The 288,358-nt window shown below is 37.9% G+C and overlaps 9 protein-coding genes and 1 pseudogene across 14 annotated transcripts; 2 read left to right on the top strand and 8 right to left on the bottom strand.

Moving 5' to 3' along the window:
- Positions 1–37,449: 37,449 nt before the first annotated feature.
- LOC131930269 (AP-1 complex-associated regulatory protein) lies at positions 37,450–54,869 on the top strand. Its single transcript, XM_059286684.1, has 9 exons — positions 37,450–37,667; positions 39,281–39,332; positions 44,616–44,636; positions 44,841–44,866; positions 47,324–47,420; positions 48,546–48,697; positions 49,209–49,291; positions 52,530–52,631; positions 53,374–54,869. The coding sequence occupies exons 1-9, from the start codon at positions 37,624–37,626 to the stop codon at positions 53,553–53,555; spliced, it is 759 nt and encodes a 252-aa protein (XP_059142667.1). The 5' UTR covers positions 37,450–37,623; the 3' UTR covers positions 53,556–54,869.
- Positions 54,870–110,412: 55,543 nt separating this feature from the next.
- LOC131930268 (serum basic protease inhibitor-like) lies at positions 110,413–112,102 on the top strand. Its single transcript, XM_059286683.1, has 2 exons — positions 110,413–110,522; positions 111,556–112,102. Exons 1-2 carry the CDS (start codon positions 110,450–110,452, stop codon positions 111,735–111,737), a joined length of 255 nt encoding a protein of 84 aa, XP_059142666.1. The 5' UTR covers positions 110,413–110,449; the 3' UTR covers positions 111,738–112,102.
- Positions 112,103–120,671: 8,569 nt separating this feature from the next.
- Positions 120,672–120,812, bottom strand: LOC131930270 (uncharacterized; annotated as a pseudogene).
- A 6,574-nt stretch (positions 120,813–127,386) lies between these two features.
- LOC131930265 (chymotrypsinogen A) lies at positions 127,387–133,971 on the bottom strand. Its single transcript, XM_059286682.1, has 6 exons — positions 133,886–133,971; positions 133,639–133,672; positions 131,351–131,564; positions 130,611–130,664; positions 128,713–128,828; positions 127,387–127,990 (listed from the first exon to the last, which is right to left on the bottom strand). Exons 1-6 carry the CDS (start codon positions 133,952–133,954, stop codon positions 127,731–127,733), a joined length of 747 nt encoding a protein of 248 aa, XP_059142665.1. The 5' UTR covers positions 133,955–133,971; the 3' UTR covers positions 127,387–127,730.
- A 3,183-nt stretch (positions 133,972–137,154) lies between these two features.
- Positions 137,155–142,234, bottom strand: LOC131930263 (serine protease 30-like). The gene is made up of 8 exons (XM_059286680.1): positions 142,133–142,234; positions 141,902–141,926; positions 141,080–141,293; positions 140,525–140,584; positions 139,549–139,670; positions 138,648–138,809; positions 137,955–138,149; positions 137,155–137,402 (listed from the first exon to the last, which is right to left on the bottom strand). The coding sequence occupies exons 1-8, from the start codon at positions 142,199–142,201 to the stop codon at positions 137,260–137,262; spliced, it is 990 nt and encodes a 329-aa protein (XP_059142663.1). The 5' UTR covers positions 142,202–142,234; the 3' UTR covers positions 137,155–137,259.
- A 4,658-nt stretch (positions 142,235–146,892) lies between these two features.
- On the bottom strand, positions 146,893–152,990 carry LOC131930264 (serine protease 30). Its single transcript, XM_059286681.1, has 8 exons — positions 152,887–152,990; positions 152,420–152,447; positions 151,833–152,046; positions 151,059–151,121; positions 149,939–150,054; positions 149,307–149,468; positions 148,252–148,434; positions 146,893–147,184 (listed from the first exon to the last, which is right to left on the bottom strand). Exons 1-8 carry the CDS (start codon positions 152,956–152,958, stop codon positions 147,066–147,068), a joined length of 957 nt encoding a protein of 318 aa, XP_059142664.1. The 5' UTR covers positions 152,959–152,990; the 3' UTR covers positions 146,893–147,065.
- Positions 152,991–155,865: 2,875 nt separating this feature from the next.
- On the bottom strand, positions 155,866–166,616 carry LOC131930262 (neurotrypsin). The gene is made up of 9 exons (XM_059286679.1): positions 166,396–166,616; positions 162,744–162,777; positions 162,092–162,233; positions 161,396–161,598; positions 160,613–160,889; positions 159,915–160,036; positions 157,968–158,129; positions 157,045–157,245; positions 155,866–156,160 (listed from the first exon to the last, which is right to left on the bottom strand). The coding sequence occupies exons 1-9, from the start codon at positions 166,564–166,566 to the stop codon at positions 155,997–155,999; spliced, it is 1,476 nt and encodes a 491-aa protein (XP_059142662.1). The 5' UTR covers positions 166,567–166,616; the 3' UTR covers positions 155,866–155,996.
- Positions 166,617–169,643: 3,027 nt separating this feature from the next.
- LOC131930260 (neurotrypsin) lies at positions 169,644–207,612 on the bottom strand. Of its 6 annotated transcripts, none has more exons than XM_059286671.1 (29): positions 207,477–207,612; positions 204,655–204,705; positions 203,186–203,240; positions 202,135–202,199; positions 200,490–200,575; positions 198,901–199,035; positions 198,109–198,293; positions 196,699–196,872; positions 195,395–195,535; positions 192,828–193,031; positions 191,757–191,875; positions 190,159–190,300; positions 189,661–189,715; positions 188,563–188,633; positions 187,941–188,047; positions 186,684–186,837; positions 186,450–186,563; positions 184,465–184,630; positions 181,953–182,137; positions 180,798–180,908; positions 180,239–180,386; positions 179,171–179,433; positions 178,235–178,376; positions 177,270–177,463; positions 175,731–175,980; positions 173,618–173,733; positions 173,174–173,335; positions 171,971–172,165; positions 169,644–169,960 (listed from the first exon to the last, which is right to left on the bottom strand). In XM_059286671.1, exons 1-29 carry the CDS (start codon positions 207,558–207,560, stop codon positions 169,797–169,799), a joined length of 4,038 nt encoding a protein of 1,345 aa, XP_059142654.1. In that variant the 5' UTR covers positions 207,561–207,612; the 3' UTR covers positions 169,644–169,796. The 6 variants fall into 6 exon arrangements, with proteins under 6 accessions (XP_059142654.1, XP_059142655.1, XP_059142656.1 ...); XM_059286672.1 differs by having other exon boundaries at positions 189,661–189,712; XM_059286673.1 differs by lacking the exon at positions 204,655–204,705.
- A 2,427-nt stretch (positions 207,613–210,039) lies between these two features.
- LOC131930258 (histone H1E-like) lies at positions 210,040–211,269 on the bottom strand. Its single transcript, XM_059286670.1, has 2 exons — positions 211,260–211,269; positions 210,040–210,341 (listed from the first exon to the last, which is right to left on the bottom strand). The coding sequence occupies exons 1-2, from the start codon at positions 211,267–211,269 to the stop codon at positions 210,040–210,042; spliced, it is 312 nt and encodes a 103-aa protein (XP_059142653.1).
- A 2,929-nt stretch (positions 211,270–214,198) lies between these two features.
- Positions 214,199–287,087, bottom strand: LOC131930261 (serine protease svh-1). Its single transcript, XM_059286678.1, has 19 exons — positions 286,960–287,087; positions 284,276–284,335; positions 282,880–282,934; positions 281,626–281,669; positions 281,283–281,353; positions 277,662–277,796; positions 276,818–276,999; positions 275,015–275,197; positions 274,606–274,731; positions 273,704–273,892; positions 272,600–272,718; positions 271,153–271,303; positions 270,023–270,089; positions 269,666–269,736; positions 268,272–268,485; positions 220,147–220,265; positions 217,788–217,952; positions 216,679–216,861; positions 214,199–215,116 (listed from the first exon to the last, which is right to left on the bottom strand). The coding sequence occupies exons 1-19, from the start codon at positions 287,032–287,034 to the stop codon at positions 214,947–214,949; spliced, it is 2,379 nt and encodes a 792-aa protein (XP_059142661.1). The 5' UTR covers positions 287,035–287,087; the 3' UTR covers positions 214,199–214,946.
- Between the last annotated feature and the right edge of the window lie 1,271 nt (positions 287,088–288,358).

Below are 288,358 nucleotides of genomic sequence, written 5' to 3'. Positions count from 1 at the left end.
ACCCCCCCCCCCCCCCCCCCCCCAGTGTTCCACCTTACTGAGCGTCCGTGATTACATTTGAGAGTCATTTCATTTGGATATCTATAGCTGTAAATAGTGTTTTTCACGATTCGAGCTTATTCCGAATTCTATCAATGTTTTGCTATTTTCCATGGCTTCCACACACTTTGAATGCCCCTGTTAACACTCGATAAATTGAGAAAATATCGATATTATCACCTGCCACTGTGGACCGATTTAACGTTGCTTCCAAGTGCCCGAAGGTATTAAGTCAGCCAAACAGTGCCTTCAGTACATTTGGAGTATTCGGGATTCCTTTCCCAATACGGCGATCGCCTACAGAATCTTGCTAACAGTTCCAGTCACAGTGACAAGCGCCGAAAGAAGTTTCTCCAAACTGAAGCTGATCAAGAACTATTTGAGATCAACGATGTCCCAAGACAGGCTCTGCGGCCTGTCGATTCTGTCAATAGAAAAAGACATACCCTCCAGTTTGGACTATGATGATATAATCATGGAATTTTCCTCACGAAAGGCAAGAAAAGTAGATCTTCGTTTGTGAACGTACTGGTAAGATTTTCATAAATAAACATTAATGTAAAAAAATCAGGTTTGAAGCTGACGTTCATCGTCTCTTTAATGCGTGTCTCAAACTTATATCTGTTTTATTTTTTACTTTTCAAACAAAAAGCCTTAACAGAAACAAGCAACATTTCAAAAGCACTTCTAAGTAAACAAATTATTTGTTAATCAGTGTCTTAATGTTAATACGACATTGATAAACAGCTTAAAAATACCATATATATCGTTATAAATATTAATTCGCGTTGAGAAGAAAAAAAACGCCTCACTGTACATGTTTTATTTAATTATACGCCAATGAAAACAATATAAGGCCCCGCGCGGATGGTTGGCCATAGGCCCCGCGTACCCCTAACGCCGGCTCTGCCCCGTAAACCTGCTAATTTCTCAGTATGAACCCCACACTCCTACCCCCAACTCGCCCCCATTCCAACGAGTGTACTAGTTTCTGCTTACCCTCCCCTCCCCCACCCTCTCACCACCCCTGCCCCTATTCCAACCAATTGGGACTGTAATAGTTTGTCCTTATTCCGTGTCCCTCATCCCGCCTTCCCACTCCCCGCTTCTATTCCAATCAAAAGGGAATGTAGCTTCTCCTAACCCTCCCACCCACCTCCCTCCCTCAACCCTTTTCCTATTCCAACCAAATGGTTCTGTACTAGCTACGCCTAATTCTCCAACCCCCCCCCCCCCCACCCCACCGTCCCAGTTCCGACTAACGGCACCCTACAAGCGAAATGTACTCGACTGTGAAAAGCCTCCCATAGCAGACGTCGCCGACCCTTCATCCATCTCAGCAGAAGTACTAAGCCATTTAGTTGATTGGGACCAGACGGAAGAGATCTCAAGACTCACGTGAAACCAACCGGCAGACGATGAACCGGTTTGTCTTAGGGGCCGTGTAACTCACTGCCCCGCCCATCGTAGGACCGGTCAAGGACCGAATATTGGGATGTTTTTGACTGATCTAAAAAAAAAAATTTAAATAAAACTTAGTTTTTCTGTACCTTCCGGTTTTTGTATTGGATAAAAATTTTCGTTATCTGGGTCATTGTCATATAGCCGACGTGTTTTCAAAAAGTAAGCCTATTTTCTTTAACCCTACCGCTAAACCTAACATAAATTACAGTTCGTTGCGTTTCCCTCTATACCTTTATTAGGGAACGTTTAACCAGTTGCGTCACAAGTGGGAGGGAGGGGTGCGGCCGCACTAGGTAACACCATTTACGGGGTGTCCCCCTATTAAATTATTTAATTTAAAAAGTACCGTGTTCTTATCAGGCTAATTAAAGTTAGAAGTGTTGACACCAAAGTGAAAATGCTAAATAATTGCCAGTAATGGGCTGTGAGTCCCCGAATGTCCGTGTGGCACCCGTCCTAGAGACGCCTGTGGCACCCGTCCTAGTGACGCCGCTGCCTTTAATCATCAACACTTGAAGTTTTTGGTTTGGCGTGAGTTGGGTTTAATAAATACAATAGCTCAACGACATTGAACTCAATAAGAAATAAAATTCGCTTAGATAAAGTTTGTTAATTGTATCCCATTATTACAGCAGAGCAAGGATATATCTGATAACGTCGGTCTGTATTGTAACTGAATCAGAGAGCACGATAAGTCAAGGTATTGGTTGAATTGTAAACATGAGTGAACGTATGTGTTTTAGGCACTATTGGATATTGGAGTATCAGACAATTGGAATGTCAGAAAGTTGGACGGTCAGATAGTTGGACGGTCAGATAGTTGGAGTATCAGGCAATTGGAATGTCAGAAAGTTGGACGGTCAGATAGTTGGACGGTCAGATAGTTGGAGTATTAGGCAATTGGAATGTCAGAAAGTTGGACGGTCAGATAGTTGGACGGTCAGATAGTTGGAGTATCAGGCAATTGGAATGTCAGAAAGTTGGACGGTCAGATAGTTGGACGGTCAGATAGTTGGAGTATCAGGCAATTGGAATGTCAGAAAGTTGGACGGTCAGATAGTTGGACGGTCAGATAGTTGGAGTATTAGGCAATTGGAATGTCAGAAAGTTGGACGGTCAGATAGTTGGACGGTCAGATAGTTGGAGTATCAGGCAATTGGAATGTCAGAAAGTTGGACGGTCAGATAGTTGGACGGTCAGATAGTTGGAGTATCAGGCAATTGGAATGTCAGAAAGTTGGACGGTCAGATAGTTGGACGGTCAGATAGTTGGAGTATCAGGCAATTGGAATGTCAGAAAGTTGGACGGTCAGATAGTTGGACGGTCAGATAGTTGGAGTATCAGGCAATTGGAATGTCAGAAAGTTGGACGGTCAGATAGTTGGAATGTCAGATATTTGAATGTCAGACAATTGGAATGTCATAAAGTTGAAATGGCAGACGTTTGGACAGTAAGGTATTAATATCCCGAGCGGACAATCAGACAGCTGGTCTGTCTGAAGAGTTGGTCAATAAGACATTGTCAAGATAGCTGACAGATCAAAACAGCTCCTGGTACATCAGTTCTTCGAGATATTGACTTGTGAGCTTGTATTTTAGAGAGACTACTGGCAACTGTGTTTTCAAAGCTTTAAACAGGCTAAACACGCTATGACCAACCCGCGACCTATGGATTGAACTCGCTATAAGGGGTGGTCGAGTCGGTAAAGCTCATGGTTGCTAAACTGAAAAGTCTCGAGTTCGAACCCTCGGGCAGATGAGGCTCGTTAGCTGGGGACAGCCACTCTTCTAGGAGAGACAACTCCAAAATTAAAACAACTGCTGCCTTGTAGTTTGTTCTTGGTTGGACAAAGACTATGGAAGCAAATCCAAAAAGAAAAGCAGGCTGAAATCGGAGTCAATGGCCTCAATGGCGCATAACCAGTTGACACGTAACGCTTAATTGTGTTGGAGGCGTGGCCGAGTCGGCAAAAATTCGAACAAAGTCTCGAGTTCAAACCCACTGGCAGATAAATCTCGATCCCCTTCAACACTAATAATTAAGAACGAAGAAGAAGAAGAAGAAGAACTCGCTATAGGGCTTGTAAGTCTACGGTCTCGAAATCTACTAGCTGCATAGTACGAGAACGAGAAGTTGTGACCTACTTACAAGCCCTATAACCAACCTACGACCCATACATCGCAACCCCACAATATATGTAATACATCAAAATCAAAAACATATTTGTGTATACAAAAAGCTGTCATCCCTTTTTTTGGACGATAAACTTACAAGACATTCGCCCCGACTCTTTGGCCTCCAACACATCAACCCTCCCATCCTCTCCTGTCACACTCCACATATCCATTTTAACCCTCCGTGTTATTCATCACTCCCCACGCCCGCTAATTCAAATAATCCGCGACCTGATCTCTCCACACCCCCGTGTTAAAAAAAAACTTCTAATTTGCCTATATTCCCGGCATCCGGCATCAATCAAACGGCCCAGGCCCCTGAATGTCAACGGTTGCCATTTCTCTTCTAAGACGAGCCGTACGTGTCCGGCAAAAAAGCAGTGCGTCAGTCCGGCAACGGGCTGTACGTCGATCCGGCAAAAGGCCGTGCATCAGTCTGGCAACAGGCCGTACATCAGTCCGGCAACGGCCGTACGTCAACCCATGGGTCATTCATTTTGGGCCGGCAGATTTGATGCCTGCCAGCCTTGTCAACGGTTTCCTAACGTGTCTGTCATAGCAAAGAGTTCGGACTACCAGGGTGGGCTAACAGGGCAAGGTGATGGGGATCAATACAGATTGACTGCTAGAAACGCATATTCTGCCTTCACACGGGGGACTGGATGTAAACAGTGTACACATCATTGTGTATCTAAGTTAACGTACTCCTCAGTTTAAAAGAACCCTTGGTTAATTCGTTTTCCTTTATCAATATATATGTCTCACAGTGGTCGTCTATAAATGACGTCACACAACTAAGGGGGAGGAGGGTTTCATAATTTTGTGACACTAAGAGAAGAAAGCAGGTTGGGGTGTAGTTCAGGTAGTATGATGTCACACTTTTGCATTAAAAAAAACGAGGTAAATCTAGACACTGATTTTTAGCAGTTATTTCGTGTTTTAGAAAACTGTAAAAGTAAATTGTAATTAATTGTAATGGACTAATATACTCCGTGACGTGTTTTTAGGAGTGGGTATCTAGTTATTTAAGTATGACGATGGGGAGGGAGTTGTCAAATTCGTCAAGAAGAAGTGTGACGTCATTATGGATTACATAATTGTATAATTTTGTCATTTTTCTAAAGCCATATGAAAAGGTGTTTTGTTGAATTGAAAAATATACATTAGAACTATATCTCATGACAAATACATTAGGGGAAAAAATTAAGTCACATTGGCTCTATAGTGTAAAGTGGCTTACTCAGATTTAAATTTAGTAGATAGAGGCAGAGGCGTAGCGACCCTTCCCGGCGCCCGGGGACAAACTTTCAATTTGGCGCCCCCCTCGGGAGCAAATTTTGAATTTGCACCCCCCCCCCCTCCAACTTTCGATTTGCCCCCCCCCCCCCCCTCAAACTGCAAAAATGCAGCTAAAATGACATTAAATTTGTTTTTACAACCCATTTTGGTGCCCCTTAAGGTCGGCGCCCGGGGACATATGTTCCCTCCTGCCCCCCATTGCTGCGCCTCTGGATCAAGGTGCTGTTTTACCTGGTTTATCGGTAAAACCCAGTCCTGCCGTGCTGATGAGTTGGGTTCTACTCCAATTCGGTACAAGGGATATTTAATTTCCTTTATTCAAGAGTCCTGCTTTTGAATGATGCAGAACTCGACGATTGCTATTTCATGTTAAAATATTAAGTCAAGAAAATCTTTGTTGAGTTTCTACGCTTTAGTAACTATGTAAATTAACAAAGCTTTGAACGTTTTTTCCCTGCACCTCGTTCACCATTGATGAATACGTAGCTTGTTTCTTGGAAGATACAAGTAACATTGCGAAATATCAAACGCCGTTTATTTTAAAATTTTATTTTTTGTGAAATGCGATAAAATTAACTTTGCTAAATTGCTAAATAACGGACACCTTTCTTTGCAAATTTGATTCAAATTAACAAAATAACATTGCTAAATACAAAACAGGTTTTGTTTTTTATCGTAAATTCTAAATAGATTGACATTTTAGAAGAGCATCTTTTTTTTTTGTTGAGAAAATTAGGTAAAAGTTCATAAAAGTTTGGTGAAACCTGAACGACATAGCTAATCCAGGGAATTGTTGAGAAGGGCAGGTTATAAAAATATCCACCCGATATTGTTGGGCTGATAAAGATCACGTAAACCGGGTAAAAATAAATAAAAATTGAAATTGGCTTTTTCTAAAAATCCTCGATGGCCGTTCTATTTTCTTTATATTTTATATTAGTTTGTGCAATTACAAAAATATATACGCTTTCTATAGTTGTACGACAAAAGTCTCGATGTTACTACCAACATCATTTCATAAAGTCAGTAATTGTTTGCTTGAAATACGTTGAAGCCTGCTAAATCCGCAGTTAACCCCCTTTTTTAGAACTGTGTTTTGTCCCCTTTACAATTACATAAGTTAACTCCCTTTTATTTTCCTCTTCATATTGACTTTTTTTTTCTATTAGCATCAGGGTTGGATTTAGACTTGACCACTTGCGCTGGAGTCCACGTAATCTAACATGGGAGTTCATCTCATCTATTCCACTCGCGGGTAGAAATTAGGGCTTTCCGGGTCCCTCCGTTGGGGGCCCCGGGTTTCCTAAAGGTCCACAAACGAACCTCGGAGTTCGCGGTAAATTTGTGGAACGTAATGAACAAGGAGAATGTTCTAGGTGACCAGGTTAAACTTTAGGACATTGGCAGACTTTATTTTTGGCAGACTTTATTTTTGGCAGACTTTAATTTTTTTTTTTTTTTTTTTTTTTTTTTTTTTTTTTTTGTAGTCGTGTTTGGATCCAGATCGCTATTTTGTGTAAAATAAACAACCCAGAATTCAATGAGACGAAAAGAGACAAATTGTGTAAACATAAAAAAAAAATAATTGCGCGAACAAAAAGATATTCATTACGGCGTCGATTAAAATTCTCTTTTTAGCAACGACGAAATTTTGTTCAATAAGATTGCTTTTCGTTGTTTTATGTTGTTTTTTTAGGATTCCTGGCTTCGTTCGGTCGTACTTGGATATTTTTTATTAAAAAAAAAGCATTTTTTTTTTCACGTTCGTTTTTACTATTTTGAGTAAGCACGTCATAGCCATCAAGGAATGGGGTGTTTCTACCTTCATCTAATTGACAACTCCACCCACATCAGATGGATGTATCCACCATGAACTGATGGACGCCTACAATCAGATCTAATAGGTGCCTACGTCAATCCACCTCTGATGGGCGCCTAAGTCCACTCAGATCTAATGGATGCTTCCACCAAGATCTGATGGGTACCTACGTCCATCCACTCCTAATGGGTGCCTCCTTCAACCCGCCTCTGATGGGTGCCTGCGTCCACCCAGATCTTATGGACGCTTCCAGCAAGACCTGATGGGTGCCTACGTCAACCAACATCTGATGGACGCATCCACGAACCTATAATGGGTGCCTGCGTCCACCCATATCTCATGGTTGTCTGCGTCCACCGATATCTAATGGTTGCCTACGTCCACCCATATCTCATGGTTGCCTACGTCCACCCATATCTGATGGTTGCCTACGTCCACCCATATCTGATGGTTGCCTACGTCCACGCATATCTCATGGTTGCCTACACCCACCAATATCTCTTGGTTGCCTACGTCCACCCATATATCATGGTTGCCTACGTCCACCCATATCTCATGGTTGCCTACGTCCACCCATATCTCATGGTTGCCTACGTCCACCCATATCTGATGGTTGCCTACGTCCACCCATATCTGATGGTTGCCTACGTCCACGCATATCTCATGGTTGCCTACACCCACCAATATCTCTTGGTTGCCTACGTCCACCCATATATCATGGTTGCCTACGTCCACCCATTTCTGATGTTGCCTACGTCCACCCATATCTCATGGTTGCATACGTCCACCCATATCTCATGGTTGCCTACGTCCACCCATATCTGATGGGTGCCTACGTCCACCCATATCTGATGGGTGCCTACGTCCAATCACCTCTGTTGATCCTCATACAGATCGAAGAAACACCATTGTCTAGGCCTTGAACTTTCCATTTGCCATGGTCAAGGAAACAAACGTTGCCTCACATTTCATACGGGCCTTCAGGTCTGAAAAGGAATTGCACTTATTACAATTATACAACGTAAAGTACACAAACGGAGAATAGAATGTACTTTCGCTACAGGCTACGCTATTTACAGTTAGGATTATCTATTTCTGCCTCTGCACTTTCATAAACATAAAGGTCAGCCGAGCAGGGTAACACGTGATACCATTGTTGTTCTGTTCTGTAATTATGAAAAAAAATATTTCACAAGTGTAATTACCAATTACACTCTTATCAATATTAACATTTTTTAATAAAATCTCATGTCAATTCAAGTCCCATTGGAGTCTATCGTCACAAAGAACATCCCGATTCCCCTGATATCCTATGAGAGGGAATAGGAGGGTGGGGGGGGGGAGGCAACAGGATAAAGTGGATCAAATGGACACCCTAGGGATTCATTTCTGGGGTGGTCACCCTCTAATTCACTGGATAATTAGTGGTGTAATTAGAAACTCGCTTGATTGCTTTGTCTAATATTTCAAAAGCGCTAATCGACTACTCTGTTGCATTTTTTTTTGTTTAAACCGTCCGCTTTGTTACTTAATTTATGATAATTCCTATTGTTCACGTGATGCCCCTCGCCCCTCCCCTTTCTTTGATCTATATAACTAAAGTCTCCTGCAGTTAATAATTATTTTTCTCTTATTAATTTAGATATTGTATTTTATTCTAAAAATAATTCCTGTAACAAAAAAAAAACATACATTTTTTTTTCGATTTCGCCTTCTATAAATGAAATGAGGTTTCTCAAATATATTTTTTCTGCTAGCTATTAACGTACATTTTTTTTAAAAACGTGTTGCAAAACGACAAAACAAAATTATGCTTAGAATAACTTGGATGATTATCTTTGATTGATAATCAGCATTACACAATCAAGTGTCTGTATGGTTTTAGATGTCGTATTGTCATAACGTAGCTAATGAAGCATGTTCGATGTGTTTAATTTTATTTGTTTCTTTTATATACAGTATACCTATCTCATTCGCGTGTTTGTTACGACGCGAACAGAAACAGTTTTTTTCCAGGCATTTCTTCGCCCCCCCCCCCCTCGTTCAGAAGAAAGTTTACATCCACCCTCTCCCCGAACGAAATGGAATTTTTATAGAAAATATATACTTTTAACAGTGTCTGTTCTCCCCCTAGGAAATTTTGGTATGCCCCTTCCCCCCACCCCCGAAAATTTCAATATTAATATGGGATTTGTTTTTTAAAAGTAGTTTTTTTTTTTAAATAAAAATAAACTAAAGATTCCTCTTTTGAGAAATAGGGCAGGTGAAGTAGAGTTTATCTTTCTTGACCTCCGCATATGAAGAGATAGTGTTGACAACAGTATGCCTAGCCTCTTTACTTTTTCCAATGCTGGCCATGTACCCATCAGAGTTGGGTGGACTTAGGGGACGTCTTACAGACACAAGTCCGTACCGAGATTCGAACTCAAGACCTTCGGACTAGCAGCCGATCGCTCTACCACTCAATTTATTCAATTTAATTTCAATTTATTCAATTACGGTAACAATTGTAGGCACGGAGGCCTTTTTTTTTTACATTGGCTGTTTTAAAATAACAAATAAAAACAACAATTTAATAACAGAATATAAAAAAGCAATAGCATAGTAACGACATAGCAGTAACATAGCACAAAAATGTGGAATAAGGAAATAACATAACATATTTATAATACAAGATGAGATAAAATAAGAATATAATAGATGAATGAGAAATGATTCAATGAGTCAGTTAGAGAGGTCATTAAATAATTGTTGTTTTAGTTTAGATTTGAATATATTTTCAGATCTAGATAGTTTTATTTTGTTATATTAGAACCAGAGTAGGCGAAGCTATGTTTTTGAAAAAAAGTTGTTTATGGGATCGGTAAATTAATTTTATGGTAAAAGAAAATAGGTCTGATAAGTAAGAGGGGGGCTGTTTTGTGGAATATTTTATATTAAAAAATTGCTTTAGTATATATAATCTTTTTATTTAATGGAAGTATATTAGTTGTAATAAAAGAATCAATGCTACTAGACAAGCCAGTAACCAGTTTTATAGCCCTTTTTTGTAGTGATAGTAGAGGACGCTGCTTTGTTATAAAGCTGCCGCTCCACACTACAGAAGCATAATCCAACCTAGATTGAATAAAAGCTTCATAAAAAACCAGCCTGCTCCTATAGTCCATAAGGTTCTTTATCCTTGCTTGTTGAAAAGTTGACTTTAATAGGGGCAGTTTTAAACGATAAATATGACCGGACCAAGTGAGGTTGTGATCTATAACCAATCCTAGGCATTTGTAACTGTCAACCTGTTCAATGTTTGTATTGTCTATAGTAATGCGTAATGAGGTGGAAGGTAGGCGTTTCTGAAGAGTTGTAATAATCATGGACTTGGTTTTATCGGGGTGAAGTTTCATTTTGTTAAATTTTGCTATTTTTCCATTTCAGCCAAGCCGTCCCTTAATCAATATATATGGTCAATTAAAATTAAATTCATTAATCTGCCTGTACTTTATTTTTACCTCCACTATTGCTAACAGAGATAATAAAAATTCCAGAAAAATAAAAACAGTAAAATATTTGACTTTTCTTTATTTGGAATGTTTCGACGATGAGATATTTTAGCGATCTTTTAATAATTTCAATATATTCATTTATTTTTGTAAATAATTATATTCTTCCTAAAAATGTACATTTGTTCTCACAATCATTAATATAAATAGCTCAATATTTAAAGAGAGCTTAAGAATAATGCTATTAATACAAAATATAAAGCATAGAAGAAAAACAATGTACACTTTTTTACTTTCTCGTATATACGTAGTATAGAGAAAGTATTGTAATCGTGCAAAAAAAAAAATCGAGATTTTTACAAATCTCGACGTTTTACACCTCACTGATACGGAAAAACATAATTTTGCAATCTTGTCCGTATGTCTGTGTGTGTGTCTGTGTGTCTGTGTGTCTGTGTGTCTGTGTGTCTGTGTGTCTGTGTGTAAACACGATAACTTGAGTACCGTTACAGCTAGGTTGATGAAATTTCATATATAAGTATTATATCAAAATCGTAGATCCGTATCAACTTTTGAGCGATTTCCGACAACCGGAAGTGGTACTTTTTCTACTTTGAATTTTTCAAAAGCCTATAACTTGAGTACTATTTCAGATAGATAAATGAAATTTCACATGTAAGTAAAAGATCTAATTCTCTACCTTCTGTTAAATTTTGAGTAATTTCCGTTGACCGGAAGTAGTAATTTACGCTACTTCCGATTTCTCAAAAAACTAATGTAAATTTTTAAAGTACTAATAATATTGCGTACTATTATGCGCTTTTTTATTTGGCGTTCACTTGGTGTGCAATTAATTTGTCTACGAGATTTTATTCTATTTTTAAAACTTTAAGAATTTAAAATGGATTAAAAATCATGTCTATAGCCCGAGTTCCCATCCCCTGTTGTTTTATATAAGAATATTCGAGAAAGTTTAGGGGAGATCACTCCCGGTTTATTTATGTATAAAAACATTTTTTTTTCTTACTAGACAGTTTATTTTAATTTATTAAAAAAAATTATATTTTTACATTTTATGGCTATTTTTTCTCTTACAACCTTAATCGAAAATGATTTTTGATTTATTGTATCCATTTATAGTCTGAACTACACTGTGGAAGCAGCAGATTAATTTATTTATATTTAAACTTAACGAGCACCTCGTACCTAATTTTTTTAAATAAATGTTTTCTTCCATTATCGACAAAATACAAGTGCAATCTTGTAGCCGACATTTCGCCTAATGCAATAATTCACACTACTTTATTTAACGGCGTTCACTAGAACTAATGGAATGTTCGGCTGACCATACGACAATTACCTGGCCCACTTGACGTCACCCAACGATTAAGTGGCGCGAAAAGTACGAACTTTTCAAAACGGCTCCAAGTGGGTCGGAGTGCGGAGCGAGAAATTAAAAGTGGTCTCCACTAGAAGCGGTGCGCAAATGGGCGTCTCGCGTAGCGGTGCGCATAGCCGTTGGGAAATTCCCGTAAATGCTTGATGGAAATTAAATGGTGTGAAAATGGGGGTTAAAAGGTGAAACGGAAACCGATTGGAATGTTGGGAAAAAGGGGAGGGGAAAATAATTTAAAAATAGGTTTTATCACGTGGGATTTATTAGTAGAGTTTAAAATGGGTGTGATTTGGTGTTTAGAGATTAGGTATATTTGAAACAGTCCATCCAGGCTATAAATTAAGCTAAGTAAAAGTAAGGCACCCTTTTCGAACCCGACGGTTCATGGAGCAGGTGTTCACCTCTTTCTGTGACCACGGCAAGTGAAGGGATAGTGTGGTCAGCACTATGCCCATCTGCCTTTACTTCCCCTAAAGTGAGTTAGGTACCCATCAGAGCCTGGTGAACTCGGTGACGTTCTATTGAACTGAACCCGCGTTTGAGCTCTAGACTTTCAGGTTAGCAGTCTAGCGCTCTACCGCTAGGCCACGACGTCACATTCTGCTATGAATTGCTGAAAAATAATTCTCATTGCCTAGCAGATTTAGATGTGAAAGCAAAAAGCTATTGAAGTACATACGTTGTAGGCCTACCCTGATATTACTAGATATTGATTTGAGAATACAACTAAAAATGTATGTTTTGTTGTGATTTTTTTCTGCTAAAAGCTTTACTAAACGCTCTAATTTTAAATGCTTTGTTGTATTATTAACAACATATAAAATTAAAATATAACTCGAAACATAAACCTAGTTCAACCCAGAAAAGTAACCATAATCATAGCCCTTAATCCAAGTTCTAGCTTAGACATAATCCTAAATCTAACTCTAATCCCAGCTTTAATCCTGCCGCTTGCTCAGATTGTGATTATTAATCTCTAATCATTGACCAATACCTAGTCACAATCCACGTCAGAACTAGAGCCTTGTTTGTCCAAAAAAATATTGACCATACTCACTCTACGTAGGCCTATATTTAGTTTCAGCTAATCGACAACTCGATTGTCGTTCACTACACACAACTTTACTCTTTCAATTCCCTCCATCCAGTGCTATCACTCCTGTGGTTGAATATCGACTACACCGAACTCACACGAACAATGTCTAGCCAGCACGGCCTATACCCCATAAAAGAAATAAAATATAACAAAAAAATGAATAATTTCATTGGATGTAATTTTATAGCTAAGATGTGCTTCGGGTTTATAGGGAACAGTACGGTATTTCATTACCACGGCCAGACAGAATTTTGAAAGATATGGAAACCATTTTCATATTACTTTGGAGTTGTAAAGAGACTGGGCGGAGGAAGACTGGTGTTACTTAAGACGTTTGTGGACAGGGTTATTCAAAGGAGGAGGTGAAAGGGTTTGATATAAAGGTATGGAAGGTTTGGTTGTGGTTTGTTAGTAGAGGCGGGGGGAGTGTGGTGTGTAGGGATGGGGTAGTTTGTCGTCTGGGGGATGGGGGAGTATGGTGTGTGGTGTGTCGGGAATGGGGAGTATAGTGTAGAGGTTAAAAGACATACCGTGTGTGGTGTGTGGATTATGGGTGGGGGGAATGTTGCGTGCAGAGTGTGGGGGATATAGTGTGTGATGTGTGGGGGCTGGGCAATATATTGTGTGGTATAGAGATGGCGGAATTTGGTGTGTGGTGTGTATTTCTAACTGTAGGGTTCGATGTCTGCTCGTGCGCTTAATAACGACCAGGGAATAGGACAGAAACATTTAAATATCAACAAGACCGAAAACGTTAGAGGTTTACAAGACCAAATCGTATAATGTTAACATGACAAAAAACAACATCAAATGTGGATAAAGCTTACACCATTGCACAAAAACAGTCGTTACAAGAAAACATGAAAAAAATATCACAATAAGTTTGTCTGCGCTAATTTCTGGACAGTATCATAAACTGGAAAAAAAAATTCGTTGACAGACCGCGTCTGGGAGTAACCCTCCACCCCTCCCCCCCCCACCCCCACCCCCCACCCCCCTCGCCACCCATCACAGACACTCCCAGTCTTATCAATTAATTACATTTCATTTTCCTCGGGAATTTATTAATAGACGCTTGACCCAAATCTTGTATATGGCACCTAAATCATTCCAGCTCCTGACGTCACGTGGTAGCACCTTCACCCAATCCAACCGGGGCTCTAACAGATGATTATTTTTTATACTGGACGGGTGGGGGGGCTCTAACAGATGATTATTTTCTATACTGGACGGGTGGGGGGGGGGGCTCTAACAGATGATTATTTTTTATACTGGACGGGTGGGGGGGGGGCTCTAACAGATGATTATTTTCTATACTGGACGGGTGGGGGGGGGCTCTAACAGATGATTATTTTCTATACTGGACGGGTGGGGGGGGGGGGGCTCTAACAGATGATTATTTTTTATACTGGACGGGTGGGGGGGGGGGCTCTAACAGATGATTATTTTTTATACTGGACGGGTGGGGGGGGGGGCTCTAACAGATGATTATTTTCTATACTGGACGGGTGGGGGGGGGGCTCTAACAGATGATTATTTTCTATACTGGACGGGTGGGGGGGGGGGGGCTCTAACAGATGATTATTTTCTATACTGGACGGGTGGGGGGGGGGGGCTCTAACAGATGATTATTTTCTATACTGGACGGGTGGGTGGGGGCTCTAACAGATGATTATTTTATATACTGGACGGGTGGAGGGGGGGGGGGGCTCTAACAGATGATTATTTTCTTTACTGGACGGGTGGGGGGGGGGGGGCTCTAACAGATGATTATTTTCTATACTGGACGGGTGGGGGGGCTCTAACAGATGATTATTTTCTATACTGGACGGGTGGGTGGGGGCTCTAACAGATGATTATTTTATATACTGGACGGGTGGAGGGGGGGGGGCTCTAACAGATGATTATTTTCTTTACTGGACGGGTGGGGGGGGGGGGGCTCTAACAGATGATTATTTTCTATACTGGACGGGTGGGGGGGGCTCTAACAGATGATTATTTTCTATACTGGACGGGTGGGGGGGGGGGCTCTAACAGATGATTATTTTCTACACTGGACGGGTGGGGGGGCTCTAACAGATGATTATTTTCTATACTGGACTGGTGGGGGGGGCTCTAACAGATGATTATTTTCTATACTGGACGGGTGGGGGGCTCTAACAGATGATTATTTTCTATACTGGACGGGTGGGGGGGCTCTAACAGATGATTATTTTCTATACTGGACGGGAGGGGGAGGAGGGGGGGGGGGCTCTAACAGATGATTATTTTCTATACTGGGCGGGTAGGGGGGGGGCTCTAACAGATGATTATTTTCTATACTGGGCGGGTAGGGGGGGGGGGCTCTAACAGATGATTATTTTCTATACTGGGCGGGTAGGGGGGGGCTCTAACAGATGATTATTTTCTATACTGGACGAGTGGGGGGGGGGGGCTCTAACAGATGATTATTTTCTATACTGGACGGGGGGGGGCTCTAACAGATGATTATTTTCTATACTGGACGGGTGGGGGGGGGCTCTAACAGATGATTATTTTCTATACTGGACGGGTGGGGGGGGGGGGGGGGCTCTAACAGATGATTATTTTCTATACTGGACGGGAGGGGGAGGAGGGGGGGCTCTAACAGATGATTATTTTCTATACTGGGCGGGTAGGGGGGGGGGGGCTCTAACAGATGATTATTTTCTATACTGGGCGGGTAGGGGGGGGGGCTCTAACAGATGATTATTTTCTATACTGGGCGGGTAGGGGGGGGGCTCTAACAGATGATTATTTTCTATACTGGACGGGTGGGGGGGGGGCTCAAACAGATGATTATTTTCTATACTGGACGGGTGGGGGGAGGGGGGGGCTCTAACAGATGATTATTTTCTATACTGGACGGGTGGGGGGGGGGGGGGGCTCTAACAGATGATTATTTTCTATACTGGACGAGGGGGGGGGGCTCTAACAGATGATTATTTTTTATACTGGACGGGTGGGGGGAGGGGGACTCAAACAGATGATTATTTTCTATACTGGACGGGTGGGGGGGGGGGGGGGGGGCTCTAACAGATGATTATTTTCTATACTGGACGGGTGGGGGGGGGGCTCTAACAGATTATTATTTTCTATACTGGACGGGTGGGGGGGGGGGCTCTAACAGATTATTATTTTCTACACTGGACGGGTGGGGGGGGGGGGCTCTAACAGATGATTATTTTCTATACTGGACGGGTGGGGGGGGGGCTCTAACAGATGATTATTTTCTATACTGGACGGGTGGGGGGGGGGGCTCTAACAGATGATTATTTTCTATACTGGACGAGTGGGGGGGGGGGGGCTCTAACAGATGATTATTTTCTATACTGGACGGGGGGGGGGGGGGGCTCTAACAGATGATTATTTTCTATACTGGACGGGAGGGGGAGGAGGGGGGGGCTCTAACAGATGATTATTTTCTATACTGGGCGGGTAGGGGGGGGGGCTCTAACAGATGATTATTTTCTATACTGGGCGGGTAGGGGGGGGGGCTCTAACAGATGATTATTTTCTATACTGGACGGGTAGGGGGGGGGGCTCTAACAGATGATTATTTTCTATACTGGGCGGGTAGGGGGGGGGGCTCTAACAGATGATTATTTTCTATACTGGACGAGTGGGGGGGGGGCTCTAACAGATGATTATTTTCTATACTGGACGGGTGGGGGGGGGGGCTCTAACAGATGATTATTTTCTATACTGGACGGGTGGGGGGGGGCTCTAACAGATGATTATTTTCTATACTGGACGGGTGGGTGGGGGCTCTAACAGATGATTATTTTCTATACTGGACGTGTGGGGGGGGGCTCTAACAGATGATTATTTTCTATACTGGACGTGTGGGGGGGGGGGGCTCTAACAGATGATTATTTTCTATACTGGACGGGTGGGGGGGGGGCTCTAACAGATGATTATTTTCAATACTGGACGGGTGGGGGGGGGCTCTAACAGATGATTATTTTTTATACTGGACTGGTGGGGGGGAGGGAGGCTCTAACAGATGATTATTTTCTATACTGGACGGGTGGGGGGGGGGGCTCTAACAGATGATTATTTTCTATACTGGACGGGAGGGGGAGGCTCTAACAGATGATTATTTTCTATACTGGACGGGAGGGGGAGGCTCTAACAGATGATTATTTTCTATACTGGACGGGTGGGGGGAGGGAGGCTCTAACAGATGATTATTTTCTATACTGGACGGGTGGGGGGAGGCTCTAACAGATGATTATTTTCTATACTGGACGGGTGGGGGGGGGGGGGGCTCTAACAGATGATTATTTTCTATACTGGACGGGTGGGGGGGGCTCTAACAGATGATTATTTTCTATACTGGACGGGTGGGGGGGGGGGCTCTAACAGATGATTATTTTTTATACTGGACGGGTGGGGGGGAGGCTCTAACAGATGATTATTTTTTATACTGGACGGGTGGGGGGGAGGCTCTAACAGATGATTATTTTCTATACTGGACGGGTGGGGGGGAGGGAGGCTCTAACAGATGATTATGTTGTATACTGGACGGGTGGGGGGGGCTCTAACAGATGATTATTTTCTATACTGGACGGGTGGGGGGGGGCTCTAACAGATGATTATTTTTTATACTGGACGGGTGGGGGGGAGGCTCTAACAGATGATTATTTTCTATACTGGACGGGTGGGGGGGAGGGAGGCTCTAACAGATGATTATTTTCTATACTGGACGGGTGGGGGGGGGGGCTCTAACAGATGATTATTTTCTATACTGGACGGGAGGGGGAGGCTCTAACAGATGATTATTTTCTATACTGGACGGGTGGGGGGAGGGAGGCTCTAACAGATGATTATTTTCTATACTGGACGGGTGGGGGGAGGCTCTAACAGATGATTTTTTTTCTATACTGGACGTGTGGGGGGGGGGGGGCTCTAACAGATGATTATTTTCTATACTGGACGGGTGGGGGGAGGGGGGAGGCTCTAACAGATGATTATTTTCTATACTGGACGGGTGGGGGGAGGCTCTAACAGATGATTATTTTCTATACTGGACGGGTGGGGGGAGGGGGGAGGCTCTAACAGATGATTATTTTCTATACTGGACGGGTGGGGGGAGGCTCTAACAGATGATTATTTTCTATACTGGACGGGTGGGGGGAGGGGGGAGGCTCTAACAGATGATTATTTTCTATACTGGACGGGTGGGGGGAGGCTCTAACAGATGATTATTTTCTATACTGGACGGGTGGGGGGGGGGGGGGCTCTAACAGATGATTATTTTCTATACTGGACGGGTGGGGGGGGGGGCTCTAACAGATGATTATTTTCAATACTGGACGGGTGGGGGGGAGGGAGGCTCTAACAGATGATTATTTTCTATACTGGACGGGTGGGGGGGGGGCTCTAACAGATGATTATTTTCTATACTGGACGGGAGGGGGAGGCTCTAACAGATGATTATTTTCTATACTGGACGGGTGGGGGGAGGCTCTAACAGATGATTATTTTCTATACTGGACGGGTGGGGGGGGGGGCTCTAACAGATGATTATTTTCTATACTGGACGGGTGGGGGGTGGGGGGGGCTCTAACAGATGATTATTTTCTATACTGGACGGGTGGGGGGGCTCTAACAGATGATTATTTTCTATACTGGACGGGTGGGGGGGCTCTAACAGATGATTATTTTCTATACTGGACGGGTGGGGGGGGGGGCTCTAACAGATGATTATTTTCTATACTGGACGGGAGGGGGGGGGCTCTAACAGATGATTTTTTTCTATACTGGCCGGGTGGGGGGGGGGGGGGGGCTCTAACAGATGATTATTTTCTATACTGGGCGGGTGGGGGTGGGGGGGGGGGCTCTAACAGATGATTATTTTCTATACTGGACGGGTGGGGGGGGGGCTCTAACAGATGATTATTTTCTTTACTGGACGGGAGGGGGAGGCTCTAACAGATGATTATTTTCTATACTGGACGGGTGGGGGGGGGGCTCTAACAGATGATTATTTTCTATACTGGACGGGTGGGGGTGGGGGGGGGGGCTCTAACAGATGATTATTTTCTATACTGGACGAGTAGGTGGGGGGGGGGCTCTAACAGATGATTATTTTCTATACTGGACGGGAGGGGGAGGCTCTAACAGATGATTATTTTCTATACTGGACGAGTAGGTGGGGGGGGGGGGCTCTAACAGATGATTATTTTCTATACTGGACGGGTGGGGGGGGGAGGGGGGGCTCTAACAGATAATTATTTTCTATACTGGACGGGAGGGGGAGGCTCTAACAGATGATTATTTTCTATACTGGACGGGAGGGGGAGGGGGGCTCTAACAGATGATTATTTTCTATACTGGACGGGTGGGGAGGGGGGGGAGGGGAGGGGGGGCTCTAACAGATGATTATTTTCTATACTGGACGAGTAAGTGGGGGGAGGGGGGGGGCTCTAACAGATGATTATTTTCTATACTGGACGGGTGGGGGGGGGGCTCTAACAGATGATTATTTTCTATCCTGGACGAGTAGGTGGGGGGGGGCTCTAACAGATGATTATTTTCTATACTGGACGAGTAGGTGGGGGGGGGGGGGGCTCTAACAGATGATTATTTTCTATACTGGACGGGAGGGGGGGGGGGGCTCTAACAGATGATTATTTTCTATACTGGACGAGTGGGGGGGGGCTCTAACAGATGCTTATTTTCTATACTGGACGGGTGGGGGGGGGGGGGGCTCTAACAGATGATTATTTTCTATACTGGACGGGTGGGGGGGGGGCCCTAACAGATGATTATTTTCTATACTGGACGGGTGGGGGGAGGGGGGATCTCTAACAGATGATTATTTTCTATACTGGACGGGTGGGGGGGGGGCTCTAACAGATGATTATTTTTTATACTGGACGGGAGGGGGGGGCTCTAACAGATGATTATTTTTTATACTGGACGGGTGGGGGGAGGGGGAGGAGTGGGGGGGGGGGGCTCTAACAGATGATTATTTTTTATACTGGACGGGTGGGGGGAGGGGGAGGAGGGGGGGGGGGCTCTAACAGATGATTATTTTCTATACTGGACGGGAGGGGGGGGGGGCTCTAACAGATGATTATTTTCTATACTGGACGGGAGGGGGAGGGGGGCTCTAATAGATGATTATTTTCTATACTGGACGGGTGGGGGGGGGCTCTAACAGATGATTATTTTCTATACTGGACGGGAGGGGGGGGGGGGGCTCTAACAGATGATTATTTTCTATACTGGACGGGAGGGGGGGGGGCTCTAACAGATGATTATTTTCTTTACTGGACGGGAGGGGGAGGCTCTAACAGATGATTATTTTCTATACTGGACGGGTGGGGGGGGGGGGCTCTAACAGATGATTATTTTCTATACTGGACGGGAGGGGGGGGGGGGGCTCTAACAGATGATTATTTTCTATACTGGACGGGAGGGGGAGGGGGGCTCTAATAGATGATTATTTTCTATACTGGCCGGGTGGGGGGGGGGGGCTCTAACAGATGCTTATTTTCTATACTGGACGGGAGGGGGAGGGGGGCTCTAATAGATGATTATTTTTTATACTGGACGGGTGGGGGGGGGGGAGGGGGGGCTCTAACAGATGATTATTTTCTATACTGGACGGGAGGGGGAGGGGGGCTCTAATAGATGATTATTTTCTATACTGGACGGGTGGGGGGGGGGCTCTAACAGATGATTATTTTCTATACTGGACGGGAGGGGGGGGGGGCTCTAACAGATGATTATTTTCTATACTGGACGGGAGGGGGGGCTCTAACAGATGATTATTTTCTATACTGGACGGGAGGGGGAGGGGGGCTCTAATAGATGATTATTTTCTATACTGGACGGGTGGGGGGGGGCTCTAACAGATGATTATTTTCTATACTGGACGGGAGGGGGGGGGGGCTCTAACAGATGATTATTTTCTATACTGGACGGGAGGGGGAGGGGGGCTCTAATAGATGATTATTTTCTATACTGGACGGGTGGGGGGGGCTCTAACAGATGATTATTTTCTATACTGGACGGGTGGGGTGGGGGGGGGCTCTAACAGATGATTATTTTCTATACTGGACGGGTGGGGAGGGGGCTCTAACAGATGATTATTTTCTATACTGGACGGGTGTGGTGGGGAGTTCGAAGGAGATGGGGGGGATATAAAACGTTTTGTATTTGTGTGCTGCGTATTTGTACAACAGGTAAAATCGGGGATAGGACGGGATTGCTTTGCATACTAACTCCAAAAGTACTGAGTTCGAACCCCCGGCAAGATGAGGCAAGTTAGCTATAGACAGTGGGAGGACAGTGTAATTTAACTGTAAGCCACACACTTGCTGACCAGTAAGTCACGAGTTCGGGACTCAAGCTCTAAATGTAGGTTTGTCTCGTGATCAAACATGTCTCAAACGGGGAGGGGGGGGGGCGCACTGTGGGAGAATATTTTTTTTAAAAACCTGGTTGAAAATTCGCGTGTCTAGTGTCTGGTTTACCCGGGTGAGAAAAATTCTCGAATCTTAACACTGTTCTAAACCTATCTACGACAGAAAATAGAACTGTTGGCTTGTATTTTGTTCTTGGATAGACAAAGTCTATGGAAGTATACCCAGAAAGAAAAGCAAGCTGAAAACTGAGTCGACAGTCTTTTATGACGCATGATTGGTCGACATATAATAAATAATAATAATTATGTTTGAGGAAACCCACCCAACATTACAATATTAATAACCAAGCAGAAGAACCCAGTTATAGCCTGTCTGGCTAATTAGCACAAACTAATTACCGATAATAACCGTATACGAGAGAAAGCTGAGACAGCTACCTATTTATGAGAGACAACTCTAAAATCAAATAACTGCTGCCGTGTAGTGTGTTCTTGAGTGAACAATGAAATTGGAAGAAAAGCCAGACAGAAAAATATGGTGAAGTAGGAGTCAGCTGGCTGTATAGTGCACAACATGTTGACATGTAATACACCGCTGTGTTGGAGGATATCCCATAAAATATTACACCTAAAATGGACGAATTAGGTACGAAAAAAAATAAATTAATCGGGTGTAGTGGAACCCACCTCAAACACAAGAAAAGGCCAATTTCAAAAAGAAAATGGGATCTATTAATTTTTCATAAAGAATTTAATTTAAAAACTATTTTAATTTGGCTATTTCTAGAAAGTTTGTCTCCATATGTTTTAAAAATATAATTAAAATTAACCCAAAGTTAAGTGTTCAAACCCGGATTGTAAGATTTTAAAAAAAATATTTAGTACACGGGTTCCCAAACTGGAAATGGAATAAAGAAGAAACAATGCGCACTGTTCAAAATTGTAATCAGTCTTGAGTCTATGAAACCTTCAAAACTTAAACGTCATTTTTAGACGAGTCATTCTAAACACACCAAAAAAGAGTTCTTTTGACGACATGTCAGTGACATAAAAAACAACTGGTGTGGATTTCGTTAAATTTTCCTAGTACCTTTTTAAAATTGTGATGACGCAGTACAGTGTTGCTGACGTGTGTCGTCTAGTTTCTATCGCTGATGAGAGCGATGTATTCGTTAATAGGCTGGGTAGAGCAATGACCCTAGCATCAATTACATGGGAAGTTAGGAGATAATTAGCTGTTGTAATTAGTTGATTTCTTAAATGAGTTTAGCTGAGGGTGACTTGGGCGTAGCGAAAACTTGAAAATTATAGAGGTCATAAGGTCTTTGGTGACTTGACTTTAGTTGTGGGTGACTTGATTTTATTTGAGGGTGACTTTACTTTAGTTCAAGGGGACTCACACTTAATTATAACAGAAAGTGATTTGCTTTAAGTTGAGGGTGACTTGACCAGAGGCGTAGCGACCCTTCCCGGCGCCCGGGGACATACTTTCAATTTGGCGCCCCCCTCGGCAGCAAATTTTCGATTTGCACCTCCCCCCCCCCTCGAACTTTTCATTTGCACCCCCCCCCCCCCTCAAACTTTTCAATTTGGTGCCCCCCCTAAGGTTCTTAGCCAATACTAGTTCTTAGATAGCATTTCTTCTTCAATAACTTTAAATAATTAGATTCTTAGTAAAATTTATTTAATAGAAAACTTTTGTTCTTTGATTGCTTTAAATAATTTGATTTTTTTTTTAGAAAACACTAAGTTCTTATGAGACATTATTACTATTTCCTGAAGTTCATTGATGACGTAATTTCTTTGATGACTTTCAATCTTTGATGACATTCCTACCTATATGACTCAGATTTTTTTGATGATTTTAAATATTTGATGACACTCATACCTATAGGTCTATGATTTCTTTGATTACTTTTGTACTGGATTGACTGAAGTTTGAAAAACCCATGAGTTTTTTTTTTTTTTTTTTTTTCATGACTTTAGTTCTTGCGTGGATTTAATTCAGGCATGACGTTAGCTAAATTAATCTAATTACGAAAACTCATTAATTCGCGTTGCAGCCGTCTAGAACAAAACGCATTTTAAAAAAAAAAATAATCTTTATAACTTTTTTTTTATTTTGGAATTGCTAGTTAAAGGGAATTGTTCGACATTTTTTTTTTCTTTTAAAGACGCATTTATTTCAAATTTAATGACAGAAAACAATCAATCTAATTATCCAGAACCGAGTCTTAAAAAAATTTCTTAATTACGTTTAAACTGAAGGCGTCTTTGTGTTTAGTGTAATTGGGTCTCATTGTATCCTATATCTCTACTTGTTTTCTCTCTTCATCTTGCGCCTGTTAATTTCAAACCGACGGCAATGACGTCTGTTTAACTGCGCATGCGTTGACCAAAATATGTAACAATATGTTGATGTGGGTGAAATAAAAAATGGAGGCGGCCTACTTTTGTAACGTCTGTACCCAAATGGACGAAAAGGGGAACAACCCCCGCCTACAAGTCGAAGTCGCAGAACGTGAAATGTAGTTCAGATGAGAATCTTGAGAAGTAGATCTAATGGTGGTAATTATTTCTCGAATAAAGAAAAGCGGTTGTGTTTTTTTTTTTCAAATTGTCCAGATTCTGGTTTTTAGATTTAACACAAAATAAGTTTTAAAAGATTATTTTCGGGGAAAAGCTTCTATTTTAAGTGTGTATTTTTTTATTTTGTATCTTGAAAACTAATTTGTCTAGTTTTCTTGAAAGCTAAAGCGTCTAGTTCAAGTTGGATACATTACTCATTCATTCAGAGGCGTAGCGAGGGAGGGGGGCAGGGGGGACACATGTACCCGGGCGCCGACCTTAGGGGGCGCCAAAATGGGTTAGAAAAACAAATTGAAAGGTTGAGGGGGGGATGCAAATCGAAAGCTTGAGGGGGGGGGTGCAATTCGAACGTTTGAAGGGGGTGTGCAAATCGAAAGCTTGAGGGGAGGGTGCGAATAGAACGTTTTCCCCTGTGCGCCGGGAAGGGTCGCTACGCCTCTGCATTCATTGGTTCTTGTCGGGACAGATTTAATACATGGTTAGAGAAGTTTCAACGCTTTTGCGTAACTAATTTTAAAACTTAAACTTAAGTTCTTTGAGTTAAATGACTATAGGAGTTCAATTAATAATCTTTAAAATCCATATAACTGTGAGTGAATTCAACTTTTTACCCTAGAACTAATGTTGACTATATTGATTAAAAAAATTGTAATGATTTTTCTCAAGCTACGTAAGTAGGTACAACTGCTCACCCAAATGTCTCGAGTTCGCATCCAGACTTGGTCTCATAGGACGAACGTGAGCCCACCCAGCTTTGATGGGTACCTGACTCAAGTTATTCAAAGTAAAGGCGGCTGGGCATAATGAAGAACCAAACTCACGTCAAATTCTGTTGGGTACCTGACTCAAGTTATTGAAAGCAAAGGCGGCTGGGCATAATGCTGACCAAACTATCCGTCATATGCCAAGGTCACAGAAATAGGTGAAATCTACTTCACCTGCCCTGTGGAGCCTGACGTTCGAATGGGTACTGTACTACTTACGCAAGTTAACTCTGATTTTCTGTTCTCATGATTAAATAGTTATTATCAGTCGTTAGTTGAGAAAAACAAACTTTTTTTCATCTTTCATGCAATTTTTTTAAATTAAACTAAAAAACATGCCGTTAACCTCATTAAGACTTGTTTTGTGTTTTCGAAAATTTTAAAGAGTAAAACCAGGCAATTTTCATTGACTGCTTTATTTAACTCCGGACATTGACCTACAAGGTGCATTTCATTCCCTACTCATTAACCTACATCTGTGAATTCGTCGATGTCGTCGCACTACTCACGTTATGGAGATATGGTCTTTGATATGTGTAAATATCACAGCTAATATGTTGAATCACTTAGCATTACTTAGTCATAAAATGTATTTTTTGCGGTTAATATATTGAAATACAAAAAATGAAGTAAATTAGCTAGAGCCATATATCGGTGGTGATATATTGAAAATATTTGTATTAACCTGATTATAGATGGTTTATAAACTGGAACAATCCATATATTTACGACGCCATTTTGATTTTGTTTGCAAGTCTGAATTATGGTGGATTCCGTATAGTAGAGGCACTTGTTAATTGGCAGAGTCGTTTAATTGGTCAAAAGGAACACGGGTCCAGCCTGGGTATTAACGTATTCGGGTTATTTGGGTCATTATCCGCTTAATGGGGGTTTTAGCAGGGGTCGGCGTGGTCGAGTCAGTAACGCTCATGGTTGCTAAACCGAAAAGTCTCAAACCTTTGGGCAGATGAGGCTCGACAGCTGGGGACAGCAACTGTTCTAGGAGAGACAACTCCAAAATCAAACAACTGCTGTCTTGTAGTTTGTTCTTGGTTGGACAATGGCTATGGAAGCAAATCCTAAAATAAAAGAAGGCGCATAACAAGTTGACACGTATATTTCATTGTGTTGGAAGGAATCTCTTCCGGAAATCTGTTCCAAAACTAAAAATTAAGAACGCAGAAGAGGAAGGGTTTTAGCCACTAAGTGTGGTGCTCGAGACACTGCATTGAAGGCTTAAGGATTAGATATGGATTAAGAGGGTGTCGTGGTGATTTGAGATGAAGGGTTTCGTGGTGATTTAAGATAAGGGGTGTCATGGTGATTTGAGATGAGGGGTGTCATGGTTATTTGAGATGAGGGGTGTCGTGGTTATTTGAGATGAGGGGTGTCGTAATGAAGATTTAAGATTATTGGTGTCGTAAGGAAGATTTAAGATTATTGGTCTCGTAATGAAGATTTAAGATTATTGGTGTCGTAGTGAAGATTTAAGATTAGGGGTGTTTTAGTGAAGATTTAAGATTAGGAGTGTTTTAGTGAAGATTTAAGATTAGGGGTGTTTTAGTGAAGATTTAAGATTAGGGGTGTTTTAGTGAAGATTTAAGATTAGGGTAGTTTTAGTGAAGAAGTTGAAGACTTTCATTGAAATATCTCGATATCAAACCGTCGAAGTGACGGATTCGAAGCCCTAATTTAATTAGTATCCACTACCCTAAACCTGATGTTAAACGCGATCCTGGCCATATCGTTAGTAAAGTTGATTTAGACCTAGCGATCGATTAGGCAGATGAAGTAGAGGTAATGATTCTTGATCTCAGGATATGAAGTGAAAATGTGGTTCCCACTACACCCAGCCGCCTTTACTTTCCCCAATGGAAGTCAGGTACCCGTCAGAGCTGAGTGCTCTCAGGGACGTCTTACAATCACAAGTCCGAACAAGGATTAAACTCAAGAACTTCAGGCTACAAACCAATCTCTTCCCTAACACTGATGTTAAACTTACCCCTAACTTTATCCCTAAGCCTGACTTTAACGCTGAGTTTAATCTTGATCCTAACATTAATGAAGTTCAAGGAATTGAAAAGTAACTCCCAACTTCTAAAAATTGTGGGCGTTAAAAACACGTAAACGGTTATAGAAATGATGCTGTGAACGACGCGTGATGTGGGCTCAGTGAGTAAACGAAATCCATTAGCATTTTAAAAGAAACGATTACTTCTAATGCTGCCAAAATAATGGTGCTGCTATTGTGAATAAGGTGGGTGGGTGCAACGCTGAATCGTGCAAAAAAGCCAGTCATACATGCACTAGTTGTTATGGGGTGGATTTTTATTTTAATATATATATATATATATTTTTACTATTATATTGCTTTTACAATACTGTTGAAAAAAAAGGTGATTTCTCTTATAAGAGACCCCCGTTTTAATTATTTCCATAGGCCAACTTTTCAAACTTTGAGAAGACAGTTATGGGTTTTTGTAAACCCAACTTAAAAAATACTCCTTAGCTTCTGATAAGATAATATAATCAGAACCGTAAATACAAAACGCAAAAGAAGCTACATAGCTCTAATATTTTTTTTTTGTTATATTGATAGAACAGTTTGGAATTGTTTTTTAACCTTGATCGTCGAATATTTCTAATACTTTTAGGCAAAGGTCTAAAATTTTGTACTTTATTTAATTAAATCATGGACCTCTCCTCGCTTTCTACAGGATAGGGGTCATCCATAAATGACGTCACGCTTTTTTTTGACGATTTTTACCTCCCCCCTCCCCTTCGTCACACGTCGTCGAAAAAAGCCAGATACCCCCCCCCCCCCCCCCCATAAAATGACGTGACACCTCAGCCTACAACACCCCTCAAAATTGCTGTTGAATTTTTCTTAAAACATCGATATTTTTTCCAAAATCTTGTCTCTGTCAACTTAGAGTATTTTGATCAATTCCTATTACAATTTATTAAAACCGTTTTCTAAAACGCGAAATAACGGCTAAAACTCGTTTTCTAACATTGCTTTTTTATAATGCAAAAAGTGAGGTAACTCCATCTAACCCCCCCCCCCCCCCACCCCCCTCATCACACACCGTAACGAAAATATGGATTCCCCCTCCCCACTACGAGTATGACGTCATTTATGGACGACCCCATACGACTAAACATTTTATTATTACAATAAATATCTAATATTTGTTCCATATCTATAACTACGCCGTTAAACGTTTGTAACAACACCGTACCTAAAGTGATACAACTTCCGTATTGGTTTAATTAAATTCGCTGTAAGAAGTAGGTTCTAAATGTGGTGACCTCACTAGCTGGTCAACCAATGTAAGACGCTGTCTTTAAGTCTAAACCACCCCATGGCGAGACGAGTTGGAGAGTTCTTCAGGTGTCAAAGCCAGGCTTTGTGAATCATTTTCTGTCTTCGTTCCATTGTGATAAATAGATTTCTAATGACAGGGAAAAATTATTCGTGTCATTTTTAGTAGAATTTTTTTTTTTCCACGATGATTTAGGAAAGTGCGTAAAAAAGAATAATGAAATGAAAATTGAAGAATGTATTGCAAATAGCTGAGGTCAATTCATCCATCTATCCCTCAATCAGTTTATATATCCTTCGATCCGTCCATTCGTTGATCACTCCATTCGTTCTTCATTCTTTCATTCTTCATCCAACCATTTCTTAATTCTACTGTTCTTCCATCCATCCATCCATCCTTCCATCCATCCATCCATCCATCCATCCATCCATCCATCCATCCATCCATCCATCCATCCATCCATCCATCCATCCATCCATCCATCCGTCCGTCCATCACTCCATCCGTCCGTTCGTCCATCCGTCCATCCGTCCATCCACCCATCCGTCCATCCGTCCATCCATCCATCCATCCATCCATCCATCCATCCATCCATCCATCCATCCGTCCATCCATCCATCCGTCCATCCGTCCATCCATCCATCCATCCATCCATCCATCCATCCATCCGTCCATCCGTCCATCCGTCCATCCATCCGTCCATCCGTCCATCCGTCCATCCGTCCATCCGTCCATCCGTCCATCCGTCCATCCGTCCATCCGTCCATCCGTCCATCCGTCCATCCGTCCATCCGTCCATCCGTCCATCCGTCCATCCGTCCATTTGTCCATCCGTCCATCCGTCCATCCGTCCATCCGTCCATCCGTCCATCCGTCCATCCGTCCACCCGTCCACCCGTCCACCCGTCCATCCGTCCATCCGTCCATCCGTCCATCCGTCCATCCGTCCATCCGTCCATCCGTCCATCCGTCCATCCGTCCATCCGTCCATCCGTCCATCCGTCCATCCATCCATCCGTCCATCCATCCATCCATCCATCCATCCATCCATCCATCCATCCATCCATCCATCCATCCATCCATCCATCCATCCACCCACCCACCCATCCATATATCCATCCATCTTCCACTCTTGTCGCTTAACTCTAACCACCCTACTTTCCACCGCCGATCACCGTGTCATTTTCCTTCACACTTCGATTAATTGAATCGACTAAAGGGAGGCAACTAAATCAATCCCGTCCCCCTGAGTCCCCGTGTGATAATAATACACTACGCGAATTCCCGTCGAGTAATTTCAAGGACTTGTACTCTGTTATAACTGTCCGACTTTGCTCCGACTAAAGCGGCCATTAACCTAGCTAATAGCGGCCTGTCGTTTGTTACTAAATATAGCCGAGGAGCAAATCATTGATGGGGTCTCAATGATGTTTTTCTAAAATTTAGTTGTGACCTCAATCTAAAGTTAAATCACTTTATTGAAAATGTGTTGTTTTTTATTCGTAAAGTAAACATTAAAATGTAATGTGGAAATACCAATTTATCTAAATTAACATTATTAAATTAAACAGATTTACGTAATTTAAGAGGAATTGTGTCCCTTGTTTCTTGATTTTTGATAATTTCCCTTTAATCATATTCCATCTGATTGGCTTAATGCAGAGTCAGACTTTTTAGCTAAATTAAACGAGAAACAAAATATCAAGAGCTTAATTCGAATGTTGTGTTTCTTTTTATTTCTTTTTTTTTTCTTGCAAAAAAAAAAAAGTATGATTAAAAAGTGAGAAACAGCTTTAAGAAAACCCCAACACAAATTGATTGAAGGCACTTTCTAAATGATTAGGAGGATTATAAAAACACGACATTTGTAATTTCAAACTTAGGACTGGAGTTTTTATTGCGAAGTTATGTAAATTTTTTAATAACATCGAAATTGTATATGTAAATTACTCTTTCGGATCTAGCAATCTATAAGTCAGATGAAGGAGAGCCCTTGTTTTCTAAGACCTCAACATACAAAAGGAAAGTGAAGTCGGTTTCTGTGTCAAGCTGTCTTAACTTTCCCCATAGATAATTCAGGTAGGCAGTAGAGCTGGGGTCGACTGAGGAAAGCGTTTCTTTCAGACATTTTTCTTCGGACACTTGTAACTTCCGGGTTGGAGGGGGTGGGGGGTGACTTTAATTTCGGGAGGAGAGTGGCTGGACACTTAAATATATATTTTATATACAGATTCTGTTTCGTTCAGGGGGAGGGGGGGGGGGGGGGCGACGATAGTCGTGCTCCCCCCCCCCCCCCCCTCCCCCACATACCCCTCCGAAGAGATTCCTGAAAGGAACTGACTGATGACGCGGGATCCGAACTCGAAATTTTTTACTAGGCGGATTAAACGAACGAAAGCTATTTAGCCGAATTCTGTCAATTTTTAAAAATTCTTGTCAAATTTTCAAATATTGTGACATGAAGCAAAAAAAAAATGTTTTGTTGCTGTTGTTGTTTTCTTCATCCATATTTTTAAAAAGTTTTTTTAAAAAATATAATCAAAGTTCGATTCTTTTAAGTAAATTTTCAACAATCAAGTTTTGTTTTGATTGGATGGCACAACCAGTTAAAAAAAAATCCAATCAGTATGTCAATCATCCAATGACATTGTCATTTAAATGTCAAGGTAGCAGGGTTGTTGACTGGACGACATGACATTGTAATGACCTTGACCTTGGGAGCAGACGATGAGGTCAGCAGGTCATTTGCAGACAGGAGACATGGAGTGTGGGTGTTGAGAGGCGGCTATGTGGGAAGGTTTAACAATGAGAGGGGGGGGCGTATTAATCTTGCATTAGCAGGTGGTTGTTTGGTAGGGATAAGAAGATTTGGGGGGGGGGGGGCTTTGGCCTTATACTAGCATGCGACTGTTGAGGTAAGGGTGTAATTGTTTCGTGGCGTCAAGGGGTGTGTGTAGGGGGGGGGGGGGGGGAATGGATAACAGACAATTGATTTGTAGGGTCCAGGGGGAGGTCTTTGGTCTTATATTAAACTGGCAATTGATTTGTAGGGCCAAGGGGGGGGGGGGTGCCGTTGATCTTATATTAGCTGACAATTGATTTGTAGGAGCCAAGGGGGGGGGGGGGGCGTTGATCTTGTATTAACAGGCGATTGATTTGTAGGTTAAAGCACATGGGGGGTAGTCAAGTTGTATTATCAGGTGACGATGTAGGTGTCGATCTCTTGGTGGTAACACGATATAAGGGGACGCAGACGTTGATCTAGATTCAATCATCTTGTGATTATACACTGCTTAAAGCTGAAGCTATGTGAAAACTGCATTGTACCACAGCCCGTACGTAAGTGGTTTAGTTCTTCCCGGGAGTGCTCAGTGTTCTCTTCTGCATCATCATAATCATCATCATCATCATCATACTCATCATCATCATCATCATCATCATTATTATGCTGGTGGTGATGATAATGATGAGGATGAATATAATTATAATGTTGATGATGATATGATAATGATGATTGATGATGTGGATGTGGATGAACATAATGGTGATGGTGATGATGATGATGATGATGATGATGCTGATTATGATGATGATGATGATGATGATGATGATGATGATGATGATGATGATGATGATGATGATGATGATGATGATGATGATGATGATGATGATGATGATGATGATAACACATGTTTATAAAAACGAATGACGCATCTAGTTTCGGAAATCAAATTATATTTTCTTTCAAAGAATAGCCTACTTCATCATTTGCTATCTTGAAGACACCCAACATTAAACAATTGCGTTTTTTTTTTTTTTAAATGTCGTCAGACGACGAATTCGTGACACCTGATTCTGAATTATTTATTATTTTCTTTTTGTCCATAAATATTTTATTCTGTTATCTGTTATGATCTGTCAACTGTTATTGTATTCTACGAATGGTAAAAAAAATAATCCATATTTCTTGTACAGCTCCGGGAAAATATTTTGTAGAAGAATACAGGGGTGACGAGTTGCGTGTATGGATTGCGTTGGGAAAGGGGCGCAAATGACTAGGGTTTTTTTTTTCACCACCTTCAAGGCCAACACTGACGCCCGAATGACAAGATTGGTTTTTCTTTGAGTGCAAATGTTACCCTGAACTAAAAGCAAAAAACATAAAGAAATAATAAAATAAATAAACCAGCGGAAGCAACAAAGATACTGATCGTATAAACAAAGCAGAGAAAATGGCTGTGAGAAATGGAGTGAAAGGTCAAGGGTTCAAGGCTGATGATTTATCTTGAGTGACGAAATTCGGTTAACGAATCCACATGCGTTATCCACAGCCGGTGTCATCCGTCTATTCCAGTTTTGGGGAAGGGGAGGTGGATGTATTATCCACTTCCCAATGGAGTAATGCTAATGTTGTAAGATGGAAATGCAAACAAATAATGCGGGTCCTCTATGAACGGGAAGGGACTGTTGTATTTTATGCGAATCCTTGGCGTCTGAAAGTCTATACAGAGATCTAGATTCCAGACAGATATGGATGTGCAATCGTCTACGGGCGCTGAATACCAATGTTGAGACATGCACATTAAGCGAACATACCAGCGGTGATTACATCATTTGCATCAAACTTTGTTAGAGTTTTTGAGTAAAAAAAAATATAAATATTTATTTATGTTTAATTAAACATGAAAGAAACCTGTCTGTGAGTTATATTTTAATTATAATATTTAGGTCACATAAATTAAACAAATATTATGTGTTCTTTTTCCGGAAGCTATTTTCACCAGAACTCATACTGAAGTTGTTGTAAAAAAGCCTAGGCAGTTAGTTGAGAACGTGCAGCTATTTCCCATATATCAGGACTCTTCCCTCCCCCCTCTCTCTCTACACTAAACTAACGGACTCATATGAGATGTATTACCTAACAATGTTTCTTTCACACATTTTTTAAAAAATATTCGATGGGACAGACACTGATTTCAGTAAATATTTTCTATATTAATTATGTGTATTTTCTATTTCATCTGGAGGGCGGTGGACATGCTACGTGGTGCCTGAAAGAAACTCTGTTAACTATACAGCTTGGTAGTATCGACAAAAAGTGGGAGCTAAAGGGAGGGGGCGCGGTCCACACCGGGTGACACCACCCAAGGGGGGTGAAACCAAAACGAAATATAACTTTTTTAAAAGAGAAAATCAGCTTTTCCAGTTAATTTCGTACCTTATTAAAACTAAACGCAAGCATTTGATGCGGCGTGACATCAACTGGGATGCGGATGACACCAAACAGACTATATATTTAGTCTATCTTGCATATTAGTGTAGGCAGAGGGCGTGCCATCCTGGACTACCGGTGTCACCCGACCAAGAGACGCCACTGCAACTTGGCATTGGTTATGTCGCAAGAGTTGCCGGAGTTTGTATTCCAAGGGCCTGCACTCCTGTTTAATTTAAGAGTTTCCTCCCTATGTAGTTTGCTGCCCACCAGCCAACAACCATCATCTGACTGGGGTTTAGAACCCGTAACTATTTGTTAACAACCATTCCCCTTAATACGCCCAGCCCACTAGTCACTTGCACTAGTCGTCATTAAATAAAGAAACCTTGTTCAAAATACCTCTTGTACGTATCCCGCCAGTCTGGCCCCCAGACGTCCTTGTATGGTAACTGCTTCCGGTTTGAGCTCGCTGACAGGAAGTGTAAAATCGTACAGAAAAATATAATAACCACACAGCCTCGGTGGTCACCTGCCAGTTCAAGTAGGCGGAGTATTGATTTTCTCTCATCTGACCAATCGGATTGGATGGGTATTATGGGTATTCGAGTTCCGGTCATTTCTGGAGACGATGGCTACTTGCGTATTTTTTTTAGAGTTTCTTATCAACAATCGATGACACTTTGTTATTTAAGACTCTATTTTAATAATTGCTTGTTGTTGTTTTGTTTGTTTTAGCTTTAATAATTGGTTGGTTTTTTTATATTATTTCTTTTGCGTTTTATATTTTATACTAACGGGTAGTTAATTTCACAAAACCATACATCAGACTGAATTTTAAAAAACTCTTTCATTTTAACTTGTATTTTAAATAGTAGTGTATACGTCAGTAGCTATTGCCGATTAGAGCCTCATAAGAAACTAGTTCTAAAGCATGTTTCGCCACCTACAATAGAAACCTATTCTTATTGTGTCCCCTTCCAAATCACTATGCGTTTAATAAGGATTTGTGCTCATCTACTGGTTCTTGATTTTAAATTGTATTTGAAGTCTATTTGAATACTGATTACGGTATAATGTTTCTACATTAGGTTTATCAATGTAGAATAATTGCAGCTGGATATTTTTTATTAATGTCCCTTTTGTTTTGCTACATGTTAAAATATCATGTTTCTGTTAACTATGTTGAAGCAGTGATGATTAACTTTCCATTAATACAACTGTCATTAGAGCTAAGTAGTTCTTAGTTTACAAATGTATAAATAAATATAATAAAAATAAAATAAAATATAAATAGCTTTATAAAAAACAAAAACCAGCTGAAAATGCAGTATCTCATTTTTTTTCAGTATAGAGACCTATTCGTTTTGCTCCCTAAAGGGGATGAACCAACATACATAGTTTATTTATTATTCAATATTACACAAAACTGTAAAAAAAAAAAAAACTTTTATTTTCTACGAATTGGTTATTGTACTTTTTTACTTCATTTTTGCATAACTTTTTAAATACATTTATCTTGTTGTAAAGTGACAGCTCAGAGCGGTAACATAACGCCACTTATTTCATCTGTAGGGGGTCAACCCCACCTCTCCCCCGAGATTCGCCAAAGAAAGACACAGCTAAAGCTATGTCAGCGAGAAATTACCCGCGTTTAACGCAGCCTCGGTGTGAATCAAACTGAGTTATCGCGTGGCGCTGTCTGATACAAATCCTAAGAGAGAACCGACATTTAATCGTTTTATTTTCACAGACAGTAAGGACGGCGGCCCCCACACCATCGCTAATTCGATCTATTCATGAGGAATTTGAAACTCCAAGATTTGCTTTCGGTAATTCGATGATCTTATAAGAATTTTTTTAACGAGTTATTCAATCGCTTGTCTTGTTTTGGTTTTAAAAAAAAATGTTTTGTATTTCAAAATTCATATTTTATTGGAGAAAGATAATATGTTTTGAGTAGGCGTGAACTCGATTTTCAAGTCATTTTTTATTTATTTTTGAAACAGCCGTTTTTAGTGGGTTTAGTTATTATCAATCATGCGCCTAACCAATAAGTTGATTTAGATTTGAGCATACGCAAACAATTTGTGCATTGAGTACCTTGTGCAGAAGATTCAATCTCACGGATCTAATCAAAATCACGAAACTTCAATCATTCAATCATTTGCGTCATTAGGGATTCGTATTCAGCTTTTACATACATAGACACACACACACATTATGTAAGGATACATAATTATGTGTGTGTTAGTGTGTGTATATGTGTATGTGCGTGTGCGTGTGCGTATACGTGTGTGTGTGTGTGTGCGTGCGTGTGTGTGTGTGCGTGTGTGTGTTCACACACACACACACATTGACATACAATTAATGCAAGTCTAGAAACTGACTAGAGTAATGAGAACTTTCGAGCAAAAATCTTACTCTCGAAACCAAAGCTGTAACAGTGGCCTACAACAAGACTAACAGCCACCAATTCAGCTCCGATCCGTCCGTCCGTCCCCCCCCCCCCCCTCCCCAAACACACCCAACCCCTTTCCCAGAAAACACAACACAATATAACAAAACGATAAACGACCGCGCCACACACAATAAACCAGATAACATAACCACTATCCACACAAAATACAACACCATGGATATAACAAAAAAGAGAAACCAACGCCCCCCCCCCTTCCCTTTTTTGTGTTACACAATTAAAGGTAACTTTAAAATGATCGCCCATCAATAACGTCAAACTCTTGGATATTTTTGTGACGACACGCAGCTATGTAAAAAATTTGAACCAAAAACAACGTCACAAATAAATGTTTATTATAGTTTAAAAATTGACTGTTAAGCTACTTAGTATCGTCAATACAAAGACACGCCGATGGTATGTGTTTGGGGCACGATTTAACAGCCTATCGAAAACAGTAACACAGGGCACGGTGCCAGGAGGGAGAAGGCAGGGGAAGGCAGAGACGACGTTGGGTAGAGGACGTCAAGGGACGGGCTAGGATGCCCATTGCTAAACTAATTAATTAAGCATCAGAAGGCCGAGAAAAAAAGGCAAAAAAAAAAAAAAAAAAAAAAGAATCAAATAGTGCCCCAATGACCTCTTTCCCCGCCCCCTTATTATGGAATGATTGCATTTTTTAAAAGATTTATGTGCATTTTAATTAAAATTCACCAATTTACCTAATCTTGATCTCAATTTGCAAATGACCTTTGTCTAAAGCAGTGGCGTAGCGAGGTCGGGTGACACCCGGTGCGGCACTGAATGGTGTCACCCCCCCCCCCCCCCGAGGCATAGCGACCCTTCCCGGGGACAAACTTTCAAGTTTTCGATTTGCACCCACCCCCTCAAATTTTCGATTTGCACCCCCCCCCTTTCAAGTTTTTCTCTATATATTTTGCTATTTTTTGCCTTGGTGTCACCCCCCTAAATGGTGTCACCCGGTGCGGTCCGCACCCCCCCGCCCCCCCCCCCCTCGCTACGCCCCTGGTCTAAAGTATTTATACACGATGCATCAGCAAAACCAACGTACCTGGAAAATATTTTTTGCTTGGTTGCTCTCGTAAGGAAGGGAAACAACCTCGTTGTTTTTTTTTTACGAACAACTGTCATTTTTTGTAGAAATGAAATTTTTGCAGTTTGTTACGATATAAGGGTGCCAAAATAAGGAGGGTGAGCGGAATTGGTTTAGAGAGCGCCCTCATTTTAGGTAGGGTGTAACTTTGTGAGATGAAGTGTGACGATGGTTGGGAGGTGGGGTGTCGCAAAAATCGTGAACAGTCATTCAAAGACCACCTCATTCCTTTTTTAATTGATATTAATTTCAAAAATCGAATTGATTAGGTGGTATTAAGTCCGCAAAAAGAATAATTAAAAATCAATAAAGTTAACTTAATTTTTACTTTATTTTAACACTATCTAGGTTGTTTTTATGTGATGGTCAAAAGTCAAAATAATTAGTTCAACTTAATTACCTGATAGTTTTTTTCTCAGCGTAATCAATACTTTTTATACGAATATAGATTTACCGTAATATGTTATTTAATTATTTTTTTTTAAATGCCGTTTATGGTTAAAATTGCTAAAATGTTATCAACGGGCGATAACTTTGTTAATGTAAACATGAGAAATGTTTATTCTTATTGAAGTCCCTCCTATAAAATACGTGAGTATTAATTAGTGATTAATCTTGAAGATTGCAGTGAAAATAATAAGAGGGAGAACTTTTTATTTTCTTTCCTTGGTTTAAGCACTGGTTGCAAAAGATAACTACTTTGAAATGGCTGTGAGGTTATGCATAAATAATTTTTTAATCGAATCAAGAAACGTTTGTACTGCTAGGCCTATCATAGACACAATGTATGGTTCACAAGTGGTATCACTTCCGGTGAAAACAAATTGTGATCATGTGAAAAATTGTTTATTCTTAGAATTGAAAGAAGGGAAGACGTTTAAAATGTTTACATAATGCTAAATATAATTAGCATTTTAAATAAAATAGTAGAAACTATGCACTTAATTAAAACACATTTAGATCTAGATCTATTTCATAATAATGGGTAACTGCGTTCGAAGGTGTTTTGGTATCGTTGACAGGAGGTGAGTTTGTTGTCATTTGTGTGACTGGGTTGACTGGTTGAGTCACTTTCAATACTTTCTTCATCTGTGAATCTCTGTCAAATCAATCACTCGGCATTGTTGTCATTTGAGTTGTGTTTTTACTGTTTGTTACATAATTATTAGGCCTTATGCTTAAGGGGTCATCCATAATATTATTATATGAAAATGTCACACTTTTGACGATTTTTACCTCTCTCCCCCCCCCCCTTCCCTCCGTCACACATCATCACAAAAAGCCAGACCCCCATAAAATGACATCACACCTCAGCCTACAACCCCCCTCAGAATTGCAGTTGATTTTTTCTTAAAATACTATATTTTTCCAAAATCTTGTCTGAACTCAGAACTCTGTCAACAACAAAGACTATTTTAATCAATTCCTCTTACAATTTATTAAAACAATTTTCTAAAATCAAAAAATTTGTTTTCTAACAATGCTTTTTATAATGCAAAAGTGTTACATTACACCATCTGAACCCCCTTCCCACTCATCACACACCGTCACAAATTTACGGAACCCCCTCCCCCCTACGAGTGTGACATCATTTATGGACGACCCCTAATAGGTCTGTTTTAAGGGCCTTTTATATTAGATCTTGTAGTTTATTGAGATATTTTATTTTTGTTAATAAATATAAAGAATGATGTTATAGCTGCAGTGAGGTTTATGCAAATAAATATTAGTAAAATCAGGTATAATTTAATAATATCCTCCTCACAAATACAAGACAATAATAACAGGAACAATGGACATTTATACCCAAGGTCTTCGTCAATACACAAAAGTGGTTAAAGATATACAAAAAATGCAAACAAACAGAATTTTTTCTTTGGACTAAGCTGGGCAGTGAAAACATGTCTTGTTAAAGGACACATGGACAATGTATAGGAGTGAGGGTTTGTTAGCGCAATGGTTAGATGAAAGACATTTGCTTGTTCAAGCCATCTGGCGCTCGTGTGCCAAATTTGAGTATTAACCACATTTCCTTGTTCATGTGGTTTTTAAAATAGTAGCAAAACCGGACAGCGGCAACAAAAAAGTCAGTTTTAATATTGTTTTTACTTTTATTGAAATGATCAGCTACAGGAAGACTGTCTTCATTTATTATATTATTTTACCAAGATCTATGATCAATAAAAAATGAAGACATTTTTCTTGTGGCTAACCATTTAAATAACTGTCAACCAGTTTGTTGCCTGGTTTCTGAGTGGCATTGCCTCTAATCCTTAAGATGCAGTGGGGTTGTTATGGGTTTTTTCATTAAAATAAATGGGGGTTGAATTGTAACTTCGCTCGCCTTGCCAAATCTCATAATTTAAAATTTGGATCCTTTGTCAGAAAAATTTGAGGTTGATTTGTGTTTTTTAACTAAGAGATAGGTGTCCGGATTTATTGTGGTTGTTGCTTTATTAAACTCTGTACACACCGCTCATTTCTGAAGACAGAGATTTCCTGTTACATTATTTAAGAAACCAAAGAGAGATAACTTTTGTTTTGTTGCTCATTGTAATGAAAAATAATTTAATTAAAGGTTTTGTTTAATCCTACATATCCTTGTACATTTTAATTATCTTTTTTTTATTTATTTCAGGAGAAGATACTTGCAATCAAAGTACACAGAGGAACATGACTTTTCAATTGAGGTTGGTGTTGTTACAGTAGATGGGTGTTGGCCCTACATTAGATGGGTGTTGGCCCTACATTAGATGGGTGTTGGCCCTACATTAGATGGGTTTCGGCCCTACATTAGATGAGTATTTGCCCTACATTAGATGGGTGTTGGCCCTACATTAGATGTGTTAGCATTACATTAGATTGGTGTTGTTCCTACATTAAATGGGTGTTTGCTCTACATTTCATGGGTGTTTGCCCTACATTAGATGGGTGTTGGCCCTACATTAGATGAGTGTAAGTCTTACTGGATGTTTATTTCTATTATAGATTTGTTTTTGTATCCAATGAGCTGAAACATAATCTTTAGAGTGGGCACTATAAATATTTGATACAAACTCTAACATGAGCCATTATGCAAATCTAATTTTTTTTTTTTAAATTATGAATTTTTCACAAAAGCAGTATTTATCAAAAGATGTTAAGCATCATCCATGTGTTGTCTAACACTTTTCATCTATTTCAAACCATATCACTCGCTGTTGTCATATCATCACAAAGACTTAATTAACCATTAATGTCCCGTAACGCCCGCTGCCGCCCGACACAGTTAATGTCCCGTAACGCCCGCTGCCGCCCGCTTACAATACGCATAGAAAAATTAAATTTGTTTCATTAAAATTTGGCCTACAAATCCTAATTTTTAACTAAACAGGAAGTCGGATAGTTTCAGCATCCTTTTCCGGTCTTCTAATTTCAATGGCGCTTTTGAAAGATAAAAAATAACAGTTTCTTTCTATCTCGAAATTTTAGACTCATCTGTCCTATTTTTAATAGATTTAATATTAAAAATAAAATAAAATAATGCCTCTAAACGTATCTTGGCATGTATTTTATGAATTATATATCTTAAACATAACCAAATTGATATTTAACTGTTAAATTCGATGCATAGTTGTTTAGACAAAAATAAATAAAGTTGACTACCGAAAATGACCTGTTTTGAATTTTCTCCGACATTTTTAATTTTTATTCTGTACTTGTACCGAATATAATATATTCTATTTAATACTGTTGGAAAGCCAGGTTTATTCCCAACATTAAGCAGTACTTTTTATCTTAATTTTCAATTTCATTTAGACAACAACAAATATTTTGTGAAACTATTCACTTGATCATACAGAGTTATGCTCCTTACATTGGGCCGTCATGGGTGGAGTTTTGGGAGAATGAATGGGACATTAATGGTTAAGATTAAATAAAAAGCACCTTTTTAAAAACAAAATTGGTAGAAGTTATTTATAAAGTGAAAAATAAATATTTTTCTGAAAATGCTTATACTACAAATTCACACATTGTGTAGCATAACTGACATATTTTTTCTGCAATGTTTGAATGACTAAATTTTATTAAATTTTTATCAGCCACAAAATTTTTATATGTATTCATTTTCTCTCATACATTGCAACCATTAACATTTATTACCTTAATTTACTTCGCATTCATTCAATGTTGTCATAATAAGATACAATCTTCTAATGAATAGAATATGAAGACTTCATGTGATGTTGTACATATTGTTAAATGTGAATTATTTAATTTTTTTTTTTTTGCTTAACCTATCTTATCTGGCTTTTAAATTATGAAAAACCTGGTAGTATTATTTTTTTTTTCAAAACTTTCCTTAGAGAGCTTGGTCTGTTATTTCAGAATTATTACCTGGATGATGGTGTATGTAATGTTTTTTTTTAACCTTTCATTTCCCTTTTTAGATTTTTGACTTAACAGATGCTTCTCCTACAGAAATGTAGCCTTGTATATAATTTGTAGGGTCTGTCTACTCAAACTTACAACACATATTCACAAATATACTCTAGAGAGAAAATTAAGTCTGTGTGCCGTTATGGCAAGTAATGACAATTATTTGTTGTAGTGAGTGTCTACTTTCTTCTGTGTCAGGTACTCACTGGTTGGTTTGATAGCATTCAGTATTTTTAGTGCCAACATGGGACTGAACTCTGCTTCATCCACTTCTAGATGCAGTAGTTATTCTTTTTATATTCACGTTCTGTCTATCTATGAAGCTATTACTTTTTTTGGTCCATATATACTTGTTTTAAATATTGTTTCAATTGAACTACAACTACAGCTCCTCATGTACTGCTTTTAGTTCTTTGTTCAGATTTCAGTCTACTAGTTCTTTATTTTCCTTTACCCAGTATACAAGTTTTAAGCCTTGCTCTTCAAAGTACTACATTTAGGTCTTAGTTTATCCAATGTACTCTTCTCATGTATTTTATCACTTTACATTTTTTAGGTTAATGCTTAACCCTCAAAGTAATGTTTTGTTCCTATATCTGCAGCAGCACTAAGGTCTAACAAAGGGTCTTTGTTACATTCAGGGTTCCTACGCAGTCTGGAAAAAGTCTTGAATTTAGAAAAGTGAATTTAAGACTTAAAAAAGTCTGGAAAATCGCTAGTTTTTGGGCTGGATTTTTAAAAAGTCTGGAATCTAGATTTAGAAACAAAATTTCGAAGTCCATATTTTCCAACTTAAAAATTATATTTTAAGTGAATTTACTCAAATTTACAATGTGTTGTGACCTTTTCGCTGGTTAGCAGAAAAAACAAACAACGGATGCTCAGTTACTACGTCATTGGGGGAGGAGGGGAAGGGGAGGGCAGAGATATTTTGTGGCGCGACAGACCGTGTGGATGTGTTACGAGTATTTAAAATTTTCAATTAATGAAAGAATGATCGCCCTCGGAATTGTTAGGCTCTCGATTTTACCCGCTATTTTTCATTGTTTAAGTTTGCATGCAGGCAGTCATAACAAAAATGTTATGGGGGAGATGTGTGAGTGGTAGTTTAGATATAATCTATTTGTCTGTAAGGGTCATCCATTTATGACGTCCCATAAAAATTTCAGATTTTAGATCTCCCCCTGTCCCGTTCCCCCCCCCCCCCCCCCCCCCCTGTTCACACGCGTTCATTTAGGTTGGATTAATATTAGCATTTATAAGATTAGTAAGTCTCAAGGCCTCCTTGGGTTCATACCTGTATTTCTGTTTGCTTCAGCGGTCGCTTTCCAAAGAGGTACAATTTTTATTTAGGAGTCGTCCATAAATTATGTGACACTCCGGAAAAGTCAGTAGGAAGTTTCAGAAAGTGTGACGACACGCTCTTGCAATAATGTTAGGGTAGATATAAAACCGTGTTTTGTTTACACACACTTTACACACACGCTGGGATGGTTTTTAAAACACAAGCACATATTTCAATGCTCACCATTAAAGCTAGACTACCCCACCCCTTCTGATAACTACCCCTTCTTATAACTACGGTCACTTGTGTGAACCCAAGCACATTGTTCGTACTGCTTGGTAATGAGGATGGGGGGGGGTGGTATAAGTCACATCATAGTTCATGGTATGACGTATTAAACAGCCATACTGAAGGAAGTCTAGACTACTTCGTACTGCTTGGTAATGAGGATGGGGGGGGGTGGTATAAGTCACATCATAGTTCATGGTATGACGTATTAAACAGCCATACTGAAGTCTAGACTACTATGACCTCATAGTGACCCCTTCACCGTGTCTTGTGTGGAGGCGGGGGGGAAGAGGATACCGGCAATTTTGTATTGCAGACCCTTTTCTCAGCTATAAGCATAGACAGTGATTTTGAATGATGTGGTTACAGCCTGCAGGGTTTTTTTTTGCTCCAATTTTTTTTTTACAAGTAGCCCATATTAGGCTTCTTAACAAGAGCAGACCTAAATTAATACATTACGTTATTATTCTTTAAAGTAATTAATTCTCACTATTATGCAATACCATTTTATAATAGTTTAATTGGAAACATTAGCAATTAGATCAAGAACAGATTACATAAGTTTAATGTTTAAAACAAAATAGCTGCATCATTTTAATAAATTATTTTAATTATTAACATTTTAGGTGGTGTGGAGTTAGGCAAACTTAGAAAAGTGATTTTCTGATAATTTGGTTAGAGTTCAATATAAATGTAGCTCAATTGTCTAAAATAAATGTCAATTTAGTATAAGTAATTGTAATTTATCAAATGGTCATCATTTTATAAATTATTCGCTAACACATTATCTGTATAGTCTGGAATTTTTCTAAAAAAGTCTGCAAAAAGTCTGGAATTTCTTTTTCAAAAAGTAATACGAACCTTGTACATTACCTCTCCCTGTCTGAACTTTATTAAATGGCAGCCATTTATTTTATTTGTATCGTCTTTCATTGTGTTGATTGAAGCTTTTTAAAATTCACCTCAGAGTCGTCTTACCTAATGAGCTTCTTCGCTATGTAAACTTGTATTGTCTGGTTCTGGATACTTTTTCTGTTGCACCTTTGTAAACCATATTGGCCGGCTGAATTCATGCTACTACTTTTACTTGTGCTAAGGGGAAAACTATAAAATTCTGTCAAAGTCAGCCTCACTAATCAATGCTAGTTCAGTGACAACTTGTATTGTCTGGTAGTGGATGCTTGTTCTGTTGCACCTTTGTAAACCATAATGCTGAATTCATGCTACTACTTTTACTTGTGCTAAGGGGAAAACTATAATATACTCTTCCCAGTATAAACTTAATGCTTATTATTATCATTAATCAATACTATTTCCCTACCTTATTCAAAGATCCCATCCCATACAACTCCACAATCAAGTTTTTTTCTCTGAGATTAACTAAACTGGTGAAAATTTATTGTACATTTTTTTTATAAGGTGTAGAAGTTTACATTTTTTTTTTACTGAATTCTCAAATTGAATAGACAGCCCAGTTGATTATTTAGAATTCTGTACTGCTTCTTCAAATTTTTGTCATAGTTTTTTAAAAAGAAAAAAACAATCACTTTTATTTTTTACCTGTAAGTATTAATTCTATTACAAAAAAAATGTCAAAATAAATAGCTATTGAAATTTCAGTTTATTTTGTTTTCTTTTTTTTTTTTTTTTTTTGCTAACTTTTGATTAGATGTTCTGACCCTTCGTAAACCTCAAGCTTTTTATCTTTCATTTCTATCATTCACAGAATTTTTTTGTACTGTCTAGAATTTTCAGAGCACTTGCATTTGTTGAGTTCATCTGGTTTAAAGAAATATTTTCTGCCTTTGTAGTTTGATGGAGCTTAGTTATTTAAGTCATGACTAGGAAATATTCTTTATACTTGAAACCAAATATTTTTATTTTCCACTATTTTCTGTTTTACATGTATTTATTATCTTGTATGTCTTATAACAATTATATTAATTTCAAATGTTTTTTTTTTCTTTCTTCTTTTTATCAGTTTGAAAATCTCATGGATGAGGTATGTTTGAATTTTATAATATTCCACTTTTACTAGAAATTTTATTTAAAATTATTATTTGATAGATTAATTTAATTAAAACCAACTCTTATTTCCATGATGTTAAACAACTTTGTTTTTTTATGTATAAAAGATGTAAACAGTTAGCTTCTTTAATTTTTGTCTTTTACTAAAGTAAAATAAAATTGTGATTATTTTTTTTAGGAGCATCACACTGATGAGATGACAAAGTAAGTAAACATCAGTCAAGTTACAAATTTAGCACAGTTGGGTTTTCTTTGAAAAAGTATAAACTTAAATAGAGATTCCTGGTTAGAATTTGTAAGCCATAAAGAATGGTAAACTTGATCTCACACAACTGGTGAATAATACTATTGCCAAGATACCATTAGATGAGCTTATCTTCTCCACTAAGTATATACATCAAATAGTAAATACCCTATTGTTCAGCTACTGCTGAAGGGAGACAACTTAGAAACTTTTACAACATATTCATTAAGCCCAATGATGGTCACTTTATTTCTTCTATTTTTCTGCTTAAGTGGCCATTTGGCCCTGGACTGTGGGCCATTCACTGTGTCTTCCTATGTTAGAATGGTATGTGAATGTACATATTTTATTGGCTGTAGAAACCATCATCCACACCATGGGTTTTTTTTTTTATGTGTCCTATTTAGTATTCAAAGTAACAAATTAAGATAATTGTTACGATGAATCATCCCTACCAATTTGATTTAAATTTGACAAATGTCTATAAATTTTTCCCTTCTCATTTTGACATTCCATGCTGGTACTTCAGCTCCCTGCCTGCCTTCTGAGGCATAAAATTGAATCTTGTTTGTTAGCCAATATATTTTTTAAAATTCTGTAAGATTCTATTGCCCTCCAGGCGTGTTCCCAGATGGAAAATTTGATATTCCGCAAGAGTGTAAAAGTGGATGGTTGGTTTTAATACAAGTGCTAGTCATGTGAAGTTTTTTAGTTTTTTTTTTTCTTCTTCCTTTTCTATTTGTTGTTCTTTGAGAAATCGCCATCTCGTATTGATGTTGTTATGTCTATAGTCAGTGTTGCGTTGCAGCAGTTTATTACATTTACATTTCCTTTGAGCTGTTTTGTTCAGCATGGCTGTTTTATAGAGTTGTAGAGCTGTTCGAGTTGTTTTCTCTCTTTTTAAATGTTTTTTTTTATTCTCCAGTGGTTATTTTATTCAATTTTATTTTATTTTTTATTTAAAAAAAAACTCAGTGGAAAAATAATTTTTGTAAAAGCTCGTAGAGGAACAGTTTGTATCATAATAGACCTAGAGTAGATGATTTGGTTTACATTTAAGTGCCAGCATTTCAATTTAATATTTTCTCAACAATTCTGAAAATCTTTTAGTAATTTGAAGCCCTTCTCTTATTTTTTAGTAATAGATTTGTTTATTAATTGAATTAACCTGCCGTATTTAATTATCTAATAAATGTTTTTAAAAACAGGTTTTTTTTTTTAATAAATGGGAATACTTTTCACTGTAACAAACCATTTAAAAAAGTGACTTCAAATTTCTCTGTCATTCTTTGCTGTATAAAAACACTGCACACTTCGTAAGATTGCGAGAAATTGGCTGGGTTTAAAGAAAACCATTCCCCTGTCCAGCGAGCAGGCAGTTGACAGTAAATTGGGTTACGCGCTATCAGCGCCGTCCCTGAAAGCAGGCTCGTGTTGACAACCTTGGGAGAAATATTGATCCTTGGATGGCTCTCATCACAGATTTTGTCTCCAATAAAATTCTCGCCAGTTACTTCATCTTTCAAGTGAAGGAAAAAAAAAGAGAGAGATTAGATCTAAGCTTGCCCAAAGTTTTCTTTTTTCCTTATTAATCTCAACTCTGCTGAAGTGTGTGAATATCTTGGAGACGGAATGGACAGAGGTGTTTCTAATTTTAGCTCGTTAAGCTCCGGGAATATTTCCCCACAGGTTCGCTGGCAATAAGAAGAAATAAAAACGAGGACAATTAATCAGAGTATGTAAAGGGGTGTAGAAAAGAGATATATTGCTTGAGATAGATTTAGGAGAAAAATGTGTTGGGGTCTGTATGTATAGGTGTTGGAAAGAGATTGTCTAGTGTGTGTGTGTGAGAGAAAAGGGAGGGTTGGAGGATTGTTATCAAAATGTTTTTTACTGCTAGAAAACTGGAACTGTTAGAAAACTGACTTGAAGACAAAATCAAACTTATGAGATTTTTGTTTTTACAAATCAGTTTTGGTTGACCAAAACAAAAGGTGGTAATGTAGAAATCAAATACATTAAACTTATAAAAAGCACCTGTTATACCATACACAGAACTAAATAGTTTAATGAAGAAATTTGGCACCAGCTGTAATATATTCATTATGTGGGTTGGCTTCGTCGTTATATAGTGAAGTTTTTGAGGTCATATTTTTAAATAAAGAAGCTAAAAAACTTACTTTAATTGTTGAAATTAATTAAGTGGACTCTGTTTTGCTGTGCAAGTCAATGACTTTTTCTTCTCCCTTAAACATTTCTTAAACGCATGCAAATCAGCTTCTCAATATTTCTTTTCTATACCTTACATTTTGAAAAACTTTTGTTTTCAGTGTTGTGATTGTATGTACATATTTTTATTTTATTTTTTCGCCTCTCTGTTGTGGCTGATTATCTTGGTCGTCCTCGTGGATGTGTAGATTGTTAACTGACAGAGAGCACCAGCTTCTCCGCAGTAAAAAGTTTGATGTGTTATTGCATGAGCAGAGACAGGCAGATGCTGCAGCAGACGCCAAGGTAAAAAAAAAAATCTTTACTGCGGATCTGCTTTTGTCAAGTTTTGTTTTAATATTAACAAGTTAACTGTCTTTTTCATCTTGAATTACTCTGCACATTCAATATAACTGAACTTTATTTTCACTTAGTAATTTATATCTTATTTCTACAAATATGCTCAAACATTGTATTTAACAAAATACTTAACAAACAGCTGAATTTCATAGAAAAACATTTTAATATTGCCTAGCTTGTCTAGTTTTTTTTTTATATAAACCATGTTTAATTATAAATTAGTAGGGAACATTCAAGTCACTATTGTTGTGCATTCATGTAAATATTCTATGAAATTATCTGTGACTGCATGTAAATATTATTGGCTTCTCTTGTCTTTTCATTATCATTGCTAATTAATGCAGTAATTACACCTACCTTGATTAAATTGTTAGAGAGATATAAATTTAAAAATCTTCTAAAGCCAAGTGGTAGACTATTTAATCACTTTAAAGCAGTTGTGTTTGGCTTGAACAACTCAGAGGGTTAAGTGTTCCTGTTGTTTTTTTTTTTGACAGCAAATGTTTTTTACAGCTAAATCTTTTTGTAATATTTATATAGGTATTAAATTAGTATGATAATTTATGTATGATAACAAAGCTAAAGCTCTAATTATTTGATCAGATTGATGCCTGATCATTTAATTTTCTTTAACGCAGAGTCATGATTCATGAAATAGGCTTCTGTTTCAGTTAATTTCATGTGCAGGATTAATTTTAATTGGATTCTGAAAAAAATCTTTTTTTATCATAACTGTAAACAATACCTTCTAATTACTTTTGTTATACTGAGTTTAATCTTAATTTTAAGCTATTGTTTTGAATCAATTGAATTATTCAATGATTGTTTCATTAACAAATATGACTTCTTGAGAAAAAAAATTTATTTGTTATCTATATAAACAAGTCCCAGTTTTTTTTTCACCACTATCATTACATTTTCTATCATGTATCTGCTAATGGCTAAAGTTAAATACCAGTCTCTGAAAGCGCTGGTTCCAATGTTTCTGTTACATTTACTGTCATGTATCTGCTAATGGCTAAAGTTAAATACCAGTCTCTGAAAGCGCTGGTTCCAATGTTTCTGTTGCAGCTGGCCCAGCAGGAAAGAGAAATAGAGCGTGACGAAGAGGCGTTCTACGAGGCTAAGCGTGAAGCGGCCCGTATTTCCAAGCTAAGCAAAGAGAATGCAGCTAAAAATGTTTCCAACAACAAGGCATGGGTCAATGATGAGGAGTGGGAAATGTGAGTAGTTCTAAGACAGTTCTGCTGTGCAAACAATTTTGTTTTTTTAGTACAAATACCCAACAAAAAAAATTTGTTTTAAAATTATTGTTTTGATTAGTTTTGAAAAGTGTATCTTGACAATTTTCCTGAAACACAATTTATGTGATATTTAGTTCAAATATTCAACAAAATAATTGATCCTTTAATATAATTTGGTTTTAATTAATTCTGAAAAAGGGAAAAAAATAATGTTATAATATTTATTAGTTTAAGACAGTTTCTGTATACAATTTATTTGCTTTTTATTACAGATATTCAACAAAAAATGTTTTTAGTTTCAAATTATATGGCTTTAATTAGTGTTGAAAAGAGTATATTAACAATGTATTCATTAGTTCAAGACAGTTTTCCTGTATACACAGATTATTTTTATATTAATACAGATATTTAACAAATAACATTTAAATAAGTTCTGAAAACTATATAAACAGTGTATATTTGTCAGTTAAGATATTTTTTAACTCTACAGTGCTGGTGGAGAAGATGACTTTGAAATATTTTTAGCCAGCGTGAAAGCCAGGTCTCTGGCTACTAGGTCTCTCGTCAAAAATGGTAGGTTTAGCTTTTCTTTATGTCTATCTTGACATTACAGGAGTTGCTATATTTCATAAATGTATCATCCAAGCTATAAATTGCTAGATTTTTGCTATCCTGATGTGTGATAGGGAAATAAAAACACAGCTGTTAGGCTATTGAGGCAGTAAATTTGATTTATGAATGGTTAAATATAAAGAGTTAACTGTAGAATAATGGTTAAATATTCCTTGATGTGATCAGAGGGTGCCCTGTCAAAACGGCCCGGGACAAATCGGCCCCGTCAAAACGGCCCCGTTAATACGACCCCGTCAAATCGACTCCCGACAAACCGACCCCGTCAAAATAGCCCCGTCAAAAGGGCCCCGACTTATTGGCTCCCGTCAAATGGGCTCCCGTCATATTGACTTGCGACATATAGGCTCCCGACAAATGGGCTCCCGATATTTAGGCTCCCGACAAATGGACTCCCGACATATTAACCCCTGACAAATAGGCTCAGGACATATTGGCTCCCGACAAAGCGGCTCCCGACATATTGGCTCCCGACATAAGGGCTCAAGACAATTGGGCTCCCGGCAAATGGGCTCACGACATTTTGGCTACCGACAAATGGGCTCCCGACATATTGGCTCCCGGCAATTGGGCTCCCGACATATTGGCTTTTGACAAAATGACTCCCGACATATTGGCTCCAGAAAAATGAATGATATGACCACTATTGGCATACAAGTAACCATTGTGTCCTACCTCCAATACCACCATAACCTCTTTTTAATGCCCGAATGAAATTATTTTTTCATGAACCAACATTAATTCACAAACAAATCGAGCCCTTAACAGCTAAATTCCACCAGCGAGCACAGAAGTGTAAATGTATGATATACATGATGTTAACATGATAACAGCATTTTGTTTTGATAACCTACAAGCACAGTGGCGTAGCGAGGTCGGGTGTCACCCGGTGCGGCACTTAATGGTGTCACCCCCCCCCCCCCCCCCCCAGAGGCGTTGCGACCTTTCCCGGGGACAAACTTTCAAGTTTTCGATTTGCACCCCCCCCCCCCCAAACTTTTGATTTGCACCCCCACCCCCTCAACTTTTTCTCTATATATTTTGCTATTTTTTGCCTTTGTGTCACCCCCCTAAATGGTGTCACCCGGTGCGGTCCGCACCCCCCGCCCCCCCCCCTCGCTACGCCCCTGTTCAAGCATATTGCAGTTAGGAAGGTACAGCGTGGACCCTTCTCCCCACACAATGAGTTGGAACAGCCTATAACCGACTCAATTATGGATGTCATAGATAGATGACCCTTAAATTAAAACATACTATTTTTTATAATAGATAAACTAATATAAAAATAAGGCCTGCCGAACAAGAGATGCATACGTTGTATTACATAAGAGTGTTGGATAAGCTAACTCTAAAGAATATTGATGAAGGGGTTCCACTGGCAGATGTCATATTCAATGGGACCGCTTTGCCGGGAGACTTAGTCTCTACAGAAACGGTATTGTCAGTGCAGTGGCGTAGCTAGGATTTTTGGGCCCCTATGCAAAAATTATCAGTGGGCCCCTTCGTCAGCCGTTAGGCCAGTGGCGTCGCTAGGTCGGGTCTCACCTGGTGCTTTGTTTCCTGGGAGGGGGTGACAATACGAAGTGCCGCACCGGGGCCCACTGATAATTTTTGCATAGGGGCCCAAAAATCCTAGCTATATATATATGTGTGTGTGTGTGTCGGCCTACATAGGCATAAAATTTATATATATGCCACATACTGGTACACGTACGTGTTTAAGCTTTAATCACTGCTGACTTAATAGTAACGATGTTTATCTACAGTCAGTTTATAATACAGTTGGATGTAGCATTGTTTTCTTTATAGTTTACGTTTACGTCGTGGTGTCACACCCCCCCCCCCCTCTTGATATAATTTTCGATTTGTACTTAGAAGACTATTTAACTTTAACAAATGGATCTGGAAAATGGCATTTCATTCTATAAATTTTACAATTTTTTGCCTTTGGTTGCACCCCCCTAAATGGTGTCACCCGTTGCGGTCCGCACCCCCCGCCTCGCCTTCGCTACGCCTCTGCGTTAGGCTACAGAGGAGTTAAACGAAGAGATCAACTTCTACTTACGATGGATGTTTTTTAATATATAAATATTCTGAAGGCAACATTTTGTATTTTATATGTCCTGATTTTGTATTTATACTATATTATTATGCTTGCCTACTACTGCTAAAAAGTTAATTTATAGGCTGATTCTCTCAATGTCTTGCACGACAAAGTGATATAGCCTGTAGTGTTATTATAACGATTGGGCTCTGTTTGACCCACAAACACTGAATCCCACTGCCGAAACGGTGGGGGGGGGGGGGGGGGGGCTTTTTGGAACTTTTAACCTTTTTCTTTTTAAAAATTATTTATATGTAACAAATATTAAAATTCCATTGTAAAAGTTTTAATTTTTTATGAGGGAAAAGGGCCCCTATGTGCCTTGGGCCCCCATGCCTTGCTTACGCTAGCTTTACGGTAGCTACGCCACTGTGTCAGTGGTCCTTTTGTCTGGAGCCAAATTGACAGGAGCCTTTTTGTCGGGAGCCAAAATGACGCTTGCCTATTTGTCGGGAGTCGTAATGACGGGGGCCGTTTTGTGGAGAAACTAAATGGCGGGAGCCTATTTGTCGGTAGTCGTAATGACGGGGGCCGTTTTGTGGAAAAAACTAAATGACGGGAGACTATATGTCGGGAGCCAAAATGACGGGAGCCTATTTGTCAGGAGCCTAATTGACTGGAGCCCTTTTGTCGGGAGCCTATATAACGGGAGCCTATTTGTCGGTAGCCTAAATGACGGGAGTCTATTTGTCGGGAGCCTAAATGACGGGGTCCATATGTCGCTGGCCCTTTTGACGGGGCCGATTTGACGGGGTCGTTTTGACGGGGTCGTTTTGTCGGGGTCGTTTTGACGGGGCCGTTTCGTCATTGGCCGAATTGACGCCGCACGGATCAGAGCTATACTATAGTGGTAAATTATGCAAAAGCAATTGTTAATAATCAGAATCTTTTTTGTGGATGGAATGTTTTGTCAAGGGTGTTATTTTCTTTACAGTTAGATATTTTAGTTGATAATTTTTTAATCTGTTCCCTTCTTATAGAATCAGGTGATGCCCAGAGTTCTAGCATCCATATTTTATTTTCTTAACAGCTAGATATTTTTGTTGAGATATTTTTTTATCTGTCACCTTGTTATAGGATCAGGTGACGCCCAGAGTTCTAGCAGCAGCAATGCCCCCAACAAAGATAAAAGCTTAACTGAGGCCAGCTCTTTAGACATGGAATGGGATCATGAAGCTGGTAAATCATTGAAATACTGACCTAATACTATTCAATTTTAAAACAATTATTTTAAAACTCCAAAGTTTTGAATCATATTTTGAATCATATTTTTTAAAGAATAAGTATTACTTTAAGCAGTTAAAAAATAGAGAATAATTTGTAAAATGTTAAAACCTACTACCAATAGTTTCTTGTGTGTAACGTCATTTGTTTTGGGTAGCACAGCTGAAGTAGTTAACTTGATATTTTTAAAATCAAACATTCTAGGGAAATGTTATTAAAATAATAATACAGCTATTTTAACTATATTTTTTAATTTCTGTTGTCCCACAATTTTTAAAGATTTTTTTTTTTTGCATTTATCCGTAAGTTTTGGTTTCATCATCCATATATTTCACTCTATGTGACATTATTTTTTTATTTTAAAATATTATGCACTTTGTTTGTTGATAAGTGGTGTTAATTTAATTAAATCTATTTGCCTACCCGTGAAAATATATTTTATAAAAACTAAAGTACCCTCTCAAACATGGGGCAGATGAAGTAGCGTTCACCTGTGTCTGTGACCTCTACATATGAAGGTATAATGTGGTCAACACTATACCCAGCTATCTTTACTTTCCCTAACTTGAGTCAGCCACCCATCAGATAGATGGACTTAAGGACGTCTTATGGACTTGAGTCCGGAATCCAAACTTGACACTTCGCGGTCAGACATTCCTGACATATTATATACAACAAGTTTTTACTTTGTGTGCAGGTATGTCCCCCCAGATGAAGGTGAACGCCCGCCTGTCTGAGGACAGCTGGTCCAAGCCGTCCACGACCAGTCCCATGCATTCCAGTGATTTAGAGTGGGACCCAGACTTCGTTAGCGCTGACGATAATGAGAGGCTGGAGCTGCTCAAAGCTTCAAAGCCTGCCCCGGCCACCAACAGATGATGAAGTCTGTTGCTGGTCCATCTGTTGATTTGTTATTTCATACAACCAAGTAACAAACATATTAGACTCTGTTTTTATAAATTAATACATACAAAAATTACCATCCAAATACATTTGTATATAATCAGATGTATTACATTTTTTATATTTGTTTTAATTTCATCTTATGAAGATATTTTGTTGGGACCAATTGATAAACAGGTTGAGGTTTTGTAAATTAATGGCTGATATGTTAGTGTAATCAAAGACTGCATTGTTAATACATTTATGCATGGCCACCCTTATACTAGTTAGTATATTCTTGTTAGTAAAAAATGAAATTTTAATTTTTTTTAAATTAAATTAAGAAATATTAAGTACATCTCATTATGGAAAGTATGTGTACATAAGAATTAAATTGTCTCTTGCCGTGATTAAGGGTGACATTCCTTGTGGGGAAATATTTTTTAGGGTCTGACTTTTTGTGACAGTGTGTTAGAATTGATAGAAGGGAGGTAAAAAGTGTGCAGTCACTTATGGACGACCCCATTAGACTTGCTATAGTCAAAGGGGAGAAAACTCAGCTTTTTGAACAAACTTTGCTTGTATTTATTTTTTAATGCCTATTAAATAGAAATGTACAATAAAGCATTTGTTAAACTTTTTTTTAAAACCATTTTTCACCTTTCTCCGCTGGCTTTTAAAAGTTATGTAGATTTATAATTTTCTTTTAAATAATTTATTATAATCTGTTAAAAATAACTACCAATTATTTAATTCTGTTTTAAGCCTGGAGTTATTTTATTTTATAACACTGGTTATTTATATTAATAGATTGTTCTGATTTTAATGCTTTAATTACTACAATTTATACATTGATTATAAAAGGTAATTACATTAAAATCCTACGCCTTCGCAAAGACTCAGGCATTTATGCAGACTGGTTGAAGATATTTCACAACGGTTACATTTGTCATTATCATCCCATACCTCCATAGTGGCAGTAAATTCATTAATTCCATACTAGTGTGGTCCTAATACATCCACCACTATCATCCCATACCTCCATGGTAGCAGTTTATTCATCAGCTCCATACTTGTATGGTCATAATACATCCACATATTTCATATCATACCTCCATGGTGGCAGTTTATTCATCAATTCCATACTTGTGTGGTCATAATACATCCACCACTATCATCCCATACCTCAGTGGTTGCAATACATTTTTATTGTCAACATGCTAAATATGTTGTTAAATGTCAACACAGCCATCGAAATATGAAATATCTATGCATAATGCTCTTGGATGGGTTTTAGTTCGTGTAAGTTTGTGTAATAAGTGTTTGTAGATAATAATATCAATGTGCATGTTTGAAAAGGAAATCATTGTTTTTAGAGTTATTATAATATTATGTATAAAATGTTGGAGTCTTATAAGTTATGTCCTTAGTCAAATTGTCAGCTTATGGCCAGCTATCAGTAATTACAATTGTGGCCTGATTACCAGAACTCAAGAACTATAATTGTGGCCTGATAGAAAGTATCACAACCTGTAGTTTTTTGTGTTGACTGAATGTGCTGGGCTTTGTGTATCACATTTAAACAATTTTGCGTTGACTGTATGCTGTAGTTTGTGTATCACGTTTTAAAAAATTTGTGTTGACTCTGTTTTGTTGATGTGAATCAAGTTTATGATGTTTTAAAAAAAAATGTGTTGACTGTATCTGTATGCTGTAGTTTGTGTATCACGTTTAAAAAAAATTTTGTTGATGTGAATCAAGTTTATGTTTTTAAAAAAATGTGTTGACTGTATCTGTATGCTGTAGTTTGTGTATCACGTTTAAAAAAAATTGTGTTGACTGTGTTTTGTTGATGTGAATCAAGTTTATGATGTTTTTAAAAAAATGTGTTGACTGTATCTGTATGCAGTAGTTTGTGTATCATGTTCTAAAAAAAATTGTGTTGACTGTGTTTTCTTGATGTGAATCAAGTTTATGATGTTTTTAAAAAACGTGTTGACTGTATGTGCTGTTGTCACATTTATGATGTTTAAACAAAAAATTTTGTTGCACATAGTTGGCCCTGCCATGTAGCTGAAATCTGTGATTTCTTTTTGTTTTTGGTGTGATTATTTTATAGTGTGATTATTATTTTTATGGATTAATTATTTTTATGGTGTGATTTTTTTTTTAAATTAATGAGTTGTTTTTTTTTTTGTAATTAATTGTGGGTGATAAAACTAATGAGATTTCTTTCTTACACTTACACTTTGAATTTAAAAAATTAAAGATTTTAATAGCCCTAGCTTTCTTTTTCTATATTTTGATTAAGTTGTATTGATTTTGAAGTTGTAGTTATATTTATTTGTTGTTGTTGCAAGAATTTTTCCCACAAAAATAAAATTGAATGTACAGAGAGTATTTTCTTCCATAGAGTTGCATAATTAGTGGGCTTTTTTTTTTACTTCTACTAAAAATTCCGTTACAATGTTTTGTTATTTCTATTTTCGTTGCAATTTGCTGGGTGCGCTGAAAGAAACACTGGACTAGATCACTACAAACTTACAAAGCTTAACTGGCATAAAATGTTTAGGTATGTCAGCTACTTGTGAATATTTGTAAAACTCACGTGGGAATGGGTTTATGCTTTGAGTGATATAGTTGTGAGAGAGTGAGGTGCGTTATAAAAACACATAGGTGAATTGGCTTATGTGTTGAGTAATGTAGATGTGGTACTGTGATGTGTGAATGTTTACAGTGAATGAAAATTTTTTTTTGTTTATAACACATTCCCGTGTAAAAAAAAATGCATGACAATTTTTATTAATGTTATCTTACTATTGAAAAAAATTGATAGTTTTGTCATAATAAATTGTGTGCCAATAAAAATAAAGTAAGTGTTTTTTTATGTCAAATGTTTTATTTAAAGGGATTGAGGTGGACGGGTGAGATTACATGTAGTACAAAAAAGGTTTCAATACCTTCTGATTTTTTAATAGATGTTTTGTCTAGTTATGCTGAGTTTTAAAACAAAGCTGTCACTGCCATCTTTATGTTTTGCTGATTATTATAAGGTATATCTTTAAAAAGTTTGCGTTTTTAGGTACTAATCAACATTTTAGTTACTAAAAATTGTAAAAGTCTTATAAAAGCAGAATTATTTTTTTTAATTTTTCTACATTATAGAAAAAATATTTAATTGTTAATGTACTGACGATGTAGTTGTGACTTTTTAGCACCAATTCACCAAAGTAACTTGGCTTTTAAAATATATATTTACTAGAATTTGTCTTAAGCCTCTTTAGTATGACTGTTTTTGTCTATTTTGTATGATTGTCTTATTCTTATTTATTATGACTGTTTGTGTTTGTTTTGTATAATGTCTGTATTTTCTGTTTTGCTTAACAATCATAGATTTCTATCTTGTATGCCAGTTTTTAACTGTTTTGTATGATTGTTGCTTTTTTTTAATACCTGCTTTAAACAAATTCTTGACCAATGCCAAATTAGTTTTTATAAACAGAATTATTTTTTTGTTAAAATAAAAGTTTTGCATTCCTTGGTGAAATTGCATATCTTTATTTTGTGCAATATGTTGCAACTGTACAGAAATGCTGGGTTTTTTTTTTTTGTTGCAATATAGTATTTGAAATTACTATATTAAGAATTGTGGGTTTTTGCTACAAAATGTGTATTACAAATGCATTCCCTTGAATTATTTATTTAAACTCTATACAGCTTTTCTCTGCTCATGCTTTTTTCAATAGCTTTTTTTATCCCTGCTCATATTAATGTTTTATTATAAAGTTTTTTGCTTCCAAATGCTAGTTTCATGATAAAATAGATTTTTTAAATTCTGATTATAGATGGTTAAAGAAAAAAAATTTCCATAAATTAAAAAAAAAGTCAGATGCTGATTATTTGTAGTTAATTAATCTTTAAATCCTTTTTTTTCATCATTACTTAGTAATGAAGTATTTTTGTGCATGAAGTAATTAAGCACTAAGTTTTTTTTTCTTTACTAATATTTGTTTCTTATAACTACATAAAAGAAAAACTATCTATACTTGATAGTTTATGGTTTTTCTCCATTTAGTTTATATTTTTTGCATGTACCTAGCTAAATTATTACAAAACCTATTTGTTTTATTTTTAATGCTTGTTGCGTATTATCATAATACATATTTTATCATTATCCCAATCCTCTTATTATTTTATCTCTACATAATTTGACTATTACTTGAATGCTGCATAAATAGTATTTTTTTTGTGACAATTTTGTCCTATTATTTGAACACCCCATGCAGATTATAAGAATACATTCACTCCCCCGTGATTTCAACAATATACATGCAATCACAATACATAATTTGCCGATTATTTATACTTGATCTATGACTCAACATTTTTTTACTATGCTAGATTTGGAGATGTAGCTGAGAGGAATTCTTTTGTTGGGTGTGTGAGAAAAAAAACTGAAATTATATTTATAATAAAATGAACCAATATAACAAAATCTTGTTTTGCTTTTCTTTTTGCTGTGTACAGTTACTTTACACAAGTAAACATTGTATAGTGAATGACAAAGTTACTGATCTTTACTTCATTGCACAATGTTATCTGTTAACTTTCTACTAGCTTTAACCCTTCATTTACAGAATTAAGTTCTGAATGACTTTTTACAAGCTTTTATTTAACTCACTTCCTCGTCGGTCTGTCTGTCTAGACGGAAACGCAGGAGTGAAAATTCGGACAGTTCTACTTGATCGACACGATTCACAGTTGGCACGTGGGTCAAGACATGAAGACAATGCAATCTGAAACTAAATTTGACTTAATTGGATGCCTAATTGATTTTTTATGAATTAATTAAAATTTGGACCGAATTAGTAGGCATGTCTAGCCAACCACACCACACGCGTCATCAATAGCTGCGCCATCACGACCACGTAATGGCTGCGTTCAAAAACCATTGCGCGCCTACTGAACGTGATATTCAGTAGGCGCGCAATGGTTTTTAGTCATGTAACTCTATTGTAGATAAAACATGTAAAGTACTGAAAAAAAATTCATAAAAAACGTTTTAATAACAAGCTTTTATGTAATGATGCACTAAAAAGTAGAAAATAAATTATAGACTACTATTTAAATAACTATAAAGAAAAGCGTGGGTGTCTTCCTTAACATTAGTAAAGGTATCCAATAGATACTAAAGTGACCCACGCTTTTCTTTATAGTTATTTAAATAGTAGTCTATAATTTATTTTCTACTTTTTAGTGCATCATTACATAAAAGCTTGTTATTAAAACGTTTTTTATGAATTTTTTTTCTTAAACAATGTTTTATTATATTGCTTTTGGCACACTTAGGTCGAAAGAAATTTAGTTTGGTTGATTTTTAATGGTCCAAATATATATTTGTACCGTCATAAATGTAGGACATTTTTTTCCAAAAAATAAAAAATTTACAAAACAGGAATAAACTGTACAATTTATTAACTAATAACATGGCAACCATTATAACAATCATTTTTGTAACAAAATTGTAGTAAAAAAAATGTATACAGCTTATAAAAAGGTTGCATTTAATTAATATATATAGATTACCTAGATTTAAATATTTAGATCATTTATTTTGTGATATCAGGAAGAAGATATTATTGTGTACATAGACAGCAAGGTTTGCATGATTTTGGGGTGTACATTAAAAAACGGTTAAGGATGATGTACTAAGTACAGAGAGGAAGCTCAGAAATTGGATAATTTAATTGTTGGTTTAGTAGGTGTTTTTTTCTTTATTCTTTCTTATTTTTTTTTTTTTTTTGACATATTTTCTAGAAATATTTTATCGTTATTGTTTAAGTAGGCCTAAGAATTCGACCTCATTTCACGTTTCAAAAAATGAGAATACATGAGAGACATACGGTTCTGCTCATCTAAAAAAAAACTCAATTCTGACGGGAAAAAAACTGGTTTTTGTGAATTTTGTTTGCAAAACATCAAATTAAACTTGCGTCCCATTTAATTAACCCTGTAATATGATTCATATGAAATAAATGCTGCGTCACGCCGTTAACCCTCAAAATAAAATTTAAAAAATTTCTCGTTATATTAACCCTCTAAATACAAAAAAATAATTGTCACATTTCATTAACCCTCACTCCTCCCTGGTTCACAGTTCCGGCACAACATTTCTAAAAATCCCCATCTAGTCGTGTGACGTCATATATGGACGTCACATTAAGGCGAATAAAAGGAATTCTGTACCACAAAAATGTTTTCAATGTTAAATCGTTTTTTATTGCTTCGCTATTGTCTTTGTTGTTTTGTGTCTTTGTTTGTTTCATTTATTGTTTTTTTTTTCCTTTAATGTCGGCCTACAATTGTATTTTTGTTTGACTTCTTAGTTTTATTAGTTTTAATCACAAAAGCTAAATATTTATTTTCATGTACGTGTTTTCGAAATATTTGGAATAACAAAACCACATTGTTTCAAGAAAACAAAAAGAAGAATTCCAATAAATATTTCATCATTTCATCGAGAGAAAACTATTTTTTACTTAATACAAAACGAGATCATCAATTAGGCCCAGAGGAGATAGTTAAGCATAAATTACTAGATAATTATTCTTCAGCTAAAAACCTTTCAAATGAAATGAATAGGCTATATTTTATGACTTAACACTACATTGTTATTGAACCGAGTTTGCAGGCATAAAAACAAGACCAGAAAAATAGATTTGTTATCCCCAATTCGTTACATACAAAGGCGGCTCCTTTATGTTGTGGACGATACGGCCAGGCCCCACAAAATAACTATAGCTAGGATGGGTTTTTAGCAGAGTTTCTTCCAGGCATCTCTTCGGAGAAAAATTTTTACCGCCCCCCCCCCCCCCCCCCCCCGAATGATTATTTGGTAAAATAAAATGTTAACATTTTTCGGGCAAACGGCCTTCGGGCAAATGGCATTCGGGCATTTGTCGCATTCGGGCAAGTGTCCAATCGGGCATTTGTCGCATTCGAGCAAGTGTCCATTCGGACGTTTGTCGCATTCGGGCAAATGTCCATTCGGGCATTTGTCGCATTCGGGCAAGTGTCCATTCGAGAAATCGGCCTTCGGGCAAACGGCATTCGGGCAAGTGTCTTTCGGGAATTTGTCGTAGACCCATCTTTTCAATCAATTGAATTTTTAAGTTGCCGCAATTTAATAAATAAAAATAAAATAACAAACAGCACTGATAAACTAAATTAATCTCGGTTTACATTTTCTTACACTTAGTACGCTTAGGCTATCTAAAACATATATGTTCTCCTTGACACACTGCTAGTATTACAATCTTTTCAAATGAAAAATAACATTTAACAACACACGCACACACCTATATATATATATATATATAAATATATATATATATATATATATATATATATATATATATATATATATATATATATATATATATATATATATATATTAAATAGTAAATGAAACACATATAAAGTATATGAAAAAAATGTTTTTTAAAACCAATAATTATTTACTGTTTGCGCCCACTGTTTCCTTTGATAAGAGACGCCCACGAACCTAAAAGTTTTAAAAATAAAGATTTTGTTTGTTAGTTCGTTACAATGCGTCATGCATTATTTATTAGTAAGACTATAACTATTGGGCAATAAAAAGATCACGCAGATTCAGTAAAATGAAATGAAACAGAATCAACATTTGTTGTTTCAATACGGATTTTTTCTTTTTTTCTTGCAATATTGTGAAATAGGGATTTTTTTAGTCTCTTTTTATTTTTCATTTTTTTAAATCTCCGTATCTATTAATTTTTATTTCTAGAAAAAAAATTGCAGAAAATATTTTAGTAAAAAATATCACTAAATGTTTTGTAGTTAGCATAAAAAAATTTAATTGAATACACATTTTGAAACTAAAGAATAGTTTTTTTAACAGATATTAAAAACTTGTGCTTATGTAATTTTAAGTTAATTGTTTTGTAAATTTATTTTGCATCAAATCAAATCAGCTTTAATATTCTTTCTTTTCTTTATTGCTTTTTAAATTGCTATGATATTTTCACCCATTTTATCTTTTTATTCTATTGCGTTTCTTACAATGTGTATGTAGCATCGAAGAAAAATTAATAATAAAAAATAAAATATCTTGTTAAATTCTAGCTTTTCGGTTTCAGCGTACAGTTTAATTAAAATTAAGCTCAGTGCTATTAAATATAATAAATTATTATTATTAACGTATAGATTTTCTGGCAAACCTTTAGTCTTTACGTTAATGTTGAATTTTAAGAGGCAATGCTCAGAAAAACGTAGGTAGTATGGATTTTATAAGCTTTAAGAATTCGTGAATCATTTATGTAATGGATAGTAAAATAGAAAGATATTCAGTAGCTGCTACTGAAACGTTAAAAAATGTATTGGGGATTATATTATAGGCCCATAATGATCTAGACATTACATTTCTAATTGAATTTTTGCTTTTCTTCTCACGTAATGTTTAAAAAAAACCTCAGGTTTTTTTTTTAATTGAAATATTACAAAATTACGGATTCCATTTTGGTTTCATGGACAATCAACATAATTCTTGATGGTTTTTTTAAAAATCGCCTTTTTGTATTTTAAGTTTTTTTTTCTTTTTACTCGAAAACGATGTTGAAAATAAATTTTCATAGCATTAGATCTTATACAACGAAAATAGAAAATAACGTGTGCATTTCTCTTTGCATTTAAACATTAAACTATATTTGACAAATATTTTTTCTTAATATCAGGAATTACATTTTTTTATCTTTATAATAATCTTGTCCTAGGTCAGTGTATCATTTGGACATTAAAATTGTATAGTTATCTAAAGAAAAGCGCATTCATCCAATAAATAATGGCATTGTCGTTAACGAAACCTCGCTGTAAAATTGATATAATCTACGCAACATTATTTTACATTATATTAAAATCTACTCGCTGCACAACGCTGGGACAAGTGTTCAACGATTCAACACGCACATACATTTCTCAGCCATTTAAGTCGACGAACCTCACAGGATATTCCGAGAAATCACCGATGAATCTTTGGGGGCGAGAGACCTCGAAAACACCCCAAGCTCGAGACATGAACACATGTCCGATGAGGTGTGCGGGGAGTCAGGTCGTGACTACCTTCACCAATTTTCAATTCGATTGTCTGTTAAAACTCTGCCCGTTTTGCTACTGTCATCCAAAGTGTGTCGACACCGGCCTGTGTTGTCCTGAAGTGTCAGGTTCTTACACCGCTATATCTGGTCCTTTACGTGTGCTGTTCAATCATGCGGAACTTCGGATCAATTCATCAGTACTCAACAAAACAGATTTTAATGAAAACACAAACTTTACAGAAAATATAATACGTGATTTGAAGAAATTCGAAACATATTTTCCTCCACTTGGATGTGATACATCCTTAATACACTTTTCTTTCATCAAAACGTGTAGTCTAGATTACAAGGGAGAACAGGACATTAGGAGAATGTGTGAAGCGGACTTCACATCTGATAACGTTACGTTCGAGCTAGTTACTCATGTGATCGATACTCACACAGACGCTGTTTACAAAAATAAATGTTGTGCACAGTGTAACATGGTCGAAGATGTAAGCTTTTATTGCAATGTTTTAATTATAAAAAAACATCCACGTCAGAATTAGCACATCTTGCTCGTAACCAATATGTAAAAAATAAGATATTTGTAAAAATCGCCCCCATTTATAAGTTCCAAATAATAAATAATAAGCTTAACATATCTAAGATTATTATTACAGTTGCCTTGATATAACTGGAAAATAAATTTACTTTATCTTTTAACATATAAAAATGTATAAATAATTATTTAAATTGCTTTTGTACTTGCAATTTCACACTTGACAGAATTGTGTATTTTTTTTTGTTTTGCTGTGTTGAAATTACTTGGAAAAATTTACATTTGGAATGAATACGGTAATGACTATTACGATAAGCATAAACTCTAAATATAAAATTGCATCATATCTACTTAACTAAAACTAACTAGATTCATAACAATTTTATTTTAGAAATGTGTGCAACATAGTTAGATAAACCGAAGGAGCAACAACAGTTGCCAGCAAGACATTTAATAGCGGTTTTTAAGTCACCTGCTAGAGTGTGTGTGGGGTGGGGGGTCACTGGAGCATCTGCACCTGTGCTTTTCTCTTCCATCCTACCTCCTCGGGCAAAATATAATTTAGAAAGAAAAGATATACTTTTACCAGTGTCTACCCCCCCCCCCCACTTCACCCAGATAACTTAGTCAGCCCCCCCCCCTAATTTTCAAGTCGCCCCCCCCCCCCCCAACCCAAGAGAAAGAAAATCTGATATAAACACTGATTTCAGGTTGAACCTCTGACTGTCTCTATAGAATGCATACACTATAAACGTGCCCACAAGGCCCGTAATTACATGGAGCTCTTGCAACTGGCCACTCAGTCGACTGATTGTTACGTGCAACATAAGACAAAAAATGTAACCCAGACACTACTTTGTGGGTAAGTGTTTTATTGTTATTATTATTACGAGCTGATCCGCGACGTAGCATATGCCGCTATTTAATTGTTTTATTTTCTATTTTTCAGTCATTCATAATTTGTTAATTAGACACTACCAATTCTGCGACTGAAAATATTATGCTTTAAAACACTATAAGTAGCTTGTGAAGGACTATTATCCTCACCTTCACTTTCTATCAATAGCCCCCCCCCCCCCCCCCTTCCCGTGTAAGCAGCCGTGACGACAGTTTACAGACGACATTAAAAAGATCAAGCAGAACTTGTTACCACCTCCCATCAGTTTTAAATCGTTTAAAATTGAATCATCTGCTCTAAATTGCCGTCACTAATTCGACCCGGCTCTACGATTGTAAACATGGGGCATTAACTGCAGCTCACCAGACTGGAGAGCGAGGGAGGAGGTGGTCTAGGGTTAGATAGTCGGCTTGTTGCGTCGTGGCGTCAATGAAGAGAATTATATGTATATATAAAGATAGATTATATTATGAGATTATTTTTAATTAAATTTCATTAAATTATCAGAGGTTTAAAATAAAATATTCGAAGAAAATTTGAACCACGACGCCCCTTTTAGTTCATTTCAATAATAATTTTTCTATTTTGACAGTAGATTTATGTCTAATTTATTATTTCAAAGAATACTTAACATCAACATCGACACATTTCTTTAGGAAAAAAAATCCAAATAAAACAAAACGTAAATAAATAGTTATCACATACCATTATGAAAGAAAGGAATAAAAATCATGATTAATAAGAAATCAGGTATGAGTTCTACGTGGTCGAGTCGGTAAAGCTCATGGTTGCTAAACCGAAAAGTCTCAAGTTCGAAGAAATAGGGACAGAAACTCTTCAAGGAGAGATCACACTAAAATCAAACAACTCCTGCCTTGTAGTTTGTTCTTGGTTGGACAAAGGATATGGGGGTAAACCCAATAAAAAAAGCAGGCTGAAATCGGAGTCAATGGCCTCAATGGCGCATAACTTGTTGACACGTGATTACTTAATTGCGTTGGAGGAAATCCCTTCCAAGATTAACAATTAAGAACGAAGAAGAAGCAGTTAAGCAACGCCTTGCCTTCTTTAAATACAAATCGAATATCCTTAGACTAATCTTTCTTTTAACGCTTAAACGTGTTTTTTTTAAATAAATTCATTTGCTCCTCAGGTACCCTCTAACTAGCAGTTGTGATAGCAGGCTAATACATTTACATAATCACGTCCCTCCCATGTTTTCATTTCTTATCAACTTCGGTAGAAGACAGCCTACGGAGTCAACGCTACAAGGTCGTGTGGTTAAGCACAATCGAACCAGTAACTGCTCGGACTTGGAATGGACAGATTTTAAAGTATGCAGCAATTGTATTAAATGTGACATAAAAAGTCGTACTTTGCTCGAGATATAGAGGTTCATTAACTAACATTCAGTAAAGATATTCTCAACGTAGATTTTTTGATATTTTGAATATGGCAGGTTTGGATTAACCAAGGTCCAAGATAAAGTAGAACTCACCTGTTTATTTGACTAACTTCGGCATATACATGAGTAGAATGATCAGCAATATGCCCAGAAGCCTTTGATTTCCCTAACGTTAGTCAAGTACACACAAGATATTGGTGACCTCAGATACTGGGATACGAACATCAATATAGTATAGAAACCGAAAATTGATAAAGTAAATTATATATATATATATATATATATATATATATATATATATATATATATATATATATATATATATATATGTATGTATATAAAATTATGAAATTTCAATCAGAAAAAGACCACAACCCATAGCTTATAAAACAAAGACTAAGATTTATAGAGGAAGGAAAGAGAAGGACAGACTGACACACTACCTAGCTGCTTATATATATATATATATATATATATATATATATATATATATATATATATATATATATATATATATATAATTATATAATTCTAGGGTGAATGTACGACTTTAGAGTGTGTACCTGGAAAAACCCTGACAAATAAAAGCTGTATAACTGCCTTACCTGGGGTAAGACTCCTGCATTACGGCTTTAAGATGTGGTACGTGCCGAAAATATGGAACACAACTATTTCTCGCTTGTCGCTCTCTTTGACAGTTACAGAGGAATTTTACGCAGCGGTTAGTTAACTACCATTTTGCTATTGTAGTTGTTTTGAATGTATATCACACACTGTTGGTATGTCGAGTATAGGTTGTAAAAATATACGCGGAGTTTATTCATTTATTCGTTTATTGTTTTATTCGTTTATTCATTTATTCATTTTATTCATTTCATTAAATTTATTAATTTTATTAATTTTATTAATTTTATTAATTTGATTAATTTTATTAATTTTATTAATTTGATTAATCTTATTCATTTCATTCAATTTATTCATTTTATTCATTTTATTCATTTTATTCATTTTATTCATTTTATTCATTTTATTCATTTTATTCATTTTATTCATTTTATTCATTTTATTCATTTTATTCATTTTATTCATTTTATTCATTTTATTCATTTTATTCATTTTATATTCATTTTTCTGGGTTTTTCTTCTTTTTTTTCTTTTTTTTTTCATTTTTTCATTTTTTTTTATTTAATCCGTTACATTTTTTTTCCTTCTTTTTTTTTCTTCGTTTTTTCACTTTTTTTTTTTTTACATTTTTGATTTATTTTTATTTTATTTATTTCTATTTTTTATTTATATATTTTTTTACATTTAAATATTTAAAGAAATATTTTGTAATTTCTTTTTATTTATATGACAGATTACCGATAAATTATCAAATGTGACCGCCAGGTGCTCATGTAATATAACCTCCTTCACCACCACAAAAGAAGTTAAATCAAATTACTATTCTACTGCACCACGCTTTTTGCCTATTTTCTTTGTGGTTGGCGAGTTGGTCTCTAAGTTAAAACTTGAAAGGGACGATTTTGAAAAAATAACACAGGATTCGTTAGCCGAAATCTCAACAAAAAAAGAGTTTGGAGGGATATTGTATAGTAAACTACCAGTAATTGGAGACTTAAAATTCGATCTGTTTCGTAAAAAAATTACTAACACAAAAGTTTTTACCACAAAAACTAAAACAGTTAAACTAGGTGCCCTTGATTTTGATGCCATGGTAGCAACCAAAGGATATTTAGAAGATACTATACATCAGAATCCTTTTCTAAAACTGTCCAATATTATGTTTTGTCCATACATAACGTTCAACCAATCGGAGTACAGTATAGACATAGATGATGAAGTTGTCCCTCCCCGCGTTGTTATAACCCTAAACCTGAAAGTGACCACACTACAAATATCAGACTACTCAGATCTCAACAAAGTGGACATAGGGAGTGATGATGTGCTACACGTTTGTCGTGAAATTTTGGACACTCTTCTACAACAACAATCCGATCTTCAAGTAAAAAAGTTCGCGATGCTGACCCTGATGGAAAACATCGAGTATAAACTTACATTGTCTTGTCTGGGGGCGTCCATGGTTTGTCTGCTGATAACTATCATAACATACATCAAGTTTCCTGTTTTGGGAACGAAAGCTGGTAAAAACAAAGTTATGCTTTCCGGAAGTATTTTCTTAGCTCAGTGCTCATTGATTGTGAGCACACATATGTAAGTAACATTATTTTTTAAATTTTGATTTTTAAATATTTTTTCACTAAATTATTTTTATTAAACACCATAACGTAAAATTGATAATTAATTTAATCAATATAAAATTATTTTTCTATTCACATTAAATTCAAAGATTAAAATATATTTGATTTTCGTATAGAGAAAGTCCGAGTATATTCTGTACAACCATCGGCATAACAACCCACTTTTTGTGGCTGTGGATGTTTACATGGACTCTGATCTGTAGTTATCAAATGTTCAAAGCCTTCACGTCTAATACGCCTCATCTCCCCCAAACACCGCGGGAACTCAAGTTCCACATTTTAAAGTCCTTCTTCGTCTCTATCTCCTTACCTGTGACAATCTGCTCGACAGTTGTGTCGACACATCTGATTGTGTCTGGAGGTGTTCATACAGGATACGGAGATGGGAGTTGTTATTTAAACAACACATTCTTGATAGGTATGACTACAACTAGTCTTAGCTAGTAAAAGACTGCATGACTTAAGAATGCACTCGTTAACTAATTATTACGATAGTGAAGGCCCTTTTCGGGCCTAAACAGTTGAAATTGAGTTCATCTGTTACTCGACCACAGCACAAGAAGTGAAAGTGTGGTCAGCACTATATCCATATACTATATACTTTCATTAACATCAGTCAGGTACCCATCAGAGCTGGGTGGACTTAGTGACGTACTACATACTCGAGTCAGAGATGAACTCGAGAGATTTTCATACGTTCTATCAACCGATCGCACCGTCTTGAAAAAAAATGTATTAGTTAAGAAAAAAGGCTTTGGCTTCTAGAAGCAAAGCATGCACCAATAAGTCTTTACAATAGACCAATAAAATGCACATACTATATATTCCAGTTAAGAATTTATTTTTAAATTACCAGATTGTAGAAGAAATATCAATGCAATAGGGCGCATTATAGTTACACCAGAATGGATGGGCATTCATTAAGAATGTCTTAGACAGTGTTTAATAATTATCACTACCGTAAATACATCTAACCATATTTTCTTTCAGGCATCTCTTCGAAAGTTTCATTTCCCTTTCCCCGCAGAAATATGTCTGAAAGAAACTTTGCCTCTTATCTTGCCCACCCGAAATCACAAAGCTTTCTTTTTTACTTGTCACAAATTCATTACATTTCTTTAGATTAGATTGTTTTGATAATGTCTTCTTTAAGGCATATTTCGAATACACGTTTCTCTCTCCTAGAAATCTCTATGATTGGACCTATGGCCGCCATCATAACCCTTGACCTGACGTTTTTTATCATCACGGTGACCAAGATACAAACGGTCCGTCAGCGTCAGTCGTCCGTGTGCACCAACACTGACCTGCTTGAAGACCTTTTTATCTACGCCAAGTTATCGACCTTGACTGGAGCTTTCTGGACCTTCGCCATTCTCGCTGAAGCTTTGGACGTTTCAGCTTTAAGGTGAACTTGAAATCTTGCTAAATAATGCAAATCCAAAAAGAAAAGCAGGCTGATATCGGAGTCAATGGCCTCAATGGCGCATAACCAGTTAACACGTTTTCTTTATTGTGTTGGAAGGGATCCGTTACTGCCATAAAATTAAGAACGAAGAAGAAGAATGTGTTGTTGTATATACTTAAGAGATAATACTTTTTCAACAATATATTTCTTTTTTTTTTCAGAATTATTTCAATCCTATTGAATGGCTTACAGGGCGTGTTTATTTTTATTTCGTATGTCTGTAATAAAAGAGTTCTCAAATTATTCATGGAAGACGCTCAACGAGGACAATCATCGACGAACCTGGACCTATCTTAAACACGAGCTCACAATGGTTGGACACATACACGTTTAGAAACTATATGTAGGACATGACTGTCCTATATGTAAAATGAAAAACTCGATTTATAAATAAGAAACTGTTGTATCATTTATATCTTATAAACCGTGTGATGTGTTTACAAAATTTTCTTCATGTTTAAAAACTTATATATTATGTATGCTTTGTTATAAAAATGTATTGTAATGGGTGTAATGGTAAAAATAAAATGAGTATTGGATGTATTTATCCTGAACTGATTAAAATTTATATTAATCGTCTAAGTTTAAAAACGCTTCTGTATGTCTGAATGTCTTTAAATGAACGCTATACTGTATGTCTAAATGTCTGTGAATGAACGCTATGCTACCCGACAACCTCACAGGATATGTGAGAGTGATAATTGGAGAAAATGTTGGTGTTCCAACAGGTTTTTAATTGAACCATCGAATCAAAATATAGATATTTACAAAGTTAAAACATTACATATTTAAATTACATATTTGAATCTTTGACTATTTTAATATATATTAATGAGCCTCAATTCTAATACATCTATTTTACAAGATTATTTTGTACTGTCTCTATACGATTTGTCTATTATTATTGACCTACCTGGAATAGTCTGAATCACGTTAGTAACTGTGTTTACTAGGAAAATAAATTGTCTCTTCTTAAAAGAAGTCTATCCAAATGGCATTTTTTCAATATAGTGGCATAAAATATGTTTTTAAACTGTATTTTCCGTTCATACAACGTTAGGTACCAATGGCATTAAGTGAAAGCAACATGGATATAATAATTTTGAAAGGTATATATGCACATGCATGTATGATATAATGATATGGTTTAGAGATTAGCTACTTTATGTGTTAGGGAACGGAGTTTACATAGAGCAGTATTAAACAAACAGGTAATTCGGTTATTATCATTCTGTATTCAATAAAATTCTATTTAGTAGAATTGAAAGGACCGATTAAGATAATAGTTATACAGCAGAAAGATTTCCAGAGATTCAAATGTTGAATTAGTGAGTCTAAGGTATTCTCGTTCTCCTGTCAGTTAACCTTAGTTCCTTTTCGCCCGTCATCCAGTTTAATTACCCATCTGACAATTAGCCACCATAGACAAAAACCATAATCAAACGCCTGTTACATACTACAAAAATAAAATGGGAAAGAATAATTAAAAAAACAATAAAAGAAATAATAATTAAACAATAATAATTCTGGAATTATATTTTATTCAATGTCTGTCTGTAAACGAATATCAACATAAATTGTCAATCGACTCTTGTGTGCTATCCCTCTCAAGTAGTCCCAGTTTTCTCTTTCACAAAGTCATGTACTATGCTAAAACCATAGAGTAATTAGTCTTGATACAATTTTCTTTTGCTGTTTGATGAAGTTTCCACGAAATTTCTGAGAAATTATCACTATCTGGGGAAATTGCTCTATTTGAAGATGCAAAAAAATGTATTTTCAGAAGCAATGCTAACTTAGTTTTCTCTTACCAATCTATAACGTAGATGCTGGTACTAAGTAAAGTATTTTGGGTCTGGATGTGTGAGTCCCAAACGAGATCAGCTCGGCAAACAAATTGTCAAGTCAGAAAATGAACTTGAAAATAAAAACAAACGTGACATCAAGCCAATACTCTACAGAAAAGGGACTCTCATTTTAGATTAAAGAAGTTGCAACGCTTTTTGTTCTTTAATCAACGCGTTCAAACCTGGAGCCAACCAAGATTACACGACATGTATCGTTACCACACATCAATAAACAGCAAATATAGCGTTGTGATGAAGAAAGGGGAATATAAATCAACGTGAGAAGTCATGTCCAACTCCAGCTTCTGAAAATTGGAGTTGGGTAATATACAGGGGGTAATTAACCTCGGAGTAATTGGAGGGTGATATAACTGGAAAGCGAGATATGTCTTTCTTTAGATTTAGCTTGGTAAAAATTTAGATAAAATATTAGGTAGGCTTAGGTCAGATTTAGTTTCAATAAAAGATGTTTACACCTCGTTATATTATTCTTTTTCACTATCACTATTTATTACATTTCCGAATATTCCTTGAAAATATATTTTTATGACAGAGTGACCAGACACATTAATTATAGTAAAAAGCTTCTAACAAAACAACGACGTTTACAAAAAAAATTAAATGGTATCTATTACACTGTTTAACAAAATCGTGCCTTTGTAGCTACGCAGCAGCTTTTCTTTTCATACTGTCATCCATTTAAATAATAGATTTAGCTTAAAAAATTATGTAGAGTAGGAGATTAATTACAAATATATAGTGTGTACTGTTGCTACAATAAAATTCAAATCAAATCTATTGTAGTAAACCGCCATCATTATCAAAAAACGAGGACACGTCTAAAGACTCGATTAATAATAGAATGTAAAGAGATTTGTTTAAATATAAACAATAACCAACTCTTGTACTGTTGAATTAAGTTTTTAGAATTAATGTGAGTTGTCTTTAACATTACTTGTATTATGTCTGACAATGTAGCCCTGGGGGCAATGGTACTAAGGTAGCTGGACCAGTTTTTAACCTAGGTCAAATTAAAACAAAGTAGAAGAAATTTTGCAAATATGTATAAATCGCCGAAGCTTTCGAGGAAGATGGAACTTTCGGGGGTTTGAATTTTACTTCCTGTGTTGAGAATTAAAGCAGTTTGTTTTGTATTTCCAGACACCGTTTGATCTATAAAAAAACATTCATCAGTACAAAATTTCTTACCTGTTTCAAATGTATCTTTAGGCAGGAAAATAGTACTTGATAAACAAAATTGAAACTTAAACCTATTTTTTGAATTGAAATTTCGAAACATTCATCTATTGTACACTTTGCATTATTGCTTCATGATTTCTTTTGTAATTTTCCTTGGTAATTATCTTCAAAAGCAGCAACATTGATTCATTTACTAGCCTAAGGTAGTGTAGTGTTTTGAAACATTCAATAGACAATGTTGAAAACTATTGTTACAGAACACGGGAACATAACTATAACACTCAATTAGTATTGTCTCGATTTGTTGCAAACTTTTCACAATGTAATATTGTATTTAATGTAAAAAAAAGTTTAATAGCACAATCGAGTAGTAACAAATGTATTAATACGGAGAATGGCGAAAAAACATTTCCTAAATGATTTTGTTTCTTAGATGAAATTTTGTAGATGTTGAAATTATATACATTTTCTGGAAAGCGTTTTTAATAACTATTTCAACATTATTAAGTAATCGATACAATCAAATTAACGAAATGTATATAACTTTATTTTACTTGACATTGATATCGACCACTCAATCAATGCTTGGCCAACCATTCGATCAATCGACACGACCCCGAACGCATATTTCAAACGGTTATTCCAAGCGGTCACTGATGAATCTTTGGGGGCGAGAGACCTCGAAAACACCCCAAGCTCGAGACATGAACACATGTCCGATGAGGTGTGCTGGGAGTCAGGTCGTGACTACCTTCACAGAGTTTCAATTCGATTGTCTGTTAAAACTCTGCCCGTTTTGCTACTGTCATCCAACGTGTGTCGACACCGGCCTGTGTTGTCCTGATGTGTCAGGTTCTTACACCGCTATACCTGGTCCTTTACGTGTGCTGTTCAATCATGCGGAACTTCGGATCAATTCATCAGTACTCAACAAAACAGATTTGAATGAAAACACCAACTTTACGGAAAATACAATACGTGATTTGAAGAAATTCGAAACATATTTTCCTCCACTTGGATGTGATACATCTTTAATACACTTTTCTTTCATCAAAACGTGTAGTCTAGATTACAAAGGAGAACAGGATATTAGGAGAATGTGTGAAGGTGACTTCACATCTGATAACGTTACGTTCGAGCTAGTTACTCATGTGATCGACACCCACACAGACGCTGTTTACAAAAATAAATTTTGTGCACAGTGTAACATGGTCGAAAATGTAAGTAGGCCTATTCAACATTTTTTCCATAAACTAAACCGAACTTTACGTATTTTAGATTATAGTGTATACATTCTTTGTGTAAATAAAGCATTCCTTTAATTGGGGCAAAATTAATAAGTCTGTCTAGTTTTCGGAAACGCAATCTATAACACGACTGCACAAATTAAAAATGGATAATTGCAGTAAAGCGTTTTCTTGCAGGCGGAGACCATGGATGTTGCTTTTGGGTGCAAGCATTTTAAAAGAGCCCACAAGGCACGGAGTTTTACGGAGCTGTTGAAACTGACGGCTGAGTCTAGTGACTGCATAGTGGAGAATATTTTTAAACACCCAACTTATAAATTACTTTGTGGGTAAGAGCTGAACTTAGTAGTTTTATTTTTGTTTTTATGTGTGTTGGTGGGGTGGGGGCTTTTTTTCTTTTTTTTATATTTAGTGGATTTAATTATTTAGCATGCATGGTTTTTGGGCCGTGTTTGATTTTTTCATATAAAGTATTTTAAAGTTTATAAGAAATTATGTTAACATTTCATTTTCTTTAGACTAAAGCTACTTCAGACATCAATAAGAATGTATGACAAAATAAGGTTGAACGTTATTTAATTCACGGTAAAAAGTTATCTTAGCTATAACTCGACTTTGTGTTAACATCACAGACACAAAGAAGTAAACAAAGATTGAAAAGGGCTTTAATTGTTAAAAAAAAAATTATTAGAATATTTAAACAATAATTTTTTAAAAACAAATTATTACATTTAAACATATCTATGAATTCACGAGCAAAATATTTCTAAATTTCCAACTTCTACATAACATTGTTTTTAAAACTACATCATCGCGTCGATATTTTATATTTTTGTGAGAACTAATTTATTTTTTATTTTTCTCCCCAGCTACCCTTTAAATGAACATTGTAACAGTAGTCTCATCAAGTTAGGTCATCAATCTCCTCCCTTATTTTCCTTACTTGTCAACTTCGGTAAAAGACAGTCCACAGAGCCCGAGGTGCATGGTGATGTGATAAAACGCAATCGAAGAAAGAACTGTACTGTATCTGAGTGGCCAGATTTAGAAGTAAGACTAAAATCGAAAAGCCTTATTTTTTAACCTAATTGTTTTTTTTTTTGTTTGTTTTTTTTTTTTTTTTTTTTTTAAAGAAATTAAACAGGCTGGAATTTAGTAGTCGTTTTAACCAAAGAGTGTTAAATGATTCAACGGAACCCCCAACATGAAATGAGTCTCAGGCTAAGTTACAGGTATTGGTGACAATCGACACATGGAAGACTCGAACAAAGGTCTCGAGTTGTTCGGGTTAACAGGACGTAACTGAGTCCACCTAGCTGGGATGTAGGCCTATACCTGACGCACACTAAGGAAACAAATGCGTCTGTTTAGATATATTTTTAACACGCCCCACCAGCTCGTTCCTCTCAATATCTCCACTCGCAGCCCCATGATAAATTGGTGCCTATCTTCTGCATGTAAATGCAAGCCTTTGATTAATACATACTAAACTTGTGTGAATTTATTATTATTATTATTATTATTATTATTATTATTATTATTATTATTATTATTAGTAGTAGTAGTAGTAGTAGTAGTAGTAGTAGTAATAGTAATAGTAGTAGTAATAGTAGTATCATTATTATTACTATCATCATCATTAATATTTAATCATTATTAGGATCATCATTATAAGTAGTAGTATTAGTAGTAGTTGCAGCAGCAATAGTAGTAGTTGTTGTTGTTGTTATTGCTGCTGTTATTGTTTTTATAATATATTTTTCATTACAATTTTTTTCCATTGTATAATATTTTCTAAAAAGCGTTTTAAAATTTTAGGGTGAATGTAGGACTTTAGAATGTGTACCGGGAAAAATCCTGACAAACAAGAGCTGTACAACTGCCTTACCTGGGGTAAGACTCCTGCATTACGGCTTTAAGATGTGGTACGTGCCGAAACTAGAGGACAGAAGTAATGGGTTCAATGTTTCTTCGGTTTTAAACACGTCTTCAATTCACGAGGCGTTCTACGTTGCTGTGAGTATTTCATTTAACTAATTAGATTCTTGCCTCTGTGTCTGGGTAGAATGGTACTATTAATTTTCACGCAACTTCGGCTGATCGCCTTTATAAAATCAAATTTAGAAAGTGTATGTACCTTAGATGACATAAAAATAACTTAGAAATTTCGACCAGTATTTTCGATAAATTTGTTTTTTTTTTAAACATCGAATGGTTACTACAATTAATAATGAAAATGTAATTTTTATATTTTTTATAAGATTTGAAGATTTTTTGAGAGATCAATTTGGAGAAAAGAAAATCTTCTTGTCAAGTGACTGTGTGTGTCTGGGTGTATGTTTGGATTAAGTGTGTGTGTGATATGCGTGTGTGTTTGTGTGTGAGTGGGTATTGTGTGTTGATGTGTGTGTGTTGTGATTTACCGCAAAACAATGAGCTACATCTTAATAAATTGTCGAAGACACAGAATCTTATGAAGGATGGTTTTGAGATATTTGATAGCAAGCGATATATATATATATATATATATATATATATATATATATATATATATATATATATATATATATATATATCTTGGTTTCTAACAATAGGTATTGCTATAACGCAGACCTTTCTTTCCTTTTTATTTGAGGGTGAGATCTGGGTAGCTGAAAACTATTAAGCCACTGCAAAACATATAAGTATCCCCCCTTACCTATGTCTCCCGGAGACTTAGAATAATAAATGTCATAAATATTGATGACGTTTACTCATAACTTACAGATCGGTGATATAATACACAATGCAAGTCTGCGGTATAAAGTGAAAGTGAAAACGTTCACCCCAGAGAGAGAGATGAAAAATAATGCTTCATTCGATGGATTATCATTCGCACCGGTTTTTCTTGTAATGGGGGATTTAGTCTCCAACTTCACATTTGATAGAGACGTATTCGAAGAAACAACTCATGATTTATTAAAAGAAATATCGATAAGAAATGAGATCAGTGAGGTATTGTATATAAGACAAACGGCTATAAAAGATTTTAATAACGAAAGGTTTTATAAAAATATAACGCCTGAAAAACTGTACGACACGAACATGAAGGTAATGGAAAGTAACTTCATTAACGTACAATTGGAATTGTTAACAAACCATTACTGTTCAAGAACAGCTGACGAAGAGCCATTCCTAAAACTGTCCAATGTTATGTTTTGTTCCTACATAACGTTCAACCAATCGGAGTACAGCTTACACATGGATGATGAGATTATCCCTCCCCGTGTTGTTATAACCCTAAACCTGAAAGTGACCACACTTCAAATATCAGACTTCTCCGATCTCAATAAAGTGGACATAGGGAGTGATGATGTGCTTCATGTTTGTCATGAACTTTTAGACACTCTTCTACAACAACAATCAGATCTTCTAGCAAAGAAAAATGAGAACCATACATACATGGAAAATATAGAGTACATACTTACATTGTCCTGTGTGGGGGCCTCAATGGTTTGTCTGCTGATAACTATCATAACATACATCAAGTTTCCTGTTTTGGGAACGAAGGCTGGTAAAAACAAAGTTATGCTTTCAGGGAGTATTTTCTTAGCTCAGAGCTCATTGATTGTGAGCTCCCATACGTAAGTATGAACAAAATTTATTTTCATTTTCTTCCAAGTTAATTTAAGGAATTAATATTTTACTAAATTTTCTAATAAGAATAACCATTACATAAAGTTATGAATTATTTTAAGCAATATATAAAAAAAATTTAATAGACATAATCGACCTCCCGAGAATATTGACATGGGTAAAAAAATATTTTTTTTAGATTTTGCAATTAAAGTAACCTTGAAAAAAAAGTAAAAACGTGCGCCTGACAATAATTTAAAAATTTCTTATTTTTAGAATCAATGTTATAAAAGTTGAAAATCCCGAGTTTTTTTTATTTTAAAACTACATTTATATTTATTTTGATCGAGTTAAAGTTATAACCTGAAGTTATAAAAAAAAACATTGATTGGCTCTACAGCGATTCTGTGATCGATATTCTTAAAACTCCACTTTATAAAAAGCTCACAGCAAATTGCACTCAAAAGTTTGTCGAAATTGTTTTAAAGTTTATCCATTTTTGTTTTCAATTCTTGTGATAAATGAAAATAATTAAATAGTTTCTTGTTTTTTATTTTTATTTTACTTAGTTACTGAAAATACTAAATACATTAATACATCGAATCTTTAGTAAAGTACAATAGAAATAAAACTTTTTTTATGACCATATTTATTTTAATAACATCGTACATGATTTTTCTATTATTTAAATGACCTTTCGAATAATTTTAGACTATTCTCGGTTGTGTCCATTCAGATTTAAGATTGATTTCATTTCTGCTTTAGAGAGAGCCCGAGTATATTCTGTACAACCATCGGCATAACGACCCACTTTTTGTGGCTGTGGATGTTTACATGGACTCTGATCTGTAGTTATCAAATGTTCAAAGCCTTCACGTCCCACACGCCTCATCTCCCCCAAACACCGCGGGAACTCAAGTTCCACATTTTAAAGTCCTTCTTCGTCTCCATCTCCTTACCTGTGACAATCTGCTCGACAGTCGTGTCGACACATCTGATTGTGTCTGGTGGTTCTCAAACAGGATACGGAGATGGTAGCTGTTATTTAAACAACACATTCTTGATAGGTAAAAGATACATGTCTGATGAATCTTGATAATTAATAAAATATTACTCTAAACTAATTAAACGTTAGCCTATAGATGTTAAAGTGTTTGAATTTTTTTTCCACAAAACTATAGTTGGGTTGATTTAAATTTTATCTGATAAAGCAGTTATTATTCTTTCATATTTTCGTTGTTATTTTTTAAACACATTTAAATAACTCACTACTATTTTCTACTACCTTACTAAACATTTTAATAATGAAACGGGAAATAATCGAATGCTATCTAGAAAATACTTTTTGTTTTCAAATCGGTTTGAATGCACATAACTGTATTAGCTAAAAGCATATGAAACACACATGAAAATCCTCCTAATTATCGCACAGCCCAAAATGTGTTCTGACATAATAAATGAACACGCTGAATTAGAAGCGAATCGTCTTTAAATGTTTATTCTCATTCTTGAACAATTACGTATTTAAAAAGTAATAAAAATTTTAAAAATTAAAATGTTAAGTATAGGGTCTATAAAAAATAATTTATTTCTCATAGTTTCATAATATTTCATAGATTGTTATCACAGTTGTAGATTAGAATTTTATGGTTAATCTACTTTATTTTAAATTTTAAGTGCATCTATTATATTAATAGAAGAATTTGATAGAAACAAATTTGGACAAACATAAACAAATTAAAATTAAAATCAGTAATTTTACGTACACTTTGAAAAATAATATAAAATTACTTAAGGTTTATTCTAATATAATTATTCTTTTGTGATTGTGCATCACATTTTAAAATTTATTTTCGTCTCTCAGAAATCTCTATTACAATTAGGTCTTCTTTAATGCATATTTCTAATACACTTTTCTCTCTCCTAGAAATCTCTATGATTGGACCTATGGCCGCCATCATAACCCTTGACCTGATGTTTTTTATCATCACGGTGACCAAGATACAAACTGTCCGTCAGCGTCAGTCGTCCGTGTGCACTAACACTGACCTGATTGAAGACCTTTTTATCTACGCCAAGTTATCCACCTTGACTGGAGCTTTCTGGACCTTCGCCATCCTCGCTGAAGCTTTGGACGTTTCAGCTTTAAGGTAAAGATTTTTGTTTAATTATTTGACTTATTTATTTATGCTTTTGTTTTAATCATTTAGTTATTTATTTTCTGCTTTCAGAATAATTTCTATCATACTGAATGGATTACAGGGCGTGTTTATTTTCCTCTCCTACGTCTGTAACAAAAAGGTTTTGAAACTAGTTTTACAATGCATTCAGGGTGGACAGGATTGACTACCATAGACTTTGAATAATGGCCAGTTGATTACAGCAGTGGTTTGCAAATATTTAGAGAAGTTAAACATAAAGTAGAATTAAATAAACACTGACATAGCTTCTCTATGTGTATGTTCGCTTCCTGTTGTTACTTTGTTGTTTATTAAACATTTTAGTTTGTTTTTTTTAATTTGTGAATTATGCGTATTTTCAAGTCTTTAATAGACGATGCTTAGATCATTTTTTAAACGTTTATAATATTTTACTTGATAATACTTTCAAATTATCCAAGAAATCTTAAAGAGGGGTACTAACCATTTTAATCAACGTGTTTTAATATTATTTAATTTTTAAAAGTGTCATTAATATTTTAAAGAGTATTATTTATTTTTTAAACGTTTATAATATTTTTCTTGATAATACTTTCAAATTATCCAAGAAGTCTTAAAGAGGGGTACTCACCTTTTGAATCAACGTGTTTTAATGTTATTTAATTTTTTAAAGTGTCATTAATATTTTAATTTGTATTGTATCGTGCACAACTATAATTCGGTTCAATACAGCTTTGCCGCTGTGTTATCAAGAAAACGTGTGTATAAATACCCTTGCTATGTGTTACAAATTAATATTCTTTAATAAGTGTTTCCACCTACTAGTTAACAAAATATCTGAGAAAATGTTAAAGACGAAATATATTAGTTATCTATGAAGCAACTTGATATAAACGAAATTGTAAATATTTGTATGTCATTTTAATGTTGTCAATTTCAAATGTGTATATTTCAAATTACTTTTGTGTTTGCTTTTAGTGGACTATTAAGACTACAAAATAATCAACCAATGTAATCCAGATTTTTAAATTTTTCTCAGAATAAAAGATAGGAAAATAAATAGAGAGTGATCTCCCCTAATTTTTTTCGTGTATTCGTATACGTGAGCGGGTGAATGATTAATTTTAATTTTGTTTTATTTTAAATTGGCCAAACTTTTTTTTTGTGTATGAGTTCTGTAGTTTTGTAGGCGGGCGTCCGGTCAATAGGGTAAAAAAGCGGCAGTGCAGAGGATTCTCTTTCTTTTTATTTTTTCGAGAATGTTTTCCTCGGATGATCGGATTCGTTACAAACACTTAGCTGCACTTGTTTGGTTGTGTTTTTTTTTTGCATTGTTTTTTTATTGAGTTGTAATGTGTATGTTACGTATGTAAAATGGTGATTATATTAGGTGTAGTTTTTAATAGTGAATATATTCGCTGATTTTGATATGGGTTGGTTCCACGTTTTCGCTTTAATAAAGTTATGAGTAGTTGATTATCTTTTGTTTTTTCAACTTAATTTTATCCTGACGGCCCATAGGGCAGGTGAAGTAGAGTTCACCTGCCTCTGTTTCTTCGGGATAGTGTGGTCAGCACTATGCCCAGCCACCTTTACTTTCCCTAAGGTGAGTCAGACACCCTTCACAAATAGGTAGATTCAATTATGTTCAAAACACTTAAACCCGGATTCGAACTCGAGACTTTAGTGCTAGCAGTCGTATGTTCTGCCACGCCGTGCCGTAAACCAGAGGCATAGCGACCCTTCCAGGCGCCCGTGGACAAACTTTCAATTTGGCGCCCTCCCGGGAACAACCTTTCAATTTTCAAATGCACTCCCCCCTCAAACTTTCAATTTGCATCCCCCCCCCCCACCTCAAACTTTCATATTGTTTTTTCGACCCATTTTGGCGCCCCATAAGGTCGGCGCCCTGGGACATATGTACCCCCCCCCCCCCGCTACGCCTAAAGAACGCACTGTCTTTATTCAGCCGAAGCTCATTATTAATACACGAACGTTGAAAGGTTTTATCGGGTTAGAGAAAATTCTGCACTGAGATTAGAGACAAGGTCCCCGATACAACGGAAATCGGTTAAGACGGTCAGTAACACAGAAACTTATCTGATGATCTGATACAAATTAAATCCTTTGAACACAGAACAAAGCGTTTAAAAATAATAATTGCGGAGATGAATGTTTTGCAAAATGTTGTATGTTTAGATTCCTTCGAGCAATCAATTTTAACCTTGGCCCACTGAACCAGTTCTATTTTTATCACAAGCTTTTATTTTGTGCGCAATGTTTGTTTATTTATTTATTTGTTTGTTTGTAGGTTTGTAGCAAAATCATTTTAATACTTTTTAATGTCTCCTAAGACATTGCAAGAGTATTTGATTTGTAAAATTAGACACTAGATTAGTCAAATAAAATTTCATTAAAAGATTACTAACTTCAATATTTAAAGGGGTTATAACAAGATTATTATTTACCTCTTGATTAGTCAGCCTATTAGAGTGAAGTGCTAGTCACGATTTGTAAGTTTATTTTAAAAAAAAAACATCGCAATTTAAAACAGGCCCTACTCTAAGAGAAGACCTAAATATGTTGCCGACGCATAAAATATGTAATCAACAATGCATCGATAATTTAGAAGGGAAGTGTTCAGCTACATTTCTGATCAGCTTTTAGCATCTCCCTTGGAACACGTCTACGCATACGCTCCTACTTCAGAAACCGTTGAGAGAGAGAGTTCTAATTGTTGTGTTTTGTTTTTAAACACATACATGTTTAATGTTGTGTCTTCATCCTAAGATGATGAGATAACTAATCGGGCTGCTTGTGTATAGAACGGAATGTAAAACAATGAATAATTTCCGTATATCGACTGGTCCAATTTTTTTCTCGTTTTTTCCCCCTGTTTTCCCATTTTTCCAATAATCCTTTATCGTGAATTAAAAAAGTACTGTTTAAATAGTTTTGTTTACTGGAATTGAATCATTTCTCTGTTTTAAAATGCTAACCATGGGACGTTCTGTATATATATTGTTTGTGCTTTATACGATAAGTAGTAAGTATATTTTCAGGCAATCGTTCTCTCTTGTTAATTGTATTAAAAAACCGGTGTTTACATATATACATATATACATATATACATATATACATATATACATATATACATATATACATATATACATATATACATATATACATATATACATATATACATATATACATATATACATATATACATATATACATATATACATATATACATATATACATATATACATATATACATATATACATATATACATATATACATATATACATATATACATATATACATATATACATATATACATATATACATATATACATATATACATATATACATATATACATATATACATATATACATATATACATATATACATATATACATATATACATATATACATATATACATATATACATATATACATATATACATATATACATATATACATATATACATATATACATATATACATATATACATATATACATATATACATATATACATATATACATATATACATATATACATATATATACATATATACATATATACATATATACATATATACATATATACATATATACATATATACATATATATGGTGCACCTCCAAAACGGCCCGGAACAAATCGGTCCCGTCAAAACGGCCCCTTTAATATGACCCCGTCAAGTCGACCCTCGACAAAGCGACCCCGTCAAAATAGCCCCGTCAAAAGGGCCCCGGCTTATTGGCTCCTGTCAAATGGGCTCCTGTCATAATGACTCGCGACAAATAGGCTCCCGACAAATGGGCTCCCGACATTTAGGCTACCGAAAAATGGACTCCCGACATTTAGGCTACCGAAAAATGGACTCCCGACATACTGGCTCCCGACATATATATATATATCTTTATATGTATAGATAATATAAATATATAGAGATATTTTTAGATATATAGATATAGATACATAAATAGGTAGATAGATATGTAGTTCTAATTCAAAATATATACAACTTTAATATTTATATGTATAGTTTCATTGAAAATTATATAATGAAGAAAATATTTATTCATCTGTTAATTACATGATAAAAACTTTTTAAACCCGTTTTAAGTGCATACAGGTGAATGTGAAGTTAAGGTTGAAAGCTTCAAATTTAAGAGGATCCAAAGCGACAAAGTGGGCTCTCAAAACATCAGTAAACCGTGGAAATCTTCATCGAAACTGGCCTGCATTACAAGGTGCCAGACCAGCCTTCCTGGATGCTACAGCGTTTTGTATCAGGAGGGAACCTCTATGTGTACACCAGGTATTTATATCTAAAAAGATCTTAGTAGCGTATATGTGTAAAATATGTAGTTAGATTTATGTGTAGATTTATGATGTGTAGGCTATATATTTTATCACTCTCATTTCTAGCAGTATTAGATGTACGAATATCGTCTGAATAAAAACAGCTTGTGCCAAAACCATTTCTATCAACAATGTCTGTATCAATATTATTTCTATAGAAACTAGTTTCACCCAGTGGCATAGGCAGGGGGGTAAGGGGGGGGGCTACAACTACCCCCACCCCCCCCCCCCCCCACCCCATGGACCCCTCTGTAAAAATTTATTGTCATAATACAATTGTTACTTACATAAATCTATTTCTTAATTAATACATTTGTATAATTGTATGTGTGTGTGTCTAGAAAAATCACCTAAAAATTGACGCTATGTTCACTCTGAGTTGGCTATCCCCCCCCCCCCCCCACACACACACACACCCAACCACCAGAATTGGATAGGCCGTAATTGTGTAGAGCGACATTTATGTCACACCTTGGTATACACTGAACGGACAGTGGTAAATGAAGTTGAGCATCCTCCCCCACCCCCTACTCACCCCAATCTGATGTGTTAAGTACGTTTGGGGAAACGCGTATGAGGTACCAACGAACTTGCGGCTAGAATTATTGCTTTTGTAACAGGTTAAACACTGTAAATATTGTTTTTGCAATTACCAGTAAAAAGAAGTGTGATCAGTACAGTGATCTAACCCACACCTTATCATTATGTTAAATAAATCGGGAGCGATCTCCCCTAAACTTTCTCGAATATTCTTTTATAAAAAAACAGGGGATATAGACATGAATTTTAATCCATTTTAAATACTTAAACTTTTTAAAATGGAATAAAATCTCGTAGAAAAAAGAACTGCACACCTGTAAACGCCAAATAAAACGTGCATAATAGTGCGGAATATTATTAGTTTTAGTTTACATTCGTTTTTTTTTTTTTGAGAAATCGGAAATAGCGTAAATTAGTACTTCCAATCAACGGAAATTACTCAAAATTCGATAGAAGGTAGAGAATTAAATCTTTTACTTACGTGTGAAATTTCATTTATCTCTCTGAAATAGTAATCAAGTTATAGGCTTTTGAAAATTAAAAGTAAAAAGTACCACTTCCGTTTATCGGAAATCGCTCAAAGTTGATACGTATCTACGATTTTGATAAAATACTTATATATGAAATTTCATCAACCTAGCTGTAACGGTACGCAAGTTATCGTGTTTACACACAGACAGACACACACAAAAACAACGGACAGAATTGCAAAGTCCAGTTTTTACGACTCGATTACGCATAAAACGCCAAAATGTTCATATATTTGTACTTATAATTTTTGCCTGATTAAAATAAGTCCTCTATACTCCGGAGGTGATGAAGGACTGAGGAGTAAAATGGTGAAAACTGTCAAAATTTCATGTTATTTTTGTGCACGATTACAATACTTTCTCTATATTTCGTATATATGAGAGAGTAAAAATGATCTTTAAAAAAAAAAAAAAAGCAGTAGCTATTTTTTAAATGTATGATCAGAACTGCAAGACCAATATTTAAGTTATATGTAGGCTACTTTCTAGAATATTCCACCTATTAAATATAGTTTTTCTATAATATCGAAAAGCGTGTTTTATACCGACTCGGATTTTAAAATATTTCATTATGCTGTAATATTTTAGCATTTATAATGACAAAATATTAAATTATGATTGTAGAAATATTTTTGTAAAAACGAACAGTATTAAACTTATATATTACTTACTAAAGTAATTTTTGTATCTGTTTTGACATTAACAATTAATTGTGTAGATATATACATTACTATATTAATAAAGTGATTATTTCCCCTAGTTCGCTTGTCTTAAATAATATTTTAGGTATCATTAAGTCCAATTATTGTTATCTTACAAGGATTACAAAACAGATTGTGTTACGATCATTGTTTTTAGTTGTAAAGTATATATATATATATAAATATATATATATATATATATATATATATATATATATATATACATATATATATATATATACATATATATATATACATATATATATATATATATATGTATATATATATATATATATATATATATATATATATATATATATATATATATATATATATATATATATATATATATATATATACATATATATATATATATACATATATATATATACATATATATATATATATATATATATATATATATATATATATATATATATATATATATATATATATATATATATATATATATATATATATATATATATATATATATATATATATATATATATATATATATATGTTTAGAGTGATAAATGTTTTGTTTTGTCGGCCTATTTTGTGTTATTTTTTCTTACTTTCAATTTATTTTACATTATAGCGAAGCAATGACATACATCTAGTATATATATATATATATATATATATATATATATATATATATATATATATATATATATATATATATATATATATATATATATATATGTATATATATATAACGGAAAAAATTTGAACCCCCCTCCCCCCAAGAGACGCTACTGATTTCACCAATGTCATTTATACCAGCAATAGTTGATAGTTGTACAAAAATGTGTACTAATACCAGTCAGCACACCATTATTTGTTCCCTTATCGAACCTGATGGTCCATGGGGCAAGTGAAGTCGAGTTCACCTGTTTCTGTGGTCTCGATGTAGCGTTGTCAGCACTGCGCAGGCCGCCTTCACGTGAGTTAGATACCCATCAGAGCTGTCTGTTCCACTGTCTTCAATCCGGATTCGAACTCGAGACTTTCGGGTTAGCAGTATAGCGTTCTAACATTAGACCACGCCATCCCACACCATTATTTGTACCAATAACATTTCCACCAATCTTCAGGTTCCCAACTGTCCAGTACCTCCAGCCAACTCCGGCCACAACCGGGCTATCTGTTCTACGCACTAGACGACTGCACGGTGTGGGCTGGGTTTAAACCCTACGTTTACCAGAGCCTGACCCAATGCTTGTATATTTCGACTACCACTCAAACCTTTGCTGAGTCAAACTCGACCTGTGAAGGTTAGATCTACAAATATATTTTAGTGAACTTAAAAAATTAATCAAAATGCGTTTGAATGCTTTATTTACAGAAACTCTAATTACATATCAACCTATTGTCTCGGTTACTGTTGAATCTTCGTGTTTCCTCTAATCACTATTTCCTAAATATTTTAAAATCTCATGCGCATGTCTTCTTAATGTATAAATAGATAGTAATTTCGTAGTTGTAGTAATTAATTTGACTTTTCCGAAATTATGTAGAAGCAAGAGTTTAGTTCATGGAAATGTTTAAAGTTTACTTGTGGTAAGCAAGGAAGTGAGCGTCAAAAGTCTGGGTTTTTTTAAATTATATTTGATGTACATATTAAATCTGTTCCTGGATTTATTTTTTAAATGCCAAAAAATAGGTGACCGCGAATTTACCTGTCTTAACTATTTTTTACAATACCATTCAACTTTGTTTGCCAGCGATCGGCAGTCACCTGTATAAGGTGAAGGATACTCTTCAAATGGGCGCCATCCTAGCCATCGCACAGGCCAGCCCATCTTACTCAACATGGGTTGGACTCAATGATATCAAGGCAGATGGGGTCTTTGTATGGACGGATGGTCAGTCGCTGGATAGTTCCGTCATCATCTGGGGAAAAAGTACAATATTTTTTTTACAACAGATAGGTTTAAATAATTATAATTTATGAAATTATCGTTTCCTAGAAAAATGCACAAAGAAGAAAAAATGCGAACAATAAAAATGCGGAACGGTAAATTTTGCACAAGATAAAAGCGTAAACAGAGTTTAAGCACGCGACAAAATGCCCAATCGTACATCGAAAACGTAGATGCATTTAGAAAAAAAAGCATATGGTCGTTACAAAATAGATATATTCTTTAAAAGTAAGCCAGATATTTGTTTTTAATTTTCTGTGCATGTTAAAGCATATTATTTTAAAGGAGTTTCATATTTGTTTTATTGAGAATTTATTTTTGCATATTTTTATACGTGCATATTTCTTCTTGCGCATTGTACTGTGTGCGCAATTTTCTACTTGCGCAAAATTCTGTGCTTGCTCCACGCTATCGCCTTCTCTTGCACCTCTCCACAGATCAGCCTGACAATAAACTTAACCAAGACTGTGGTTGCATCAGTCCTTATGTGACCTACCAAGGTCTTGACGACTGTACGTGTGATGAAAAGAATTTGTTTGTCTGTCAGTTCGGTGGGTGAACAAACAAGGTCTTGACGACTGTGATTGGGATTAAGACAACTTACTTGTCTGTCAGTTGAACTGATGTATCATTTGAAATTAGTTTATCATTAAAAAAATGTCTTTGTATACATTTTCCATTTTTATCCATTTTTTTAAAATCTAACTTTAAAACTTTTTTATGTAAGACATTAATAATTCTATTTATGTCTTCTGATCTCTTCATACAAGAATAAAAAATTAGTAACTCTTATTTTAATAGTAAATATTTTTGTGTTAAACTTGCCAGTTTTGTGTTTATATTAGAAACATCATTAGGTTTGATAGAAAATGATTTTCCTTTTTTAATATCAATATTAGCTTTGATATTTGATTTTCGTGATTGTATCTCGAAATTCCTGAGTGTTCTATATTGTAGGATGCCAATTTGAAGAAATGCACCATCAACTTCTCGACGTCATAATTAACTAAAAATATTATTGCAAGTCTTGTTGGAATTCATATTTATAAATTACATTTTTATAAGCCCAAAATAAGAATTTGCACGTTCTTGTCTGTTCTAATTTGGTGGGAGGGTGGTGGGGGACTCAGTATTATAAGACACGTACAATGAGGCCGCGATCGATTTCGAATAATTTATTCCTGCAGCTCACGACACTTAACACAAAGTACCGAGTTTTTACGTCACTACCTGTTTTACGGTTACACAATCGTACAATATGCTTTAGTACAATTAGTTTCTTTTATAGTTGGTAAAGTTTATCAACTCACCAATTCAGTGTAAAACTTTCCGATTTCAGTCGGCGAAAAAGCGCCACCCCCCCCCCCCCCAAGGAAAAGCAGGAAAACTTTTTTCTACCCCTTTTGGCGCCTCCTCCCCTCTGGGGTTGGCGCCCGAGGCGGTCGCCCCGCCCACCGCGGCCGCCCGCACCTCCCCTCTAGCAGAGGCGTAGCGACCCTTCCAGGCGCCCGGGGACAAACTTTCAATTTGGCGCCCCCCCCCCCCCTCCCCCTCGGGAGAAAATTTTCAATTTTTTTATTTGCAACCCCCCCCCCCCCCCCCCAGAAAACTTTCGATTTGCACCCCCCCCCCTTCTGAAACTATATGCAAACGTGCAGCTAAAATGACATTTTAATTTGTTTTTACAACCCATTTTGGCGCCCCCTAAGGTCGGCGCCCGGGGACATATGTACCCCCCTGCCCCCCCCCCCCCCCCCCCCCATCGCTACGCCTCTGCCCTCTAGTTACGTTTTTGTTTGTTTTCGTATGTATATGGTGAGTATTTTACTTTTAGGCGTAGTTTTTTGTAGTTTTTAGTAGTGTATTTATCTGTTGATTTTGATAAGGATTTGTTCCACATTTTTGCTTCAATAAAATTATTGTTGATTACCTTTTGTTTTTTTGTTTTTTTTCATTAGATTAATGTTAGGGATTAACCAGTCTGGTTTTAGTTAGACTTGCACTGACGTCCCATAGATAATATTCCTAGGGGTAGATTAGATATAGGTTTTACACCCCTTCATGGCTTACATATATAACAGTAAAATTTTAATCGACACTTCAAATGAAATCGAGCTGTACAGATGGTAGGCCAACGTATGACAAAAACTTTAGTATTTCAAGAAAACAGCAACAACTTGTTAGAATATGCAAAAAGAATATTATGTAACATTATCAAATTCTAAGGGTGTTGAGAAACGGGTCATAGAGTATAGTACCCCTTCCGGTTATCGAAAACATCTCACACGTGACAGAAACCTACGTAAAAGGGTCTGATACCTATACATAAAATTCCATCTAACTGAAAAGGTTTTAATTTATCGTGTTTACACAGAGACAGACCGACAGACAGACACATATTCAGACACAATTTCAAAACTGAGTTCTTCTGACTTGGGAAATTGTCCCCAATACGCGGCATAAAACAAAGTTAAAAATAAAATCACGTGATCATGATTCAAGATGGCTAACTTACCCGAAACTGTTCGTGCCAGTCATAAGTATAGTGTGCTGCTAAAGGATGAAATCCCAATTCCTTAATCACTTAACACGTCGATACAAGAGCCTTGCCCGCGTCACATAGTATTTGTATTTGGCCTAAAAACTATACAGACAAGTGCTTCTTAACTTTTTTTGAGGTACCGAACACCATCAATTTCATTTGCGCCTTCACTGAACAATTCATAATGGTTACATTATTCGCACTGACATAATCCGACCGGGAGTCCTGTGAGACAGGTCTGTGCTTTGACCTCCACCGAACCCTTGAGAGTGACATTTATCTCCTGGGGTTCGATCGGTTAGATATTTCAGAGAGAAACAATCAACGTAAAGTAAACTTACCTTTCGAACCTTTTGAACCTTTCGAACCTTTCGAACCTTTCGAACCTGACTGTCCACGGAGTGAAGTAGAGTTAATCTACTTCAGTGTCTTCTGGAGAAATACGCTCAATATTATTCAAGTCACCTTTACTTTCTCTGTTGTGAGTCAGGTACCCACAAGAGCTGGGTAGACTCAATTATCTTCTACGGGTTTGAGACTGGAATTGAATTCGAGACTTTAGAGTTAGCAGTCGTATCCTCTACCTTTCGACTACCCGTTCCTTAATCAGCCTAAACGGTACACTATATTCGACCTTATTTCATTATTGATAAACAAAGATTAAAAGGTTTACTGAAGTGTAGAACTGAATGGAAATGACAGACAAGGTCCTGGATACAAAGGAAATCGATTGACACGGTCAGTAACACACAAACTTATCTGATACAAATGAGGCCCTTAGAAAACATAACATAGCGTTTTAAATAATAATTGCACAAGTGAATGGTTTGCTAAGTTCTTGTGTGTCTAGATTTCCCCAAGCAATCAATCTGAGCCTTCCTCCACTAGACCAATGCTATTTTTAATGTTTCCTAAGACAACGTTAAAGTATTTTATTTTTAATTTAAGTAGCCTATACATTAGAGTAATCGTTTAAATTATATATATATATATATATATATATATATATATATATATATATATATATATATATATATATATATATATATATATATGTGTGTGTGTGTGTGTGTGTGTGTGTGTGTGTGTGTGTGTGTGTGTGAGTGTGTGTGTGTGTGTTAAAGTGTCTATATATATCTTTTATATACCTTTCATAAGTCGCTATTAAACTTTGGGAAGCTGTTGCACCTAGATTCGTTTTAAAGCGTGCCATACACTATGTATACGGTGTGCTACTATAATCGTTTAAATCCTATTCGGCGCGTCCGCTGGCTCGCTGGCTGTAGGGTGACCAGGTCGCCCGCATTCACCAATGCGCACCATGGAACCTATATTCTTTTTAAACAGCACCCTACTCTAGACACGTCGGGCTACTAAATTCGATTCCTAAACAGAACCAAGGGTCGCACCCAGCACCCCTGCGATAGTGTAACCTGTGGCATCGTAGAACTCACAGCAACAACCTCGAAACTTGGGCGTCGCCGTGGTGTGTTCTTCCAAACTATTACGGAGGGTAATTAACGTACTCTCAATGCTTTCGTACACTTTTTACATTTAAGTAACATGTTTAATTTACAACGTGTTGGTGAAATCTTTACAAAATGTTTCGTCTCTCGGTCGTCTAGGTCTAGATCACCGCAACGCGAGCGGCGGATATAATAGTATTACATTAAATATATTATATTGTTCCTCTTAAACGCATATTCTTCCAGTCGCTATGAAGCTTTGGAAAAATTTAAATTTCGGAGGGGCGGCTCACTGGCGTAAAGTGCGATTTTGCATCTGACGTCGGGTTACCTGGACCGCCCTGGGTCCCCTATAGCTCTACATTGCTCTACAATGCTTTTAAAAAGCGCCTACACTAAATATACGGTAGACTACTATGACCATTGACAAAATCAAATCTTGGGTCGTACACTACAATAGGGAAACCCAGAAAATCTCACAGACACCACCGTGGAAGTGTTCTACATACAAATTGCCGAGCACCATAAAAATACTCAAGTTTAACATACAGAATACTCTGAGTTTCTTAGACGTAGAGGGGACAAAGATCCAAAAACCTATTAACAGTATTGTTTACAGTAAATTGACTTTAAGAAAACAAGATCATTTACAAAAAAAAAAAAAAACATACACGTTTATTCAGGCGTTTATGAAGCCCTACTCAAATGTTGAATTTTTAATTGCCTTTCTTCTGCGATCGAAGCGACGCGCGACGGGCAGGCCAATATATCTTTTACATCCAGTGTTTCTTCCAGACTTTTTTCTCCGGGGGGGCACTTAAAATTTTCGGGGGGGGCGGTAAACTTTCTTCGGGGGGGCGGACACTGTTAAAAGTATATATTTTCTATATAAATTATATAAATTTCATTTCGTTCGGGGGGGCGGTAAAAATTTTTCGGGGGGGCTTCGCCCCCCCGAAGAGATGCCTGGAAGAAACTCTGTTTACATCGTGACGGAAAGAGGGCTAATTCTAAATACAGCAAACATTTTAGACAGAAGAAAATAAATTATAAGGCATACACTTTCTGATTTTTATTTTAGTGAGTTTATTGATACAAAAATTATCACTATAAAAAAACAACACCTTTCGCCAAGGGAAGACCATATTCATTTTAGGGACACTAAACGTAGTTTCCTACATTCCAGTTTCTTTTCATTTGCTTTTTAACTCATAAGGTCTTTCAATGTATCAAGCTTTACACTGAAAATCTTTAAAATGGACATAGTAAGTACCAGCATCATTTTTTTTTCGCTTTCTAATCGCTCTACAGTAAGAGTAAACATGCCTTTAGCAAAGGACCTGTTACATCCCTCTCTAGAAGAGGAAAAGGGAAAATGCAAACTTAAAAGGCTTGTTCAGAGTCCCAACAGCTATTTTATGGATGTTAAATGTCCAGGCTGCTACAAAATCACAACTGTGTTTTCTCATGCCCAGGCAGTTGTTTTGTGTGTTGGATGTTCCACAGTTTTATGCCAGCCAACTGGAGGCAAAGCAAGGCTTATAGAAGGATGCTCATTTAGGAAGAAGCAGCACTAAGATGGACATGACTTGAATTTGAGACTGTATTTTCCCTAAAGCAACAATTACAATTGAATAAACAAATATTATCAGTCAAAAAAAAAATCATTTTTTTTTTCGCACAAAATATCAAATAACTTTCCAATGATTATTCAGACAAAATGTGTTACGCTACTTCTCTGATTCACTTTTAGAGATTCCGCGCTTACCCAATGAGCCTTTGCTGATTGATCTGGAAACTGGTGTGATAGAGTTCTAATTGATTTTGTTTTAAAAACGAATAAATATTTAATGCTGTTGTGTCTTCAAACTGGGAACAAAACCATGAATAATTTACTTATATCGACATGTCCCCCAGAGGAAATATTTACGACCGTATTGACTTTTTACCATTTTCGCCATCTTTTTTTTTAATATAGTTCAAAAAGTTTTGTTTTGAACTGCAAGCATTTTTGTATTTTTTATGTGCTAACAATGAGTCGCACTGTATGTATATTTTTTATGCTATATTTGATAAATGGTAAGTATTTTAGTAAATCATGTTTACTTCTTTTATTTATAAGTAAATTTGTGTAAACACTTAGATATTGGTATACATAAAACATTTATTCATTGTTATATAGTTATGTCTGCTAACCCTAAAGTCTGAATTTCCAAACCGAGTTCAGTAGAACATTCATGAGTACCTAACTCACGTTAAGAAAAGCAATGGATGCTGGTCATAGTGTTGACCACACTATTCTTTTTTGTGCGGAGGTCATAGAAATAGGTGAACTCTACTTCACTTGTCCCATGGATCATAAGGTTTGGAAATGGGAACATTACTTTTCTATATAGTTAGGTAATTATATATATAGTATATAGTATATAGTAGGCCTATATAGTATATAGTATATAGTAGGCCTATATAGTATATAGTATATAGTAGGCCTATATAGTATATAGTATATAGTATATAGTATATAGTATATAGTATATAGTATATAGTATATAGTATATAGTATATAGTATATAGTATATAGTATATAGTATATAGTATATAGTATATAGTATATAGTATATAGTATATAGTATATAGTATATAGTATATAGTATATAGTATATAGTATATAGTATATAGTATATAGTATATAGTATATAGTATATAGTATATAGTATATAGTATATAGTATATAGTATATAGTATATAGTATATAGTATATAGTATATAGTATATAGTATATAGTATATAGTATATAGTATATAGTATATAGTATATAGTATATAGTATATAGTATATAGTATATAGTATATAGTATATAGTATATAGTATATAGTATATAGTATATAGTATATAGTATATAGTATATAGTATATAGTATATAGTATATAGTATATAGTATATAGTATATAGTATATAGTATATAGTATATAGTATATAGTATATAGTATATAGTATATAGTATATAGTATATAGTATATAGTATATAGTATATAGTATATAGTATATAGTATATAGTATATAGTATATAGTATATAGTATATAGTATATAGTATATAGTATATAGTATATAGTATATAGTATATAGTATATATATATATATATATATATATATATATATATATATATATATATATATATATATATATATATAAGAATTTTATATATATTATATATAGTTCTATAACAATATATATATATATATATATATATATATATATATATATATATATATATATATATATATATATATATATATATATATATATATAATATATTATATATAGTTCTATATCAATAATATATATATATATATATATATATATATATATATATATATATATATATATATATATATATATATATATAGTTCCATAACCATTTATACTAAGTGCAGGCTAGTGATTGTGCCGTTAAAGTTGAAAGCTTCAACTTTAAGAGGATCCAAAGCGACAAAGTGGGCTCTCAAAACATCAGTAAACCGTGGAAATCTTCATCGAAACTGGCCTGCATTACAAGGTGCCAGACCAGCCTTGTTGGGTGCTACAGCGTTTTGTATCAGGAGGGAACCTCTATGTGTACACCAGGTAATTGTGTCTGTGTGTAAAGCAGGGAGTTGTGTCTATGTGTACACCAGGTAATTGTGTCTGTGTGTAAAGCAGGGAGTTGTGTCTATGTGTACAGCAGGTAGTCGTGTCTATGAGTACAGCAGGTAGTTGTGTCTATGTTTACACCAGGTAGACCAATGCGTTCATGATGTGTAAATATTGTACGAATATCTCTACCAGCATTATTTGTACCAATACCATAGCTACAAAACAGTAGATATCATTTCTATAAAAACTGGTCGTACCAGTAATATTTCTAATACAAATTTTGTACCTAGATTGTTTAATTAAAGCTAGTTCTACCAAAATCATTTCTAATAACATTTCCACCAATCTTCAGGTTCCCAACTGTCTAGTACATCCAGCCAACTCCGGCCACAACCGGGCTACCTGCTCTACGCACTAGACGACTGCACGGTGTGGGCTGGGTTTAAACCCTACGTTTACCAGAGCCTAACCCAGTGCTTGTATATTTCAACCACCACTCAAACCTTTGCTGAGTCCACCTCGACCTGTGAAGGTAAGTCAGATCTACTTTTAAAAATTACATGCATTGAAGCGAATCAATTATATTTTTAAGGAATTAACATATTGGTTTAAAACATTCATTAAAATGTTTTTGAATGCTTTAATATCTGAAACTCAAATTACATATCAACCCATTGTATTGGTTACTGTTGAATCTTCGAGTTACCTCTAAGGACTACTTGATAAATATTTGAAAATCTCATGCGTATGTCTACCTAATGTGTAAATAGTTAGTAGCTTCGTAAAAAGATTTAAATGATTGCTTTGAATTTCCGAAATTATGTACAGCACCAGACGACGATGGAGTTTTGTTTATAGAAATGCTTTTAAAGTTTACACGTGTTAGCCATCCTAGTGAGCGATTAATGCCTTTATATATATATATATATATATATATATATATATATATATATATATATATATATATAATGTGCATATTCTATCAGTTCCTGGATTGATTTTTATATACCAAAAAAGGTGAGCTCTGCTTCACCTGTCTTAACTATTTTTTACAATATTTCTCTATTTATTTTGTTTTGCCAGCAATCGGTAGTCATCTGTACAAGGTGAAAGATACTCTTCAAATGGGCGCCATCCTAGCCATCGCCCAGGCCAGCCCATCGTACGCAACATGGATCGGGCTCAATGATATCCAGACAGAGGGGGTCTTTGTATGGACGGATGGTCAGTCGCTGGATAGTTCCGTCATCGTCTGGGGGAAAGGTACAATATTTGGGTTTGCGTTATAACTGATAGCTTTAAATAATTATAATTTATGAAATTATCGTTTCCCAGAAAAAAAATGCGCTAAGAAGAAAAAAAAGGTAACAGTCGAATTTGTGCGCAAGGTAAACGCGTCAACAGAGCTTGCACAAAATGCCCAAATAATAAATTTGCACGCAATAAGAAAAATGCATATGGTCGTAACCAGATGCGTAGCGAGGGTGGGGGGGGGGGGGGGGGCGGGGGGGGACTTATGTCCCCGGGTGCCGACCTTAGGGGGGGGGGACGCCAACTTGAAAGTTTATCGGGGGGGTGGGGGTGCAAATGAAAAGTTCGAGGGGGGATGCAAATCGAAAGATTGTCCCCGGGCGCCGGGAAGGGTCGCTACTCCTCTGGTCTTAACGAAAGAGATATTTCTTAATGGATATTTCTTTAATAAAAGTAAGCCAGATATTTTTTAAAGCATATTATTTTAAACGATTTTCAAATTTGTTCTATTGTGAATTTCTTTTTGCATAATTCTATATATGCATATTTCTTCATGGGCATTGTACTTTGTGCGCAATTTTCTATTCGCGTAATATTTCTTCCGACTCCGAACTGATTCTTCTTCTTCTTCGTTCTTAATTGTGAATATGGTGGAGGATTCAGACAACAAGTCCAACTTCGTGGACAAACCGGACTGTGGTCTCCAGTTTGTCAGGTGCTCCATATAATTTTTCCCTGAGTGGGGTGGGCTGGGGCCAGTGTCTGACTCGTGCCTGGCTATACAGAATACATTCCTGGAGTACGTGCTCTGTGTTTTCCGGGGCCTTGCCACAAGGGCACATTTCGCTACACCAAACCTTCAGTTTTCTGTGCATGTGTTGATTTAGTCTGTTGTGGCCTGTTCTAAGTCGAAAGATTATGTATTGTTGTTTTCGTGTTAAATTATAATAGCCGTCGTCTTTATTGTAGTGAGGGTGTGTGACAGACCACATTTGCGTTTGTTTGTTTTTTATTATTCTTTTTATTTCTTTTGGGTGTAGCGAAATTTCCGGTTGTGGTTTCTTTCCCCCAATTTTTGCCAGCTGGTCTGCGATCTCGTTACCCTGGATCTGGCAGTGGCCCGGGATCCACTGCAACACAATTCTGCTGCAGGTATTTTTTAGCCTCTCTAGTGCTATCATAAGTGTTTGAATATAGGACTCTGGATTTTTTAGAGATTGCAGGACTGATTTTGCATCTGTAAGAAATACAATCTGACTATTCGGTGATTCAGGGTGTTCTGACAGGAGGTTTGCTGCATGTTCTAAAGCTTCTTTTTCTGCCCAAAAATTGTCGGATAGGCTGGTCGGATAGGCTGCCTGTGGCTATTGCCTTTTCCAGGCTTTCTGCGCTTGGCCATTCAATAAGGATGCCAGCCCCGCCATTTTTTGTGGCATCTTCAGCTGAGCCATCTGTGAAAACTCTAATCCAGGTATTGCTGGGGTACTGATCCTTAATGTGTTTATTTGTTATTTTCTTAAGTTCTTCTAGATCATAGTCAGATTTTTTTCCTATGGTGTCTATTGAGTCAATAATGGTTAAGTGACAGTGGGAGATCCAAGGCGGGGAGAGGTTTTGAGTTTTTATTGCTTCAGGAATGATATTTTCGATTTCATATTTCTTTTTCAGATTCTTTGCTTCTTTGATGAAACTTGTTCTTTGTAGTCTGGTTGATGGACTGGGTTTCTGGAGTTTTTGTTTTAGGTTATGGTTTTCCAGTGCCTCTAGCTCTGTGTATTGAGTGAGGATTTTTTATTCTCTTCTTTCTTCTATTGAGCTAAGAGCGGCTATTTCCTCCATAGCTTTTATGGGTGTTGTTTTCATGGCTCCTGTCATTATTCTCAAACCAATGTTCTGAACTTTGTCAATTTTGCTAATATTTGTTTTTGCTGCTGAGCCCCAAGCCGAAGCACCATATTCTAACGTAGGTCTCACATAGCTGGTGTAGGTTTTTTTCAGGATGTGGTGATTTGCTCCCCAGTCTGTTCCTGCCAGTTTCCTCATTAGATTAAGTCTTTTGATCCCATTACTTTGTGTGTTTTCTATTTGTTTTATCCAGGTAAGTCGAGTTTCAAAAGTGACTCCTAGGTATTTGGGGTGGTCATTTTTTTCTAGCTCTTGGTTTTCTAGGGTTAGTTTCATTTTTTTATGTTTAGTTGATAAGGTGAAGATTGAATAAGTTGTTTTCTTGGTATTGATGGATAAGCCCCAATTTTTGATCCATTTGTCGAGCTTGTCAAGTGTTTCTTGAAGACGAAATTTTGAGGTACCAATATATTCCTCTGTGCTGATTAGTGAAAGGTCGTCTGCAAACATGCTTCTTTTTACTCTCCTTGGGATGTTTTCATTTAAGTCATTTATATAAATGAGAAAGAGAGTAGGAGACAAGACTCCTCCTTGAGGGACTCCATTTTTTATAGTTACAATGTGACTTCTTTTTCCTTGCATGGAGACTGATGCTTTTCGGTTGCTTATGTAACCTTTTATCCAGTTTAGCATGTTATGAGATACTTGATGGTTTATTAGCTTTAGAATTAAGCCTTGCTCCCAGACCTTGTCAAAGGCTTTTTCGAAGTCGACCCACACTATTGAGGTTGGTTTTTTTTTTCTTGAAAGCCATCTTCTATTTCCTGAGAAATGAAGGTGATTTGGTCTTCAGTAGATCTGCACTTCCTGAAGCCTGCCTGTCCGTCTGCTAGTAGATTGTTCGATTCTAGAAACCAGGTCAGTCTGATGTTTACTACTCTTTCCATCAGTTTACAAACGCAGCTTGTTAAACTTATTGGGCGATAGCTATCGACTTTGTTCCTGGGTTTTCCTATTTTTAGAACAGGTATCATGATTGCTTTTTTCCAAATATTTGGGATTTTCCCAGATTTCCAGCTTGCATTAAATATTTGGAGCAGTTTTTTCTTAGCATTGGGGCCCAGGTGCATGAGCATATCATTTGAGATTTTGTCAGGGCCTGGAGCTTGCTTAAGTTTGAGGAGTTTCATTGCTTCTCCGAGCTCCTTCTTGCTAATTCGAGCTACCATTCCAGTGGAGGAGGGGGGGAGAGACTTTCTGTAGTTTTTCTTTAACTTCAGTTTGATTTTTAACATCTTCTACTCTTTGGTGGCTGATATTTATTTGTCCCACTTTGCTGAAGTGGGTTATAAATTCTTTTGCTGCATTCTTTTCTGTTTTGATCGTGTTTTCAATGTCGATGACTATGGGAGTAGCTCTGTTTTCTTCTTGGTTTAGCCTTTTTGCAATACTCCATAGTTTGTGACCATCTCTATCTACATTGAGGTGTTCTGTTTTTTCTTGCCAGCTTATCCTCAATGCAGTTAGATACTTTTTTTCTAAAAACTGCGTTTGCTGATTTTAATTTTTTGTTATTTTCTACAGTGGGATTTTCCCCAACAGTGTTTCTAGCATCAATTGTCTCGTCATGGAGTATCTGGAGGTCTGGAGTCCAGTTTGGGATATAATTTTTTCTTGCTCCCCTTGGAATAGATGTTTTGGCTGCTAACAGAACTGCTTTTGAGAAGGCTGTGTATGACTTGTTCACCTGTTTGGTTTTACAGTTGATTGGTCTTGTGTAGGAGTCTGTGAGGGAAGAGAAGAGCTCCCAATTAGCTTTTTTGTAGTTCCATCTAGGGCGGGGGTAGGCTTCAATTGGCCTGTTTGATGTTTCTATCTGGATCAGGATTGGTCGGTGGTCGCTAGTTGATCTGCAACTTCTCTTTTGCATTTTTTGGATATGCCATTAGTAGCAAAAGCTAGGTCGGGGGTAGACGAGGTTAACCAAGACCTTGGGTAAAAAGTTGGTTTGTCATCAGGTTTATTTAGAAGGATGAGCCTGTTTTCTGCTTGCCATTCTTCAATTTCCTCTCCTTTAACATTGAGGTCAGGGTAACCCCAGCTCTGGGAGTGGCTGTTCATGTCTCCCACAACAAGGCACTCTTCGCTGTTTGGCAGGGAGATGCGGTCCAGTTCCAAGTCCTTATCAGGTGAACAGTAGCAATTGAAGATATTTAGGTTACCTTCTGCAAGTATGAGTTTGGTGCCCATTATCTCAGATGCTGTTGAGTTTGGTATAACGATATCTGTTGTTGGAATGTCATTTTTTATGAGAATGAGGATACCTCCTTTAGGTCTGTTTTCCCTGTCCTGCCTTATGCAGGTGTATCCTCTAATAGAGAAGCGAAGATTGTTGTTGAGGTGAGTTTCTTGAATACAAGCAACGTCTACTTTATTTTCATGTAGGAATATTTTTAAGGCTTCCTTTTTTTATGAACTCCCTCTGCATTCCACTGATTAAAGTTCTATTAATCTCAACACTATCACCTACTCTTGTACATCTCCACAGATCAGCCAGACAATACAAAAAACCAGGACTGTTGTTGCATAAACGCTTATGTGAATTACCAAGGACTTGACGACTGTACTTGTGATGAAAAGAATTTGTTTGTCTGTCAGTTCAGTGGGTGAACAAACAAGGTCTTGACGACTGTGGTTGGGATTAAGACAACTCACTTGTCTGCAAGTTGAACTGATCTATCATTTGAAATTAGTTTATCATCATTTTTAAATTCTTTTTATCCATTTTCTTAAACTTTAAAAATAATTCTTGTAAGAAGTTTGTCATTTTATTTATTTCTCCTGATCTCTTCAATAACGTATAAATAATAAGTAACTCTTAGTTTGGAAGGGAATATTTTTGGGTTTAAACTTGTCTTTTTGTATTTATATTAAACATCATTTGACTTGATAAAAATGATTTTCTTATTTTAATTTCAATGATTTTTTTTTTATATTTGATTTACTTGATTCAATCTTTAAATTCCTGAGCTTTCTACGCCGAAAGATGCCAATTTGAATAAAATGGACCATCCTGTTCTTAACGTCACACTTCACTAAAAATATTTTTGTATGGGTGTGCTTCTGCATGTCTTGTAGGAATTCATCTTTTAAAAAATTAGATTTTTATATCCGCAAAATAGGAATTTACACTTTTTTGGCTGTTCTAATTGGGTGTGTGTGTGGTGGGGGAGATCAATACTACAAGACACGTAACATAACTCTGCTGCCGCGATAGATTTTGAATACATTAATCCTGTAGCTCACGACCCATTAAGTGTGTGTAATGTGCTCGCTTGGTAAGGTGTGTAGGGCTAACGGTCAGGGCGACCACAAAAAATAAACCGAGAGTGGTATCCCCTTAAATTTCTCAAATATTTTTATATAACACTACGGGGGATAGCAACTCGGGATATAGACATTATTTTTAATCCATTTTAAATACTTAAACTTTTTTAAAATAGAATAGAATCTCGTAGAAAAAATAATTGCGCACCAAGTGAGCGCCAAACAATATCGGTATATTAGTGCGGAATATAATTATTACTTTATAAATTCACATGCATTTTTGAGAAGTCGGAAATAGCGTAAATTACTTTATCCGGTCAACGAAAATTACACAAAATTAGACAGAAGGCAGAGAACTAGATATTTTACTTATGTTTGAAATTTAGTTTATCTATCTGAAATAGTAGTCAAGTTATAGGCTTTTAAAAAATTGAAAGTAGAAAAAGTTCCAATTCCGATTATCGGAAATCGCTGAAAAGTTGAAAAGGAACTACAATTTAGATAAAATACTTATAAATGAAATTTCATCAACCTATCTGTAACGTCACTCAAGTTATCGTGTTTACACACACACACACACACACACACACATACACACACATACACACCCTAGCTACGCCGCTACGCACACAATACTATATTTGTGAAGTTATTTACAGTCGACTATACCCCCCCCCCCAAGACCACACAAAATATTCATTGTAACAATCATATAAAAATAATATATAAGTAGTCTTCTAAGTTGTAAAAAAAAAATAACTTACATGATTTTTATTTGTATTATTTTTACCTGAGAACAGGACCAAAAAATTAATCGTCATCTGAGATTATAATTCCTTTTTCTTTTGTACTCAACGTTTTTTTTTAGTTAGGGTCAACTTTGATAGCTTTAGTCCCCTAGGTAGTTCAACTGACCCAGATATTCTGTGTAGGGGGCGTTGCTTGAGTTCTCGTTGTGTTACCAAGTGCAACTGACTGCAGATTGTGACAACTAATTAACTCTAAAGGGCAATCGAGGCTCATACTAGGTGGAAGGAGAGAGAGGGCTAAAGTATATTAGTATAAGAAGAGTATAAAGAAAAACAGAAATGGGTGAAAACACAATAACTTATGGAGGTTGTTTACTCTGTTAGATGTTTGTCAGATATAGGATTAAGTCGCATGTTTAGTACGGGGTTGGGTTTCGAGTAGATTTAGTAGAAAGATAGCAGTGCTGATCGTATACGTCGTGTTTATGAGATTAGAACGAAAACGTACACTATGAGAATATGAGGTTCACATTCACTATAAGTTCAACATCACACAACATAAAACATGGACAGCCAAGAAATAAACATCAGGAATTGTTTCGTTTTACTGCCACGTTTTATAAGAGCTCAATTTTTCAAACATCATTACAATTTTCAAATCCATAAGAAAAAGATGGGGCGGGGGGAGAGGTTAGTAAATTCTTTATTTGAAAAAAAACTATCATGAAGTATTTTGGATAATAATATGTTAAGGAAATATTAAATAGAGGTTCAAGGGAGAGTGTGCTAGACTACTAACTCGAGTTCGAATCCGGGCTCACATCAGTACAATGTTCCTGAGTCCTCCCAACTAACGTTAGGCAAAGTAAAGTTTGCATATCCCTTTATATGCCGAGGTCAAAGAAAATTATGAACTCAACTTCACTTGTCCGTAGACCTTCAGGTTTGAATAAGAAACTTTACTTCTTCAAATAAGAAAGTAACTATTAATAGATAGAACTATTTAATAACAATGTAGACAATACATAAAAATCAATTTATGTATAAATATGAATACATTGATACACATTGTTACATGCAAACACATGCATATATATATATATATATATATATATATATATATATATATATATATATATATATATATATATATATATATATATATATATATATATATATATATATATATATATATATATACACATAATACAGAATCTCTGTTAGCGTTAGAGACTTGTACAAAAAAGTGATTGTTATCACTGTTTACTTATATAAAACTTTTGTTAGTGCTACGCTGATGGGATATGACTAGATATAAATGTGAAATATTTGAGTGAAGTTAAACAGAAGCTGTACACATTAACTGGATCATCACGTCAGCATCAAAAGAAATTAACTCACGGTACGTGTTAATGTCAAACAATTATATCCGGCGCCACTCAGATGTAAACACATTCCATACGATAAGCCAAATATTTGACACGTAATTATTTCCCTTCTGACATTAAATATGGTATTCATTCGTATTGCGACAGCCGGGGATTTTTTTTCTGACACGATTTGTCAACGCGTTTTACTGAAACTGTTCGGCATGAGGACATATAAATCCACTTTGTTCCACTGGACGAGTTGTTTCAACAAATCTCCACAATGTTCATGAAACTTGTTCTGCTTTGTGTACTTGTTTTGTGTGTGAACTTGTCAATACAAAGACGACGTAAGTAGCCTACTTTTTAATATTTTGTTACGTTGTTATTATGTGTGTGTTAGTAGTAGGCAATGATTTTAGAAGCGGTTGCACCGACCTTAGGTTGGGGGAAGTATAGGCAGGGGCGTAGCGAGGGGGGCGGGGGGGGGGGGGGGGGTTCGGACCGCACCTGGTGACACCATTTAGGGGGGGGGGGGTGACACCAAGGCAAATAATAGCAAAATATATAGAGAAAAACTTGAGGGGGGGGGGGTGCAAATCGAAAGTTTGAGGGGGGGGGGCTGCAAATCGAAAATTTGAAAGTTTGTCCCCGGGAAGGGCCGCTACGCCTCTGGGGGGTGACACCATTAAGTGCCGCACCGGGTGACACCCGACCTCGCTACGCCACTGGGTGTAGGCTACTATTTCTATGTATAAATATATCTATTTCCCAAAAATGCTGATTTTCAAGATACCAACCCAATACAACTCTAGATATTCCTATGAATTCAACATATTATTGTAGCGAAAATAATAATTTCATAACAACTAAAGTATATATTTCTAAGGTCAAATAAAGACACGCATTTTGAGCATCTGAAAGCAAGATAAATTTCCACAATGGTTTGTTGAAAAAAAAAGTTATGCTTATTTACTAAATGTGTTTTGTAGATAAAAATTATGATAATGTTGTAAATAGTTGGTCTATAATTGATGTTGGTCTACAGTGATAATATGGATCTCCATTTTTGAGCTTGTCTTTGCGTAATTAGGAGCGATCATATACAATAGAACTCCACAGTAGAATTCCTCAATAGAACTCCAGAATTGATCTCCAAAATAGAACTCCATACAAACTGGACGAGATTTTTGGTGGCACTTGTTTCTGAGCATCGGACTAAAAATCTATAAATATTTACAGCTTGTCACAGCAGTGTGGATGAGGGTGGGGTGGAAGGGGGAAGTGGAGTGGTGGAATAAAGTGGATAACACGCAGACCTCGCAACATGTAATACCTCCCTCGACCTCCCCTTCCCCTCTACAAATATTTTAATAACAATCGCTGATTTACAAAATGTGTGTTACAAGCAGAACAGGTGCGAGTGATTTGAATTGTATCGATAGCAGAGGCGTAGCAACCCTTCCCGGCGCCCGGGGACAAACTTTTCGATTTGCACCCCCCCCCCCCCTCGAGATTTTGATTTTGCACCCCCCCCCCCTCAAACTTTCAATTTGAACCCCCCTCAACCTTTCAATTTATTTTTCCAACCCATTTTGGCGCCCCCTAAGCTCGGCGCCCGGGGACATATGTCCCCCCGCCCCCCCCCCCCCCCCCCCTCGCTACGCTACTGATCGATAACTCTCCTTGTATACAACACGATACATTACTTTTTTTCTAATAACTTGCCGAGTTAATCTCAATACACAAACACACATACACTACACATATAAACACCTACCCACATCTGTTTACTTATAAACAATAATTTCCCTTTCTGCGTAATGAATTCAATATTAATTAACAACGATGACGTATGAGCCCATCACTCAATCATATTATGTGCCACGAGAACCGAGTGAATATCGCACTACTTTCTCAATACGCCAGTCAAGCAGAAATGGTATCCAATATGCTGGACTCTGGAGAATCCATTTTTACTTTCTCGTATATACGAAGTATAGAGAAAGTCTTGTAATCGTGCAAAAAAATCGAGATTTTTACAAATCTCGACGTTTTACACCTCACTGATACGGAAAAACATAATTTTGCAATCTTGTCCGTATGTCTGTGTGTCTGTGTGTCTGTCTGTCTGTGTGTAAACACGATAACTTGAGTACCGTTACAGCTAGGTTGATAAAATTTCATATATAAGTATTTTATCAAAATCATAGATCCTGATCAATTTTTGAGCGATTTCTGATAACCGGAAGTGGTACTTTTTCTACTTTGAATGTTTCAAAAGCCTATAACTTGAGTACTATTTGATAGATAAATGAAATTTCACATGTAAGTAAAAGATCTAATTCTCTACCTTCTATCAAATTTTGAGTAATTTCCGTTGAACGGAAGTACTAATTCTGAGTTATATAAGAATATTCGAGAAAGTTTAGGTGAGATCACTCCCGGTTTATTTTTAATTAATCTTTAAAAAAAAATATGTAGTTCACTTTTTGGATTTGGTATGACTTTTCTAAAGTTTTTTTTTTTTTAATTTCTGTAACTAAACAAAATTGATAGTGAAGCAAAATCTTTCGGAATGTCATGGACCCAAATCGACCAAAAAGAATAGTACAAAGGAGAGGTGTATTGGGGATGATCAAACAAAAAGCTTGTGTTTTTTTTTTTTTCTGTGGCCATTTGGTAAATGTAAACAAAAGTAACTAGGTCACGCTGACGTTCAACATATAAAATGTGTATATGCCACGGGGAAAAAAAATCCCAGTAGACCGCCAGATATCGGTCCTGTAATGGGCCTAATAATGGTTTGATTTTTATTTCTGTGGTTATTTACCTAAACCTTCCATTTTTTTCGTTTTGTTAGTATTGTAAAATTGCAATTTGTATAGTGACCTTTGACTTTGTAGACAGCAGTCCTCAAGATGGTAGGAAAAAAATGCGAAGTGAAAATTAAAATCCATGATGGGGAGGGGGTCGCTTTTGATAATTTCCCGGGCCACTTAGTTACCCCCCCTCCCCCATACCCATAATGTTTAATTATGTATATGTATATGGCTTGCGGACGGATAGGCGGACGGACGGACCCATAATAACAAAGGAATATATAGTTTAAAAAATTGACTTGATCGACATAGTGTAATATATATAAAGTGCTCATTAGCTAAGTTAATGATTTTAAAAAATATTGAAGGTGTTATAAAACAAATTTTATTTTCCAAACTTATAGTGTTACTTGACGGCATTTGCATTAAACAAAATTTTAAAAAATGTATCACTCTTCACAAAAATTCAAATTGTCTGAAAATTATTTTCATTTAGTCCTTTAGCACTAATTACGCCCCTTGATAAATTTGGACAACACAATTACTTCCCTTTAACAAAAACATAACATCGGAAGAAAAAATACTTTTTATTACTGTGTTTTGGTGTTGGGAAAAAATAATTACATAATTAACGTGGATTGATCAAGTGCAATGTGGTAAGTAAAACATGGATATTTTAAATAATGCCTTTTATTTATTTTATAAACTGAACGTACCGTTTACTAAATATTATTTGTAATCAATAATAGTTTAGAAGCCGCACCTAAATGTCCTCTATGTTTACTTCTATCTTTCCGATTGCGGACAAGCTTGTGGTATTATAGTTGTTCACTAAGTTGAATCAGACGGTTCCGCCAGCGCCCAAGCATGGTGCGATTTGGCACCCCGGGCTAGACTGTGAACACTTTGCTTTTATGTTTTCATCTAAGTTTGTGTTTATGTTTCCATTTATTTGTGTTGTTTTTTTTTTGCGTTTAGGTTAGCGTTTGTATTTCTTTGTGTATTAGCGTTTGTGTTTGCTTTTTTGTTTGCATTTGTGTTTTCTTAATGTTTGGGTTTGCGTATGCGTTTGTGGTTGGGTTTATGTTTGCGTTTGAATTTGGGTTTGTTTTCGTTTGCTTTTTTGTTTGCGTTTGTGTTTGTGTTTTCTTATATCCTCTGTATCTCTCCCCCATCCAGCCTCCTACTGCAGCCTGAAGGCCGACAGAGGGACGTGTACGGCTATCGGCATGCGAGTGTTCTACAACAAAACTTATATAACCATTGTTTTATCTCCCCCCCCCCTCCAGCCCCCTACGGCATGCGAGTGTTCTACAACAAAACTTATATAATCATTGTTTTATCCCCCCCTCTCCCCCCCCCCTCCAGCCCCCTACGGCATGCGAGTATTCTACAACAAAACTTATATAACCTTTGTTTTATCTCTCCCCCCCCCCCCCAGCCCCCTACGGCATGCTAGTGTTCTACAACAAAACTTATATAACCATTGTTTTATCCCCCCCCCCCCCCCCAGCCTCCTACTGTAGCCTGAAGGCCGACAGAGGGACGTGCACGGCTATCGGCATGCGAGTGTTCTACAACGCCAAGACCGGCTACTGCGAGAGGTTCTTCTACAGCGGCTGTGGCGGCAACAAGAACAATTTCTTCACCCGACGGGAGTGTATGGACAAATGTAAGGCCAAACGTAACGGCTGATGGGATGTGACAAACGTGACGGCGGATGGGATGTGACAAACGTAACGGCTGATGGGATGTGACAAACGTGACGGCTGATGGGATGTGACAAACTGTTAGAGAATCGTCACGCTCGAAGTAACTGTTAATTAACTGTCAAAATATATAACTTCCATGTACTACTTCATTCTTCTATTATTTTTATTATGTTTTGATAATTAAAAAAATGTTGAATCCATGTAGCCTACATCTACTTGTTTTCAATATCTGTGTATCGTTCATTCCGGTGTGAATGGGTAGTTGTGTAATTCAGGGGTACGTGATGAATCAAATACCTGTATAACTTCTTCGCTCTTAATTAATTGCAATGTTGGAGGTGATCTCCTTCAAAATAATCATTACTTGTCAATAAGTTAGGCGTCATTGAAGCTATTTACTCCTATTTCAGCCTGCTTTTTTTTCTGGGTTTGCTTCCATCCAAGAACAAACGACGAGGCAGCGGCTAACGAGCCTCACCAGCAAGGGGTTCGAACTCGGGGTTTATGGAAAAACAATCATGCACTCTACTGTCCGACTACGCTACCACCACCCGTATATCAATTTCCCTGAAATCTAAAAAAAAAATTAAAATATAATGAAAACGAAACAAATACTCTATAAAATGTAAATCTAATTTACTAGGAATTATGCTCTTTAATGCTCTATTTTATTTAAGCTTTTATAAGACGAGTTTAATTCTGAAAACCTAAAATAGTACTAAGCAGAACTTTTACGATGTAGCGGGGTGTACAGGGGGGGGGGTCATGGGGCGGGGCGAGACGGGGCGATCTGACATGGCTGATTTCTAGAGCATATTTTAACATCGGCGCCATGCCATTAGCACTGGGCCAGACTGGTAACCAATTATAAGAACCTTTTACACACACACACACACATACACGCACATGCACATACACACATTTAAATACTCATACATAAATATGTATATTTAGCCAGTGCATGGTGAAATCTTGGATTATCCACATTCGGGAAATTACATTCTACAACCACGCTCATAACAACACAATCCATGTCGTTTTTTGTCTACTGCGACAAACACGCTTATAAAAACAGAACAAATGCAAATAGCCACACGCTATCAACCTGGCGATACAATAAAACAGTCTGGTGGAACGTTAATTAGATTAATTACGGTAATCACTCAACTTCGGTGCAGAATAATTGAGGATTTAAACCAATAGCTCGTGTGTTTAAATGATGCAAGGTCATTGGCATGTCACAACGGTCTTGCCCGGTGCTAGAGTGCATTAGACGTCCCTGAGTCCACCCAGCTCTAATGAGTACCTGACTCGCTGGGGAAAGTGCACTGGGCTGGGCTTAGATCTGAATATACAGTCCTTCATACGGAAACAGATGTACTTTACTTCATCTGCCTTCTGCTCGAAAATGATACGGCACCAGTATAAACGTCTGATGTCGCCGTTAAAAACAGAGTGGAGCGCTCACGCATCGTCGTTGATAGATACAATGGCGGAGTAGGGGGTCAGGTAACACCGGGTGCCACCATTTAACGGGTGCCACCATTAACGGGTGCCACCATTTAACGGGTGCCACCATTTAATGGGTGCCACCATTTAACGGGTGCCACCATTTAACGGGTGCCACCATTTAACGGGTGCCACCATTTAACGGGTGCCACCATTTAACGGGTGCCACCATTTAACGGGTGCCACCAAATTTTAAAAAAAACCCATAACATTTACTGTAAAAGAAAAATGTGCTATTCAGTTAAAATAGTAAAATATTAGAGAAGATGGAGGTGACACTAAAAGCAAACATCATTAGAGGGAGCTGGGCTGACACCCTCAGTAACCGCACCGGCCGCGCCACATAGATAATTACTTATCTTAGTAAAGTTACAGTCATCTTGGAAATGAAATATTACATCGCAATGACGAGGTACCTCATCGTTGTGTTAACGTACCGTTTAAGTGTAGAGATACCTCACCTGCGTGATACAATCAATGATTGTTTTAATCAATACTTAGTTTGGATTAATAAGCGGACACTAATTAATCACAGTCATTGCACTTAATGTGCCAATGCGCGTGCCTCATACGACAAATTATAATTAACATCAGGTAAAACAATTAATTATCTCATCAATAAAACTACGCGGTAGATAAATTAATAACGGCGTAGTTGAACTCATTCTTTATTATCCTTTAATGACGATATAAACTGTATGCATATCTTACGTATTAATTAATCGAAACACGCCTACTAATATTAAAATGTTCGATCATGTATGCTACTATATATGTTACAAACAATGTAGAAAGTAAGGGTTGTTGCAAATGAATTTTGTAAGATGGAGGGCCGACTCGTTTTTGTTGTAGGCCTACTATTAGCTGTGGGCATGCGCACTACAATACAACAAGCACGTAAGTAGAAAGTTATACTTTAGTTGTAAACTTAGTTTAACGTGTATTTCAAAATCTAGCTGTATATATATATATATATATATATATATATATATATATATATATATGTGTATGTATTTATGAATAGGTAGATTTATATATATATATATATATATATATATATATATATATATATATATATATATATATATATATATATATATATATATATATATATATATATATATATATATATATATATATATATATTGCAAGTTTAGATTTTTAATTTCGACTCTAACCATTTTAGTAAGACTTTTTTATTACAAGTCTTTTGTTTAGTCAAAAAGTTTGCTTGTGGGAACCTCCCGGTGGTCCGGGGAGGTTTAAGTGTTCGAATCTTCAAATCTGATGCTGTTTGAGGCTATTTCTTTCAATACAATATGTATCAATGCTTCTCTGTAGGCAACACATTGCAATCTAGTTGTTTATTTAATTACGTGTTAATTAAATTAGTCATTGAAAACAAAGTTATTAAAATAATGCTACCACGGCTTGCTACAAATAGGGGAAGTAATTCGATTGTAATGCTCATTTTTTTATCCTCTATTCACGTTTGTCTACCTGTTGAGGGTTTCAAATAATACAGAGCTACCTCTTCAATTTAAATCAAACGTTTTAGTCCAGCTATAATTCTCAGACAAACAGACTCGGAACTATAGGCCCGTTCTGAATAGAAAATATTTTCCAATGGATGCATTGTCTTTTTAAATAATTATGCATTGTTTTGTTTACATTTTCCCAATCTTATATACGTACATATCATATAAATTCAAACTATATGATCTATTTTCCCTTACTTTTATTCGATTTAATTTTTAACTCTGTTCGATTCCACTCATTACGAGCTAAATAAATGCACACAAGCTTTGAGATTTTGTTCGAATTAACTTTTAACTCTGTTCGACTCATCTCCTTACTAGCTAAATAAATATACAAGAGCTTTGTGATTTTATTCCTATTTTTAACTCTGGTCGATTCCTCTCCCCACCAGCTGAGCTGTGCCTCAGCCCGCCACTGAACGAGACCTGTATCGAGGGCGTAGAGCGCTACTTCTTCAACGCCACGGCCTGGACATGCGAGACCTTCATGGACGCCAGCTGTATAGAGAACAAGAACAGCTTCGAAACCTTCGAAGACTGCATCGAGGTGTGCGATCCCCCTAATGGACAATAGCGATTCCCAAAATGGACAAAACTGATTCCCAAAATGGACAAAAACGATTCCAAAAATGGACAAAAACTATTCCAAAAATGGACAAAAATGATTCCGAAAATGGACAAAAACGATTCCAAAAATGGACAAAATCCATTCCAAAACGGACATGGCAATGGTTAATAGCGCTAAAAGCAAATTTCACTTGAAGGAAAATCTGATGTTAGTTTTATATTAATCAACGATGAAAATTTCAACTCATCTGTATTCTTAAAACGGATTGTGATTTGTGACCCATCTGTTTCAGTTTACAACAGTTTTACAATAGGAATCATCCAACGTATAGGTAATAAAATATTTGAAGGTTAAAATAAATAATAAAAATTTCACAATGAAGAAAGCTATTCCTTTACAACGTGTTAGTTCTTTCTGAAGTTTCATTTTACAGGCGGCTACTAAGCAACAATTCCTCTACTGAAAACAGTTTTTTGTTGTTGTTTTTTTTTTTTTTTTTTGTGAATTATTATTTATGTCGAAACATTTTTAATGATCTAGAAAATAGTTCCTTATCTCAAACGTAAACAAAAAATTCCAGAAATAATTATTGTATCAGCTAAAAGAGAGGTGGAGTGGGAGGAGGGGGGGGGGTTGGAGCTGTTTGGTTGTGCAGTGTGACATCCATTTTGTCTCAGATATTGATTTCATGTCTTGTAGGCAGAGAAAGAAATGTTGCGATATTCATAAATATTGATAACTTATTATAAAAATGTTGAAGCGTCTACAAAAATAATAAAATAAAGATTCTTGATCTAATTGATTAACCATTTACATTCAATTAATTTTATCCAAATTTATTCTAATATTATAATAAGTTATAAGTTATATTAATTATATTATTATAATTTATATATATTTATTTATAATTTATATATATTTATTTATAATTTATATATATTTATAATAATTATATTATTATTATATTATATAATATTAATAAGTTATATTATAATATTATATAAGTCAATCTTGGAAATAACATTGGATTGACCAAGCTTGTTAATAACATCCTCTATTTGTTGTAAAGGGTAGGAAACAGATTTAGTAAGGGCATTGACTTTCCTAAAGTCAGTTACAAATCTGAAAGTGCTATCTCGCTTTGGGACCAAAGGACAAGTGGAACTCCAATTACTAAAACTGTGTTCTATGATATCATTTTCTAACATGTATTCAATTGTTTGTTTCATGATAACAGCTTTTTCTGGGTTAACTCGGTAAGGATGCTGTTTCACGGGTTTGGCATCACCTACATCAACATCATGAGGTGGAACATTGGCTTCTTTAGGAATAACACGAATAAACCGGGAGTGATCTCCCCTAAACTTTCTCGAATATTCTAATATAACATTACGTGGGATGGCAACTCGGAATATAGACTTGATTTTTGTTTACTTAAACTTTTATAAAATAGAATAAAATCTAGTAGAAAAAAAGAATTGCGCACCAAGCGAACGCCAAAACATAATAGTGCGCAATATTATTAGTACTTTATAAATTTACATGCGTTTTTTGAGAAATCGGAAATAGCGTACATTAGTACTTCCGGTCAACGGAAATTACTCAAAATTCGATGGAAGGTAGAGAATTAGATCTTTTACTTAAATGTGAAATTCCATTTATCTATCTGAAATAGTACTCAAGTTATAGGCTTTTGAAAAATTCAAAGTAGAAAAAAATACCACTTCCGGTTACCGGAAATCGCTCAAAAGTTTATTCGGATCTATGATTTTGATAAAAAACTTAAAATGAAATTTCATCAACCTAGCTGTAAGGGTACTCAAGTTATCGTGTTTATACACAGACACACACACACACACACAGAGTCACACAGACATACGGACAAGATTGCAAAATTATGTTTTTCCGTATCAGTGAGGTGTAAAACGTCGAGATTTGTAAAAATCTCGATTTTTTTTTTTGCACGATTACAAGACTTTCTCTATACTTCGTAAATACGAGAAAGTAAAAATGGAAGGAAATGCATTAATCAATTGTGACAATTTTTTACTTTCATCTGTGGATAGATGAACACATTTCTCATCTAAATGAGACAAAAATGATGAATTTAAAAATTTTGATGGTTTAAGTTTGTCATGGATAACATCATCAGATTTATCAGAAACACATATAGGTAAAAATAACCTTATCTGTGGAAAGAGAACAAGTACTAGAATCATAGTACTTTTTAATGAGTTAACATGGTAAATCTGTTGTTTCTTCCTCCGGTCTGGAGTGTTGATGACATAGTTCAGATCATTCAATCTTGAATGAACCGTGAAGGGTCCACAGTACCTTAAAGATAAAGCATTGTTAATGTTAGGCACGAGAAAAAAGGGCTTTCTCGCCTGGGTTGAATGTTCGCTTTCGATTGACCATGTCATAACGCTCTTTCATTACCACCTGGGCCTTTCTTAAGTTCTTATTAGCAAATTCACACACGGCTTTCAAACGGACGTGAAAATTGTCAAAAGTTTCCACTGGATGGGTTTTGGTTCCAGTCCAACGCTTTTGGACCAGCTGCTTCAGAGGACCAAGGACAGAATGACCAAACACAAGCTGAAAAGGTGAGTACCCTAGAGATTCTTGAACACAGTCTCTAGCTGCGAAGATAATCCATGGAACAGTTTCAACCCACTGGGCGTTAATCCTAACAAACGTTCTCAGCATGGTTTTCAGGGTCTGGTGAAACCTTTCAAGTGCACCTTGAGATTGTGGGTGATAAGCTGAGCTTGTGACATGAGTGATGCCTAGCTTTGCTAGCGCTTCTTGAAAATGATGACTAGTAAAGTTACTGCCTTGGTCGGTTTGAATAATCCTGGGTAGACCGAAGGTGGTAAAGAATCTGGTCATGGCTTTGACCATTGTCTTTGCCTTTATGTTTCTGAGGGAGGAACGCTTCAGGAAAACCTCGAGCACACGATCGTAAGTAGTCGTTACCCGCCTTGGTTTTTGGCAAAGGACCGATGAAGTCCATGATGACTCTGCCAATTATGTTATGGCCAATGCCCGAAATCAGCCCTAATGGAACTGGCAAGCTAAATTAAGTTTTGCTAATATCACTTTACATTGACCACGGATGTCTTGGTGAGCTGTTCTTCCCGTAGAATGTTAAACTTACTTTTTGAATACAGTTGTTTGATAATATCATGTTCAGTTATTAGCTTGTTAATAGCGCCCTCAACGTTCATGACTATCGCATAGACACCTTGTGGATTCGATTCAGGTTATGCTACAAATATTTACACACCTTGATTTGAGGAAGGCTTTTTAAGTTTATTAATGTTCTAAAATTATCAGAATTTAGTCAAACTGGTTTGGTTTTGAGCAAGCCAGACTAATAAAACTAAAAATGTGCATTATATTACGAAAAAGGGTCTCATAAAATGATTTTTCATTGTGAAAATATCCCCGCTTTCTGAAATCCTTCGACTCAAGGAAATATAATCGAAAAGTTAAATTCTAGGAGACTGGGCATCAAAGATGGCGCATGGTAAAATGGACAAATACGTACGCACTCTGGGCTATATGGGTTAGTTAACCAAGAAATAAAAAAATAAAAATCAAACTACTTATAGGCCTACTACAAATCGTTATTGGCGGCCCACGGAGATTTTTCCCGGCGGCCAACAGAGAAGTTTTCCTGGCGGCCCACGGAGATTTTTCCCGGCGACCGAGCAGGTCAGTTTCTCCCTGTTCATGTTGGACACAAGTAGAAAAATATCTGTAACAACAATTTAATATTAAACCTGTTTACAATACACCACAAGGGGTAGATCATATCCGACCATTAGCCACAGTTTAATCACCATGTTGCAGTAGCTGTTAATATTCACTTATTATCTAGATGCCTAAGAGTATTCGTGATTGAATAGAGGTTTGTTAGGAGCACACACATGTACTCGCACGAACACACGTAAACACACCCACACGCACACGCACACGCACACACACGAACGCACACACACGCACGCACGCAATAAAGCACACACACGAAAACGCAAACACACACAATGACATAAACACGCACACAAGCTCACGCACTCAAGCTCACACACACACAAACAGACACACACACACACGCACAAACATACACACACGAACTCGCTTACACACGCACACACACACGAACTCGCACACACACCTAAACACGCACATACACACAAATGTGTATTTTACTCAGTTTTACAAGAGCAACCCTACGTGCATCTCCCGTGTAGATATATTATGCAGATATAAGTTTCAGATAAATTATTCATGTACTGTAATTATAATGGCGAGTGGAAAAATTCTGTGTGTAAATAGACACGACTCTCCTTAATTTATCAGAAGATAGTTATTTTATTGGCAAAACATGAACAATATATTAAATTATCTTAAATATAAATTCGATATGAAAAAATGACGCAGTTAATGTGGTGAATTTGTGAGCGTGGAATTGAGACATCCCAATGGCGTCTTCACAACTTCCACGTCTGCTGCTGATCCACGTCTAATTCATGCTAGGGAACTGCAGGGAGGTAACTGAGATTTCGTGTCTGTAGTGTCGAGAGGTAGTGGTTGTGTCTAAACTCATATCTCGTCATTAGTGTTTAGAGAGATCTCTGGCCATTAGTCAGTGTTTGAGATATCTGGTCATCAAAAGTAATCTCCCCTAAACTTTCTCGAATATTCATAATAATATATAACACTACTAGGGATGGCAACTAAGGATATAGACATAACTTTTAATCCATTAAAGCTAGGTTACAGCTAGGTTGATGAAATTGCATATATAAGTATTATATCAAATTTATAGATCCGTGTCCACTATAGAGCGAATTCCGATAACCGGAAGTAGAACTTTTTCTATTTTCAATTTTCCAAAAGCCTATAACTTGAGCAATATTTCAGATAGATAAATGAAATTTCAATATAAGTAAAAGATTTAATTCTCTGTCTTCTATCAAATTTTTAGTAATTTCCATTGACCGGAAGTAGTAATTTACGCCATTTCCGATTTCACAAAAAACGCTTGTGAATTTATTAAGTACTAATAATATTGCGCACTATTATACACATTTTGTTCGGCGTTCACATGGTGCGCAATTTTTTTCTACCCGATTCTATTCTATTTTTAAAAGTTTAAGTAATTAAACATGGATTAACAATAATCTCTATGTTGTAAAGTGAGTTTGTGTACAAGGTCGATGCTGAACGTGACGAACAATAGAGGACGACGATCCAAAAGAGAACACAGAACGACGATACGATATTTCCATACTTTATTACATCAATACATACAGCTACATTGACGACAGACGGAACGACGACTTCTAGACATCCTCACAAGACGATGACAAGATGCAGACTGACTTCTGACTATCTTCCTAACAACCAAAACATTCTCTCTTAAGTCACATCCTTATTTATTCACGCATTCATAATCTTTTATTAATACATCTACACACATACTCTCAAACCACCCACAACTTTATTAACCCCATTCAACTACACACCTACTCTCAAACCATCGACAACTTTATTAACCCGGTTCAACCACACACATACTCTCAAACTCATTCCATACACTTAGGTCCATTCACAACACTCTTTATCCCGAGTTGCCACCCCTGTAGTGTTATATCAGAATATTCGAGAAAGTTTATGGGAGATCACTCCCGGTTTTTTTAAATACTAAAGGAATTAAAGGAATCAACAGCTATAATTAGTAATAAATCTAATAGTAAAAAGAATAGTTTATAGTAGTTTATCTTTCCTTCCCTCGTGAATTTAGTGGATGTGGTGGAATGTGTCAAATACATGGAGAGAAAATATAGACGGACGACCAGGAAAGCAACTTTTGCTACCCAAGAATCTTGACTTCCTCTCATAGCAGCTGTGTGACATTTTAAAAACTTTTGCTACCCAAGAATCTTGACTTCCTCTCATAGCAGCTGTGTGACATTTTAAAAACTTTTGCTACCCAAGAATCTTGACTTCCTCTCATAGCAGCTGTGTGACATTTTAAAAACTTTTGCTACCCAAGAATATTGACTTCCTCTCATAGCAGCTGTGTGACATTTTAAAAACTTTTGCTACCCAAGAATCTTGACTTACTCTCATAGCAGCTGTGTGACATTTTAAAAACTTTTGCTACCCTAGAATCTTGACATTTAAAAAAAAACAATCGGTTTCTGTCTAGATCTAGTTTTTGCCATATACCTCTTAAAAAATTATATTTTAAACTTTTATCACTCTTGTCTATGTTACTATTTGGTCAAAGTTTTTATTTCAATTTCTAACGGGGTGATTTCTTCTGGTGTTGTTACAATCTTTGAATTTAAATTGCAAATTGAAACTTTGAAGCAGTGTTAAATATTCAGTATAGTCTAGTAAGGCATTGATTTTACAATTCCTTTAAAAATTAACTTCAAACAAGGGGTCGGCGTGGTCGAGTCGGTAAAGCGCATGGTTGCTAAACCAAAAAAGCCTCAAGTTCGAACCCTCGGGCAGATAAGGCTCGTTAGCTGGTGACAGTCACTCTTCTGGGAGAGACAACTCCAAAATCAAACAACTGCTGCCTTGTAGTGTGTTCTTGGTTGGACAAAGGCTATGGAAGTAAACCCAAAAAGAAAAGCAGGCTGAAATCGGAGTCAATGGCCTTAATAAGCAGTTGACACGTATCCTTAATTGTGTTGGAGGGGGATCCCTTCCAACACTAAAATTAAAAATTCATAAAAAACGTTTTAATAACAAGCTTTTATGTAATAATGCACTAAAAAGTAGAAAATAAATTATAGACTACTATTTAAATTACTATAAAGAAAAGCGTTGGTCACTTTAGTACCGATTGGATACCTTTACTAATATTTGAGAAGAGACCCACGCTTTTCTTTATAGTAATTTAAATAGTAGTCTATAATTTATTTTCTACTTTTTAGTGAATTATTACATAAAAGCTTGTTATTAAAACGTTTTTTATGAATTTTTTTTCAGTACTTTACATGTTTTATTTACAACAGAGTTACATGACTAAAAACCATTGCGCGCCTACTGAACGTGATGGCGCAGCTATTGAACGTACCGTGATGGCGCAGCTATTGAACGTGATGACGCGTGTGATGTGGTTGGCTAGACATGCCTACTAATTCGGTCCAAATTTTAATTAATTCATAAAAAATTAATTAGGCATCCAATTAAGTCAAATTTAATTTCAGATTGCATTGTCTTCATGTCTTGACTCACGTGCCAAGTGTGAATCGTATCGGTCAAGTAGAAGTTTCCGAATTTTCACTCCTGCGTTTCGGTCTAGACTGACGACTGACGACTGACGAGGAAGTGAGTTAAATAAAAGCTTGTAAAAACGAAGAAGAAGAATTTGTTATTATATTATTGATTTAAGATTAATTTCTGTATCTAAAGGGGAGGTAACTTGATGCTATCACACGGAATGTCTACAACCAAGGGAAGTTACTAGAGTAGTTTTTATAAGGGAGAATTTTGTGATCGATAGATACAAGAGCAAATAACTAATTTTTTAGGGGGCTTTTTTCGGAAGGTGAATTTTTTTTTAACGCGAGTTGCTAGCTAATCCTGCTAATTAATTAAGACATTATAAACCAAATCCTTTTGAACCGTGACAAGATGGTGGCCCTAAATAGGGCCTTGAAAAAAAATTCAAACGGAAGTGAAACTAACTCTTCGACTTCCGGAATATGTTGCAGCAAGGGGTGCTGCTGGGGGCCGGGGTTTTCCTGTGACGGCACTTCCTCCCACCAGATTGTTTGCGGCTGCGTCGGCGGCAGCTTTTTAGGTGTCGACCATTTCAACGTCAACTTCCTCGGCGACGACTTCGGCGGCCGCGGCTTCTTCGGCGCCTCCGTCCACTTCTACTAACCAGCTGCATCTTCGCTTCCGTCTGCTAGGACTTCTCGGACGCATCTCCAGCTCGTTTTCCGGCTTGGGCTTTGCAATCTTGAAGGACCAACTGTAGTCTTTTCCATTCCCGAACGTGACAATGCCTTTCTTTAAAGCATCGGACATCGCTTTCATGATCACAAAGTCTGTCTGTTTCGGAGAGATCAACGAGTTCTCGATCAAAAAATCAGTAATACGCCCCAAGGAAGCGCCCTTTTTTTTTCATCGCCGACCGCAAGAATGGCTGAAAGAAGCTTGGTAATCATCCGTGAAGATTTCTTCGGCCGCATCGGGATTTTGGTCCCCGGGTAGGTTTCATTGATGGACCTACTGGGACCAGCCTCGTTCTCGGTCGCGTTCTGGTGAGAGTTGTCATCGGTGTGAGTTGCTTGCATTCTACTTCCGGTGGTAAGTCGAGTCGTGCAGAAGACTTTTTTTTTTTTTGAATTTTCCCTCCACACAGTTTACTCCACTCGAGCAAGGAGCTCACTGTGCGGATAGGTCGCATTTTTATTACATGAAAATTACATGAAATAGCATACAATGTACAATCAGTTTCACGTCTTGATTCTTGTTTCTTCTTGTCTTTACTTTCTTGTCTTTGAATCTGCTTTTCCGTCTTGATTCTTGTTACTTCCTGTTTCAATTTGTCTTTACTTTCCTTCTTTTTGTCTTTTCTTGCCTTTCAGAATCTTCAATGATTTTGCTTATTTTCTCTTGTAATTTTGCTTCTTTATTTTCTTTTTTTAATTTTGCTTCTTTATTAATTTCTCTTTTGATTTATCATTTCTTTATTGATTCCTATAGAGCTTTGAGTATAGGTTCAATGGTGTCGGGACGGAACATCCTACCTAAGATTGCTCCTAGGTAGGCGTCGTCTAGCTGAAAAGAATTGATTATTAGCCACTCGTACATTGAAGCCACCATAGTACAAGTACTAGGTGGCTCTTCTCGAGAGCTATGTGCAATCGAGGGATGTGTGGGCGCAACACCACACGCTCTTTTGCATTCGATGCCTCGATGACCAACTTCTCAGCCCCGGCAGCCAGCCCTAAAAAGGGCTAGCCGAACAAATGACTAAGATTTATGTAGATCCATAACAGATACTAAACTTTGATCTTAGCCGAAAGGCCGAGAAGCGATCTTCGGATTAGCCAAGCTCAGGACTTTGGCAAGGCCCTGGTTATCTAGCAAGTGGACGATGAGCTCCTAATACACTACTGCTGGCAATTGATCTCAACCATAAGCGCGACTGAGTTCAGGAAGTCAGCAGGGCAGTCGTGTATTAGCGCCTTGTAATTTGCCCCTTAACCACTGACCAATGCTGTTAGTTAGCATGGCAATAGGTATCGTCTAGCAGTATAAATAACCAAAATTGGAAACCTATCTAAAGGCTTCGGATTATCCAAGCTCAGGACTTTGGCAAGGCCCTGGTTATCTAGCAAGTGGACGATGAGCTCCTAATACACTACTGCTGGCAATTGATCTCAACCATAAGCGCGACTGAGTTCAGGAAGTCAGCAGGGCAGTCGTGTATTAGCGCCTTGTAATTTGCCCCTTAACCACTGACCAATGCTGTTAGTTAGCATGGCAATAGGTATCGTCTAGCAGTATAAATAACCAAAATTGGAAACCTATCTAAAGGCTTCGGATTATCCAAGCTCAGGACTTTGGCAAGGCCCTGGTTATCTAGCAAGTGGACGATGAGCTCCTAATACACTACTGCTGGCAATTGATCTCAACCATAAGCGCGACTGAGTTCAGGAAGTCAGCAGGGCAGTCGTGTATTAGCGCCTTGTAATTTGCCCCTTAACCACTGACCAATGCTGTTAGTTAGCATGGCAATAGGTATCGTCTAGCAGTATAAATAACCAAAATTGGAAACCTATCTAAAGGCTTCGGATTATCCAAGCTCAGGACTTTGGCAAGGCCCTGGTTATCTAGCAAGTGGACGATGAGCTCCTAATACACTACTGCTGGCAATTGATCTCAACCATAAGCGCGACTGAGTTCAGGAAGTCAGCAGGGCAGTCGTGTATTAGCGCCTTGTAATTTGCCCCTTAACCACTGACCAATGCTGTTAGTTAGCATGGCAATAGGTATCGTCTAGCAGTATAAATAACCAAAATTGGAAACCTATCTAAAGGCTTCGGATTATCCAAGCTCAGGACTTTGGCAAGGCCCTGGTTATCTAGCAAGTGGACGATGAGCTCCTAATACACTACTGCTGGCAATTGATCTCAACCATAAGCGCGACTGAGTTCAGGAAGTCAGCAGGGCAGTCGTGTATTAGCGCCTTGTAATTTGCCCCTTAACCACCGACCAATGCTGTTAGTTAGCATGGCAATAGGTATCGTCCAGCAGTATAAATAGTGTCGTACTTTTACACGGCTTACTTGGATGCGAGTTCCAAACACGAGACAATGATCAAAACGGGTTTATTACATGAAGATGCGCGGACGGCCAAGAACGCACAGGAGCTCTTGAAATTGTTTCGTTTCGATATTATTTCTGGGGCGCTTTTATATAAACTTTTTAATAATGAAAATTATTTTTAGTGTATTTTAAAAGAAGTATTTTTATTAAATAAAAGTGAACGCTAACTTTTCATCATTCGCCAAACTCACAAAATATTTAATAGAACATTTGGGTCAAGTATCTGATCAGGCAACTTGTTTTGACCAGGAGGTGTATAGATAATTTGTTTATGATATTTTTTTTCCGTCTTATCAAAACGGGCCAGACAATACAAATTTTAATGATGTAAATTTATTCTGTAATTTAGAGATTGTTTTTACTTTCTCGTATATACGAAGTATAGAGAAAGTATTGTAATCGTGCACAAAAATCAATTGAAATTTTAACAATTTTTACCGTATTACACCTCAGTCCTTCATCACATCCGAAGTATAGAGGACTTATTTTAATCGGGCAAAAATTATAAATCCAGATTTATCAAAATTAAGAGGTTTTATGCGTAATCCAGTTTGAAAAACTGGGCGTTGCAATTCTGTCCGTATGTCTGTGTGTGTGTCTGTCCGTGTGTAAACACGATAACTTGAGTACCGTTACAGCTAGGTTGATGAAATTTCATATATAAGTATTTTATCAAAATTGTAGATCCGTATCAACTTTTGAGCGATTTCCGATAACCGGAAGTGGTACTTTTTCTACTTTGAATTTTTCAAAAGCCTATAACTTGAGTACTATTTCAGATAGATAAATGAAATTTCACATGTAAGTTAAAGATCAAATTCTCTACCTCCTGTTTAATTTTGAGTAATTTCCATTGACCGGAAGTAGTAATTTACGCTACTTCCGATTTCTCAAAAAAACTAATGTAAATTTTAAAAGTACTAATAATATTGCGCACTATTATGCGCTTTTTTATTTGGCGTTCACTTGGTGTGCAATTAATTTGTCTACGAGATTTTATTCTATTTTTAAAACTTTAAGTATTTAAAATGGATTAAAAATCATGTCTATAGCCCGAGTTCCCATCCCCTGTTATTTTATATAAGAATATTCGAGAAAGTTTAGGGGAGATCACTCCCGGTTTATTTAATGTTCTTATTACATTTTTGAGGTGTTTCTTTTTGAAAGTCGAATTATGTATGCAGCCTAAATTCACCAGTATGCTTTTTTACTTTCTCTAATATATGAAGTATAGAGAAAGTATTGTAATCGTGCACAAAAATCACATGAAATTTTGACAGTTTCCACCGTTTTACTTCTCAGTACTTCATCATAAATGGAGTATAGGGGACTTATTTAAATCCAGATTTATTAAAAATGGCATTTTACGCGTAATCGAGTCGGAGAAACTGGACTTTGCAGTTCTGTCCGTATGTGTGGATGTGTGTATGTAAACACGATGACTTGAGTACCATTACAGCTAGGTTGATGAAATTTCAAATTAGTATTATATCAAATTAGTAGATCCGTATCATTTTTTGAGCGATTTCCGATAATCGAAAGTGGAACTTTTTCTACTTTCAATTTTTCAAAAGCCTATAACTTGAGTATTATTTCAGATGGATAAATGAAATTTCACATACAAGTAAATGATATAATTCTCTGCTTTCTTTTAAATTTTGGATAATTTCCGTTGACCGTAATTAGTAATTTCCGATTTCTTAAAAAAAACGCATGTGAATTTATAAAGTACTAATAATATCCCGCTTTATTATGCACATTTTGTTTGGCGTTCACTTGGTGTGCAATTCTTTTTCCTACGATATTCTATTCTATTTTAAAAAGTTTAAGTAATTAAAAATTGTTTTAAAAAATTGTCGATAGGGCTTGTAAGTCTACGGTCTTGAAATAAAATAGCTGACAAGTACTAGAATGAGAAGTTGTGACCTACTTACAAGCCCTATATCCCGAGTTGCCATCCCCCGTAGTGTTATATTAGAATATTCGAGAACGTTTAGGGTTTATTATTACAAGCCTTTGTTTAGTCAGAAAGGTTGCTTGTGGGAGCGACGGTGGTCCGGTAGCTTTAAGTGTTCGAATCTTCAAATATGACGCTATTGGCAGCTATTTCTTTCAATACAATATGTATCAATGCTTCTCAGTAGTCAACACATTACAATCTAGTTGTTTATAATGCTCACGGTTGTCTACTTGTTGAGAGTTCAAATCATACAGAGCTACGTCTTCGATTTAAATCAAAACGTTTTAGCCCAGCTATAATTCTCAGAGAAACGGAATCGGAACTATACAACCGATCTGAATAGAACATATTTTCAAATGGATGCATTGTTGTTTTTTTTAATTAATAATTATGCATTGTTTTGTTTTCATTTTCCCAAACTTGTATACGTACATATCATATAAATTTGAAACAATATGATCTGTTTTCCCTTATTTTTTGCTAGGATTAATTTTTAACTCAGATAGATTTCTCTCCTTATTAGCTAAATAAATTCACACGAGCTTTGTGATTTTGTTCCAATTAATTTTTAACTCCGGTCGATTCCTCTCCCCACTAGCTGAGCTGTGCCTCAGCCCGCCACTGAACGAGACCTGTATCGAGGGCGTGGAGCGCTACTTCTTCAACGCCACTTCCTGCATCTGCGAGACCTTCGTGGACGCCAGCTGTATAGAGAACAAGAACAGCTTCGAAAACTTCCAGGACTGCATCGAGGTGTGCGATCCCCCTAACGGACAAAAGAGATTTCCAAAATGGGCAAAAGTTATTCCCAAAATGGGCAAAAGTGATTCCCAAAATGGACAAAAGTGGTTCCCAAAATTTACAAAAACGATTCCAAAAATGGACAAAAACGATTCCAAAAATGGACAAAATCCATTCCAAAACGGATATGGCAATGGTCAATAACGCTTAAAGAAAATTTCACTTAAAGGAAAATCTTATGTTAGTTTTATATTAATCAACGATGAAAATTTCAACTCTTATAACGGATTGTGATTTGTTACCCATCTGTTTCACTTTACAACAGTTTTACAATAGGAATCGATAATAAACTAGTTCAATGTTAAAATAGATAATAAAAATTTCATAAGAAAGAAAGTGATTCCTTTACAACGTGTTAGTTCTTTCTGATGTTTCATTTTACATGGGACTACTAACAACAATTTCTCGACTCAAAACACATTTTTTTTAATATTATTTTTGTCGAAACATTTTTAACGATCTACAAAATAATTTCTTTTTCTCAAACGTACGAAAACATATTCCAGAAATGATTATTGTATCAGCTAAACAAAAAAAAAGGGGGGGGGGATAGTAGCAGTTTGGTTGTGCAGTGTGGCATCCATTTTGTCTCAGATATTGATTTCAGTTCTTGTAGACAGTGAAAGAAATGTTGTGATAATCATAGATTATATGATATATATAATATATAATGATATATATAATAACTTATAATATTGTTCAAGGGTCTACAAAAAATACAACAAAGATTCTTGATTTAATTCATTAACCATTTACATTCAATTAATTGTATCACAATTGATTCTAATAAATATATATATATATATATATATATATATATATATATATATATATATATATATATATATATATATATAATTAATTTTTTTTACTTATTAATTATATCGAGGGATATATTCTAGTTTCTAGACAAGAAAACGACAATAATTTATTTCTATTATTTTATTAGTTTTCTGTGTGGACCAAAAAGTTCAGCTAATATTGAATCCTTAAGCCATCTTTTTTTTTATTGACAACTGAAGTTGACAGTCATTTAAGAGGCAGCTTATAAAAAACTCCTAGAATTAGTCATTTTAACATCCGTGCTTCTGAATCGTCTCGTCAATCCAGTCAAGATAGCTCTGGACTCGTGTGTACACCCCCGGGAAGTTGCGCCGGGCACAGCCTACGCTGAATGACACCAAACCCAACACCGTGTGAGACCCTTAGGAAAAGAAAATTTTGTTTTAGTATGTGTCCCGTGTGTGGAATAAAAATTCGAATCACAACTAAACTCGGTATAAGTGGTTAAACAATCTATATATATAATTCTCTTCTGGGAGCCGTTAGAAAACAAGCTGCAAGCGCCTCCTTGCAGTCCCCTCTCTTTCTCTCTATCACTATCACTACCACCCCCACCGCCACATTGTCTGGTGAGTTGTGGTCACGCTAAATGTTTACAAAGCTAAATGTTTACAAATCGTAGAGCCGTAGAGCCGGGTTTCTATTAGGGGCAGATAATTTGGTTCGATTTTAAACTTACAGGAGGTAACTAAGAAATAACTAAGAGGAGGCTGCTTTCACGGGGGGGGGGGGGGTGATGTAGGGTCGGGGTTAGGGGAAAGGGGGGGGGGTTAGTGTTTTAAAGCAAATATTTTCAGTGGCAGCATTGGTACTGTCGAATTCACAAATTATGAATTACTGAAAAGTAGAAAATAAAACAACTAAATAGCGGCGTATGATACGCTGCGGGTCGGCTCGTTATAAATAAACCGAGAGTGATCTCCCCTAAACTTTCGCGAATATTCTAATATAACACTACGTGGGATGGCAACTCGGAATATAGATATGATTTTTGTTTACTTAAACTTTTAAAAATAGAATAGAATCTAGTAGAAAAAAAATTATTAGTACTTTATAAATTTACATGCTTTTTTGAGTCTTCTGGTCAACAGAAATTACTTAAAACTTGATAGAAGTTATAGAATAAGATCTTTTTCTTACATGTGAAATTTTATTTATCTATCTGAAATAGTACTCAAGTTATAGTCTTTTGAAAAGTTCAAAGTAAAAAAGAACCACTTCCGGTTATCGGAAATCGCTCAAAATATATACATATATATATATATATATATATATATATATATATATATATATATATATATATATATATATATATATATATATATATATATATATATATATATATATATATATATATATATATCAATATATATATATATATATATATATATATATATATATATATATATATAGTGATAGGACAAATGATCTCCGACAATCCCAGATAAAAGTATCTAACGAATAAAAGATTCCAGGAAGAAATATATTACGACAAATGGTATCATGGGCGTAAATGATACCTGTACCTCTACATACCTACACATCTACCTCCACCTCCACTTACACTTACACTTACACCAACACCTACACCTACACTTATACCTATACATATTTTCATATTAAATCTATATATATCTGCCAACATATACATAAACCTATACATATACATTTAACAGGACAAACGGTAAGACAGTAGCAGAGAGGATAGAAGAGGACAAAAGGAGTACTAGTGCGGCAGGATAGAAGAGGCCTGGTTGGGAATGTGGCCCTAGTAGTACCCACAGTTACAAAACTCAACTTCTAACTTAAAGCTCAAACCTTTAGAGACTTTCCACTGTTATTATTTGTTATTTTATGCAACCCCCTGTACTTTTTGTTTAAAATGTATTGTTTTGTTTGTTTTTTTAAACGCATGTTTATACCAAGCAACCTAGACGTCATTACACAGGCTCCGTATTTATCGTCTTGACTAGTTTTGCATGAAAACACGTTATTTACAATATTTCTGATATGTAATTCACTTATTTCAAAACTAAGTACCGAAAAGAGCTGAAAATATGTCCGGAATTCAAAATAACAGAACTGTTAGTTAATCTCACGACAAATGAATACACTTTACACTTGATGTCCGTGTAGCCCCATCCGGAAATGATGCATTTTTCACCCGGTGTATACGGAGTCTCGGCATTGGGTAGGCAGGCAGGTTGGACGTAGTCTGTGAACTTTATACCACGACCGTCTTTTGGCAAGATCTTCAGCAAGGCAATGTCGTTGACAAGCGCTGATAAGAATTAAAGTTTAAAATAAGAATAGTTTTTTTTTTTTTTTTTTTTTTTTTTTTTTTTGGGAGGGGAGAGTAAACCGTTGACTGATGATACTATTTTGTAGCATTCATTTATTTTTGGTGGAAGGGTGATGTTGGATTTTTGGAGGAAGGGTGATGGGTGGTGCTGAATCGCGCTGGGTGGTGCTGAATGGTGCTGGGTGGTGATACTTTGTGGTCATGGGTTTTAGGTGCATCTGAGTGGGACTTGGTGGTGCTGGATTTCGAGGCTGGTTCGGTGTTTTCAGGTTTTCTAAAACACGCCTTAGATGGGGAATAAATGAAGATTTTATTTTGATAATGTTATAAGTTTCTAATAGTTTATTAGTTAATTGTATTATTTAATGATATATTTGATGGGGGGGGGGGGGGGCTAATGGATTAGATAAATTAAAAAATTTAAATATTTTAACTGTTTCTTATTGGGGGAGCCTAATTTTAAAAAGCAAAAATTGTAATAAATGCTTCTGATATTCTACTGTTCTACATATATATATATATATATATATATATATATATATATATATATATATATATATATATATATATCGGGTATCCTAACGTATTTTGTCAACTCGTTGATCAAAACACTTAACATCTGTAACAGATACCATGAAAACTTAAAGTAATGTGCCATAGAACCAAAAGGGTTGTATAGTCTCGTGTATTAAATAAATTACTTGTGTCTGAGAAGTCCTCATGCTGGATAAATTTCAGTCTTTCAAATTTTTCTTCCTCGTCCTCAGATTTATACTGTTCATAATCTCCAACCACAACGAAATAATTGCTCTCACTTCTGAAATAATGTAAGCGTTTCTTGCAGTAGCGTTATCAGACAAGGACCATTAGTGGATATTGCACCGTGCGGTGCCGTTTAATACAGTGACACCACATTAAAGTTATAAATTTATATTTTTTTTAAAGTTTGTCATATGATTGAAAATACTCTTGATTGAGTAGACTCTTTCAAAAGTAAGTGTTTTATGTTGTTATTAGTAATCTCGACCAGTTTTAAGATTAGAACTTAGGGTTAGGCACATTGGCGGAACTAGAAATCAAAGGCTCCCCCGCAAAGAAAAAACTAGGCCCCCCCCTATATATATATATATATATATATATATATATATATATATATATATATATATATATATAAAATCTATATCCTAAGTGAGTAATTTAGTCTACTTCATTGCAATATATAACCATTCTGAGTGAACAAAACAGAAAAATTTAGTCCACACTCAGTTCGAGTTTGAAAAAAATCATCATCATGCTGGTCAAAAATATATAAAGACGTTAGCTTGACTCGTGAATGGTTTCTCGCGTTATGTTTATTTTTTTCATTTTTGGCTTTTATAATATCAATTTTGAAAACATTGATTTTTATAGCCATACTATTGTATAGTACGTCTTATTTAAGTAACAATTCAGAGAATCAATTGCTTTTTAATATACATAGTACAAAACTATTTAAAATGAGCTTCGTGGGCATCCCTATTTTAAAGAAGGGCAGTAAGTCATGGAAGTAGTGTGAATGTTTGTCTACCTTTCAAACTATAGCTCTTGTAGATTTTAAAATACTTTTCTACGCAACAATCTCTGCTATAGTAGACCTGTTTTTTTTTTTTTTACAAAACCACTTTCAAGATGCATGAAAAACATAATTTTTGAAAAAAAAATTCATTGTTTTTTGGTCGGAACTGGGCCCCTAAACGTCCTGCCCCCCCCCCCCCCCCCCCCCCCCGCATTGCGGGGTCTGGCGGTATGGTAGTTCCGCCCCTGGTTAGGCATATGATAGGACTAAGGTGTATTTTAGTTAACTAACTGTAACCTAACACCCCCTTTTTAGGAAGATTCTATTATTAAACAAAGGTATTTGAAGAAAAAAAGGCCGCCCCACCACAATTTTTATCTTATTTTAAAATCTTATGGAAGTAATATTTGTAATAATGAAAGTTCGAATTAGACCACTTTGTAAACTAGACAATTACACCTGACATTGACGAACAATATGCTGTCGACTTTAAGCTCTTCGGAGATTGGCCGTTAACACCTGCCACTTCGCAAACTGGCCGGCTAGTTTGCAATGTAGCCGCATTTCTGGCTTTGTTGTTAATACATAATCATATTTGGGCAGAGAGTAATAGTAGGAGTGATACCAAATTACTCGTCGTTTCACTAAATCCCTTAATCCTATAATCTTTGACAGAGAGGGTGATAACGTGGGCTACGCCACACGTGGCACCCTACCTGGTGACGTCTTTGGTTATGAGAATAAAGATAAACAAATATGCTACATATATATATATATATATATATAATTATGTGCATGTGCTTGTGTGTGTACGTATGTGTATTTGTGAGTAAAGGCCGTGTAAAGTAAAGTGTCTTCGAAGGCCTAATTTGGCTTATGTATTTATATATACCATATCAGATTAACATCTAGTCTACACTTAGGACTATGTATTTTTATACTATATATATATATATATATATATATATATATATATATATATATATATATATATATATATATATATATAATTTTATATCGAAAGAGAGAAAAAGGGCTGCTTACATTCGTATTCTTTTTTCTCTTCTTCTGCCTCGAACTGTGATGTTAAACTCTTTGCTGTAGAACAAGTGTAATGCATTTTGTTTGAAATTATCTGAACACATTACGACGTATAACCATGCTCACAACACCACACATTTCTAATTTTCTATTTTAAAAAAATCTTGTTTAATTAGTTATTATTAAGTTAACTAATTGCGTCTTGATGATTCTTCTTCAATTGCCTGCCAGCTTACATAATATGTGTTTATCTTTGATTTTGTTTCAGTATTTGACCGTTTCGTTTTGTTTTTTAGTTGTAAATTATTTAAAATATGAAATATTTTCAAAAACAACATTGGAGTATTTTTAGCAAATTATGTTGTTGTTTTTTTAAGGGAAACAATGTGTAATCATCTGCATATACTTTTTAATCACAGTCGTTCATCATCTTTCTTCGTTCTTGCTCAAGACACATGGGGCAGATGAAGTAGAGCTCATCTGTTTCAATGGCAGCGGCATAATAGAGTTTTCCTTACGTGAGTCACGTGCCCACCATAGTTGGTTTGAATTAGGGACGATTTGCAGATTACGGGATCCGAACACGAGACTTTCAAGATAACGGTATAGCGTTCTAACGCTCGGTCACGCCGTCATAGTGGTTACTGGTTTGCCATATTTCATTTAATATCTTTAATGTTGTACATACGTATTGAAAACCAAAACGAAGTTTATAAATACAGTAGAGTCAAATCAATACTTACATCAAACAATGAGCTGCAGTCAAGATCCAATATTCGCTTATTATTGCACCCCCGCAGAGATGGAATATAAATTGCCCATACTCATCTTTCTCTGGTGAAATATCTATCAATAAGTTGACTTGCCATGGTTCCGATCCACGATTTGAATTCCGACCACCGACAATTTTGTTACGGTTGTCAATCAGGGGTCGATAGCCACAGGTGACGCCAGAAACTGGGTATTGGGTGGTTGTTATTTTAATGGCACTGGTCTGTTTCTGTTTGTATGTGTGTCTGTCTGTATGTAGGATGTCGTGCTATTATAGAGATTTTGTGGTTGTTATTAAAGTGTCACTGGTCTGTTTCTGTTTGTATGTGTGTCTGTCTGTATGTAGGATGTCGTGCTATTGTAGAGATTTTGTGGTTGTTATTAAAGTGTCACTGGTCTGTTTCTGTTTGTATGTGTGTCTGTCTGTATGTAGGATGTCGTGCTATTGTAGAGATTTTGTGGTTGTTATTAAAGTGTCACTGGTCTGTTTCTGTTTGTATGTGTGTCTGTCTGTATGTAGGATGTCGTGCTATTGTAGAGATTTTGTGGTTGTTATTAAAGTGTCACTGGTCTGTTTCTGTTTGTATGTGTGTCTGTCTGTATGTAGGATGTCGTGCTATTGTAGAGATTTTGTGGTTGTTATTAAAGTGTCACTGGTCTGTTTCTGTTTGTATGTATGTCTGTCTGTCTGTGGGATGTAATACTGTTGTAGAGATTTGGTGGTTGTTATTACAGTGGCACTGGTCTGTTTCTGTTTGTATGTATGTGTGATGACGCTAGTTTAAGAAAAGTAGAAGAAGTTAATAGAAACAGACTTTAGCTAGTTGGTTAGAGAGACAAATGAAAGTACAGGAGCTGACCGGTCACGTGGGACGGTCAGCTGACCATTGAAGCGTGGGTCAGTATTCAAGCAGATGGTGTTAGGTATCGGTTAGAGAACGGTCGTAATATGTAGAGCTAGGTAGCAGTTGATAGTTAGCTAGCAAAGAGAACGTTCGGAGTTGGGCAGAGCCGGTCGGAGATATGTAGAGCTAGGGAGCAGTTAGTTGATAGTTAAGTAGAGTAGGGAACGGCCAGAAAAATGTAGAGTTAGGTAGAGAGTTAAATGATAGCGTTAGGATTGGTCATGGGAGTGCGTAGTTAGTAGTAGTAGATAGTATAGAATAGGCTAGTTAGGTAGGAAGTTGATTATGTAAATTTTTAATAAAGAACTTAATATTTTGACTTGAACTTGTGTGTTGGATTCGCTTCATCTTCAAAACCCCCACTCTCACATTTGGTGGTTTTACTGTTTTCCCCACCCTCACAACTGACGGAAGATCTTTTAATCCATGCATCCCACCTCACAGTATGTCTGTCTGTCTTTCTGTATGTTGTATGTGGTGCTATTGTAGGGATTTTGTGGTTGTTTGTGGTTGTTTCTGTTTGTATGTATGTCTGTCTGTCTTCCTCTATGTGGTGCTATGTTAGAGATTTCGGTCAATGTTTGATTGTGTGGTGTTTATTTTTAGAGATTGAAATCGGCCTATCTGCATCTTTAACATGTGGGACTATTTCATAGACTTTGTTCTGTGTTTGTATGTTAGTTATTGTGATGTTTTTTTATGTAATCTGGATGTAAGGAAATATTAGAGAATTTGCTCTTCTACCTGTTAGTTGAATGTGGTATTAGTTTAGAGATTTTACCAAAGTATCTGTATCCTGTCTTGTGAAATTTTTAATGAAATATCAATTTTAACAACATAAATTTGTGTAGTGTATTTTTGTTTCATTTATATGCTGGGGTCGTCGAAACAGGTGAACTCTACTTCATCTGGCCCAGGCTAGAAAGGATACTTTTAGTTCCTTCCCTGATGCCAGTCTTTGTTTATACACAGAGGCGTAGCGAGGGGGGGGGGGGGGCCGTGGGGGGACATATGTCCTTAGGGGGCGCCAAAATGGGTTGGAAAAACAAATTGAAAGTTTGAGAGGGGTGCAAATTAAAAAAACCGAGGGGGGGGAGGGTGGTGCAAATCGAAAGTTTGAAGGGGGTGCAAATCGAAAGTTTGTCCCCGGGCGCTGAGAAGGGTCGCTACGCCTCTGTTTAGACAACAGTGTCTTCTTGATAAAACAACATCTCGTGACGTCATAAGTTATTTATCTCCGGTTTTAGACTAATACTCAAAGCAACTTTTTGCATCAAACGATGTGAAGACTGTTGATAATGAATACAAAATAATGTAGAGCTACATTTTTAAAAATTCCAAATTTCTTTACTTACGGTTCAGTAAGGATCTCTTCGTTTCTCTTGATATCTTAAATTTTTTAAACAAATTAATAATAAATGTATAAGATGGTAGACAGAAGATTTCAAATAAGAAACTTTTTGGATGTTTTAATCGCTGACCGATGACCAGACCTCTCTCTAAACACTGACTGATGACCTGACAACTGTCAAAACACTGATGACGAGACATGTGTCCGAACACAACCACTACAAGACACTACAGACACGAAAACTCAGTTACCTCCCTACAGTTCCCTAGCATGAACAAGACGTGGATCAGCAGCAGACAAGGAAGTTGTGAGGAAGCCATTGGGATACCTCAATTCTACGCTCACAGAATCACCACATTAACTGCGTCATTTTTTCATATCGTATTTATATTTTAGATTATAATTTAATATCCTGTTCATTTTTTGCCAATAAAATAACTATCTTGATGCAAAAGGAGAGTCAAATCTATTTATAGACAGAATTCGGGCTGTGTCTCTCCCCACTCGCCCATTTTAATTACAGTACATGCATAATTTATCTGAAATTAATATCTGCGTAAATCTACGGGAGATGCACGCATGGTTTCTCCCGTGAAACTGAGTATAATACACATTTGTGTGTATGTTCGTGTTTCTGTGTGTGTGTGCGAGTTCGTGTGTGTGTGCGTGTCTGTATGCGAGTTCGTGTATGTATGTTTGTGCGTGTGTGTTTGTGTGTGTGTGTGTGCGTGTGATCGAGTGTGTGTGCTTGTGTGCGTGCGTGTGTCATTGTGTGTGTGTGTGCGAGTTCGCGGGTGTGTTTGCTAATTCGTGTGTGCGTGTGCGTGTGTGTGCTTTATTGCGTGCGTGTGTAATTGTGTGTGTGCGTTCGTGTGAGTGTGTGCGTGTGGGTTTATTCGCTGTGTGCGTGCGTGTGCTCCAAACAAACTTTTATTCCATCACGAACAATCCTAGTCGTCGAGATAATAAGTGAATGTTAACAACTACTGCAACATGGTGATTAAACTGCCCCTGTGGCTAATGGTTGGATATGATCTACCCCTTGTGGTGTATTGTAAACAGGTTTAATATTAAATTGTTGTTACAGATATTTTTCTACTTGTGTCCAACATGAACAGGGAGATACTGACCTGCCCGGACGTCTGGAAAAATCTCCCTGGGCCGCCAGGAAAACTTCTCTATGGGCCGTTGGGAAAAATCTTCGTGGGCCGCCAATAACGATTTGTAGTAGGCCTATTATTGATTTGATTTTTAACTTAATTTCTTGGTCAACAAACCCATACATCCCAGAGTGCGTATTTGTCCATTGTACCATGTATAATCTTTGATGCCCAGTCTCCTAGAATTTAACTTTTCGATTATTTTTCCTTGAGTCGAAGGATTTTCAGCAAGCGGGGATATTTTCACAATGGAAAATCATTTTATGATACAGATTAAGATCCTGATGGCCATACAAAACGTTTTATTAACTTGTGAATTAGTGAAGATTCACCCCATGAGTTATTGGAAGCCTTAGTTGTAGACAGGAGTGGACTGGGTGGATCCAAAAAACAAGAAATCTTTTAAAGGGGCCGCCAACCCAAGGTTGAAAAGTTGTCATTGTTAATGTTACGCCTTCGTATGAAGGAATGATAAAATACCAACACTTTTTTTAAATCAACATTAATAGGACTATTACTACAAATTTACTTGATGCCCAACTAGATTTTTTTCAAGGGGCCCACCTAGTTTTTTTCTGGGGGCCCACCTAGATTTTTTTCTGGGGGCCTACCTAGATTTTTTCTGGGGGCCCACCGGGATTTTTCCCCGTAATGCAAACCTTACAAAATAAATGTCATTTTTTTCCTTTACTTTGCACTGCATAAATATAACTTGTTTGCTGAAAAATTATAAGCATCTGATTGAAGTTTGTAAACTCAATAAACTATATAATCTACTCAAGTAACTTTCGAAAAATTAGCCTGATGGCTAAACAAAGATATCTCTAAAAATCGACATAGGCCTACTTAAAAAACCGATGATTTTAAGGAACCGAATAGTGATAGAAAATATAGACGCTAGCTGAGGGATATGAAGGGATATTGTGGTCAGCGCTATGCCAGGCTGCCTTTACGTGAGTTAGGTACACACCAGAGCTGTGTGGACTCATGGACGGTCTACTGACTCGAACCCGGGTTCAAGCTCGAGACTTACGGGTTAGAATTCCAGCTCTCTACTGCTAGGCCACTCCATCCCTTCAATAAGATGTTATATTTTGATTTAAAACTTCGATGAATGCATTTTTGTGTGTAGCTAAAAATTGTAGGTCAGATATGTTTTTAACTGTATATTGCAATTTGTAAAATGACCAGTGACTTTTTAGGCCTAGGCGGACCTCAGGCTTGGATGGGAGAAAATGTTTCCTGAAATTTATCAATAAGGGGGGGGGGGGCTTTTTTGCCTGGGCCACTTGGAAACAGCCAGTCCACCAATGAACACAAAGCCCACATTGTATCCTGCTCAAGAGCAGAACTGCGTTTATGGTAAAACACATTACTTGGGCCGCATTGCTACTAAACAATATTCTTAGATTATTGTATATACTTCTTGTTGACGTAATACGGATCAGGATCGAGAATTTTTTAAGGGGGTAAGTTCAGGTGGAAAAAAAAACAACACTTTTTTAATACCAGAGTGCAAACATTTTTTTTTTATCTACAGCTCTTTTAAGGTACATCCGCCAAATTTAAGACCCAAATTTAAATTCCCAAAAAGTTAGAATTTTTACCGGACTGACATTTTGAAAATTCATAACAAATTAGTTTGAAGATCTGCACTTGAATTTTTTAGCTGAGTACCCCAAAATATGGTAAACGATTATGAATTCATTGTTTATTGAGCTTAAAATATGAATTCAATTGCAGAAAACCCACGGATAGGTTAATTTTTCAAGATGGCCGCCGTTGCCATAGTTACCAAGATTTTCCCACCAACTGTTTCAATGAAAACGCATATGCGGATGTAGCTTTGAAAAATCTATAGAGAAATAAATGTTTCCTAATGAGTATTAAATATTTTTTTAACGGCGCCTACCCCCTTAAATGCTGGTGCTACTATACTAGAGTTACGATTACGTGAGTTCAGCGTGCAAGCCAAATGTTAGGGACCAGATCTTAGTCAGAAGTCGAGGGCTCTATGACCGTGCTTAGGTTTGTGGGTTGTCCCTGAATACATTATACCTTCCTCTGTCGAGATGACAAAAATTAGCACACTCTACTTCAACTGCCCTATTGACCGTCTGGTCTAGATACACATTTGGTTATGACTACAATACGACTTCACCGTCCCATACTTATTACCCATAGCCTAGTATTAAGTGGCTCAACATTCGCTTTTTTTTAATTGACTGTAAAATTAAAATAAATTCTTTTGTCCTTAAATTAAAATTTCAAAAAAAAAAAATAATAATAATAGTTTATAATTATAAGTAAAGACAATTTTCATTATTTTAACAGAGTAGTTTTTTTTTTATTTTCTAGTCAGAATCATCCTTTTTTCCAAGACTCATCTTGAATCTTTAAGCCATCACTTGTTACTTAATTCAGCTGAAGACGCCAGTTATTTTTTTTTTAAATTTGAGGCTCTCCTAGTCAGTATCATCACATTCGTGTTTTTTAATCGTCTCGCCAATCCAGTCTAAATAGCTCTGTACCCGTGTGTACACACCGGGGTAGTTAGGTTTGGCACAGCCTTCGCCAAATGACGTCACACCCAACACCGTGTAAGAACCTTCAGTAAAGAGAATTTTTTTTTTAAACAGAATGTTACAAGTACTCCGTGTATATATAAAATACAGAAGAATTTTACAAGTACAGATATCCTATTTAAAACGTTGCGCGGCGTGTGTATTTAAAAATTAATCAATTATTTTTTAATTAGTCGAAAACAGTTACAGTAAATGCGAAAGTAGAATTTTATATATGGAACATGAATTATGAAATTATAAATGTTTTTAGTAAGTTTAAACAAGATATGTAGAAAATGGTTTTGTCAGAAACTAAAAAGCATAATATTTAGAAACATTTTGACAAACTATGTCGCTGAATGTAAACAGACGTATAACTGATGACAAACTAAAGGCCCAAAATCAAACTCTCCATTAATAAAACAAAGTAAAGGCCCATTAATATGTCAAACTAAACGCCAAAATCAAACTTACTATTAATATTCAAACTAAAGGCCCACAATCACAAACATACCATCAATATTGCAAACTAAAGGCCCACAATCACAAACATACCATCAATATTGCAAACGAAAGGCCCACAATTACAAACATACCATCGATATTGCAAACTAAAGGCCCGCCACTGTCTCCTTGACAAGTGTCAACCCCTCCCTCAGCATAACCGGCACACATCATTGTGTTCGCATCGAATTTCCACATAAAATTCTCATAATATGCAGAACATGCTTCATTCCAAACAATAGGTACGATAGCGGTTTGCAAGACTGTAGCATCAACTGTATTACAATCTAAACACATCAGAAAAAAATACTTATTAAACAAGCGATGAAGTTAACATATAACCCATTTTTAAACGAATTCAAATTATACAAATTGTTTGGTTGGAAATAATACTCAAATAAATTACATGTTAAATTATACGTATATTAACAATAATATTTTGATGTTTTGGTATTAGCGCTTATGCTAATAGATCATATACATATGCATCGCCATAAGATGAAGAAAGTAGTAGAATGTGCAAAAAAAAATGTGTCTGGTGCTAAAAAATAAAATAGAATAGGCAGCTACTCTCATTTTATTATTGCAAAGAATGTGCAACGAGCCTGAGTTCGTGGTGCTAATATGTATGACTATACACTGTCTACTATTAAACTCTTCGAAATTAGAAAATATGATAAATTCATTATAAGAGCTCGGTGATCTAATCGATGACTTTATTATCCAATAACGATAACGATTCCGACACTTAATGTGTCGATATTGACTAATGAATAAAAGTTTACCATCTCCGTCCATGTCGCCCCATCCGGAAATGATGCATTCTTCACCGGGTGTATACGGAGTCTCGGCATTAGGTAGGCAGGCAGGTTGGACGTAGTCGGTGAACTTTATACCACGGCCGTCTTTTGGCAAGATCTTCAGTAAGGCAATGTCGTTTTCCATCGCTGATAAAAAAGAAAGAAAATTTTCAATGGGGGAATACGGTAAAGTGAGGTCTGAATTGTAGATTATTGATAATTATTTAGCTTTTCTACCTGTTACTGTTTTCTGTTGATTGTATTACAATTTTTTTTTGGGGGGGGGGGGGGGGGGGGCTTTCACAAAAATTAAAGAGTAATTTATAAAATTTAACGCTTGAGATGAGGTATAGCTATAAATTTGATTTTAAAATTTTGTAATTGCTTATTTTGTTATTTCTATTCACTGATTGAGATAAGGATAAAACTTAACGGTGTACAGACTTAAAAAAAACAACCAATAGAATTTCTAACCTATTCTATCAATGTAGAAACTTAATTCCGTCTAACATGTCATATAAAATCTGCATAAGGGAATCTTATAATCTAGCATTGGTTAGTATTCCTTTCGGGCAACCCAACGACCTCGTCAGTGTTTCTTTCATATATTTTTCTTCCGCAGATAGGGGTTAATTTTCTGGAAAGATGGAGTCTGGCTAAAGACTAAAGTATATACTTTCTATATAAATTACTTTTTCTTTTACTTGGGGGGGGGGGGGGGGTGAGGCCATGTACATGCGCTACTGGAAGAGAAGCCTGAAAGAAACTGGTTACGCGCAAGTTTCACATCTCTGGGTTGATTCATTGTCTCCCACGTCAAAAGGAAGCCTTTAGAATCTCTGGGATTAAGTTGTAGGGATGTAACAGAATATAATTAAATATTCACTTGTATTATCCTGTTTGTAATCCTCATGCAGGATAAACTTCACTCGGTCAAATTTTTCTTCCCCGTTCTCTGATTCAAGCTGGTTATAATCTCCAACCACAACGAAATAATTGCTCTCATCGCTGAAATAATAAAATTGTTTAATTAGAAGCTTTTATTTAGTTCGCAACGTCTGTTTTTTTTTTTTTTGTTGCTTATTTGTTTGTTTGTTTGTTTGTTTGTGGCAAATCTTGCAACTCAATTTGGACCCACTTCTAATGCAGCGATCTCGTTCAAACTTTCCAGATACGTTCCACTCTGATGACAATACATGTCAATGTATTTTTTAAATCTAATTATATATTTAATTAGTCATTAAAAATTAATTAAAACGTTTCGAAACAAAGAGGAGATAACACAATTAAATCATTCGATAGATTACTATATTCAATAACAGAAGGGGAGATAGCCAACTAGACGTAATCACCATAACATTCAGGTGAGCTGTGGTTCACGAGAATGTTTACAATCGTGATATCTAGTGACGGATATTTCGGGCAGAAAATAAGGTGTTTAAACGATTTTAAACTAAGGGGAAGTAACAAAATTAAGAACTTGCTGCTGTCTGTAAAATATGGTAACGGACGGCTGCTTTCACGAGGCAGATTCACGTCATTCAGATATCTCGAGCCAGTGATTGTGTTTTAAGGAAAATATTTCGAAATGTGTTGACTTCTTCAATTAGAAATCACTAAAAACTAGAAAAGAAAGCAAATATTTAAAAAAAACTTTATAGCAACAAGCTTTTAAATGCAGTGAAAATATGAAAAGAAAACTAATTTGTTTTCTTTAATAAAAAGAATAGTGTGTGTATATGTATATATATATATATATATATATATATATATATATATATATATATATATATATATATATATATATATATATATATATATATATATATATTACACGTTAGCAATGGAAAAAAATTACTCACATTGGTATACTTATTTTTGTTTCATTCTCACCAATTAATACTTTTATTTCTTTTTCCTCCCTGTGAGTAAAGTTTCAAGGATTTGTTACGAACATAAAATGAACAAAATTTGACGTAAAATTCCTTTCACAGCCACACATATTTCTAAACAAAAATCTTGTTTAACTGTTATTTCCATGGGCATGATAATTTTTAATAAATTAATCGCGTCGTGTTGATTCATCTACTTTTGCTAGCCAATTAAATTTCACAATATGTGTTTGTCTTTGCTTCAATGTTGGGGAAATTAAGTTTTATCAATTAAAATAAATAATTTTAAACATGAAAATATTTTTGATCTATGTTTATTAATTTGAGATTTTCGAAAGTATAAAGCATCAAACAATTAACACTCAGCATTTTACTTTAATTTTTTATCAAAATTTAATTTTAAATAGTTATAGTAGTTAGGTTAGTTTTATAGATTCCATGCTGCTTAAAAAATAAATAGTGTAGCAAGTAAATTTTTGAAAAACAAAATGAAGTTACTTAATGCACGAGTCAATCAATACATACCACCAACAATGAGCTGCGGTCAAGATCCAGTATTCGCTAATTATTGTAGCCCCGCATTGATGGAATATAGATTGCCCAAACATATCTTGCTCAGGAGAAATGTCTATCATTAAGTTGGCCTGCCATGGTTCTAATCCACGACTTGTATTTCTGCCACCGACAATTTTTTTAGAGTCATCAATCAGGGATCGATAGCCACAGGTACCGTCAGACGCTAAGTGATAAGTGTTGGTTAGTTTAAGATCGTTGTGGCGTGTCTGTCTAAATGTTGCGTGCAATGGTTTTTTTAAAAATAGACTTTGGTTTGTCTATCGGTATGGTGGGAGTAATTCTATAGGTTGCTTTGTAATTTTACAGACTTCGGTATGTGTGTTAAATGTCATATTTTTACCTGTTATATATATATATATATATATATATATATATATATATATATATATATATATATATATATATATATATATATATATATAATTTCATATAAAAAACTACAAGGCTATACCCCTTGATCTCTATTGTGTATTTTATTATGGAAAACAATTGTTGTGCCGTTAGTTGTTTTACTTTCCCTGGCCTATCTGGTTGTCTTCAAGTAGGGGTTGAGGTCGTTTTTTTTTTTAAATATTTGAATTGATATAATTATTCTAAAAGGCTTTTCTCGGCTTGTATTTAATACAAAAATATAAAAATGAGTGTAATCGATGGTTCCCAAACGGCTTTAATGTATGATTACATAGATTTTTCAAACCTATTGCGAGAAATAAAATCTATGTCTTCACATTTACAACAAAGTATTAAGAAATATTTTTAAAATTTACTTACGAAGGGATCTCGTTTTTCTTGATATCTGAAATTGTTTTGTAACATATGAAAAACAGTTTTATTTATTTGTGTACAAGATGACAAACCAAAGATTTAAAATAAAAATTATTTGGCGGTACTGTTCACTAACTCGTGTTCAGATTTCTAATAAATAATGACTGGTGAGTGGCCATCTCAAACACTGACAGCTGACAACCACTACCTTTCGACAAGACACCATAACTCAGTTACCTCCCTGCAGCTCCCTAGCATGAACAAGACGTAGATCAGCAACAGACGTGGAAGCTGTGAAGACGCCATTTGATACCTCAATTCTACACTCACGGAATCACCACATTCACTACGCATAGAGTTCAAGTCAAATTTATACTTTAGGGTGTAATTTAATATGCTGTTCATTTTTTTGCCAATAAAATTATTATCTGATACAAAAAGGGAGCCATGCTGAGATATCTGCAGAATGTAGCTGTGCTTCTCCCCTCTAATCAGTTTAATTACATACAGTTGACGCGTTATTATTTATCTGAATTAAATGCACCTATCCAAGGGAGGTTACTGTTATATATATATATATATATATATATATATATATATATATATATATATATATATATATATATATATATATATATATATATATATATATATATATATAGAGATATAGATATATATATATATATATATACATATATATATATATATATATATATATATATATATATATATATATATATATATATATATATATATATATATATATATATATATATATATATATATATATATCATACAATTCAATCACGTATGCGGTATGGCGTCTAGATAATAATTTAATTAAACGATATTTCAACAAATTACGTTGATGATAAACCTGTCACTGTGGCTAATGGTTGTATTAGTTCTACCCCCCCCCCTCCCCTGTGTTGTATTCTATACATGTTTAAGATTATTAATTCGGTAATACATATGAGTATATGACAATGTATATGCGTGTGTTTATTATGAACAAGAGTGGACTGGTCCGCACGGCGGCCGGGGAGAATAAAAGTGGGCCGAGATGGAAACATTCCCAGTGGGCCGCCAGTAACAATGCTGTAGTCGGCCAATTAGTGCTTTAATTTTATCTTTCTAATTAATTTGTTGATAATCTGATGCTTCAAACCCGTGTGTTTACTTTACCATGTTATTACATACCATCGTTGATGCCCAGTGGCGTAACAATAAACTTTTCGATTCATTTCCCTTGGGTCGAATAAATTAGCATCAATTTAAAGTTTTAAAACACGCTATTGACATTTTACAGAAGCATCATGCAGAGTTTTATTTTATGAATCTCGTTTGCAAGAAAGGATTTATGAAGAAGAAACACTTTAGGTTTTTAATTTTTTAATTTTAATTTAATTTTAATGTTTTAAACATAAGTTAGACTAGATTTATGAAAGTCTGATAAATTATGGACACTAATAAACTGAACGACCTTACCTCAGATCTAGTTGTGTATATATTTATATTGATCCTTCATTTACTAACTCTAATAAAAAGTAAGGTGTCTAGTTTTGTAACAGAAAACACTCTGGAAATATTTATTTTCTAACTTTCAAAAATGTGCTATAGGGGTCATCCATAAATGACGTCACACACGTAGGGGGGAGGGGGGTCCGTAATTTTGTGACGATGTGTGATGAGGGGAAGGGGGGGGGGGTTCAGATGTTGCGACGTCACATTTTTGCATTATAAAAAAGCAATGTTAGAAAACGAATATTCGACGTTATTTCGCATTTTAGATAACTGTTTTAATAAATTGTAATAGTTTAGACAAGATTTTAGAAAAATATCGATGTTTAAAAAAAAATCAACCGCAATTTTGAGGGGGTGTTGTAGGTTGAGGTGTGACGTCATTTTAGGGAGGGGGTCTGGCTTTTTGTGACGACGCGTGACGGAGGGGAGGGGGGGAGGTAAAAATCGTCCAAAAAAGCGTGACGTCATTTATAGTGAAATTCCATTAAAACTAATGTTACAATGAAAGGTATTTCCCCAACAAATTTGTAAAATTCTAAAAAAAAAATATTTCTCGAGTGTTTTTTGTTGCAAAATCTAGTTAGCTAACTCTATTAGAGTTAGTAAAAGAAGGATCAATGATTTTATTATAATGAATACATTTGTAATTTTTTTTTTAACCGTGGAACCTCCACACATTATTTTTTTAAGATGGCCGCCGATTTCCATGGCAAAAATATGTTAAGGAGAGTCATTGATGCATGCACATATTTTCCCTTAAGTACCCTAAATTAAATAAACACAAATAATATTTTTTTTAAAAGTGTAATTAATTTTTTTTTTCCGGAGCCTACCCCCTTTTAAAGTAAATTATATGACATGTTTTCACCTTGATTTCACGTTGATTGATGTATCATTAGTTGATAATATTCATTTAATTTTTTGTAAATTTTGCAATTGCTGTCAACCCCTCCACCCCACACTTCCCCACCGCACCACCCTCATTCAGGTGATAGGTTTAAGCCGTACACAAATAATGGTAACAGTGTTTATCTATACTTGGTTTTTGATGCATCTGAATGTTTTCTCTATTAGCACGTTTACTACTTAGTGTCATTCCCTCCCCCTCCTGTCTGGATTGTCGATTTTTACTAAAAAAACTATTTAGTTGTGTTAATTTGTTTATCGGTTGCAATGTTGTGCCTTGGTGTCACCCCTCCCCCATCACTCGGTGCGGTCCGCACAACCCCCCCCCCCCCTCCCTCCCATATCGACGCCTCTAAACTATTTATGTTATTTTGTATTCCAGATTGATATTCATACATTGTTATCACAGACAGCTACCTGTGTGTAACACTGTCTATGTTGTGTCTCCCTCAATGTTTCAACTATGTTTTCTGTAAACGTTTAGTTTGATTATTGAATTGTGTTTATGGCTAAACAAGCGTTGCTTTGGTGTTGCAGTGTCGTACACACATTACTAATTAAAATAGAATTAGACTATTTTAGATATTTCTTGTTAGGTATGGAAAAGCAGATGGGAGCTATTCAGAGACAGACCGAGGATTTGTTACTGTTGCTGGTATTGCTGTACGTGTTAGGTTAGGTTAACCATCAGGGCAAAGGTTAGGGGTGATATCTAACTCGGGATTCAAGAGTCCGGTCGTCCCTTAGCCCGTTGGTCATCTCTGAGCCCTGTGTTATACCATAGCCCGAGGGTCGTCACTTTCCCGTGGGTCATATCTGAGCCCTGGGTTATACCATAGCCCGAGGGTCGTCCCTTTCCCGTGGGTCATCTCTGAGCCCTTTGGGTCGCGCTTGATATCCCTGGGTTATACCATAGCCCGAGGGTCGTCCCTTTCCCGTGGGTCATCTCTGAGCCCTGGGTTATACCATAGCCCGAGGGTCGTCCCTTAGCCCGTGGGTCATCTCTGAGCCCTTTGGGTCGCGCTTGAAATCCCTGGGTTATACCATAGCCCGAGGGTCGTCCCTTTAGCCCGTGGGTCATCTCTGAGCCCTTTGGGTCGCGCTTGGAATCCCTGGGTTATACCATAACCCGAAAGTCGTACCTTGCACGTGGGTCATCTCTGAGCCCTTTGGGTCGCGCTTGAAATCCCTGGGTTATACCATAGCCCGAGGGTCGTCCCTTAGCCCATGGGTCATCTCTAAGACAAACATGGTTAGAGACAATATCTAACCTAGTAGTTACGAGCAATGAACGTACTCAAGTCCGTGGGTTGTACCTCAGCCCGAGGGTCTTTGAGCGGCTGGATGTATCTGAGCACCTGGGTCGTATCTGAGCACCTGAGTCGTATCTAAGCACCTGGGTCGTATCTGAGCACATGTATCTGAGCACCTGTATCTAAGCACCTGGGTCGTATCTGAGCACCTGGGTCGTATCTGAGCACCTGTATCTGAGCACCTGTATCTGAGCACCTGGGTCGTATCTGAGCACCTGGGTCGTATCTGAGCACCTGGGTCGTATCTGAGCACCTGGGTCGTATCTGAGCACCTGTATCTGAGCACCTGTATCTGAGCACCTGTATCTGAGCACCTGGGTCGTATCTGAGCACATGTATCTGAGCACCTGTATCTAAGCACCTGGGTTGTATCTGAGCACCTGGGTCGTATCTGAGCACCTGGGTCGTATCTGAGCACCTGTATCTGAGCACCTGTATCTGAGCAACTGAGTCGAATCTGAGCGCCTGAGTCGTATCTGAGCACCTGTATCTGAGCACCTGTATCTGAGCAACTGAGTCGAATCTGAGCACCTGTATCTGAGCACCTGGGTCGTATCTGAGCACCTGTATCTGAGCACCTGTATCTGAGCACCTGTATCTGAGCACCTGAGTCGTACCTGAGCCCGTGGGTCGTCCTTTATTCTGTGAGAAGTCCATTCAGCTATAATGTATACCAGACTAAAGCTAAAGAAAGTCTGAGCATTGAACTGACCAAACTGTACCTTCGCGCGATGCCACAGAAACAAAGGAACTCTACTTTATCTGCACTACTGGGCATCAAGTCCAGGAATGTTATGTCTGTATCGTTTCGTTTACGTACTCAATAAAGAGCATTTTAAATAGGTCAACAGCTTTACGGTTGATGGACAATACTTCCTGAATTCCAATACTGTACAAATCTTTAAAATATAACGACCTAACCTCTAAACTTTTAAGTGTAAGCCTACATAAAAAAACTTATATTTCTGTTATTTTAAATGAAATATAATATGATCACTTGAATAATCCATAATTAATAATAATCCAAAGGCCGAAATCAAGTAAAGTTTGGTACTTTGACCGGTCAATGGGAGGCTATATTGGCCATTGTGTGCTTTGGCCGACTTCGGGCTTTGACCGTAACATATTTAATAGATTAAATAATTTATTCCGACGTTATTCTTCTTTCTTAATGAACATAGAGCTAACTCCCTATTAAAGCAAGTATCCAATGATGAAGGAAAAATGTAAAGACTTTTGTATCATTTGTTCTTTATTATTCCAGTAACTAGAAGAACCTCTTGTATAGTAATTTTGGATGAATTATGCGGTTTCAAAATAACATTTCAAAACCGTTAAAAAATAAAACAAACATTTGTGAAGTAAATGCAAAAGTGTTGTTTTTTTTTATAGTTCAAAAACGCCTTGGGATTTCCATCTGCTTTTCGTCACTGGATATGGTCGTAGATCCAGGGTAAAAACTCCTTGACCCTGGTGTAAACCCCGGGGAGGTCAGGTTGGGCGCACCCAACGCCCCATGACGTCACGCCTAGTACTGTGTAGGAACCTGTAGAAAAAAGAGTTTGAACTTGTATATCGTTTGCTTTGGACACTAACCGGAAAAGATGATGTTGATGATTGAAGCTATTCTATTTAATAACACAAGGGTTAGGTAATTTTATGGTAATTGTCGACTAGAAAATACATGGTTAATTACAGTGTGTAGTCGTCTTCTTCTTCGTTTTTAATTTTGGTGTTGGAAGGGATTCCCTCCAACACAATTAAGTATACGTGTCAACTGGTTATGCGCCATTAAGGCAGTTGACTCCGATTTCAGCCTGCTTTTCTTTTTGGATTTGCTTCTATAGCCTTTGTCCAACCAAGAACAAACTACAAGGCAGCAGTAGTTTGATTTTGGAGTTCTCTCTCCTAAAAGAGTGGCTGTCCATAGCTAACGAGCCTCATCTACCCGAGGGTTTGAACTCGAGACTTTTCGGTTTAGAAACCATGAGCTTTACCGACTCGACAACGCCGAGCGCTCAGTGTGTAGTAATTACCATGAATTACCATGAATAACTCATCTAAACCTAATAACTACACAGTGTAGCTTTGTTCTAATTAAAGCCAAAATCAGATTTACAATTAATACGTTAAACTAAAGGCCCACAATCAAACATACCATCGATATGACAAACTAAAGGCCCACAATCAAACATACCATCAATATGACAAACTAAAGGCCCACAATCAAACATACCAGCGATATGACAAACTTAAGGCCCACAATCAAACATACCATCGATATGACAAACTAAAGGCCCACAATCAAACATACCATCGATATGACAAACTAAAGGCCCACAATCAAACATACCATCAATATGACAAACCAAAGGCCCGCCACTGTCTTTATGACTAAAGGCCCACAATCAAACATACCATCGATATGACAAACTAAAGGCCCACAATCAAACATACCATCAATATGACAAACTAAAGGCCCACAATCAAACATACCAGCGATATGACAAACTAAAGGCCCACAATCAAACATACCATCGATATGACAAACTAAAGGCCCACAATCAAACATACCATCGATATGACAAACTAAAGGCCCACAATCAAACATACCATCAATATGACAAACCAAAGGCCCGCCACTGTCTTTATGACAAGTATCAATCCCGCCCTCAGCATAACCGGCACACATCATTGGGACCGGGTCAAAGGTCGATAGAAGACGTGCACAAGCTTCATTGTCCACAATAGGCACAACAGCGGTTTGCAGGATAGTAGCTTCAACTTCTACATTTCCTACACAAACATATCAGAGAAAATTATTTTTTTTTTAAGTTTAAATAAAAAATGTAAATATATATATATATATATATATATATATATATATATATATATATATATATATATATATATATATATATACATACATACATATATATATATATATATATATTCCCTCTCCCACTTATCCTTAGATATTCCACCCCTTCCCTCTATCTGAGATGAATTCCTTCCACCCTACCTCCTTTTCAACATAACACACTGCAGTAGAATTTTAAATGTATTCATTAGGATGGGACCCTAAACCTAATCCTAACTTTGTACGCAACGCTAATCGAAAGGTAATGATAGGGTTATGACTAGGCCTAGGTTTATGATGAGTATAAGAGTTATGCTTGAAGTTAGGATTAATAATGTTCAGAGTTTGTATGAAATACGATTTATTTCGTTCATTGCCGGTCCATTTTGAGGTATCAAGAGGTCAGTGGAGGACAGGAGAGGACAGGAGAGGACAGGAGAGGACAGGAGATGACAGGGTGGCAGTGTGTCATTCTGATGACCCATCCAAATAAAAGTGAATGTTTTTGTGACCTACTGCTCAAACAGAGAGAGGTTTACTTTTCTCTTTATGTTCTGATACTTTACGTTCTTAATTTTAAATTGTTAGACCACACTTCATTTGCATTTGGTATATTCTCTTCGTTGAAATTCGGTGCCTCAATACATGGAATATAATGTATGACTATACTTTGTCTACTCATAAAGTCTTTAAACTTTGAGAAATGTAATATACTCGTTGTGATGTATATCGAATCTATTTCTTATCCTCCAACAATAGCGATTTCGACACCAAATCTTCCTGTATTGACTAATGAATAAAAGATTACCATCTTTGTCCGTGTCGCCCCATCCAGAAATGATGCATTCTTCACCGGGTGTATACGGAGTCTCGGCATTAGGTAGGCAGGCAGGTTGGACGTACTCGGTGAACTTTATACCAGGACCGTCTTTTGGTAAGATCTTCAGCAAGGCAATGTCGTTGACAAGCGCTGTTAAACAAAGAAAAATGTATAACAAGAATTGAGTTTTAGGGTGGGGAATATGATTAAGTAGCAACTGAATTGTAGACTGAAGTGCGAAGTGGTGCATCCGATTAAACAAATATTAAAGACTGAATATAAAACATGCTTCAGATAAGAAATTGATGTAAATATTATTATAGTATTATTGTTTATTTTAGCTACTTCTGTTAATAACTAATTGAGATGAGGAGAAGCTTTATTGATTTAAAATTTTATAAACTTAATTACAGTTTTTTTTATATCTAGAACTAAGTCCATCGTGTACGCCTATCGTCAGCCAGAATTTGATTTAAACTTAAGACCATCGAAACAGCTTAACGTAATGTGTTACAGAAGGTTTTATTGCTAAATGGAATAAGATATTCACATTTTCAGACTGAAAGTAATGTGTCATATTATATATAAGGTTTTATTGCTTTATGTAATAAGATACTCACTTTTCAGAATGAAATCCTCGTGCCTGATAAACTCCAACTTTTCGAATGTTTCCTCCCCCTGCTCATATTCCCATTGGTTATTATCTCCAACCACAACGAAATAATTGCTCTCGTTACTGAAATTATAAAATTGTTATATACAGTGGAGTCACAAAGTGGATACAAATGGTGTGAAATTTTTATTTTTTTTTAAACAGTGGAGTCACAAAAGTGTGTACGAATTGTGTGAAATTATTAAATTGATATAAACATTGGAGTCACAAAGCGGGTACGAATGATGTGAAATTATTAAATTGTTATAAACAGTGAAGTCACAAAGCAGATGAGAAGGTTGTGAAATTATTAAATTGTTATAAACAGTGAAGTCACAAAGCAGATGAGAAGGTTGTGAAATTATTAAATTGTTATAAACAGTGGAGTCACAAGGAGGGTACGAAGGGTGATGACAGTTCAGCGTAACACTATCAAAGGGGGTGGCACAAAAACAAATGAACTTGTTTTAAAACTACATTTATATTTGAATTAAATAACTAATTAGGTACAGCGTGACACGTTTTAGAGGTAGGGATGACGATATAGTGTAACAACGTGATATATAGGTCTATATAGTTTTTGGCAGAGGGTGCGATATGATATTTAATGATTGGGTGTCACTCGACATTGTGATGCCACGGTTATGGTCGTATATATATATATATATATATATATATATATATATATATATATATATATATATATATATATATATATATATATATATATATATATATATATATACGTATACATATATATATATACGTATACATATATATATATATATACGTATACATATATATATATATATATATATATATATATATATATATATATATATATATATATATATATATATATTATATATATATATATATATATATTTTATATATATATATATACTAGCAGAGCGGCTGCACTGCGCTGTGCGCTGGTGGCGGTGGCACGGTTCTTGTATATATATGCGTCGCATAGATGTGGATATTCCTTCAGCGCACCCCATTTGTATATATATATATATATATATATATATATATATATATATATATATATATATATAAACTATGAAAAAAAGAACATTACTTACATGGGTATTTGCTTTACGGTTTTTTCATTCTCACCAGATATGACGTTTACCTCTAATATTTCCCTGTGAGAATAGTTTAAAGGTTTTGTAAAAAAAAAATATTACACAATACTAAAAAAAATTTTTTTGCTTTAACAGTTTTTAAGGAGCTTCAGAGGCGTGGCGAGGGGGGGCGGGCGTGCGGAGCGCACCGGGTGACACCATTTAGGGGGTTGACACCAAGGCACAATATAGCAAAATATTTAGAGAAAAACTTGAGGGGGTGCAAATCGAAAGTTTGAGGGGGGATGCAAATCGAAAATTTGATAGGTCGCTACGCCTCTGGGGGGTGACACCATTAAGTGCCGCACCGGGTGACACCCGACCTCGCTTCGCCACTGAGGAGCATTATAAACATTTCATGAACTCGTTTCATTAATTCTCCTTTCCACTTGATATTATACAATCTGTGTGGGGGGGGGGGGGAATCTCTTTTTTTTACAATAAAATAATTTTCCAGTGTTTATTCTTGGGACATATATACAGCGAACTTCAAATTTGGTACCCCCACCCCTCCTCCTCCCCCCACTAGTTACGCCATATACTCTATACTTAGCACATTGGTGGTTTTCGTTGCCTTTAAGGATAAAACAATTAGTAAACACCTTATTTTTTTACATATTTATAATAGTATCAATGAGTTTAATATTTTCCATTATATAATTTAGCGTAGCAAGTAAATTTTTGGAATACAAAATGAAATGTTAATGATTACATGATTCGATCAATACTTACTCCCAACAATGAGCTGCAGTCAAGATCCAATATTCGCTAATGATTGTACCCCCGCAGTGATGGACTATAGATCGTCCATACTCATCTTTCTCTGGTGAAATATCGATCAATAAGTTGGCCTGCCATGGTTCCGATCCACGATTTGAGTTCTGTCCACCGGCAATTTTGATAGGGTCATCAATCCGAGGTCGATAGCCACAGGTGGGGTCAGAAGCTGAGTAGGATGTCATTGTTATTTCAGAAGGTATCTGTCTGTGTGCTTGTTGTGTGAGGTTTTGTTTTAGAAATGTGTGTCAGTCTGTTGGGTGTTGAATTTTTTTTAACGTTTTATTTTTATTTTTGTTTTATTCTATTCTTTTGATATACCGAGGTAAATTCTACTTCAGCGGTTCTAAGGATTGAAATGGTAGATTAACTTGTATTTTTATATTTTGCTATCGTTTTTTTTTTTACAAATTACCTAGTTTTGTTTATTCAAACACATCTCATGACCTAATTAACTATTTTACCTTTAGTGTAAAATTGCGTATGGACACAAAAAAAAATATATATTTAAATATGACCATGTTTCAAATTTCTTTACTTACGGATGGAGCCTGTCGTTTCTCTTGATATCTGAATTTTTATTAACAAAAAAATAGTTTGTTTTTTAGTAGAATAAAAGTTTCGAATATATATATATATATATATATATATATATATATATATATATATATATATATATATATATATATAAAATATGGCACCTACGTTCATTTTAATTTTAATTGAAATAACTCAGTTTTAGAAAACAAGCTCAGGTGTCTAAAATTACACGATTGGTTGCGCATTGATGAAATCCTTTTAAAATGTTGCGTCAGCCTGTTTTCACAGATACGCTGGTAAGAATTATTTTAGCCGTACTGGTCACTAACTTAAATTATTTCAGGTTAAACCATCACAGGTTAAATTATCTCTCTAATCACTGACTGATGACCGAGGCATCTCAAACACTGACACATTTCTTTAAACACTGACAGCTGACAAGACATTACAGACTCCAAAACTTAGTCACCTCCATACAGTTCCCTAGCATGAAGAGCAAAGCGCAGACCAGCAACAGAAGACGATTGTTTGAAGATTCCATTCCCCTGCCTGAATTAGTTCAACTGACACTAAGTCGCCACAACAAAAAGCTTGCAGCTTTATGTCGAATTTATACTTTAGGAATATGTTGTTCATTTTTGTTAAAAAGATTAATTATCTTGATACAAAAGGGGAGCCATGTCGATATATCTGCAGAATTTAGCTGTGTTTCTCCCCACTCGCCAGTTTAATTACAGAATTAATGCAAGATATATCAGGAAACTATATTTGTATGTATTTAGGCGTGGTGCACGCCGGTCTCCACATATAAAACTGAGTGTATATATAAAAATATGTATAAATATATATACAAATATATATACAAATATATATATATATATATATATATATATATATATATATATATATATATATATATATATATATGTGTGTGTGTGTGTGTCTGTGTGTTTGTGTGTGTCTGTGTGTGTGTCTGTGTGTGTGCGTGCGTGCGTGCGTGCGTGAGTGCGTGAGTGCGTCCTTGTGTGTGGCTCTATGTGTGTGTGCGTGTGTGTGTGTGAGTGTGCGTGGGCGTGCGTCAGTGCATCTGTGTCTGTGTGTGTTTGCGTGTATGCGTGTATGCGTGTGCGTGTTCCGAAAAAAAAATCTTTTTAATCATGAACACTGCCAGGCGTTCAGATAACAAGTGAATTACGAACAGATTCAGCAATATTTCACATTCACGATGATACTGCTTTTGCGGTTAATATGGTTGATAAAGATCAACCCCCCCCCGTTGTGTTGTATTGTAAACCAGATTGATATTAATAAATAATAATTATTATAAATTATTACAGATCGAGATCTGTGTTTAACACTGCCCATGTTGTGTCTAGCTCAATGCAATAACTATCAATCAATCAATCAACTTAACTATCAATTAACCAATCAACCATGAAACCTTTTAAGCCAGTTGATTTTCTCATAACTTTACGCCATCTGTCTGGGTCCTCCGCTGTATATATTGTCTGTACATTTTAGTTAGTTTGATTGTTAATGTTGATTGCTAAAATCTCATCACTTTTCAGTTAAAGTATAATTAGACTATTTTAGGGGGCTCTTGTTGTTTATACGATAGCCAGTTAGAGCATTTCAGAGCGAGAGGATTTTTTACTGCTGATTTTGTTGTACATTTTTAGAGTTCGGATCAGGATTAGGATTAGGATTAGGTGAATCAGCGGGGCAGAAGTTAGAGACGATATAAATACAAGTAGTTTAGAGTCCGGTGGCCGTACTGAAGTCCGTGGGTCATCTCTCAGACCGTGGGTCGTCCTTGATCCCGTGGGTCATCTCTCAGACCGTGGGTCGTCCTTGATCCCGTGGGTCATCTCTCAGACCGTGGGTCGTCCAACAGCCCGTGGGTCATCTCTCAGACCGTGGGTCGTCCTTGATCCCGTGGGTCATCTCTCAGACCGTGGGTCGTCCAACAGGCCGTGGGCCATCTCTCAGACCGTGGGTCGTCCTTGATCCTGTGGGTCATCTCTCAGACCGTGGGTCGTCCTTGATCCCGTGGGTCATCTCTCAGACCGTGGGTCGTCCAACAGCCCGTGGGTCATCTCTCAGACCGTGGGTCGTCCTTGATCCCGTGGGTCATCTCTCAGACCGTGGGTCGTCCAACAGCCCGTGGGTCATCTCTCAGACCGTGGGTCGTCCTTGATCCCGTGGGTCATCTCTCAGACCGTGGGTCGTCCTTGATCCCGTGGGTCATCTCTCAGACCGTGGGTCGTCTAACAGCCCGTGGGTCGTCCTTGATCCCGTGGGTCATCTCTCAGACCGTGGGTCGTCCAACAGCCCGTGGGTCATCTCTCAGACCGTGGGTCGTCCTTGATCCCGTGGGTCATCTCTCAGACCGTGGGTCGTCCAACAGCCCGTGGGTCATCTCTCAGACCGTGGGTCGTCCTTGATCCCGTGGGTCATCTCTCAGACCGTGGGTCGTCTAACAGCCCGTGGGTCATCTCTCAGACCGTGGGTCGTCCTTGATCCCGTGGGTCATCTCTCAGACCGTGGGTCGTCCAACAGCCCGTTGGTCATCTCTCAGACCGTGGGTCGTCCTTGATCCCGTGGGTCATCTCTCAGACCGTGGGTCGTCCTTGAGTCCGTGGGTCATCTCTCAGACCGTGGGTCGTCCAACAGCCCGTGGGTCATCTCTCAGACCGTGGGTCGTCCTTGATCCCGTGGGTCATCTCTCAGACCGTGGGTCGTCTAACAGCCCGTGGGTCATCTCTCAGACCGTGGGTCGTCCTTGAGTCCATGAGTGCACCCAGCTAAAATGGGTACCGGACTGAAACTAAAAAAGACTCGTCATGGAACTGTTGACACTGAACCTCCTCAGCCACAGAAACAAAGGAACTCTTACTTCATCTTCCCTATCTATCGTCAGGTCCAAGAATTTATAACGTTTACTCGGCAAAAATTTTTTTGTTTAAGTCCACTGCTTTATGGCTGATATCTCACATCGTGTGGGCTAAAATTCTGTACAAATCATTAAATTATAAATAGCACTTTCACTTATACAAATTATACACATACAAATTATTCTAAATTAATTATAATATGACCCCTAGATTAATCCATAAATCAATTCAATTATATGTAGGCCTATATATATATATATATATATATATATATATATATATATATATATATATATATATATATATATATATATATATATATATATATATATATATATATATAATATATAGGGGCATATATATATATAGGGGCATATATATATATATATATATATATATATATATATATATATATATATATATATATATATATATATATATAAAATTTAATCCGACGTTGTTTTTTCTTTGTGAAGATAATCGTTTCTCATAATAAAGCAAGTATCCAATAATAAATGTAACATGCTTCGAAGTTTATATCATCTGTACTTTATTATAAAAGCACTGACAGGAATAATTCTCTATGAATTATTTGGTTTTAAAATAAAATATCTGAGACATTAACCAAGAACAAATTTTAATGTAAACTCTTATGAAGTACAGGCGAAGGTCATGTTTTCTTAGGTCAAGGACGAGGGGGTATTTCCATCTGCTTTTCGCTGTCACTGTAGGCCTGGATATGGTCATAGATCCAGGGTAAGAACTCCCTGACCCTGGTGTAAACCCCGGGGAGGTTAGGTAGGCCGCACCCAACGCCCCATGACGTCAGACCTAGTACTGTGTAGGAACCTGAGGGAAAATAAATATGATTGAGGCTGCGATTTTTTTAACGGGGATTGGGTAATTTAACATAGACTGTAAAATCATCATATATAAAGAGAATATGTATTATAAATTAAAAAAACATTGGGTAGAAACTGCTGAGCAATGACGGAATATAAGTAAAATACCAGATTGATCGTAATGGTTTGTATAGACATATAGAGTTGACATAGTTGGGTGACATAACGGTGTGGGTGGGGGTGGGGTGTGAGACCAAAGAACAGCTGCTGATATGACAGACCAGAGGCCCACCACTCACCAGACCAGAGGCCCACCCCTCACCAGACCAGAGGCCCACCACTCACCAGACCAGAGGCCACCCCTCACCAGACCAGAGGCCCACCACTCACCAGACTAGAGGCCCACCCCTCTACAAGACAGACCAGAGGCCCACCACTCACCAGACCAGAGGCCCACCACTCACCAGACCAGAGGCCCACCACTCACCAGACCAGAGGCCCACCACTCACCAGACCAGAGGCCCACCACTCACCAGACCAGAGGCCCACCACTCACCAGACCAGAGGCCCACCATTCACCAGACCAGAGGCCCACCCCTCACCCACTACAAGACAGACCAGAGGCCCACCACTCACCAGACCAGAGGCCCACCCCTCACCCACTACAAGACAGACCAGAGGCCCACCACTCACCAGACCAGAGGCCCACCACTCACCCACTACAAGACAGACCAGAGGCCCACCCCTCACCAGACCAGAGGCCCACCACTCACCCACTACAAGACAGACCAGAGGCCCACCACTCACCACAACAGACCAGAGGCCCACCACTCACCACAACAGACCAGAGGCCCACCACTCACCACAACAGACCAGAGGCCCACCACTCACCCTCTACATGACAGACCAGAGGCCCGCCACTGTCCCCACTGCACGTGTCCATTTCCCCACTCATGTACCCAGCACACAACATAGTCCTCCTGTCAAATCGCGCGGGTGTGGTAGACGGCAGCCGGGCCTCGCAGATATCGTCTGCTATCAGTGGAGCGTCTGCTTCCATCAGCACATCCGGATAAACATTTGAACCTGAACCTTTCAGTTAAAAAGTAAACCTGTAATTAATAGGTTGTTAAATAAATTACAATAAAAAAAACTTACAGACTTTTAAATCTGAACCTTTCAGTAAAATAAAAATAAAGAAAAGCGTGGGTCTCTCCAAAATATTAGTAAAGGTATCCAACCTTTCAGTTAAAAAGTAAATATGAACTTTATAGATTGTTAAATTGTGACAATAATATAACGTTTAAACCTGAACATTTTAAATTATAACTTGTTAAACAATGACGATAACCAAAAACTTTACTGCAAGTTTTTTTCTAATGACAAAATAACTGTTTTGTTTTACGTATTTGTGTATGTAGGTGGGTTGGTGAATGGGTTCGTGGGTGGTTATGTAGTTGGCGAAGTCGAATAAGATCTACAGATATTGAAAAGGGTCATTTAAAATTAGTTTATAGATATCCCACTAGTAAGGGGAGGTAACTCAGTAAAAGAGTAAAAGATAACTCATTATATAGAGCGCTTGTTCACATCGCATGTAAGCATTTGGCAGATAATAATAGTCTTCAATCATCATTATCATTTGACTCACCAATTTCGAATTTGAAGGCTTTTCGAATAGGTTAAGCATATTTTATTTTTATTGTTAATATGCATTTCTTTTAAACAGTTTATTTTTTAAACTGTTTTAACACTTATAGGCCTTGAGAACAGGAAAAAGCTTACAACAAATGAGACCACTATCAAACCACTACCTGACCGTTCCATGTTCCCCCAGCCTGAGATGATACAGGTGGTTCCCTCGATGTACTCGGTCTCCGGCCCAGGTAAACAGGCGGGCTGGACGAAATCGTTGAACTGTATCCCTCGTCCGTTAATTGGTTTCACTTTGAGCAGGGCGATGTCGTTGTTTTTCGCTGAGGGGGTTAGTAAGTGAACTTGATTCATTTATAAAAGTAGGGGGTTAGAAAGTGAACTTGATTCATTTATAAAAGTAGGGGGTTAGAAAGTGAACTTGGTTCATTTATAAAAGTAATGGGTTAGAAAGTGAACTTGATTCATTTATAAAAGTAGGGGGTTAGAAAGTGAACTTGATTCATTTATAAAAGTAGGGGGTTAGAAAGTTAACTTGGTTGATTTATAAAAGTAGGCGGTTAGAAAGTGAACTTGGTTGATTTATAAAAGTAGGGGGTTAGAAAGTGAACTTGGTTCATTTATAAAAGTAGGGGGTTAGAAAGTGAACTTGGTTCATTTATAAAAGTAGGCGGTTAGAAAGTGAACTTGGTTCATTTATAAAAGTAGGGGGTTAGAAAGTGAATTTGATTCATTTATAAAAGTAGGGGGCTAGAAAGTTAACTTGGTTCATTTATAAAAGTAGGGGGTTAGAAAGTGAACTTGGTTCATTTATAAAAGTAGGGGGTTAAAAAGTGAACTTGGTTCATTTATAAAACGAGGGGGTTAGTAAGTGAACGTGATTCATTTATAAAAGTAATGGGTTAGAACGTGAACTTGGTTCATTTATAAAAGTAGGGGGTTAGAAAGTGAACTTGATTCATTTATAAAAGTAAGCTGTTAGAAAGTGAACTTGGATCACTTTCGAATTTTCGATTTGCACCCCCCCCCCAAGTTTTTCTCTATATATTTTGCTATTTTTTGCCTTGGTGTCACCCCCCCCCCCCCTAAATGGTGTCACCCGGTGCGGTCCGCACCCCCCGCACCCCCCCCCCCCCCCTCACTACGCCTCTGCTACTAACCCGAGTCTCGAGGTCGAATCCAGGTTCAAGTCAGTAGAACGTACAAGCTCTGATGGGTACCTAACTCAAGTTAGGGAAACAAAGGCGGCTGGGCATAGTGCTGACCACACTATCCTTTTATATGCCGAGTTCTCTGAAGCAGATGAACTCTACTTCATCTGCCCCATGTGTCTTGGGCACGAACGGGAAATGATGATGAACATTGATCAGAGAATAACATCGACACAATCGTTAACCTACTCTTCTTATCCACAGAACAACATCGACACAATCGTTCACCTACTCTTCTTATCATCGCCACAATCGTTCACCTACTCTTCTTAACATCGACACAATCGTTCACCTACTCTTCTTAACATCGACACAATCGTTCACCTACTCTTCTTATCCACAGAATAACATCGACACAATCGTTCACCTACTCTTCTTATCCACAGAATAACATCGACACAATCGTTAACCTACTCTTCTTATCTACAGAACAACATCGACACAATCGTTAACCTACTCTTCTTATCTACAGAACAACATCGACACAATCGTTAACCTAACATCGACACAATCGTTAACCTACTATTCTTATCCACAAAATAACATCGACAAAGTCGTTAACCTACTCTTCTTATCCACAGAATAACATCGACACAATCGTTAACCTACTCTTCTTATCGTAATGATGATGAACATTGATCACAGAATAACATCGACACAATCGTTAACCTACTCTTCTTATCTACAGAACAACATCGACACAATCGTTAACCTACTCTTCTTATCTACAGAACAACATCGACACAATCGTTAACCTAACATCGACACAATCGTTAACCTAACATCGACACAATCGTTAACCTAACATCGACACAATCGTTAACCTAACATCGACACAATCGTTAACCTAACATCGACACAATCGTTAACCTAACATCGACACAATCGTTAACCTACTCTTCTTATTGTACCGCTTGTGCATGATGATCTTCTCCACACCAAATGTCTGCTCACCCTCGTCGTGTTTCTTGACGTTGTGGTCACCCACCACAACACGGAACTGTGACTCACGTGCATTGCTGACAGACAGAAATTACGAGGTGAGTGGGATTAGTAAAATACGAGGTGAGTGGGATAGGTAAAATACCAGATGAGTGGGATTAGTTTGACTGTGACTCATGTGCATTGCTTACAGACAGAAAATACGAGGTGAGTGGGATTAGTAAAATACGAGATGAGTGGGATCAGTTTGACTGTGACTCATGTGCATTGCTTCCAGACAGAAATTACGAAGATGAATGGAATAAGTTTTACTGTGACGCGTGTATCGTTAACAGTCAGAAAATACGAGATGAAAGGGATAAGTTTGACTGTGACTCATGTTTATAGCTAATAGACAGAAAATATGATTAAGTGTCAAATACCTATTATTAGTAGATGAATAAAACAAAGGGAAGATAACTCACTCAATACAGGGGAAGATAACTTATGCAACACAGGGAAGATAACTCAACACATGGACAGATAACTCACTCAACACAGGTAAAGAGAACTCCGTGAACTCACAGGGAAAGATAAAACACTCAACACAACGAAATAAATCTCACTAAAAACAGGTAAAGATAACTCTCTCAACGCAGGGGTAGATAACTCACCCGATGCAATGAGCAGCAGTGAGTACCCAGTGCTCTCCTATGACGACCCCACCACATCGATGAAAGACATGGTTAGAGCTGTACACGAGACTCAGCCTCGCCTGCCAGGGGACGGACCCGTGGGTGGATACCCGGCCCCCGATAATCTTTGAGGAATGATACCCCTCCCCGGACACCGGAAGTCCGTGTGGGTGGATGTGGCTGGCACTGCGTGACACACGCGTGTGGTTGAAGACGTCCTTGTGGTCAAATGGTCGGTTGCCACACGTTGTAATACCTGTTGTACAAAAAATTAATACAAACGCTAATAAAGTATTTAACCAGAATTTCGTATTATGGTGTAATATGTACTTAACATATTAGTATGATTGCACTGGTGTTGTCCATGATAATTAGGATGTGCGGATGTCGCCCATGATGACACAGATGTATTGTTGTTACCCATGACAACATACACATCACCAACCTGTATCACCACCTGTATGTACACATCACCAACCTGTATCACCACCAGTATGTACACATCACCAACCTGTATCACTACCCTGTATGTACACATCACCAACCTGTATCACTACCCTGTATGTACACATCACCAACCTGTATCACCACCTGTATGTACACATCACCAGTCTGTATCACCACCTGTATGTACACATCACCAGCCTGTATCACCACATGTACACATCACCTACCTGCATCAATAACATGTACGTCTACACCGCCAATTTGCAGCACCACCTGTATGTACACACCACCAACCTGTATGTACACACCACCAACCTGTATCACCACTTGTTTCTGGCAGTGAGTTATTCCTGCACACAACCCCAGCGAACTCCTGGCCCGTACAGTCGTGGTTCCATGTCCCGATCTTACATGACGCCAGAGAAGTCTCCGTCCCCTCACACTGGACCTCATCCAACAGAATCGGCACCGACATGTCGTCTGGGAAATATGTCTGAGAGGTTGGGTAGCCCCCGTCTCTAGAACCGCGAGCGTTGAAGATAAAGAAATCTTGTGTTAGATTTTTTTTTGGAAAATCTGAAACTGTTTGCAAGGCGTTGTCATTTACAGAATGTTGAACATATTGTCTAGATATGTGTATAGTTTTTTCATCAGTAAGGTCAGTTTGGTTTATGTTCTTTCCTTTTAAGTTAGAGTATGGTTAATCTAAGCAAGGACAGTCTTTGTTAGATCTGTCTAAATTAAGGTCAGTCTCGGTTGTCAATCTGTGTTAAGGACAGCCTGTGTTAAGGTCATTCCGGGTCAAGGTCAGTCTGGGTTAAGGTCAGTCTGGGTTAAGGCCTGTCTGGGTTAAGGTCAGACTGGGTTAAGGTCAGACTGGGTTAAGGTCAGTCTGGGTTAAGGTAAGTCTGGGTTGAGGTCAGTCTGGGTCAAGGTCACTCTGGGTTGAAGTCAGACCCTATCAAGGTCAAGCAGTGTTAAAAGTACAGGAAATGTAATCTCGTAACGTACGTATATCCCAGCATCCGGCAGACGACGCGGCAATCGTTGAGGTCCCAGCTATCGTCACACACCCGGTAACCCCTGCCGTCCTTGACCAGTTCCACGTTGCCCTCCCCTGGGTGTGAACCTCCCACCAACCTGATGCTGTAAGCTAAAAGACGGTCCTGATTCTACTTACAGTAGGAAAACAGTTCTAAACGTAGCAAAGAAGAATGAATTTTTTGTCCATTTTTTAAGTTTTTTTTCCAGTCAATTGAATAGCATGCATCAAATAGTTGACGCCGTGGTTGAATGGTAGAACTGCTAACTCAAAAGTCTCGAGTTCGGATCCCTGGGTCGAGTCCGTATGACTGAGTCCACTCGGCTGCAGGGAGTACCTGACTCGCGTTACGGAAACAACGACGGCTGGGCACTATGCTTATTACACTACACCGAGGTCATTGAAACTGATTGACATCCGTGTCATGTTCACAAACGACTAATTGATGATGATGATGATCAAATACTTAAAACTGTATCACTAGGTTTGATTATCCATTATCTCGGCATTTGGCGACTTACACGTTACTTTATGAAAATAGATTAACATTTGCTTCCAATCCAACCAATGCCTACATATTAAAACTCTACACTATAGGAGTTGAACGCTTTAAGAACTTACCTCTATAAGCCTTCAAGTCCAAAAACCCGTGCTGCTGAAATTTATTATAATACAGCTTCACGATATATATATATATATATATATATATATATATATATATATATATATATATATATATATATATATATAGAGAGAGAGAGAGAGAGAGAGAGAGAGAGAGATGTAGGGGGGAGGGGTGTGGGGGGTTTGTGTCTGTATATATATATATATATATATATATATATATATATATATATATATATATATATATATATATATATATATATATATATATATATATATATATATATATATATATATATATATATTACATGCAACCTACTTTGTTAATTTGCGTATACTGTGACGTTTTCTCGAGAAAAAATAATCGTTAGAGCAAAAAAGCAACTTAATTATGTTCAATAAATTCTTCCTTCTACCATAAATGTTGTGGGTCAAGTACACGACTTTCGACTTCCACGCCCCCACCCCCATTTCCATATATAAGCCTAAGAGCACTTACAACGAAAAACTAAGTATATTTCTAAGTCAGTACGTAAGTGACGCCATGAATGTTCTGAGGACCAATAGAGGCCACCGAGTTGACGTGAATCTCATGTTATTGACACGGATAAAATTCGTTTCTTTTTTATATTTTGACTTCATAGGGGCCGTAAAAATAATTTTAAAAATGAAAAACTTAAGCCTAAAAATAATTCAGAAATTTAATGAACTTGAAAATATTTTTTTGAGTTTAAGGCTACAACTCTTATTTATTTTCATCAAGCCTAAGTTATAACCGGATGCTTCACTTTCGTAAGAGAAACATTGATTAGCTGTATAGGAACTCCGTGATCGATTGTTATTTGTTAACAAAATTTTGCAGATAAAAATTTTAAATAACATAATGCTATTTTAAACCACATGACCTAGTTCTGCCATTTTGTTTACATTTTGCAAAATAATATTTATCCTAGAATATAGAATTGCATTGTTAATGTCTCCATCACCACGTGAAAACTAATTGCTTTTGCATTTTTTTTTAAATTGTGTTTAATTACTGAAAATACTCACACATCAAATACATACACTCAGTCCGAAAAAAAACAGTCAGGATTTTAGAACCAAATTAATTTTAATTACACTGCGCATGCTTTTTTTTTTTAATATTTAATGCCTCTCGATGGGACCGAGTGGTCTAGCGGTAGAAAGCTGGACGGCTAAGCCGTAAGTCTCGAATAGAGTCCTTGCAAACACGTGACCTAAATCACGTGATACCTACGCCCGCCGCCACAGTGGTGTACATCAGACGTAAACACAATCAGCTGTTCGCCAGCGCTGGACGTGTTCACCAGCGCTGGACGTGTTCACCGTATGTAAAGAATCGCGCCCGCGGAAAAGGAAAAATATGTTAAAAAACTTGAACTCTTAGGAATTGAAGATCCTTATACAGTTATTGACAGTTTCGTGGATAATATAAATATGTGGCCGAAATTTCTAAATAAAAATACTGTTAGTAATACCGTTTGCGTTTAGAGTTTAAGTAGACGAAGCTGATCAAATGCAGTAATATATTAGAGGTTATCTACTGTAGCAAACGTGAGACCACTTAACTCCTACAAAACCCACACTACAACGGCTAATATAATCCATGGGTAATAACCAATCTGGGTAGCATGTTATACAATTTAAGACCCTTATAATCCAGCAGGGAAGTAATCAGACACATTAATACTGACGTTCAACCCTCATGGTGGCTGCCCCCACCTGTATCTAGCCCACAATAAAACCAAAGAGGAGTCTGCCCTGCCCTCCCCTGAAAATGTCTCACCTCCGTGATACCCAGCCCCACAGAGATAGTATTTCTTATATAATTTTGACCCTCAGGGCCCAGCAGGGAAAACAAAGGGGAAAGTCCCACTGCTCTCCCCTCAACACTTCTCACCTCGGTGTCATGTTATGTCATTTATAGCACACATGGCTTATCAGGGGAAAGCATTAAGAATCTTAACTCTGGACAGCTACACACTAGTATACTAGCTACACACTAGGTGCCTACTGTAAACTACTAGACTGTAGGCCCTATGTAGACCTGCAATTGTATCAATTGTAGACTGGGTCCATTGTTATTATTCTAAACCATCTCACTTATGTTTCTAGCTTGATTTGTTTCTTTTATAAACAGTGGATTTAAAAAAAATTAGCCTAATCATTAACCAAATAATAATAATGTGGTTATTTGTTGTTGGCTGGTATGATCTAGATTGTACTACTAGGCTACAAAAACTTGGTAGACCAATTACTAGATATGAATTTGAATTTAATTAAACTCAGTCCAGTATCAGATACATATTGCTGTAAAAAGACAACAAAGTAGGTAGGCCTTAGTAATTTATTAAAGCCTTCTACTACAATAATATCAACTACATGCTTGTATAAAGTTTTTACAATTTAATTTAAGTAGCAGATTCTAGATCTAAGTCTAGTCATATAATCTATTTCAATTTCAGAAAATTTCGTTTGCTAAAAAAATGATTAGATAATAGAGCGAGATTTTAGATCTTAGAGACAATTAAATGCTTTATTAGGCCTACTATGACTACTTTTGATTTATTATGGGTGTATTTTGAATCGAATGTAGATCTAAAGTAATTAAATTTAAGTAAAGAAGTAGATTCTAGATTCTATGTCTACCCAGCGGAGCCAGGTATTAGGCCTACTATTAGATCTTATTATTCTTATTAGCCTATTACTTTTGACTTTGTCTTTTACTATTAGTATTTGTGAAGGTCAAGCATATTTGTTTTATTAATAGTTATCTTTTATAATTAAAATGAAGTTTATTATTTTACTGTCCTTACCTGAAACAAAGTATCGAGAACTGCATTTGATCAGATTCCGCTACTTTAACTCTGAACGCAAACAGTATTACTAACAGTATTTTTATTTAGAAATTTTGTTCACATATTTATTTATACGAAACTGTCAGTAACAGTATAAGGATCTTCAATTCCTAAGAGCTCAAGTTTTTTAACGTATTTTCCCTTTTCCGCGGGTGCGGTTCTTTACATACAGTGAACGCGTCCAGAGCTGGTGAACACGTCCAGCGCTGGCGAACAGCTGATTGTGTTTACATCTGGTGTACACCACTGTGGCGGCGGGCGTAGGTATCACGAACGGACGTGACGTCATATGAAAGGACTCTATTCGAAAACGGGTTCAAGTCAGTAGACCGTTCCTGAGTCCACCCAACATCTGATGGGTACCTAACTCACGTTAGGGAAAGTAAAAGCGGCTGGGCATAGTGCTGACCAAACTATCTCTTCATATGCCGAGGTCACAGAAACAAGTGTACTCTACTACACTTGCCCCATATACCGTCAGGTATGAAAGGGAAACTTTACTTTTTAATGGCCTCTCGAATACCTTTGAGACTATATTCTCGGTTTGGTCCATTAACATCTAAATCAAAAGACTGTGTTTAAAAAAAAATGTATGTCTCACTCTCTCGATTAAATCTAAGACACCCATAAACTATGTCAGATTTAATAAAACTAGAATAAAGTAGCCTATATACAGTACGCATATAATGGTACTTAAGTTATTATACAATCTATGGTACCTAATACATTGGAATAAAACAAAATGTAAACACGGAAAGATAAAATTTAACCTGATGAAAACTGGGTGCTGAAGAGACTCTAGACATGACAGTGGTAAAGATGAGGGTACAGCTCACAAGTGATGTCAACATCTTCTGTGGTTTCATCATACCTGGCTGAATCAACACTAGCATCGACTGCAACATCGACTTGACCATCGACTTGACCATCGACTTTAACATCGACTCTAACACCAGCCGATGTGTTTGAATCACGTCGTATGGGAACTCGTGTCTGCAGATCGTGCCACTGCCAGGTGTATTGACAGCTGACTCAAGCTCCGCCCATGTGTGCATAAATTAATTTAACAGTGTGGGAACTTGTTGCAGGTAACAGACAGCAGATCTCAAACTTTAAAAGTAGATCCCTACCCCTAAAAGGTTTGTAGCTATTGTTTTTAAAAAAGCTGTTATTTTATGAGTTCTAGCAATGACATTTGAAGCAAAACTGTATTTGATCATACTAAAAAAACAATGGGTTTAATCACAGTACAAATCAAACTATTCATCTAATCACAGTACAAATCAAACTATTCATCTAATCACAGTACAAATCAAACTATTCATCTAATCACAGTACAAATCAAACTATTCATCTAATCACAGTACAAATCAAACTATTCATCTAATCACAGTACAAATCAAACTATTCATCTAATCACAGTACAAATCAAACTATTCATCTAATCACAGTACAAATCAAACTATTCATCTAATCACAGTACTAATCAAACTATTCATCTAATCACAGTACAAATCAAACTATTCATCTAATCACAGTACAAATCAAACTATTCATCTAATCACAGTACAAATCAAACTATTCATCTAATCACAGTACAAATCAAACTATTCATCTAATCACAGTACAAATCAAACTATTCATCTAATCACAGTACAAATCAAACTATTCATCTAATCACAGTACAAATCAAACTATTCATCTACTCACAGTACTAATCAACCAATACAATCAACCGATAACGTAAGTACCATTTCATTTAGGTGAAAAGGGGTCGGCGAGGTGGAGTCGGTAAAGCTTAAGGTTGCTAAACCGAGAAGTCTCGAGTTCGAACCCTCGGGCAGACGAGGCTCGTTAGCTGGGGACAGCCACTCTTCTAGCAGAGACAACTCCAAAATCAAACAACTGCTGTCTTGTAGTTTGTTCTTGGTTGGACAAAAGCTATGGAAGCAAATCCAAAAAGAAAAGCAGGCTGAAATCGGAGTCAATGTCATCAATGGTGCATAACCAGTTGAGACGCATCCTTAATTGTGTTGGAAGGAGATCCCTTCCAACACTAAAATTAAGAAGAAATGAGATTTAGGTGAAAGAAATTTTATACATAGATATCAAATCTTATTATTTTGAATGTGTCACATTTTTTAGTGATCTCCAGAGAAGGGAAGGAGTACTTTACGGTAATTCCAATTTCTCAAAAAAGATCACTACTACTCTACCATTTTGTTTCAAACTTTCCATGTAGGCAAAGACTCAATGACAATGAACTGTGAAATAAAATGTGACTTAATTAGATGTTTAATTAATTTTTTTGTAAATTAATCAATATTTCTTTTGAAAAGTATTAATTTTCCGCGCTATTATACACTACCGTATGCGTTCATTTTGGCATTTGGTGCGCTATTCTTTTTTAAGTACTAAAAAAAAATATAAAAAATATAAACATTTCTATATCCCGAGCACTGGGAGTGCCATCTTCCTTAAGGATATATAAAAATACACGAGAAAGTTTAGGGGAGATAACTCCCGTTTTTTAATGTGTCTCTTACATTCAATAATTTACTAATGCTGTGTTGCTGTTTTGAAACGAAAACAATAAATCTTCTCAGTAAGACTCATCAAAGTGCAGGTCACGTATTGGGAAAACACACTCCCCCCACACCCCTCCCCCACCGTTTTAAGTAAATTTATTTGGGCCGCTCAACGCTCGATAAAAGTAATAAAACACAATTGGCAGATGATTTGTGTCACGTGTGTGGCGGTAAGTTAGGTCAGGGTAAGGTCACAAGGGAACAAGAATGTCAAGGCTACAATGTCTTCGATGCATTGTCATGTTGTTGTTTTTACACACACACACACACATATATATATATATATATATATATATATATATATATATATATATATATATATATATATATATATATATATATATTTGCCGAGGTCAAGAAACATGTGAACCATATCTGACCTATGGATAGTTAGGTCTAAAACAGGAGCGTTTCTTTTTTTTTTTATTTTTTTTTTACCAAAGGTGTTACACTAACCCTTCATATGCAGGAGATCACTGAACAAGAGAACTCTACTTCACCAGCACCATGGCCCGTAAGGCACCGTAAGGCTCTATAGATAGCCTTTACTTTTTACTTTACTACCCAAAAATATACAATGTACACGATGTGTACCAGTGTAACGCCTGTAACGATAAAGAGTACAAACTAGTAGGCCTACATGTGTGTTCATATCTATGGAGACAACATACATAAACATCGACGTGTGTATGTTTTCTTAACCCTTTCACTGGTGGTAAATTTCTAATCTTAATGCCAGACACTGTAAACTACCTCTTTCGTTGTCGACCTCTGCCCTATGACGGTACTAAAAAGTACCGTCTCTTCCTGAATAGTTTAGTAAAAACTATTTTACTGCTAAATAATTTAAGACACTTAATAAACATTTTGAATAAACAGAGAGGTTTCGGGTGGTCGGGTGGGTTAAGCTGATGGTTGCTGAGCCGGAAAGTCCCGAGTTTGAACCCCTAGGCAGATGAGGCTCGTTAGTTGGGGACAGCAAACTCTTCTAGGAGAGACAACTCCAAAATCAAGCAAATGATGTCTTGTAGTTTGTTCTTGGATGGACAAAAAATAGAAAAGCAGGCTGGAATCGGAGTCTATCGGAGAGTTATATGGGGCGTAATTCTTAATTGTGTTGAGGGGGGGGGGGGGTGTAACCCTCCCAACACTAGAATTTAGAACGGAGAAGAAGAAGATTAAATCAGAGCTCGGAAACAGTGTGGTCGATTGGTAGAGCTTCCGACTGCTGACCCAAAAGTCTCGTGTTCGGATCCCGGGTTCGATACTGTAGGTCTTCCCTGAGTCCACCCAGCTCTAATGGGTACCTGACCCACATTAAGGAAACTAATGCGGCTTGGCATAGTACTAACAACACTATGCACTCGATTTTCTTATAGATATACATACAACAAAGACACAAACAAATTGACTGATATAAAAAAAGCTAGTTAACATAAATCGTAGTGTATTTATTCACATTTAAAGCACTCAAGTTTCAAAGCTGCATATATTTGTGAGTATGTAACAATCACATACTTCAGAAATGTGTCTTGTTATATTCAAAATTAGAAGAGGAAAAAAATATTTCATCAGATGTTCGATCACGGATTTTTGGGAAGTTCTTTCTGTTGGCTGTCACTGCTGTGGGCTTGGATTGTAGAGAGAATCCAGGGGATGAATTCCTTCAGCCTGACATAAACACCTGGGGAGTTGGGCTGTCCGCACCCGTTGCCCCAGGAGGTCAAGCCTAATACTGTGTAGACGCCTGTGGGTAGAATGCCATGTATAGTGACCGTCGGGCCTAGGTCATTACCCCTACCCCATCGTCAATAACCCCTGTGGGTAATTACCCCCCTTCACACTACCTCAAGAGTCCTGACGATAAACTTAACCAACCCCAAACCTAGACATTAACCTAGCCCTAGCTCTAGCCATAGCCCTAATTGTACCTTAAGCTATGACTGGGAGGGGGGGGGGTAAATGACAAGGGGATGTCCGTGGGGAAATGAATGGAGGGGTAATGCCCTGATCTACCCTAATCTGGACAAATTATCCCTCATCTACTCACCATTTATATAACACACTAAATGACCTCCACTAATCCCTGCTCTACTCACCATCTAAACGACAAACTAGAGGACCTCCACTAATCCCTGCTCTACTCACCATCTATACGACAAACTAAAGGACCTCCACTAATCCTTAATCTACTCACCATCTATACGACAAACTAAAGGACCTCCACTAATCCTTAATCTACTCACCATCTATACGACAAAACTAAAGGACCGCCACTAACCTAATCCCTGCTCTACTCACCATCTAAACGACAAACTAGAGGACCTCCACTAATCCCTGCTCTACTCACCATCTATACAACAAACTAAAGGACCTCCACTAATCCTTAATCTACTCACCATCTATACGACAAACTAAAAGACCTCCACTAATCCCTGCTCTACTCACCATCTAAACGACAAACTAAAGGACCTCCACTAATCCTAAATCTACTCACCATCTATACGACAAACTAAAGGACCTCCACTAATCCTAAATCTACTCACCATCTATACTACAAACTAAAGGACCTCCACTAATCCCTGATCTACTCACCATCTATACGACAAACTAAAGGACCTCCACTAATCTAATCCTTAATCTACTCACCATCTATACGACAAACTAAAGGACCTCCACTAATCTAATCCTTAATCTACTCACCATCAATACGACAAACTAAAGGACCTCCACTAATCCCTGATCTACTCACCATCTATACGACAAACTAAAAGACCTCCACTAATCTAATCCTTAATCTACTCACCATCTATACTACAAACTAAAGGACCTCCACTAATCTAATCCTTAATCTACTCACCATCTATACGACAAACTAAAGGACCTCCACTAATCCCTGCTCTACTCACCATCTATACGACAAACTAAAGGACCTCCACTAATCTAATCCTTAATCTACTCACCATCTATACGACAAACTAAAGGACCTCCACTAATCCTTAATCTACTCACCATCTACACGACAAACTAAAGGACCTCCACTAATCTAATCCTTAATCTACTCACCATCTATACGACAAACTAAAGGACCTCCACTAATCTAATCCTTAATCTACTCACCATCTATACGACAAACTAAAGGACCTCCACTAATCCCTGCTCTACTCACCATCTATACGACAAACTAAAGGACCTCCACTAATCCCTGATCTACTCACCATCTATACGACAAACTAAAGGACCTCCACTAATCCCTGCTCTACTCACCATCTATACGACAAACTAAAGGACCTCCAATCATCCTTAATCTACTCACCATCTATACGACAAACTAAATGACCGCCACTAGTCCCTGCTGTACTCACCATCTATACGACAAACTAAAGGACCTCCACTAATCCTTAATCTACTCACCATCTATACGACAAACTAAAGGACCTCCACTAATCCTTAATCTACTCACCATCTATACGACAAACTAAAGGACCTCCACTAATCCTTAATCTACTCACCATCTATACGACAAACTAAAGGACCTCCAATAATCCTTAATCTACTCACCATCTATACGACAAACTAAATGACCGCCACTAGTCCCTGCTGTACTCACCATCTATACGACAAACTAAAGGACCTCCACTAATCCTTAATCTACTCACCATCTATACGACAAACTAAAGGACCTCCACTAATCCTTAATCTACTCACCATCTATACAACAAACTAGAGGACCTCCACTAATCCCTGCTCTACTCACCATCTAAACGACAAACTAAAGGACCGCCACTGTCCCCGGCACATGAGTCCATCTTGCCGCTCAAGTATCCAGCACAAAACATAGTCCTTGTGTTTAAGGGCGCGATACTGCTTCTATACAGACGACTACAAGTTCGATCTGACATTATTGGAACGTCTGCTTCCTTCAATAAGTCCGGGTAACTCGTGTAGAACTCTACAGAAGAAAAACAATCAAGGCAATACAATCATCTCAATATTTTACTAAAAAAACAATAAAATGGCTACGGGTAACTCGTGTAGAGCTCTACAGAAGAAAAATAATCGAGGCAATACAATCATCTCAATTTTTTACTAAAAAAACAATAAAATGGCTACGGATAACTCGTATAGAGCTCTACAGAAGAAAAACAATCGAGACAATACAATCATCTGAATATTTTATATAAAAAAAATCAATAATATGGCTCCATAGTCTAATAGACTAAAGCAAAGCTTGGCTATGTTTTAGGTGCCGTCTCTCTGAAATAAGCGTATTATATAAATTACTCCAGGTACAATACTTTTTACTATCACCGAATCGGATACGTGAAACTGAAACGATAACTTAAAACAGAGTTACTGACTGTAACAGAAAATAGACAAGACGATAAATCAATAGGTGGGTTTTTTCGGGGTGGGTTATTCTTCACTCATTATAGTTCCTGGGGGGGGGGTGATTATTCACTCATTATCGTTCCTAGGGGGTTATTATTCACTCATTATAGTTCCTGAGGGTGGGAGAATTATTCACTCATTTTAGTTCTTGAGGGAGGAGGTATTATTTACTCACTATAGGCCCTAGCTCCTGGGGGGGGGGGGTTATTATTCACTCATTATAGCTTCGGGGGGGGGGGGTATTATTCACTCATTATAGTTCCTGGGGGATTATTCACTCATTATAGTTCCTGTGGGGGGGGGGTATTATTCACTCATTATAGCTCCAGGGGGGGGGGTGTATTATTCACTCATTTTAGTTCCAAATGGGGACAGACAAATTATTGACACTGCCCTTTGAGCTACAAAAGTTACCCAAAGAAAACAAAATGACAATGCAATTTTTAAAAAAACAACCCACAACTGAGACACGAACGTTGTTGAGCGTGCATATAGGGTGAAAACACCAAACAAATACAAAAACAAAACAAAGAATGTGTTGGCTGACCACATCACGTGACAACTTTACCTGACCGTTCCATGTTCCCCCAGCCTGAGATGATACAGGTGGTTCCCTCGATGTACTCGGTCTCCGGCCCAGGTAAACAGGCGGGCTGGACGAAATCGTTGAACTGTATCCCTCGTCCGTTGATTGGTTTCACTTTGAGCAGGGCGATGTCGTTGTTTTTCGCTGAGGGAGGTAAGTGAACGTTATTAATTTATAGAACTAGCTCTTGAACCCGTAGTGCGTACGGGTAGAAGAAGAAAAAAACGTACGTTAATTGCACATTGCTCCCAAGAGAGTACATTGAGATATAAGTTTGTACGCTAAGTTGACTTAAAGAATATTGCTAAATTCTGTGTATATATATATATATAAGTGTATATATATATATATATATATATATATATATATATATAATGATTGGTTGAATATAGACAGACATGAAAGGAAAAACGCACATTGACCTACCAGCATAATTCTGGTGCATAATGATGTTATCTAATTGAAATGTCTGCTCCCCCACATCGGTTTTCTTGCCGCTGTGTTCACCAACTGATAAACGGAAATGTGATTTCCGTCTACCTCTGTATACAGAGGAAAAAAAACAATTCAATGACGGAAATATGTCTTCCGTATAATTCCGTATAATTCTATATGCAGACAAAAAAATCCATTCAATAAATATATCAAAGGACATGCAGTTTCTTTTCCGCAGCAAATGTTTTAGGCAAGGTCTAATATAGCAAATGTTTTTGGCAAGGTCTAATACAGCAAATGTTTTTGGCAAGGTCTAATATAGCAAATGTTTTAGGCAAGGTCTAATACGGCAAATGTTTTAGGCAAGGTCTAATACAGCAAATGTTTTAGGCAAGGTCTAATACAGCAAATGTTTTTGGCAAGGTCCAATACAGCAAATGTTTTGGCAAGGTCTAATACAGCAAATGTTTTTGGCAAGGTCCAATAGAGCAAATGTTTTGGCAAGGTCTAATACAGCAAATGTTTTTGGCAAGGTCTAATACAGCAAATGTTTTAGTCAAGGTCTAATACAGCAAATGTTTTTGGCAAGGTCTAATACAGCAAATGTTTTAGGCAAGGTCTAATACAGCAAATGTTTTTGGCAAGGTCCAATAGAGCAAATGTTTTGGCAAGGTCTAATACAGCAAATGTTTTTGGCAAGGTCTAATACAGCAAATGTTTTAGGCAGGGTCTAATACAGCAAATGTTTTTGGCAAGGTCTAATACAGCAAATGTTTTTTGGCAGGGTCTAATACAGCAAACGTTTTAGGCAGGGTCTAATACAGCAAATGTTTTTGGCAAGGTCTAATACAGCAAATGTTTTTGGCAGGGTCTAATACAGCAAATGGAACGACGTAGTCATATGGTAGAGATAGTAACTGGGTTCCCCTGGACATGAGATCGAGGTCATTTTCTTCGTCCGTCCAGCTCTAATGGGTACTCGTTAAGTAAAGTAAAAGCAGCTTCGAAATTGAACTGATCACACCAGTGGCGTAGCCAGGAATTGGTCATGGGAGGGGTTCATTTTTGTCCATATGTATAAAATTATATATATATATATATATATATATATATATATATATATATATATATATATATATATATATATATATATATATATATATATATACATATATATGGGTGCATGTGAGGGGTTATAACCCCCCCCCCCCCCCACACACACACACACAACACCCCCTTGCCTACGCCTGATTCACACTATCCCTTTCTAGGCCAGGTCATAAAAGCGATTGAGGTCTATTTCATCTGCACTGTTTGCCCGTCAAGCCGAAATGGCTAATCAAACGTCTACATGTATCAAACACGATTGGAATAAACAGTTTTAGTTGTAACTTCAAACCACGAAAAGCGTGGTTAGTTGTGCGCTAAAAACACAGTCTAAGTATATTCCCGTACGGAAAAATTAATGGAGAACTAAAATGAATGAAGAATAACCCCTCCCCCCCCCCCACACACACCTCCGTGACGAAAACGAATGAAAAATACCCCCCTCCCCCCACCTAAAGAAAACGAATGAATAATACCCCCCTCCCAAGACTTAAAACGAATGAGGTTCAAACTCCAGGAATAAAAAGAGGTTAACCCCCAGAAACTAAAGGAGGTTAAGCCTCAATGAACTAAAATGAATGAGGTTTAACCCCCAGGAACTAAAAGAAGTTTAACCCCCAGGAACTAAAAGAAGTTTAACCCCCAGGAACTAAAAGAAGTGTAACCCCCAGGAACTAAAAGAGGTTAACCCCAAGGAACTAAAAGAAGTTTAACCCCCAGGAACTAAAAGAAGTTTAACCCCCAGGAACTAAAAGAAGTTTAACCCCCAGGAACTAAAAGAAGTTTAACCCCCAGGAACTAAAAGAAGTTTAACCCCCAGGAACTAAAAGAAGTTTAACCCCCAGGAACTAAAAGAAGTTTAACCCCCAGGAACTAAAACAGGTTTAACCCCCAGGAACTAAAAGAAGTTTAAACCCCATGAACTAAAACAGGTTTAACCCCCAGGAACTAAAAGAGGTTAACCCCCAGGAACTAAAACGAGCGAAGAACAACTCACGTGACGCAGTGCGCAGCCGTGAGTACCCAGTGCTCACTGAAGACGACTCCCCCACACTGGTGTCCGATGTGGGTGGGGCTGAACACGAGGTTCAGCTTGGCCTGCCAGGGGATGGCCCCGTGCATGGCGATCCGGCCCGCGATGATCTTGGTGGCCCAGTGTGGGTGGGCGTGGCTGGTGTCGCGTGCCACACGTGAGTGGTTGAAGACGTCCTTGTGGTCAAACGGTCGGCCGCCACACGTCAGCGCACCTGTGGAGTTGTCATTGACGTTAATCAAGTTCTAATTAACAGATGTGTGACGTTCACCCTCAACACAATTGTGGAGTTTTCAATGACTTTATTCAAGCTTAAATAAACAGTTTACCTTTACTATATTATACTTTACCTTGAACTTTTATGACCCCGATGTTTGTGAGTTTATATACAAGATTATTGTACAAAGCTCATATAGTGCTAAACCCATTTTTTTTCTCTCAAAGACTACCAGAAAATAAATGTTAACAAATGAAAATGTTGTGTTTGCCGCTCAAGTATCCAGCACAAAACATAGTCCTTGTGTTTAACGGCGCGATACTGCTTCTATACAGACGACTACAAGATGCTAAGAATTTTGTTTAGGAAATACTGTTCTTGGTGACATCCTATTGGCTTATGTAACACCCTCAACAGGCGGATGGAAGCGACTCATTCTGGCGCCCGGGGCGAACTATGACGTTTTGCGCCTCCTCCGAAAAAAATGTGTATGATAACTTGTCGCTTTTTATATATTTTTGTAAACTTTTTTTCGACCCCCCCCCCCTTGGGTCGGCATCCAAGGCGGCCGCTTCACCCGCATTCCTCTAGCTAGCTACATCACTTTCAACCGTTGAACAACACCACAGTGATGGACAAGCTCCGTCCCATGTTTAGTGATGGACAAGCTCCACCCCATGTTTAGTGATAAATAGGCTCCGCCCCATGTTTAGTGATGGACAAGCTCCGTCCCATGTTTAGTGATGGACAAGCTCCACCCCATGTTTAGTGATAGGCTCCGCCCCTTGTGTAATGATGAACAAGCTCCGCCCCATGTGTAGTGATGAATAGGCTCCGCCCCATGTTTAGTGATGGACAAGCTCCACCCCATGTTTAGTGATAAATAGGCTCCGCCCCATGTTTAGTGATGGACAAGTTCCGCCCCATGTTTAGTGATGGAGAAGCTCCACCCCATGTTTAGTGATGGATAGGCTCCGCCCCATGTGTAGTGATGGTCAGGCTCCGCCCCATGTTTAGTGATCGATAGGCTCCGCCTCATGTTTAGTAATGGTGAGGCTCCGCCTAATATGTTGTGATGGTCAGGCTAAGCCCCATGTTTAGTGATAGATAGGCTCCGACCCTTGTGTAGGGATGAACTAGCTCCGCCCCATGTGTAGTGAATACGCTCCGCCCCAACGTATAAAAAAACTCGGGCACGCCCCGCCCCCATGCATAAAAAAAACTCGGGCACGCCCCGCCCCCATGTAAAAAAAAACTCGGCACGCCCCGCCCCCATGTATACCAACCAGCTGACGATGTCTCTGTGTTGTCCCTACACACCACCCCCGCATACTCCTTGTTGGTGCAGTCGTGCTCTAGGCTGTTGGCCATGCACATCTCCAGACTCTGCTCGGTGCCAACACAGTCCACCTCATCCAGCAGGATGGGCACCGTTTTGGAATCGGGGTAAAATGATTCCTTCGTCGGGTGACCGCCGTTTCTGAAAACGAGGATATTAAAAAATAAAAGAGTTTAATTTGATTGAAAATTAAAGTAAGATATTCTTGTATTGTCACCAGAGATCTATCACTGTGGCGAATTTTAGCTCAATCGGACAACGGGGAGTGGGTTAAATTGTTTTTCAAAGATTTGCAGAGTGGTATACTGCGTAAAATTTTATTTAAAAATACAATTCAACCACAAAGGATGCTGTATAATGCTAGTTGTTTGTTTGTTTGTTTTTTGTTTTTTATCGTAAGTTTTATTTTTAAAAAGCTGAACCAAATCTATAATACTTTTTAAAAAAAATTATGGCTCACGGGGGCAGGCGAAGTAGACTATGTCCTCATTACATGAAGGGATAGCGTGGCCAGCACTATGACCAGCCACCTTTACTCTTCCTAACGTGAGTTAGGTACCCATCAGAGCTGGGTGGACTCAGTGACGAGCCCGAAATCCGAACTCGAGACTTTGGAAAGGTCTACCATGCATATCTTACACTTTGGAACCTCACGGTCCTTGGGACAGGTGAAACAGAGTTCACCTTTTTTACAATGAGCTCAGCCTTAACTTTCCCCAACGTGAGTCGGGTACCCATCAGAGCTGAGTGGGCTCAGTGTCGTCATACGGACACGAGCCCGAAATCCGAACTCGAGACCTCGGCTTTTACTTTCCCCAATGTGAGTCGGGTACCCATCAGAGCTGAGTGGACTCAACAAGACCACGTGATAGGCGTGGCCACAGACGTGTGTGCTGTCGTATGGTGACGTACGTGTATCCCAGCATCCTGCAGACGACACGACAGTCGTTGACGTCCCAGTTGTCGTCACAGACACGGAAAATCTTGCCATGGACGAGCAGCTCCACGTTGCCCTCAGATGGTTTCGAACCTCCCACAAGTCTGACGGTGATAGCTGTAGGAAAGGTCCACGGTTTACAAGTATGGCAATGTGGTTAAAATGTGTGGTAATGTGGATAAACCCGTGGCAATGGGGCTAAAACGTGTGGAAATTTGAGAAAAATATGTGGTCATGTGGTTTTTATGTGTGTCAATGTGGCTAAGACGTGTGGCAATGGGGTTAAAACCCGTGGCAATACGGCTAAAATTAGTGGAAATGTAGATAAACCGTGTGGCATGTCGCTAATATGCGTGAAACACAAAATAAACATCCAGACAGCAGAAAATATTAGATAATTAGACCAAAAAAAATATTACATAATTATCCAGAAGAAAATATTACACAATTAGTCAAAAAGAAAATATTACACAATTAGTCAGAAAGAAAATATTACACAATTAGTCAAAAAGAAAATATTAAACAATTAGTCAAAAAGAAAATATTACACAATTAGTCAAAAAGAAAATATTACACAATTAGACCAAAAGAAAATATTACACAACTAGTCAGAAAAAATTTTACACAATTAGTCAGATGAAAATATCACACAATTAAATTAGTCAGAAGAAAATATTACACAATAAAATTAGTCAGAAGAAAATATTACACAATTAGTCAGAAGAAAATATTACACAATTAAATTAGTCAGAAGAAAATATTACAAAATTAAATTAGTCAGAAGAAAATATTACAAAATTAAATTAGTCAGAAGAAAATATTACACAATGAAATTAGTCAGAAGAAAATATTACATAATTAAATTCAAAAGTCAAAAGAAAACACAATTAGTCAGAAGAAAATACACTCACTATCACTCGGCGGTAAAGTCGTCGGCGCACTCGGTATCGCTTTCGTCGTCGGGGTGTGGGTTATAGATCGCCTGGACGTCAGCCCGGAGGTCAGGTGACACCGGACCCCCGCGTCCTCCCTGTGCTCACAGTCTGCCCGCCCCCACCCTGCGTGGGAACAGTTGGACAGGGATAGCTCGGTGCCTGAACATCTGACATCGTCCAGCCATATTGGACCTTGTCCGCGTCCGTAGTAACCATTCAACTTTGCTTCACCTCCGTGCCTTCAAATATATATATATATATATATATATATATATATATATATATATATATATATATATATATATATATATATATATAACCAAAATAATTAAATGTTCAAGCGATTTGATTATCTCATAACATTTATCGCTGGATCTATCCCATAATTTACCCTAATCGCAGCATTAGCTTATATCTCACCATTCACATGTATCCCAGTATTTACCTTTATCCCAAAATTTACCTATATTTCACCCCTTACCTGTATCCCAACATTATCCTATGTCCCAACATTAGCCTGTATCCCAACATTTAGTTCTAATCCAACATTTATCTGAATCTCTATCCCATCACCTTCTTATATCTTAACATTCAACTTTTACCCAACATTTAGTTCTAACCCAAAGGTTACCTATATCCCAAAATTTACCTATATCAAATATTTACCTGTATTCCAGCATTTATCTTAAACCCCGCAATCTCCTATATCCCATGTATCCCACCACTTACCTGTATCCCATTTATCCCACCATTTACCTGTATCCCATGTATCCCACCACTTACGTGTATCCCATGTATCCCACCACTTACCTGTATCCCATTTATACCACCACTTACCTGTACCCCATGTATCCCACCACTTACCTGTATCCCATTTATACCACCACTTACCTGTATCCCATGTATCCCACCACTTACATGTGTCCCATGTATCCCACCGTATCCCATTTATCCCACCACTTCCCTGTATTCCATGTATCCCACCATTTACTTTATCCCATTTATTCCACCACTTACCTGTATCCCATTTATCCCACCACTTACCTGTATCCCAACATCCTACAAAGAACTTGAGCATCCTTGTCGTCCCAGTGGTCATCACACACGGTTCCAGCCAGCCCATTCCTGACAATCTCCACCCTCCCCTCCCAGATGTCGCTCCCGTTGACCAGCCGGACTTGTATCTCTGGCACTGCAAGATTCCACCGTTTCAAAAATTACATGAAAGAATTTCATTTAAAGTAGTAGATTTAAAATAAAACTGGACCAAAATTAGGTATATATTCGTAGATTTTTTATGACAATTCGCAAAACGTCTTTAAAATGCGAAAAAAAATTCTAGAATATTGGTTTAAAACTTACTTTTTAAAGCATGCATCACACTTTCTTAACGCCCTTCTCGTAATAAAATTTTAAACCCATCTAACTTTCCATTACTAACTTTATTTTCGGAGTTTTTGCGAATAACACAGGGTCGTAATTTATCGAGGGTAACCTACCTCTCCATTCTTCATATTGTTTTTCTTAAACATTTTTTACTTGCAGCTAAAAGTTATGTTGAAATAGTTGGGTGGGTTAAAAATAAAGAAAACAAAAAACATACTGGAGCAATTGGTTTCGTCAGAGTTATCCTCACAATCGTCTTTTCCATTACAGACATCGCTGGGCTCCACACAGAAGGAGTTCTTGCACCTGAACTGGCTCGGTTCACAAACTGTAACAAAAAAATGGACAACCTTGGATTTATTTTTAACTGCAAGGATAACCTGGTATTCAGTGTTTCTTCCTGGCATGTCTTCGAAGAAAGTCTACCACCATCCCCCCCCCCCCCCCAAATGACATTGAATTTTATATAGAAAACATATACTTTTACCTGTGTCCGCTCCCCCCGCCCCCGGAAAATGTGACCGTTCCCCCCCCCCCCCACCCCCCAGAAATATCAAATGCTCCCCGGAGAAAAAAGTCTGGAAGAGACACTGCCTGGATTTAGTGGCGTATCATCTCAATATGAGACGCGGCGACACTATGGAAACAAGGGATACGAAGGCTGAAGGAAAACTTATCTGAAACGCACTAGACTCGGAAATTACCTCAACTGCGAACTAGACTCAAAACGACTTAGTAAGAAGCGATACACATCCTAGACGTGCCTTGTACTTTGGATGATTTACTTGAGAGATAATTTAAAGCAAAAGTTACCTTTGGATGTTTTACTTGAGTGATAATTTAAAGCAAAAGTTACCTTTGGATGTTCTACTTCAGTGATAATTTAAAGCAAAAGTTACCTTTGGATGTTTTACTTGAGTGATAATTTAAAGCAAAAGTTACCTTTGGATGTTTTACTTCAGTGATAATTTAAAGCAAAAGTTACCTTTGGATGTTTTACTTGAGTGATAATTTAAAGCAAAAGTTACCTTTGGATGTTTTACTTGAGTGATAATTTAAAGCAAAAGTTACCTTTGGATGTTTTACTTGAGTGATAATTTAAAGCAAAAGTTACCTTTGGATGTTTTACTTGAGTGATAATTTAAAGCAAAAGTTACCTTTGGATGTTTTACTTGAGTGATAATTTAAAGCAAAAGTTACCTTTGGATGTTTTACTTGAGTGATAATTTAAAGCAAAAGTTACCTTTGGATGTTTTACTTGAGTGATAATTTAAAGCAAAAGTTACCTTTGGATGTTTTACTTGAGTGATAATTTAAAGCAAAAGTTACCTTTGGATGTTCTACTTGAGCGATAATTTAAAGCAAAAGTTACCTTTGGATGTTTTACACTCGACCCCGGCTATCTCATAGCTCCGGCAGTCGTGTGTCCTCCACGCTTCCTTCTTGCAGTCCTTGAGCGAGGTCTCGTTGCCCGAACACTGGACATTGTCCAGCAGGAATTGAAAGCCCTCTGTCGGGTAGTCGAACTCGTTTAAGATCGTGTGTCGTTTGGCTGCCCTGAAACAACACACAAGACACTCGTTGTAGCTACACACTACACGATCTTTGGGAGACTTGCTACACACTACACAATTGTTGGGACTGACTATGTTTAAATGAGATGATAGGACAATGTTGTGTGACGAAGTAGGGTTTGTTTCTTGTACACAATGTATATATATATATATATATATATATATATATATATATATATATATATATATATATATATATATATATACATACATATTTGTGTGTATGTGTGTGTGTGCGTGTGTGTGTGTTTTGCGTTTGTCATAAAAGTCTATTTTCAGTATTGTATAATATTGTTATTGTTCAGTGCTCTTGTAAAGCTCTACCTTGGTTAATTTCATCAATGTATTACAAGTAGGCATATCGTAAATATTTATTTTCAATGCAGTTAAAATTATATATATGATTGCTATCGTCAACATCAATTTTCACTGCTATTTTCAATGTCTATTTTCTACTACCGTCAGGAATATCTTTTTTCACTGCTATCGTCAATATCTATTTTTTACTGATGTCATGAATGTCTATTTTTACCACTAATATTGTCAATGTCTATATTCGTCACTCTCAAAAATATTTGCATCCATATCCGGTTTCAACCTGGCATAAACCTGGCATAAACCTGGTATAAACCTGGCATAAACCTGGTATAAACCTGGTATAAGCCTGGTATAAACCTGGTATAAACCTGGCATAAACCTGGCATAAACCTGGCATAAACCTGACATAAACCTAGCATAAACCTGGCATAAACCTGACATAAACTTGGCATAAACCTGGCATAATCCTGGCATAAACCTGGCAAAAACCTGGCATAATCCTGGCATAAACCTGGCATAAACCTGGCATAAACCTGGCATAAACCTGGTATAAACCTGGCATAAACCTGGCATAAACCTGGCATAAACCTGGCATAAACCTAGCATAAACCTGGCATAAACCTGGTATAAACCTGGCATAAACCTGGCATAAACCTGGCATAAACCTGGCATAAACCTGGTATAAACCTGGCATAAACTTGGCATAAACCTGGCATAAACCTGGTATAAACCTGGCATAAACCTAGTATAAACCTAGCATAAACCTGGCATAAATCTGGCATAAACCTGGCATAAACTTGGCATAAACCTGGCATAAACCTGGCATAAACCTGGCATAAACCTGGCATAAACCTAGCATAAACCTGGCATAAACCTGGTATAAACCTGGCATAAACCTGGCATAAACCTGGCATAAACCTGGCATAAACCTGGTATAAACCTGGCATAAACTTGGCATAAACCTGGCATAAACCTGGTATAAACCTGGCATAAACCTAGTATAAACCTAGCATAAACCTGGCATAAATCTGGCATAAACCTGGCATAAACTTGGCATAAACCTGGCATAAACCTGGCATAAACCTGGCATAAACCTGGCATAAACCTGGCATAAACTTGGCATAGGCCTGGCATAAACCTCCTGACCTGTAGCCCAACATCCGGCATCAACCTGGCATAAACCTGGCATAAACCTGGCATAAACCTGGCATAAACCTAGCATAAACCTGGTCTAAACCTGGCATAAACCTAGCATAAACCTGGCATAAACCTGGCATAAACCTGGCATAAACCTGGCATAAACCTCCTGACCTGTAGCCCAACATCCGGCATAAACCTGGCATAAACCTGGCATAAACCTGGCATAAACCTGGCATAAACCTAGCATAAACCTGGTCTAAACCTGGTCTAAACCTGGCATAAACCTAGCATAAACCTGGCATAAACCTGGCATAAACCTGGTATAAACCTGGCATAAACCTCCTGACCTGTAGCCCAACATCCGGCATAAGCCTGGCATAAACCTGGCATAAACCTGGCATAAACCTGACATAAACCTGACATAAACCTAGCATAAACCTGGTCTAAACCTGGTCTAAACCTGGCTTAACCTGGCATAAACCTGGCATAAACCTGACATAAACCTGGCATAAACCTGGCATAAACCTAGCGTAAACCTGGCATAAACCTGGCATAAACCTGGCATAAACCTGACATAAACCTGGCATAAACCTGGCATAAACCTGGCATAGACCTGGCATAAACCTGGCATAAACATGGCATAAACCTGGCATAAACCTGACATAAACCTGGCATAAACATGGCATAAACCTAGCATAAACCTGGCATAAACCTGGTCTAAACCTGGCATAAACCTGGCATAAACCTGGTCTAAACCTGGTATAAACCTGGCATAAACCTGGCATAAACGTGACATAAACCTGGCATAAACCTGGCATAAACCTAGCATAAACCTGGTCTAAACCTCCTGACCTGTAGCCCAACATCCGGCAGACGACTTGCGCGTCCTCTATGGACCACTCGTCATCACAGACCACGCCCGTCACCCCCATGTAGGTCACCTCCACGGTTCCAGAATGTTCCTGGCCACCCACGAGACGAACACTCAGGACATTATCTACGCTGTCAGGCGTGACTTCTGAAGGAGAAGATGAAAAACAGATAACTTTCTTTTTCAGATAGAGCAGATGAAGTAGAGTTCAACGGTCGGTTTTTTTACCTCGGTATATGAAAAGGATAACGTGGCCAGCACTATGCCCAGCCGAATTTACTTCCCCTAACGCTTTTTAGGTACTCACCATACCTTTGCTACAAAACATAAGTAAAGACAGCTCACCTGTCCTACATCATAAATTAAGACAGCTCACCTGTGCTACAACATAAGACAGCTTACCTGTGCTACAACATAAGACAGCTTACCTGTGCTACAACATAAGACAGCTCACCTGTGCTACAACATAAGACAGCTTACCTGTGCTACAACATAAGACAGCTTACCTGTGCTACAACATAAGACAGCTCACCTGTACTACAACATAAGACAGCTTACCTGTGCTACAACATAAGACAGCTTACCTGTGCTACAACATAAGACAGCTTACCTGTGCTACAACATAAGACAGCTTACCTGTGCTACAACATAAGACAGCTTACCTGTGCTACAACATAAGACAGCTTACCTGTGCTACAACATAAGACAGCTTACCTGTGTTACAACATAAGACAGCTCACCTGTGCTACAACATAAGACAGCTCAACTGTGCTACAACATAAGACAGCTCACCTGTGCTACAACATAAGACAGCTTACCTGTGCTACAACATAAGACAGCTCACCTGTGCTACAACATAACCTAAGACAGCTTACCTGTGCTACAACATAAGACAGCTTACCTGTGCTACAACATAACCTAAGACAGCTCACCTGTGCTACAACATAACTTAAGACAGCTCACCTGTGCTACAACATAACATAAGACAGCTCACCTGTGCTACAACATAACCTAAGACAGCTCACCTGTGCTACAACATAACATAAGACAGCTCACCTGTGCTACAACATAACCTAAGACAGCTCACCTGTGCTACAACATAACTTAAGACAGCTCACCTGTGCTACAACATAACATAAGACAGCTCACCTGTGCTACAACATAAGACAGCTCACCTGTGCTACAACATAAGACAGCTCACCTGTGCTACAACATAAGACAGCTCACCTGTGCTACAACATAAGACAGCTCACCTGTGCTACAACATGAATTAAGACAGCTCACCTGTGCTACAACATAACATAAGACAGCTCACCTGTGCTACAACATAACCTAAGACAGCTCACCTGTGCTACAACATAACATAAGACAGCTCACCTATGCTACAACATAACCTAAGACAGCTCACCTGTGCTACCACACGTGAATTAAGACAGCTCACCTGTGCTACAACATAAGACAGCTTACCTGTGCTACAACATAAGACAGCTTACCTGTGCTACAACATAAGACAGCTCACCTGTGCTACAACATAAGACAGCTCACCTGTGCTACAACATAAGACAGCTCACCTGTGCTACAACATAAGACAGCTCACCTGTGCTACAACATAAGACAGCTCACCTGTGCTACAACATAAGACAGCTCACCTGTGCTACAACATAAGACAGCTCACCTGTGCTACAACATAAGACAGCTCACATGTGCTACAACATAAGACAGCTTACCTGTGCTACAACTTAAGACAGCTCACCTGTGCTACAACATAAGACAGCTCACCTGTGCTACAACATAAGACAGCTCACATGTGCTACAACATAAGACAGCTTACCTGTGCTACAACATAAGACAGCTTACCTGTGCTACAACATAAGACAGCTCACATGTGCTACAACATAAGACAGCTCACCTGTGCTACAACTTAACTTAAGACAGCTCACCTGTGCTACAACCTAAGACAGCTCACCTGTGCTACAATTCAGCTCATCCGACATGTCCTTACAATCGTTCTCGCCATCACACACCACACCTTTATCAACGCAAAATTTATTCTCGCAGATAAATTTCCCAGTGCAGTCCCCTGTCAGGAAAAGATAACTCACATTTAAAAAAAAAACTTCTATTTCTCTATAAAAATATACATAACTTAAAAAAATAAATAAAGCCTTAGGTTGTGCATGTAAGGTGTGTGAACACGTACGTTGAGAGGTGATCTCGTAGTAGTCTATGGCTGAGGCTGGCTTCAGGGTGCCGTGGTTGGTGTTGAAGCTGGACAACGCACACCTGACCAGACGGGTGTCGTAGGTGAATGACCGACACAGGAACTCGGAGGCGTCTCGGCATTTTCTGGCGCACTGGAAGTACAAGAGTGCTGGTGTAGGGGAAGTAGAGGGGAGGTGGTGTAGGGGAAGTAGAGTGTAGATTTTGTAGGGGCAGTAGAGGAGAGGTGTTGTCGGGGCAGTACAGTGGAGGTGTTGTAGGTTTAGTAGAGTGAGGTGTTGTAGGGGGAAGTAGAGTGGAGGTGTTGTAGGGGGAGTAGAGTGGAGGTGTTGTAGGGGCAGAAGAGGATGGGTGGTGTTATAGGGCCAGTAGAGTGAAGGTGTTGTTGGGGGAAGTAGAGTGGAGATGTTGTAGGGGCGGTAGAGGGGAGGTGTTGTAGGGGAAGTAGAGTGGAGGTGTTGTTGGGGGAAGTAGAGTGGAGATGTTGTAGGGGCAGTAGAGGGGAGGTGTTGTAGGGGAAGTAGAGTGGAGGTGTTGTTGGGGGAAGAGGAGTGGAGATATTGTAGGGGCAGTAGAGTGGTGGTGTTGTAGGGGCAGTAGAGGGGAGGTGTTGTAGGTTTAGTAGAGTGAGGTGATGTAGGGGCAAGTAGAGTTGAGGTATTGTAGGTTTAGTCGAGTGAGGTGTTGTAGGGGCAGTAGAGGGGAGGTGTTGTAGGTTTAGTAGAGGGGAGGTGTTGTAGGGGCAGTAGAGTGGGGGTGTTGTAGGGGCAGTACAGTGGAGGAGTTATAGGGGGATGTAGAGTGGAGGTGTTGTAGGGGAAGTAGAGTGGAGGTGTTGTAGGGGGAAGTAGAGTGGAGGTGTTGTAGGAGGCAGTAGAGTGGAGGTGTTGTAGGGGAAGTAGAGTGGAAGTAGGGGCAGTAGAGTGGAGGTTTTGAAGGGGTAGTAGAGTGGAGGTATGGTAGGGCAGTAGAGGGGAGGTGTTGTAGCGGCAGTAGAGTTGAGGTGTTGTAGGGGCAGTAGAGGGGAGGTGTTGTAGGGCTAGTAGAGTGGAGGTGGTGTTGTATGGGGAAGTAGAGTTGGGGTGTTGTAGGTTTAGTAGAGTGAAGTATCGTAGGGGCAGTAGAGTGGACGTGTGTATCTTGTTGGTGTAGGGCAGTAGTGTTTAGGTGTGTACAGCAGTAGAGTTGAGGTGTGTTGGTGTTAGAAAACATCCCGACTTAAAAAAAAAATACCCACCATTTCTGCACTGATCCCCTCGTAGGCGGTGGTCGAGTAGACGAGTGTATCATCGTTCAAGGTTAAAACTTGATCTTTATACCGTTCGAATATACTAGTGGCATATTCTGAGGAAGAAAGAAAGGTTAAACCCGCGCAGTAAGTACACGCACGAGTTACTGCCCTTTAAAAGATCTTTTTTTTAAGGGGGGGGGGTGTGGGAATCTATGGTTTAAAATGTTTATAAATAACTGGTGAAAACGTGTATTCTGTAATTCATCCTTTTTTGTCTGTTGTTCGGGGATCGTACTATTAGTTCGGTTCAACGGTTTTCTGAAGTAAGCACACAGTTAAGCTCTACTTCATATATCCTTGATCGACTCAAATCACGGTGACATTCAATAAACCTTTAAATTATATTTATTTATTTATATTATTTATTTTTTTTGTTGTAATAACACAAGTACTTTCAAATGGTTTACTATGTTTTTAATAGAAACGGAAAAAAAATGAGTACGGGGGTAGGGTATTTTTCCAATAGTTAATTTAGACTTGTAAATTTCAGAGTTGCTTCCCTTTTTTAAATCAAGAGTTGCTTCCCATAATCCTAATCATCTCGCCATACCATTGTGTTATCACTTACCGCAGTCGTCCTCGTCTTCTTTTGATGGACAATCAAAATCTCTATCACACCGAAACAGGGCAGGTATGCACCTGTGTAAAAACAAGGTACGATACACACAGAGTGAAAGAATAACACAGAAAGACAGGGGCGTATCTAGGGAGGAGCAGGGGTGCGGCAGTCCCAGGCGGTGAGTTTTTATTTAATACAAATGTATCGATGCATTTATTGGTGTACCACTAGAGACTATTAATATGCCATTGTACAACGACCTCTACCGTTGGACTACTACCACTAGACTGCCTCGTCATCATTGTTTCCCGTTCGTGCACAAGACACATGGGGGCAGATAAAGTAGAGTTCAACTGTTTCAGTGACATCGGCATATGAAGGGATAGTGAGGTCAGCACTTTGCCTTTTTTTTCTAACGTGAGTTATGAACCCATCAGAGCTGGGTGGACTCAAGGACGCTCTGCTCACTTGAAACCGGATTCGAACTCGAGACTTTCGGGTTTACAATCCAGCACCCTACCTCTAGACCACGCCGTCCCACTAGACTGCTTAGTACATTATACAAATATGAATGTGTGTAGTCTACGTTGTGTATTCCTGGACTACGTGCCATACCCCATAGACTACGTGCGATACCATCAGACTACGTCCTGTACCCCTCGACAACGTGCGATACCATTAGACTACGTTGTGTACCCCTAGACTACGTGCGGTAACACCATCAGACTACGTCCTGTACCCCTAGACTACGTGCGGTACCATCAGACTACGTCTTGTACCCCTCGACTACGTTGTGTACCCCTGGACTACGTGCGGTACCATCAGACTACGTCCTGTACCCCTAGACTACGTGCGGTACCACCATCAGACTACGTCTTGTACCCCTCGAATACGTTGTGTATCCCTGGACTACGTGCGGTACCATCAGACTACGTCCTGTACCCCTAGACTACGTCCTGTACCCGTAGACTACGTGCGGTACCATCAGACTACGTCCTGTACCCCTAGACTACGTCCTGTACCCGTAGACTACGTGCGGTACCATCAGACTACGTCATGTACCCCTAGACTACGTGCTTTACCCCATGGACTACGTGCTGTACTTACTTTTGATCGAGCGAACAATAGAATTCGCTGGCCGGGCAATTGAGTGCACTGGCTGCTGTGAAGATATGGGTTAGCGTTAGGTTTAGGTTCAGTATTTGGGTTAGCGTTAGGTTTAGGTTCAGTATTTGGGTTAGAGTTATGTCTAGGTTCTATATTTATGTTAGAGTTTGGTCTAAGTTCAGTATTTGTGTTAGAGTTAGGTCTAGGTTCAGTATTTGTGTTAGAGTTATGTCTAGGTTCTATATTTATGTTAGAGTTAGGTCTAGGTTCAGTATTTGTGTTAGAGTTAGGTCTAGGTTCAGTATTTGTGTTAGAGTTATGTCTAGGTTCTATATTTATGTTAGAGTTAGGTCTAGGTTCAGTATTTGTGTTAGAGTTAAGCCTAGGTTCAGTATTTGTGTTAGAGTTAAGCCTAGGTTCAGTATTTGTATTAGAGTCAGGTTTAGGTCCTATATTTGTGTTAGTTAGGTCTAGGGTCAGTTTGTGTTTTGAACTTACGTTTTGTGGTGACCTCTACGACGGACGCGTGGGTGCACCTGTCGACCTTACAGAAACCAAACTTCTGCTCTTCGTGGCTCACCCAACACCAGGGCCTTTTCTCGCGGTCTGGGTTTCTGCAGAAGTTGTGGTCGCCCAGCCCCTAAGAGAGGAAAGGTTAAAGGTCAACTGCATTCAGTTGTAAGGGGACGTGTTGGTCGTATTTTGGCTAGCCCAAGATTCTAGTGTACAGTTTACGAGTTTGAGCCTTTTTACTTCAGTTTTAAGGGAACGGTGTAATCGTACGATGGTTAACCCAAGATTATAGTGTACAGATTACGTTTGAACCTTTTGACTTTAGCTGTAAGGGAACGGCGTGGTCGTACGTTGGCTAATCCAAGATTATAGTGTACAGTGTACGAGTTCGAGCCAGTTTGGACTTGTCACTTAGCTTTAACGAGTACTCGAGTTGGATTGTACAAAGTAAAGCCATCTGGGAATAGGGCTGGTAAGTAGGTCACCAACCAGTTCTACGGCTCAATAAAACCTACATGAGCCATATAACTGGTTGGCGACCTACTTAGCAGCCCTATAGTGCTGACTAAACTCTTTTTTCCAAATGCAGAGGACAGGTGAACTCTTCTTTATCAGTTCCGTAAACCTTCTGTTCCGAAATGGTTTTTATTCCGCTATGGGGATTTAAGTAAAGTCTCGCGATCGCCGAGACCCTTTAATTTCTTTAGGTCGATTGAATTCAGTTTAGACGCGTATGTTTTGTTTTCTTGCTACCAGAGCCAAATGTCTCGCTAAAAAATATGTACTTGTCTTGGGTTTATTGATTTAAAAGTGCAAAAGTCTCGCAATGAATGATTTAAGTCGCGTAGACGTTTGAAATATTCTAGACTTAAGAAAACATTTAATTTTTTTTTCTCATCTCCAGGCATGTACTACGCCTCACATGGCATCAGCAGCTGACGTCTGGCATTGGATTTTATTCGGTCTCTTACGTGTGTATCTGTGTTTGTATGTGTGTCTGTCTGTGTGTCTGTGTGTCTGTGTGTCTGTGTTTTTTTGCGTGTCTGTATGTCTGTGTGTCTTTGTTCGTCTGTGTGTCTGTGTGTCTTTGTTCGTCTGCGTGTCTGTATGTATGTGTGTCTGTGTGTCTGTGTGTCTGTGTATCTGTGTGTCTGTTTGTCTGTGTCTGTATGTCGGTGTGTCTGTATGTCTGTGTGTCTGTGTGTCTGTGTTTTTCTGTGTGTCTGTGTGTATGTGTGTCTGTCTGTGTGTCTGTATGTCTGTGTGTCTGTGTGTATGTGTGTCTGTGTTTTTCTGTATGTCTGTATATCTGTGTCTGTGTGTTTGTCTGTGTGTCTGTGTCTCTGTGTGTTGGATCTTAAGATGGTGGTGGAGATCTGACCTTGATTGCGTGTTAGATACTAGAACCACACTCCAGAAGATCTCACTTTGTGTACAACAATAGGGCTGGTAAGTAGGTCACCAACTAGTTCTATGGCCCATGCAGGTTTTATTGAGCCGTAGGTTGGTGACCTACTTACCAGCCCTATAGTGAAGATCACAATTTGTCTGTTAGATAGTACAATCACCCTACACGAGCTCACCATGTTCGGGTGTGTCCGGCTATTGACGACCATGGAATCGTCCCAGTTCAGACACAGACTCCCACTGACCGTGGTCTGAGCCAACCCTCTGTACGTGCTGCCGTCCTCTGTGTAACAATCTGTGGTGATAAGTTGTAAATAGATAGAGGTTATCTAGGGTCTTAGTAAACTGTCGTAATTATTATAGGGCGTAAGGAACACATGAAAGTTGGAAGAAAGTCGTGATTTTGGGCGTAATGAGATATTTTTAATGCGTTACTATGGAAGCGAACAAACTGTCATTTGATGAGATACTCATGAAATAAAATAAAAAAGGATTGGATACACACTTAGGAAGCCTGCATCAAAGACAAGCCTTCATCTTTTCTACTGGATTATGCGAGAGTTACTTCTAGACGAGGTGAGCGTTACTTTTAGACAGTGCCAGAGTCAAGGTTTAGACAGTGCCAGAGTCAAGGTTTAGACAGTGCCAGAGTCAAGGTTTAGACAGTGCCAGAGTCAAGGTTTAGACAGTGCCAGAGTCAAGGTTTAGACAGTGCCAGAGTCAAGGTTTAGACAGTGCCAGAGTCAAGGTTTAGACAGTGCCAGAGTCAAGGTTTAGACAGTGCCAGAGTCAAGGTTTAGACAGTGCCAGAGTCAAGGTTTAGACAGTGCCAGAGTCAAGGTTTAGACAGTGCCAGAGTCAAGGTTTAGACAGTGCCAGAGTCAAGGTTTAGACAGTGCCAGAGTCAAGGTTTAGACAGTGCCAGAGTCAAGGTTTAGACAGTGCCAGAGTCAAGGTTTAGACAGTGCCAGAGTCAAGGTTTAGACAATTGCCAGAGTTTATACAGTGCCAGAGTCAAGGTTTAGACAGTGCCAGAGTCAAGGTTTAGACAGTGCCAGAGTCAAGGTTTAGACAGTGCCAGAGTCAAGGTTTAGACAGTGCCAGAGTCAAGGTTTAGACAGTGCCAGAATTTAGACAATGCTAAAGCTCATACAGTGCCAGAGTTTAGATGGTGACGGAGTCAAAGCTTAGACAATGCCAAGGCTTAGACAGTACCAACGTTTAGACAGTACCAAGGCTATCGCTACCTGTATTGTCCTCCGTCTCACTTGCCGTGGACTGGCAGATGAAGTCGATGCCCGCAGACTTCTGGCAGGTGTCAGCCTTCCAGAAGAAATAGTCCAGTATTCTCGTGATGTTCCAGGGATCAAGGTACTCGTCAGACAAGGTCAGGCAGTCAAACTTTCTCCGATTGGCTGGCTCAGCGTGGACATTTCTGACCTGATGCCAGCCTAGGGGGGGGGGATAAAAACCTACAGGTGCCAGTAGGGGGATGACTTTATAACACTAGTGGGATGACTTTATAACACTAGTGGGATGACTTTATAACACTAGTGGGATGACTTTATAACACTAGTGGGATGACTTTATAACACTAGTGGGGTTACTTTATAACACTAGTGGGGTGACTTTGTAACACTAGTGGGATGACTTTATAACACTAGTGGGATGACTTTATAACACTAGTGGGATGACTTTATAACACTAGTGGGATGACTTTATAACCCTAGTGGGGTTACTTTATAACACTAGTGGGGTGACTTTGTAACACTAGTGGGATGACTTTATAACACTAGTGGGATGACTTTACAACACTACCAATGGTTTCATGACTTTATAACACTAGCGGCATGACTTTATAACACTAGTGGGATGACTTTATAACACTACAAATAGTGGGATGACTTTATAACACTACCAATAGTGGGATGACTTTAAAACACTACAAATAGTGGGATGACTTTATAACACTACCAATAGTGGGATGACTTTATAACACTACCAATAGTGGGATGACTTTATAACACTACCAATAGCGGGATGACTTTATAACACTAGTTGGATGACTTTATAACACTACAAATACTGGGATGAATTCACACTACCAGTAGTGGGATGACTTTATAACACTAGTGGGATGACTTTATAACACTACCAGTAGTGGGATGACTTTATAACACTACCAATAGTGGGATGACTTTATAACACTTCAAATATTGGGATGAATTAACACTACCAGTAGTGGGATGACTTTATAACAACACAAATAAGTTCTTAACAAATCAGCCTTTATCTTTAGATCTTGTGCTGGAGCACCCCTTGGGGCATGTGTTTACATATTATGTAAGACTTTATTTAAAACAGCTGTAGCTGACCTAGAGAATGTAGGTCACCCACCATTAGCACTAACCTGGGAACTTTAGGTCACCCACCATTAGCACTAACCTGGGAACTTTAGGTCACCCACCATTAGCACTAACCTGGAGACTTTAGGTCACCCACCATTAGCACTAACCTGGGAACTTTAGGTCACCCACCATTAGCACTAACCTGGGAACTTTAGGTCACCCACCATTAGCACTAACCTGGGAACTTTAGGTCACCCACCATTAGCACTAACCTGGGAACTTTAGGTCACCCACCATTAGCACTAACCTGGGAACTTTAGGTCACCCACCATTAGCACTAACCTGGGTACTTTAGGTCACCCACCATTAGCACTAACCTGGAGACTTTAGGTCACCCACCATTAGCACTAACCTGGGAACTTTAGGTCACCCACCATTAGCACTAACCTGGGAACTTTAGGTCACCCACCATTAGCACTAACCTGGGAACTTTAGGTCACCCACCATTAGCACTAACCTGGGAACTTTAGGTCACCCACCATTAGCACTAACCTGGGAACTTTAGGTCACCCACCATTAGCACTAACCTGGGAACTTTAGGTCACCCACCATTAGCACTAACCTGGGAACTTTAGGTCACCCACCATTAGCACTAACCTGGAGACTTTAGGTCACCCACCATTAGCACTAACCTGGAGACTTTAGGTCACCCACCATTAGCACTAACCTGGGAACTTTAGGTCACCCACCATTAGCACTAACCTGGGAACTTTAGGTCACCCACCATTAGCACTAACCTGGGAACTTTAGGTCACCCACCATTAGCACTAACCTGGGAACTTTAGGTCACCCACCATTAGCACTAACCTGGAGACTTTAGGTCACCCACCATTAGCACTAACCTGGGAACTTTAGGTCACCCACCATTAGCACTAACCTGGGAACTTTAGGTCACCCACCATTAGCACTAACCTGGAGACTTTAGGTCACCCACCATTAGCACTAACCTGGGAACTTTAGGTCACCCACCATTAGCACTAACCTGGGAACTTTAGGTCACCCACCATTAGCACTAACCTGGGAACTTTAGGTCACCCACCATTAGCACTAACCTGGAGACTTTAGGTCACCCACCATTAGCACTATTCTGGAGACTTTAGGTCACCCACCATTAGCACTAACCTGGAGACTTTAGGTCACCCACCATTAGCACTAACCTGGAGACTTTAGGTCACCCACCATTAGCACTAACCTGGAGACTTTAGGTCACCCACCATTAGCACTAACCTGGAGACTTTAGGTGACCCACCATTAGCACTAACCTGGAGACTTTAGGTCATCCACCAATAGCACTAACCTGGAGACTTTAGGTGACCCACCATTAGCACTAACCTGGGAACCATTTATCACCCACAATAGGTGACGCCACCAGCCTGTAGGATTGGTGACCCACCATTAGCACTCACCTGGGAACCATTTATCACCCACAATAGGTGACGCCACCAGCCTGTAGGATTTGCCGCTTGTCCTTGACCTTTGGGTCACGACTTGAAACCAGGACCACTCGCCTTGCAACTTTTTCCCACCGGTCAGCCACTGGCGTTGGTCTGGGGGGGGGGGGGGGGGGCAGAGAGAGAGAGATTGGGTAAATTGGTGCTGACGTATGACGGTTGATGAGGTGAATGTGTACTCGGATGGTGTAGTCTATGCTGTGGGTGAAGGGATTATAGAAAAGTGTATCTGTAAGTAAGTAACATACCACTTCGAACCTGATGGTCCATGGGGCAGGTGAAGTAAAGTTCACCTGTTTTACTAAAGGGGTAATGTGGTCAACACTATGCTTAACCGTCCTGAATTTCTCTAAAGTGAGTAGGGCTCCCATCAGAGGTAGGCCCGGGATCCGTACTCGGGTCTTTCGAGGCCACGTAGTCAAGAACTGAACCTTTCGGACATGCAATTTTTGTTTTATTTGGATTAGTGAACTAAAGGGGTATGCAGTTTTTGTTTTATTTGGATTAGTGAACTTAATGGGCATGCTGTTTTTGTTTAAATTGGATTAGTGAACTAAATGGGTATGCTGTATTTTGTTTAATTTGGATTAGTGAACTAAACGGGTATGCAGTTTTTGTTTAATTTGGATTAGTGAACTAAATGGGTATGCAGTATTTTGTTGACATTAGACAATGAACCTACCGGGGTATGCTGTATTTTGTTGACTTTAGACAATGAACCCACCGGGCATGCTGTATTTTGTTGACTTTAGACAATGTACCAACCGGGCATGTTGTAATTTGTTGACTTTAGACAATGAACCTACCGGGCATGTTGTATTTTGTTGACTTCAGACAATGAACCTACCGGGTATGTTGTATTTTGTTGACTTTAGACAATGAACCTACCGGGCATGTTGTATTTTGTTGACTTTAGACAATGAACCTACCGGGCATGTTATATTTTGTTGACTTTAGACAATGAACCTACCGGGCATGCTGTATTTCGTCAACTTTAGACAATGCACCTACCGGGGTATGTTGTATTTTGTTGACTTTAGACAATGAACCTACCGGGCATGCTGTATTTTGTTGACTTTAGACAATGAACCTACCGGGCATGTTGTATTTTGTCGACTTTAGACAATGAACCTACCGGGGTATGTTGTATTTTGTTGACTTTAGACAATGAACCTACCGGGCATGCTGTATTTTGTCGACTTTAGACGATAAACCTACCGAGCATGTTGTATTTTGTCGACTTTAGACAATGAACCTACCAGGCATGTTGTTTTTAATCACATTCGACAGGAAATGATTCTCCTCGGCCGAGTCTATGGTCAGCAGCGTGGCATTTTTACTCAAGCAGTACTCAAGGGCTTTCATGTAGTTGGGAGCTTTTGCGATAAACTTGTAGCACTTTCCGAAGCCTGACACCCACCCCTCCGGGCATCCTTTGAAAAAAAAAAGTTTGTGTAAGCCACAATATGGAGTGTGATTGGTGTATTCTATAAAGGGGGGGGAGTTAGGGGGGAAAGATCAAGTTTAGAAGTCAAAGTATTTGCCAATAAAGAAATCTCGCTGAAATTATATTGCACACAAAAATAGCACTGTTAAAGACCAAATGTCGCATAAAATATTAGGAAATCGGCTTATTTTTTTTACAATAATAGAAAAAGGAGTCTTCAATAAAATCGCTCATAAAATAAGCCCAGAAAAAAACAGATCAAAACAAATATTTGGAAAATTTCTAACAATCATCCATCCACGCTCCTTAACATACCATGTACCTATAATGTCAAAGAACACATATTGTTAAAAGGATTTCTAGTTAATATTTCAATGGTTTCCAATTCATGAAATATTCCTGCGTAAAATGGTTTTATTGTGGCCTGACCAAGACAGCTACACATCTTAGTATGTACTTCATATCTTCTTTCTTCTTCTTCGCTCTTAATTCTAATGTTGGAGGATATTACCTCCAACACAACTAAGTATTACGTGTCAAATGGTTAAAGGGCCGTTAACTCCGATTTCAGCTTGTTTTTCTTTGCTTCCATAGCCTTTGTCCGACCAAGAACAAGGTACTTGGTAGTCTGGACATGGTGAGAGTGTGGTTTATGTGGCTTAGTGCAGCTAATATAATAACTGGCTATTTTTTTTAATACGAAACTCGGAAACCAGCTATTAAGATATATGAAAGAACCAGCCGTCCCGGCCAGGCCATGCACTGGCCTCTGTGAAAAAGCTATCTGTAAAGGACCGTGATTTCTCAATGGTACTATTGAATCGAGCATCCATTAGGCTTATTGTTGGTGTTTTCCGGTATTGGGACTTAGCAGTAAACACAGAAATAGGGGATAACTTGGGCGTTAAGCGAAGTGTGTCAAGTTTAGGGGTTAGAATTAGATTATTCCATAAAACTGTTAGTTTCAAGTAACATGCCTATTGTTTGTTTTTCTTGTTTGTTGTTGTTGTTGTTGTTTTACAACAGCAAGGCGCTGATGATAACTTTGTAAGATAAAAAAACAAACCATTATTAAAATAAGAAAATAAACGTTTGAGAAAAAAATTCTGGTCCAACCACCACCCCCACCACCCCCACCCCCCCCCCCCCCCCCACGCCCTTAGCAATGCCGCATACAATCAATGACCCACGCGGGTTAGCGTGACGGAAGAAGACGACCCACCTGAGTTGTCTTGACACGTGACCGTTGCCGCCTCAGCCGGTGAGCAGTCGTGTAGCGTGCTGTACTCACAGTCCTGAAGCCTTGACTCGTCCCCCGAACATGCCACATCATCCATCAGAACCTCGTGACTGTCCATGTTTCTTAAGGGGACCACTTCATCTCCCATACTCACTTTTGAGGCTCCTCTGTATCGTATATATATATATATATATATATATATATATATATATATATATATATATATATATATATATATATATATATATATATATTCATTCGTTCATTCGTTCATTTGTTCATTCGTTCTATCGTTCGTTCATTTGTTCATTCATTCATTTTTATGTTCATGTTGTAATCATGCGAAAAATCCATGAGGTTTCCTAACCTTGTCCATCTGTCTGCCTGTCAGTTTAACTGTTTGTCTGTTTGTCAGTTTGTCAGCTTGTCTCTCTGTCGGTGTATGTAAACACGATAACTTGAGTACAATTTAGTTTGATATTTCATGTATAAGTATTATAACAAATTTGTGGTTTCCTTTCAACTTTTGGGCTACTTCTGGAAACCGGAATTGGTACTTTTTTTCCACTTCCTGTTTCTCAAAAACCTATAACTTGAGTACCGTTTAAATTAGTTTGACGCAATTTACATTGTATACACCTTCCACGATTTCCTGTATCCGGAAATAAGTGTTATATACATATATATATGTAAATATATATATATATATATATATATATATATATATATATATATATTATATGTACAGAGACCTATGTGAAAGTTGTTCCTTACTTGATAAAGCCCAGCTGTCGACATGCCACGTTGCCGTCCTGGAGGTCCCAGTTGTCGTCACAGACGTAGCCCCACCTGCCGGCTCTGTAGACCTCCACCAGACCAGACGTGTAGAACTTTTGGCTGCTGCGGAGCCTGGGTTCCAGAGAGGTGTCACGTGGGTCAAAACGTGGGTCAAATGTGATATGAGAGAGTTGTCATGCGGGTTTGATTTGAGATAGTTGTCACGTATCACGTGGGTTAAGTCGTGATTTGAGAGAGTTGTCGCGTATCACGTGGCTTAAGTCGTGATTTGAGAGAGTTGTCACGTATCACGTGGGTTAAGTCGTGATTTGAGAGAGTTGTCACGTGAGTTAAGTCGTGATTTGAGAGAGTTGTCACGTGGTTTTGATTTGAGAGAGTTGTCACGTATCACGTGGGTCAAATGTGATATGAGAGAGTTGTCACGTGGGTTAAGTCGTGATTTGAGAGAGTTGTCACATGTGTTGAGTCGTGATTTGAGAGAGTTGTCACATGTGTTGAGTCGTGATTTGAGAGAGTTGTCACATGTATGAGTCGTGATTTGAGAGAGTTGTCACGTATCACGTGGGTTAAGTCGTGATTTGAGAGAGTTGTCACGTATCACGTGGGTTGAGTCGTGATTTGAGAGAGTTGTCACGTGGGTTAAGTCGTGATTTGAGAGAGTTGTCACGTATCACGTGGGTTAAGTCGTGATTTGAGAGAGTTGTCACGTGAGTTAAGTCGTGATTTGAGAGAGTTGTCACGTGGTTTTGATTTGAGAGAGTTGTCACGTATCACGTGGGTCAAATGTGATATGAGAGAGTTGTCACGTGGGTTAAGTCGTGATTTGAGAGAGTTGTCACATGTGTTGAGTCGTGATTTGAGAGAGTTGTCACATGTGTTGAGTCGTGATTTGAGAGAGTTGTCACATGTGTTGAGTCGTGATTTGAGAGAGTTGTCACGTATCACGTGGGTTAAGTCGTGATTTGAGAGAGTTGTCACGTATCACGTGGGTTGAGTCGTGATTTGAGAGAGTTGTCACGTGGGTTAAGTCGTGATTTGAGAGAGTTGTCACGTGGTTTTGATTTGAGAGAGTTGTCACGTATCACGTGGGTCAAATGTGATATGAGAGAGTTGTCACGTGGGTTAAGCCGTGATTTGAGAGAGTAGTCACGTATCACGTGGATTAAATCCTGATTGATTTTTCACCACTCTCGTACACATAAGATTGAGTTTTCAAACATGGCTTAACGAGTATTACAGAAACACTGTACATTTTTTGCCACTGGATTTTACAGAAACATTTCATAGATAATCATGGGTATACTTTATTTTGTTTTATTTTAGTGGGTTTTTTTTTAAACGACTGTATAATAGGTTTTTCTTCCATTTTTTAAATTTCTAATTATTTCTTAAAGTTTATTATAAAAAAATTTAATTGACAAAGATATTCATAATTTTAAAATACATGTTTTATACATGCATTTACGGATATAACTGTATAGATCAACAAAAACAAAAAGAAATCACAATACATTGGTTGGACTTTTTTTTTTCAAACTTACTTAAATCTTGTACAGCAAACTTACCGAATCGATTCCCCCGAATAAGGCTGTGTGATTTGCTTTTCTTTGCTTGGTGACACTCCTAGTAGCCATTGTAAGTAGTTCGTTTTCTATACAAGATTGTACAAGGTTCAAGTAAGTTAAATGGGACGACATGGATTAGCGGTAGAGCGCTAGACCCGAAAATCTCGAGTTCGAATCCGGGTTAGGGAAAGTAAAAGTGACTGGGCATAGTGCTGATCACACTATCCTTTCAGATGGTCACGGAAACAGGTGAACTCTACTTCACTTGTCCCATGGACTGTGTGTTAGACTGGCTGGTTAACGGGGCAGATGGATTAAGGCCGAGTACTTTTAAGAGCTGAGCCCGCACATTTAGGCCGAGTACTTTTAAGAGCTGAGCCGGCACACGGAAGTTGTATAACCTCGTGTGTAACAGTAGCGCGAGCCACCACTTGTTGGCTGTATCACTTGACTCTCTAGCACACAACACGTTATATTTACATTAAACCACTCAATCCTAGCGCAGCGATATTACCTAACATAACCATATTATGGAGTACATAGTTTCTGCAGTTTTAAATTGCGTGGAATTGCCTTGTGCTGGGGCGAATATAGCATTGATTTGATAAACAAGTCGTTTTTACATATATTTTTTCTGTCCCTAAATCGGTCCCGGCCCACGGACCCTTTTAATCCCCCCCCCCACACACACACACACAATTACAACCACCACCACTATTAGTATCAGACCCATCTTAAAAACAAATTTTTAAAAACTAACTCGAGTACATCAGCCAACATTGGTCATCGAATAGAACATCTATTGAAAGATTCTACTACATACTGTATACTTATATGGCTACTTTCACAACCACACACATTCACACACACAAACTGGGATGATATGGCTACTGACACACACACACACACATACACACATATTCATACACATACACAGAATGAAAGGCTATGGCTACTGACACAACCGGAAATCAAGACGGAAACCCATCAAGAGTCTTTGTTTACATGCTGCAAATAGAAGTGTTGTGACAGATGTCTTGAGTCAGAAGTGTTAAAGGGTCGGCGTGGTCGAGTCAGTAAAAGCTCATGGCTGCTAAACCGATAAAGTCTCGAGTTCGAACCCTCGGGTAGATGAGGCTCGTTAGCTGGGGACTGCCACTCTATTAGGAGAGACAACTCCAAAATCAAACAACTGCTGCCTTGTAGTTTGTTCTTGGTTGGACAAAGGCTATGGAAGCTAATCCAAAAAGAAAAGCAGGCTGAAATCGGAGTCAATGGCCTCAATGGCGCATAACCAGTTTACACGTATCCTTAATAGTGGTCAAGTCGGCAAAGGTCATGATTGATAAAGTCGAAAAAAGTCTCGAGTTCAAACCCTCTGGCAGATAAGGCTCGATCACATCCAACACTAAAAATTAAGAACGAAGAAGAAGAAGTGTTAAGACAGAAGACGTCTGCAATTTTGAAAGGCGGGGGGTAGGGGGTTGTAGGCCGGGGGGGGGGGTGGTGTCTGGCTTATTTTAAATCGTTATGGTTACGATACCAGTATCGTTTTCTGCAGCACTAACTAATCGAATCAGTCAATACGACTAGCCCTTGAGAGATTGACATTAGACAGCTAAAACAAGGAATATGAAACCGTTACTTGGTTGTCAATTGTCCCAATTCTACGTGTCCTGTCTACGGGTGTCCTCTGAGTGTAGGTCCTACCTGAAATAAATCACATGGACAATATACCCTTGTTTACTTTTTCCACTGGGTAAAGTGGATGCCGTAGACTTTATTCTTGCTAACCGGACATTTGATGATGAAAACTACAGTAGATGAACACAGCAACGCAAGTACCGAGTAGAAACTACAAACTCGTCAAAAACACGAAACTACACTCAACAAACCTACCACCCGAACCCAACCCCCCCCCCCCACACACACACACACCGCCCAAACCCAAAGCCTCGCACACATTACCCAAACCCAAACCCACACACACAACCCCCACCATCTAAATCTACACACACACCACCCAAAAACACACACAAAGTCCCACCATAAGCACACATAAAACACACTACCCAATCCCTCACACACACACACACTCGCCCACACCACACAAAACCACACACACAACCCCCACCATCTAAATCTACACACACAACTTTATCACTCAAGCCCACACCCTCACACACACACACCAACCACACCAACACACAGCCCCCAGCATCCAAAACCAGACCCACACCACCGAAACTCACACACACACCACTTCAAACCCCCGCATTCACCCACACCACCCAAACCTACACACAAATTCCCACCATAATCACACACACACACAAAACACACAACCCAAACCCTCAATCACACACACACCCAAACCCTAAACCCCCCCCCCCCCCCTCACGCACTTACCACACCATTGCTAGCTATCACCTACAAAAAACTGTTATTTAAACTTTTGAACAGTTCCCACAACTGTCTCCAAAGTTAGGCCAAACATACAAGAGTTCTCTAACCCTTCTAGGGTTAAAGAAATAAACCAAACCTTAACCATATGATGGAATCAAACTACTACTGCACTCTCTAGATCCGTGGGTGCTGGGAGGGAGGGGTTCTATTCTTAATATCCGTAACACTACTATCTAGGTTTATCAGTCTAGCTTGCTGTGAGCTGAGTTAAATTCTAAATAACAACTAACCTCTGTTGAGTGTCACATTATTCGCATTGTACCTGGGATGGATTGCTTGTTTAGGCTGTTACAGGTGGAAGAATGGTAAAGGGAAATAAAAAGTTTATTTTTTTTTAAATTACTGCATAACAGTTTAAATGCAATGCAACAATTGTTAATAAAAAATAAATATGAAAAGAAGACCCATGTCAAGTTGAAGTTGGTTGGTCCAACAAATTGTTACACCTACGTGATATCAGACTAACAAATTTTTACACCCATGTGACCTTAGTAAACCAAATTGTTACACCTATTTGACGGCAGTCCACCAAATTGTTATACCTAGATGACGTCAGACTAACAGATTGTTACGCCCATGTGACCTCATCTCTGCCCAATCGTTACGTCAGCTTATGATGACTCTGATTTCTACATCCCCATAACGTCAAACTTACGCAAAGATTACGTCACACCGCGTCTATTCGTCATTGAAAGAACCAGTTGAGTGCCAATTCAAATCACCACCACCCACAACCATGCATCCATAGTGACGTGACGTATTCCTGTGTGGACCCCTGGGGAGCAAAGGGCTACAGCCACACCTCCCCTGGGGAGCAAAGGGCTACAGCCACACCTCCCCTGGGGAGCAAAGGGCTACAGCCACACCTCTCCTGGGGAGCAAAGGGCTACAGCCACACCTCTCCTGGGGAGCAAAGGGCTACAGCCACACCTCTCCTGGGGAGCAAAAGGCTACAGCCACACCTCTCCTGGGGAGCAAAAGGCTACAGCCACACCTCTCCTGGGGAGCAAAGGGCTATAGCCACACCTCTCCATCGGGAAACTCTTTATTCACGCCCACGTAAGCCCTGCTGCCCTTGCCTCCTCTATGCTACCATGTTACAACTTAGTATTGCATCGACATGGATGAATTTCTGCCCCGTCTCTTTCACAACAAACACCTAGACAGCACTTGACTGTCATTACCAGCTACGAGCTTCACGCGACAAGTGGTTTTTTTAGCCAGGCGGCTAATGTCTGACCCATGCATGCATACAAAAGCATGGTGTCACTTTTTTTAATAATATAATCCTCAATCCTCAACCCTCAATCCTCAACCCTCAATCCTCAATCCTCAACCCTCAAACCTCAACCCTCAACCCTAAACCATCAATCCTCAAGCATCAATCCTTAATCCTCAATCCTCAATCCTAAATCCTAAATCCTAAACCCTCAACCCTCAACCCTCAATCCTCAATCCTCAATCCTCAACCCTCAATCCTTAAACCTCAACCCTCAACCCTCAATCTGATACTGACAACATGAACTCTCTCCCCTGACCCAAACCCCCACCCCCCCCCCCTTAAACACAAACCTAGATTCCTGTCAATGAGTTTTCAGTCTCTGTTGTCTGTTACAAGCAGAGATACCCGAGTCTATTTATAGGTTTCTACCACCCTCAACCAAATCAGTTTCAATAACGTCAGTAAATCAAATCTTACTCTTTTGGCCGATTGGGAGTTGCTTCCCCTTCCTCTGACGTTTGGTCGACTCTGCACCATTTGAAAACAAACAATATGTCTCATTATTTTTTTTACAAGACACATTGTGTTTTTACCTGTGCATTGTGCGTGCATTTTTTTCATTACTCGTGCACATGTGTGAGTCAGTGTTATAATGATACACATATAATTTACAAAGCTGAAAGAACGCCCAATATCTACAACTATATCTATAATATATATAACTGTATCAAAATCAAGCAAGGCCAAATAACCTAACCTAGACTTCAAACTGCACAGGCCGAGAGATTGTAATCTGGTATTTTATAAAATTGTGTGCATGTGTTCACAGTAAATAAAAGCACTCGTTGATTTACTGGCGATCTTAGTTAATTAACTGGGGTCTTGGGTATTCTGTAGTTTATGTGATAACGCTGTTACACTATTTATACAAGTACACAAGTTTTATACTGAATTAGTAAGCAGGCAGTTGGTTAAACATTAGTGAGCCGGTTTTGAACACACGTCGAAAATGCACATGTCGTCGTGTGTCGTGTGTTGGTGTGTTAAAGACAGCGAATGTCGGGATGTGTCGTCGGTCACCTGGCTCTACCTTCTAGGTCGATTAGCCGTACCCTTGTATCCATATCAGTGATACCGGTACGCAAGCGAAGGCCTATGGTGACTGTAATACTAACCTAAAGCATAACTCTTAGCCTAAGCCAAAACAAAACACTACACCAGTGGTTCTTAACCTGGGTTCGATCGGACCCCAGAGGTTTGGTGCGTCAGTAGGGGTCGGTGTGGTCGAGTCGGTAAAGCTCATGGTTGCTAAACCGGAAAAGTCTCGAGTTCGAACCCTCGGGCAGATGAGGCTCGTTAGCTGGGGACAGCCACTTTTCTAGGAGAGACAACTCCAAAATTAAACAACTGCTGCCTTGTAGTTTGTTCTTGGTTGGACAAAGGCTATGGAAGCAAATCCAAAAAGAAAAGCAGGCTGAAATCGGAGTCAATGGCCTCAATGGCGCATAACCAGTTGACACGTAATCCTTAATTGTGATGGAGGCGTGGTCGAGTCGGCAAAAAGCTCATGGTTGATAAATTCGAACAAAGTCTCGAGTTCAAACCCACTGGCAGATAAATCTCGAACCCCTTCAACACTAATAATTAAGAACGAAGAAGAAAGAAGAAGAAGGTGCGTCAGTGTTTTGGTGGAGGTCAACACACACACACACACACACACAAACACACATCACACACACATACACACACCCGACTCACATAACTCACGATTTGATATTGTCAGTGCGGACGAATGAATTATTAAGAAGGGTTCGTTGAATGCGCCGCATATGAAACTGGTTGGGTTGGGTTCTTGCAAAAAGGTTAAGAACCACTGCTCTAATTTTACTCCTAATGTTTAAAATTTCGCTCAAGGTTTAGGCTATTTAGAAAAAAGTGTACCAAACTATTTCAACAGAGTGTGATATGTTCCTTGACCTCGGCATATAAAGGGACTATGCCAAGCCGCCTTCCCTTTACCTAAAGACGGGTGGACTCAGGGACGTTCTACTGACTTTGAACTCGAGACTTTTGAGTTAGCAGACTAGCGCGCTACCGTTTAGGCCACGTCTTCCCATGATAATTTTAATTTTCAATGAGATGTGAGTGGGAGGGGTTCGCCAGGATTTTTTTTTCAGGCAGGTACAGAATTGTGTTGCTTTCAAAGGAGTCCCATTGACACACAGTTTACAAATCGCTGCATTCAAGCATTGTCGCGCTGTGACGTCATTGCTATGGTGGCATGGCATTCACTTGTATACAACAGCAAGGCCGTATGACATGACATGCATGACATGACATGCATAACATGACAAGTATGACATGACATCAAGCATTTTAAAAAAAAACATAGTAAATTACTCATGCCAAGATTACAGCATGCGGTTATTTTAAAAATAAAAATTTTAAAAACTCTTCGTTTACACAACGATGGGCCAGACTTTAGTCCCAGAAAAAAAAATAGTTCCTAACTTAACACACCCTTAGCTCTCATAGAGAGACAAAACTGTCTTGAGCTTAACCCTATATAACAAAAGCACACCATTAAGCTCAAACAAGAAACACACTTATTTTTCTCATTATGAGCTTACTCTGAGCTTAATATATAATAATACCCTAATACCTAATACCCTACTAATACCCTACTCTGAGCTTAATTATTTATTACCACTCGATGATACCCTACTAAGAGCTTAGAATATTCTTAGCTCCGAGAACACGTTTCACGCAACTAAACAACTCTTAACAAAATTTTAGCTCATAAACCAGTTTTCCTAAAGCTTAGCACGTGTTTAGCTCTATCAACAAATCCCCTTTTAGCTCACATAACTAACCCGCCCCTAGCCTAATTGTAATAAATCGTTAAGCTCAGATTTAACAATTAATCAACGACGAATCCATCTTGAGCTTAACCGCTGTATCTGAAAACGAACCTACCATACGCTTAACCCCTTTAGGTTTAGCTCAAACTTACCCTGTGTCAACCCCCTTTATCAACCTCCCCCCCCCCCCCCCCCCCACATTAAGCTGACAACGAACTTACCCTGAGCTAAACCCCATTTAGCTCAACCAACTTCCACCCCCTACTCCCCATCCCCCACCCAGATGATTTCAGAGTTTCTTCCAGGCAGAGCCGCCCCCCCCCTCCCGAACGCAATGGAATTTATATAAAAAACATCCTTTTGACAGTATTCGCCCTACCCCCCCCCCCCCCCCACCCCCCGGAGAAAAAAGTCTGGAAGAAACACTGGATGATTTACCTGACTCGTCTCATAGCAGGATCCAATCACCAAACAGCAGACGACGACGACGACAACACAACACACAACTGGTGAAAACGTCATTTCCGGGTTCCCCACTTTAACACTGAACGGCCCCCGGCGTAAAAAGCTTTTGTCTGCTGCAGTGTAACGACAACTTATTTATAAACATGCTCGCGGCTGGGGCTAGAACGAGACAACCAATCGGTGCGCAGTTTCCTACGTATGTTTGACAGTGTTGTTCTTCCATTAACTCGTTATTGTTACAAAAAACAAACAAAATCATAGTTGGCCCCGCCCCCTTTTGGCTTGACTGTTTATTTACATTGTTCGGCAAAAGGTCAAAGTTCAATTGGTGGCGAAAAGATTTTTAGTAATATTAGAAAGCCGTTATTGCGTGTTTAAAATGTATGTGGCTTTCTGTGGGTGGTGTGGGATGGCGTGGTCGGTGGATAGAGCGTTGCCTGCCTGCCCATACTACCAAAGCCCGAGTTCGGTTCCCCAACAGGAGATTGGACGAGGACTTCCGCTATAATGGCGTCTAATAGGGGGTCGGCGTGGTCGAGTTGCGGTAAAGCTCATGGTTGCTAAACCGAAAACTCTCGAGTTCGAACCCTCGGGCAGATGAGCCTCGTTAGCTGGGGACAGCCACTCTTCTAGGAGAGACAACTCCAAAATCAAACAACTGCTGCCTTGTAGTTTGTTCTTGGTTGGAAATCGGAGTCAATGACATCAATGGCGCATAACCATTTGACACGTATCCTTAAGAAGAAGAAGAAAGGCGTCTAATAGATAAAGTCAATCCTAGCACAAATCCTGCGCAGTAAGTTGAGAAAAGACAGATAGTACCCACATTGTGTCAGACCCACCTCTCCCCACAAAGCTGATGGGCCCAAAGGACAGGACGTTACCTGTACAGCTTGGAATCAGCAGTGTCGCAGGAGCTACCCAACGGTACCCAGTGTTGAAAGTCATGTCACCTAAGGGACTCCACTTCCATTTTAACTCCGGGTGGTTTTCTGTCCCAAGCTAACGATCCTCATCTGCTCTGAGAATTCGAACTCGGGATTTTCGGGTTAGTAACCGTGTGCTTTACCTCCCCGACCAATCCCCCTATACCAGGTAAACATACACTCGAGCTCCACCCTGCCCCATTGACCAGCGGGTACGACAGGGCAACAATATTTTATTTTTGTTGCTCTAAAAGGGCAACAATATTTTATTTTTGTAGCTCTAAAAGGGCAACAATATTTTATTTTATAGCTCTAAAAGGACAACACTATTTTATTTTGTAGCTCTAAAAGGGCAACAACAGTTTATTTTATAGCTCTTAAATGGCAACAACAGTTTATTTTGTAGCTCTAAAAGGGCAACAATATTTTATTTTGTAGCTCTAAAATGGCAACAATATTTTATTTTATAGCTCTAAAAGGGCAACACTATTTTATTTTATAGCTGTAAATGGGCAACAATATTTTATTTTATAGCTCTAAAAGTGCAACAATATTTTATTTTTATAGCTTTAAAAGGGCAACACTATTTTATTTTATAGCTCTAAGTGGGCAACAATATTTTATTTTATAGCTCTAAATGGTCAACAATATTTTATTTTATAGCTTTAAAAGGGCAACACTATTTTATTTTATAGCACTAAATGGGCAACAATATTTTATTTTATAGCTCTAAATGGGCAACAATATTTTATTTTATAGCTCTAAAAGGGCAATAATATTTTATTTTATAGCTCTAAAAGGTCAACAATATTTTATTTTATAGCTCCAAAAGAGCAACACTATTTTATTTTGTAGCTCTAAAAGGGCAACAATATTTTATTTTATAGCTTTAAAAAGGGCAACACTATTTTATTTTATAGCTCTACTCTATATCCGAGATACGGACATCCTGGTTCATTGAGACATTCCTCCACCCCCCCCCCCACACACACACACACCAACCCCAACCACCAACCCCCATTAACCAGGCAGGCCTCGACATACTTGAGTCCGATTAACTCGCTTGGTAGAAGAAAAAAAACTCCCAATGATACCGGTGTAAATACCGCATGCTGGTCGTTTACCTCAGTCGGTTATTTTATTTCTACTTCACTAAAGCTGCAATTTGTTTTTTATTTATTAATATTAGGTTAGGTTCTAAAGGGGGGAGGGGAGCAACAGAGGCCCAGGTATATGTCAAAAACATGAGTGCTAGGATGGTGCCTCCTGTTTGGCAAAGATCAGAAAAACAACAAACAAAATGTGGTGCGTGTACGTCACAATAACCATACCATGCCCAAATTGTAATTTGTTTATCTGTTTAGTTCTGAGCATGGAAGCTGGTATCTTCAGCTTCGCTTTGATGGCGATCTTTGTATTTTAGTTGTTGCGTCACATTAACGAAACAGAATACTTTTCGTGGTTAAAATATAAGGAAATACAACGCAGATATATATTTGCAAGGTGTAGTTAAATCGCTGTTATATTGCTTTATACGGTGGTGGAGGTTATACTTTATTTGGTGGAGGTTGTCAGGGTTTGTAGGTATTATTACAAGTTTGGTGGGTTTTTCAGGTTTGGTGGCTTTTGTTAGGTTTGGTGGCTTTTTTAGCTTTGTTGGCTTTCTTAGGTTTGGTGGCTTTCTTAGGTTTGATGGATTTCTTAGGTTTGGTGGCTTTCTTAGGTTTGTTGGCTTTCTTAGGTTTGGTTGCTTTTTTAGGTTTGATGGATTTCTTAGGTTTGGTGGCTTTCTTAGGTTTGTTGGCTTTCTTAGGTTTGGTTGCTTTTTTAGGTTTGGCGGCTTTTTTAGGTTTGGTGGCTTTCTTAGGTTTGGTGGCTTTCTTAGGTTTGATGGATTTGTTAGGTTTGTTGGCTTTTTTTAGGTTTGGTGGCTTTCTTAATTTTGGTTGCTTTTTTAGGTTTGGTGGCTTTTTTAGGTTTGGTGGCTTTCTTAGGTTTGGTGGCTTTTTTTAGGTTTGGTGGCTTTTTAGGTTTGGTGGGTTTTTGTTTTCCAAGAGACGTGTCTACATAGAGCTACTTCACAGTGTCTTTCAGAACTATTTGATGTCTGTAAAACAGTCTAAAAGTAGTGTACTTAATCCAAAAAAAACTACTATAATTGGGCATTGTAGTTTGTTTGTTTTTATAATTCAAAGATGTGAACAAAGAATGATCGCTTATACATTGTTGCATAGTAAAACATCTTTCCGCGAAATATGATTAAATAAAATTTTTGCGTGTCATCCGTTTAAAGTGCGCATTTTCTCTGCCTAGTTTTCGGTTGCGCTTTTTCCGGTACGTTTTTTTCTGTGCAGTGGCGTCGCTAGGTCGGGTGTCACCCGGTGCGGCACCTTATGGTGTCACACCCCCCCCCCCCTCTTTTTTTTTGTCTGTAAATTTTGAAGTTGGTGCCAGTTAAATGTAATAGCAATAAAGTGTTCACATTTAATACTAATGATGTTTATCTATAGTCGGTTGTTACTACCGCTGGGTGTAGCATTGTTTTCTCTATTGTTTTAATGTCTACGTGTTACCCCCCCCCCCCCACCTTCCCCCCCCCTCCCCAAAGGGGCCCCTTGTCAGAATCGTCATATGTACTAAACATACTTTTTAACTCGAATTGACCACTCATTGAACTGGCAAAAAAACATATTTATTCTATATATCTTGCAATTTTTTCTTTGTCTCGGTGTCACCCCCCCCCCCTAAATGGTGTCACCCGGTGCGGTCCGCACCCCGCCCCCGCGACGCCTCTAACTGCTCACTTGTTAAACTTCAAATATTAGCTTACATTTTGCCATTTGGGCATAACATTTAGAATAGCATGCAAAAGTTCAATATACGAATCCCCTATTATATAATAATGCTTCCACACAACTCGTATCCGAAAAGCTGACTTTTGTAAGGGAACCTGTGTGTCATTTTTACTTTCTCGTATATACGAAGTATAGAGAAAGTCTTGTAATCGTGCAAAAAAAAATCGAGATTTATACAAATCTGTAAAAATCTCGATGTTTTACACCTCACTGATACGGAGAAACATAATTTTGCAATCTTGTCCGTATGTCTGTGTGTCTGTCTGTGTGTCTGTCTGTCTGTCTGTCTGTGTGTCCGTGTGTAAACACGATAACTTGAGTACCGTTACAGCTAGGTTGATGAAATTTCATATATAAGTATTTTATCAAAATCGTAGATCCGTATCAACTTTTGAGCGATTTCCGATAACCGGAAGTGGTACTTTTCCTACTTTGAATTTTTCAAAAGCCTATAACTTGAGTACTATTTCAGATAGATAAATGAAATTTCGCATGTAAGTAAAAGATCTAATTCTCTACCTTCTGTTAAATTTTGAGTAATTTCCGTTGACTGGAAGTAGTAATTTACGCTACTTCCGATTTCTCAAAAAACGAATGTAAATTTTAAAAGTACTAATAATATTGCGCACTATTATGCGCTTTTTTATTTGGCGTTCACTTGGTGTGCAATTAATTTGTCTACGAGATTTTATTCTATTTTTAAAACTTTAAGTATTTAAAATGGATTAAAAATCATGTCTATAGCCCGAGTTCCCATCCCCTGTTATTTTATATAGGAGTATTCGAGAAAGTTTAGGGGAGATCACTCCGGGTTTATTATTTCTTGTCCCCAGAATGGGGATCCAAAATTAATGCTTTTTCCTTTACAGACACTATAGTATTTCTAATATTAGGGATCTGAATCATAACAAAGTCTAATACATAATCGTATAGTCTTTATTCTTTTAATACTGGTAGTAATTTTGAAAAGTATTTTTCCCCAAAAATAAATTTTCGGCAATTTATAAACTAGCTACTTTTGTCAATTGCAAAATATAAATGACTTTTCCAAATGAGTTGAATTAGCTAATTACACAAAGTTTTTACTTAGTTTATTCACTTTTTAAATTAACAATTTTAGTTGTCTCCCTTAGGTATCGTTTTTCTTTGTACCTAAACGTTACAATATGTACCTATTTGTAGCCCCTGAAAGAAGATGTTTTTTTAAACATGGGATTCAACATTGATTTTACATATATCGTCATTAGTGTGAGTAATCTTTCTTTTACCGAATATCAATACGTAATTCTAGTGTCTATAGGTTTTTTATGCAAATTAGAAAATAAAAAAAAGTTCAGATAAAATTCAGAAAGGAGCCCATTTCAAAATAAAGAAATTTAAAGTTAGTTATAGATTATTATGTATTTTCAATAAGTTGAATTTGCTAATTAAACCATGTGTTTTTTTTTAACCAAAGCGAATTTATAGGCATTAATTTGTCATTTTATCTTCTTTAAGGTCTTTTTAGATGCAAAAGGTCGCTAGGTCGGGTGTCAGCCGGTGCGGAAACTAATCGTGTCAACCCCCCCCCCCCCCCCAATTCCAGCGAAAAAAAATCTATATATAGGCATATATGTGTGTGTATATATATAAATATATATATATATATATATATATATATATATATATATATATATATATATATATATATATATATATATATATATATATATGTACGTATGTATACACCCCCACCCCAAGACGAGAAGATTGACGTGCCAGTTATAACAATTCTCAAGAAAACATTTTTCTTCAGGCAAATTTTTCAACGTTTAGTTGGTTTCACATCCCCTTCTACACCCGATGATAGCTTTAAACTGTGAACAGATAATACTAACGATGTTCATCTATAGTCGGTTATTAATACAGCTGGATGTAATATAGTTTTCTATACCGTTAGCAGGTTTACGTCATGGTGTCACCCACCCCACCCCCACCCCCCCCCCCCCTCCCCTGCATCTCTCACCCTCGTCGGGACTTTTTAACTCTAATTAATCATTTATGTATTTTGAATAATCTTTTTTTTTCTATATATATTTTGCTATTTTTTACTTAAAAGGTGTCACCCGGTGCGGTCCGCAACCCCCGCCACCCCCCCCCCCCACTCACTCACGACGCCTCTGTTTCTGTGGTCATCGCGTGTATGTGATATAATCCCTCTAGTTGGCCAGATGATAACACTTTGAATGCATGGCTAAAGTAAAATATTTCTTTATGGTATTGTTTTCAGAACAGGTGTTACTGCCTTATATAGCAATGGTATAGCAATGGTGTTGCTAATGCAATAAAACATCGTTAAATGTCAACTGTGATGGCAGAAATATGAGTCATATGATGGTAAAATAGTTAGATCTATCTATAGTCGTTCTTTCAGAACAGCCGACCACAATTTTTTTACACAATGACAAACATATTTGTTTATATTATTTTTCGGGCTACTTTTTTTTTCTAATGACAGATCTCATTAATTAACATGTCCGGCATGTAGAGTAAACATTAGATTACAGATAGGCGGTGACGTCATAACGGGAGCGTTAAGTACCATTAAAGTGGGGGGGGGGGATGGGGAGGGTGACACTAAATAGAAAATTGTAGGATAATGGACTGGACGAGACAACTAAATTAGTTGACACCATGACAGCTCGTGTTTGTATTTATATTTATTAGTAAAGCTCCAGTATAATATATATATATATATATATATATATATATATATATATATATATATATATATATATATATATATATATATATATATATATAATATATATATATATATATATATATATATATATATATATATATATATATATATATATATATATATATATATATATATATATATATATATATAAAATGTGTTTAAAAAGCACATCCTTCCGTGTCGTGCTACCTTAACAAATGACCTCACCGTATATAGAAATTAAAACAATTTGATATACAATTTTTACGTATGTCAAATGATTAAAGCTTACACCAATGAGAAAAAATATAAACAAAAAACCTTTATAATAGCAACAAGCTTTTAAAAGCACTGAAAATAAGAAAATAAATCTAATTTGCTTTCTTTAATAAAAGGGAGGGAGTGCGCTAGATAATGGTCATAGACCAGGGGTCGGCAACCTTTTGAAGCGGAAGAGCCAAAAGTTAAAATTTTCAAAATTTCCCTGGTTTTAAAGAGCCACCAACATATTTTTTATTTCAAATATCTTATTTTTTTATTAAGATTATTAGTATTTGTTCAAGGAGCTGGAGAGCCGCATCTTGATATCAAAAGAGCCGCATGCGGCTCGCGAGCCGCAGGTTGCCGACCCCTGTCATAGACCTAATAGTAGGGGTAGGGGTGCGCTAGATAATGGTCATAGACCTAGCAGTGGGGAAGTGGGCTCCATTGAGGCCAAAATACGAAAAGCTACCAAGCCTAGCGGTAGAGTATCTCAAATAGTTTATCTACCTACAAATAGAAAGCTTCAACAATAAAAAAAACGAGCGTTACTTGCTGAGAATCTTTAAAATTATAAATCTGGCAAGCAAGTAAAATGCAATGATGGAAAAAAAATTCTATTTGTGATACTAGTAAAGTATAATTTAATTTTAAACCGTATTCTTGAATGCCGTGTAATTTATTTCAACTTTCTCCAATACATTTGTTTTTCTTGTACGTCCGCTCTCCAGCTGGCGATGGTGCGAGAAATCCAGTCTAAAAAGCTGTGGACCCGAACATATATGCCGGGGTATAACTCGTGAGCACATCCTATACCCCAGGACGTAATGCCCAGGACTGTGTGATAACCTAGGGGATAAATCAACAACTAATGTGAACTCTAGAAGGGGAAATATTTTTTGTTGCAGGACGTATGTAGGTTTTAAATAGAAATAAGCACAAGCAGTAAACGCCATTTATAAAGTTAAATTTTTTCTTGAAAACTTTTGCAAATAATCAATTGTCTGCTTTTACAGATAGTCTAATTCGGTAAAAATATGTTTTTTAAAGTAAAGTACCATTTGCCAGTGGCGTAGCCAGGATCGTCTCAGGGGGGGGTCCAATTTTTATCCGGGGACAAACTTTCGATTTGAACCCCCCTCCCCCCCCCCCCTTAGACTTCTGATTTGAACCTCCTCTCAAACTTTCGATTTGCACCCCCCTCATACTTTATATATACCGAGGGGTCTATGGGGGGTTATGACCCCCCTAACCCCACCCCCCGCCTACCCCACTGCCATTTAAAATCTTACAGTCCACGAGGCAGACATCTACTTTGACCCACCTTGTACAAGACCCACCAGAGACCCCTAATTTGACCCTACTTATGCAAAACACACCAGCGACCCACTTTCTACAAGACACCCAGGGCCTCATAAGGCGAACTAGGCGATCGCCTAGGGCGCTGTCCGTAGGGGTGGGGGGGGGCGCAAAAATGTGAAATCGTAATTAGTAAAAAGTACCTAATAATTTATAACTTTGATTAGATTACATTAACTATTTATAAAGGCGTAGCGATCTATTAGGTTTCCAAGACGAACTATCAATTTTGCGCCCCATCTTCAAATTAGACCTATTTATAAGTATTCGCCTTGGCGAAAATGCGCCCCGACCTCCCTTATTTGAAAAGTTCGGGGCGCTTTTTAACCAGTGTTTCTTCCAGACATTTTTCTCCGGGAGTGGGGGCACTTAAAATTTTCTGGGTGGGGGAACGACGGACTAAAATTTCAAAGGGGGGGGGGGGCACTGTTAAAAGTATATATTTTCTATATAACTTCCATTTCGTTCGGGGGGTGGTTCCGACAAAAAATTATATTTTTTTGCACCTTGATAGACTAGTGGTCATGTAAAAAAAAAAAAACTAATCGATTGCAGCAGTAATTGTTCTACAGTATCCACAGTAACTAAAACACACTTTTGCGAAGAGAAAAAAAAAATACTACATAAGTTGTAGTATGAAAAAAAGTCAAATCTTTAAACCACTTCCATGGCTTATTCTCTCCTTTAAATAGTCGAATCGGGGTGCCGATAAAACTAATTAAAATAGTTTGACTCATGTCTCATAATGAATATACTTTGCAATAAAATTATTTAATTTAGAATTTAGTGAGACAGTCTTCTAATATATATATATATATATATATATATATATATATATATATATATATATATATATATATATATATATATATATATATATATATATATATATATATATATATATATATATATATATATAATAAAGAGCCCGAAAAAAATTGCGAGGGGGGGCATTTTAATAAGTTTTGCCTATGTCGCTAAATAACCTGGCGCCGGCACTGGACACACCAGCGACCCCTACATTGACCCACCAGACCTCTACATTGACCCACCTTGCACAAGACACATCAGTGGACCCCCACTGTCCCCATCGCAGCTGTCCACGCCCCCTGAGACATTCCCAGCACACACCATGGTCTCTGGTTGAAAGTTACTCAACATTAAACACTCGGCGTCGTTGACGATTCGCACCTTGGCTTGTCTCAGAGTGTCTGGGTAATGGGCTGGAACTTTACCTGAATCGGATTACAATAATGCAATAGTTTTTAAAGGAACAAATTTTATAAACAGGGATTGATCTCCCCTAAACTTTCTCGATTATTCTTATATAACACAACGGGGGATAGCAATTCGGGATATAGATATGATTTTTAATCCATTTTAAATACTTAAACTTTTTAAAATTGAATAGAATCTCGTAGAAAAAATAATTGCGCACCAAGTGAACGCCAAACAATCTGTGTATAATAGTGCGGAATATTATTTGTACTTTATAAATTCACATGCGTTTTTTGAGAAATTGGAAATAGCTTAAATTACTACTTCCGGTCAACGGAAGTTACTCAAAATTTGATAGAAGGCAGAGAATTAGATCTTTTACTTATATGTGAAATTTCATTTATCTATCTGAAATAGTACCATAGGCTTTTGAAAAATTGAAAGTAGAAAAAGTTCCACTTCCGGTTATAGGAAATCGCTGAAAAGTCGATAAAGAACTACAAATTTTATATTATACTTATATATAAAATGTCATTAACCTAGCTGTAACGGCACTCAATTATCGTGTTTACAGACACACACACACACACACACACACACACACACATACGGACAAGATTGCAATTGATTTTCCGACTCAAGGAGGTGTAAAACGTCGAGATTTGCAAAAATCTCGATTTTTTATTCTTTTTTTTTTTTTGCACGATTACATTATTTTCTTTATACTTTGTATACGAGAAAATAAAAACTTAACAACTTATTTTGAAAAGAAAAAAAAGTAGGATTTAATAAAGAAGGAACTTTTATAAAAACTATAAAAATGATGCTTATGAAAGCGGAACAAAAACGTTAGATAGATTACTAAATCTAAAATACAACTAAAATGCAATCTAATTATAATTAAAACGAGAACTACAGAACACGGCTTTGACCAACTATTTACCGAAAGAGGGCGTTTTGTTTACGTTGCCCCAACCGGATATGACGCAGTCGACGTTTTCTTGGTAGCTGTCGGCACTTTCAGGCAGGCAGGCTGGCTGGACGTAGGGGTTGTATTCTAGGGCTGGGGAGACTCGGATGAGGGCGATGTCGTTGTTTTTGCTGGTGTCTGTAGGCGATTGGTGTGGTAGGTGGTGTTAGCATGGGTAGGAAGAAGAGGTGAGGTAGGAGAGTCATGGAGTAAAGGGGGTGAGGTAGGAGTCATGGAGTAAAGGGAGGTGAGGTAGGAGAGTCATGGAGTAAAGGGAGGTGAGGTAGGAGAGTCATGGAGTAAAGGGAGGTGAGGTAGGAGAGTCATGGAGTAAAGGGAGGTGAGGTAGGAGAGTCATGGAGTAAAGGGAGGTGAGGTAGGAGAGTCATGGAGTAAAGGGAGGTGAGGTAGGAGAGTCATGGAGTAAAGGGAGGTGAGGTAGGAGAGTCATGGAGTAAAGGGAGGTGAGGTAGGAGAGTCATGGAGTAAAGGGAGGTGAGGTAGGAGAGTCATGGAGTAAAGGGAGGTGAGGTAGGAGAGTCATGGAGTAAAGGGAGGTGAGGTAGGAGAGTCATGGAGTAAAGGGAGGTGAGGTAGGAGAGTCATGGAGTAAAGGGAGGTGAGGTAGGAGAGTCATGGAGTAAAGGGAGGTGAAGTAGGAGAGTCATGGAGTAAAGGGAGGTGAAGTAGGAGAGTCATGGAGTAAAGGGAGGTGAGGTAGGAGAGTCATGGAGTAAAGGGAGGTGAAGTAGGAGAGTCATGGAGTAAAGGGAGGTGAGGTAGGAGAGTCATTGAGTAAGGGGGGAGGTAGGAGAGTCATGGAGTAAGGAGGGAGGTGAGGTAGGAGAGTCATGGAGTAAGGAGGGAGGTGAGGTAGGAGAGTCATGGAGTAAGGGGGGAGGTGAGGTTGGAGAGTCATGGAGTAAGGGGGATGAGGTAGGAGAGTCATGGAGTAAGGAGGGAGGTGAGGTAGGAGAGTCATGGAGTAAGGGGGATGAGGTAGGAGGCATGAAATAGGTTGAAGTGATATAGGAGTCATGAACTAACGTAAGGCGAGGTAGGGGTCATGAAATAAGGTGAACTGAGATCTAGAACGGCAAACAAAACAACTCCAAATAAGGATCATAAAAAATGTTTACCAAAATTATGTTTACAGTAGATGAAATATTTAAAAATACAAGCAAAGTAAATAAATACAATGTCAAGTGTCGTGCTACAAGACCTATTCAGAGTTTTGTTGTTTTAGTCTGCTACCTTATAAAGAAAGAGAAAGAAAAACTCAGTTTTTTGTATAAGCTTTTGTTTCGTTCCCAATGTCTGTTTGCTTTCTTTATTAAATGCGCTGGTCCATAAAATTCTTTTTTTTTAAATTAATTTAAAAGATTATTAAAGTTGGGTTTTTTTTTTAATTTTTATATATTGTTGCTTGCACGGCCTAATATAATAATGGCGTTCAATCACCGGTCACCTGCCTACCTAATTAATGGGCGTCTTACCCTCAAATAGGGTAGGGTCAGACCAGGTCAAACTCCTAGGGGGTCGTAAATATATATGTGTTTGTGTGTGTGTACGTGTGTGTGTGTGGGTGTGAGTGTAGGTGGGTGTGTGTGTGTGCGTGCGTGCGCTTGTGTGTGGGTGTGGGTGGGTGTGTGTGTAGTCGTTTATCTTTAGCCAGTTTTCAGTTATCTGACTGTTGTTTAAGGGACACATATGTCCCTTGTGTAAAGCGGGTTCTAATGCACCAGAACTTGTACTCAAGAGCTTCTACAGTTATGTGTATAAAGGCATCAGAGATGTGTGGCTGTGTTCATGTGTGGCTGTGTTCATGTGTGACTGTGTTCATGTGTGGCTGTGTTCATGTGTGACTGTGTTCATATGGAGCTGTGTGGCTGTGTTCATGTGTGGCTGTGTGGTTGAGTTCATGTGTGGCTGTGTGGTTGTGTTCATGTGTGACTGTGTTCATATGTGGCTGTGTTCATGTGTGGCTGTGTTCATGTGTGGCTGTGTTCATGTGTTGCTGTGTTCATGTGTGGCTGTGTTCATGTGTGGCTGTGTGACTGTGTTCATGTGTAGCTGTGTTCATGTGTGGCTGTGTCGCTGTGTTCACGTGTGGCTGTGTTCACGTGTGGCTGTGTTCACGTGTGACTGTGTTCATGTGTGGCTGGGTTCATGTGTAGCTATGTTCATGTGTGGCTGTGTTCATGTGTGGATGTGTTCATGTGTGTCTGTGTTTAACACAATGTTGTGTGGCTGTGTACACGTGTGGCTGTGTTCATGTGTAGCTGTGTGGCTGTGTGGCTGTGTTGAACACCATACTCTGTATTGTACTCACGATTGTAGTCCTCATGTAAGATGACCTCCTCAATGTCCCGCCTCTGCTCCCAACCGTCTGTGTTGTTACTGTTGTGATCTCCTGCCCAGACTTTGTACACCCTCGGGTTGGGTTTGTCGCTGGTACGAGGAGGAGGAGAGTTTGACAATTACATGGGAGTAGAGAAAGCATTAATGTTACATGACACAATTTAATGCTCCGTATAATAGTTGTCTTAACAGTAGTTTAGGTTGATAATATTACTGCGCAATATAAGATATGAATACAGAAGTTTATTTCAGCCTTCTTTCTGGCCGGTGTGGACCTTTAGAAAATAGGGGGGGGGGAGGTGAGGCTGAAAATAGTAGATTGCATGTTCTTAAAATATTATGAAACGTGTATTTGGTAGCAGGATCAATAGGAAACATTTGGTTACAGGTGGGTTTAAAAACGTAAACGCCACTTCTTTTAAGGAGATCCGCATGAGTCGACTCAGAGATTTTAAAAAGCCATTGAAGTATCAGTTATTGAGTTAAATAAGCCGTTCTCATTCGGACTAAGCTTGGTATTAACGTTAGAATCATGAAATACAATTTTTTTTTAAATTATTAAAGTGTTACAAACAATTAAAAACATTTTTCTATGTTAATGAAATAAAAGTTAATTGGTTAACATTTTTAAAACTTAGGCAGTAACCTAATCATAATGCTAATCATAGCTATTTAACGATTATCTCCCTTAGCTTAAACGTAACGCATTACAAACTGCATGTAACGGGTAACGTGTAGTGATAACAAATAATTGTACTATCTGTTTCAATGATTCTGTTCACAATATCCTTCAATAATTGTATTATTGAACTATTGTATAGCGTAAAATGAAATCCTCTACAAGCCCCGCTATATAAAGTTAATATCAGCCTCCACTCTCGCTGGGAGTCGTGGCGAGCTCCTGTAATCCAGCTACTTGGAGGCTTGAACTGTTGGACGGTCTGAGGTCGGGGGTTCTACTCCCGGGTGGTCCGTGTCGATCGGGTGTCCGCACTAAGCCCGGCATCAATATGGCGGTCCGGGGGGAGCTCGGGACCTCCAGGTTGACTAAGGAGGGACGTAACGGCCCAGGGGGGAAACCCAGCAGGCAAAAGTCCCCGTGTCGCGCAGTAGTGGGATCGCATCTGTGAGCGGCAGCTCGGTGGTAGCCTGACCAACAAGGGCGGACACAGTTCTTTTTTTGTGGGGGGGGGGGGGGGAGTCTGACCAACAAGGGCGGACACAGTTCTTTTTTGTGGGAGGAAGGAGGGAGCCTTGCCAACAAGGGCGGACGCAGATCTTTTTTTTGTGGGGGGGAGGGGAGCCAGACTAACAAGGGCGGACGCAGTTCTTTTTTTAAGGGGGGAGGGGGAGGTAGCCTAACCAACAAGAGCGGACATAGATCTTTTTTTTTGGGGGGGGGGAGCCAGACTAACAAGGGCGGACGCAGTTCTTTTTTTTTTGTTGGGGGGGTGAGGGGCGCGGGGAGGGGGAAGTAGCCTGGCCAACAAGGGGGAAACCCAGCAGGCAAACGTCCCCGTGTCGCGCAGTAGTGGGATCGCATCTGTGAGCGGCAGCTCGGTGGAAGCCTGACCAACAAGGGCAGACACAGTTCTTTTTTTAAGGGGGGGGGGGGAGTCTGACCAACAAGAGCGGACATAGATCTTTTTTTTTGGTGGGAGGGGGGGGATTATAGCCTGAACAACAAGGGCATACACAGTTCTTTTTGTGTTTTAATGCACATGTAGGTATTAAATAGAGAGAAACTTTTTATCGCCAGCACAATGTTATATCGAATTTCTATATAAAAATGTTGAGCGCTTGTGATCTGTCGGTCATTTTGTTACAACTCTATGTGTAAACAAATACTTGTTTTCAGACTTATTATAAATGAAGTTTTTGTGTATAGAACATGAAGTCAACAGAGGAATTCAAATAAATATCACCAGAATCCAATCAACTATCTTATACGTAAAACAAATTCATACAAACACATAAAGGCAATCAGAAGAAATCCATGAAACATTGTAGATTTGAAGGTATACGTTTTAGGTTGCAATTTTTGAAAAGTTATCAATTCAAATTTTCTCATTAGTGTTTTGAAGTCAAACATTGAAAACCAAATCATAACCAAAAACGTCATAACTATATTTTACCTGGTATCTTGACAAGCATTTCAATGACAATATCCAGTACAATATGTTGTCTGAGCTGAATTAAAGTTAATTTCTTTCAGGTTACATAAACAGACTAGAGCACAAAACTGCTTTATATAAAAACACAATAGTGGACTATTTATATTTATAGATTTAAAGCAAAAAAAAAAATATATATATATAAAAATACAAGAGTGAACTACCAATACTCCTATACCTATCGATTAAAGCAAAAAAAATATATTTAATGTGAAAAATTTTACGAACAAGTACACTTGCCCCATTACTAAAATGAAAATATTTCCGTGATATAAGAAAAACTGATGGCCAGGTACCGGTAGAATTTCTATGCTAAAACTTTATTTTAAAATATCTATTTAAAATTAGCGGAATACAAGAGTAAACAAAACGGAGATTTAGACAACATAAAGGAAACAAACATTTACAGGATGTTAATTAAAGACCAGTTTTTGACAAGATGCTATGTAGCCGAGAAGGAGGGGAAAAAAGTACGGCTTTCATTGACGATTTTGATCACATAAGCCACAATTTAAATAAACCAATTTTAAGTTTATTCTCAAATCATTTAAAGAATTGTATTAACACAAATAAATATGTATGTGTTGTGTCGAGGAATGATGGTATTCAACGCAGGGAGTAAACTAATCTAAATGTTGATAACTACTTTTTAACAATTACCTCCCTTTGTAAAACGTCACTCTTTATAATCTGAATGTAACATATGGCGATAGCGAATTATTCATTTTTAATGAATTTTTTTCAAGAGATCCTTTAATTATTGAAATATTATATTATGAGTATGTGTGAATTATTCTACATAGCAGAAAATAAAAACCTTACAACAGGTTTCTACACGCCCCAGTATATAAAGTTACTATCAGCCTCCACTCTCGCTGGGAGTCGTGGCGAGCTCCTGTAATCCAGCTACTTGGAGGCTTGAACTGTTGGACGGTCTGAGGTCGGGGGTTCTACTCCCGGGTGGTCCGTGTCGATCGGGTGTCCGCACTAAGCCCGGCATCAATATGGCGGTCCGGGGGGAGCTCGGGACCTCCAGGTTGACTAAGGAGGGACGTAACGGCCCAGGGGGGAAACCCAGCAGGCAAAAGTCCCCGTGTCGCGCAGTAGTGGGATCGCATCTGTGAGCGGCAGCTCGGTGGTAGCCTGACCAACAAGGGCGGACACAGTTCTTTTTTTTTGGGGGGGGGGGGTAGCCTGATCACCAAGGGGGACACAGTTTTTTTTATTTGGTAGGGGGGGGTAGTCTCAACAATAAGACAGGGGACAGTTCTTTTTAAGAGTAGGGGGGGGGGGTAGCCTGACCAAAAAGGGCGGATACAGTTCTTTTTTTTTTTGGGGGGGGGGGGGAGGTAGCCTGACCAACTAGGGCGGACACAGATCTTTTTGTTTGGTGGGGGGGGGGGATTGTAGCCTGATTTACAAGGGCGGACAAAGTTCTTTTTTTAGGGGGGGGGGGTGGTAGCCTGACTAACAAGTGCGGACACAGTTCTTTTTAGGGGGGTAGCCTGATTAACAAGGGCGGACACAGTTCTTTTTTTTTGGGGGGGGGGGGGAAGGTGGAGGTAGGTAGCCTGACCAAGGACAGAGTTTTTTTGAGCGGGGGGGGGGGGTAGCCTGACTAACAAAGGCGGACACAGTTCTTTTGGGGGGTAGCATTGACCAACAAGGGCGGACACAGTTCTTTTTTTGGGGGGGGGTAGCCTGACCAACAAGGGCGGACACAGATCTTTCTTTTGGTAGGGGGGATTGTACCCTAATTAACAAGGGCGGACACAGTTCTTTTTTTGGGGGGAGGGAGGTAGCCTGACCAACAAGGGCGGACACAGATCTTTTTGTTTGATGGGGTGTTGGTAGCCTGATTAACAAGGGCGGACACAGTTCTTTTTTTAGGGAGGGTAGCATGACTAACAAGGGCGGACTAAGATCTTTTTGTTTGATGGGGGGGGTTGTAGCCTGATTAACAAGGGCGGACACAGTTCTTTTTTTGGGGGTGGGGGGGTAACCTGACTAACAAGGGCGGACGCAGTTCTTTTTTGGGGGGGGGGGGCGTAGACTGACCAACAAGGGCGGACACAGTTCTTTTGGGGGGGGGGGTAGACTGACCAACAAGGGCGGACACAGTTCTTTTGGGGGGGGGTAGACTGACCAACAAGGGCGGACACAGATCTTTTTTTTTGTAGGGGGTGATTGTACCCTAATTAACAAGGGCGGACACAGTTCTTTTTTTTTGGGGGGGGGGGAGGTAGCCTGACCAACTAGGGCGGACACAGTTCTTTGGGGGGGGGTAGCATTGACCAACAAGGGCGGACACAGTTCTTTTTTTGGGGGGGGGAAGGTGGAGGTAGGTAGCCTGACCAAGGACACAGTTCTTTTTTTAGGGGGGGGAGGTAGCCTGACCAACAAGGGCGGACACAGATCTTTTTTTTGGTAGGGGGGATTGTAACCTAATTAACAAGGGCGGACACAGTACTTTTTTTTTGGGGGGGGGGGGGTAGCCTGACCAACAAGGGCGGACACAGATCTTTTTGTTTGGTGGGGGGCGGGGATTGTAGCCTGATTTACAAGGGCGGACACAGTTTTTTTAGGGGGGGTAGCCTGAACAACAATGGCGGACACAGATCTTTTTGTTTGGTGGGGGGGGGTTGTAGCCTGATTTACAAGGGCGGACACTGTTCTTTTTATTTTATTTTTTTGGTGGGAGGGGGGGATTATAGCCTGAACAACAAGGGCATACACAGTTCTTTTTGTGTTTTAATGCACATGTAGATATAAAATAGAGAGAAACATTTTATCGCCAGCACAATGTTATTTCGAATTTCTATATAAAAATGTTGAGCCCTTGTGATCTGTCGGTCATTTTGTTACAACTCTATGTGTAAACAAATACTTGTTTTCAGATTTATTATAAATGAAGTTTTTGTGTATAGAACATGAAGTCAACAGAGGAATTCAAATAAATATCACCAGAATCCAATCAACTATCTTATACGTAAAACAAATTCATACAAACACATAAAGGCAATCAGAAGAAATCCATGAAACATTGTAGATTTGAAGGTGTGCGTTTTAGGTTGCAATTTTTGAAAAGTTATCAATTCAAATTTTCTCATTAGTGTTTTGAAGTCAAACATTGAAAACCAAATCATAACCAAAAACGTCATAACTATATTTTACCTGGTATCTTGACAAGCATTTCAATGACAATATCCAGTACAATATGTTGTCTGAGCTGAATTAAAGTCAATTTCTTTCAGGTTACATAAACAGACTAGAGCACAAAACTGCTTTATATAAAAACACAATAGTGGACTATTTATATTTATAGATTTAAAGCAAAAAAAAAATATATATATATAAAAATACAAGAGTGAACTACCAATACTCCTATACCTATCGATTAAAGCAAAAAAAATATATTTAATGTGAAAAATTTTACGAACAAGTACACTTGCCCCATTACTAAAATGAAAATATTTCCGTGATATAAGAAAAACTGATGGCCAGGTACCGGTAGAATTTCTATGCTAAAACTTTATTTTAAAATATCTATTTAAAATTAGCGGAATACAAGAGTAAACAAAACGGAGATTTAGACAACATAAAGGAAACAAACATTTACAGGATGTTAATTAAAGACCAGTTTTTGACAAGATGCTATGTAGCCGAGAAGGAGGGGAAAAAAGTACGGCTTTCATTGACGATTTTGATCACATAAGCCACAATTTAAATAAACCAATTTTAAGTTTATTCTCAAATCATTTAAAGAATTGTATTAACACAAATAAATATGTATGTGTTGTGTCGAGGAATGATGGTATTCAACGCAGGGAGTAAACTAATCTAAATGTTGATAACTACTTTTTAACAATTACCTCCCTTTGTAAAACGTCACTCTTTATAATCTGAATGTAACATATGGCGATAGCGAATTATTCATTTTTAATGAATTTTTTTCAAGAGATCCTTTAATTATTGAAATATTATATTATGAGTATGTGTGAATTATTCTACATAGCAGAAAATAAAAACCTTACAACAGGTTTCTACACGCCCCAGTATATAAAGTTACTATCAGCCTCCGCTCTCGCTGGGAGTCGTGGCGAGCTCCTGTAATCCAGCTACTTGGAGGCTTGAACTGTTGGACGGTCTGAGGTCGGGGGTTCTACTCCCGGGTGGTCCGTGTCGATCGGGTGTCCGCACTAAGCCCGGCATCAATATGGCGGTCCGGGGGGAGCTCGGGACCTCCAGGTTGACTAAGGAGGAACGTAACCGCCCAGGGGGGAAACCCAGCAGGCAAAAGTCCCCGTGTCGCGCAGTAGTGGGATCGCATCTGTGAGCGGCAGCTCGGTGGTAGCCTGACCAACAAGGGCGGACACAGTTCTTTTTTGTTTGGGGGGGGGGGGGGGTAGCCTGACCAACAAGGGCGGACACAGTTCTTTTTTTTTTTGGAGAGAGGGGTAGCCTGAACAACAAGGGCGGACACAGTTCTTTTTTTTGGGAGGGGAGGGGGGAGGTAACATGACCAGCAAGGGCGGACACAGTTCTTTTTAAGAGTGGGGGGGGGGGGCGGGTAGCCTGATTAACAAGGGTGGACACAGTTTATTTTTGGTGGGGGGGGGAGGGGGGGGGAGAGTCTGACCAACAAGGGCGGACACAGTTTTTTTAGGGGGGGGGAGTCTGACCAACAGGGGTTGACACGGTTCTTTTTTCTTTTGTGTGGGGTGGTAGTCTGACAAACAAGGACGGACACAGTTCTTTTTTCTTTCGGGGGAGGGGGGGGGGGGGGTAACTGGACCAACAGGGGCGGACACAGTTCTTTTTTCTTTTGTGGAGGATGATAGTCTGACAAATAAGGTAGTCTCAACAATAAAAGAGGAGACATTTCTTTTTGTGTTTTTTAATGCATTATAAAAAAATTTTATAAAGTAGTGAATCAATTTACCGCCAGTATAACGATATTTTGATTTTCTAAAGGATAATATTTAGTGCTTGTGATCAATCGGACTCTTTGTTACAACGCTATGGGTAAATACATACTTCATTTCAGATATTTTTATAATGTATTTGTAGATGAAACATGACTCGTACAGAGAAATTCCAATAAATATCACCAGAAACCAATGCACTAAGTTAACGTTCAAACTTATCTACAGACAAACATCAGAAGGTATCAGAAGAGAATGCATTGAAACATTTTTACACTTGGACGTAAACGTTTTACGCTGCAAGTTTTGAGAGGTTGTAAATTCGAATTTTCCACATCCATGTTTTGAAGTCAAATATTTAAAACTAAATCCTAACCAGAAACGTTATTATTCAATTTATCGTGGTATCTTGACAAGCATTTCAATGACAATATCCAGTACAATATGTTGTCAGAGTTGAATTAGGTTCATTTTATTCAGGTTATATAAAACAGACTAGAGCACAAAACTGCTTTATATAAAAACACAATAGTGAACTATTTATATCTCTCGAATAGAGCAAAAAAATATTTTAGTACCTTCTGGTCATATAATATTGTCTAGGGCACAATACTAACTAATGGTGCTCTGTCAAAACGGCCCGGGACAAATCGGCCCCGTCAAAACGGCCCCATTAATATGACCCCGTCAAATCGACCCCCGACAGTTCTTTTTTAAGGAGGGGGGTGGGGCATTGTAGCCTGATTAACAAGGGCGGACACAGTTCTTTTTTTATCGGGGGGGTGTAGCCTGACCAACAAGGGCGGACACAGTTCTTTTTTTTTTGGAAGGGGGGGGAGGGGAGCCTGACCAACAAGGGCGGACACAGTTCTTTTGGGGGGGGGGGGGGGGGTAGCATGACCAACAAGGGCGGACACAGTTCTTTTTTTGGGGGGTTAGAGGTGGGGGGTGGTGTGTAGTGTCAACAATCAACAATAACAGAGGAGACAGGGTTTTTTTGTGTTTTTTAATGCTTCATAAAAATTAGTTATTAAATAGTTATTACCGCCACTATAACGACATTTTGAATTTCTATAGGAAAATATTTAGCGTTTGTGATCAGTCGGACTCTTTGTTACAACTCTATGGGTAAATACATACTTCATTTCAGATATTTTGTTATTAATAAAGAATTTGTAGATAAAACACAGGGTGGTTACCTGACCAACAAGGGCGGACACAGTTCTTTTTTTTGGGGGGAGGGGGGAGTTAGCCTGACCAACGGACACAGTTCTGACCAAAAAGGGCATACACAGTTGTTGTTTTTTTTTTTGGAAGGGGGGGGGAAGATTTAGCAAGACTATTAAGGGTGGAAACAGCTATTTTAATTTTATTTATTTGGGGGGGGGGGGGGGTGAGTAGCCTGACCATCAAGAGAAGAAACAGTATTTTTACAAGATTTTATTTAACTTGCTTCTTTTGTCCCTCTGTCAACAGTCTGTTTGCTGTCGTCAGTCTGTCGTCATCGATTGAAACGCTCGAGCGAAATTTCGGGCACTTCTGACAGATACTTTTCAAAGTTGGCATGTGGGTCAAGACATGAAGACAATGCAATTAAAAATTTTATTTGATTTAATTGGATGCCTAATTAATTTTGTATGAATTAATTAAAATTGTGTCCAAATTAGTAGGCTGTCATAATCAACTATTCAGTACTATTATACGCGCGTTATTATGTTCATTAATAACAAGCTTTTATGTAATAATGTAATAATAAACAGGGCGTGATCTCCCTTAAACGTTCTCGAATATTCTTATATAACACTAAGGGGGATGGCAACTCGGGATATAGACATGATTTTTAAATACTTATCTTTTTAAAATAGAATGTAATTTCGTAGAAAAAAAGAAAAAGGCGCTCTATTAAAATAACTATATTTCACATATAAGTAAAAGATCTACTTTTCTGCATGCTATCAAATTTTAGTAATTTCCGTTGACCGGAAGTGGTAATTCACGCTATTTCCGATTCCTCAAAAAATGCATTTGAATTTATAAAGTCCTAATAATATTCCGCACTATTATACACATATTATTTAGCGTTCTTTTGCTGCGCCTTTTTTTTCTACGAGATTCCATTCTATTTTAAAAAGATAAGAATTTAAAAAAACATGTATATATTCCGAGTTGCCATCCCCTATAGTGTTATAAGAATATTCAAGAACGTTTAAGGGAGATCACCAGGGGCGGAACTACAGTGCCGCCAGACCCCGCAATGCGGGGGGGCCCACGCCATTTAGGGGCCCACGGCCGACCATAAAAAAAATTGTTATAGTTAAAAAAAATAATTCTTGCATTTTTGACTTAATGTTTGTTTTGTAAAAAATATTACCGTAGCTGCGGTTGGATTATCTTTATTCTATAGACACCATCCCACGATAATTTTTCCTTCGTTTTTAAACCACTGTCAATCAAACTTATCAAAGATAAGCAAACGTTCAAACCACTTCAATGACTTATTTCCCTTTCTTTTTAGTTAAATAGTGATGCTCATAAGCCTCTTTTAAATAGATTTGTACTAAACAAATTAAAAAGCAATTACTTCTCTGTATTATTATTTGTTTATAAATTACTTACTAAAGAATGACACTGTACAAAAAGAAAATGTATTTAAAATTAATAAAATAAATACAAAAAAAACATAAAAATAAACATGACACGAGACACCATTATTTACAGAAAGCTTTCATGTTTTATATTCTTTTTGACCGGTATGTTGTTAGAGGTCTTACAGCAAACATAATATAAAACTGATTTACACATAACACATAACAGACTAATGAACTTACACACATGACATGATGTTGTAATTTGTTTCAATTAAAAAAAAAACCCACGTATTTCTCAAAACACGAACAGGCCAGCAATAAGTATCCTTGTTCGTATTTTGTGTTTGAGTATATATATATATATATATATATATATATATATATATATATATATATATATATATATATATATATATATATATATATATATATATCAGGGGTCGGCAACCTGCGGCTCGCGAGCTGCATGCGGCTCTTTTGATATCAAGATGCGGCTCTCCAGCTCTTTGAACAAATACTAATAACCTTAAAAAAAAAAAATATTTTAAACAAAAAAAAAAATGTTAGTGGCTCTTTAAAACCAGGGAAATTTTGAAAATCGTAACTTTTGGCTCTTCCGCTTCAAAAGGTTGCCGACCCCTGATATATATATATATATATATATATATATATATATATATATATATATATATATATATATACACACATATATATATACACATATATATATACACATATATATATATTTCGTGTTCGTATTTTGTGTTTGAGTATATATATATATATATATATATATATATATATATATATATATATATATATATATATATATATATATATATATACATATATAGGCCTAAATATTTATATGGGGGGGGGGCCTAAAAAAATTTCTGCGGGGTGGCCCCTTTTTTCTAGTTCCGCCACTGGAGATCACTCCCTGTTTATTATTGCAATATTTATCTATTTTTTCAAAGTAGCTGCTCATTGTTTCTTAAGTATAAGTGTCACGTTCCATTTGACTCATTTAATTAACAGAATCTTAATAGATCTAGAATCTAGAATAAATCTAGAAGATCTTTATCTAGACCAGGGGTCGGCAACCTGCGGCTCGCGAGCCGCATGCGGCTCTTTTGATATCAAGATGGGGCTCTCCAGCTCCTTGAACAAATACTAGCAATCTTAATAAAAATATAAAATATTTGAAATTAAAAAAATGTTAGTGGCTCTTTAAAACCAGGGAAAATTTGAAAATTGTAACTTTTGGCGCCGACTCCTGATCTAGACTCAAGTTTTCGTCGAACTAATCCAGTATACTGCAGTAATAAAGCAACAAAAACTATTTCTAAAAATCTTACGGCAACAAACAGCATAATAATATCTATAGACTTAAAGAAAAAAAAAGTATTTTTAAAACCCGAAAGGGAACGGTTTAAATGTAGAGACTAAAGCTACAAAAAAAAACATTATATAGGGATTACCATAGCAATTTTGATAGCATAAGCCACGATTAAATACAGATAAACATGTGTGTATTGTTTTATGGTTTAACGTTTTATAACCCAGGGAGTACACTAAAAAAATTATGATAATTACTTGTTTTTACAATTATCTCCCTTAGCAAAACGTCACTCATTACAATCTGAATGTAACATATGGCGATAGCGATTTATTTATTTATTTTTTAATGAAATTTTTTTTCAAAAGATAATTCAATTATTAAAAAAAATTATATTATGAGTTTCTGTGAATTATTCCAATAAGCATAAAATTTAATCTTTAAAACAGGTTTCTACTAGCCCCAGTATATAAAGTTAATATTAGCCTCCACTCTCGCTGGGAGTCGTGGCGAGCTCCTGTAATCCAGCTACTTGGAGGCTTGAACTGTTGGACGGTCTGAGGTCGGGGGTTCTACTCCCGGGTGGTCCGTGTCGATCGGGTGTCCGCACTAAGCCCGCCATCAATATGGCGGTCCGGGGGGAGCTCGGGACCTCCAGGTTGACTAAGGAGGGACGTAACGGCCCAGGGGGGAAACCCAGCAGGCAAAAGTCCCCGTGTCGCGCAGTAGTGGGATCGCATCTGTGAGCGGCAGCTCGGTGGTAGCATGACCAACATGGGCGGACAGTTATTTTTTTTGTGGGGGGGGGGGGGGGGGGGTTGCAGCCTGATTAACAAGGGCGGGCACAGTTGTTTTTGAAGGGGGGAGGGGTAGCCTGACACAGTTTTTTTTTCGTGGGGGGAGGGGTTGTAGCGTGACCAACAAGCACGGACACAGTTCTTTGTTTACATGATTTTATTAAACTTGCTTCTTCTGTCTATCTGTCAACAGTCTGTCTTCTGTCGTCAGTCTGTCGTCATAGATCGAAGCGCTCGAGCGAAATTTCGGGCACTTCTGACAGATTCGTTTCAAAGATGGCAAGTTGATCAGGTCAAGACATGAAGGCAATGCAATCTAAAATTAACTTTGACTTAATTGGTTGCCTAATTAATTTTTTATTTTTAAATTAAAATTGTGTCCAAATTAGTAGTCTGTCATAATCAACTATTCAGCACTATTATACGCGCGTTATCATGTTCATTAGGTACGAAATGGTTTTTTAGGCATGCAATTCTATTATAAATTTTTTTTAATTTTGAAGTAAAGAAAAAATTAATTAAATTTTTTTTTTAATAACAAGCTTTTATGTAATAATGCAGTAATAAACCGGGAGTCATTTCCCCTAAACGTTTTTGAATATCCTTATATAACACTATGGGGGATGGCAACTCGGGATATAGACATGATTGTTAAATACATATACTTTTTAAAATAAAAGGTAATCTCGTAGGAAAAAAAACTGCGCACATACTGCACGCTAAATAATATGTGTATACTAGTGCGGAATATTATTAGTACTTTATACATTCGCATGCGTTTTTTGTTCTTTTTTTTTTTTTTTTTTTTTGAGAAATCGGAAATAGCGTGAATTACTACTTCCGGTCAACGGTAATTACTCAAAATTTAACAGAAGGCAGAGTAGTAGATCATTTACTTATATGTGAAATTTCATTTATCTATCTGAAACAGTACTCAATATGTTGTCTAAGCTGAATCGGAGTTGATTTCCTTCAGGTTACATAATACAGACTAGAGCACAAAACCGATTTATATAATAAACCGAATGTGACTTCCCCTGAACTTTCTCGAATATTCGTATATGAAACAACAGGGGATGGCAACTCCGGATGATTTTTAATCCATTTTAAATACTTAAACTTCTTATAAAAGAATAAAATCTCGCAGAAAAAAGAACTGCACACCAAGTGAAGGCCAAATAAAATGTGCATAATAGTGCGGAATATTATTAGTACTTAATAAATTCACATGCGTTTTTTGAGAAATCGGAAATAGAGAAAATTACTACTTCTTGTCAACAGAAATTACTCAAAATTTGATAGAAGGCAGAGAATTAGATATTTTACTTATATGTGAAATTGAATTTATCTACCTGAAATAGTACTCAAGTTATAGTCAGGGAGCTGTAAAACCTCAAGATTTGCAAAAGTCTCGATTTCTTTATTTTATTTTTTTGCACGATTACAATACTTTCTCTTTATATACGAGAAAGTAAAATATTTTTAAAACCCAAATGCGACTTTCATATAGCACCGTCAATTCATTTAAGCAACAAAAAAAGTATTTTAAAAACCCAAAAGGTAACTATTTATATAGAGAGAATGAAGCAACAAAAAAATTATTTAGGGTTTATTATAGCAATTATGAGCGCATAAGCCACGAATAAACACAAAAAAAATATGTATATAATGTTTTATGGTTTAATGTTTTATACCGCAGGGAGTAAACTAAATGTAAATGTAGAAAATTACTTTTTTAATAATTACCTCCCTTTGTAAAACGTCACTCATTACAACCTGAATGTAACATATGGCGATAGCGATTTATTTATTTATTTTTTAATGAAATTTTTTTTCAAAAGATAATTCAATTATTTAAAAAAATATATTATGAGTTTCTGTGAATTATTCCATAAAGCATAAAATTTAATCTTTAAAACAGGTTTCTACACGCCCCAGTATATAAAGTTACTATCAGCCTCCACTCTCGCTGGGAGTCGTGGCGAGCTCCTGTAATCCAGCTACTTGGAGGCTTGAACTGTTGGACGGTCTGAGGTCGGGGGTTCTACTCCCGGGTGGTCCGTGTCGATCGGGTGTCCGCACTAAGCCCGCCATCAATATGGCGGTCCGGGGGGAGCTCGGGACCTCCAGGTTGACTAAGGAGGGACGTAACGGCCCAGGGGGGAAACCCAGCAGGCAAAAGTCCCCGTGTCGCGCAGTAGTGGGATCGCATCTGTGAGCGGTTGCTCGGTGGTAGCCTGACCAATAAGGGCGGACACAGTTCTTTTTTAGGGGTGGTAGCCTGATCAACATGGACGGACATAATTCTTTTTTTTTTGGTGGGGTTTGTAGCCAGACCATCAAGGGCGAACACGGTTCTTTTTTTTGGGGGGGGGGGGAGGAGGGGTAGCCTGACCAATAAGGGCGGACACAGTTTTTTTTTATTTGGGGGGGGGGATAGGTGGTAGCTTGATCATCATGGGCGGACACAGTTCTTTTTTTGGAGGGGGAGCCTGACCAACAAGGGCGGACATAGTTCTTTTTTTTTTGGGTGGGGTTTGTAGCCGGACCATCAAGGGCGAACACGGTTCTTTTTTTTGGGGGGGGGGGGGAGGAGGGGTAGCCTGACCAATAAGGGCGGACACAGTTTTTTTTTATTTAGGGGGGAATTGGTGGTAGCTTGATCATTATGGGCGGACACAGTTCTTTTTATTGGAGGGGGAGCCTTGCCAACAAGGGCGGACACAGTTCTTTTTTAGGGGTGGTAGCCTGACCAACAAGGGCGGACATAGTTCTTTTTTTTTGGGTGGGGTGTGTAGCCGGACCATCAAGGGCGAACACGGTTCTTTTTTTTTTGGGGGGGAGGAGGGGTAGCCTGACCAATAAGGGCGGACACAGTTTTTTTTTATTTGGGGGGGGGGGGATAGGTGGTAGCTTGATCATCATGGGCGGACACAGTTCTTTTTTGGAGGGGGAGCCTTGCCAACAAGGGCGGACACAGTTCTTTTTTAGGGGTGGTAGCCTGACCAACAAGGGCGGACATACTTCTTTTTTTTGGGTGGGGTTTGTAGCCAGACCATCAAGGGCGAACACAGTTCTTTTTTTTTGGGGGGGGGGAGGAGGGGTAGCCTGACCAATAAGGGCGGACACACTTTTTTTTATTTGGGGAGGGAGGATAGGTGGTAGCTTGATCAACATGGGCGGACACAGTTCTTTTGGGGGGGGGGGGTGGAGCCTTATCAACAAGGGCGGACACAGTTCTTTTTTAGGGGTGGTAGCCTGACCAACAAGGGCGGACATAGTTCTTTTTTGGGTGGGGTTTGTAGCCGGACAATCAAGGGCGAATACAGTTCTTATTTTTTTTTTTGGGGGGGAGGGGTAGGAGTGAGGTAGCCGGGCAAACAAGGGCGGACACAGTTCTTTTTTTGGAGGGGGAGTAGCCTGACCATTAATTACAGATACATTTATGGGGGGGGGGTCGTAGTCTCAATAATAATAGAGGAGACATTTCTTTTTGTGTTTTTTAATGCATTATAAAAAAAATTTATAAAGTAGTGAATCAATTTACCGCCAGTATAACGATATTTTGATTTTCTAAAGGATAATATTTAGTGCTTGTGATCAATCAGACTCTTTGTTACAACGCTATGGGTAAATACATACTTCATTTCAGGCATTTTTATTAATGAAAGATTTGTAGATAAAACATGACTCGTACAGAGAAATTCAAATATCACCATAAACCAATGCACTAAGTTAACGTTCAAACTTATCTACAGACAAACATCAGAAGTTATCAGAAGAGAATGCATTGTAACATTTTTACATTTGGACGTAAACGTTTTACGCTGCACTTTTAGATGTTGTAAATTCGAATTTTCCACATTAATGTTTTGAATTCAAACATTGAAAACTAAATCCTAACCAGAAACGTTATTATTCAATTTAGCGTGGTATCTTGACAAGCTATTTAATGACAATATCCAGTACAATATGTTGTCAGAGTTGAATTAGGTTCATTTTATTCAGGTTATATAAAACAGACTAGAGCACAAAACTGCTTTATATAAAAACACAACTATTTATATCTCTCGAATAGAGCAAAAATATATTTTAGTACCTTCTGGTCATATAATATTGTCTAGGGCACAATACTAACTAATGGTGCTCTGTCAAAACGGCCCGGGACAAATCGGCCCCGTCAAAACGGCCCCGTTAATATGACCCCGTCAAATCGACTCCCGACAAAACGACCCAGTCAAAATAGCCCCGTCAAAAGGGCCCCGACTAATTGGCTCCCGTCAAATGGGCTCCCGTTATATTGACTCGCGACATATAGGCTCCCGACAAATGAGCCCCCGACATTTAGCTCCCGACAAATGGACTCTCGACATATTGGCTCACGACAAATAGGCTCAGGACATACTTGCTCCCGACAAAGTGGCTCCCGACATATTGCCTCCTGACATAAGGGCTCACAACAAATGGGCTCCCGACAAATAGGCTCATGACATATTGGCTACCGACAAATGGGCTCCCGACATATTGGCTACCGACAAAATGACTCCCGACATATTGGCTCCAGACAAATGAATGGCATGACCACTATTGGCATAAAAGGAACCATTTTGTCCTACCTCCACTACTACTATAACCTTTTTTTAATGCCTGAATGAAATTGTTTTTCATGAACCAACATCAATTCACAAACAAATCAAGCCCTTAACAACTAAAATCTACCAATTCTAAAATTTTGATAATGTTTAATTTACAACAGTAAAGATCTGTTGCATAAAAGCGAGCACAGAAGTGAAAATGTACGATATACATGATGTTTACAGGATAACGACATTTTGTTTTGATAACCTACAAGCATACTGGAGGTAGGAAGGTACAGCATTGACCCCTCTACCCACACACTGAGTTGGAACAGCCTGTAACCGACTCAACTATGGAAGTCATAGATAGATGACCCTTAAATTAAAACATACTATATTTTATAATAGATAAACTAATATAAAAATAAGGCCTGCCAAACAAGAGATGCATACGTTGTATTACTTTAGAGTGTTGGATAAGCTAACTCTAAAGAATATTGATGAAGGTGTCCCATTGGCAGGTGTCATATTCAATGAGACCGCTTTGTCGGGAGACTTAGTCTCTACTGAAACGGTATTGTCAGTGGTCCTTTTGTCTGGAGCCAAATTGACAGGAGCCGTTTTGTCGTGAGCCAAAATGACGCTAGCCTATTTGTCGGGAGTCGTAATGACCGGGGCCGTTTTGTAGAAAAAACTAAATGACGGGAGCCTATATGTCGGGAGCCAAAATGACGGGAGCATATTTCTCAGGAGCCTTATTGACAAAAGCTCTTTTGTCGGGAGCCTATATAACGGGAGCCTAAATGACGGGAGCCTATTTATCGGGAGCCTTTATGACGGGGTCCATATGTCGTTGGCCATTTTGACGAGGCTTTTGAAAAATTAAAAGTAGAAAAAGTTCCACTTCCGGTTATCGGAAATCGCTGAAAAGCTGAAGCCAATCTACAAATTTGATATTATACTTATATATGCAATTTCATCAACCTAGCTGTAACGGTACTCAATTTATCGTGTTTACATACACACACATATACACACACACAGACATACGGACAAGATTGCAAAACTATGTTTTTCTGACTCATGTAGGTGTAAAACGTCGAGATTAGTAACAATCTCAATTTTCTTTTTTTTTTTTGCATGATTACTATACTTTCTCTATACTTCGTATACAAGAAAATATAAAGTAGAAAAGAAATAATTTTCTTTACATATATATTACCCTACTATTTAAATAACTATAAAAACAAGCGTGTGTCTGTTCTTAAATGTTGGTAAAGGTATAAAACAGGTAATAAAGTGACCCCACTTTTATTTATAGTTATTTAAATAGAAGTCTATTATGTGTTTAAAGAAAATTATTTCTTTTCTACTTTTTAGTGTATTATTACATACAAGCTTGTTATTAAAAGGTTCTTATTACCTACATTTTTTTCACAAATCAATACATTTTTATTGTTTGATGTTATTTCACACTGGGAGTAAACTAATCTAAATGTTTATAAATAATTTTTAATAATTACCTCCCTTAGTAAAACGTCACGCATTATAATCTGAATGTAACATATGGTGACAACAAATTATTCTACTTTCAATTAAAATTTATTTTATTTTTCGCCACAAAATCCTTTAATAACTGGTTTATTTGAATATAGTATAGAGTACAATAAAATGCTCGAAACAGGTTTCTACTAGCTCCAGTATATAAAGTTACTATCAGCCTCCACTCTCGCTGGGAGTCGTGGCGAGCTCCTGTAATCCAGCTACTTGGAGGCTTGAACTGTTGGACGGTCTGAGGTCGGGGGTTCTACTCCCGGGTGGTCCGTGTCGATCGGGTGTCCGCACTAAGCCCGGCATCAATATGGCGGTCCGGGGGGAGCTCGGGACCTCCAGGTTGACTAAGGAGGGACGTAACGGCCCAGGGGGGAAACCCAGCAGGCAAAAGTCCCCGTGTCGCGCAGTAGTGGGATCGCATCTGTGAGCGGCAGCTCGATGGTAGCCTGACCAACAAGGGCGGACACAGTTCTTTTTTTTTGGGGGGGGGGGGTGTAGCATGACCAAAAACGGCGGACACAGATCTTTTTTTCTTTTGGAGGGGGGATTGTAGCCTAATTAACAAGGGCAGACAAAGTTCTTTTTTTTTTGGGGGGGGGGGGGGGGGGGGTAGCCTGACTAACAAAGGCGGACACAGTTCTTTTGGGGGTAGCATTGACCAACAAGGGCGGACACAGTTCTTTTTTTCTGGGGGGGGGGGGGGTAGCCTGACCAACAAAGGCGGACACAGATCTTTTTTTTTTGGTAGGGGGGATTGTAGCCTAATTAACAAGGGCGGACAAAGTTCTTTTTTTTTGGGGGGGGGGGGGGGTAGCCTGACTAACAAAGGCGGACACAGTTCTTTTGGGGGGTAGCATTGACCAACAAGGGCGGACACAGTTCTTTTATTTTGGGGGGGGGGGGGGGGGTAGCCTGACCAACAAGGGCGGACACAGATCTTTTTGTTTGGTGGGGGGGGGGAATTGTAGCCTGATTTACAAGGGCGGACACAGTTCTTTTCTTAGTGGGGGTAGCCTGACTAACAAGGGCGGACACAGTTCTTTTTTTTTTTGGGGTGGTGGGTAGCCTGACCAACAAGGGCGGACGCAGTTCTTTTTTTTTTGGGGGGGGGGGGGGGTAGCCTGACCAACAAGGGCGGACGCAGTTCTTTTTTTTTGGGGGGGGGGGGTGGGGGTGGGGGGGGAAGGTGGAAGTAGGTAGCCTGACCGACGGAAGTAGGTAGCCTGACCGACGGAAGTAGGTAGCCTGACCGACGGACACAGTTCTTTTTTTAGGGGGGGGGGGGGGGTAGCCTGACCAACAGGGGGCGGACACAGTTCTTTTGGGGGGGGGGGGGGGTAGACTGAACAACAAGGGCGGACACAGATCTTTTTTTCTTTTGGAGGGGGGATTGTAGCCTAATAAACAAGGGCGGACACAGTTCCTTTTTTTGGGAAGGGGGGGGGGGGGTAGCCTGACCAACAAGGGCGAACACAGTTCTTTTTTTTTTTGGGCGGGGGGGGGGGGGAAGGTGGAGGTAGGTAGCCTGACCAAGGACACAGTAATTTTTTTTTAGGGGGGGGGAGGTAGCCTGACCAACAAGGGCGGACACAGATCTTTTTTTTGGTAGGGGGATTGTACCCTAATTAACAAGGGCGGACACAGTTCTTTTTTTTTTGGGGGGGGGGGGGGGTTAGCCTGACCAACAAGGACGGACATAGTTCTTTTTTTTGGGGCGGGGGGGGGGGAGGTGGAGGTAGGTAGCCTGACCAAGGACACAGTTCTTTTTTTAGGGGGGGGGGGAGGTAGCCTGACCAACAAGGGCGGACACAGTTCTTTTTTTTTTTTGGGGGGGGGGGGGGATTGTACCCTAATTAACAAGGGCGGACACAGTTCTTTTTTTTTGGGGGGGGGGGGGGTAGCCTGACCAACAAGGGCGGACACAGATCTTTTTTTTGGTAGGGGGGATTGTACCCTAATTAACAAGGGCGGACACAGTTCTTTTTTTTTTTGGGGGGGGGGGGGAGGTAGCCTGACCAACTAGGGCGGACACAGATCTTTTTGTTTGGTGGGGGTGGGGGGATTGTAGCCTGATTTACAAGGGCGGACATAGTTCTTTTTTTAGGGGGGGGGTAGCCTGACTAACAAGTGCGGACACAGTTCTTTTTTTAGCGGGGGGGGGGGGGTAGCCTGACTAACAAAGGCGGACACAGTTCTTTTGGGGGGTAGCTTTGACCAACAAGGGCGGACACAGTTCTTTTTTTTTGGGGGGGGGGGTAGCCTGACCAACAAGGGCGGACACAGATCTTTCTTTTGGTAGGGGGGATTGTACCCTAATTAACAAGGGCGGACACAGTTCTTTTTTTTTTGGGGGGAGGGAGGTAGCCTGACCAACAAGGGCGGACACAGATCTTTTTGTTTGATGGGGGGTTGGTAGCCTGATTAACAAGGGCGGACACAGTTCTTTTTTTAGGGAGGGTAGCATGACTAACAAGGGCGGACAAAGATCTTTTTGTTTGATGGGGGGGGGGGGGTTGTAGCCTGATTAACAAGGGCGGACACAGTTCTTTTTTTGGGGGGTGGGGGGTAGCCTGACCAACAAGGGCGGACACAGTTCTTTGGGGGGGGGGGTTAGACTGACCAACAAGGGCGGACACAGTTCTTTGGGGGGGGGGTAGACTGACCAACAAGGGCGGACACAGATCTTTTTTTTGTAGGGGGTGATTGTACCCTAATTAACAAGGGCGGACACAGTTCTTTTTTTTTTGGGGGGGAGGTAGCCTGACCAACTAGGGCGGACACAGTTCTTTGGGGGGGGGGGGGTAGCATTGACCAACAAGGGCGGACACAGATCTTTTTTTTGTAGGGGGTGATTGTACCCTAATTAACAAGGGCGGACACAGTTCTTTTTTTTTTGGGGGGGAGGTAGCCTGACCAACTAGGGCGGACACAGTTCTTTGGGGGGGGGGGGGTAGCATTGACCAACAAGGGCGGACACAGTTCTTTTTTTTGGGGGGGGAAGGTGGAGGTAGGTAGCCTGACCAAGGACACAGTTCTTTCTTTAGGGGGGGGGAGGTAGCCTGACCAACAAGGGCGGACACAGATCTTTTTTTTGGTAGGGGGGATTGTACCCTAATTAACAAGGGCGGACACAGTTCTTTTTTTTTTGGGGGGGGGGGGGGTAGCCTGACCAACAAGGGCGGACACAGATCTTTTTGTTTAGTGGGGGGGGGGTTGTAGCCTGATTTATAAGGGCGGACACTGTTCTTTTTATTTTATTTTTTTGGGGGGATGGGGGGGATTATAGCCTGAACAACAAGGGCAGACACAGTTCTTTTTGTGTTTTAATGCACATGTAGGTATAAAATAGAGAGAAACATTTTATCGCCAGCACAATGTTATTTCGAATTTCTATATAAAAATGTTGAGCCCTTGTGATCTGTCGGTCATTTTGTTACAACTCTATGTGTAAACAAATACTTGTTTTCAGACTTATTATAAATGAAGTTTTTGTGTATAGAACATGAAGTCAACAGAGGAATTCAAATAAATATCACCAGAATCCAATCAACTATCTTATACGTAAAACAAATTCATACAAACACATAAAGGCAATCAGAAGAAATCCATGAAACTTTGTAGATTTGAAGGTATGCGTTTTAGGTTGCAATTTTTAAAAAATAATTATCAATTCAAATTTTCTCATTAGTGTTTTGAAGTCAAACATTGAAAACTAAATCCTAACCAAAAACGTCATAATTATATTTTACCTGGTATCTTGACAAGCATTTCAATGACAATATCCAGTACAATATGTTGTCTGAGCTGAATTAAAGTCAATTTCCTGCAGGTTACATAGTACAGACTAGAGCACAAAACTGCTTTATATAAAAACACAATAGTGGACTATTTATATTTATAGATTTAAAGCAAAAAAAAAAAAAAAGAAATATAAAAATACAAGAGTGAACTACCTATACTCCTATACCTATCGATTAAAGCAAAAAAAATATATTTAATGTGAAAAATTTTACGAACAAGTACACTTGCCCCATTACTAAATTGAAAACATTTCCGTGATATAAGAAAGAAAAACTGATGGCCAGGTACCGGTAGAATTTCTATGCTAAAACTTTATTTTAAAATATCTATTTAAAATTAGCGGAATACAAGAGTAAACAAAACGGAGATTTAGACAACATAAAGGAAACAAACATTTACAGGATGTTAATTAACGACCAGATTTTGACAAGATGCTATGTAGCCTAGAAGGAGGGGAAAAAATGATTAAATAACGTTTTGACACAAGGTTCCCTCTAAAGTACGGCTTTTATTGACGATTTTGATCACATAAGCCACAATTTAAATAAACCAATTTTGAGTTTATTCTAAAATCATTTAAAGAATTGTATTAACACAAATAAATATGTATGTGTTGTGTCGAGGAATGATGGTATTCAACGCAGGGAGTAAACTAATCTAAATGTTGATAACTACTTTTTAACAATTACCTCCTTTAGTAAAACGTCACGCTTTATAATCTGAATGTAACATATGGCGATAGCGAATTATTCATTTTTAATGAATTTTTTTCAAGAGATCCTTTAATTATTGAAATATTATATTATGAGTATGTGTGAATTATTCTACATAGCAGAAAATAAAAACCTTACAACAGGTTTCTACAAGCCCCAGTATATAAAGTTAATATCAGCCTCCTCTCTCGCTGGGAGTCGTGGCGAGCTCCTGTAATCCCGGGTGGTCCGTGTCGATCGGGTGTCCGCACTAAGCCCGGCATCAATATGGCGGTCCGGGGGGAGCTCGGGACCTCCAGGTTGACTAAGGAGGGACGTAACGGCCCAGGGGGGAAACCCAGCAGGCAAAAGTCCCCGTGTCGCGCAGTAGTGGGATCGCATCTGTGAGCGGCAGCTCGGTGGTAGCCTGACCAACAAGGGCGGACACAGTTCCTTTTTTTTTGGGGGGGGGGGGTCTGACCAACAAGGGCGGACACCGTTCTTTTTTTTTTGGGGGGGGGGGGGGGGTAGCCTGACCAACAAGGGCGGACACAGTTCTTTTTTGTGGGGGGGAGAGGTAACCTGACCAACATGGGAGGACATAGTTCTTTTTAGGGGGGGGGGGGGGGAGTCTGACCACCAAGGGTGGACACAGTTCTTTTTTGTGGGGGGGGGGGGGGGGAGAGGTAACCTGACCAACATGGGCGGACAAAGTTCTTTTTTATGGGGGGGGGGAGTCTGACCAACAAGGGCGGACACAGTTCTTTTTTGTGGTGGGGGGGGGAGGTAACCTGACCAACATGGGCGGACAGTTCTTTTTTAAGGAGGGGGGTGGGGTATTGTAGCCTGATTAACAAGGGCGGACACAGTTATTTTTTTTGGGGGGAGGGGGTGGATTGGGGAGGGGAGGGGAGGTGGTAGCCTGACCACCAAGGGCGGACACAGTTCTTTTTTGTGGGGGGAGAGGTAACCTGACCACCAAGGGCGGACACAGTTCTTTTTTGTGGGGGGGGGGGGGAGAGGTAACCTGACCTACATGGGCGGACATAGTTCTTTTTTAGGGGGGGGGTCTGACCAACAAGGGCGGACACAGTTCTTTTTTTGTGGGGGGGGGGAGGAGCCTGACCAACAAGGCCGGACACAGTTCTTTTTTTTATAGGGGGGGTGTAGCCTGACCAAAAAGGACGGACACAGTTTTTTTGGGGGGTGGGGGGTAGCTGGTAGCCTGATCAACATGGGCGGACCCAGTTCCTTTTTTTGTGGGGGGGGGGGGTGGGGGTAGCCTGACCAACAAGGGCGGACACAGTTCTTTTTTTAGAAGATTTTATTAAACTCGCTTCTTCTGTCTATCTGTCAACAGTCTGTCTGCTGTCGTCAGTCTGTCGTCATAGATTAAAACGCTCGAGCCAAATTTCGGCCACTTCTGACAGATTCGTTTCAAAGATGGCAAGTTGGTCAGGTCAAGATATGAAGGCAATGCAATCTAAAATTAAATTTGACTTAATTGGTTGCCTAATTAATTTTTTATGTATTAATTAAAATTGTATCCAAATTAGTAGGCTGTCATAATCAACTATTCAGCACTATTATACGCGCGTTATCATGTTCATTAGGTACGAAATGGTTTTTTAGGCATGCAACTCTATTGTAAATTTTAAAATTTTTGAAGTAAAGAAAAAAATTCATTAAAAAATGTTTTAATAACAAGCTTTTATGTAATAATGCAGTAATAAACCGGGAGTCATCTCCCCTAAACGTTTTCGAATATCCCTATATAACACTATGGGGGATGGTAACTCGGGATATAGACATGATTGTTAAATACATATACTTTTTAAAATAAAAAGTAATGTCGTAGGAAAAAAACTGCGCACCAACTGAACGCTAAATAATATGTGTATAATAGTGCGGAATATTATTAGTACTTTATACATTCGCATGCGTTTTTTGTTCTTTTTTTTTTTTGAGAAATCGGAAATAGCGTGAATTACTACTTCCGGTCAACGGTAATTACTCAAAATTTAACAGAAGGCAGAGTAGTAGATCATTTACTTATATGTGAAATTTCGTTTATCTATCTGAAACAGTACTCAATATGTTGTCTAAGCTGAATCGGAGTTAATTACCTTCAGGTTACATAATACATACTAGAGCACAAAACCGATTTATATAATAAACCGAAAGTGATTTCCCCTGAACTTTCTCGAATATTCGTATATGAAACAACAGGGGATGGCAACTCGGGATGATTTTTAATCCATTTTAAATACTTAAACTTCTTATAAAAGAATAAAATCTCGCAGAAAAAAGAACTGCACACCAAGTGAAGGCCAAATAAAATGTGCATAATAGTGCGGAATATTATTAGTACTTAATAAATTCACATGCGTTTTTTGAGAAATCGGAAATAGAGAAAATTACTACTTCTTGTCAACAGAAATTACTCAAAATTTGATAGAAGGCAGAGAATTAGATATTTTACTTATATGTGAAATTGAATTTATCTACCTGAAATAGTACTCAAGTTATAGTCAGGGAGCTGTAAAACCTCGAGATTTGCAAAAGTCTCGATTTTTTTATTTTATTTTTTTGCACGATTACAATACTTTCTCTTTATATACGAGAAAGTAAAATATTTTTAAAACCCAAATGTGCCTTCAATATAGTACCGTCAATTCATTTAAGCAACAAAAAAAGTATTTTAAAAACCCAAAAGGTAACTACTTATATAGAGAGAATGAAGCAACAAAAAAATTATTTATGGTTTATTATAGCAATTATGAGCGCATAAGCCACGAATGAACACAAATAAATATGTATATAATGTTTTATGGTATAATGTTTTATACCGCAGGGAGTAAACTAAATGTAAATGTAGAAAATTACTTTTTTAATAATTACCTCCCTTTGTAAAACGTCACTCATTACAACCTGAATGTAACATTTGGCGATAGCGATTTATTTATTTATTTGTTAATAAGTTTTTTTCAAAAGATCCTTCAATTGTTAAAAAAAAATTATATTATGAGTTTCTGTGAATTATTCCATAAAGCATAAAATTTAATCTTTAAAACAGGTTTCTACTAGCCCCGGTATATGAAGTTACTATCAGCCTCCACTCTCGCTGGGAGTCGTGGCGAGCTCCTGTAATCCAGCTACTTGGAGGCTTGAACTGTTGGACGGTCTGAGGTCGGGGGTTCTACTCCCGGGTGGTCCGTGTCGATCGGGTGTTCGCACTAAGCCCGGCATCAATATGGCGGTCCGGGGGGAGCTCGGGACCTCCAGGTTGACTAAGGAGGGACGTAACGGCCCAGGGGGGAAACCCAGCAGGCAAAAGTCCCCGTGTCGCGCAGTAGTGGGATCGCATCTGTGAGCGGCAGCTCGGTGGTAGCCTGACCAACAAGGGCGGTCACAGTTCTTCTTTTTTTTTGGGGGGGGGGGGGGGGGGGTCTGACCAACAAGGGCGGACACAGTTCTTGTTTTTGGGTGGGGGGGGGGGTTAGCCTGACCACCAAGGGCGGACACAGTTCTTTTTTTTTGGGGGGGAGAGGTAACCTGACCAACATGTGCGGACATAGTTCTTTTTTAGGGGGGGGGGGGAGTCTGACCAACAAGGGCGGACACAGTTCATTTTTTGTGGGGGGGAGGAGCCTGACCAACAAGGCCGGACACAGTTCTTTTGTTGACGGGGGGGGGTAGTCTCAACAATAAGAGAGGAGACAGTTGTTTTTTGTGTGTTTTTAATGCATTATAAAAATTAGTTATTAAATAGTGATTCAGTTTACCGCAAGTATAACGATATTTTGATATTTCTATAGGAGAATATTTAGCTCTTTGTTACAACGCTATGGGTAAAATACATACTCCATTTCAGACATTTTTATTAATAAAGTATTTGTAGATGAAACATGACTCGTATAAAGAAATTCAAATAAATATCACCAGAAACCAATGCACTAAGTTAACGTTCAAACTTATCTACAGACATGCAAACATCAGAAAGTATCAGAAGAGAATGCATTGTAACATTTTTACATTCGGACGTAAACGTTTTACGCTGCAAGTTTTGAGAGGTTGTAAATCCGAATTTTCCACATCCATATTTTGAAGTCAAACATTGAAAACTAAATCCTAACCAGAAACGTTATTATTTCATTTAACGAGGTATCTTGACAAGCATTTCAATGACAATATCCAGTACAATATGTTGTCTGAGCTGAATAGAAGTTAATTTCCTTCAGGTTACATAATACAGACTAGAGCACAAAACTGAAATATATTGAAAACCGGGAGTGATCTCCCCTGAACTTTCTCGAATATTCTTATATGAAACAACAGGGAATGGAAACTCGGGATATAGACGTGATTTTTAATCCATTTTAAATACTTTAACTTCTTATAAAAGAATAAAAACTCGCAGAAAAAGAATTGCACACCAAGTGAACGCCAAATAAAATGTGCATAATAGTGCGGAATATTATTAGTACTTAATAAATTCACATGCGTTTTTTGAGAAATCGGAAATAGAGAAAATTACTACTTCCGGTCAACAGAAATTACTCAAAATTGGATAGAAGGCAGAGAATTAGATATTTTACTTATATGTGAAATTGAATTTATCTATCTGAAATAGTACTCAAGTTATAGGCTTTTGAAAAATTGAAAGTAGAATAAGTTCCACTTCCGGTTATCGGAAATCGCTCAAAAGTTTATACGGATCTACGATTCGATATAATAATTGTATATATTTCATCATCCTAGCTGTAACGGTACTCAAGTTATCGTGTTTACACACACACACACATACACATACACATACACAGACATACGGACAAGATGGAAAAACTATGTTTTTCCGACTCAGGGGGCTGTAAAACTTCGAGATTTGCAAAAGTCTCGATTTTTTTTAATGCACGATTACAATACTTTCTCTATACCAGGGGTCGGCAACCTTTTGAGAAGAAAGAGCCAAAAGTTACAATTTACAACATTACCCGGTTTTTTTAAAGAGCCATTAACATGTGTATGTCAATTGTATATTTGTTTAGTATATATATATATATATATATATATATATATATATATATATATATATATATATATATATATATATATATATATATATATATATATATATATATATATATATATATATATATATATATATATATATATATATATATATATATATATATATATATATATATATATATATATATATATATATATATATAATCCTAAACAATTATCATACTATATATATATATATATATATATATATATATATATATATATATATATATATATAATTTAAAATAAATAGCTTTGAATATATGAGATAATCTTATTTGAATTTCTGTTGAGAGGATCTACTATGTAAGTCAGAGTACTTGCATTTGTTTTGAATTGCTCAAATCTCAAAGTGTAAACACCCTTCATTTTGTTTATATTAATGCTGAACTGATTGAATAGTAGCATTGGTTTCATAACGATATTTTTCAGATTTTTCGTAATTAAGTAATTTACTGCTCACCATGTATTCAACAAGAAAACGTTGTTTTTTTTTTTTTTTTTTGAAACAAACCACTTCTTCAAGCACGACATAGTCCGGGTTTTCCTTTCAGTTTTACACTTAGCTGGTTTAGTTTCTTTGTGATATCCACTATGAAGTTGAATGTTTCAATTCGGAATGAACAATGTAATAGGAAGTACATTGAGATAGGGAGTAACTAAATATTCTAATATAATAGTTAATGTTTATTGTTTATATCTATTGTTATATCGTTTATTACCGGGTTATGCAGACTAATATTTTAATGAGTTTTGGAATTAAAATAAAATAAGTATTAATATTTGTGCATGGAGCTGAAGAGCCGCAACTGGACCCCAAAAGGGCCGCATGCGGCTCGCGAGCCGCAGGTTGCCGACCCCTGTATACTCTGTATATACGAGAAAGTAAAATATTTAAAAAACCAAATAGTGACCTACAATATAATACCGTTTTCTCATTTAAGCAACACAAAAAGTATTTTAAAAACCCAAAAGGTAACTACTTATATAGAGAGAATGAAGCAACAAAAAAAATTATTTAGGGTTTATTGTAGCAATTTTGATCGCATAAGCCACAAATGAACACAAATGAATATGTATATAATGTGTTATGGTTTAATGATTTATACCGCAAGGAGTAAACTAAATGTAAATGTACAAAATTACTTTTTTAATAATTACCTCCCTTTATGAAACGTCACTCATTACAACCTGAATGTAACATATGGCGATAGCGATTTATTTTTATTTATTTTTTTAATGAATTTTGTTTTAAAATAGACTTCAATTGTTAAAAAAAAAATATATTATGAGTTTCTGTGAATTATTCCATTTTTTTCTTTTTATTTTTTTTTTGTGAATTATTCCATTTTTTTTTTTTTTTTTATTCCATAAAGCATAAAATTAAAACATTGAAACAGGTCTACTAGCCATCCCATATAAAGTTATTATCAGCCTCCACTAGAAAAAGATTTTAAAAACCCAAAAGGTAACTATTTATATAGAGAGAATGAAGCAACACAAAAATTATTTAGGGTTTATTATAGCAATTTTGATCGCATAAGCCACGAATGAACACAAATAAATATGTATATAATGTTTTATGGTTTAATGTTTTATACCGCAGGGAGTAAATTAAATGTAAATGTAGAAATTACTATTTTAATAATTACCCCCCTTTATAAAACGTCACTCATTACAACCTGAATATGGCGATAGCGATTTTTTTTTTAATGATTTTTTTTTTCAAAAGATAATTCAATTATTAAAAAAAAATTATATTATGAGTTTCTGTGAATTATTCCATAAAGCATAAAATTTAATCTTTAAAACAGGTTTCTACTAGCCCCAGTATATAAAGTTACTATCAGCCTCCACTCTCGCTGGGAGTCGTGGCGAGCTCCTGTAATCCAGCTACTTGGAGGCTTGAACTGTTGGACGGTCTGAGGTCGGGGGTTCTACTCCCGGGTGGTGCGTGTCGATCGGATGTCCGCACTAAGCCCGGCATCAATATGGCGGTCCGGGGGGAGCTCGGGACCTCCAGGTTGACTAAGGAGGGACGTAACGGCCCAGGGGGGAAACCCAGCAGGCAAAAGTCCCCGTGTCGCGCAGTAGTGGGATCGCATCTGTGAGCGGCAGCTCGGTGGTAGCCTGACCAACAAGGGCGGACACAGTTCTTTTTTGTGGGGGGGGGGGGAGAGGTAACCTGACAAATAAGGGCGGACAAAGTTCTTTTTTTTTTTGGAGGGGGGGGACGTAGGTAGCCTGACCAACAAGGGCGGACACAGTTCTTTTTTTTTGGTGGGGGGATTGCAGCCTGATTAACAAGGGCGGACACAGTTCTTTTTTACATGATTTTATTAAACTTGCTTCCTCTGTCTATCTGTCAACAGTCTGTCTTCTGTCGTCAGTCTGTCGTCATAAATCGAAGCGCTCGAGCGAAATTTCGGGAACTTCTGACAGATTCGTTTCAAAGATGGCAAGTTGGTCAGGTCAAGACATGAAGGCAATGCAATCTAAAATTAAATTTGAATTAATTGGTTGCATAATTAATTTTTTATGTATTAATTAAAATTGTGTCCAAATAAGTAGTCTGTCATAATCAACTATTCAGCATTATACGCGCGTTATCATGTTCATTAGGTACGAAATGGTTTTTTGGGCATGCAACTCTATTGTAATTTTTTTAAATTTTGAAGTAAAGAAAAAATTCATTAAAAAATGTTTTAATAACAAGCTTTTATGTAATAATGCAGTAATAAACCGGGAGTCATTTCCCCTAAACGTTTTCGAATATCCTTATATAACACTATGGGGGATGGCAACTCGGGATATAGACATGATTGTTAAATACATATAGACTCTACTTTTTAAAATAAAAGGTAATCTCGTAGAAAAAAAATTGGGCACCAACTGAACGCTAAATAATATGTGTATAATAGTGCGGAATATTATTAGTACTTTATACATTCGCATGCGTTTTTTTTTTTTTTTTTGAGAAATCGGAAATAGCGTGAATTACTACTTTCGGTCAACTGTAATTACTCAAAATTTGACAAAAGGCAGAAAAGTAGATCATTTACTTGTATGTGAAATTTCGTTTATCTATCTGAAACAGTACTCAAGTTATAGGCTTTCGAAAAATTGAAAGTAGAAAAAGTTCCACTTCCGTTCATCTGAAATCGCTGAAAAGTTTATACTAATCTACAAATTTTATATTATACTAATATATGAAATTGCATCAACCTATTGTAACGGTACTCAAGTTATCGTGTTTACAGACACACACACATACACAAACACAGACATACGGACACGATTTCAAAACTATGTTTTTTTCGACTCGGGGAAGTGTAAAACGTCGAGATTTATAACAATTTCAATTTTTTAAATTTTTTTTTCTAGATTAAAAATTTGTTCTCTATAATTCGTATACGAGGAGGTAAAAAGTAGAAAAGAAACAATTTTCTTTAAAGATATAATACACTACTATTTAAATTACTATAAAAACAAGCGTGTGTCTCTTCCTAAATTTTAGTAAAGGTATCTTAAAGATAATAAAGTGACCCCACTTTTATTTATAGTTATTTAAATAGAGGTATATTATATATCTAAAGAAAATTATTTCTTTTCTTCTTTTTAGTCTATTATTAAATACAAGCTTGTTATTAAAACGTTTTTATTAATTTAATATTTTTCACAAAACAATGCATTTTCATTGTTTAATGTTTTATAACGCAGGGAGTAAACTAATGTAAATGTTGATAAATACTTTTTAATAATTACCTCCCTTTGTAAAACGTCACGCGTTATAATCTGAATGTAACATATGGTGACAACAAATTATTCTACTTTCAATTAAAATTTATTTTATTTTTTCGCCACAAAATCCTTTAATAACTGGTTTATTTGAATATAGTATAGAGTACAATAAAATCCTTGAAAAGGTTTCTACTAGCTCCAGTATATAAAGTTACTATCAGCCTCCACTCTCGCTGGGAGTCGTGGCGAGCTCCTGTAATCCAGCTACTTGGAGGCTTGAACTGTTGGACGGTCTGAGGTCGGGGGTTCTACTCCCGGGTGGTCCGTGTCGATCGGGTGTCCGCACTAAGCCCGGCATCAATATGGCGGTCCGGGGGGAGCTCGGGACCTCCAGGTTGACTAAGGAGGGACGTAACGGCCCAGGGGGGAAACCCAGCAGGCAAAAGTCCCCGTGTCGCGCAGTAGTGGGATCGCATCTGTGAGCGGCAGCTCGGTGGTAGCCTGACCAACAAGGGCGGACACAGTTCTTTTTTTAAGGGGGGGGGAGTAGCCTGACTAACAAGGGCGGACACAGTTCTTTTTTTATTGGGGGGGGGGGGGGGGGTTGTAGCCAGACTAACAAGGGCGGACACAGTTCTTTTTTTATTGGGGGGGGGGGTTGTAGCCAGACTAACAAGGGCGGACACAGTTCTTTTTTTATTGGGGGGGGGTTGTAGCCAGACTAACAAGGGCGGACACAGTTCTTTTTTTAAGGAGGGTTGTGGGGTATTGTAATCTGATTAACAAGGGCGGACACCGTTATTTTTTTTGGGGTGGGGGAGTAGTCTCAATAATAAGACAGAGGACAGTTCTTTTTTTTGTTGGGGGGGGAGAGGAGTGGGGACTAACAAGGGCGGTCACAGTTCTTTTTTTTTTGGGGGGGGGACAAACAAGGGTGGAGGAAGTTTTCTTTTTTTAGGGGGGTAACCTGACCAACAAGGTCAGACACAGTTGTTTTTTTTTGGGGGGGGGGGGTTGTAGCTTGACAAAAAGGGTGGACACAGTTTTGGGGGCAGTGGGATGCTTGACTATTAAGATCTGTCACAATTATTTTAGGGTGGGGGGGGGGGGGAGTGGTAGCATGAATATTAAGGGAGGAAACAGTACTTTTTTTTTTCAAGATTTTATTAAACTTGCTTCCTCTGTCTATCTGTCAACAGTCAGTATGCTGTCGTCTGTATGTCGTCATAGATTGAAACGCTCGAGCGAAATTTCGGGCACTTCTGAAGGATTAGTTTCAAAGTTAGCAATTGGGTCAAGACATGAAGGCAATGCAATTTTAAATTAAATTTGACTTAATTGGATACCTAATTAATTTTGTATGAATTAATTAAAATTTGGTCCAAATTATTAGTCTGTCAACTATTCAGCACTATTATACGGCGTTATCTTGTTCATCAGGTGCGCAATGGTTTTTTTTTTATTTTTTTATTTTTTTTTTTTTGTTTTTTTTTGTCATGCAACTCTTTTTTAAACTTATAAATTTTTGAAGTAAGAAAAAAAATCATAAAAAATGGTTTAATAACATGCTTTTTTGTGATAATGCAATAAAAAGTAGAAAATACATAATTTTCTTTCAATGTATAATACGCTAATACTTAAATTACTATAAAGACAAGCGTAGATCTCTTCTTAAATGTTAGTAAAGGCATCCAAAACAAAAAAGTGACCCCACTTTTATTTATAGTTATTTAAATAGAAGTGTATTATATATCTAAAGAAAATTATTTCTTTTCTTCTTTTTAGTGAAGTGTTACATACAAGTTTGTTATTAAAACGTTTTTATTAATTTCATTTTTTTCACAAATCAATACATTTAAATGTTTAATGTTTTATTACGCAGGGAGTAAACTAATCTAAATGTTGATAAATACGTTTTAATAATTACCTCCCTTTGTAAAACGTCACGCATTATGATCGGAATGTAACATATGGTGACAACAAATTATCCTACTTTCAATTAAAATGCTTTTTTTCTAAATCCTTCTATTGCAGGATTATTGAATTATTGTATAGAGTAAAATAAAATCCTTGAAAAAGGTTTCTACTGGCCCCAGTATATAAAGTTAATATCAGCCTCCACTCTCGCTGGGAGTCGTGGCGAGCTCCTGTAATCCAGCTACTTGGAGGCTTGAACTGTTGGACGATCTGAGGTCGGGGGTTCTACTCCCGGGTGGTCCGTGTCGATCGGGTGTCCGCACTAAGCCCGGCATCAATATGGCGGTCCGGGGGGAGCTCGGGACCTCCAGGTTGACTAAGGCGGGACGTAACGGCCCAGGGGGGAAACCCAGCAGGCAAAAGTCCCCGTGTCGCGCAGTAGTGGGATCGCATCTGTGAGCGGCAGCTCGGTGGTAGCCTGACCAACAAGGGCGGACACAGTTCTTTTTTTTTTTGAGGGGGGGGGGGGGGGAGTGGGGACTAACAAGGGCGGTCACAGTTCTTTTTTTTTGGGGGGGGGGGGGGGGCACAAACAAGGGCGGAGGAAGTTTTCTTTTTTTAGGGGGGGGGGGTAACCTGACCAACAAGGGCGGACACAGTTCTTTTTTGTGGGGGGGGGGGGGGGGAGTGGGGACTAACAAGGGCGGACACAGTTAATTTTTGGGGGGGTTAGAGGTGGGGGGTGGGGTGTAGTGTCAACAATAACAGAGGAGACAGGTTTTTTTGTGTTTTTTAATGCTTCATAAAAATTAGTTATTAAATAGTTATTACCGCCAGTATAACGACATTTTGAATTTCTATAGAAAAATATTTAGCGTTTGTGATCAGTCGGACTCTTTGTTACAACTCTATGGGTAAATACATACTTCATTTCAGACATTTTATTATTAATAAAGAATTTGTAGATAAAACACACGGTGGTTGCCTGACCAACAAGGCGGACACAGTTCTTTTTTTTGGGGGGAGGGGGGAGTTAGCCTGACCAACGGACACAGTTCTGACCAAAAAGGGTATACACAGTTGTTGTTTTGTTGTTGGTTTTTTTTTTGGGGGGGGGGGGGAGATTTAGCAAGACTATTAAGGGTGGAAAAAGCTTTTTTATTTATTTTTTTTTGGGGGGGGGGGGGGGGGGTGAGTAGCCTGACCATCAAGAGAAGAAACAGTATTTTTTACAAGATTTTATTTAACTTGCTTCTTTTGTCCCTCTGTCAACAGTCTGTTTGCTGTCGTCAGTCTGTCGTCATCGATTGAAACGCTCGAGCGAAATTTCGGGCACTTCTGACAGATACGTTTCAAAGTTGGCATGTGGGTCAAGACATGAAGACAATGCAATTAAAAATTTAATTTGATTTAATTGGATGCCTAATTAATTTTGTATGAATTAATTAAAATTGTGTCCAAATTAGTAGGCTGTCATAATCAACTATTCAGCACTATAATACGCGCGTTATCATGTTCATTAATAACAAGCTTTTATGTAATAATGCAATAATAAACAGGGCGTGATCTCCCTTAAACGTTCTCGAATATTCTTATATAACACTATGGGGGATGGCAACTCGGGATATAGACATGATTTTTAAATACTTATCTTTTTAAAATAGAATGTAATTTCGTAGAAAAAAGAAAAAGGCGCTCTATTGAAATAACTATATTTCACATATAAGTAAAAGATCTACTTTTCTGCATGCTATCAAATTTTAGTAATTTCCGTTGACCGGAAGTGGTAATTCACGCTATTTCCGATTCCTCAAAAAATGCATGCGAATTTATAAAGAACTAATAATATTCCGCACTATTATACACATATTATTTAGCGTTCTTTTGCTGCGCCTTTTTTTTCTACGAGATTCCATTCTATTTTAAAAAGATGAGAATTTAAAAAACCATGTATATATTCCGAGTTGCCATCCCCTATAGTGTTATAAGAATATTCAAGAACGTTTAAGGGAGATCACTCCCTGTTTATTATTGCAATATTTATCTATTTTTTCAAAGTAGCTGCTCATTGTTTCTTAAGTATAAGTGTCATGTTCCATTTGACTCATTTAATTAACAGAATCTTAATAGATCTAGAATCTAGAATAAATCTAGAAGATCTTTATCTAGACCAGGGGTCGGCAACCTGCGGCTCGCGAGCCGCATGCGGCTCTTTTGATATCAAGATGGGGCTCTCCAGCTCCTTGAACAAATACTAATAATCTTAATAAAAATATAAAATATTTGAAATTTAAAAAAATGTTAGTGGCTCTTTAAAACCAGGGAAAATTTGAAAATTGTAACTTTTGGCTCTTCCGCTTCAAAAGATTGCCGACTCCTGATCTAGACTCAAGTTTTCGTCGAACAGATCCAGTATACTGCAGTAATAAAGCAACAAATTTTTTTTTTTTTTTTTACTTTCTACTACAGACATTTATTAATCTTAGTCCAGAGTTCCTTTTGTCACAATTATCATGCCTTACTTTCATCTCACATTCAATGATTCCAAAGTACTTAAATAAATTTATATCTTATGTAATTTACGATTGTTTTCCTAAGTACATTTTTTTAAAAATTCTCATCCCATCATTAGCTCTAAGGACCTGCTAACTTCTAGCCTACAAAAAATGACATCCTTAAAAAAGAACACTTGGTGATGCAAGCTTGCAAATGGATTTGTTTTTTGTGTGTAAAATTTCAATTATAATTTTTTAGACTATTTGTTTTTAAACTTTTGATTCAATTTTTACTTTTACATCTTTTTTTTTCTTTTTGTACCATTGGTTAAATTCAATGTAAACATATTTACTAAAAATTATATGTTTGTATTGTGGGATAGGCAGGCAGGTGTATGTATATAGTTCATTTGTAACCTACTTCATCTATAACCATTTGGTCTGTTTGCATTTATGTTTCAATTTTAAACATATTTTCCCCAGTCATGTTACAAAACCATAAACCACTTTTATATTGATTTTAAAAAAAATAATACAAATACAATTAGGTAATAAATTGTTTTAAAAATATTTATCTTGCAAGTTGTATTTAGTTTATAAAATAGTCAAAGTTTATAATACAAATCACACATGTAAAAATAGTGTTTTTGTTTTTTTCATTCCCATATAGTGGATCAGATAAAATACTGTTTGATGTTCAGTACTTTTAGGTGTCATGAGTTTGTGTATTTTTTGTTAAAAAGGAACAATTTTATAAAAAAAACAACAGTGTGTTCACATTTTTTATTACTCTATATGTTGATGTATGTTGACACAGATGAATCTTGTTTTAATTACGCCATATAAATTATATTGCTGTTGAAGATCTCTTGTTTTGTGTACAAGCATATTAATTGTAATAAAAGTTTTAAGCTCCTGATTTTGTTGGAGGTATGTATTTAACGATAAGGAAATAAAATTTTCAATAAAGCAACAAAAACTATTTCTAAAAATCTTACGGCAACAAACAGCATAATAGTATCTGTAGACTTAAAGAAAAAAAAAAGTATTTTCAAAACCCGAAAGGGGAACGGTTTAAATGTAGAGACTAAAGCTACAAAAAAAAACATTATTTAGGGATTACCATAGCAATTTTGATAGCATAAGCCACGTTTAAATACAGATAAACATGTGTGTATTGTTTTATGGTTTAACGTTTTATAACCCAGGGAGTACACTAAAAAAATTATGATAATTACTTGTTTTTATAATTTCTCCCTTAGCAAAACGTCACTCATTACAATCTGAATGTAACATATGGCGATAGCGATTGATTTATTTATTTTTTAATGAAATTTTTTTTTCAAAAGATGATTCAATTGTTAAAAAAAAATATATTATGAGTTTCTGTGAATTATTCCATAAAGCATAAAATTTAATCTTTAAAACAGGTTTCTACTAGCCCCAGTATATAAAGTTACTATCAGCCTCCACTCTCGCTGGGAGTCGTGGCGAGCTCCTGTAATCCAGCTACTTGGAGGCTTGAACTGTTGGACGGTCTGAGGTCGGGGGTTCTACTCCCGGGTGGTCCGTGTCGATCGGGTGTCCGCACTAAGCCCGGCATCAATATGGCGGTCCGGGGGGAGCTCGGGACCTCCAGGTTGACTAAGGAGGGACGTAACGGCCCAGGGGGGAAACCCAGCAGGCAAAAGTCCCCGTGTCGCGCAGTAGTGGGATCGCATCTGTGAGCGGCAGCTCGGTGGTAGCCTGACCAACAAGGGCGGACACAGTTCTTTTTTTAAGGGGGGGGGGAGTAGCCTGACTAACAAGGGCGGACACAGTTCTTTTTTTAAGGGGGGGGGGGAGTAGCCTGACCAACAAGGGCGGACACAGTTCTTTTTTTAAGGGGGGGGGGGGAGTAGCCTGGCCAACAAGGGCGGACACAGTTCTTTTTTTAAGGGGAGGGGGGGGGGGTTGTAGCCTGACTAACAAGGGCGGACACAGTTCTTTTTTTAAGGGGGGGGGGGTTGTAGCCTGACCAACAAGGGCGGACACAGTTCTTTTTTATTGGGGGGGGGGGGAGTCTGATCAACAAGGGCGGACACAGTTCTTTTTTTTGTTGGGGGGGGGGGGGGTGTAGCATGACCAACAAGGGCGGACACAGTACTCTTTTGGGGGGGGGGAGGAGGTAGCCTGACTATCAAGAGCTGACACCGTTATTTTTAGTTGGGGTTGGGAAGATTTAGCATGATTAGTAAGGGCGGACACAGCTCTTCTCTTTGGGGGGGGGGGGGGGGTAAGCAGCCTGACCATCAACAGCGGAATCAGTATTTTTTACAAGCTTTTATTTAACTTGCTTCTTCTGTCTATCTGTCAACAGTGTCTGCTGTCCTCAGTTTGTCGTCATAGATTGAAAAGCTCGAGTGAAATTTTAGGCATTTCTGACAAATTCGTTTCACAGTTGGCAAGTTGGTTAAGACATAAAGACAATGCAATCTAAAATAAAATTTGACTTAATTGGATGCCTAATTAATTTTGTATGAATTATTTAAAATTGTGTCCAAATTAGTAGTCTGTCATAATCAACTATTCAGCACTATTATAAGCTCGTTATCATGTTCATTAGGTGCGCAATGGTTTTTTGGACATGCAACTCTATTGTAAATTTTTTTTAAATTTTAAGTAAAGGAAAAAGTTCATATATTTTAAAATAACAAGCTTTTGTGTAATATTGCAATAATAATTAGGGAGTGATCTCCCTTAAACGTTTTTGAATATTCTTATATAACATTATAGGGGATGGCAACTCGGAATATAGACATGATTTTTAAATACTTATCTTTTTTAAAATAGAATGGAATCTCGTAGAAAAAAAAAGGCGCAGCAAAAGAACGCAAAATTATATGTATAATAGTGCGGAATATTATTAGTGCCTTATAAATTCGGATGCATTTTTTTAGGAATCGGAAATAGCGTGAATTACTACTTCCGGTAAACGGAAATTACTAAAATTTGATAGAATGCAGAAAAGTAGACCTTTTACTTATATGTGAGATTTCGTTCATCGATCTGAAATAGTACTCAAGTTATAGGCTTTTGAAAAATTAAAAGTAGAAAAAGTTAATACGGATCTACAAATTTGATATTATACTTATATATGGAATTTCATCAACCTAGCTGTAACGGTATTCAATTTATCGTGTTTACAGACACACACACACACACACACACACACACACAAACACACACACACACAGACATACGGACAAGATTGCAAAACTATGTTTTTCCAACTTAGGGAGGTGTAAAACGTCGAGATTTGTAAAAATCTCAATTTTTTTTTTTTGCACTATTAAAAATACTTTCTCTATACTTCGTACACGATGAGGTAAAAAGTAGAAAAGAAATAATTTTCTTTAAATATATAATACTCTACTATTTAAGTTATTATAAAAACAAGCAAGTGTCTCTTCCTAAATTTTAGTTAAGGTATCCAGAAGATAATAAAGTGACCCAACTTTTATTTATAGTTATTTAAATAGAGGTGTATTTTATATCTAAAGAAAATTATTTCTTTTCTTCTTTTTAGTGTATTATACATACACGCTTGTTATTAAAACGTTTTTATTCATTTAATATTTTTCACAAAACAATGCATTTTCATTGTTTAATGTTTTATCACGCAGGGAGTAAACTAATCTAAATGTTGATAATATACTTTTTAATAATTACCTCCCTTTGTAAAACGTCACGCATTATAATCTAAATGTAACATATGGTGACAGCAAATTATTCTAGATTTAATGTAAATCCTTTTTCCCCACAAAATCCTTCAATAACTGGATTATTTGAATATTGTATAGAGTAAAATACAATTCTTGAAAATGTTTCTGCAAGCCCTAGTATATAAAGTTACTATCAGCCTCCACTCTCGCTGGGAGTCGTGGCGAGCTCCTGTAATCCAGCTACTTGGAGGCTTGAACTGTTGGACGGTCTGAGGTCGGGGGTTCTACTCCCGGGTGGTCCGTGTCGATCGGGTGTCCGCACTAAGCCCGGCATCCAGTGGCGGATTAAGGGGGGTGCTGAAGGGGCTGCAGCCAGGGGCCCCCGAATTTTAGGGGCTCCCAAATTTTGATTTCTCAACTAAAGCAAATATTACTTTATCATTATTTTTTTTAAAGTATTTTTTTAATGTCAGAAGTATGAGTTAAAATTCCACCAAGTAATTAACAAGCGTCACTTAAATAATAGTCTTATCAGTGAATGTGCCGAGACAAGCGAGATCCATCAGATACTCTCTGATCTTTAATGTTTAATTGTGCCTTATTTAACCAGCAGTCCCTCTACCGATAGAAAACGTTTTGAAAACCATTTAAAAACACATAGTGTCGAGGCTGAGGGAGGGTGGGTGTCGGGGGTATTTGTATGAGGGGTTGTTTGCGTATTGCCATAGCGTATATAGATAAAAATAAAACTAGACTGGTAGAGACTAATACGGAAGGTGTAAACTTGACGGTAGACGATTTGTTTCGAGAGTATGTGTTACATGGGTGTTAAATTTGGGGAAAACGTCCCAGTTGTAGGGAGGGTCTGACATAGCAAAGTGGATAGTTAGACATGGACCGATGTAGAAGTGTTGTTGTTTTTTTTTAAGTATTGACCTTTTGACAGAGTGGCTTAAGATTTTAAAAATGCGAAACATCTCTAGTTCAAGGCACACTCTCACCTGTATTAATTGCACTATAGGAATTGCCAAAACAGGCCAAGAGAGAAGAAGTCTATAAATAAAGACGTTACCGCTGTCCCGCATGGTAATACAAAACCGGTTAAGACTCTATTGCAGGGCATGGCATCTACCCCCCCCCCCCCCCCCCACACACACACAAACATGTCCCCCAACTGTCTCCCCGCCCCGAAGTTTCACCCATTAAAACAATTTAGTTGTGAATTCCTTGGAATTTAGCCGTAGTCAATGTTTTCGTCTGGATAAGTAAAAAATATTTTTAGGGGGGGAGGCTCCGGTAAAAAAAACTTTTTTAATACTCATTAGAAAACAGTTATTTCTTTACAGCTTTATTGAAATACATCCGCATATGCATTTCCACTAAAAAAAATTGGTGGAAAAATCTTGGTAACTATGACAACGGCTGCCATCTTGAAAAATTAACCCCCTCAGGTTTTCCACCATTCACAAAATATTATATTTTATGCCCAATAAATAATGAATTCATAACATTCTTCCATATTGTGGGGTACTCAGCTAACAATTTTAAGTGTATATCTTCAAAATAAATTATTATTAATAGATACAAGTGCATTTAGAGCTTTCCAAATGTGCACATTGCTCTTCGAATTAACTGTGTATGATGACGTCTAACTGCAGCGGAGGGCCTAGTTTCCAAAATAAAAAAGATTAAACGCGATCTAAGAAGCACTATGGGACAGAAGAGACTTAGTATGCTCTCACTTATGAGCATAAAAAATGACATTGTAAGCTCACTAGATTATACAGAAATAATAGAAGAGTTTGCTATCAGGAAAGCTCGAAAATGTTCCCTATAAAATTAAAAATATAAAAGTTACTTGGTCTTTAGTTCTGTTAACCTTTAGTTTATTCCATTCGACCATTATTTCTGGGAAGAAGCCCCTGTTTTGTGATGTCATTATATAAACTACATATATATATATATATATATATATATATATATATATATATATATATATATATATATATATATATATATATATATATATATATATATATATATATAGTTAAAGGGGGCCCCGGAAAAAGTTTCAGCCAGGGGCCCCGCTGAAGCTTAATCCGCCTCTGCCGGCATCAATATGGCGGTCCGGGGGGAGCTCGGGACCTCCAGGTTGACTAAGGAGGGACGTAACGGCCCAGGGGGGAAACCCAGCAGGCAAAAGTCCCCGTGTCGCGCAGTAGTGGGATCGCATCTGTGAGCGGCAGCTCGGTGGTAGCCTGACCAGCTAGGGCGGATACAGTTGTTTTTTCTTTTGTGGGGGGGGGGGGGGTAGCCTGACATACAAGGGCGGACACAGTTCTTTTTTTTCGGGGGGGGGGGGTGGTTAAGTAGCCTGACCATCAACAGTGGAATCAGTATTTTTTTACAAGCTTTTATTTAACTTGCTTCCTCTGTCTATCTGTCAACATTTTCTGCTGTCCTCAGTTTGTCGTCATAGATTGAAACGCTCGAGTGAAATTTTAGGCATTTCTGACAGATTCGTTTCACAGTTGGCAAGTGGGTTAAGACATAAAGACAATGCAATCTAAAATTAAATTTGACTTAATTGGATGCCTAATTAATTTTGGATGAATTATTTAAAATTGTGTCCAAATTAGTAGGCTGTCATAATCAACTATTCAGCACTATAATACGCGCGTTATCATGTTTATTAGGTGCGCAATGGTTTTTTGGGCATACAACTCTATTGTAAATTTTAAAATTTTTGAAGTAAAGAAAAAAATTCATAAAAAATGTTTTAATAACAAGCTTTTATGTAATAATAATGCAATAATAAACCGGGAGTGATCTCTCCTAAACGTTCTCGAATATTCTTATATAACACTATGGGGGATGGCAACTCGGGATATAGACATGATTTTTAAATACTTATACTTTTTAAAATAGAATGGAATCTCGTAGAAAAAAAAATTGGGCACCAACTAAACGCTAAATAATATGTGTATAATAGTGCGGAATATTATTAGTACTTTATACATTCGCATGCGTTTTTTTGGGGGTTTTTTTGTTGTTTTTTTTTTTTGAGAAATCTGTAATAGCGTGAATTACTACTTCCGGTCAACGGTAATTACTCAAAATTTGACAGAAGGCAGAAACGATGATCATTTACTTATATGTGAAATTTATCTATCTGAAACAGTATTCAAGTTATAGGCTTTTGAAAAATTGAAAGTAGAAAAAGTTCCACTTCCGTTCATCTGAAATCGCTGAAAAATTTATACTAATCTACAAATTTTATATTTTACTTATATATGAAATTTCATCAACCTAGCTCTAATGGTACTCAAGTTATCATGTTTACAGACACACACACACACACACACACACACACACACACACACACACACACACACACATACACAAACAGACTTACGGACAAGATTGCAAAACTTTGTTTTTCCGACTTAGGGAAGTGTAAAACGTCGAGATTTGTAACAATTTCAATTTATTTTTTTGCACTATTAAAAATACTTTATCTATACTTCGTATACGAGGAGTTAAAAAGTAGAAAAGAAATAATTTTCTTTAAATATATAATACTCTACTATTTAAATTACTAGCCGTCCCGGCCAGGCCCTGCTCTGGCTTCTGTGAAAAACCTTTCCGTTAAAGACCATTACCTGTGTGTTTAGAAATCATCATAAACCCGGCATTGCCCACCCAAACCACAACCAACCAAAACAACAAAACGCAAACATAACGCTAACACAATTAGAAATACAAACGAAAACAAAAACCTAACAACAAACCCAACCACAACCACAAACACCAATACAAACACAAAGAAAAAACAAACGAAAACAAAAACCTAACAACAAACCCAACCACAAACACCAATACCAAAAAAAAAAACAACGAAAAAGCAAACGAAAACAAACCAAATCCAAACGCAAAACCAACCAAAAACACAAATACAAACCCAAACAAAAAAAAACACAAACAAAAACGAAAAAAGAAAGAACAAAAACGAACCAAATCAAAACGCAACCACTAACGCAAACCCACCTAAACACAAAGAAAACACTAACGCGAACATAAACGCCCGGGGCAGAATCGCCTGTTTTAGCTTAATAAACGACTATAGTACCCCAACTTATTCATAGTTTTTGCACTCACTTAAACGAACGCGCCTGTTTCAATTTAATGAACAATTATAATACTCCAAGCTTATCCGTAAAATACCTAAAACATTTGCACTTGATCAATCCCCGCTAATTATGTAATTATTTTTTTCCCAACACCAAAACAAAGTAATTAAAAAGTAAATGCTTTTCAACTAATGCTATGGTTTTATAAAGGGAAGTAATTGTGTTTTGCCTAATTTATCAAAGGGAAGTAAGCGCTATAGGACTAAATAAAAACATAATTAGAATTTTTGTAAAAGATGATATTTTTTTAAAACTTGTGTTTATTGAACATGCCGACAATTATTACTATAATTTGAAAAATGAAAATGATTTCCCAACACTTTTAATAGTAATTTTTTAACTCATAAATTTAGACAACTGCGCACGATAATTGATCTAACACTTAAATCCGTAGAAATGCCAACGACAAACATATGCGTTACGGAATTGAGCTTTATATATTAGACTAGCCGTCCCGGCCAGGCCCTGCTCTGGCTTCTGTGAAAAACCTTTCCGTTAAAGACCATTACCTGTGTGTTTAGTAATCATCATAAACCCGGCATTGCCCACCCAAACCACAACCAACCAAAACAACAAAACGCAAACATAACGCTAACACAATTAGAAATACAAACGAAAACAAAAACCTAACAACAAACCCAACCACAAACACCAATACAAACACAAAGAAAAAACAAACGAAAACAAAAACCTAACAACAAACCCAACCACAAACACCAATACCAAAAAAAAAACAACGAAAAAGCAAACGAAAACAAACCAAATCCAAACGCAAAACCAACCAAAAACACAAATACAAACCCAAACAAAAAAAAAAACAAAAACGAAAAAAGAAAGAACAAAAACGAACCAAATCAAAACGCAACCACTAACGCAAACCCACCTAAACACAAAGAAAACACTAACGCGAACATAAACGCCCGGGGCAGAATCGCCTGTTTTAGCTTAATAAACGACTATAGTACCCCAACTTATTCATAGTTTTTGCACTCACTTAAACGAACGCGCCTGTTTCAATTTAATGAACAATTATAATACTCCAAGCTTATCCGTAAAATACCTAAAACATTTGCACTTGATCAATCCCCGCTAATTATGTAATTATTTTTTTCCCAACACCAAAACAAAGTAATTAAAAAGTAAATGCTTTTCAACTAATGCAATGATTTCATAAAGGGAAGTAATTGTGTTATGCCTAATTTATCAAAGGGAAGTAAGCGCTATAGGACTAAATAAAAACATAATTAGAATTTTTGTAAAAGATGATATTTTTTTAAAACTTGTGTTTATTGAACATGCCGACAATTATTACTATAATTTGAAAAATGAAAATGATTTCCCAACACTTTTAATAGTAATTTTTTAACTCATAAATTTAGACAACTGCGCACGATAATTGATCTAACACTTAAATCCGTAGAAATGCCAACGACAAACATATGCGTTACAGAATTGAGCTTTATATATTAGATTATAAAAACAAGGAAGTGTCTCTTCCTAAATTTTAGTTAAGGTATCCAGAAGATAATAAAGTGACCCAACTTTTATCTATAGTTATTTAAATAGAGGTGTATTTTATATCTAAAGAAAATTATTTCTTTTCTTCTTTTTAGTGTATTATACATACACGCTTGTTATTAAAATGTTTTTATTAATTTAATATTTTTCACAAAACAATGCATTTTCATTGTTTTATGTTTTATCACGCAGGGAGTAAACTAATCTAAATGTTGATAATATACTTTTTTAACAATTACCTCCCTTTGTAAAACGTCACGCATTATAATCTAAATGTAACATATGGTGACAGCAAATTATTCTAGATTTAATGTAAATCCTTTTTCCCCACAAAATCCTTCAATAACTGGATTATTTGAATATTGTATAGAGTAAAATACAATTCTTGAAAATGTTTCTGCAAGCCCTAGTATATAAAGTTACTATCAGCCTCCACTCTCGCTGGGAGTCGTGGCGAGCTCCTGTAATCCAGCTACTTGGAGGCTTGAACTGTTGGACGGTCTGAGGTCGGGGGTTCTACTCCCGGGTGGTCCGTGTCGATCGGGTGTCCGCACTAAGCCCGCCATCAATATGGCGGTCCGGGGGGAGCTCGGGACCTCCAGGTTGACTAAGGAGGGACGTAACGGCCCAGGGGGGAAACCCAGCAGGCAAAAGTCCCCGTGTCGCGCAGTAGTGGGATCGCATCTGTGAGCGGCAGCTCGGTGGTAGCCTGACCAACAAGGGCGGACACAGTTCTTTTTTTTTTGGGTGGGGGGAGGGGTAGCCTGACCAATAAGGGGGACACAGTTTTTTTTATTTGGTAGGGGGGGGTAGTCTCAACAATAAGACAGGGGACAGTTCTTTTTAAGAGTGGGGGGGTTAGCCTGACCAACAAGGGCGGACACAGTTCTTTTTTTTGGGGGGGGGGGACGTAGGTAGCCTGACCAACAAGGGCGGACACAGTTCTTTTTGGGGGGGGGGGGGGGGGGAGAGGGGGGAGCCTGGCCAACAAGGACGGACCCAGTTCTTTTTAAGAGTGGGGGAGGTAGTCTGACCAACAAGGGCGGGCACAGTTCTTTTTGTTAGTGGGGTAGTAGTCTCAACAATAAGAGAGGGGGACAGTTGTTTTTTGTGTTTTTAATGCATTATAAAAATTAGTTATTAAATAGTGATTCAGTTTACCGCAAGTATAACGATATTTTGATATTTCTATAGGAGAATATTTAGCTCTTTGTTACAACGCTATGGGTAAATACATACTTGATTTCAGACATTTTTATAAATAAAGTATTTGTAGATAAAACATGACTCGTACATCAGAAAGTATCAGAAGAGAATGCCTTGAAACATTTTTACATTCGGACGTAAACGTTTTACGCTGCAAGTTTTGAGAGGTTGTAAATTCGAATTTTCCACATCCATGTTTTGAAGTCAAACATTTAAAACTAAATCCTAACCAGAAACGTTATTATTCAATTTATCGTGGTATCTTGACAAGCGTTTCAATGACAATATCCAGTACAATATGTTGTCTGAGCTGAATTAAAGTTAACTTCCTTCAGGTTACATAACATAGACTTGAGCACAAAACTACTTTATATAAAAACACAATAGTTAACTACTTATATCTCGCGAATAGAGGAAAAATGTATGTTAGTACCATCAAGGTATATAGTACAGACCAGAGCACAAAACTGCCATAAATTAAAACTCAATATTGCACAACTTATATTAATTAATTAGACTATAGACTTAATGCAGGGGTCTCCAAACTACGGCCCGCGGGCCAGATGCGGCCCTCGAAGTCCTCTCATCCGGCCCGCGGAGATCTTTTCGTCCAAGGAAAAATCGTTTGTTGGTGATGGCTGAGGAACTTTGCCCAGAAAAATCAAAGACATGCCTGGTAGAAACTGGCCCCCGAACTGAAATTCGATTGTTAATTCGGCCCTCGGAATGAAAAGTTTGGAGACCCCTGACTTAATGCGACAACAAATATTTTGTTAAGGTCCTTTGGTGAAAATTTCGTCATAATAATGTCTTCAGATTTTAAGCAATAAATAACTATTTTTAAAACCTAAAAAGGATCAGTTTATATATAGAGATTAGAGCAACAAAACAACATTATTTAGGGATTACAATAGCAATTTTGATCGCATTAGCCACGGTTGAACACACATACATATGTATGTATTGTTTTATGGTTTAATATTCTATAACGCAGGGAGTAAACTAAATGTAAATGAAGATAATGACTTTTTTATAATTACCTCTCTTAGCAAACCTTCACTCATTACAAACTCATTAGCGAACTATTCTAATTTTTTTTATGATTTTTTTTTTCAGAAAATCTTTCAGTTATTGAAATATTGAAAAATGTTATTATGATTTTGTGTATTATTCTATACAGCATAAAATAAAAACCTCTCAACAGGTTTCTACTAGCCCCCACGCGCCGTAGTGGGATCGCATCTGTGAGCGGCAGCTAGGTGGTAGCCTGACCAACAAGGGCGGATACAGTTCTTTTTTTTAGGGGGGGGGGGGGGGGTTGTAACCGGACCAACAAGGGCGGATACAGTTTTTTTTAGAGGGGGGGTTGTAACCGGACCAACAAGGGCGGATACAGTTCTTTTTTTTTTTGGTGGGGGGGGGGTAGCCTGACCCACAAGGGCGGACAGTTCTTTTTTAAGATTGCGAGGGCTAACTAGGTTCTTTATGCTAGTGCTGAGGGTAGGCCTCAATACGGTTGTTTGTTGTTGTTGTTTTTTTCTACTATATAAAATGTTTTTTTTTTCTTTTTTTTTTATGACTACATTATGTGTGTTGGGTCAGTCGGTCTTTTGATGTATGTTAACAAATGCTTGTTGTCAGATATTTTAAATTTTTTTTTTTTAAATTGTTTTTGCCTGACTTTTTCTATTTCACAATTATTTTTTTACGCAATTAGCTTGCTATTCTAAATTAAATTACAGAACGAATTGTGAACCAGCGAATGTTAATGGTGAGTACTTCGCGTCGAATTTAAAAAAAAAACTTACTAGAAGCAGTGAGCAGCGGTCAGCAGCCAGAATCTGTTGATGACCACAGCTCCACAGAGCAGCCCTGATGTGGAATTGGCCACTCTGGCCTGCCATGGATGGGAACCGTAGATGGCACTGGTTCCTCCAACAACTCGACTGGATATGAGAGGTTGGATTTTTCCACATCGTCTGACGTCTGGGGTGGGGGCAGGGGTGGGGGCTGGGGTGGCGGCTGGGGTGGGGGAAGATTCAATGAGGTCGGTTAACAAGTGGATGGATGGGGTAGGTTGTTGTGGTGTTTGTATTTGGGAGGTTGGAGGTGGCAGGTTGGTGTGTTAGGTTGGATGTGGTAGGTTGGTGTGGTGTTGGATGTGGTAGGTTGGTGAGGTGTTGGAAATGTAGGTTGGTGTGTACTAGGTTGGTGTGGTGTTTGTATTTCGGAGGTTGGTGTGGTGTTTTTATGTGGTAGGTTGGTGTGGTGTTGAATGTGGTAGGTAGCTGTAATAGGTTGGATGTGGTAGGTTGGTGTGACGTTGAATGTGGTAGGTTGGTGTGACGTTGAATGTGGTAGGTTGGTGTGGTGTTGGATATGGGAGGTTGGTGTGGTGTTGGATGTTGGAGGATGGTGTGGTGTTGGATGTGGGAGGTTGGTGTGGTGTTTGTATGTGGTAGGTTGATGTGGTGTTGAATGTGGTAGGTTGGTGTGGTGTTGGATGTGGTAGGTTGGTGTGGTGTTGAATGTGGTAGGTTGGTGTGGTGTTGGATAGGGTAAGTTGGTGTGGTAGGTTGGATGGATGTGGTAGGTTGGTGTGGTAGGTTGGATGTGGTAGGTTGGTGTGGTAGGTTGGATGTGGTAGGTTGGTTTGATGTTAATTATGGTAAGTTGAATGAAAAAATATATGTGGTTGGTTGTGGTCTCAAGATGTGGTGTGCGGTGTGAAGATGTGGTATGTACATTTAAAAGGAAGTGCGAACGATGTGTTGGTGTGTGTGTTGTGAGGTCTATGTGGTGTGTGGGGATGTGGAATACGGATGTTGTATGTAGATTAGAGGCGGAATGTTTTTTTCTGTGATGTGTGTGACATCTGTAATGTGTGGGTATGTGGCATGTTGATGTATGGGGTACTTGATTAAGATGTTTGACTTTGGCGTGTTTGTGTGCTTACTTAAATAACTTGAATGGAGAATGTGATAACATTTGATGGTGAGAGGTGGAGAATGTGATAACAGTTGATGGTGAGAGATGGAGAATGTGATAACATTTGATGGTGAGAGATGGAGAATGTGATAACATTTGATGGTGAGAGGTGGAGAATGTGATAACAGTTGATGGTGAGAGGTGGAGAATGTGATAACATTTGATGGTGAGAGGTGGAGAATGTGTGTAAGTACTCTCTACAGCCATAACGTACCACAGTTGTATTCATCCTCCCCATGTGAACAATCTATTTCTCCGTCACACTTGTAGGACAACGGGATACACCTTCAAAAAAAAAAAAAAAAAAAAAAAAAGTTTAATCAAGAACGACTACTCATAAAGTCCGACGTTTTGAATCCATTTCATTATTACTTCCCTTTGAACAGCTACTCATAACTCCTACGCATCTAATCTACTTCATTATTACTTCCCTTTGACAATCTTACGAATCCCATAGTTATCATCGGTTTTAGGTTTTGACGCTTTATTAAATTGATCTAATATTTTATGGTAATAATACAGTTATGATGGATTTATATTTTAGTTCCTTGTAGACATGCTGTCAACTCACGTGTTTTCTTCTTTACAGTAAAACTCCTTGTTCTTACAATTGACCTCTGACCTAGCACTCTGACCTTCTGTATTCAATGGGGTAAAAATAAATATTATGTTTATCATGGTGAAAACTAGACGTCATCATACAGAATACATATAGGCCTATATAAGTTTATCATACAGAATACAAATATATAGAAAGTTCATCATACAGAGTATATATTTGTAGAGTTCATCATACACGATATAAAGAGGGACCAGTACACAGAATACATATAGACCTGATTATATATCGAACCTATCGTACAGAATAGATAGAGTTCATCAGACAGAATACATAAAGATTTCATTATACAGAAGACGTATGTAGTTCATCATACATAATACATATAGATTTCATTATAAAGAAGACATATAGAGTTCATCATACAGAAAACATTATGTATAAACACAAACAAGAGTGAAGAGTGACCCGCTTACAGGTGACAGTGAACGATCATGCTAGGCTAGTTTGATGCTGTTAGGAAAGTCACCGAGCTTATATTAGGACTCATCCATAAATGATGTCACGTTTTTTTTTACGTTTTTTAACTCCCCCCCCCCCCCCCCCCCCACACCTCCTCTCCTTTTGTTTTCTTACAAGAGATATCAGCCAAATGTAGTGCTATGGTACGGCTAAAGAGGGTCATCAATAAATGACGTCACGCTTTTTTGGACGATTTTTACCTCCACCCCTCCGTCACACATCGTCACAAAAAGCCAGACCCCCCCCTCCTTAAAATAACGTCACACCTCAGCATACAACCCCCCCCCCCCCCACACACACACACACACTGAAAATTGCAGTTGAATTTTTCTTAACACATCGATATTTTTCCAAAATCTTGTCTGAACTCTTGTCAACATAGAGTATTTTGATCAATTCCTATTACAATTTATTAGAACAGTTTTCTAACACGCAAATTAACGGTTAAAACTCGTTTTCTAACATTTTTTTTTTATAATGCAAAAGTGTGACGTCACATCATCTGACCCCCACTCCCCCATCATCACACACCGTCACAAACGTACGGACCCCCCCCTCCCCCTTATGAGTGTGACGTCATTTATGGACGACCCCTAAGCAAAGAGTACCCAGACGATTACTTGCAGTATCCGTAGCTCCGTCTGGCGTCGTGGAGACTCTAGAACATTCTTCTAACCGACAGTATCCATATTTTTTCTGGGCGTGGTCAGTCCAGCACCAGGGCCTGCTCTCGTGGTCAGGGTTCCGGCAGTTGCTATGGTTACCTAGACCCTGTGGAGGCATCGACTCTTTTATACTTTCCTTCAACTAATTTGCTAATGTGGTCGACCAAAAAAAACTTAACACTGTAAGTGTGGGGACTTTTACTAAAGCCGCTTGTCACTATCGTCATTCAGAACATTATCGTGTGACAAGTAACGTCACTAGGTCGGGTGTTACCCCCCCCCCCACCCCCCACCCCACCCCTTAAAGATGTCACCCTGTACCTTCACATAACGTTAATAAGGTATTAAATTAATTATGAAAAGCTGATTTTTTTTTAAATAAAAATTAGCTACATTTTGTTTTAGTGTCACATGGTGCGATCCACATACACCAGCCCCGCCTTATGAGCTTATGACCAGTGTTTCTTCCAGGCTTTTTTCTCCGGGGGGGGGGGCACTTGAAATTTTCGGGGGGGGGGGGGGCGGTAAACTTTCTTCGGGCGGCGGACACTGTTAAAAGTATATATTTTCTATATAAATTATATAAATTTCATTTCGTTCGGGGGAGGGGGGGGGGCGGTGGAAATTTTTCAAGGGGGGCTTGGCCCTCTTCCCCCCCCCCCCCAAGAGATGCCTGGAAGAGACTGCTTATGACGCAAAAGCATAAGACTTTTATGAGGTATTCCCTCCACCACAACTGAATAGTACGTGTCAGCTGGTTACAGTGGCGTAGGCAGGGGGGGGTTAGGGGGGGTCATAACCCCCCCCATAGACCCCTCGGTATATATAAAAAGTATGAGGGGGGGGTGCAAATCGAAAGTTTGAGGGTGGGTGCAAATCGAAAGCTTGAGGGGGGGGGGTGCAAATCGAAAGTTTGAGGGGGGGGGGGGGGGTGCAAATCGAAAGTTTGAGGGGGGGTGCAAATCGAAAGTTTGAGGGGGGGGGTGCAAATCGAAAGTTTGAGGGGGGGGTGCAAATCGAAAGTTTGTCCCCGGGTAAAAATTGGAACCCCCCCCCCCTTGAGACGATCCTGGCTACGCCACTGGCTGGTTATACACCTAAAAGGTCGTTGACTCCGATTTCAGCTCAACTTTTCTCTTTGGCTTTGCTTCCCATAGCGTTTGTTCAACCAAGAAAAACTACAAGACAGAAGTTATTTAATTTTGGAGTTGTCTCTGCTAGAACAGTTGCTGTCGAGCCTCTTCTGCCCGTGGGTTCAAAACTTTTTGGTTTAGCAACCATGAGCTTTACCGACTCAACCCCAACTAACCCTTTGAACAATGGTGAATAAGTATTGTTGATTACCGCAGTTACAACCAAAACCTAACGTAACTAACTAGTTTTTTTTTTAAAAACAACTAACCTTCCCTGGGTGTGTCCTATCATTTACTTGCGGAGACCCCGCCCAGTTGAGGCACCAACTTCCGGTTTCTGTCACCCTAGCCACGCCCCTATAAGAGCTGCCATCATCGGTATAGCAGTCTGTTAGAAATAATAACGTCGAGTGAGAGGGGGGGGGGGGTTAACCTATCGAACCTGGCGGTCCATGGAGTAGATGAAGTAGAGTTTGCCTGATTCTGTGACCTCTACATATAAATGGATGGTAGGGTCAGCAGTATACCCAGCTGATCTTACTTTCCCTAACGTGAAGCCGGTACCCATTAGAGCTGAACGGGCTCAGCGACGTCCTACAGACTCATGTCCACGAGCCGAACTCGACACTTCGTTTAGCAGTCGTGCGCTCTATCCCCCAACCACGCCGTCTCTTGAAACCAGAGACTGATGTCAAAAGAATAGAAAATAGAGTTTAGCCTGTTTCTACATTCTTATAAAGCTAGTGGGGTTCATTACCCTTAAAAAGTTTAAGAACCACTGTATTAAACACGGCGTATCCGCCTATTTAACCCTTGTTGTGATTATCGTTCATGTTAACTTGTGACTGCATCACGCGGCTCTAAGTCAAGTTGTCCTTTCACACTTAACGATCCATAGGTCAGATGAGTTCATGTTTCTTGACCTCGGCAAATGAAGGGGTGATGTAGTCAGCCCTAATCCTGGCCGCATTTACTTCTCCAAAAGTAGTCAGGTACGCATTAGAGCTGTGTGGACTCAGGGAAGTCCTGCAGGACAGGGTCCTGACCGAAATTCGAACTCGAGACCTTAGGGCTAGCAGCCGAATGCTCTACTATTCGACCACACCGTCCCACCTTCACGCGGCTAAAGTAAGAGTAAACCTCCCCTTCCAAACCTGACGGTCTATGGGGTGAAGGGATAGTGTGCCCAGCACTATGCCCAGCCGCCTTTACTTTCCCTAACGTGAGTTAGGTACCCATTAGAGCAGGGTGGACTCAGGGACGGTCTACTAACTTGAACCCGGATTTGAACTCGAAACTTTCGGGGTAGCAGTCTCAACCGCTCGGCCACTCCGTCCCAGTTATTCAAACATGAATGCACAAATCTACTCCACCTGTACTCGCTCTAGTGTTGGTCTGACAGACTACGCCAGCAGACGTGTGACACGTCACAGCCTTCCAGAAGAAATAGTCCACAGTCTGGGTCAAGTTGTCTGGGCCGGGGTACTGGTCAGACAGGGTCAGGCAGTCCAGCGGGCCCCGCTCTGTGGGTTCGGCGTTCTTGGGCCCCACCCCAGTCCAGCCTGGTCAGAGAGAGAATCAGGGAAGGTTGAGGAAGAATCATTACTGTAACATCAATGTGTTTTTATGTGTTTGTTGTTTGTTTGTTGATGGGATTTTTGTTGTTGTTTGTTTGTTTTGTTAGTTTTGTTTGGGGGGGGGGGGGGGGTTGGGGGCGGAATAGGATAGGGCTCAGCAGTATCAAAAGTAAGGACCTACCACACCCTTTTTCATTTCTCTCACCCCTAGTTCTAGCTTTAGGTGATTTGCATTTTATATATGCAGTTTATACGTAAAAAAAAACATTTAACTGAATTCGAGATTGTCTCGTTTTTCAATTTTTTTCATAACTTTATATATATATATATATATATATATATATATATATATATATATATATATATATATATATATATATATATATATATATATATATATATATACATATTTATATATATATATATATATATATATATATATATATATATATATATATATGCATATAAATATAGTTATACATATATATGTGCGTGGGGGAGTATGCTTAAATGTGTGTGCGTGTGTGCCTGTGTGCCTGTGTGCGTGTGTTTGTGTGCGTGTGTGTGTGTGTGTATGTGTGTGTATGTGTATGCGTGTGTGTTTGTGCGTGTGTGTTTGTGCGTGTGTGTATGTATCTGTGTTTGTATCTGTGTGTGAATTTGTGTGTGTATGTATGTGTGTGTGTGTGTGTGAATACCTGGAAACCACAAGGACACGTTGAGGGGCTGCCTGGTGTATTTCCTTTCGCCCTCTAGAGAAGCAGTCTGGACCCAGCTCCACTTGGATTTGATCCTGCGCCCTGATGTGTACCACTGATGCTGATCTGTGATAAGAACATAACACACGTCCACACAAAGCATCGTTTGAGAGATAATTGTTGTTGTTGTTGTTGTCGTCGTTGTTGTTGTTTATTTTTACAAATTTTAAAACAAAAGAAAAACATTTTTAATTATAATTAGTAAACAGACGCCTTGATACAAAATAAAGGCATTTCATAAAACTAGACTCGTCTAGTCTATTTTTAATGAGTTTAATTTAAACCAAAAATAAAACAATTTTCCTGTATTGGCGCCTGGAAGGATCTGAAATGATTGGACCGGATTTACCTGGATTAAGGTTCTTGATGATGGCTGACACAAAGTGATTCTCCTCAGCCGATTGGATGCTGGCCAAGGTGGCGTTGTGTTTGCTACACGTCACTTCCGCTTCTCTGATTCCCTGAGTTCCCGCGCTTGGTTGGAGTAGCTTGAAGCATTTGTCACGGTAGGCCAGCCAGCCGTTGGGACAACCTGCATTTAACACGGGGTCAAATTGTGGTCTTTGTGGGAGTTTGGGCTAATTGGTCTTGGTTTGTTTGAAAGATTTGGTCTTTGTGTTTTAAATATTGGTCTTTATGTGTTTCAAATGATCAGTCTTTATGTATGTTTTAAAGATTTGATCTTGGTCAAGAAAAAATGTATCTATATATATAATTCTCTTCTGCGAGACGCTAGAAAACAAGCTGTAAGCGCGCTCCCTACCGCCCCCACCCCTACATGGTCTGGTGAGCTGTGGTTCACGCTAAATATTTACACTCGTGGAGCCGGGTTTAGTGATGGCTATTAGGGGCAGATAATTTAGTTTGAAACAATTTTAAACTTAGGGGAGGTAACTAAGAGGAGGCTGCTTTCACGGGGGGTGTAGGGTAGGGGTTGGGGGAAAGGACGGTGGGGGTAGGATCGTCCTTAACGACCTACTGATAGTGTTTTAAAGCAGATATTTTCAGTGGCAGCATTGGTACTGTCGAATTCACAAATTATAAATTGCTGAAAAGTAGAAAATAAAACAACTAAATAGCGGCGTATGATACGCCGCGGGTCGGCTCGGATTATATATTTATGTTACGATGTGACAGCGTGGGCTAGTGATAGACCGCTGGACTCCTGAGTTCACTCAGCTCTGATGGGTACCTAATTCGCGTTAGGGAAAGTAAAGGAGGCTGGGCATATAGCGCTGAGCCTATTATCCCTACATATGCCGAGGTCAAGAGACATATGAACTCTACATCATCTGCCCAATAGACCCAAAGAGGAATCTTCACTAAAATTGTAAATGTATACTACAACATTGTGTCAATAGATAGAAGCGTTAGAGTTTTATTCCTCGACTTCGTCGTGGTCGTGTTTTACTCTTTGAGGCAGCTTGGTTTTTGGTCCAATGAAGAATTTAAAAAATAATTTTAAAATGAATGTTCAATGTTTAATTGTCGTACGTCGCTGAAAATTCAAGTCCTAGGCTATAGTTTATTATTGCGACATGTATAGGCCTGCTATAGGCTTACATGGCTAAAAGGAAAAAAATCACAACAAGTTGATGTTCTATGAAAACATTTTTCCAGCGAACATGTATGTTATTGTTTTTTCTAGACATGTATAGCATACATGCCGCAAATTGTAAACGCGGTGTTAGATTTCGATGCGGATGTAGAGGCGCATGAATATCCGCATGTAGGGAATAGACTATTGTGCACTTGTGGGGTTTTTTTAAGCTGTGTGTGTACGTGATCATAAGTCATGTAGCTATGTTAGGCGTTTGTGTAGTTGATGGTAAACAAATGCATGTGATATAGGAACGCATGTGCCGTAAATATTCGATGGAACGGGTTAGGTTCTGAGTTCTGCTATGTCATGGTGCTCCAGTTCGCTGATCGGTCTAGGGTTAATTATGTTTGTTATCATGCTATGGTTTAGTTAGGTTTCTCTCCAGGATAAAAATAGAATTAGAAGTAATATCTATGTTGTATTGTTTTGTTGTTGTTGTTTTTTTATATAGGATGTTACAGCATTTATTTTTTTTATTTGTTGTTGACATGATCAACTTGATTACCAAAACTACGATCTTATGTGTCGCTGTTGTTAGTGTTGGCCTACCGGTATTTAGTATACACGCAACAGCCGCCGGGGTATTGGAAGAGCACGAGCGTGTTGCCTGGTGATTACACGCTTGTAGCGTCCTCTCCTGGCCGGAGCACTGAACGTTGTCTAGCACAAACTCTAAAGGCTTCCGTTTCTTCTTACGCGGTTGTTCTTCTCCCCCAGCGAACTCTGCTCCGCTGAATAAAAAAAATATTTAAAACAATATTTTTTAATACTTTTTAACAGCTTCTAGTTTTAAAATCTACTTTTCAACTTTTATTTGATTGGGACGGCGTGGTCGGATTTGTAGAATACGCAGCTCAAGTCTGAAGGACGTCCCTGAGTCCACCCAGCTCTGATGGGTACCTGGCTCATGTTAGAGGAAGAAAATTTGGCTTGGTATAGTGCTGACTACACAATCGCTTCATATGCTAAGGTCACAAAAACAGACGAGCTGTACTTTATCTGCCTGATGGATCAGCGTGGACTTTTTATTTTGATGACCTTTTGTTTATTTACCGAACCATTTTTATTCATAAGGCTAGAATATACCACGAAAGCACGAGAAGCGTAAGAACGTTAACAGTTTTCATAGTTTTAACATCTAGAAAAGGTAAATTGTCTATCCACTACATATTCTAGTTGACTTTTAAAACTCATATTAAAATCTAAAAAAAACCCACTAAAATAAAGTTAGATTTTAGGATTTCGTTACACTTGATATATAAAAAACTGAATACTTAAATATCGCTGGATAGAGAGATAAAGATAACGTTATCTAAGCCAGCAGCTGGACATAAGTTTAGGATAACAGATCTCAAGCCCGTCTCCTGGCTGTTCTTCCAGTGACTTCCCTTACTTGATAAAGCCCAGCTGTCGACATGCCACGTTGCCGTCCTGGAGGTCCCAGTTGTCGTCACAGACGTAGCCCCACCTGCCGGCTCTGTAGACCTCCACCAGACCAGAGCTCAGGGACTCTTTACTGCTGCGGAGCCTGGGTAGAGTATAAAATATGTGGATTGGGTGGGTCCAAGACATTACTCCCCCTCCCTCCCGTCAATTACATCACCTGCTGGTGATTCCAACCCCCTAATAGAATACATTACTTATACCTACCACAAGCCCTGTCCATCTCCATATCAAGCCCACCCGACCCCAGCCCCTTTAGAACACTTACTATAAATATACCTATCACTAGCCCTATCATTCTCCATACCAAGCCCACCCCCAGCCCCATTAGAACATATACTATACATATGATATACCTATCATTAGCCCTATCATTCTCCGTATCAAGCTCCATCTATCCCTAACCCTCACTATAGGGCTGGTAAGTAGGTCAATACACAGTCCTATAGCTCATGCACGTTTTATTGAGCCGTAGAACTGGTTGGTGACCTACTTAGCAGCCCTATTCTAAACCTTATCTTAATCCTAGCCCTATTCCTTTCCCGAAACCTATCCTTAACCCCCATTCCTCTACCTAACCCTCCCTATCCTTAACCTATCCCTGTCGTATCTCTTATCCCTAAAATTATCGGAGAGGGGGGGGGGGAGAGACTGACAGAAGGCAATGTCCCAGTGTTTTGTTTGGAAGTGGGGGGGGGGGGGGGTAAGTATACAAGGACTATTTGAAAGTGGAGAGGGGGGTTACTGATCTTGGGGGGGGGGGTGTATTACCAGAGGAGGTAATGTCATGCTTTCCATACAAAATATGTCATGACATTATGATAACGAATATAAGAGTTAGTATACCATGAGAATACTACGATGAAATATTTATGTTTAGTATAGCGAAATATAAAGCGAAAGAAAAATGTAGGCTCCTCAAAATCCTTCACTTATGAACAGGATTACATCAACGTTGGGAAATCGTACACAATGGTTTATGTCCTTGTAAAAATGTCTGTAAAAAACAAAGGTCAAGGATCTTGTCAAATCATAAACCGTGAAATGACAGCCCGGATATTTATCTCCCCAATGACGAAAACATTGGTACCAACAGGGCTACCTATAAGGCGAACTAGGCGGTCGCCTAGGGCGCCATCCTTAGGGGGGCGCAAAATATTTAATCGCTATTATCAAAAAGTAAATAATAATTAATAACTTTTTTAAAGGAGTAGCGATCCATTTCAGCACCCAGAACGAACTATCAATTTTGCACCCCCACCCCAAAATTAGGTCTATATAGGCCTATATTTATTCGCGATGGTGAAAATGCAACCCCAACTCCCTAATTTGGAAAGGTCGGGGCGCTTTTTAACAATCACTTTGCCTTTTTAATTTGGTGCCATAAAATTGATGTAGAAAACGATTAAATAAGTTCGTAATTTAAATTTCGAACATTTCAAACGGTTATCTAGTTTTAATAGGGCTTGTAAGTCTCGTTTTCTCTGACTTTGAATTAGAAATCTGTCCTGGTGTAAAGAGTTTTGTAATGACGGGGTGTTCAAAGTATTGTCACTTGTTTGGTAAGTTTTGATGAATCGTTTAGATTTGGGAGTAACGGTGGAAGGCTGTTGCTGATATGGTTTCATAGGTATAAAGTATCGAAGTGTTAAAGTGTCATAATTTTTATTCGGCTGTTTTGTAGTTGAAGGTCTAATGGAATTTGATTGATAATAGAGAAGTGAGAATGCAGGTGATTAAGTATCGTAGTTCTGAAGTTCGGGAGCTTTGATTTGTTTGGTATTAAGGTATCGTATTATATTGTAAAGTGTAGTAGTAGGTCCAGTGAAATCGTTGTTGATTGGGAGTACCGTTTGTAGAGCTTAGTGCAGTTAAACAAGTTGGTGTCGTAGTTCTGGAGCATCGAGTCTAGTTATCTTTGGGTATCGAAGTTTGATATGTGTTATGAATGTAGTAGAGTATATCAAGTAGTCTAGTTTATCGTAAGTTAGATTATTTCAATTCAGTACCGAACACACTACAAGGAAAGGCAGGCGTTCTTTAGTTGCAAAATATACTTTAGTGTTTTAGGAATCTGTATTAACACTCTTAAAGTATTAATATATAATATTAAATAGGATGGAATTTATAACTAACCGTAAACTTTGTTTTGTCAAATTATGATTTTTACAAGCTTTTATTTAACTCACTTCCTCTGTCGTCAGTCGTCAGTCGTCAGTCGTCAGTCTAGACGGAAACGCAGGAGTGAAAATTCGGACAGTTCTACTTGACCGACACGATTCACAGTTGGCACGTGGGTCAAGACATGAAGACAATGCAATCTGAAACTAAATTTGACTTAATTGGATGCCTAATTGATTTTTTATGAATTAATTAAAATTTGGACCGAATTAGTAGGCATGTCTAGCCAACCACACCACACGCGTCATCAATAGCTGCGCCATCACGACCACGTAATGGCTGCGTTCAAAAACCATTGCGCGCCTACTGAACGTGATATTCAGTAGGCGCGCAATGGTTTTTAGTCATGTAACTCTATTGTAGATAAAACATGTAAAGTACTGAAAAAAAAATTCATAAAAAACGTTTTAATAACAAGCTTTTATGTAATGATGCACTAAAAAGTAGAAAATAAATTATAGACTACTATTTAAATAACTATAAAGAAAAGCGTGGGTCACTTTAGTATCTATTGGATACCTTTACTAATGTTAAGGAAGACACCCACGCTTTTCTTTATAGTTATTTAAATAGTAGTCTATAATTTATTTTCTACTTTTTAGTGCATCATTACATAAAAGCTTGTTATTAAAACGTTTTTTATGAATTTTTTTTATGTTTAATCAATGATTCTAGCAATGTCTAAAATAGTTACCCGTGTTTGATTTTTGAAATACGTCCCTTTACTTAGGGGATCCAAAATTTTATTTACAATGTATCATCATAGAAGCAATCAAAGTGTATGTCATCAAAATTGAATAGAAGTATGTTATAATAAAGCTAACGTTTTTAGACTTTCAAACAAAACCTACAGTTAAGTATTCAATAGGTAAAATATATTGTTTTCACAAGATTACATAGCTAATATAAAAGATTTGTTATTATTATTACATAATAAAATTTAGAGCGTTTTATTGTGTTTTTCAAACATGTCTTAGTTACACTTGGTTAATTTAGCTATTCTTGAGAGTTATTCCCCTTGAATAAAATTGTGTTATTTGGATTTGCAAATGGGAGATAATTCGTTGCTTAACTTTACATTCCTTTCAAATTTCTGCATCTGAGGTTGACCGCTTACATATAAATACAACTTAAAGTTATTATTTGCTATTGTAAAAATTATATAGAGATTAAGTTCTAAACAAAATAGTTCGGTATGTATTTTTAGCATTATCAAATTGAAAAACAAATACATCAGTAGCCGTTGTAGATTGCAATACCTAATTGTTGAGTTTATTTTAGGCAATGTTTATTGAATTTTGAATCTGAAATAATATAGGAACCACTGACATAAAAATTAACAAACTCTAAAATCAATGTAAGACAGTATTGTAAGCCATTGGAAACATACCGTATTGATGCACGAAAATTATAATCAGCCACTTCACTTGCGGTTGTTTTCACGTTTGCCTTGTTCTTATTCTGAGAGAAAAATTAAGACAACAATGTCAACATTGGACTGAATAGATGGACATGGTCAACATTTGACTGAATAGATAGACATGGTCAACATTTGACTGAATGGAAGGACATGGTCAACATTTGATTGAATAGATAGACATGGTCAACATCGGATTGAATAGATGGACATGGTCAACATCGGATTGAATAGATGGACATGGTCAACATTGAACTGAATGCAAAGGTTAACCAGACATACAAAAAATGTGATTGTAATTAAATGGATGTACAACCTTTTTAGATTTTCCACGAACAGCATGACGTACTTTTGTACTATCTATTTTGTTTTTAAAAAAAAAAAGTTTTTAATTAGTTGTATAAATTAAGGATTAATTAAACATATGTTGCATGTTTTACATTAAAAAATTGTTAAAGAGTAAAAGTAAAAAAAAAAAACTAGCAATAATAAAAGTGAAGAATAAAACCTAACATTATTACCAGGCTAGCTTTTTATAACATTAAAAACAAAATTTAGTTTTAGTTTTTAGTTGTTATGTATAAACAAGCACAGAGGTAGTAATTTATAAAGAGACAATTAAATTGTTAAGATCGATATATCTACAATCGTTACCCTTGCAAATATTTGTATTTCTAAAAGTCTAGACCAGGGGTCTCCAAACTGCGGCCCGCGGGCCGGAAGCGGCCCGCCAAGTTCTATCATCTGGCCCGCGGAGATCCTTTTGTCCAAGGAAAAATCGTTTGTAATGGCTGAAGAACTTTGCGCAGAAAAAAATCAAAGATATGCCTGGAAGAAACTGGCCCCCGAACTGAAATTCGATGGTTAATGCGGCCCTCGGACTGAAAAGTTTGGAGACCCCTGGTCTAGACAATAATGTCCCCGTGCAAATCAACTAGTTGTCTTTATGTGAAAACCACCCAAGCAACAACATAAATACTAGTGCTGTAAATTCCTGGTGCCTGTATAATGGTTTGTAACCTTTGTGCTCTATATTATTGATTCACACTGAAATGTATGCTAGCTTTAACCCTTGGCTTAGATTCAGCGCGTAACTGTTGTTTCTAAATGACTAAATAAAGTCAAACTACCTTAATAGTCCATCCGCTCCCCCCCCCCCCTACTTTACTTGCCCGCCCCCTCTCCCGTTTATGAAATCCAAAATGTAAAGAAATGCATCAAGTTTATTTCTATGTGAAACATTACACTCAATATTGTCTACTTTACAGTTTTTACATCCACCCCCATCCCCCCGCCATGTATCTAATCTCCCCCCCTCTACCCACGTATCATATCTAAATGAAAATCAGTGCCACCCCCCCCCCCCTTTTCTTAGCGTGTGACGTCATTTATTATGATAATGAAGTGGTCAGAAGGGTTTTTCCCTTAGCCCGCTGACTAAACACAGAGCATGGCCTCACAATCTGACTTTCCACATGGACAGACCGATTAGAGCCAATCAAATATCACGTGATCAAGGTAGAGCCAATCAAACATCAGACACAGGTGATCAAACGTGGAAAGCCTTTACCTGACCCTGGCTTGTGTTTCCGCTGACTCGGCCTTTTGGAGGTCACGTGATTACCCTACAGCAGAAGATTTATATTTAATAACACAGCTGGACGTTTAAGTAATGGTAGATGACGTAACGTGTATGTTTCACAACCTCGGCATATGAAGGAATGGTGTGGTCAGCACTATGCCCCAGCCGCGTTTACTTTCCCTAACCTGAGTCAGGTACCCATCAGAGCTGGGTGGACTCAGGGACGTCCTGCATACTCAAGTCCGGATCAGGATCTGAACTCGAGACTCTCGTGTTAGGAGTCAAGCCATATTAAAACTATATGTATATTTAAAGCAGTGTATTTTACAGACTTTTTTCTCCGGGGGGGTGGTTGTAAGAAACTGTGGAAGAAACTCTGTTTTAAACCAACGCAGTAGCCGGTATAAATAATAGGATGAGAATTTTATTTTTTTACGACTGCAATAAGTTTGCATACACTACAACATATAATGACGTCATTACGTCAGCTGGTCACGTGTTACATGACACTGCGTAATTCCCGTTTTTATAGACAACTATTTTTAAACTAGACCTAGATCTAGATATAATATGTCTGGCACATTAATTTAAACGCGATACTTGTTTCATCTCATTTTTTGTTGTTATTTTCGTTCTTCATAATGTTTAACTTGGTTTAACTAAATAACGTGTAGTGATTAATTACGTTAAACCCTGTCATCTTATGCGGTTTAACATTGTTTATCCTAGAAATGTATATATGATATTAGTTCACCCTAAATGTAGCACTGTTTAACGAAATAATGTATCATTGTAGAATGTTTCAATACTGGTAGGCCTAAATGCTTTCAGGGTTTCTTTTTGACATTTTTCTCCGAGGATGGGGAGATGGGAGGGATTGTAAACTACATGTGGGAGGGGACACTCGTATTTTTTTTCATATCGCCAAGAGGGGGGTGGTAGGCTTGCTCGGATTGCATGAGAGATGCCTGAAAGAAACACCGTGTATTTTTGTTTGACCAAAGTGGAGATGATGGAGCTTTTCTAAATTCACTCAGCGTTATTGAAGTAACTATCATAGATTGGTCAGAAATAAAGGTGGCCGAGACGGGTATTTTTTCTACATAACCCCGCATGACTAGAAAAACTCTACTACGGTAGAGTTGATTGTACACGAACGGCAACCGCCTTAACTTTCCCTGAGTCAGGTACCCATCAGAGCTGGGTAGACTCAGGGACAACTTGCATACTCTCTGGACTAAGATACGAACTCGAGACATTCAGGTTAGCAGTCGAGCTACTTACGGTATATGTCGTTATACTGGTCATTTACCCAATGTTAAACTCTCTGTTAAACTTGGTTTAACCGTGTGATGGTTGAACAAAATTTAAAATATAACGTTACCTCCAATACCAGCCTATCTATTCTTCTGTTTGATTTTGTCAGGCCCGTTGTTTTGCCGTTCTGTTTGGACAAATAAATTTAGCTTTTAATTTTTAGGTAACTGGCCAATTATAATTTACAATGACAAAATGATTCAGACTTGCCACATAAAGTTACAAAGGTTTGACAATGTAGACTTGCCAGTTTTTTACAATGGTAATACAATGTAGACTTGCCAGTTTGTCACAACGGTAATACAATGTAGACTTGTCAGTTTGTTACAATGGTAATACAATGTACACTTGCCAGTTTGTTACAATGGTAATACAATGTACACTTGCCAGTTTGTTACAATGGTAATACAATGTAGACTTGCCACTCTAAGTTACAAAGGTTTAACAATGTAGACTTGCCAGTTTGTTGCAATGGTAATACTTGCCACTTATAAGTGAAAAGTGGGATAACGATTTAGAGTCAGGATCACAATACCATATTTACCCCCCCCCCCCCCCCCCCCCCGCTCCACCCCCACCCGCATCCATTAGTTTTTGTCCAGCTTTAAAACAGACTGAAACCAAGTAAGTATTTGTAACTTTAAGGTACCATAAATCATTACTGTGGTTCTACCGCAAATTTTCGTGGTAATTTTAAATTAATTATGCCAAGCCTAATTTCTACATCGCTCGTTGAGACAGGACGGTCCATTGTGCAGATGAAGTAGAGTTGAGCTGTTACTTTCACTTTGTTAAAAGATGGGAGTGTGTACCTAGCACTCAGACCTCCTTCCATCCCAACCCCCCACCCTCGACTTGAGTCAGGTAAAACTAGTTGACTTAGTAACGTCCTACGTTATTTTATTAATTTAGGGTAAACACTGTTATTATAACTGTATGTTAAAGATACCATTACACTCTGACGTATGGTTATGTGACTCCACGTGCTATATTACCTTTCCTTTACACCCTGACCCCACTGTTTTGACCCACGGGATTTATGCCGCAAGGGAAGACACTCCCATCAATCAAGGCATGGAGGTTGACGATATTAATGTTATGTTACTAAATAATCAAGCTTATGTAATTACTTAAATATCATTAATGCTATATCACTAAATGATAAAGGTTATGTAATTAATTACTTAATTATTATTAATGTTATATCACTAAATAATAAAGGTCATGTAATTACTTAATTATTATTACGACGTTCTCCTGACCCTACTTGACCTTCGCTCCGTACTTACAGTCAACCCCCACTTTCAACCCCCCCCCCCCCCCCCCCAAAAATTGAAACCTGTGACATTAATTAAAGGATCCACATAAACACACGCTAAACTGTCTATAATTAGTCATCTTTAGCTCCGTGTTGATCACGTGACAAACAAGAGTGGGGGTGAAGGGGTGGACATGTGACATGAGACCGCTAGAGGGAAATATCTTCTTGTCAACACACGAACATCGCGAGGGTGAGACGACCACGGTTGTTTGTTGATGTTACACATGCTGACCTCACGGTACAGTTGGCCAGGGCCGCGTTGGTTTAGTTAGCCTCGAGCTTGTGTAAGTGTGGACGTTTGCCAAGTTGTGTGTACATTTTTTATAAGTGTATGTGTTCAGTTACATTTCAAATGATTAGAATATGATAGGAGTTACAGTGGTATATGTAGTAGTATTGTTTTTGTTTGTTTTTTTACTTGGGATTTTAATATAGTGCCTGTGTACATGTTTGTTTCTGTTTGTTTGGTTTTTTTTTTTTGGTTTTTTTTTTGGGGTTTTGTTTTTAATTATTTTTAATCAAGATTCTAAATTGATTTTAAGAAGCAAATCTAAGTAGCCCACGTTCAGTGGCGTAGGCAGGGGGGGTTGGGGGGGCATAAACCACCACCACCACCACCCCCCCATAGACCCCTCGGTATATATATATAAAGTATGAGGGGGTGCAAATCGAAAGTTTGAGAGGGGGTTGAAAACCGAAAGTTTGACGGGGGGGGGGGGCAAATCGAAAGTTTGTCCCCGGGTAAAAATTGGAACCTCCCCCTTGAGACGATCCTGGCTACGCCACTGCCCACGTTGATGCGACAAAGAGGACCCATCAGTAATCGACCTCTTTCCTATCCCTCTACCACCCTCCACCTCCTCACAGCCCCCCCACCACCCTGTTCTCTCCACTCAGTAATTATCAGCCCCTCTAGTCAGTCCGCTCCTTTACGAAAGCGCATGTTGACATTTAAGACATCGACCCAATCAGTAACAGACACACTAACAAAAGCAGGCGCATGGAGATTACCTACATAATAATTATTCCTATTACGTAAAATGCAGCCAACGTATGCTGTGACGTCCGGATTATAAATCTACCGCTTAACCGAACGGGAAAATCTAATCACAGTTTTCAACTTATGTAGCTTCTACTATATTTTAAAACATTAAAAATACGTACGATTTCCGGTTATAAGCGCAGATGGTTTGTTGATATCAAAGTTCAGGGAGAAACTGTTATCACAGTTCTGTTTATAAATTAGCTTTTCTAGCAGTTTAAAATTATAAAATCTATGGGATAAATTATAAAGCAGGCATGTATTTTAGTGTAGGGGAGACGATGTAATGACACGTTCGACAACACGCCTATGCCATACAATTACATACAATTACACCGTGTAATCGGACGCTACTTTGTGCTGACATGACGTCACATGGTGCCGTTACCTGCCGCCGGTTACATCCTCCTGGAATCACGACGACACACAGACAGACGAACAAACAGACGACAGCCGCAGACATGGCCGCTGGCTGCAAGCGGACGTGAGCGACTGACGTGCATGCGTGCAGTGGACGTGCAGGACGGAGCCTGGCGACTTTGAGTGGACACAAGTGGTCAGACAACCGCTACACTATCTCTACATCTGGATCACTAGTCAGACATGGGCGTCCGTAGAAAAATACTGTTGGAGAGGTTAAGACTGTGGGATTTGGATTATCAGTTATGTTAGCTTTTAAAACACCCCTTCAGCAGCTTTAATTGAATTATCGAATTCCTCATAAGGTTACGATTGACTTTAAAGGGTTCTTCTATGGAATGGGGACTAATTATTTTTTTTTTTAAATAGGGCTGTCTCTTGTTTTTTTCCGGGTATCTCTTCCGGAAGGGGGGGGGGGCGCCAATCCACCCCGGACGAAATAGAAAATGTATACTTTAACTAGTGTTCACCCCATACCAGAGTTGTTAAGTGCCGCCCCACCTCCACTTCCCCCCCCCCTCCCCCCCCCTCCCCCCCCCCTCCATCCCTAAACCTAAAAAACAACGGAGAAAAATGTCTGAAATAGACCCTGGGTATGCCCATAACCAGCTTAGTCATTTCCATTTCACAGACGGTGAGGAGGTGGAAATCGATTCCATATTTTTTTAATTGACGACGACCAACTTCCAGAAGGCTTTTCATAACCAGCTAGAAATAGACAATGTTGCTTACTGCGCTGCGTTTTCAACTGCATCAGTAACGATAACTCTCGACAAATTATATTGGATTAGCCCGCTTATGGTTGAAATCGCGCCATGTCAAGGGAAGTAATGTACCACACACCAATGTCAAAACATACAAGGGAAATAATCTACATCAGCGATGTGGTGTTAACCAGGGATAACACACTAGATGCACCAGAGAATCGTTCCACGGGCCAGTTCACCAAGTTAAAGGAGGAATCATTCTAGCAGGGGACTACGTCGTAGCTTGGCATCGGTCTTTCTTTCAGCCATTTGACTAAGTGGGGTGGAAGGGGAAGGGCACGAATTTAATAAATTCCGGGTGGTGCGGACGCTTGTTAAAGTATCTATATATATATATATATATATATATATATATATATATATATATATATATATATATATATATATATATATATATATATATAAAATTCTCTTCTGGGAGACGCTAGAAAACAAGCTGTAAGCGCGCTCCCTACCACCCACACCCCTACATGGTCTGGTGAGCTGTGGTTCACTCTAAATGTTTACAAACAGAGCCGGGTTTAGTGACGACTATTAGGGGCAGATAATTTAGTTTGAAACGATTTTAAACGTGGGGGGGGGGGTAACTAAGTGGAGTTT

This window comes from Physella acuta, unplaced genomic scaffold (genome assembly GCF_028476545.2).
Source record: "Physella acuta isolate Inbredline_101_S28 unplaced genomic scaffold, ASM2847654v3 ptg001747l, whole genome shotgun sequence".
NCBI lineage: Eukaryota > Metazoa > Mollusca > Gastropoda > Physidae > Physella > Physella acuta.
This window is presented reverse-complemented; position numbering and strand designations above follow the sequence as displayed.

Excerpts from the sequence above, each read along its gene's own strand:
- LOC131930269 (XM_059286684.1), top strand. The coding sequence starts at position 37,624 with ATGGGTAACTGCGTTCGAAGGTGTTTTGGTATCGTTGACAGGAG. Across the intron at positions 44,867-47,323 it reads CACACTGATGAGATGACAAA|ATTGTTAACTGACAGAGAGC; the intron begins GTAAGTAAACAT and ends GTGGATGTGTAG. Across the intron at positions 47,421-48,545 it reads ATGCTGCAGCAGACGCCAAG|CTGGCCCAGCAGGAAAGAGA; the intron begins GTAAAAAAAAAA and ends TTTCTGTTGCAG.
- LOC131930268 (XM_059286683.1), top strand. The coding sequence starts at position 110,450 with ATGGAGGGCCGACTCGTTTTTGTTGTAGGCCTACTATTAGCTGTGGGC. Across the intron at positions 110,523-111,555 it reads CACTACAATACAACAAGCAC|CTGAGCTGTGCCTCAGCCCG; the intron begins GTAAGTAGAAAG and ends TCTCCCCACCAG.
- LOC131930265 (XM_059286682.1), bottom strand. The coding sequence starts at position 133,954 with ATGGCTTCCTCACAACTTCCTTGTCTGCTGCTGATCCACGTCTTGTTC. Across the intron at positions 133,673-133,885 it reads TGCTAGGGAACTGTAGGGAG|ATATCAAGAGAAACGAAGAG; the intron begins GTAACTGAGTTT and ends AAAAAATTTAAG. Across the intron at positions 128,829-130,610 it reads AGAGAAAAAAGAATACGAAT|AAGTGAGAGCAATTATTTCG; the intron begins GTAAGCAGCCCT and ends ACATTATTTCAG.
- LOC131930263 (XM_059286680.1), bottom strand. The coding sequence starts at position 142,201 with ATGGCGTCTTCACAGCTTCCACGTCTGTTGCTGATCTACGTCTTGTTC. Across the intron at positions 141,294-141,901 it reads AAGAAAAACGAGATCCCTTC|CGTCTGACGGTACCTGTGGC; the intron begins GTAAGTAAATTT and ends CTTATCACTTAG. Across the intron at positions 138,150-138,647 it reads GGGCGACATGGACGGAGATG|ATTGTAATACAGTTGATGCT; the intron begins GTAAACTTTTAT and ends TGATGTGTTTAG.
- LOC131930264 (XM_059286681.1), bottom strand. The coding sequence starts at position 152,958 with ATGGAATCTTCAAACAATCGTCTTCTGTTGCTGGTCTGCGCTTTGCTC. Across the intron at positions 152,448-152,886 it reads TGCTAGGGAACTGTATGGAG|ATATCAAGAGAAACGACAGG; the intron begins GTGACTAAGTTT and ends ATAAAAATTCAG. Across the intron at positions 147,185-148,251 it reads TTTGGTTTGTCATATTGATG|GTTCCTACACAGTACTAGGC; the intron begins GTATGTTTGATT and ends TTTTTTCTACAG.
- LOC131930262 (XM_059286679.1), bottom strand. The coding sequence starts at position 166,566 with ATGTTAAAGTCGATGGTCAAGTCGATGGTCAAGTCGATGTTGCAGTCG. Across the intron at positions 161,599-162,091 it reads TGCCGGATGCTGGGATATAC|AGACGGGGGCTACCCAACCT; the intron begins GTACGTTACGAG and ends TCGCGGTTCTAG. Across the intron at positions 160,890-161,395 it reads AGAAACAAGTGGTGATACAG|GTATTACAACGTGTGGCAAC; the intron begins GTTGGTGGTGTG and ends TTTGTACAACAG.
- LOC131930260 (XM_059286671.1), bottom strand. The coding sequence starts at position 207,560 with ATGACGTTTTCACCAGTTGTGTGTTGTGTTGTCGTCGTCGTCGTCTGC. Across the intron at positions 204,706-207,476 it reads CCTGCTATGAGACGAGTCAG|AGTCGACCAAACGTCAGAGG; the intron begins GTAAATCATCCA and ends CAAATGGTGCAG. Across the intron at positions 178,377-179,170 it reads GACTTTACCGCCGAGTGATA|CTATCACCGTCAGACTTGTG; the intron begins GTGAGTGTATTT and ends CCTTTCCTACAG.
- LOC131930261 (XM_059286678.1), bottom strand. The coding sequence starts at position 287,034 with ATGTCTGCGGCTGTCGTCTGTTTGTTCGTCTGTCTGTGTGTCGTCGTG. Across the intron at positions 282,935-284,275 it reads TAGATAGGCTGGTATTGGAG|GGTAATCACGTGACCTCCAA; the intron begins GTAACGTTATAT and ends CTTCTGCTGTAG. Across the intron at positions 277,000-277,661 it reads CGACAGCTGGGCTTTATCAA|CGGAGCAGAGTTCGCTGGGG; the intron begins GTAAGGGAAGTC and ends TTTTTTATTCAG.